The sequence below is a fragment of the Jaculus jaculus genome, chromosome 7 (genome assembly GCF_020740685.1).
Source record: "Jaculus jaculus isolate mJacJac1 chromosome 7, mJacJac1.mat.Y.cur, whole genome shotgun sequence".
Lineage (NCBI taxonomy): Eukaryota > Metazoa > Chordata > Mammalia > Rodentia > Dipodidae > Jaculus > Jaculus jaculus.
In genome coordinates this window covers 37,078,472-37,366,829 of record NC_059108.1, presented here as the reverse complement: position 1 = coordinate 37,366,829, position 288,358 = coordinate 37,078,472, and the positions used below count along the sequence as shown (strand labels likewise).

Below are 288,358 nucleotides of genomic sequence, written 5' to 3'. Positions count from 1 at the left end.
CAGTAAATAAGAGAGAGAGCATGGAGGAAGACATCTGACATCATTCTCTGGCCTCTACTTGCATACCTCCCTCCACATACACATGCATACCCACATACATATGAACATGTGTACACACACACACATCACACACATACACCAGAATGTTAAGGCAATTGAAGTCTATATTATTATTACTACAGTAGTAGGAACATAAATGTTCCTGTATATCATGAGTTAGGAAACACATTAGACTTCATTTGTTCCTGAGAGGTACAATTTTTTTCTTTATCATGGGCAAATGTCACCATTACCTGAGAGGTCGACAGGAGTGATTTCAAATAACTTTCTGCAGTTTACCTTTTAGACTTTATAGATGATCAGATTATATATAAATAATGAATATGGTTTATATATATTATGGGGCTTGAATCCAGAGTCTACCCACTTTAGACAAGAGTAGACAAGGGCTTTACCACTGTGATGGTTTGAGTGAAATGTCTTCCATAGGTTCATGTGTTTTGAATACTTGGTCACTAGATGGTGGCAATTTGGGAAAGTTGTGGGGCCTTTGGGAGGTGCAACCTTGCTGGAGGAGGTGTGTCACTGGAGAGAGGGAGGCTTGAGATTTTAGAAGCTAGCTCCTCTTGCCAGTCACTCTTGCTGCTTCTTTCCTGCTGCTGTGACAACATGTGACTCCCTGGCTGCCTGCTGTGCCATGATGACACTTCCCCTCATAATGATAAGGTGACATGAACCTGGAACTCCCATCAGCTGCTTCTGGTCAGGTATCTTGTTCAGCAACAAGCCAGTAACTGTAATAATCACTAAGTCACATCCCCAGTACTAGATATTAGTTCTTTTTCATATGAATTTGGCAAAAATCTTTAGTACAATTTAAAGATATATATTTTAAAAGGCTAAAATGCTAAGGTTATATACAGCAGACAATCTGAGAAACCCACAGTTTAATTATTCTGTGGAAAATGATTTCATTTTTTTTTCTGTAAAAGGCTATTTGATCTTTTGCAACAGCTATTTTTTGTTTGTTTGTTTGTTTGGTTTTTCAAGGTAGGGTCTCACTCTAGCTCAGGGTGACCTGGAATTCAATTTGTAGTCTTAGGGTGTCCTTGAACTCACAGTGATCCTCCTACCCCTGCCTCCCAAGTGCTGGGATTAAAGGCATGCCCCATTACACCCAACAGATATATATGTGTGTGTATATATGTGTGTGTGTGTGTGTGTATATATATACATATATATATATATATATATATATATATATATATATATATATGGGGAGAGAGAGAGAGAGAGGGAGGGAGGGAGAGGGAAAGAGAGAGAGAGAGAGAGAGACTCCCTCCAGTTCATGCTGAATTTTTTCACTGCTGTCTGTAAAGTCTGTTCATGACTTGTTTGCTCAGACTTGCTGGCTACATACAAGAGCTTACCATACAGTAATTCACTTCATCTCTCTGAGCTTAGTTTGTCATTGAAAAATAGAAAAAGAACTAATTTTCCTCATTACTAATATTTTCACTTTCCTTCATTATACTTTAGGTAAATCTTTTCTTAAGAATTACAAATTCAAAAAAAAAAAAAAAGAATTAAAATTCAAAGCCAGGCATAGTGGCACATGCCTTTAATCCCAGGATTTAGGAGGCAGAGGTAGGAAGACTGCTGTGAGTTCAATGCCACCCTGAGACTACATAGTGAATTCCAGGTCAGCCTGAGCTAGATTGAGATCCTACCTTGAAAAACAAAACCAACCAACCAAACAAAAATTTACAAGTTCAAGTTCAGGGGCTGGAGAGATGGCTCAGTGGTTAAGGCACTTGCCTACAAAGCCTAACAACTGGAATTTGATTCCCCAGTACCTACACAAAGCTAGATGCACAGTGGCACATGTGTCTGGAGTTCTATTACAGTGGCTGGAGGCCCTGACATGCTCACTCTCTCTCTCTTTTCTCTCTTTCTGCTTACAAGCAATAAATAAAAATACTTTATAAACTTCAGTTCTTCAGGGGATTTCTAGAGACCCCCGAAGGTGAGAAATAGTAAATTGTACTTGATTTCAGGTTGAAATACCTTTCTTAGCATGATACCTTGAACAGAGAAGGCTGCCAAGAGTGTGTTTGCTGAGGGAATGAGCGTTGGAATGGAGCCAGAGATTTCTGTAAATTCTGCTTACCATCAAGCCATACGCTATATTCTGCAATAGTATCCAGCACAAAAATCAGTTACTGTTTGCTAATGATGGAAGGAAATGTTTGTTAGTGGACAGAAGAAAAGCAGTGGAAAGACGGATAGAAGGAAGTTAGTAGAAGGAAAAATGTTAGTGGAAGGGAGAAGAAAGGAAGGGAGGAAGGAAGAGAGGGAGGGAGAGAGGAAGGAAATCAGAAAGGAAAGAAGGAAGGCTGGCCAAGGAAATAGTGAAGAGGACACTGCTGTCCTTAGATGGTGCCATAGCTTTTAGATCTACTTATGGTTGTGGACTTGGTGCTTTGATAAAGCAGCAATTGCATGGGATGGTCGGCAGCATTTTGTGCCACAGTCACTAGTGTATTTTGCCACCTGTCTTCTGTCCAAATAAGCCAGGGGAAGTGTAGAAGCACTTGTAATAAGTCTAACAAATCAAACGTTCTGTTACTCTGCTTTAATCCTCATTTTTTTTTTACTAAATGCAAATTAAAATTCATTTATTTACCCCAAATTTCAATACTTCTCTCTCTCTCTTTCTTTCTTTCTTTTTTTTTTTTTTTTTTTTGAGGTAGTGTCTCACTCCAGCCCAGGTTGACCTGGAATTCACTATGTAGTCTTAGAGTGGCTTCAAACTCAAGGCAATCCTCCTACCTCTGCCTCCTGAGTGCTGAGATTAAAGACATGTGCCATCATGCCTGGCTCTTTTTTTTTTTTTTTTTTTTTTTTTGCTGCTGTTGTTTTGTGTTCTGAACATTTATGGAAATCAGACTGTAGGAAAGTCAGGAAGATGTTACCAACGGTGTTTTTAAGCTAGCTGGGAAGGGAAGAAAGCAAGGGCCATCCCATCACTTGTCTTGTAGCTGAATGTGTAAATATGAGCCGCTTAACTTCTATAAGAGGACTTGTATATTTCCTTATTGCTGTAACTGAATACCTGACAAGAAGCAACTTCATGGAGGAAGAGTTTGTTTTGGTTCACAGGCCATCATGGAGAGGAAGGGCTGGCGGCAGGCAGTTTCATTGTGACAGCCATGGAGCCTCACTTCCTCATATCTTGTCAGAACAGAAATCAGGGACCAGATAGAAGTGGAGTGGGACTATCAGACCTCAAGGCTCATGCCTCACGACTCACTTCCTCCAGCAAGGCTCTACCTCCTAAAGGGTACACAACCTCCCCAGACAGCCACTAGCTGTGACTAAGAGCTCAAACATGTGAGCCTATGGGAGACATTTCAAACCACAACACTTTTATCTAATCTCTCCTCCTCTGACTTCTGCACCCTTGAGTTGTTTGCCTGTAACAATGGCTCTAGTAGGTTGATGTGGGAACAGCTGTTTTCTCAAGAAAACACAATCCAATACCTTCAAGGCTTATTCTTTAAAATATGCACAGACGGAGAGGTGCTATGCTGAGAATCTTGCACAGGTGTCTGACTATGTGAGTCACAGGCTATCTTTCCTTCATTCTATTCCTCCCCCTGAGGTAATCAACATTTTAAAGGGTATTTAAAAATATTTCATTTATTATTTATTCAAGAGAGAGTGAGAAAAAAAAAAAGAGATAGAGCAAGAGATAGGTAGAAAGCTAGAGAATGGGCAGGCGTAGTTGTGCACACCTTTAATCCCAGCACTCAGGAGGCTGAGGTAGGAGAATTGAGGGGACTTTGAGGCCACCCTGAGACTGCATAGTGAATTCCAGGTCAGCTTGGGCTAGAGTGAGACCCTACCTTGAAAAATCAAAGTGAGAGAGAAAGAGAGAATGTGAACTCCAGGGCCTCTAGCCATTGCAAATGAACTCCAGACGCATGTGCCACTTTGTACATCTGGTGTTGCGTGGGTACTAGGATCAAACTTGGGTCCTTAGGCTTTGCAAGCAAGTTCTATAACCACTAAGCAATCTCTCCAGCCTAATAATCAACAGTTTAGTTTCATCTCATCTTTACAGCTGTCTCTGATCACTTCTAAGCTCCCAGCCTGTCTCTGAGGCAGTGGCTAGAAGTGTGTAAAGCAAGATGAAAATCCAATAGACAGAGTTCAATACATACTGAATTTTGTATCAGATTATTTAAATAGTTTAGTGGTTTTATTTAAGGGGGGTTCAGTTTTTCCAACTATAGAAATAATAAAAGACCATTTTAAATAGTCATAGCATTCCAAAATTAAAGAAAACAAAGTGGTGCATAATTTTGCTAATCCTGTATCAAGGCTGCATAGTTCCCTTGGGACTTTTGTTTTAAAGATTTATTTGTTTTGTTTTGTTTTCCAGGTAGGGTCTCACTCTAGCCCAGACTGACCTGGAATTCACTATGCAGGGTGGTCTCAAACTCATAGCAATCCTCTTACCTCTGCCTCCTGAGTGCTGGGATTAAAGGCATGCGCCACCATGCCTGGCAGATTTATTTATTTTTTAATTGTAATTTATTTATTTATTAGAGAGGGTGGGGGGAGAATGGGCATGCCAGGATCTCTAGCCACTGCAAATGATCCAGACACAGGTGTCACTTGTGCATCTGGCTTACAGGGGTCCTGGGGAATCAAACCTGGGTTCTTAGACTTCACAGGCAAGCCCCTCAACTGCTAAGCCATTTCTCGAGCCCTGCCTTGGGACTTTTTAAACACATCCTTTTATTTTACACTACTGAAATCATGGTTGGAAGGTGTTATGGTGGTTTTTTTTTTTGTTTTGTTTTTTGTTTTTTTTGAGGTAGGGACTCTCTCTAGCTCAGGCTGACCTGGAATTCACTATGGAGTCTCAGGGTGGCCTCCAACTCACGGTGATCCTCCTACCTCTGCCTCCCGAGTGCCGGGATTAAAGGCGTGCGCCACCACGCCCAACTTGTTCTGTTGTTTTTGAAACCAATTTTATTTGCATACCTCTTCTTTCTGTTTTTTCTCTCTCTCTGCAATCAGCTCCATTCTTCTTTTAGCAATTGTATCCTCCTGTTAAACAAACATTTCGAATTTTTAAGCAGAAAGTGATAAAATTGTCCTGTGCATATGAACATATTTTTTTCCTAGGTAGGGTTAATATTTTGATGGAAGGGTGGGGGACCATTCCAGGAAAACATGTGACAATGGTAATTATATGTTTGCATCCTTGCCTTCTTGGTCAGCTACAAACAGCATTTAGGGTAATCATTCTGGTTTTTTTTTTTTTTTTTCCTGAGGCAAGGTCTTACTCTAGCCTAAACTGACCTGGAACTCACTTTGTAGCCCAAGCTGATCTTGAATTCACAGTGATCCTCTTACCTCAGCCTCCCATGTGCTTGGATTATGGACATGAACCACCATGCTCGGCAGAGGTCAACTACTCTTTCCACAAATTTTAAAACTCCCTTTGGCAATCTGTTGTGTATTTGCTGACACTGGATTTCATACAAGGAGAAATTGAGACAAACTGGGAGGCAATATGTTGAAAACTGACAGTCATTTTCACCATTCAAATAGGCTCACCTATAAACCCTAAAAATATAATTGCAAACAAGAGGCAAGCAGGTGCACTGTGGAGTTGGTGACAGGGAGGGTGAATGACAGTGTTCCAGTCTTTCTAGAATATTCTAAATCTAAAGGAATGGATCAGTTGATATGCCTTCTGGGTTTGCATGAAAACTCATCAGTTGCCCTCAGGCTTTGTGTATTATTGGTCCAGGATCCCCTAAACTCTACTCACTTTGAACCGTTCCTGCTTGGCATGGACATTCGCAGTCACTTTCCCTCCGTCTCCTGCACTCAAATCAGCAGCCCGTGAAGTTTACCTAAGTGTGCCTGCCAGAGGCTGGCAGACGGTCTTTCACTCTCTGTTCAAAACCCACGGACACCAAGCCGCAGGAGCTGCTCTGCCGAAGAGTTCACAGAAACCCTGTGACTCCAGTGTGAGGCTGCCTGGCAGAATGCTGAGCCCCTGTGGCTGCTGCAGAGGGGGCTCTGCTTTACCTCGGGCTGGGAGATGAACTTAGGAAGTGGATTTGGAAAGAGATTAGTTCAGGTCTGGAGAGACGGCTTAGTGGTTAAGTGCTTGCCTGTGAAGCCTAGGGACCCCGGTTCGAGGCTCTATTCCCCAGGACCCACGTTAGCCAGATGCACAAGGGGGCACACACATCTGGAATTTGCAGTGGCCCGAGGCCCTGACATGCCCATTCTTTCTCTCTCTCTCTGTCTGTCACTCTCAAATAAATAAAAATAAAATAAGAGATTAGTTCAGACCTGGGAGAGAGTTATGAAAATTGGTCTGAAAAAAAGGAGCTGGAAGGACGGGAGATGAAGAGTCAGGATGACTGGAGGAATGCTGATGTGAACCAGGGGCAGGTGGGGTTGTGGGCTGTGACAGGCGGAGGTTATGAACTAGCTGCTGAAACTGCTGCATCCCGGGTCCCCCTCCTCCTCCCTGGATATCATCAGCCCTTGATATCACTGTCTTTCATTTGTCTTGGCAAGAGAAGCATTAACATTGTTGATGATCAAAACCTGGGGCTGGAGAGATGGCTTAGCGGTTAAGCGCTCGCCTGTGAAGCCTATGGACCCCAGTTCAAGGCTCGGTTCCCCAGGTCCCACGTTAGCCAGATGCACAAGGGGGCGCACGCGTCTGGAGTTCGTTTGCAGAGGCTGGAAGCCCTGGGCGTGCCCATTCTCTCTCTCTCCCTCTCTCTGTCTTTCTCTCTGTGTCTCTTGCTCTCAAATAAATAAATAAAAATTGAACAAAAAATATTTAAAAAACTGCCTCATATAACTCTTAACTTCTACTAAAACAACTCAGAACTCAATATGTGATGAGAGATGTTTTCCTGCTTATTGTGGTAACGGAATTGGAAGACTATACATATTTTTTATCCCGTGTGTGTGTGTGTGTGTGTGTGTGTGTGTGTGTCATGGCATATATGTGGAAATGAGAGGACAACCTCGCTTGCTGGTCCTCACCTTCTTCCTTGGTTGAGGCAGTCTCCCGCTAGCTGTCACTGGGTACCCAGGCTAGCTAGGCTTTGTGGTCCTGGGGATTTTCCCATCTTCATATCTCATTCTGTCATAGCAGCTCTGGGATTAGACACTCATGCTACCCTGTCCTTTTGTGGGCTCACACTCTATGTGGGTTCTGGGGATCCCAGCTAAGGTTGCCCTGCTTGCAAGCTCTACTACCAAGCTGTCCCCACCCTCCGGAAAACCACCTTATAATTTAAATTTAAAGCAGATTTATTCTCACATATCTGTACCGGGCACACACCCTGATTTTTGTCTTCATGTCTTTGATAATTTTTTTCCTTTCTAATTTCTTGTTGTGCTTCACTTTCCACTTTTCAACTTGTCCAGGAAGGAGGCGTTCAAAAATATCGTGCTCTTCAATGCGAATAATCACAGCAGCATCTGGGAAAAATCCTTGCTTCCCTAGAAACTGGGCCTCCTCAGGGTACCGTGGGAAACCATCCAGGACAAAGCCTGTAGAGCTAGATGGAAATTTTCCTAATTTATTTGTTATGAATATCATATATATTCAAAATAAGCCAGACTCAGAACGACAAATATCCCATGGTTACTCTTATGTGCAGAATCACGATCTCTCTATCTATCATCTATTTATTTATCATCTATTAGCTGTCTATTACCTATCATCTATCAATCTAACTATTATCTATCTACCTATTTATCTATCATCTATATATCTACCTACCTTCCTATAACATGCAAGCAAAAGGGGAACTCTTTGGGAAGAGGAAGGAAGCGAATGGTAATGTGAAGGGTAAACAAGGAGGAGAATGTGGTGCTCATATGGGCTATGAACAAAAGTACAATGATACATATGTGATAATGTCATAATAAACCCATTTGTATGCTATCTAAAATATTAATAAAATAGAAAATTGTTATACATGTATTTACATATGATTATATCTCTATGTTATCGATTTTTAAAATATATTGATAGCTCACAATTTTATTGGATGTGTAATAAGTAGTTTAGAGTGTACTGTAGTGTCTTTTCTCCCCCTTGGTTTCTTGGTTTGTTTTTCAAGGTGTGGTTTTACTCATCCAGGATGACCTGGCACTCATTCTGTAGTCCCAGGTTGGCTTCTAACTCAAAGTGATCCTCCTACCTCTACCTCCCAAGTGCTGGGATTAAAGGTGTGCACCACCACACACAGCTGCAGTGTCTTTAAAAAAATACTACTTGTATCTATTAGGGCTTTTTGAACTTTGTGCACATGACAACTCCTTTTTACCTGAGGATTCTTATGTGATGCCTGGTATACAGCTATATAAAGTAGGTATACAAACCCAACATTTACTCATAATAATAAAGACATTTATTTTAAAACAATTCTTTGGTATGCATATAATTTTGCCATTTATAAAAGCCAAAAGCAAATTTATTTGCTAATGTAATGGATGTGCTTGTTTATTTTAACATAAAGAATTAAACCTGGGCTGGAGAGATGGCTTAGCAGTTTGATTCCCCAGTGGCCATGTAAGCCAGATGCACAAGGTGGTGCATGCATCTGGAGTTTGTTTGCAGTGGCTAGAGGCCCTGCGTGCCCATTCTCTTTATCTGCCTTTGTCTCTCTTTCTCTCTCAAATACACGAACAAAAATCTATCACATTCAAACTACCACATAGGTACAGTAAAAAACATTGCAGTTCATACCATACCATAGTTTAGGATCTGGCTGAGGGTGTTTCAGGAAGCATTCAGAGCAAGGCATGTATGTCATGTGCTCAGAACCAAGGAAGGCCATGGTGAAGTCATCAGATGCAAATTGGTAAGCACTCTCAGGAGCACCTCCTAATCACTACAGTTTTCCTTTCTTTCTCTTTTTCTTTTTTTGGTTTGGTTTTTCAAGTGTCTCACTATAGCTTAGGCTGATCTGGAATTCAGTATGTAGACTCAGGCTGGCCTCTAACTCACTGAGATCCTCCTACCTGTGCCTCCCGAGTGCTGGGATTAAAGATGTGTGCCACCATGCCCAGCTTGAATTAAATTTTTATTGTTATGTGTTCAGAAACGTTTTACTATTGCTGAACTTTCCACAATCTCGGCATTCAGTTACATGAGGCCACATGATATATATGGCATTTCTTCTCCAAGATATTTAATGTTGGATTGAAGTGATAATTTTTTATAATATAAAATTAATCAGTCCATTTATACTTATTATTAACTAGAACCATACTAAAAGTTGTAAGAAGACCATAGGGAAATAGAAAATAAGTTCTCTGTGTTGGAGGATACCCAGCCTAATGGGTATGTCACCTTTACATAAAGAACCCACTTAACAGGCCCACGTAGCAAGTCATTGGCTTGAGCCCTCACCTTTCATAGATTTTTCTCTAATGGTGCTTTCTTTCATTAGACATTACATACCCTTTCCCCTCCATCTTCTTTTGTAACATGAAAGTTATATCATGGCTCCTATATACCCTATGTATCCTGGCTCCTGGGCTAGAGAGATGGATTAGTAGTTAAGGTGCTTGCCTGTGAAGCCTAGGGACCTATGTTTGACTCTCCAGATCCCACATAAGCCAGATGCACAAAAGGTGAGGCAAACACAAGGTTGCATACGTTCATTAGGTGGCACAAGCATCTGGAGTTCAATTGCAGTGGCTGAGGCCTTGGCATGCCAATTGTCTCTCTCTTGCTTTAATATATATATGTATATATACACATATATATGCATATATACATATATACATATACATACACATATATCCTGGCTCCTATAAGACTGCTTAGCTTCTCCATCTGAATCCCTTCAGGAATGATGCTTTTAGAAATTTTTAATTTTTTTTTTATGATGAGAGTGAGAGTGAGAAAGAGAATTGGTGTGCTAGGGCCTCAGCCACTGCAGTTGAACTCCAGATGTGTGCATCATCTTATGTGCATGTGTGACCTTGTGTGCGTGTGTCACCTTGTGCATGTGGTTTACATGGGACCCGGAGAATCAAATATGGGTCCCTAGGCTTTGCAGACAAGCGCCTTAACTGCTAAGCCATCTCTCTAGCCCATGATCTATGCTTTTTAGCATCAAAAACTGTATTCATTCTTACCCTTCCAAGCTGTCCTTCATTGGGCTCCCCAGTGCTTGGGTACCAGGATACTTTAGGTACCTTAGACTTTGTTCTTACCTCCCTCCCATGATAATAGTTTAGGCTTGGCATGTCTTCTCTTCATTCATGTGTAATAGCTCAAACCTGGTACACTTCCTCTGTATTTACATTTCCATATTTTTTTTTTTTTTTGCCATTACCCCTTAGTTCATCCCTCAGTAGATTGTTCTAGAGTTGAGGCAATAACCTTGAAAATGTGTTAATTTTTCTTCGATCAAGAAAACAAATTTCACAATCAAAAAGTTGGGAAATAGCTGGGCGTGGTGGTGCACGTCTTTAATCCCAGCACTCGGGAGGCAGAGGTAGGAGGATGGCTGTGAGTTCGAGGCGCCCTGAGACTATATAGTGAATTCCAGGTCTGCCTGAGCTAGAGTGAGACCCTACTTCGAAAAACAAAGCCAAAATAAGACAAAACAAAAAAAAAAGTTGCGAAATAGAGAAAAGGCAAAATTCTTTATAATTCCGTATCCTAGAGATTACTGTCTTTTTACATTTCTTTCCAATCAGTTCCTCACATGTCCATCTCTATCATATGATATGATATCATATCATCTCTATCATACCATATAATATCTTATCTCTATCATATAATATATCAATAGTTCTGCATATTGTTTTTAGTTTAGCATCATATATTAATATTTTACATGCAATGCAACTATAAATTTTTATTATAATAAATTTTGGTGGGGACATAATAGTCAATATTTTATATAGGCTTTTGTAATTTTACTGTCTTTTTTTTTCTATGTAGGGTCTCACTCTAGCCCAGATGACCTAGAATTTACTATTTAGTCTCAGGGTGGCCTCAAACTCACGGCAATCCTCCTACCTCTGTCTCTTGAGTGCTGGTATTAAAGGCGTGCACCACCACGCCCAGCTTGCAATTTTACTTTCAGCATTAAATTCTTCAACTCATATCTCTGTCTGTACCTATATCGATTTATGTTTATTTTGTTTTTGTCTTTTAGCTTTTCCTTTAACATTTTTCTTAGCTATCTTTTTTGTATTCTGTTTCCTTTTCCTTTAATGATCTAATTTGGGAGCAATAAAAATATTAAACACTTAAATGACCAGCAACATCACTTTCTCATGTCATTCAGGGAATTGGTGCATGGAAATAACAAGTTTTATAAATCCTCTATTGACTTAGTTTCCTTATTCCCAAATTGAGATAACTAAAGTTTCTGTCCCATTGGATGGTTGTAAGGATTAAGTGAATTGATTTGAATATACGATGGTTGACTATCACTGGGCAGTACTAGTAAGTTGTAAACATGAGTGTGCTTGAATCAGTATTGTATGCCTCATTTCACTCTCTTCTAGAGGGTCTCAAGGCAGGAGATTCTGGTTAGGAAACTGAGGGAAGTTTGAAACTCTGGTGACATGGAGATTTGTCATGTGGGTCAGCACTATTCCTGGCATATTTGGTAATGGACAATACTGGACAGCTGTCAAGTGATCTTTTTTTTTTATTTTTTTTTATTTATTTACTTGAGAGCGACAGACACAGAGAGACAGACAGATAGAGGAAGAGAGAGAGAATGGGCGCGCCAGGGCTTCCAGCCTCTGCAAACGAACTCCAGACACGTGCGCCCCCTTGTGCATCTGGCTAACGTGGGACCTGGGGAACTGAGCCTCGAACCGGGGTCCTTAGGCTTCACAGGCAAGCGCTTAACCGCTAAGCCATCTCTCCAGCCCTGTCAAGTGATCTTAATTGTAGCATTTACAAGGCTACAGAAGGAAGGAGTTCAGCACGTCATAAGGCCTCATGGGCTTAGGAGATAGTTCTTGGGGGTTGGGGAGATGCCTCAGTGGTTAAAGGCATGTGCTTGCAAAGCCTGCTAGCCTGGGTTTGATTTCCCAGCCATCCATATAAAGCTGGATGGGCATTCATGTGTGACAGCAAGGGAACCTTGGTGTGCTCCCCCCACATCAACAAATATTTTTATATTATTTTTTATTTTTAAACAAATATTATTTTTTAAACAAATACTCTTTTTTTTAAAAAAGAAGATAGTTCTCAATTGCAACTTTGTGAGTGAATTAACTGGGGACTACTCAGAGACATTAGCACCTGTGTTCCAGTATTAATGCTTGACAAATTGTGACAATGTGATGTTGACATTGGAATTAAAAAAAAAAACAAAAACTACAGTTGCTTTTAATGTGTAGTTCAAGTAAGAATCGTAAGTTTACATGAATGAATGAGAATAAATTAAATTTTTAAGTATCATTTTATATTCTTAGGTATATGGTGGACTATATTTTACCTTTAAGAATAGAGCAAATAGGGGCTTGAGAAATGACTTAGTGCTTAAGGCGCTTGCCTGCAAGGCCAAAGAACTTCAGTTCAATTCCCCAGAATGCATGTAAGCCAGATGCACAAGGGGGTACATGCATCTGGAGTTCATTTACAGGGCTGGTGCCCATTCTTTCTCTCTCTACATGCCAATTTCTATATTTCTCTCTCTTTCAAATAAGTAAATAAAAAATATTTTTTAAAAGAATAGAGCAAATAATGGGCTGGAGACATGCCTCAGTGGTTAAGGTGCTTGTGTGCAAAGACTCAGGACCCCAGTTTGATTCCCCAGTACCCGTGTAAAACCAGATGCACAAGGTGGTGCATGTGTCTGGAGTTCGTTTGCAGTGGCTGGAGGCCTTGGTGCTCCCATTATCTCTCTTTCTTCATCTGCCTCTTTCTTTCTCTCAAATAAATATATAAATAGAATAAAGCAAATCAAAATCAATAAACACATTATGTTATATCAATTAACATACCGAATTGGTTCTTTCAGCCACCACTCAGAAAGAATGGATTCAAGAATTTCTGGAGGCAGTGGCTCATTTTCCATTATACTTGATTTGATCGCTTCTTCTTCTTCGGTAAGTTGCACCTCTGGAAGCTAAAGATAAAAATCAGGGGCTGAAGAGATTGCACAGTGGCTAAAGGCACCTTCTTGCAAAGCCTGATGGCTCAGGTTTGGTTCAGGTTTAAATCCTCAGTACCCAAGTAAAGCCAGATACACAAAAGGCACATACATCTGGAGTACATTTGTAGCACTAAGAGGCCTTGGTGTACCCATTCTCTCTCTCTTTTCGCAAATAAATAAACTTCTGCTTATTAAGTAGTGGGATTAATTTTTTTTAAAAAAATACTTTATTGGGGCTGGAGAGGTGGCTTAGCAGTTATTTATGAGAGAGAGAGAAGAGGATGATGTATATAGAATGGGCACTCCAGGGCCTCCAGCCACTGCAAACAATCCCTAGATACATGAGCCACCTTGTGCATCTGGCTTTATGTGTGTTCTAGGGAATCAAACTTGGGTCCTTAGGCTTTGCAGGCAAGCACCTTAAGTGCTGAGCCATCTCTCCAGCCCTAATTTTATTATCTAATAAGAAACCCTTTAAATGTGGCTCCTGAGAAGGCAACCAATCTAAAAATTTAAAAGAAAGCCACCTATGTGTCTGGACATAAAGTGCCCTTGATATTCATGACCTCACAGCGGCTACCTACACAAAACCCACAGAATAGGAGGGAAAAAATGATGACATCAAAACAGAAGACAGACTAGTTGGAAGGAAGAAGGGATTCAATGAAGGAGGGATATGGGAGGGGGAAAGGATGGTGGGAGAGAGTCATTATTATGGTATATATATTTTTTTTTGGGGGGGGGAAATAAAGGTTTATTTTGGCTTACAGTCTCGAAGGAAAGCTCCACGATGGCAGGGGAAACAATGGCATGAGCAGAGGGTGGACATCACCCCCTGGCCAACATCAGGTGGACAACAGCAACAGGAGAGTGTGCCAAACACTGACAAGGGGACACTGGCTATAATACCCATAAGCCTGCCCCCAACAATACACTGCTTCCGAGAGGTGTTAATTCCCAAATCTCTATCAGCTGGGAACCTAGCGTTCAGAACACCTAAGTTTATGGGGGACACCTGCATCAAACCACCACAGTAAGCAAGCACCTTAACCTCTAAGCCATCTCTCTAGCCCTCACGTTTCTCTGACTATGATGTACACTTGTGAAATCAGAGACGAGAGACAGTACTGATTATTAAAGCATGAGTAAGGGTTACAACGTATATGACATCAGTGCTGAACTGATTGTTAAACAGGTTAAAAAGTTTCACAAGTATAATGTGAGGTTGGTATTCTTAAGCAAAAACTACCCAGAGGTAGCATGGCTTTTTGGCTTGTTGGCTAAGATATCATGGTATATTTTTGTTTGTTTGTTTTGTTTTTGGTTTTTCGAGGTAGGGTCTCACTCTGGTCCAGGCTGACCTGGAATTAACTCTGTCATCTCAGGGTGGCCTTGAACTCATGGCAATCCTCCTACCTCTGCCTCCCGAGTGCTGGGATTAAAGGCGTGCGCCACCACGCCCGGCTTGGTATATTTTTTATATTTCTGAAAGTTGTCAATAAAAAGTTTTTTGGGGGCTGAAGAGATGAATTGACAGTTAAGGTGCCTGCCTGAGAAGACTAAGGACCCATATTTGGCTCTCCAGGTCCCATATAAGCCAGATGTACAAGGTGACGCATACATCTGGAATTCAATTACAGTGGGCTGGAGGCCCTGGTGTGCCAATTTCCTCTTTCTCTCTCTCTCTCACTCTCGCTCTTGCTCTCTTGCATTAAAGAAAAGGCCAGTCTGTTGGGCTTGCCTCAAAAAAACAATCTAGGGGCTGAAGAGATGGCTCAGTGGTTAAAGCACTTGCCTGCAAAGGCTAATGACCTGTATTCAGTTCCACAGTAACCACTTAAGAGCCAGATGCACAAAGTGGCACATATGTTTGGAATCCGTTTTCAGTAGCTGGAGGGTCTGGCATGCCAGTTCTCTCTCTCTCTCTCTGTCTCCTATGTCTCTATGCTTGCAAATAAATACAAATGTTAAAAACATCTAGACCCATTATACATTAAAAGCTGGATTAATTAACTTTTTTTTTTTTGAGGTAGGGTCTTGCTCTATCCCTGGCTGACCTGGAATTCCCTTTGTAGTCTTAGGCTGGCCTCAAACTCAGAGCAATCCTCCTACCTTGGCCTTTTGTGCTGGGATTAAAGGTGGTGCACCATACCTAGCTTAATTTACATTTTTAGGTTCATAAAATATGAGTTTCTCTCTAACTATTAAATATAGGTCAAAAACATTAAAATATATTTGAAGGCATGCCACATACCTACTGGTATACTACATGTCTCTGTCCAACCTTGCTGCTTTCTTTTCTTTTCTTTTTTTAAAAATCATCCACCCATCCATCCATCCATCCATCCATAGCCAGGTCCATTTCTGGAGCTCATTTGAGAAGAAAATGGTCCCATTGTGTCGAATGGTTTCAAAATGAGTGAAAATTCAGAACTACCTTATCTTTACATGCATGGGCATGTGTGTGGCATGCATGGGCATGGGCATGCTTGTATGCATGTGTGTGCAGGTGCAGGTGCATGTATGTGCACGTACATGTATATACACATGCATGAGAGGCCAGAGGTTGACATCAGGTGTCTTCCTCAGTTGCTGTCCACTTTTTTCTTGGAGTTAGTGTCCCTCACTGAACCTCAAACTGACTGATTTGGCTAGACTAGGGAGCCCTGGGGAGCTGCCTGTGTCTGCCTCTTGAATGCCAAGACTAAAGGTGCATTCCAGCATGCCCAATATTTTACATGGGTGCTGGGGATCTGAACTCAGATTCTCATGCATGTGCAGCAAACATTTTGCCACTGAGCCATCTCTCAAGCAGCCAGAACTTTCTTTGCACAACCCGAGACAGAAAGTATCTTAGAGACACAAAGTTTCTTATTAGGTATTACTAGAAAACTACTCTTTTGAAATCTCCATTGGCTCAAGGGTAGATTTTTAAAATAATTCTACTTAGTAGACAATAAGAGAATACAATATTGGAAAGCCTTATAGCATAGCTTAGGCATATCAAATAATACAGTTCCAAATAAATGCTATCCAACAGTTTACTTAAGGAAAGCTTTTCTGATTTTTTTTTTTTTTCAAGGTAGCATCTCACTCTAGCCCAACCTGACCTGGAATTCACTCTATAGCCCCGGGCTGGCCTTGAACTCACAGTGATCTTGCCACCTCTGCCTCCCCAGTGCTGGGATTAAAGATATGCCATTATGCCTAGCAAGCTTTTCTAAATTTTGTAAATCATATAAAACAGTATTTCCTATCCTAGATGAGCAGTAAGACTTATATTAATATAGGGAAGGATGACTTTTTTGGCTATTTTTTCCCTTAGGAACTAGAGCTTTTATAATACTTTGAATTTATAAGAGACACTTAGAAGCTGCTATTGCAAAACAGCACTGACTTCTCACTTGGGCCCACAAGAGAGGCAAGAAGAAAGCCTGGCATCTGCCTCCATCTTCTATCTGTGTCCTCTTCTCTGGGTCACTTGCTTATCTCTGCACATAGCATAGTGTAGAGGATAATCACTCAAGGAGTGTTTACCCAGCAACTGCTGATACCTAATCATCTCATTCCCCTTCAAGGCAAAGGCATGAAGATTAGAGCAATTTAGGCATCTTACTTATAGCTTCTTATAACATCCTATTCAAGACCCCTCCCCACAGGGACCTAAAGGTCTCTTGTTACTGTCCTAAACCTGTTGATGTTGGGTTCCAGGAATAGCAGAGCCACACAGGACATACCACGCCTCCCCCCACCCCAGATATAGGTAATTCTTCACACTGTACCCTGAAGTGCCACTCATCCTCCCCAGCTTGTCCCCTCAAGCAGCAAGGCCACTTTGCAGAACCAGAAACGAGACAATGATCACTCAGGCCACATCTTTTTTTTTTTTTTTTTTTTTTTTTCTTTCAAGGTAGGGTCTCAGTCGAGTCCAGGCTGACCTAGAATTCACTATGTATTCACAGGGTGGCTTCGAACTCACAGTGATCCTCCCATCTCTGCCTCCCAAGTGCTGGCATTAAAGGCATGCACCACCACTCCCAGCTCAGACCACATCTTGACCAAGACTACTTAACTCTGCATACAGCTTGCTTCTCACCCCCAATTCTTCCTTTATTTAAAACCTAAAGCCTGGGCTGGAGAGATGGCTTAGTGGTTAAGGCGCTTGCCTGCAAAGCCTAAGGACCCATGTTCAACTCTCCAGATCCCATGTAAGCCAGATGCACAAAGGTGAGGCAAGCACAAGGTTGCACATGCCCACTAGGTGGCTCAGGCATCTGGAGTTCGATTGCAGTGGCTGAGGCCCTCCCTGGTACATCCATTCTCTCTCTTGCTCAACTCCTCTCTCTTATAAAACAAAACAAAACAAAACAAAACAAAACAAAACAAAACAAAACAAAACAAAACAAAACAAAACAAAACACCCTTAAAGCTCATGTCACTACAAAGATACATTTGGGATCACTGAACCCTTTTTTTGTTTTGGTTTTTCCAGGTAGGGTCTCACTCTAGCCCAGGCTGACCTGTAATTCACTACGGAGTCTCAGGGTGGCCTCGAACTCATGGCAATCCTCCTACCTCTGCCTCCCGAGTGCTGGGATTAAGGGCGTGTGCCACCATGCCCGGCTCACTGAACCCTATTATCTGTGTACATGGATTAAATTTCCTCTCTACTTTTCATTTTGACATCTCTTTTTTTTTTTTTTTTTTTTTTTGTGGTAGAGTCTCACTCTGGTCCAGGCTGACCTGGAATTAACTATGTAGTCTCAGAGTGGCCTCGAACTCACAGTGATCCTCCCACCGCTGCCTCCTGAGTGCTGGGATTAAAGGCATGCGCCACCACGCCCGTCTTGACACCTCTTTTAATAGGTGTGTTGAGACAGGATTAGGCCTGCTGGAGCTGGATTTATCCCCTAAAACTCTGGCTACAAACCAACTTCCCCAAAGCAGCACAAAACAAAAAGTATTTCCAAAGAGATCCACAGGGTTACCTGCTTCTTGGGGCTTTCTTCCTCCAGTTTAAGGCTGGCTTGCACAGCCAGCTCCTCCATTTCTTTTTTAGTGGTCTGCTCCTCCTCAGAATCTTCCTCATACTCAGGCCCAAACTTCCTCTCAGCTTTCAGCAGTAATTTTTCTTGAAGGAATTCATCAAACTGAATGTGAAAAATGCCAAATTTTTCTGCCAAATATCTTGCATACAAAGTTTTTCCAGAGCCATGGGGACCCAGAAGAAATAACCTTAGCGGAGGAGCCTGCACAGCGGGTGGGGCGGAGATAGGGTGGACAGAGGGAGAAGGAAAGAGTTAGGAATAGTCACCTGAGCCAGGTGTGGGGGCTCATACCTGTAATCCCAGCACTCAGGAGCTCCAGACCAGCCAGAACTACATAGGAAAAAAAGCCACTCACAACCAAACACCCCCAGAAAAAATAAAAGAGAAAAAGAATGCTCACTATGCCAACTAAATGGTGCTTAGGCATCAGTATGCCAACTGACAATTAATAATGGTTATTAATAACTAATAATGAATAACCAATTAATAATCTACTGCATAAGGATGGCTCTCAGGGAATATTAATAACAATCCTGATATGATAAGCAAAACTGCACTTAATAAAAACTAGCCTTGTTTCTTCTTATTTATTTTTAAATATTTAATTTATTGAGAGAGAGAGAGACACAGAGAGAGGCAGATAGACACCAAGAGAGAGAATGGGTGTGCCAGGGCCTCCAGCCACTGCAAACGCATCCAGACACATGCACCCCCTTGTGCATCTGGTTTATGTGGGTACTGGGGAGTCCACCTGGGTCACTAGGCTTTGCAGGCAAGTGCCCCAACCACTAAGCTATCTCTCCAGCCCCTATTTATTTATTTATTTTTTTAAAAGCTGGAGAGATTGCTCAGAGGTTAAAGGCTCTTGCTTGAAAAGCCTGACAGCCTGCGTTTGATTTACCAGTTCCCACATAAAGTCAGATGCACAAAGTAGTCCATGTGTCTGGAGTTCATTTGCAGTGGCAAGAGGCCCTGATGTACCCATTCTCTTTCTCTCTCTGTTTGCAAATAAATATAAAACATTTTAAAAAGAAAAATGATTTACAACCTAGAAATCTATATCCCTACAAGCTATTGACCATATATATAAGAGCCAAATTTCAGACATGAAAGAAGGTGGTCAAGATGTATTCCAACCAGGCACATACTTATCAGCCCTTCGGTGTTAGCCCTGTCTTGATTGCCTGCTCAGAGATCATCATCTCCTCTTGGTTTGCATGGATTTGAGTCTATCATTAGTTCAAGCACTGGACACCTCTGACAAGACTTGACCGATGTGTCATGTGAGAAAAATATTGAAAAAAAAATGATGGATAATGAAAATAGGATGGTATGAAATCTAGCTGTAGCTTCCCATCATACTTTTGGAGCATAGTTTAAATGTCACATGCTCAAATTACTGGAGTAACACCTCTCTCCTCCAGAGGGGTCAACCTCTGTGAAATAGGACGGCCTGGAACACCAAGGGAGCTAAGGTAGCTAGCTGGCTACCTTAGGTCAGTTCTGGAAAGCCCAGTGCATTTTATGTCTGCAGAGAAATTGTGGGATCACCTTCTGGTTTTCAGAGTAAAGTGAAGAGTGACTGAGGAAGACACCAGGCACCTCCTTGCCCATAGGTGTGGACTTTGTCTTTAGAAATGAAAAAAGCTTGCCGCATGTTCTTTTTTTATTTTGGATTACATGAATAATGAAATGTACTACTTAAACAACTTTTAACAAATTATTTGCAAGCAGAGAGAGAGGGAGAGAGAATGAAGAGAGATGAGAGAATGGGTGTGCCAGGGCCTCCAGCCACTGCAAAAGGACTCCAGATGCATGAACCACTTTGTGCACCTGGCTTTACATGGATACTGGGTAATTGAACTTGGGTGGTTATTCTTTGAAAGCAAGTGCCATAACTACTGAGCCATCTCTCCAAGCCCTAAAAAAAATCACTTTTTCAACAGTTTACCACTTAGACTGACAGCAACTTCTGGCTGCCATGTGAATGCACATACACACATGCTTGTGTACACCTGTACACGCATAGTCCCATATCAACACACACACAACAGCAATAAAAACAACAAAGGAACCAGAATATCATCCCAGTGGCAATAAACAAGTAAGTGTAAAATAACATTCTTTTGAAGGAGGGATGCTGGGGATGTAGCTCAGCAGTAGAGCATTTGCCTGACATAAAGGAGGGAAAAAATAGATTTTTCTCTTGAGATGGTGACAGCAGCCATTCAACCAGATTTAAATCAGACTGAACAAAGACAACTCATCGTAAGAAATATTGTATGAGGGGGCCAGAGAGATGGCTCCGTGGTTAAGGTGCTTGCCTGCAAGGCCTAATGACCCTGGGTCCGAGTCCCCAAAACCCATGTAAAGCCAGATGCACAAAGTGGTACATGCATCTGGAGTTCCTTTGCAGTGGCTGGAGGCCCTGGCGTGCCCATTCTCTCTCTTTCTCTGCATGCAAATGAATAAATAAAATATTCAAAGAAGAAAGACTGTTTTGAAATCCAACCAATCAGTACCAATCATTACCCCTAAAATAATCAACCCATCAGGGTGGGCATCCTCTAACAACAGACCTCTGAGAGTGAGGCAGGGAAAAGTCGCCCCCGAGCAATCACAGCTCTATAGCAGATGTCAGGCCCCCGGAATATCCAACAATCTCTGGACTCTATACTACCTCACATCCTCTCCAAGGTCACTGGCCTGCTCTTGTCAGTCAAAGCAGAAGAACTGGCCTTTTCTGTAGTAGCCAATGACTTCAATTGCAAAGGAACTCCAGACGCATGTGCCACTTTGAACATCTGATTTTACGTGGGTTCTGAGGAAACAACCCCAGGCCATCAGGCTTTGGAAATAAGCACCTTTGACCACTGAACCATTTCCCCAGCCCACAAAATATTATTTTTTAACTTAGGTATGGTCCCTACATTTTTCTGTGGTGTGAGGATGTCCCTGTCAAGCTCAGGAATGGAAGACTTGGAGTAAGCAGTGGGAAGGATGGCATGTTCACCTTCAGAGGTGCCCCATGTGTCACGTAGTCCTCGGGGTGCTCCAGGAACTTGTCCTTGGCCTCAGAACTGGAGAAGTAGTAGATTCTCTCTCTGTACTTAGCAACTTCCTCTGTGTTGCCAGGCTGAAGAACGAAGTTTTCTTTGAGAACCACTGGACAAAAGTGTTTTGTATCTCCCAAGTGCCTTCTTTTCTCTTTAATTCTTTCTTCACCCTAGAAGTAGTGGTCACTTCAGAGATTACCAAAGACATTTCGATGCAAGAGGAATGAAAAAGTTTATCTTGAGTAATATTTAATCTATAACAATCCAACTTCAAAACAATTCACAAGCTGGGCATGGTGGCACATACTTATAATCCCAGCACTTGGGAGGCAGAGGTAGGAGGAGCGCCATGAGTTCAAGGCCACCCTGAGACTACACAGTGAATTCCAGGCCAGTCTGGGCTACAGTGAGATCCTACCTTGAAAAACTACTCAAAACAAACAAACAATCAAAAATAAAACCCCACACAAAAAAAACAATCTGTAAGGTCATCCTTATAATAGTTTAATTAACACATGTTTCATATTTCTCTACATTAACATTCTACATTTCCTTCTTAAAAATAAATGAACCCCAAGTGAGTTAAGCCCTCTGAAGACACAGTTATAATGAAACAAACAAACAAACAAAAATCCATCAACATGGTTGGTCTAGGAGTCAGTATGTCAGATTTTGATTTTCAAAAACTAAATGGTGAGTCAGGGCCACAACTTCTTAGCTATGGCAAATGAAGTGGGTAATGCCTCAGGATTTGGCATATTGTGTTATAAGTTGGAATATAATTGTGGTGGTTTGATTCAGGTGTCCCTCATAAACTTAGGTGTTCTGAATGCTAGGTTCCCAGCTGATGGAGGTTTGGGAATTAATGTTTTCTGGAGGCAGTACATTGTTGGGGGTAGGCTTCATGGGTATTATAGCCAGTTTCCTCTTGCCAGTGTTTAGCACACTTTTCTACTGCTGTTTTCCACCTGGCAAGGGGGTGATGTTCACCCTCTGCTTATGTTGTTATTTTCCATCATGGAGCTTCCCCTTTAGTCTGTAAGCCAAAATAACCCTTTTCCCCCACAAGCTGTTCTTGGTCAGGTGATTTCTGCCAGCAATGTGAACTGGCTGTGACAGTAATTTGGTACCAGGAGTGGGGTTGCTGTTAGACACCTGTGTGGCTTTGGCCTCTTGGAGGTGATTCTCAAGAGGAATATGGAAGTATTTGAAAGCTTGGCCTAAGAGACACCTTGCAGTGCTGTAAGTACAGTTTGAAAGACCTGAATGCAGTAAGAACTATAGACTGTGAGGTTTGGCTTATAAGAGTGAGAAAGAGCTTTGTCTGGACTGGGCTAGAAGCAGTTTGTGTGAGAGACTTGGTGTTATGCTGATGTCCTGAGAAGTTGTGGAGGGTTGTATTGTGTAGAAATGGACTGGTATGAGCAGAGGGATATGGCATAGAAAGAAATGAAATCTTTGGGTGAAACTGTTGCCCATTTAGCTGCAATTCAGAGATTACAACCATTGAGATTGGGCCAGCTGACCTGCACTGGAACCACAGAAAGAATGCAGTCTTTTGAAGGGGCCTGAATGCTGAAGAAGTATCCTGTTTTTCAAAGTCTGCCTTTTTTCCTCCCTGGATTCACAAATTGGCACCTTACCTAGTATTATGGAGTATAAGAAATATAGGAAAGAGAGGGTCACTAAATTTGCAACACAGTCTTGTGTTTTAGAAACAGCCATGGGCAGTGTGGCAGTGTGAAGCAGGTTTGCTGGATGCCTACATGGAGACCTGATGGAGCCATGAAGATGAACCGTGGGTTGCAGTGGAGACCCAGTGGAGATGCTGGGACCACAAGAGGGCTGCTAAGGAGAGCTGACAGCCCCAGATGAAGTTTTCCAGGAGTGTGAGTAGCCTAGCTGGAGGGGCAGATGATATGATTATACACATAAAAGCCTGCTCTTGTCTGCATAAACTACTCTCACCAAATTGCCCTTAATGCACTACACTTAATGTTCATATTCATATATTAATGCTAATCTCACTCCTGGTTAGAGAAGCTTCCTTTTTTTCAGATGGCAATGACCACTGGGATAACCCAAAAGGCAACACAGTGCTGAGAAGAAGGGATGGAGGAGAGTCCAGTACAGAAACATCTCACGGGCTGGAGAGATGGCTTAGTGGTTAAGCACTTGCCTGTGAAGCCTAAGGACCCCGGTTCGAGGCTTGCTTCCCCAGGTCCCACGTTAGCCAGATGCACAAGGGGGCGCACGCGTCTGGAGTTCGTTTGCAGAGGCTGGAAGCCCTGGCGCGCCCATTCTCTCTCTCTCCCTCTACCTGTCTTTCTCTCTGTGTCTGTAGCTCTCAAATAAATAAATAAATAAATAAATTTAAAAAAAAATTAAAAAAAAAAAAGAAACATCTCACACCCTCCAAGGCTCCGGGTCCATTGCGGAAGAGGTAGTGGAAAGAATTTAAGAGCCAAAGGAAGGGTACCACACCTTTTGTACAATTGTCCACACAGAAATTGGCCTTGATATCCAAGACCTTGCAGTGCCTAGCAATACCTTCACAAGACCTTTATAATAGGAGAAAAAGAGGATGACATTAAATTAAAAGAGAGACTAATAGAGAGATAGGGAATATGATGGAGAGCAGAGTTATGAAGGGGAAAGTGGGGGAGGGGAGGGAACTACCATGGTTGTTTGTTGTCTATAAGTATAGAAGTTGTCACATACACACACATACATACTATGGGAACTTTTAAAGTTGGAATGAATGCATTGCATTTCATATCATGTATGGTTATCAGTTTATGGTGGGTCAGGGTGGAATGTGGTGGTTTGATTCAGATGTTCTGAATGCTAGGTTCCCAGCTGATGGAGACTTGGGAATTAACACCTCCTGGAGGCAGTGTATTGTTGGGGGTGGGTTTATGGGTGTTATGGCCAGTTTCCCCTTGTCAGTGTTTGGCACACTCTTCTATTGCTGTTGTCCACCTGATGTTGGTGACAGGGTGATGTCCACCATCTGCTCATGTTGTCATTTCCCCTGCCATCATGGAGCTTTCCCTTGAGTTTGTAAGTCAAAATAACCCACTCCCCCCCCCCATGCACCACCATATACATTTGGCTTATGTGGGTCCTGGGGAATCAAACCTGGGTCCTTTGGCTTTTTAGGCAATTACTTTACCAACTAAGCCATCTCTGTAGCCTGTTTCATCCTTTTTTGCTCAGGTGCCTCCCTTGGACTTGATTCCATCATTAATTCAAGAACTGAACCTCTGACAAGACCACTATGCATACTGTTCAACCCAGGGAGTAACACTGCTGGAGTAACACCTCCCTCATCCATAGGTTCCACTTCTCGCCAATGGGGCTGCAGGGCACACAGAGGGCACTAAGGTAACTGGCTGGTGAAGGGCAGTATTCCTGGCAAACCCAGTGAAGTTTACACTTTGCTTAGAATTGTGGGACCATCTTCAGGGCTTCAGGTTGTATTCATGTGGGCTGGTGAACGCAAGAGATCACAAGTAGCCAAGGACACTCAGAGGAAACAGAAGAGCGGACACGTGCTCACTTGGGTTTTTAGGGCAGAAACAATCCAACTTGTAAGTTACCTTTACTTATAGATTTTTGTAGATATCTTTTAGCAACCAGAGGAAGTTCTTTTTTTTTTAAATATATTTTTTAAAATTTTTATTTATTTATTCGAGAGTGACAGACACAGAGAGAAGGACAGATAGAGGGAGAGAGAGAGAATGGGCGCGCCAGGGCTTCCAGCCTCTGTAAACGAACTCCAGACGCGTGCGCCCCCTTGTGCATCTGGCTAACGTGGGACCTGGGGAACCGAGCCTCGAACCGGGGTCCATAGGCTTCACAGGCAAGTGCTTAACCGCTAAGCCATCTCTCCAGCCCTGGAGGAAGTTCTTTATTTTGAATTTTAAAAATAATTTTATTCATTATTTATTTGCAAGTGGATTGAGAGAGAGAGAGAGAGAGTTAGTTAGTTCCAGGCCCACTAGCCACTGCAAATGAACTCCAGATGCATAAGCTACTTTGTGCATCTGAATTTATATGGGTACTGGGGAATTGAACCTGAGTCCTTAGGCTTTGCAGGCAAGCACCTTAAATGCTAAGCCATCTCTCTCAGATACACTCATTCTCTATTTTCATAAATAAATAAATATTTAAAAATGATATATCTATGTTCAGGGGAAGCATTAGTCTGTAGCTTATTTTTCTTCATTTTAATGAATTTTTGTGGGTGTGCAGTATGTGTGTGCAGCTATGTGCATGCTGTGCTCACGGCGGGTGTCTCCCTCCACTGCTCTTTCACCTGACTTCCTTAGGCGTGGTCTCTCACTGGACCTGGAACAGTGAGCCTCAGCAATCTTCTTGTCTCCACCTCTATCAGAACGGGGGTTCCAGGTGTGTGGGACCACTCCTGGCTTTTTCCGTGGGTGCTGAAACTGAACTCAGGTCTTTATGCCTATGCAGAAAGCACTCTTGCCCACTGAGTGCGGCACCTGCCCACCTCCTTTCTTTCTTTTAGTGTGTTTGTTATTGGTATCAGAATAATGCTGATCTCATAGAAAAAGTAGGAAAATACCTCCTTCTCTTAAATTTTTTTGGAAGAGTGAATGTAGAATTAGTTTTATTTCTTCATTAAACATAAAATTCATGAAGAAAACTACCTGTGCTTCATTGATTTCTTTTTTTTTTTGGATTTTTTGAGGTAGGGTCTTACTCCAGCCCAGGCTGACCTGGAATTCACTATGGAGTCTCAGGGTGGCCTTGAACTCACGGCAATCCTCCTACCTCTGCCTCCCGGGTGCTGGGATTAAAGGCGTGCGCCACCACGCCCGGCTGGTTTCTTTCTTTAAGTTTTTTTATGTCTTAAAAACACTCTTTAATTTGTCTGTTTAAAAAATATTTTATTTATTTTTAATGAGAGAGAGAGAAAAAAAAATATATGAGTGGGCCAGGGTCTCTTGTCACTGTAAACAAATTCCAGATGCACATGCCACTTTATATATCTGATTTTATATAAGTATTGGGGAATTGAACCCAGGCCATCAGGCTTTGTAAGTAAGCACTTTTAACTGCTGAACCATCTCCCGAGCTCCTTGTCTTTATTTTTATTTTATATTTTATTTTTTAAAATAAAAATAAAGCCCCTTGTCTTTGTTTTTATTATTTATTTATTTATTCATTTGAGAGAGAGAGAGAGAGAATATGGGTACTCCAGGGCCTCCAGCCACTGCGTAAAAACGCCAGACTCATCACATTCATGCACTTCCTTGTGCATTTGGCTTACGTGGGTAAATATATTTTCATTTATTCATTTGTAAGGAAAGAGAGAGGGAGACAGAGACAGAGAACAGAGGAAGGAGAGAAAATGTGTGGCTCAGGGCCTCCAGCAGCTGCAAACAAGTTCCAGATGTCTGTACCACTTTGTGCTTCTGGCTATATGTGAGGAATGGAATCCAGGCAGTTAGGCCTTGCAAGGAAGCGCCTTAATGGCTGAGGCATCTTTTCAACCCCCCAAAAGTTTTTTTCTTTAATTTTTTTCAAAAATTTTTTTATTAACAACTTCCATGATTATAAAACATATCCCATGGTAATGCCCTCCCTCCCCACCCCCTTTTGTTAAATCAAAGAACTCCAGACATATGTGCCACTTTGTGCATCTGGCTTATGTGGGTGCTGGGGAATAGAACCTGGGTCATTAGGCTTTCCAGGCAAGTGCCTTAACCACTGAGCAATCTCTGTAGCCCCCAAATAGTTTTTTTTATCCCTTATCCCAACATATACTTTTTGTGGATACCGATCACATAATTAGCAGGCTTCTCAAACTCGTTCCACACATCACTGATGCTCTTTTCATTTTTCTCATGATTTTCCTCTTTCATTTCACCTACATAGTTCCCAATGCTAGTTTTTTAAGTCCCTTGCTCTTCTGCAATGGCAGAACTATTGTTATGCCATCCAGTGCATATTTCATGCCATATTCTGTACTTTTCAGACTCTAACAGCTCAAGTTAGGTGTTTATCATATCTTTTGTACTCCTGCTTACTGTTTCAAATTTATAGACTACAATTATAATAACTGCTTTAATATCTTTGCCAGGTAATGCTAAGCCCTTCATCAGTCCTGAAGCAGTTTCAATTGATGCTTTGCCCCCACATTAGAAGTCATAGTTTTCTGCTTGTTGATGATCTGATAATCTTTGAGTGGATGCCAGAATTTCCTATCACATTACCATTGATACTCTTGCATTTTGCTTTTGTTGTTTGGAAGCAGTCTGATCCTTTTGGTGCTTTCCAAAAGGTAGGGCCAAAGGGACGTTTATTTTAGATCTAATTATTCCCTATTCCTGAGACAACACTCTTTCAGTACCTTATACAATGCTCAATAAATTATGGTTTGTTGTTGTTTTTAAGATTTTTTTTATTTATTTGGGAGAGAGGCAGATAGTTAGAGATAGATACAGAGAGAGAGAATGGGTATGCCAGAGCCTCTAGCCACTGCAAATTAACTCCAGATGCATATACCACCTTGTACATCTGGCTTTACATGGGTATTGGGGAATTGAACTTGCGTCCTATGGCTTTGCAAACAAGAACATTGACCACTAAGCCATTTCTCCAGGACCCCCTTTTTTTCAAGGTAGGGTCTCATGCTAGCTCAGACTGACCTAGAATTCATTATGTAGTCTCAGGCTTGTCTCAAACTCACAGCAATCCTCCCACCTCTACCTCCCAAGTTCTGGGATTAAAGGTGTGTGCTACCATGCCTGGCTAGCTTTTTGAACTATGTTATTAAAGAAGACCATGCAAGCCATAAGCCTTGAATATTACAAATGGCTTGGCAATTGTCTGCAGAAGCCCCTAAGAAATGACTGATTGAAGGCCAGTGTGGAATACTGAAGAAGACCTGGCAGGAGAAAGTTGAATAGAATCTTAGTGAATATATATATATTGTTTTTTGAGGTAGGGTCTCACTCTAGCCCAGGCTGACCTGGAATTCACTCTGTAGTCTCAGGGTGGCCTCAAACTCACAGCGATCCTCCTACCTCTGCCTCCCGAGTGCTGGGATTAAAGGCGTGCACCACCACACCCAGCTTAGGAAATAATTTTTTAATTTATTTCTTTTCAAGCAGAGAAAAGAGACAAAGAGAAAGAAAGAAAGATTAGATAGATAGATAGATAGATAGATAGATAGATAGATAGAGAAAGAGAGAGAGAATAGGCACACCAGTGCCTATAGCTGCTGCAAATGAACTCCTGATGCAAGTGCCACATTGTGCATCTGGCTCTATGTAGGTACTGGGGAATCAAGTCAGGGTTGTTAGGCTTTGCATGCAAGTGCCTTAAGTATTGAACCATTTCTCCAGCTCAAGAGAAAAAAGTAGATATGTATAGTAGTGTACATATTTAGTGTATATATATATATATATATATATATATATATATAATTGTATATATATATAATATTATATATATATATAATATTATATATGTACACACATATATATATGGTACATATATCTAGTAGTTTGAATAGAGAGTCCCCAGTCTATTCAGTGTTTTATTAGTTTGTAGTTTGCATCTGCAGCCACCTGGCTGGAGGCAGTGTCACTGGGCGGATGTTAAGGTGTGGTGGTGGGTTTGAGATTTCAATCTAAAGATATGCAAAGTGTGCCTAGCTGGAGTTCCTGAAGTGTGCTGTGCTGTGTGGCTTTTGGCTTGTGCTTCTCTTTCTGTGTTTGGTCCTATGAAGGCAGTCAGCTTCTTCTGCCATTATGGAACACCTGGATCAGTAAGCCTCAATAAATCCCTTCCTACATAAGTGTGCTTGGTCTGGAAGTTCATCTCAGTGAACCTGAAGCTGTCAGCTAAAATATGTATATATATATTTAAAATATATACACAAGCACATATATTCTACCACCCCCCAAAAGGTATGGTTTCATTTTAGCCTAGGTTGACCTGGAACTCACATTGAAGTCCCAGGCTGGCCTCAATCTCATAGTGATCCTCTTATTTCTGCCTCTCAAGTGCTGGAATTAAAGGCATGCACCACCATGGCTGGCCCTTTTGTGTTTTCATGGCTATGTTTTTTCATTGTAAGTAGCCCTGGCATTTTAAATATTTATTTATTTATTTGCAAGGAGAGGTAGGGGCAAGAGAGGTGGAGAGAGAGAATGGGCAAGCCAGGGCCTCTTGCTACTGCAAACAAGCTCCAGATGCATGCAGCACTGGGGAATCAAAGTCAGTGGTCAGGCTTTGTAAACAAGTGCCCTTAACCACTGAGTCATCTCTCCAGCTTCAGTCATGGCATTTTAAAGAGCCAAGTGTATCTGCGCCTGGGGAAAGCACATGTGGAAATACTCATCTAGGGGCTAGGGAAAGAGTCCAGCAGGCAAGGAACCTGCTGCACAATCAGGAGGACCTGAGTTTGATCCCAGGAACCATGAAAAAAGCCAGGCATGGTCACACATACCTGTAACACCAGTCCTGAGTGGGGATGGAGACAGGAGCATCACTAGGGTTTGCTGGTCAGCCAGTGTGACTGAAAAACGGTAGCTCCAGATTCAGTGCAAGATTCTGTCTCCAGGAAACAAAGTGGGAGAACACTAGAGAAGGACACCTGGTGTTCTACTCTGGCCTCTATGCATGCTCATGGGGCACGCATCTGCACACACATGTGCATACACTATACAAATACTACATCATAATATACATATTATGTAAACATTATATAAATATTAAAAAATATATATATTTAAAATACTCAGGGCTGGAGAGATGGCTTAGTGGTTAAGGCAGTTGCCTGTAAAGCCGAAGGACTTGGGTTCGATTCCCCAGGATCCACATAAGCCAGATGCACAAGGGGTACATACATCTGGAGTTCATTTGCAGCGGCTAGAGACCCTGGCATGACCATTCTCTCTCTCTCTGCCTCTATCTCCCCTCCTCTATTAAATAAATAAATATATAATAAATAAATAATTAAGATATTCATTGATAAATTTGCAGATGGGTTGGTAGAACACTTGCCTAGTATGCAGGTTCAATCTCAACACTGCAAACATGAAATATACACACTGAATAAACTTGAGGATGCCTATGTGTTCATGTGGAATCACAAAGTGATAACTATTCTTCTGGATATGCATGTTTTCAATGACACACCAAATGGGTGAGCAGTAAAAAATAATAATAATAAAACAAAGCCATACTTCCTCGTCTTCCTCCTCCTCCTCTCCTTGTTCCTCATCAACTTCCATCTCAGCCTGGTAGTCTTCTGTTTCTTCTTCATAATCTTTGTTATTTAATTCCCATGCAGTATACTGAAAAGATTCTGTTAAAAAAATCATTGGGGAGAGCATTTTTAGAATAGAAAGTTATAAGCATACTAGAGTAGGTTAGGAAAGATTAGGAAAATCAAGGATCATTACTGATCTTTCAGTTTCAGTATGCGTGCAGGCAGACCTCTACAAGGTCTTCCTGTGACAACTGGCCAGAGTGAACAGTGCTGGATATTCCCATGGTTTCTCTCACCAGCCAGAACCTGCAACGTGATAGTTGTTAAGTCGCATTATTGGATATATTAAATGCGTTACTTAATGTTGCAATTACCTTCTCAATGCTGGCTCGAAAAGCATCTGATGGGAGGAACATTGTTTATTTTGGCTTACAGTCTGAAGGGGAAGCACCATGATGGCAGGGGGAAAAAAATGACATGAGCAGAGGCTGGACATCACCTCTGCCACAGCAGGTGGACAATAGCAGCAGGAGAATGAGCCCAGTCCCGACAAGGGGGAGCTAGTTATAGCATCCCTAAACCCACCCCCAGCAACACGTCTCCCCTAGCGATGGTCCACCTCCCAAACTGCCATCAGCTGGGAAACAAGCATTCTGAACATACCAGTTTATCAGGGACACCTGATTAAAACTACCACACTTAATATACCTTCAAAAAAGGCGTTAAAGTTCCAAAATGTTTTTACTGCTACCTGCTTTTGATCACAAGTGACATGTTTATAGTCCTTACTTTCCATAATCTCAATTATTTTTTGAAGTAGTTCGTTTGGCGTTTTGTTGGAAATGTCCACAGTGGCAAGTTGAAAGAAGTCACCAATTAGTTGCTCCAGTGGTTTCCATGTCGTAAGGAAATGATTAATAGTTTCTTTAAAGGGCTCCATTTCAGGAACGTCAGGGTAAGCATCTTCTGGAAACTCAGGCAGCACAACTATGGGGTGAAAGTGAGAGAAAAAAGAAGCATGAAATCACCCATTTCTAGCCATATTGCCACAAGAATATATACTTCATAATATTGTTAATTTTTATTTATTTTTAAAATATGTTTATTTATTTATTTGTAAGGGGGAGACAGATTGAGAGAGAGAAAAGAGAGAGAGAATATACTAAGGCTTCCAGCCACTGCAAATGAACTCCGGATGCATGTGTCACTTTGTGCATCTGAGTACTGAGCCTAGAAGCAGGGTCGTTAGTCTTTGAAGGCAAGCAACTTAACCAATGAGCCATCTCTCCAGTCCCATAATAGTTTTTTAAACATATGAAAGAGGTAAACTTGATATTCTAAGCAACGATAGGCATTCATAGATTTATACTATAATTATGCTTTACTATATGTTGCTAGATTAAATTACAACCTCCTAGTAGATCTCAAATTATTTAGGTAATTAATGAGTATCATATGGAACCTTCAACTATTTTTCTTAAATATTTTTATTTATTTGCCAGTAGATAGAAAGAGAAAGAGAGAGAGAATGAGTATGGGCACACTAGGGCCTCTTGCCACTGTAAAAGAACTCCAGATACATGTATCACTTTGTGCATCTGATTTTACATGGGCACTGGGGAATCAAAGCCAGGCAGGCAGGCTTTGCAAGCAAGCACCTTTAATCTCTGAGCTATCTTTCTAGCCCCTGTGAACTACTACTATTAATACAATGTCTATGATAAAATTAGATGAAAATAGGTGAGATAAACTGATAGGTACACATTTTAATGGAATAAGCTAAATAAATATAATGCATATAAACTGCCATATAACATAGAAAGATAAATAGTAGGACTGTGCCCCAAGTAAAGGTTTCAATATTTAAGAAAAGCTCTACTTTTATTTTGCAGTCTAACCTGTTTCAGATAATTCTTCACTTTCCAAGCCTTCTTTGGACCCTCTTGAAATTTCTGGTTCTGCAGTAGTAGTCTCAAAACCTTAAGAAAGAAATCTAATTGTTAGTTTGAATTTTAACATGTTACTTCTTTACAAAAGTTTTGGCACAAAGACAATTTTAAAACCAGTTTAAATTATATATAGCATGTCTACTTGAAAATACAGTTTAGGTAAAGGGTGACAAAAATATGTGACAGCATAAGGCAGGAAAGGAACATTTTTTAAAATATTATTTATTTATTTATTTAAGAGAGGGGGAAAGAGACAAGTAGACAGAGAAAACGAAGAGAGAGAATGGGTGTGCTAGGGTATCTAGCCACTGCAAACGAACTCCAGACACATGTACCCCCTTGTACATCTGGCTTATGTGGGTCCTGGGGAATCGAACATGAGTCCTTTGGCTTTGCAGGCAAAAGCCTTAGTCACTAAGCCAACTCTCCAGCCTGAAAGGAACATTTTAAAAAAAATTATTTATTTATGAGAGAAAGAGGGATGGAGGGAGGGAGGGAGAGAGAGACAGGGAGAAAGAGAGAGAGAGAGAGAGAGAGAGAGAGAGAGAGAGAGAGAGAGAGAGAGAGAGGGAGAGAAGGAGAATGGGTGTGCCAGGGCCTCCAGCCACTGAAAAGCAACTCCAGACACATGCGCCACCATGTGCATCTGGCTTACATGGGTTCTGAGAAATTGAACCTAGGTCCCTTCACAGGTCAGTGCCTTAACTGCTAAGCCATCTCTCCAGTCCTAGATTGGTCTTTTTTAATGCCTCCTTATTCCTCTTTCATAAATATCTTCTTGTCCCATTCTGAGTACTTTAAGTACATATCTTGTAAAAGTTATGCTGTTTTACATATGAAATTATTCACAGAAGTAAAATCTGCCTCTGAGTCCATGAATTTTCCTCTTCTGGCCTGCATTATATCGTTCCACATGGTTTTGTGAAAATCATGCCTCTTACCCAAAGGAAGGGTAAGGAGAGTATTTCTGAGCTCCCTCTCATTACATACATGCACCTTCACTTTATCCCTCTTTCTGATATCAGGACATCTCCATTACCAACCTGATATATACCTGATATAGGTTATAGTGCAATACCTACTTCAAGTGGCAATATTTGTTAGTCATCTGCATCCCAACATTGCAGTTTGTGATTAAGCCAGTTTGGAATTACCTGTATATTCTCAATGTTATCTGTGTATTGTCTTTGCTATGATATATAGTGTTTTTATCTCCTGCTCTAATAAGTATTAAACATAAGTTCTGCTGAAAGAAAACACAAGTATTAGTTTAACTCAGAAGATGCTTTTTATTGTGTTATAGGATGGTTATGTATGTGATATACCATATATATATATATGTTTTTTCACATGTGTGTTTACATTATGTCTTAAGACCGGCAGCAGACAGTGGGACTATGGTGTGAGAAGGACACATAGTTAGGATGCCTTCTCCAAAACCATTCATTCTGGACCTTTATGTGAAAGATGTATTTTTTAGGCAATTTAAAAAAAATATTTTTATCTTATTATTTATTTAACATTTTTATTTTTATTATTTGAGAGCAACAGAGAGAGAAAGGGAGAGAGAGAGAGAGAGAGAGAGAGAATGGTTGCACCAGGGCTTCCAGCTGCTGCAAATGAACTCCAGACGCATGCACCCCCTTGTGCATCTGGCTAACGTGGGTCCTGGGGAATTGAACCTTGAACCGGGTCCTTAGGCTTCACAGGCAAGCGCTTAACCACTAAGCCATCTCTCCAGCCCATTATTTTTTATTTTAGAGAGAGAGATAATTGTCTTGCCAGGACCTCAGCAACTGAAATCACACTCCAGGTGCTTTCACCACCTAGTGGGCATGTACAACCTTGCATTTGCCTCATTTTTGTGCTTCTGGCTAAGGTGGGATCTGGAGAGTAGAACATGGGTCCTTAGGCTTTGCAGGCAAGTGCCTTAACTGCTAAGCCATCTTTCCTACCCTGAAAGGTTTTTAAAAAATATTTCATTTAGAAACATCCCTTGTTCCTGGATTGGAACAATCAATATTGTGAAAATGGCAATCTTACCTAAAGCAATCTACACATTTAATGCAATCCCTATCAAAATTCCAAAGGCTTTCTTCATGGAAATAGAAAAACCAATCCAAAAATTCATTTGGAATCACAAAAATCCTCGAATATCTAAAATAATACTGAGCAACAAAAATGAGGCTGGTGGTATCACCATACCTGATTTTAACCTATACTACAGAGCCATAGTAACAAAAACAGCATGGTACTGGCACAAAAACAGACATGTAGATCAATGGAACAGAATAGAGGACCCAGATTTAAGCCCAAGTAGCTATAGCCACTTGATATTCGATAAAAATGCCAAAAATACTCATTGGAGAAGAGACAGCCTCTTCAGCAAATGGTGTTTTGAAAACTGGATATATATCTGCAGAAGGATGAAAATAGATTCTTCTCTCTCGCCATGCACAAGAATTAAGTCCAAATGGATTAAAGACCTTAACATCACACCTGAAACTCTGAAACTGCTAGAGGAAAAAGTAGGGGAAACCCTTCAACATATTGGTCTTGGCAAAGACTTTCTGAATACACCCTCAATTGTTCAGGCAATAAAACCACAGATTAATCACTGGGACCTCATGAAATTACAAAGATTTTGCACCACAAAGGACACAGTGAAAAAAGCAAAGAGGTAACCTACAGAATGGGAAAAAATCTTCGCCAGCTATATATCTGATAGAGGTTTAATATCTAGGATATACAAAGAACTCAAAAAGTTAAATAATAAGGAATCAAACAAGCCAATCAAAAAATGGGCTATGGAGCTAAATAGAGAGTTCTCAAAGGAAGAAATATGAATGGCATATAAGCATCTAAAAAAATGTTCTACGTCACTAGTCATCAGGGAAATGCAGATTAAAACTACATTGAGATTCCATCTCACTCCTGTCAGATTGGCCACCATCATGAAAACAAATGATCATAAATGTTGGCGGGGATGTGGAAAAAAAGGAACCCTTCTGCACTGCTGGTGGGAATGCAATCTGGTCCAGCCATTGTGGAAAACAGTGTGGAGGTTCCTAAAACAGCTAAAGATTGATCTACCGTATGACCCAGCTATAGAACTCCTAGGCATATATCCTAAGGACTCATCTTATTTCCTTAGAAGTATGTGCTCAACCATGTTTATTACTGCTCAATTTATAATAGCTGGGAAATGGAACCAGCCTAGATGTCCCTCAATAGATGAGTGGATAATGAAGATGTGGCACATTTATACAATGGAGTTCTACTCAGCTGTAAAGAAAAATGAAGTTATGAAATTTGCAGAAAAATGGATGGACCTGGAAAGTATTATACTAAGTGAGGTAACCCAGGCCCAGAAAGCCAAGCGCCACATGTTCTCTCTCATATGTGGATCCTAGCTACAGATGAGTGGGCTTCTGCGTGAGAATGAAAATACTTAGTAGCAGAGGCCAGTAAGGTGAAAAGGAGACATAAAGGGTGGAGAAAGGAAGGGAGGAGGATACTTAATAGGTTGATATTGTATATATGTAATTACAATGATTGTAATGGGGAGGTAATATAATGGAGAATGGAATTTCACATTGGAAAGTGTGGGGGTGGGGAGGGAGGAAATTACCATGGGATATATTTTATAATCATGGAAAATGTTAATAAAAATTTAAAAAAATATATTTTATTTATTTATTTGATGCAGAGAAAGAGACAGAGAGAGGGAGCAAATAAGGCACGCCAGGGCCTTCAGCCACTGTAAACGAACTCCAGATGCATGTGCCCCCTTGTGCATCTGGCTTATGTGGGTCCTGGAAATCAAAGCAGGATCCTTTGGCTTTGCAGCCAAATACCTTAACCGCTAAGCCATCTCTTCAACCCCTGAAAGATGTTTTATATCATCCAAGAAAATACAGTCTGTCCATCTAACAGCGAAAGTCACTGGGATTCCCTTCAATTCCTCCATACCTGCTCCCACACCCAGGCTTTTGTGATATAATCATCTCCCATTATCACCTTGTGTTCTTTGGGTGTCTCCCCATGTTACTTTACTGAAAAATTAAAAGGAATATTGGGCACTGCCAGTTGAATGTCACAAAAAAACAAACTTAAAAATAGTTAATAATAGTTGTCAACCAGAATTGTATGTATCATGTTTCAATTATTATTCTAGTCAATATCTTTCTATGTTCTGGGAATGGAGAGATGGCTAAGTGGTTAAGGTGCTTGCCTGCAAAGCTTAAGGACCCAGGTTTGATTCCCTAGTACCCATATGTTGGGATTAAAGGCATGTGCAAGAGAGAGAGAATGGACACACCAGGGCCTCCAGCCACTACAAATGAACACCAAATACATATGCCACTTTATGCATGTGGCCTTGTGTGGGTACTTGGGAATTGAACTTGGTTTGTTAGGCTTTACAGGCAAGCGCCTTAACTGCTGAACCATCTCTCCAGCCCCCATCTTGCATGTTATTCACACACACATGTGGATGTGGATAGAATGAAGGAGATGGACACACACACACACACACACACACACACACACACACACACACAGATGTGGGTAGAGGGAGGGAGGTGTTCCTCAGTAATGTCTAACCTGGTTCTGGTTCAAGTTCAGCCTCTGCTTCAGGGGCATCAGGTGACAACGACCCTCTGTTCTCCTTGGGTACTTCAAGCATCTGAGACTCTTCTTGGTCTTCATAATCATCATGTTCAAACTCTTCCTCAGGTTCATTTTCAGCATCTTCAACTTCTATAAATAGTTAATTATTATTTAGTTTAAGTCAGCAGAAATTCATTGGGTGCTGTGAAGTAGGGAGGCCAAAACAAAGCATTCAGGAGTGGTCTCTGCCCTCCCACAGTACGTGGTTGAATAAAAGAGACAGATGAATCATGGCTAATCTGTGTCTATTAATCAAGAGTGGTAAAGGGTGACAGTCATCTCCTCAGTGCTAGGGAGAACCAGAATGAAGGTTTATCCCAAAGAAAAATGGGGCTGGAGAAATGGCTCAGAGGTTACAGGTACCTTATTGTGAAGCCTGCCAGCCTGGGTTTGAAAGCCCCTTCTCTACGTAAAGCCAGATGCACAAAGTGGTGCAAGAATGTGGAATTTGATTGCAGTACCACGAGGCCCTAGCATATATGTTCTCTTTCTCTTTCAAAATAAGTAAATAATTTTTTAAAAAAGAATTGTTTATAAAAGTCTCAAATATTTTAACAGTAAAAGACTAGAAAAGGCCCAATGTCCATTCCATAAGGGAAAGGCTAGATCTATACCAACCAATATGACAGCCTGTATGATTACTGAGCACTTGAGATGAGGCTAGTCCAAACTGAGATATGAACAAGAATTAATTATGCAATGTGTGTCAAAGATTTAGCATGAGACAGCCAGGTGTGGTGGCGCATGCCTATAATCCCAGCACTTGGGAGGCAGAGGTAGGAGGATCTCTGTGAGTTTGAGGCCACCCTAAGACTACATAGTGAGTTGATGGTCAGCCTGGGCTAGAGTGAGACCCTACCTAAAAAAGAAAAAAGGAAAAAAAAAAAGAAAAAAAGATTTAGTTTGATAAATTAAATGTAAAATCTGTAGCTACTAGGAAAATTGAAATTACCTACGTAGCTTATATTCTGGTTCTATTGGGCTACAGGTAGACATTATATGTACAATATAGATTCATTATAGCTAATTAGAAATAATGATCTAGTATATTGATCTGTGTTAAATGTGTGTGTGTGTTTGTGTGTGTGTGTGTGTGTGTGTGAGTGTGTGTGTGTTTTGTAGTAGGGTTTCACTTTAGCTCAGTCTGACCAGAACTCTGTAGTTCCAAACTGCCCTCAAACTCACAGAAATCTTTCTACCTTTGCCTTCCAAGTGCTGGGATTAAAGGCATGTGCTACCATGCCCAGCTTTAATTATACAGTTTGAAGGTATAATTATAAGTTTTATGTAGTTGTTGGTGAGTATTATGTGCATGGAAGTATTTTAGGAGGAGGAGGATGGTGGTTTCAGAAAACTCATTTTCCCAATCTTATTTCATATACTTATGAAATTGACATGCTGTGCTTATGAAAATGGAAAAGAAGGCCTTTCCTGTGTATAGATGATACAACAGAGTACATGAGCTTGTTTTCTGGGCTCATTTCTTTCCCCACTGAGTTCCTTGGTGAGTCACATTCTAGTGGTGTGATATACCTCTGGCATCTTAGTCTATGCAATTATGCATCCAGAGAAAAGCATTTCACAGCATCCTACATACCTACACCTGAAGCAGGACTATAGTTTATGTGTCTTCCAAGTATGTATGTAACTTTTTTTTGTACTTATTTATTTGAAGTAGGGTCTTGCTCTAGCCCAGGCTGACCTGCAATTCACCATGTATCAGGCTGACCTCAAACTCACAGCAGCGATCCTCCTACCTCTGCCTCCCAAGTGCTGTGGTTAAAGGCATTCACCACCATGTCTGGCCAAGTATGTAACTTGGAAAGTCATGAACCAGTTTGTGTCAGGTTGAACATACTATGGGGGTACACAAAAGCACACCAAATCCTGTTAAAGCTTGGGATGGAGTTATGTGGTCTATGCAAGAAACCCGAATTTCCTTTAAAATGTGTTTTCTCCCATATGTATTTACTTATATGTTTGGTTTTTTTTCTTTTTGTTTTTTCGAGGTAGGGTTTTACTGTAGCCCAGGCTGACCTGGAATTTACTATGTAGTCTCAGGCTGGCCTCAAACTCATGGCTATCCTCCTACCTTTGCCTCCCAAGTACTGGGATTAAATGTGTATGCCACCACAACCAGCTCAACTTACATGTTTTTAATTTATATAACATATGACATAAAATGACACATAAATTTACAGAATGTAGAAAACTATACAATGTTCCAATACTTTTTTCAAAAACACATATACCATGTAGATAAGGAGTATATTAAAAGGTAATCTATGATATTTGAATACTTATGATTTTGGCTACTCATTATGTATTATACTAGCTACCTCTTTTTTTAAAATATTTTTTATTTATTTATTTGAGAGCGACAGACACAGAGAGAAAGACAGATAGAGGGAGAGAGAGAGAGAGAATGGGCGCGTCAGGGCTTCCAGCCTCTGCAAACGAACTCCAGACGCGTGCACCCCCTTGTGCATCTGGCTAATGTGGGACCTGGGGAACCGAGCCTCGAACCGGGGTCCTTAGGCTTCACAGGCAAGCGCTTAACCACTAAGCCATCTCTCCAGCCCACCTCTTTTTAATTAATTAATTATTTATTTATTTTTAGTTTTTCAAGGTAGGGTCTCACTCTAGCCCAGGCTGACCTGGAATTTTCTATGGAGTCTCAGGGTGGCCTCGAACTCACAGCGATCCTCCTACCTCTGCCTCCCGAGTGCTGGGATTAAAAGTGTGTGCCACCACGCCCAGAATCTACCTATGGATTTACCATAAATTACCCATTCACATGTTCCCCAGTTCCTGTTAATGAGGAATTTGGGGATGACTCAGCTAAGGGGTTCTGGCTTAGGGTGTCTTATGAGCTGTGAAGAAGATGTTGACCAGGATTATGATATATGAAACACATAACGTGGCTGGAGGACCCACTTCCAAGGTGGATGGCTGAAAACTAGAACCAGGTTTCTTTGTTTTATTGTCCTCACTGCACCCCACATATGGTGTAAATCAATCACAGAGGTGGTAGTTGTTTCGCAGCACTGAGCTTTGGGGTGGCCTGTGGCATGGCAAACTGATGCTCTGTGGTCCCTTTTGGCAATGTGATGAGACACTGATGGATCTCTTTTTATAACAATGCTTTCAAAGCCACAAGGAAAACACATAAATACTAACTATATCGAAATACAGTTGTCAAGATATAATTTTTGAACTATAAGAAATTTGTGTATTTTATGGATGTATTAAAGACAAACTAATACCTGATTTAGTTACTGCTATAATTTTGAAACAGGAAACGGATAGGTAAGGTATGTAAAACTACAATGCAGCGTGAAAATATCTTAATTTGTATTGCCAACAAAGTCAAGGTACTTCTAATACTGTTGTGCTTAGTTGTTTCTGTTAATAGTTAAAGGAAACTCTAAATTTCAGCTAGAAGTTAGTGATAATGTACTTTTTAAGTTCACAGATCCTGAATTGAATCCACGGATATCATTTTAAAAGCTTCAATATTAAAAGAAACTTAAAAGCAAAAATCCTGTCCTCAGACTTCTGGTCAAGATGTCGTCAGACTAACTGCACTGCACCTCCTGGGGAAGGAAAGGCAAGGCCTTAAGCATCCAATGGGTCTTTTAGGGGAGAGAAATCTCTAATAGATGGCCAGTGGGAGGGTGCAGAGTCGCAAAAAAGGGAATCGGCTGATTCCCTTGCTCTCAGTTAGTGCACCAGTCCTCCAATCCCTCCAAGCAGCTGTCCCAGCCTCAGGATACTCCCCCACTAACTGCAGGTAAGGGGACCCAGGCCAGCATAGTCCCACCTGCATCATCGCTGCACACAGGTGATCACCCGGCTACCCCCACCCATGCGTGACCTCTGGCGGGCTCCGCCCATCCGCCCACATGCGCAAGCTCAGGCCTGCTCCACCCACTTGAATGCAACTTCAAGCCTGCTTCCCCACAGAGGCACCAATTCCTCCACCCATTGAGACCATAGTCCCACTCTCCCTGCCCAAACACTGTGATGGGTAGACCACAGTGTAAAAGGAATAACATGAACAATCAAATGCAAGTAAATCCAATAAGATCGCCCAGTCCTATAATGCATGTCTCTAATCAAAACAGAACAGACATTAGGATCAGAACCCCAAAATGAAGTTATGAGCAATGCAACCCTGACCAAACTACTGGTAGAACTTGCAAAAAAGCAACAAAGGACTGATAATGTGTGGATGCTGCCATCACTAGACTACACCTGATAGATAAGAAAATGGAAGGGGTCCAAAGACAGTTAAAGGATATGAAGGAGAGTGAAAAAAAAAAAGAAGACCCCAAAAATCAGCTGGCTATGCTTTAGAAGACATAAAGATATGCAAGGATGAATTCTAAGAAGCATCAAGAAAATCAGAAAATGATGTGAAAAGGGAACTTGACAGAGGGATGGAAACTATACACAAAAAAAGTAGTAGAAAATGCAAACCTAATTGAATAAGCCAAAACTCTTTAGAAGCTCTCAAGAACAGTCAGCCATGTGGAGGATAGAAACTCAGATCTGTAGGACAAGACAGAAGAAACAGTTTGAGGTTTCAAAAGTTTCAATAAGTTCAAAAATTTCTGTGAACAGAACATGAGGGAATTGTGGGATACCCTTAAATGTCCTAATATTCAGATCAGACTACCAGAAGGGGAAGAAATTCAGACCAAAGGCATGGAGAACTTATTTAACAAAATTATTGAAGAAAACTTTCCCATTCTCTCAAAATAAAGGCCCATCAGGATACAAGAAGCTAACAGAACTCCAAACAGATTGGACCAAAGGAGAAACTCTCCAAGACATATTGTCATTAAGACTCTAAACATTGACACCAAATAGAAAATCCTAAAAGCAGCTAGGGAAAAACAGCACATCACATTTAAAGGTAACCCCATCAGAATTACTTCAGACTTCTCAATGGAAACCCTGAGAGCCAGAAAGGCCTGGAATGGAACACAACAAAGTCTAAGAACCTATGGATTCCAACCCAAACTACTCTACCCAGCAAAAGTATCCCTTATAATAGATGATGAAAGAAAAACTTTCCATGACAAAACTCGGCTTTACAAGTATATGAACACAAAACCAAACCTATAGAGAGTATTTCAGGAAATTCTCCACACAGAAGAATCAAATAATCAACCTCAAATGCCTTCAAAAAGCAGATCACAATAACCAAACTCAGAGAAGGCACAAAAACTTCAAATTCCATAAAACCACAAAACCACATACCCAACACAATATGGCAGGGATCAAATCAAACCTCATAGTCATTACCCTTAATATTAATGGCCTTAATTCACCCATCAAGAGACACAAGATAACAGGTGGACCAGAAAATTAGACCCTTGTATCTGTTGTCTTCAAGAAACCCACCACACCACTAAACAGACACTTCCTCAGGGTGAAAGTGTGGGAAACAATATTCCAAGCAAATGGGAATAAGAAACAAGCAGGTGAGGTTTTTTTAATATTGGATAAAATGGACTTCAAACTAAAAATAATCAAAAAAGACAAAGAAGGCCACTTCCTACTTATCAAGGCAATGATCCATCAAGAGGATATCACAATCATAAATCTTTATGCACCAAACACAGGGGCACCACAATTCATAAAACAAAACCTACTTGACAATAAAACAGAAATAACCACCAACACCATCATAGTTGGGGACTTTAATACCCCATTATCAGTTATAGATTGATCATCCAAACAGAAACCCAACAGTGAAGTAAGAGAGCTCAACAAAACCATAGAATATTTAGAAATAATGGACATCTACAGAACATTTCATCCTAAATCCACAGACTACACATTCTTTTCAGCAGCCTATGGAACAGTCTCTAACATGGATTATATACTGGGTAACAAAGCCTGCCTCCATATATTTAGGAAGATTGACATAATTCCTTGCATGATATCAGATCACAATGCTATATTGCTAGAAATTAACAACAAAAGACTCACCAAGAATCCCACTGGCACCTGGAAACTGAACAGCACACTTTTAAACAATAAATGGGTAATGGACAAAATAAAAAATGAAATTATAAAATTTCTAGAAATGAATGACAGTGAGAACACATCGTACCAAAACTTATGGGACACAATGAAGGCAGTCATCAGGGGGAAATTCATAGCACTAAATGCCTTCATAACAAAGACAGAGAGATCCCAAATTAATAACCTAACAATTCAACTAAAGGCACTGAAAAAGCAAGAAGAATCCAACCCAAAAAGCTCCAGATGAAAAGAAATAATTAAGATCAGAGCAGAAATTAATGAATTGGAAACTAAGAAAACAATTAAGAAAATTGATGAAACAAAAAGCTGGTTCTTTGAAAGAATAAACAACATTGACAAACTGCTGGCCAATTTGATCAAGCAAAAAAAAAAAAAAAAAAGGTGATGCTTCAAATTAACAAAATTCAAAATGAAAAAGGAGAAATCACAACAGATATAAGTGAAATTGGGAGAATCAACAGGACTTATTTAAAAAATCTCTACTCCATAAAACTGGATAATATGGAGGAAATGGATAAGTTCCTGGACACATACCATCTCCCAAAGCTAAATTCAGAGCAGATTAGTCTCCTAAACAAACATATCACACTCATTGTGATTGAAAAGGTAATAAAAAACCTCCCCCAAAAGAAGAGTCCAGGACCAGATGGCTTCTCAGCTGAATCCTATCAAACCTTCATGGAAGAACTCAAACCAATCTTTCTCAAACTGTGCCACACAGTTGGAGAACAGAGAAAGCTACCCAACTCCTGCTATGAAGCTAGTATCACCCTAATACAAAATGCAGGCAGAGATGCCACAAGAAAAGAACACTACAGGCCAATTTCCCTGATGAACTTAGACGCAAAGATCCTGAACAAAATCCTCACAAACCAAATCCAACTACACATCAAAAGCATTATCCACCTTGATCATCTCAGGAACACAGGGGTGGTTCAACATATGGAAATCTATCAACGTCATACACCACATAAACAAGGTTGAACACAAAAACCACATGATCATTTTGATAGATGCAGAAAAGGCATTTGACAAAATACAACATCATTTCATGACCAAAACATTGGAGAGAATTGGCATGGTCAGTTTATATCTTAACATAATAAAGGCTTTATAAATCTCATAAAGCCCAAATAATACTTAATGGAGAGAGACTGGAGGAATTCCCATTGAGATCAGGAACAAGACAGGGGTGTCCACTCTCACCTCTGCTCTTCAATATTGTACTGGAAGTCCTAGCTCAAGCAATAAGACAGGAGAAAGAAATAAAAGGGATACAATTTGGAAAGGAAGAAGTTAAGTTAGCTCTGTTCACAGATGACATGATTGTATACATAAGAGACCCAAGAGACTCCATCCCAAAACTCTTGAAGGTGATTAACTCCTATAGCAAAGTAGCAGGATACAAAATCAATGCACAAAAATCAGTAGCCTTTCTATATGCAAATGACAAGGATACAGAGAAAGAAATAAGTGACAATGTCCCATTTTCAATAGCAACAACAAAAAAATACTTTGAAATAACTTAACCAAGGAAGTGAAAGATCTATCCAATAAAAACATAAAAACATTCAAAAAAGAAATTGAGGAGGACTTGAGAAAATGGAAAGACTTCCCATGCTCCTGGATAGGCAGAATTAACATTGAGAAAATGGCAATCCTACCAAAGGCAATATACAGATTTAATGCAATTCCAATCAAAATCCAAACATTGTTCTTCACAGAGACAGAAAAAATAATCTTAAAATTCATATGGAAAGGCAGAAGGCCTCAGATATCCAAGCATATCCTCAGCAAAAGAAATACCTCTGGAGGCATCACCATACCTGATCTAAAGCTATATTACAAAGCCATAGTAATAAAAACAGCATGATTCTGGCATAAAAACAGGAGTATAGACCAATGGAATAGAATTGAGGACTCAGACTTTGGGTCAAGCAACTACAGCTACTTGATATTTGACATAAGCCCTAACAATATAGGCTAGAAAAAAGAAAGCATCTTCAACAAATGGTACTGGACAAACTGGATAACCATATGCAGGAAATTGAAATTTGATCCACATATCTCGCCATGCACAACAATCAAGTCCAAATGGTTCAAAGACCTCAATATAAGACCAGAAACGTGGCTACTACTGGGAGAAAACACAGGAGGAACTTTCCATGATATAGGAATGGGAAAAGACTTCCTGAACAAAACCCCAGTAGCACAGGATCTTAAACATCCACTCAACTAATGGGATCACATGAAGCTGAAAATTTTCTTCACAAACATACAATAAGCAAAGCCAATAAATTACCCACAGAATGGGAGAAAATATTTGCTGAATATCCAACTGACAGGGGCCTAATATCTAGAATCTACAAAGAACTCAAACACCTAAACAATAAAAAGTCAAACAACTCACTCACAAAATGGGGCAAAGAACTGTAAGGCAGTACTCAGAGAAAGAAATACAAATGATAAACACACACTTAAGAAAAATGTTCATCATCTCTAATCATCAGGGAAATGCAAATTGAAACAACTATGAGATTCTACCTTACCCCAGTAAGGATAGCAAACATTAAAAAATCAAATGAAAATAAATGCTGGTGAGGAAGCAGAGAAATAGGAACACTCATCCACTGTTGGTGGGAATGTAAGATGGTAAAGTTACTTTGGAAAGCAACATGGAGACTCCTCAAAAAGCTGACTATAGAGTTACCAAGAGACCCAGTTATTCTCTTACTGGGCATGTACCTTAAAAGGTCCATGTCTCAGTCTAAAGAGAATTGCTCAACCATGTTTATATCTTCTCAATTCATAATAGCTAAGAGCTGGAATCAACCCAGATGTCCATCATTAGATGAATGGATAACCAAGATTTGGTATATCTACATGATGGAATTCTATACAGCAGTAAGGAAAAATAACACAATGAAATTTGAAGAAAAATGGTCGAACCTGGAAGAGATCATTCTCAGTGAACTCACCCAATCACAGAAAGATAATCACCACATAGTCTCACCCATCTACAGCTCCTAACCTGAATATACCCAAGATGCCAACATAGCTAGCAAGTATCTTGAGGACCGGACAATAGAGTGGATAAGGAGGGAGGGGAGAGTTAGGAAGGGAGTGGGGGACACAAATCTGGACCCAAACGGCAATGGTACCATCAAATTCTACATCCTAAAAGGCAGACCAAATGGTTGAACCTTTACCAGGCCCTTAGAGGGAACACCTGAGCCACAAGGCCCTGGAGAGGGCATGATGAAGACTGACCTTAATCTTCTCTTGTTTCTGTTTCTCTCTCTCTCTTCTATCTCACCTCTCTATCTCTTTTATAATACTTATCTTTTTCTTTCCTTCTTCTTGGGCACTGACCCTGTAACTCCCAGTACCAGCAGGTGGCTATCATCCACAATGAGCTCTTGATCAGAGAGACCTACAAGGTTTCCCAAAAGAAGACAGATTTCTGTCAGAGCACTTGATGACCCACCAATGGTTAGTGGTAAGATCCTACTGCTGAAGACACCATATGCTATTGGCACATAGCAAGGAGTGATATGGCTGGAAGCTGGAAGAGAGTCAGTCCCAAAACAGTCAGGGCATCTAGTGCCAGAAGTGCTACATGAATGACTGGGAGAAAATGACCAATATCTGTCCAAGCAACTCATGGTCTAACCTACTTTGCAGCAAACAACTTGATGTGATGCTCACATAAATGCAATAGTGGCACACAACCAGGGTGGGAAACCAATTGCTCTTGATCTGGCTAACTGATCTGCTCATTGGAAAGGGACCCATAGCTGGAGCTGGGAAACAAGTCAGAACCATATCCAAACATGAGCCCACTCCCCATTATCAAGATTCCACCAATTATGGGCTAGAAGAGGGCCTACACCTATTAAATTCTCTCTAAAAAATAATGGCTTCCCCATTTATCTTGTGCGAACTTTACTCTCTGTTGGGGAATTTGATTCTGTTTTTCAGATACACACAGATACTAAGGAGAGAACCACCCCATCATACCTCAAAAGGGCCTTAGCTAAAACTAAGAATAATTGGGGAAACAAGAAAGAATGTTGGGCTGAAGCGATGGCTTAGCGGTTAAGTGCTTGCCTATGAAGCCTAAGGACCCCGGTTCGAGGCTCGGTTCCCCAGGACCCACGTTACCCAGATGCACAGGGGGGCGCACGCGTCTGGAGTTCGTTTGCAGAGGCTGGAAGCCCTGGCGCGCCCATTCTCTCTCTCTCCCTCTATCTGTCTTTCTCTCTGTGTCTGTCACTCTCAAATAAATAAATTAAAAAAAAAAAGAAAGAATGCTGTTTTCTTCATGAACCTGGTACCAGCACAAGGGTGAAGGAGAGACACACAGAGAACAATCAACTCCTACCAAACCAGATATCCAGAGACATAGAGCCTCCCAAGACCTCATCACTGAAGCTGACCTAAAATGAACCCAACATGGCTCAGGGAAATTTTCAGGAGAGGGGGCAGAAATAATGTCAAAGCTACACTTTGGGCCATGATGTACAGAGACATTTTCTCCTACCCATAACTGATGGCTAACCCCACAATGCACGACCCATGAACCCCAACAAGAAGGGTCCCTGTGGAGGGGATAGGGCAGGGAGGAGGCTAACAATGGCACCAATTTGACTATATTCACTAAGTATAAAACTAATAAAAATAATCCTGTTCTCAGTGTGATAGAAGTTAATGTGTTAAGATAATGGGACTAGCAAGAGTTTGGCAGTTTCCTCAACTCTCATAACATCCTTCCAATAGAAGTAATTCTAACAGCCAAGTGATGAGGAGATGACTCAGTGATTAAAGGTACTTGCTTAGAGAAGCCTGCCAGCCCAGGTTCAATTCCCCAGTACTCATGTAAAGCCAGATGCACAAAGTGGCCCATGCCTCTGGAGGTTGTTTGCAGTGGCAAAAGGCTCTGGTATGCCCATTCTTTCTCAAGGACTCTCTCTCAAATAAATCCAATATTGTTTGAAAATGAAGCAATTCTAACAGCCATGTGACACTCATGGCAAGAGCAACTGTTTGAAGATAACCCATGCATGCTGTCCTGCAGGGAACCCCTTTTGTAGGGTCACAATGGGGTCTCTGTGTTAGGAGTTATTTTATAAAAATATTTTATTTGTTTATGAGAGAGAGAGAGAGAGAGAGAGGGAGAGAGGGAGGGAGGGAGGGAGAGAGAATGTGCATGTCAGGGCCTCTTGCCACTGGAAACGCACTCCAGACACATGTGCTTCTCTGTATACTCTTTACCATGGGTCCTGGGGAGCTGAACCAGACTGTCAGAAGTCACAAGCAAATGCCTTCAACCACTAAGCCATCTCTCCAGCCCCAAAGAGTCCTCTCTTTGGCATAAGAATCTTTTTGCTATGAATCCACTAATCTGGTGACCACACAACTTGTAGAAAATTGAAATTGTGAAAGTGAAAGGGCCAACTATAAATATATCAAAGCCAAAGGAATAAACCTGGACTTATTGGGAAACTGGTAAATGTGATCATGGGGAAAATGTGTCTATAATTCATTAGAAAATGCCATTGCTTAAAAAATTAAAAGAATTATTTCAAGGAGAGAGAGAGAGAGAGGGAGGGAGAGAAAGTGAGAGAGAATGGGCACTCCAGGGTCTCTGGCCACTGCAAACGAACCCCAGATGCATGTGCCACTTTGTGCATCTGACTTTATGTGGATACTGGGGAAGTGACTCTGGTCATTAGATTTTTCAGGTAAGTGTCTTAACCTCTGAGCCATGAGCCATCTCTCCAGCCCCCAAATAGCCATACTTATACAAGAGGAAATGACATATTGTCATCTAAGTAATCTGTGCTTGCCTTTTGCGTTCTCATCAATAGTAGGCAACATCCCATGCTTTTCTTCTTGCATTCTCTGCTCTTCTTTGGCTTTTCTGAAATGAAAAGGTACAATTTAGATTTTTTTTTGGAAGTTTAGACACCTCACATTTACTATAGGATTAAACAATGATAGTTGCAAAAATATTTAATTATTTATATCAATTATACTATGTTTAAGTCAGTCAGCTTTTAGTCATTTTTGCAGAATCTCTGGTAAGAAAATATGGAATGAGGGGCTGAAGACATGTTGAGAGAGAGATGGCTGGAGGTGTTTTGCAGTGGTGGGAGGCCCTGGCATGCCCATACCCACTCACTCCCTCTCTTTCTCTCTCTGCCTCTTTCTCTATGTCTCTCTCAAATAAATAAAATGCATATGTTAAAAAAGAAATCTAGGGCTGGAGAGATGGCTTAGTTGTTAAGGTGCTTGCCTGTGAAGCCCAAGGACCCATGTTCAACTCTCCAGGTCCTACATAGGTCACATGCACAAGGTGATACTAGCATGCAAAGTTGCACATGTGCATAAGGTGGCGCAAGCATCGGGAGTTCGATTACAGTGGCTGGAGGCCCTGGTGTGCCAATTCTTTCTCTTGTTCCCTCTCACTCTCATGCTCTGTTATAAAAAAAGACCAGTCTGTTGGACTTGGCTAAAAAAAAAAATCTGGAATGTTATACTTTTGTCAATGTTAATAAAGGATGATTTAAATATAAGTTGAGAGGCAAACAGGAGGATTTGTATGTATTAAGAGTTCATCTGTTCTCAAATATTTCTCTATTTTGCATGCCCTGGAAAAATTAAGAAGCTCCTCAGGCTGAGAACATGGCTTAGCGGGAAAGAGTACTTGCTTCACAACCATGAGGACTTGAGAGGGCCTGTGGGTACTGATTCCCCAGTTCCTAGGCTAAAAAATGAGTGTGGCCACATACATCTGTAACTCCAGTACTGTGGGGAGAAGAGAAAGACCTCATTGGTCAGTCAGTAGGACCATAATCGGCAGCTCCAGGTTCAGTGAGAGACTCCATGCTGATGAGAGATAGAGGAGAACACCAACCAATGTGCTCTTTTAGCCTCTCCATGCATGCTTGGGGCATGCACACTTGCACAAACACACACATCACACCAGACTACACATACTGCATACACGTACTCATAAAGTAGCTCCTTAGGGCTGGAGAGATAGCTCAGAGGTGAAGGTGCTTGCCTGAAAAACCTAATGACCCAGATTCAATTCCATACTACCTGCATAAAGCCAGATGCACAAAGTGATACATACATGTGGAGTTCATTTGCAGTGGTGAGAGGTACTGGCATGCCCATTCTCTCTCTCACTGTCTCTCTTTTTTTGCTCTCTCTCTGCTTTCAAATAAATTAAAAACAAATAATTCCTGGGCTGGAGAGATAGCTTAGTGGTTAAGGTGCTTGCCTGCAAAGCCAAAGGACCCTGGTTCTATCCTCCAGGACCCACATAAGTCAGATGCACAAGGTGGCACATGCACCTGGAGTTTGTTTGCAGTGGCTAAAGGTCCTGGCATACCCATTTTTTCTCTATGTCTATCTCCCTTTCTCAATATATAGATAAAAATAAAATATTTTAAAAAGTAATTCCTTAAACTCAGCATTATTGTTACCCATTTGCAACAAAACTTTCAAAAGCTAAAAGTGAATGTAATTTCCTAATTATTTTCTGAATTAGCAATAACTACCAGTCAATATATAATCCAAAATTTGATTCATAAATTCAACTAAATTAAGCTTAATGAAGTTTTATATCAAGTTCCTTAAGGAACGACTAACTTCAATGAACAATAAACACTGCAAAGCTGGGTGTGGTGCCTTATACCTGTAGCCCTGGCATTTGGGAGGGTGAAGCAGGAGGATTGCTGAGAGCCAGCCTGTCGAGAGAGTGTGACCTTGTCTCAAACAAACAAACAAACAAACAAACAAACAAACAAAGCAAACAAACACTTAAAAAGTCCTTCGAGACACACACATATCAGTTAACCTTTGCCCAACGTCCATGCTACCCTCCTACAAGAGTAATATTTCAGTGATTAATGAGTTCACCTAAAACCTTTCTCAAGTTACTCATATCTGAAAGTCAGGGAGGGGAAGAGGATTTGAGAAAGCAATATGTGCTATCATCAATAAAAGGTAAGAGGTTTGGTATATTTCCATTGAGAAATCTCTTATTTGTTTATTTATTTTTAAATATTTTATTTTAATCTATTAATTTGAGAGAAAGAGAGGCAAATAGAGAAAGAATGGGCATGCCAGGGCCTCTAGCCACTGCAAATGAACTCCAGATGCATGTGCCACCATGTGCATCTGACTTATGTGGATACTGGGGAATCGAAGCTGGGTCCTTAGGCTCTGCAGGCAAGTGTCTTAACTGCTAAGCCATCTCTTCAGCCCTCTAGCTTTTATTTTTAAATATTTTTATTCATTTATTTGCAAGGAGGGAGAGGAAGAGAAAGAGGAGAGACAGAAGAGAAGATGGTGCACCAGAGCCTCCAGCTGCTGTGAACGAACGCCAGATGCATGTGCTCCTTTGTGCATTTGTTTTTACATGGGTACTGGGAAATCAACTTAGGTCATTAGGCTTTGTAGGCAAGTGCCTTAACCACTGAGTTGTCTCCAGCCCCGGCCTCTAGTATTGAAATATCTAGAGCTCTTCATGGCTTTGAGCAGTGTGACTCCCAACGGACAGATGAAAACTGCGTATTTTGAAGAGCATGTTTCCGTGAGGACGAGCAACTGTCATAGTAGTCACATTTCCTTTTTGCATTTTATACCCTAATTTAAAGAACTATAAAGTTTATTAAAACTTAACCTTGACCATAGCTATGCGTAACTGTGTGTTCATAGCTCTAAAGGCTCTTCACCTCACCCAGATAGAGCATAAGCTTTCCAAGCTAAGCCTGCCAAATGTAAACAATGTTCCTTCTTGCCATAGAACAGAGGACAGATCTGGGTTGTTGGTTAATCAAGTGAGCACCATTAGCCACTGAGCCTTCTCCCCAGCCTGGGATATTAGTTCTATCACACAGAGTATTTTCTTTCACACTGGTTCAGGTCACTGCTTCAGCTTGCGGAGTCTACTTAGTAAATCACAGATAAATATTGTTATAAAATGTACATTGTCTTACCAGTACCCCCCACCCCAGGAGGGCCCTCAGTGGAAGGGGAGTGGGAATAGGGGAATGGGACCAACACATGATTTATCCATACAACAAAGTTTCAAATTAATAAAAATAACACACACACACACACACACACACACACACACACACACACACACACACATATTTACATAGTCTGTTTTCAATTTCCCAGTGTCTTTTGAAAAAAAGTCTGACTAAAAATACATTTGAGGCCTGGAGAGATGGTTTAGCAGTTAAGGCACTTGCCTGTGAAGTCTAAAGATCCAGATTCGATTCCCCAGGACCCACGTAAGCCAGATGCACAAGGTGGCATCTGTGTCTGGAGTTCATTTGCAGTGGCTAGAGGCCTTAGCATGCCCATTCTCTCTATTTGCCTCCCTCTTTCTCAAATAAATAAATAAGTGAACTTTGAAAAACAGTTCGTAGGCTGGAGAGATGGCTTAGCAGTTAAGGCACTTGCCTATGAAATCAAAGGACCCAGGTTCAATTCCCCAGCACACACATAAAGTCAGATGCACCAGGTGGCGCATGCATCTGGAGTTCATTTGTAGTGATTAGAGGCCCTGGTGTGCCTCTTCTTGAAAAGAAAAAAAAAAAACACCACCCATTTCTTAAAACTTTAAACAAAAATCTTGAAGCTGGGCAGGGTGGAGCACATCTTTAATCCCAGAACTCAGGAGGCAGAAGTAGGAGGGTTGCTGTGAGTTCAAGGCCAGCATGGAAATACCAAGCGAGTTCCAGGTCAGCCTGAGATAGTGTGAGACCCAACCTTGAAAAACCAAACACAATTACATTTGAGGAACTGGGCAGATGGTTCACAAAGTAGTAGCATTTGTTGCTCCTGCACGAGGAACTGAGTTTGCTCTCCAGCACCCATGTAAAAATATCTGGGTGTGGCCATTCATGTGTAACTCCAGGTCTGAGGAAGGCAGAGGCAGGAGAACTACAAGGGCTCCTTGGTCAGACAGTGCAATGGAAAATGGCAAGCTCCAAGCTCGGAGAGTCCAGGAAATAAGGCAGCTGAGTAACAGGAAAGGAGGTTTGCTGTTCTCTGGCTTCTGCATGCCTGCAGTATGCAGGTGCATCTGCACACATGTGGGCACAGCCCCCACACACCCCACACAAACTACACACACACACACACACACACACACACACACACGCCAAACAAAAACACATTTGATATGAACTATAAAGCCATTCACAACTGAGTACTTCAGAGATACTAGAAGTGTTCATAAATTTATCAACTTGTTGATAGAATACCTTTTTATGGTCTTAATTTTTAAAAAATTTTTATTTATTTGAAAGAGAGAGAGGTAAGGAGGTAGATACATATATAGAAAGAGAGACTGGGTGTGCCAGGATCTCCAGCCACTGCAGAAGAGCTCCAGATGCATTCACCACCTTGTGCATCTGGCTTATGTGGGTCCTGGGGAATCGAACCTAGGTCCTTTGACTTTGTAGGCAAGTGCCCTAACCACTAAGCAATCTCTTTAGCCCTAGAATACCTTTTGAATGTAATTGGTGCACCAGGGCCTCTAGCCACTGCAAATGAAGTCCAGACACATATGCCACCTTGTGCATCTGGCTGGGTACTGGGGAATTGAACCTGGGTCCTTTGGCTTTGAAGGCAAGTGTCATAACCACTAATCAATCTGTCCAGCCCTAGAATATCTTTTGATATTGAGACATTTCATGGACACGTGCTGTGAGACGACATTGTGTGGGTATAGAGGGCAAGCTGGGCTGCATTCATTCTAGGCAGTACATTTCTGTGAGAAGACATCTCATGGGCACAGAGGGCACCCGAGCTTACTGTTCTGTGGCTTGTTCCTGCTTTTTATTCTGAAGTTCATGTAACAATCTATCCAAAATTTTAGCATCAATCGCAGACTTATTGTCCAAGTACATTCTATTTAATAAACATTTTCCTGAAATACAGATAAAGAAAAAAAATGTTAGTTTTTGAAGTTGTATATGGTGAAATCTATCTTGGAAGTTAACAATCAAGATTATTTTTGCCTAAATAAAATCCATTTTCCTTTACATGTTAACCTAAACAGAATCCCAATTCTTTAACATCTTAGTTGACCATCTTAATTAAAAAAAAACAAACAAACTAAAATATGTAGTAAATAAAGCCAGGTGTGGTGGCTCACACCTTTAATCCCAGCACTTGGGAGGCAGAGGTAGGAGGATTGCTGTGAGTTCGAGGCCAACCCAAGACTACATAGTGAACTCCAGATCAGCCTGGGCTGGAGAGCAAGACCTTACCTCAAAAGACAAAGACAAAAAAAAAAAAGTCATAAATAATATAAACATGAAGAGACATAGTTTATTTGTTTTCCTCTTGGAAACTCTCATTTCAAATATGTTTCCTTAAGAGTCCAAGTGATAGAACAGTTACATTTTCATATCCTTATATACTGCTAGCAGCCTTCTACTTATCCAGTGTTCACTTACAAGTGAGAGCTGCTGGCTGAGAGGGGACATTATGTTCTCAGCTCCACCCAACAACTACAAAGGCCTGTGGGAAGGCCCAGTGGCCCAGCATGGTACCCCGGGTCCACCTCCTTGGTAGATGGAGGCCTCACTCTGTGCCTCACTAGATCTTCCAGGGGTTGTTGGAGGTGGGAGTGGGTTGGATGGTATTTGTATCTAAGGAGAGTGGAAAGTTTTCCATTCCTTATTTTGACAAAAACTATTATCCGCAATAGGAATTTATTTTCAAATTTATATGATGAATATTTACCAACCATTGTTTTCTGTATCTGACAAACATATCACCAAATCAATTGTGATTCCTCTGTCAATGAAGGCCATCCAGAGTTCTTTTATAAGAGGACAGTTGTCCACAATCCAGCCTCCATATTTTGGGGCACCAGAAAATCTGTTCTTGTTTTCTTCCATTACCTGGGAAAAATTGTGCACCTATGTTATATGTCATCAGAACCTGATTAAGTCAAGGATTCTATCTTGATGTGCCATCTTTGTAGAACTCATACCAATATCTTTAAACATTTTTAAATAATATTTTTAATTTACTCACGAGAGAGAGAGAAAGAGAGAGAGAATGGGTGCAGCAGGGATTCCAGCCACTACAAAGGAACTCCAAATACATGCACCACTGTTTAAAAGCATTGAAACAGGGAAACACCTTGAGCATCTAGCTTTACACAGGTACTGGGGAATTGAGCCTGGGTTCTTTGGCTTTTGCCAGCAAATGTCTTAACTGCTAAGCCATTTTTCCAGCCACTCGGATTTTCCTAATCTTACAAACCCAGATCATGTTTTAGAAAGCACTGTGGAAGACAAAGTTAATAAATTGAGCTTCATTAAGATAAGCCCTATTATTCAAGATAGAAGACTTTATTTTTATTTATTTATTTAGCCAGTGCTGGGGACTGACACCAAGGTCTCAGATATACTAGGCAAACACTCTATCATTAAGCTAGAAGGCATTTATGCAGATACCTATAAAATATCTGGAAAAGGGCTCATCTTAAGAATCCAAGAATAAACATGCACTTAAAACTGCAAACAGGGCCGGGTGTGGTGGCACATGCCTTTAATCCCAGCACTTGGGAGGCAGAGGTAGGAGGATTGCCATGAGTTCGAGGCCACCCTGAGACTACATAGTGAATTCCAAGTCAGCCTGGGCTAGAGTGAAACCCTACCTCAAAAAATCAAAAAAAAAAAAAAACCCAAAAAAAACTGCAAACAGGGCTGGAGAGGTAGCTTGGTAGTTAAGGCACTTTCTTGCAAAGCCAAAGGACCCAGGTTCAATTCCCCAGGACCCAGATGCACAAGGGGGTACACACATCTGTAGTTTATTTACAGTGTCTGGAGGCCCTGGTATGCCTATCCCCCTTCTCTCTCTGTTTCTCCCTCTCTCTCCTCCCTACCCCTCTTTCCAAATAAATAAATCATAAAGTATTTACAATTTTTTTCTTGGTTTTTCAGGGTAGAGTCTCACTCTAGCTCAGGCTGACTTGGAATTCACTAGGTAATGTCAGGATGGCCTCAAGCTCACAGCGATCCTCCTACCTCTGCCTCCCAAGTGCTGGGATTAAAGGAGTGAGCCACCACATCTGGCTTAAAATTTTTTTAAATGGCAAACAACCCAATAAGCAAATGGGCTTATGACTTTGCAAGGTGCACATTCTTCACAAAGTTACAGGTCTCTAGCTGCTTGTTTCCTGGTCTCTTGAAGCAGGGCAATGTGACAGGAGTTTTGATGTTAAGAATCTCATGATAGCTGGAGTTTATCATGGACAATAGAAACTGGACGTAATGTCTCACACCTTTAAGCCCAGCACTTGGAAGATGGAGGCAGGAGGATCGCTGAGTTTGAGGCCAGCCTGGACTACTGGGTGAGTTCCAAGTCAGCCTAGGCTAGAGTGAGACTCTACTTCAATCCTCCCTTCAAAAAAAACTGAACTAAAATATATATTGACAAATCAAAAGTGTTTTATTACTACTTCCTGGAGTTTTTATCATCCAGAACCAATTCTAAAGATAATGGAGACGACTTTTGGTCATGGGCAAGGATTGGGATGAAACAACCCTGTGACCTCATTTCAAGCCCGTGTCTCTCTGCCTAGGCAAAGATGATAGGCCCGTGCTTCAGGGGATGAATTTCCACATCTCGAGCATGCTTACTTGCCAACTGGCACATGCGTGGTTTACAGGTCAGTTTTTTCCACCCGACTGAAAATTTCTTAAAGGCAGGGGCTGTGTTTAGTCTATGTTCAGATTCCCCCAGCATCTACATGCAGTGCTGGGCAAAGGGTTAGTGCAGAGTTCATGATGCTTCTGAGGAAGAACAGCAGATACCAGAGACCTGAAGAGATGCAGATGTTACCGGGCGAGCGAGAGATGCCCAGAGGGGCCAAGAGCGCCCAGGTCAGGGAGGCTCAGAGGAGGTGCCTGGTGGGCCACAGAGGGGCTCTGGCATCTTGTGTGAAATGCTTTTTCTTCTCACATAACATTATTTTGGAGATGGGTTTTGCTTTATAGCATAGGCTGGCTCCTGCCTCAGCCTCCTGAGTGTTGGATTACAGGCGGGTTCCACCACGCCTGGCATTTCTCACAGAATAATTTTAAGTTAAATCACAGAGAAGTACAGAAATTCATTAAGTGTCAAAACTGCTTAATTTGGTCTTGGACTTTTGCTCTGAATGTTTATCTGAGATTCATATAACTACCATGACCTTTATAAATAAAAGGTAAGCCCCTGTTTTTATTCACACAACATAGCATTTGATATGGGTTTCCTCTCTCAACAGAAAAATTGCCTGTATCTCTGCTCACCTCTCTCTCTCTCTCTCTCTCTCTGTTTTGCTGGGCATGGTGGCACAAACCCTTATGAGAGAGAGAGAGAGAGAGAGAGAGAGAGAGAGAGAGAGAGAGAGAGAGACAGATAGAGAGAGACAGAGGAGAGAGACAGAAAGATTGGCACACCAGGGCTTCCAGCCACTGCAATCAAACTCCAGACAGGTTCACCACCTACTGGGCATGTGCGACCTTGCCTCACCTTGCAAGTCTGCGGGACCTGGAGGTGGAACATGGGTACTTAGGGTTCGCAGGCAAGTGCCTTAACCATTGACTCATCTTTCCAGTCCTCATCTTAAAAAAAAAAAATTATTTATTTGCAAGGATTGGGGGGGGGAGAGAAAGAGAATAAGGCAGAAAAAGAGAGAGAATGAGAGCACCAAGGCCTCTAGCCACTGCAAATAAACTTCCAGATGCATATACCACTTTGGGCATCTGGCTTTTATGTGGATACTGGGGAATCAAACCTGGGTTCTTAGACTTTGCAAGCAAACATTTTAACCTCTAAGCCATCTTTCCAACCCCTTTAAAAATATTCTATTTATTTGCCAGGAGAAAGAGAAAGAGAGAGAGGTCGCTTCTCTTATTAACACATGTTTAATGTTGGACATGGAACAGATTTTGTGTTGCTTTATGACCATTTAGCTCAGAGATAAAATATCAAACTTTGCTATTGGCTTCATATGTGCCATTTTTAACCAAGTCACCGGAATAAAAAACAATCGAAGTTAATGAGTTAACTTTTGAAACTATAAAGTTACATCCCATAATTTTGTTGATAACTGACAACTTACCAAGGATCACCAATAATTTTCTACTTGAGTACTTAATGAAGCAAACATGAATTTGAAGGATTCCATAAAATGAGACTAACAATTAGTCAATTTCAGATTAACATTTTCTTAGGTTATAAGTTAATGATATTAATTTGTATTAACAGACTGGGTTTGGTTTTGGTTTTACCTCTTTGAGGACCGTCTCTAGGATCTCAGCGTGTTTATCATAAGGCTGCTCGAAGTTTATGTCTTTTGCCTGTTTGAGGGTCTCCCGTAGCATGGCAGTGACCATGGGATGGTGTGCAGTTATTTCTTCTAGTGTGTCTTCTGTTGAGACTAAGACACAACAGTTAATGAATGGACACCCTTCATACTGCCAGGGGACAACGCTGTCTTGTCTCTTGTCTCTGTGCTCCTCCAGCACAGGCTGGAAGAAGGAAGAAACAGCCCAGGGGAGAGGAAACGTTTGCCATGCAAACACCAGCTGGAAGAGCAGGATGAAGGTCATGTCAGGCAAGAGTCAAAGCCAGGAAATGAGAGGGGAGGATTCAGGAGAGAAGAGAGGCAGAAACATGTAGGAAAGGAATCAGAAGACAAGGTGGATACTTCGGTCATAAACAGGAGACGGTGATGAGGCAGGACCAGGCCAGGAGGCAGTCAGACTTGGAGGAGGTTGGAGAAAAGGTGGCTCGGCTTTAAGTATTACACTTGGTGTTTTGCTCTTATTTGGCATGGAAGTGTCTGCTTGCACGGTGGAGTTGGCTCTCAAGCTATATATGCCATAAGTTAGATGTGCACCCACTTCTCCAGTGAGATGGGAGGAGACTGCTCCCCTTGACCTCCATGTCTGCACTTCCTGGCCTGCTTTGGAGGTGCTGACCTCAATGAGCCTAATGACCTCAGCCCAGAAGACCCTCCAAGGACCGTCAAATGGCAGCTTCCTGCTAGGCTCTGTCTTAAAGTATTCTCAGAAAAGAAAGTGCCACAGTTCGCCGACAGGCAGAGCAGAAGAGCCAAGAACCCATGCCTGATCTTCTTGGAGCCTCGGGAAGGTTCAGGGAAGGTTCAGCTGTCAAATATGGCCAATAAAATGCAAGCAGAATTTGGGGGAGGGGTATTATTTATATTGTGCAATTTTTCTTGTCAACTCTTTCTGTTTTTTTAAATTTTTATTTATTTATTTAAGAAAGAGATACAGAGAGAAAGATGTAGATAGAGAGAGAGAAAAAAAAAATGGGCATAGCAGGGCCTTTAGTCATGCAAACAAACTCCAGATGTATGTGCCACCTTGTGCGTTTGGCTTACCTGGGTCCTTAGGTTTCATAGGCAAGCCCCTTAACCGCTAACCCATCTCTCTTGCCCTCTTCTTGTTTGAGGTAAGGTCTCACCCTAGCTCAGACTAATTTGGCACTCACTGTGAAGTCCCAGGCTAGCCTCAGCTGACAGTGATCCTCATACCTCTGCCTCCCAAATGCTGGATTAAAGGGGTGCACTACCACACCAGCTTCTCGTCACCTCTTTAAGAGAGCTAACTCAGGGATGGACAGATACCTCAGCAGTTAAGGCGCCTGCCTACAAAGCCAAAGAATCTGGGTTCGATTCGCCAGGGCCCATGTAAGGCAGATGCACATGGTGGTGCGTGTGTCTGAAGTTCTTTTGCAGAAGTTGTAGGCCCTGGTGCACCCATTCTCTCTCTCTCTCTCTCTCTCTCTCTCTCTCTCTCTCTCTCTCTTTCTCAAATAAAACAATAAAAACAAATTTAAGAGTGCCAAGGCAGCTGGTGAGTGTTAAATCTTGTCCTTTGTTTTTGGCCTGCTTCCTGCTTATATACATGAACATGACAGATGGAACTCCAGCAGACATCTCGTGGATTAGCAGGCAGCCACATGCTGGGGATGGCAGAGCAGAAGGATTGTCCATCTTCCCAACACAACAATATATTATGTGTCATTTTCCCTGTGTTCCTGTATGCCAAAGGTTTCATACTATAGTGTCCTTAAAAGACAGGGTACATGGGGCTGAAGAGAGATGGCTCAGTGGTCAAGGTGCTTGTTCGTAAAGCCTAATGACTTGAGTTCCATTTTCCCCAGTACACACATAAAGCCAGACGCAAAAAGGTGACCTATGCATCTGGAGTTTGTAGTGAGTAGAGGCCAGGCCCTGGCATGCCCATTACCTCTCTCTCTCACTGTCTGTCTACTCTTTGTATCTCTTTGCTTGCAAATAACAGTAAAATATATCATACATATGTATTTTTAATTTTGTTCTGCTTTTTTTTTTTTTTTGAGGTAGGGTCTTGCTCTAGTCCAGGCTGACCTGGAATTAAGTATGTAGTCTCAGGGTGGCCTCAAACTCCATAGCAATCATCCTACTTCTGCCTTCCAAGTGCTGGGATTAAAGGTGTGCACCACAACTCCCAGCTCAGATAAAATATTTTTTTAAAAAAAGACAGGACATAGGACTTGGAATGAGGCTGTAGCTCATCCCAATATGCAAAGTCTTGGATTTGATTGATTCTCAGAACTATAAAAAGAAAAAAAAAATAGATAGGATAAGTTGGGTATACATAGTGCTTTTAAAAAATACTTTTATTTTTAAATTTACTTATTTATTTATTTATTTATTTATTTATTTATTTATTTATTTATTTATTTATTTGAGAGCAACAGGCATAGAGAGAAAGAGGCAGCTAAAGAGAGAGAATGGGCGCGCCAGGACTTCCAGCCACTGCAAACGAACGCCAGATGCATGCGCCCCCGTGTGCATCTGGCTAACGTGGGTCCTGGGGAATCGAGCCTTGAACCAGGGTCCTTAGACTTCACAGGCAAGTACTTAACCACTAAGCCATCTCTTCAGCCCCCCAAATATTTTTATTTTTAGAGAGACACAGAGAAAGAGAGACTTGGAATGCCAGGTTCTTACATGGGATCTGGAGCATGCGTCCTTAGGTTTCACAGGCAAGTGCCTTACTGGTAAGCCATCTCTCCAGCCCTTCATAGTACTTTTTTATCTTTTGGTTTTTTGAGGTAGGGTCTTACTGTAGCCCAGGCTGACCTGGAATTCACTCTATAGTCTTAGGGTGGCCTTGAACTCACAGCAATCATCCTACCTCTGCCTCCCAAGTGCTGGTATTAAAGGCACGTGCCACCATGTCTGGCTTCCCTCATAGTACTTTTTTTTAACACACATACACACACACACACACACATACACACACACACTTTTCCTTCTAAATTTCAAAGGAATTTTTTTTGCATGTGCGTGTGCATGTGCGTGTGTGTAGGCCAGAAGAGTTGATGGCAGGTGTCTTCCTTGATCACTCTTTTATATTTATATTTTTGGTTTTTTTGAGGTAGGGACTTGCTCTCTAGCCCAGGCTGACCTGGAATTCACTATGTAGTCTCACAGTGGCCTTGAACTCACAGCAATCTATGTACCCCTGCCTCCTGAGTGCTGGGATTAAAGGCATGTGCCACCATACCTGGCGATCACTCTTTTTTTTAAAGGTGTGTGTGTGTGTGTGTATGTGTATGTGTATGTGTATATATATATATATATATATATATGTATATATACATATATACGTATATATACATATATATACACACACACACGCGCGCGCGTATATATATATATGGAGAGAGAGAGAGAGAGAGGGACAGAGACAGAGAATGGGTACACCAAGGCCTCTAGCCACTGCAAATGGACTCCAGATGCATGCACCCCCTCGTGAATTCCTTGATCTCTCTTAATTCATGAGGCAGAGTTGCTCACTTGAACCTAGAGCTCTCCAATTCAGCCATTTTAGCTAGCCACCTTGACCCAGGCATCCCTTGTTACTGCCTCCTGAGTGCTGGGACCACAGGCAGGCTGCCATGCATACCTGGCACTTGCCTGGGTGCTGGGGATCTGAACTCAGGTCCTCGTGCTTGTGTGACAAGCACTTTCTCCACTGAGCCATCTCCCAGCCCCTGGTTTTTTGGGCCACACTCAAGAGAATGGCAGACAGTACTTTACCTGTGTCTGATTCCACCACTCGCTCTTGACTGAGGTCTTGAGAACTCCTTATAAATGTGGGCAAGTCACTGACTTCTTTTTCATCTGTGAACAAAACATTGTTAACCGCAAAGCAGGTACCAAAGGGTCACAGACATGGAAGGCTGCAGTATGAACTCAAGGAACCCAGCACTCACGGTCCCAATTTTAAATGAAAATATTAACCATGACACTCAAATAAGCAGAAAAAATAAAGATAGCCTGTAGCAAAACTAGGACTAATTGTAGCTTAATATCCTGCCAGTGAATCCAAACTGGGAAAAAAAAAAAAAAGTCCAGCTTGTCTTTTCTGAGGTAACAGTCTCATAATTCCCAGAGCTATGTTATCTCAGCCTGCCTGGGAAAAGCAGACTGCCCATACTAGGCATCCCCCCAGCAGGAGAGAGGGACCATCACCTGCTTCTAACTCAGACCACCCTGCGCACAGCGGGAATGGGCAGTCTGGAGACTGGCTGTCCTTGTAAACTGGTGTGGGAATGCCACAGCTGCTGAGATGGGGCTCCTGGCTTTGAATATACGGGCTGCCTTCTACACAGGCTCTCTGTCTCCCCCACCCCTTCCCTCTCTCCCTCTTTCTTTCTTTTAGGGGAAGAGAGGGCATAAATGAGTTTCCAACAGTGATAAATTCTATTCCCACTACCTTGAAATAAACAGCAAGAAAAGTACTTATGTGTGAATCAGTCAGTAAAAACAATGACAAAAAACTGCACATTTTGTATCAAAACAAATTATATATACACCTTAAGCTGATGACAAAATGATTAGAGCAATAAAAACAGAAAAATAAAAGCTAAACAAAAACCCCATAGAAAACAGAAGAGGAAGACTTTTGAAGCCTAAAAATATAGAAACCAACAATGAAAAAGCAATTAATTGATTCCCAAAACTATGAAAGATGCCTAGAAGGTGCGTCCAAAACAGCAATGTGATGTAGATTACAAATAGCTCACTTGGAAAAAAAAAAGGAAAGCAGAAAGATTAAGGACTAACATAGAAAGACTATGAAGAGCGAAAACAATTGATATGAAAATTCAGAAGAATTAGCAAAAGATAAAAATGGACATCTAAAAAAGGAAGCAATAAATAATAAATAAATATTCAAATAATAGACTTGGAAAGAAAAATTAAATAACTCTGAAGAGAAAACAATGAGGAAACAATGATATATATTTGTGTGTTGCTGAGGAGAGCATAGTTTGGAATAAGTTGTATACAAAGCAGTTGGTTATAGCTTCATATTCATTAATCTGGTAATTCCATTAATGTAAACATTCAGACAAAATGTTACTCTAAAAATTTATTGAAACATTAGTTATGGTACCAAACAAAGAAGAGTAACATAAAGATTACTATAAGGCTAAAAGCCTTAGCTATTCATAGAGAAACTGTTCAGTAATTTAAAATAAGGGTTAGCTGTTTCCTAACAATGTAATATAAACCGAGTGATACATTGTAGGTGAAAATGGCAAAAAAATAGCATATATTATAGCTATCATGTAATATTTTACATAATTATGTAATGTTATATCATGTATTGTTATATGGTCTCCATCATGTTAAAATATGAACAGAACAATTTTTAAGGTAAATAGCACAATGGATAAATGATAAAATTTTACAACCACAATTACGAGTTTATGATGCCTTGATTCAAGTATGTTAAGGGAGGTAGAGCTTTTAAGAAAGAATTTATAATTTTGTGATAGTGATTGTATAAAATTTGGAACCATACCAAAATTGTCCCTTGGGTTCTGCCTATATGTGATTTCCCATTTTCTATGTTTTCTACTTTCTAATAAATCTATTTTTTTTCTTCTGCCAGCTGTTCAGTTTAAATATGTAAGGGTGAAGTCAGTTCTTTTTTTGTCTGCTAAAGGTTTCAATTTCAAGTGTGTTAATTTTGAGCTCATATATCACATTGCTAAATAGAAGATAAATGGAAATAAGAGGCATAAGCAGGTTATTAGGTCATTCTATTACCATCTGGGTCAAGGTTTCTTTCTGGCTTGGATTTGTCCTCCTCAGTGCCGCCCAAAGAGTTGGATCTTTTGGAGTCCTGAGCGACACCTGCAGCAAAAGAAAAACCATGTTTCACTGCTTAAGCTGATTCATTAGAAGAGACTGTCAAGACAATGACACGGTCTTTTGTGTCAGGAGAGACCCTCAGGACATTCAGTGACACGGCCTCTCGTGTCAGGAGAGACCCTCAGGACAGTCAGTGACACGGCCTCTTGCATCAGGAGAGACCCTCAGGACACTCAGTGACACGGGCTCTTGCGTCAGGAGAGACCCTCAGGACACTCAGTGACACGGGCTCTTGCGTCAGGAGAGACCCTCAGGACATTCAGTGACACGGCCTCTTGTGTCAGGAGAGACCCTCAGGATGCTCAGTGACACGGGCTCTTGTGTCAGGAGAGACCCTCAGGACGCTCAGTGACACGGGCTCTTGCGTCAGGAGAGACCCTCAGGACACTCAGTGACACGGGCTCTTGTGTCAGGAGAGACCCTCAGGACAGTCAGTGACATGGCCTCTCATGTCAGGAGAGACCCTCAGGACGCTCAGTGACACGGGCTCTTGCGTCAGGAGAGACCCTCAGGACGCTCAGTGACACGGGCTCTTGCGTCAGGAGAGACCCTCAGGACGCTCAGTGACACGGGCTCTTGCGTCAGGAGAGACCCTCAGGACGCTCAGTGACACGGCCTCTCGTGTCAGGAGAGACCCTCAGGACATTCAGTGACACGGCCTCTCGTGTCAGGAGAGACCCTCAGGACGCTCAGTGACACGGCCTCTTGTGTCAGGAGAGACCCTCAGGATGCTCAGTGACACGGGCTCTTGCGTCAGGAGAGACCCTCAGAACACTCAGTGACACGGGCTCTTGCGTCAGGAGAGACCCTCAGGACGCTCAGTGACACGGGCTCTTGCGTCAGGAGAGACCCTCAGGACGCTCAGTGACACGGGCTCTTGCGTCAGGAGAGACCCTCAGGACGCTCAGTGACACTGCCTCTTGTGTCAGGAGAGACCCTCAGGACGCTCAGTGACACGGGCTCTTGCGTCAGGAGAGACCCTCAGGACACTCAGTGACACGGGCTCTTGCGTCAGGAGAGACCCTCAGGACACTCAGTGACACGGCCTCTCGTGTCAGGAGAGACCCTCAGGACGCTCAGTGACACGGGCTCTCGTGTCAGGAGAGACCCTCAGGACATTCAGTGACACAGCCTCTCGTGTCAGGAGAGACCCTCAGGACGCTCAGTGACACGGGCTCTTGTGTCAGGAGAGACCCTCAGGACAGTGACACGGCCTCTTGTGTCAGGACACACAGTCAATGCCATTACCTTCTTCATCCAGTGGCTGCAGCTCATCTGAGTTTGTAAACTCGATGTCTGGTAACTCTTCCAACTCTTTTTTTCTAATCTGCCTTTGAAATTCCGTTAGTGAATGCGCCCCAGCTGAAAGATCATTGGCTGGGTTAGAAAAAAGTAGCTGGGGGCGGTAAGTGAGGGATTAAAAGGTGCCCCATTAAACCCAGGCAGACTTGCGTTGACATTCCAATAGTCATATAAGGACTGTGGGCTTTTATAAACCATCTGATCTCTGTCTCTCAGTTTTTTTCTAGGCCAGATGAGAATCAGGAAACTTATAGAATTGTTGTAAGTATTAAATGCTTGGGACACAGGAACATAGGCTTCATGTTGGTGGCTGTCTTCCGATTTATTACACACACATACACACACACACACAGATACATATATATTTTGTTTGTTTGTTTGTTTATTTTTCAAGGTAGGGTCTCACTCTAGCCCAGGCTGACCTGGAATTCACTATGTAGTCTCGGGGGGGCCTCAAACTCATGGCGATTCTCCTACCTCTCCCTCCCGAGTGCTGGGATTAAAGGCGTGCACCACCATGCCCTACTTGATTTATTACATATATTTTATGTTAAAATCACTCAATATTAAACATCTTGTCTCAATACTTTAAGATATATTTGGGATAAAACTCAATAATTTATTTTTATTAATGACATACTTTGTTTTTCAAAAATTTATTTATTTCTTTCTTTGAGAGAGAAAGAGGCAGAGAGAGATATGGATAGATAGATATATATATAGAGAGAGAATGGAAACACCAGGGCCTTCAGTCACTGCAAATGAACTCCAGACACATGCACCATCTTGTGCATCTGGCATAGGTGGGTGGCTCCTGGGAAATGGGACCTGGGTTGTTTGGCTTTGCAAGCAAGTGCCTTAACCACTAAGTCATCTCTCCAGCTTAAGAAAATACTGTGTATAGATACATCGTGTGTCAGTAGCATCTTTTCCATCCTCCCTCCCCTCATTCCGCAAGGCCCTCTCCTCAGTGGGGTTTCTGGTATGCCCCATGGAGTTGTGGCTTATACATTGGGGGAGCAGCAATCAGTTATTGGGATCCAGAATTTTTTTAAAATTTTTTATTTTATTTATTTATTTGAGAGCAACAGACACAGAGAGAAGGACAGATAGAGGGAGAGAGAGAGAATGGGCGCGCCAGGGCTTCCAGCCTCTGCAAACGAACTCCAGACGCGTGCGCCCCCTTGTGCATCTGGCTAACGTGGGACCTGGGGAACCGAGCCTCGAACTGGGGTTCTTAGGCTTCATAGGCAAGCGCTTAACCGCTAAGCCATCTCTCCAGCCCCAGAATTTTTTTTTGAGACAGGGTCATTCACTGACATGGAACTCACCAAGTAGGCTAGACTGGCAGGCCATCAAATGCCAAGGATGCACGCGTCTCTGTCTTCCCAAGCTGGGAGTGCAAGAGCTTGCCATCACCCCTAGACTTCTTGTTTTGTTTTGTTTTTGTTGCGGAGTCTAGGGATTGAACTCAGGTCCTCATGGTAGCATAGCAAGCACTTTACCAACGAAGCCATCTCTCCAGGCCCAATTCGTTTCAAAAGTTAAGAAGGGGGTCACTATTTTGTCCGAATAATAAGTGACTTGAAGAAGACTTACAAAAGCTTTTAAGTATCACTTTATAATTATAAGCAAGGCAGCTCTTTATATACATTCTCATAGGAGAAGGCAATTTAAGGAAAGCTCAAAATCTGATTTCATTGCCCTAACCTGATATGAAAGGAATTGTTATAGACTGTAAGAAACATTAAAGACAAGCATTGCTCCAGTATCTTGGGATTCAGGTGTCAGGCTGGCAGCTCCTCTGGGGAGGTCATCCATGCTCCCGTTCCTACCTGATCACTAGGGCTGTTTTACTGATTGATTGTCCCTATGCTCTGTACTATGTGTAACCCTGTGCCACGGGGACAGAAGCTTCCTTAGTCTGGTCACCTCTGTATCCACAGTCCCTAGAATCACATCTAGCACAATGTAGGTCACTCAAGCTTGGACTGGTTCAATTAATGAGTCTGGGTCAGTGTTTCTACAAGTATGCCTGGGGAGTGGTGAAGTCTGGTCTCCATTCTGAAGTGAATATACTGAACCTGCTGCTTCCTTCTACATTATCTGGATGACCACTTGGGTGGCATGCAGCCTTAGGGACTGCTTTTCTGTAAGCTCTAAGGAGTCATGTTGGATGCTTTCACTCATTCACAGGAGCCACACGTTGGGACATTTTGCACACAGACATTGTCTCTCCACATAACTGACTGCTGCCCCATAATGCATGACCCACAATCCCCATGGGGTTGACCTGCATCCCCCCAATGAGGAAGACCTCTTCAGAAAAGGGGCAGGGAGGCCGGGTGTGGTGGCACACGCCTTTAAGCCCAGCACTCGGGAGGCAGAGGTAGGAGGATCACCATGAGTTCGAGGCCACCCTGAGACTACATAGTGAATTCCAGGTCAGCCTGAGCTAGAGTGAGACCTTACCTTGAAAAAAAGAAGAAAAAAAAAGGGGGGGGAGGGAACACAGAGGAGGGAAAGGATGGTACAAACATGTGTTGTTTACATACAAGATATGTCCATATCTAATAATATATATATTTAAGAAAGGAAAGAAGAGAGGCAGAAGAGTTAGGCAAATGTGTTCTTGTCCAGCAAAACCACAACATTGCCATACAAGAAGAATTCATTGGGCTGGAGAGATGGCTTAGCGGTTAAGCGCTTGCCTGTGAAGGCTAAGGACCCCGGTTCGAGGCTCGATTCCCCAGGTCCCACGTTAGCCAGATGCACAAGGGGGCGCACGCGTCTGGAGTTCGTTTGCAGAGGCTGGAGGCCCTGGCGCGCCCACTCTCTCTGTGTCTTTCTCTGCCTCTTTCTCGCTCTGTCTGTCGCTCTCAAATAAATAAATAAAAATAAACAAAAAAATATTTTAAAAAAGAATTCATTTTCTTCCTCTAGTTTCAAGCGCAGAAAACATGAGGAAACTTCCCAATTGATGAAAAAAGCTAAAACCAATTTCCCTAGCCACCCACATGTATGCGGCAGCAAGAGACCCCGGCATACACACACACACACACACACACACACACACACACACACACGTAATAAATAAATAAATATGTTTAAAAAAACCATAAGTTGGTAAACCTCAAAGCTAGCTTCTACATGCCGGAGGCCACTACAGTGCGGAGACCACCCCGGTGAAGCCACTGTCCCCGTGTCTGGCCAGGAGGCAAAACCTTCAACGGAGGACTTGGCTGATAACAGGGGAGGAGAAGACATAGACTAAAGTTACTGGCCAGGACAGCAGTGAGATTCACTTCAAAGTGCAAATGACAACACATCTCCAGAAACTCAAAGAATCATGCTGTCAAAGACAGGAGGTTCCAATGAATTCACTCAGGTTTCTCTCTGAAGATCAGAGAACTGCTGATAATCATACTCCAAAAGAACTGGGACTGGAGGAAGAAGATGTGATTGAAGTTTATCAGGAACAAATGGTGGGGGGGGGGCATTCAAAGGTTTAGTTATTTTTAGTTTTTCTTTCCCCTCAATCCTTTTTTTTTTTTTTTTTTTTTAAGACTAGTTCTTTTGGAATGTGGTATTCAAACCAAGATTGAATACAGGAACTCCACCTTTTTTTTTTTAATTTTTTATTTATTTATTTGAGAGCGACAGACACAGAGAGAAAGACAGATAGAGGGAGAGAGAGAGAATGGGCGCGCCAGGGCTTCCAGCCTCTGCAAACGAACTCCAGACGCGTGCGCCCCCTTGTGCATCTGGCTAACGTGGGACCTGGGAACCGAGCCTCGAACCGGGGTCCTTAGGCTTCACAGGCAAGCGCTTAACCGCTAAGCCATCTCTCCAGCCCCACTCCACCTTTTTAGCAGGTACCGTGATTTGAATCCTAGTGTCCAATATTCATTATTGGCTGTTTTCATTGTGCTGCTCCACCAAGCTGAACATTCATAACCATCATGACCTTCCACTTGGCCCTGAAGCTGTAGCATGAGATTGCTTCACTCCTGGACTATGATTTCCAGTGGGAGATGGAAGTTTTTCAGAGAACTGAGCTGTGGGAAAACAACCTTTCCTCAACTTGAAGCTACTTTTAAAATCTGAGGGTCCGGACTAAAAGAGTATCAAGTTTGGAGTCAAGTGACAGACACAGTGAGGTCATGATTAACTCCAAAGATGGCTTCACTGAGAAAGAAAGCATTTTAACATGAAAGAGATCCCATCAGAAGATCCAGAAAAGTTCTAATTTTCATTAGCAATGAATAAAGTAAATCATGCCGAAGAGTATACAAGGAAAAAAAAAAAACCAATAAAGTTGACATTTCCAGTCTCCAGTAAAAAATATGGGTAATTTACCAAAAAGATAAAAGAAAAAGAATACTTTGTCGGGTGTGGTGGTGCATGCCTTTTATCTCAGAAGTCAGGAGGAAGAGGTGGCAGGATCACGGTGAGTTCAAGGCCAGCCTGAGACTACATAGTGAATTCCAGGTCAGCCTGAGCTAGGGCAAGACCCTACCACAAAAAGCCAAAAGAAATGTGGATAATTTAATACACAATGTAACATGGGATCAACATTTGGAAAAAAATTAATTCAGACACGTATTTAACACAAGATATTTTACAATGATAGCATCTCCATTAGAAAGAAGTCTTACTTTCAAATAAATGAGTTTGGGCTGAAGAGATGGCTCAACAGGTAAGGCACTTGGCTGTGAAGCCTAAGGACCCAGGCTTAACTCTCCAGGACCCATGAAAGCCAGGTGCACAAGGGGGAGCATGCATCTGAAATTTGTTTGTAGTGGCTAGAGGCCCTGGCGTGCCCATTCTCGCTCTCTCTTTCTCAGTCTCTCTTTCTCTATCTGCCTCTTTTTCCTCTTTCAAATCAATCAATAAGTAAAAATTAAATAAATGAATTTAAGTTTGCAAATGGCATAGAACCACAACTAACCATTACAACCATACACAGAAAAAGCGGTAGTAATGTGCAAATGCTTCACAGTGCACATCTGGAGAGTAAAGGCGGGGACTTCCCTCCCCTCTGTTTTCACCACTGGAACCACAGGTAAGGAGCATGATCAGTGATCCCAGTCACTTTGCTGGCTGTCAACTGTGAGCAATTTACACAAGCTTTATCTGTGCCTTAGTTTCTTCCTCCTTAGACATGAAGGTAAAACATCTACTTCCGTGATGAGCTCTTAGGAGTCTCTGGATCTCTGCGTTTGTAGGTGCTGAGTATCCTCAGGGTCTGTCCCCTACTCCCTGGCACTGATTATCAGGTTCAGAATGGAAGAAGCTCTCATGCTTGCCTCCCCAATTCCTCTGTGGTTTCAACTGTGGCCTGGCTGAAGTGTGAGGGGTACAACTAATCACTGAAGTGGACTTAAAACTCACCCACGACAGCTCAGGGAATTTTGTGGAAGAGGGGGTGGAAAGATTGTAAGAGCCACAGGTTGAGACATCATGCCCAGAGGCATTACCTCCCCCACCAAGTAACTGACCTCTGATCCCTCAATGCATAAACCACAACTCCATAGGGAATACTTGCAACCCCACTGAGGAGGGTCCCCAATGGAATGGGGGCAGAGATGAGGGAAAAGAGGGTACCAACACATGATGTATCCATACGAAATATGTTGTTAACAATAATAATAAAAGATTAAAAAGTAAAGATCTACTTCCAGGCCTCTGATGAGGATTAAGTAGGTTAATACAATGCAGTTAGCATAGCTTCAGCATTTAGTTACTGCTTTTTTTTAAAAAATATTTTATTTATTTATTTGAGAGAGAGAGAGAGGGAGGAAGAGACAGAGAAAGAAAATGGGCACAAGAGGGCCTCCAGTCATTGCAAAGGAACTCTAGATGCATGTGCCACCTTGTACATCTGACTAATGTGGGTACTGGGGAATCAAACCTGGGTCCTTAGGCTTTGCAGGCAAACACCTTAACTGCTAAGCCATCTCTCCAACCCTTAGTAACTCTTTATTAAACATTAGGTATGGTTATTTTTGTAATGATAAAAACTCTATTAGGAAAAGGGTATTTGGAATTGACATGCTGAAAGACCTTATTAGGTTCTGGGAAATCCAAACTGGCAACTGGACCTAGTCTAAAATTGCTAGAACAAATCCAAATTTTGGATGCAGCTGTTGAAAAGTGAAAAAGATTCCACAGAGTGCAGGCAGTCTTGAAACAAGGATATTTTGTTAAGCCCTGGTATGGTGACTCACACATGTCACCCCTGCCCTCAACAGGTGGGGGCAAGGGGACTGCCAGTCCAAGACCAGCCTGGGTTACACAGTGAGTTCATTCCAGGTGTGAAGTGAGACCCTGTCTCAAAACAAACCAACCAACCAAAAACAAAACAAAACAAAAGACAATGGTAGAAAAGTACTAGAGATATAAATTCTACCCAAACCAGTGTATCTTTCAAAAATAGCCAAGATAACCCTCACTTTTTCCTAAAGAAAAGCAGAAAAATGAAGAAACAAATACCACCCTGTGTTTATTTTAAAATATTATGATCAGGGCTGGAGAGATGGCCTAGCGGTTAAGGTGCTTGCCTGTGAAGCCTAAGGACCCATGTTTGACTCTCCAGATCCCCTATTAGCCAGACGCACAAAGGTAAGGCAAGCGCAAGGTCGCACATGCCCACTAGGTGGCACAAGCTCCTGGAATTCAATTGCAGTGGCTGAGGCCCTTGTGTACCAATTCTCTCACTCTCTCTGTCTCTCTCTTAGAAAATTAAAAAAGAAAATAAATATTATTATCAATATACAGTGAGCCAGAGAAAGAGGCCAAATGGTTGGGAGACTGGAACTTGGAAAAGGAGGGTCTAAATCTCGGCCATGGAGACCCACTTAACCTCCACTAGCCTTAGTTTCTTTGTCATATTGGAGAACTGTGTTAAGCGATCCTAAAACTTCCTTTGGTTTCACCGAATTTAGCATTTACAAATAGAAATATTTAATTATGATCAAGTCTGGTATGTAACTCTAACAACAACGACTTGCCAAGTGTCAGGTGAATTCTTGCTTTACTCACCACTGTAGAGATACAGGTGCAAATACTGTTCAGTCTGCCCACTAACTCAATTCCCAACTCATACAGGTAAACAAACAAACAATTCTAAATGTAGACGTGCCTTCCCGATTCCTTAAAGTTGTAGAAGAGACTTTTTTTTTTCTTTTGAATCAGTTTCTCCTTATGCCTTCAACCAATCATTAGGAGAGCACAAACGTGCATGTAACAAGGACATCAAGATGAGTAAATGAAAGATCTTGTCCAGCAAATAATATAGCCAAATACATAAATTCTATAATCATACAAAGTGGCAAACTTCTTTAATCCCAAAACTTGGATGACTGGGTTGGGAGGATTACCATGAGTTCAAGTCCAGCCTGAGGCTATGGAATGGGTTCCAGGTCAGCCTGGGCTAGAATGAGACTCTGTCTTGAAAAAAACAGAAAAAGATAAATGTCCTTACTCTTAACCATTATCACCCAGGTTTTCCAAAACTTAAGTTATTTATTTGGGCTGGAGAGATGGCTTAGCAGTTAAGGCGCTTGCCTGTGAAGCCTAAGGAGTCATGTTGGACTCTCCAGATCCCACATAAGCCAGATGCATAGAGCGACACAAGCATGCAAGATCTCACCTGCCCACAAGGGGGCGCACACATCTGGAGTTTGACTGCAGTGGCTGGAGGCCCTGGTGTGCCAATTCTCTCTCTCTCTCGTGCATAAAAATGGCCAGTCTGAGCTGGGTGGGGTTGTGTACGCCTTTAATCCGAGCATTTGGGAGGCAGAGGTAGTAGGACTGCTGTGAGTTTGAAGCCATCCTGAGACTACATAGTGAATTCCAGGTCAGGCTGAACTAGATTGAGACCCTACCTCGAAAACCTTTCCCCCCGTCCCCACCCCCAAAAAAGGCCAGTCTGTTGGGCTTGCCTCAAAAAAAGTTATTTGTTTATTTTTTACAAAAAATGGCTCACCTTGTTTTCTAGCTAGTTGTTCTGCGTAGAGCTGGTCTCTTACAGTTTTAATTGCTGTGTCAGTGGCCTGAGCTATGGTGTCTTTGATGAATGTTTCCCGGGCTTCCTCAAAACGTGGTTGAACAACTTTGGCATAGTCAATGACCTACAGAAATAGTTGAGAAAGCAAACATAACGACAAGGTCTTGCAAATGTTAAACACATTGTTCATTTATTCCTATTTTCCTTGTATCTGTCTATCATCTATGTTCCAAAAGTAAACACTGCTTGAGGTATCTTAGGAATAATGTACAGAACTCACTAATTTTTGAGTTTATGCATTCAAAGTAATTTAGCCATGTTTTTATGTAAGGTATTGTGTCATACATATATATATATGTCCATTTCATATATATTTTTGGCTTAATCAAAAACTACAACAAACACATCAAACCAACTTTATATGAATAATTTATATATAGTAAAAGGTGTCTATTTGAAATATACAAACCAAAGTATTTTTACAAATGCATATATATATATCAACAATCAAAATTAAGATATAGAATTTCCATATCTCTCCAACATGTCCACTTTGTGTTCTTTTGTGATCAGTCCCTTCTTCCCTTCCCTTCCTTTCCCCCTCACTCATTCCTAACCCTCATCATGTTCTGCCTTCAGTCACTATAGGTCAGCTGTGCCTGGTCTAAAGTTTCTTATAAATGGAATTACAAAATATGTAATCTTTATCAGGCTCTCCCTCCAAGAATTTTTTTGAGATTTATCAGCATTTTTGGGGGGGCAGGGTTTCATTTTCATTTTTATTTATTTATTTATTTGAGAGTGACAGACAGAGGGAGAAAGAGGCAGAAAGAGAATGGGTACGCCAGGGCCTCCAGCCACTGCAAATGAACTCCAGACACATGGACCCCCTTGTGCATCTGGCTAATGTGGGCCCTGGGGAATCGAGCCTCGAACTGGGGCCCTTAGGCTTCATAGGCAACCGCTTAACCACTAAGCCATTTCTCCAGTCCTCGTTTTTATTTTTTTGAGGTAGGGTCTCATTCTAGCCCAGGCTGACTTGGAATTCACTATGTAGTCTCAGGGTGGCCTCAAACTCATGGTGATCCTCCTACCTCTGCCTCCCAAGTGCTGGGATTAAAGGCATGCGCCACCACACTCAGCTTTATTAAATATTTTATTGGTGAATTATCTATGAGGAATATCAGCCATTTATTTAAAAAGATCTTGAAATAGGTAAAATGTTGAATGAAAAACTCAAAAGGTTACTTGTAAAAATGTTAAATAACCTCAAAAAGGACATAAAGAAACAGATGAATAAAATAGGAAATTCATTCAAGACTGGGAGAGGAAAGCCAATGACATAAAGGAAAAAATCTTACATGGGTAAGAAAATCAGAAATATGAATGAAAATTCAGCACCATGGTGGAGAAATTCAGCAACAAGATTGAAATGTAAAAAAAAAATAGAAATGAAAAAAAAATTAGAATCATATAAAAACACAGAGGAAAGCATCTTGACCAAGGCTGGACCAAGCAGAAGAATGAGGAATAGGTCAAGGGGATACTACACTTAAGCATCTACAAAGAACAGAAGTCAATGGACATGATCTTCTTCTATGAACACTGGGCTATGGCCAAGAGGCCAAATCCCTGGGATAGAGAAAGGAACTAAGATTAAAAACTAAAGGCATAAACAATCTATTCAGTAAGATTAGAGCAGAAAAGCGTTCTAAATGTATGTAAAGACATGGACACCCAAGTACAAGAGGCACTTAGAATCCCAGCAAGACAGGATCAGAGAAGAGTATCTCCATGACAGGTTATGGTCAAGATGCAAACAGTACAAAACAAGTATTATTTAAGCTGTAAGACAAATGCCACCTCATGAAGGCAAACTTATCAGCATAACATTAGATTTCTTACTCAAAACCTTCAAAACCAGGAAATCATAGAATGATGTATTTCAGGCCCTGAAAGTAAATAATTGCTAGCCAAGATGGTTCCATTTAGCAAAGTTATTTTATTTTTTATTTTTTGTTTGAGAGAGAGAGAGAGAGGGAGAGACAGAGGGAGAGAGAATTGGCATGCCAGGGCCTCAGCCACTGTAATCAAACTCCATACGTTTGCACCACCTAGTGGGCATGTATGACCTTGACCTTGGCTCATCTTTTTGCATATGGCTTATGTGGAATCTGGAGAGCTAAACATGGGTCTTTAGGCTTTGTAGGCAAGTGCCTTAACTGCTATGCCATCTCTCCATCCCAAAGTTATCTTTTAAACATTGACCAAGAAATAAGGACAAGTACAAACTCAAGCAAATTAATGGCCAATAAGCCAGCACTGTGGAGCATAGTCCAAGGAACCCTAAGTGTAGAGGAGGCAGAGGTAGGAGGATTGCTGTGAGTTCGAGGCCACCCTGATACGACACAGTGAATTCCAGGTCAGCCTGAGCTAGAGTGAGACCCTACCTCAAAAAACCAAAAAAAAAAAAAAAAGAAGCTATCCTTGCTGGGCATGGTGGCATATGCCTTTAATCCCAGCACTGGGGAGGCAGAGGTAGAAGGATTGCCATGGCTAGAGTGAGACCCCACCTTGAAAAAAGAAAGAAAGAAAGAAAGATAAGAAAGCAAAAGCAAAAACAAAAGACATCCAGAATAAGAGTTGGCAGGAATGTGAACTCAGATTCTTATCCCCACTAATGAGGTTTTAAATTAGTAAACTAGTTTGGCCTTATCAACACAAGTTGAAGGAACATATATATGCCATCTCTTATGTCCCAGTAACTGTCCCCCCTAGATACATCTCCCCTGTATAAATATGTGCATTTACAGGATGCGGTAGTTTGGATGCATGGCCCCACACACTCAGGTGTTTTATTAAAATTGAGTTTAGAGATTCAGCCCCTAGCAGGCAGACTCCCGCCACAGGGAGGTGTCACTGGGGGTGATCTGAATTGCAGCGCACAGGTGTGCACAGCAGTGTGAGCACTGGCCGGAGGTGTGCACATGCTGCTCTGGGTTGTTTGCTGGCTGCTGTGGTTTCTCTGCGTGGATGTATGAATGGGGGTCAGTTTCTTCTGCCAGTGATGGAACTTCCCTTGAATCTATAAGTCTAAAATAAATCCCTACCCCTCATAAAACTGTCTGGTTGGATGTTTGTGCAGCATTGTGCAGCCAACTGCAACATGGGGAATATCCAAGAAAGTCTATAGCAATATTAATCATAACACACCAGTTTGGAATCAATCTGAGTCTTTTTACCACTCAGATGGACCTGAATTGGGCTGAGGAAATGGCTCAGCAGTTCAGACTGCTTACTGCTTAAGCATGAGGCCTCTTGGGCCAGATACTGCTAAGTCTGATTCCAAAGAAGCCATGTGAAAACCTGGGCTTGGCAACACACACCTGTAACCCCAGTCTACAGGGGGTGGAGACCAGAGAATCATTGGAGTTTGCAGACAGACAGTAGCTCCAGGTTGATTGAGAGACCTTGTTTCAAAGGTATATGCAGATGAACAATAAGAGAAGGACACTGTGGTGGTTTGATTCAGGTGTCCCCCATAAACTTAGGTATTCTGAATGCTAGGTTCCCAACTGATGGATATTTGGGAATTAAAGCCTCTTGGAGGCAGTGTATTGTTGGGGGCAGGCTTATGGGTGTTATAGCCAGTTTCCCCATGCCAGTGTTTGGCACACTCTCCTGTTGCTATTGTCCACCTTATGTTGGCCAGGGGTCCACCCTCTGCTCATGCCATTGTTTCCTCCTGCCATCGTGGAGCTTCCCCTCAAGCCTTTAAGCCAAAATAAATCTCTTTTTTTCCCAGAAGCTGCTCTTGATTGGGTGATTTCTACCAGCAATGTGAACCGTACTGCAACAGACACCTCATGTTTTCTGGCCTCCACCTGCCTGTGCATGGGTATGGGAATCTGCACACACATGCATATGCACCATATATCACACACCACACATGAACTCTACACTCACATGCATGTGCAAAAAGATGGCTAAATTGTAACTCAAGCAAACGCAATAAAATGATGGGAATGCACTACAGCTATAGGTGATGGCATGGGTACACATCACGATCACATCAAGTGAAAGAAGCCAGGCACCAGGAACAGACATTGTTTAAACTCATAAGCTTCAAGAAAGCTTGCACAACTAATGCAGCAGTCAGTTCCATGTTGCTGGGACAAACATCCAACCAGACACAGATTATGGGAGAAAAGGGTTTTATTTCAGGCTTACAGAGTCCAAGGGAACACCATCAATGGTGGAAAAAGCTGACTCCCTTTCATAGATCTAAGCAGAGAGACACCACTAAAAGCTAGTGCCACACAAAAAAGCACAAACAACCAAAACTCAGACTGCTCTCCACACACCTTAGACTGACTTAATAAGATCTGCTCCCAAACACACTTTAGGGCTAAACCCCAAGATCCACTCCCAGTGATATCTCCTGTTTTCCAGTAGGACTCCACCCACTGGAGACTCAAGATGGAAGTCTAGTCTATGGGACCATACATTCAAACTACCACAACTAATCTCTGGCATTTGGATATGTGCTTTCATGTTAGACCATCAAAACTGGAAATGATCCCCCACAACATTTAAGACAATATTTACTATTGCAGGGATTGGCAATGGGAAGAGAAATGGAGATAGATTTTGGACTGCTGGGAATATTCCATATTAACTTGGGTGGTGGGAATATGGAGGTTAAATTTATAATAATTCCTTGAGTCTCTCTATTTGTACACCTACCATATTTCATATTTAAAAAGTCAGAAGCAAATAGACAATGTTACCTTGATCTTGCAAGTATTCAGGGGCTAGAGAGATGGCTTCTTGGTTAAGGCACTCGCCTATAAAGCCCAAGGACCTATGTTCAACTCTCCAGATTCCATGTAAGCCGGAAGCACAAAGGTGGGCAAGCGCAAGGTCGCCCATGCCCGCTAGGTGGTACAAGTGTCTGCCATGCCATTGCAGTGGCTGAGGCTCTGGAGTGCCAATTTTCTTTCTGCCTCTCTGTCTCTCTTTAAAATAATATATATATATATATATATATATATATATATATATATATATATATATATATATATATATATTCAGGAGCTTCTTTGAATGACTTTGAAGCCTTCACAAGGCATGTGTTGCTCTAACAACACCCCTAACCATGATCTTGTGCCTGGCTTTATTTCATGGGCAACATCTTAAGACACTGGCCTTATAATTTCTCTATGTTCCAACTCCTTATCAAATCTTTTGGCTCTTAAATTACACCTCAAACCTGCCTGCTCTTAACCATCTTTACTGCTATAGATGTGATGTGAGCTAAAAATAAAGTTCTCTTCCTGTACTAAAAGTGGAGAACAAGACCAGTGACAAGAAGATACCACAGAACTGATGAGCCAGGATGCTGGGTGAAGGATCTCTGTGCATGATGAGGATACTGGGCCGAGGGGATAGCTCAGTCAGTGAAATGTGTGCATCACAAGTATCAGGATCGGAGTCCAATCCCTAGTACCCACGTAAACATGTAGGGTATGATGGCACATTCCTGTAATCACAGAATGGGTAGGAAGAGACACGCTGATTTCCAGAGCTTGCTGGTTAGTCTACCTGGTGAAAAATGTGAGCTGAGCATGGTGACTCATGCCTTTAATCTCAAAGCTCAGAAGGCTGAGGGAGGGGAATGTCTGTGAGTTCAAGGCCAGCCTGGGACTACAGAGTGAGTTCCAGGTCAGCTGGGCTAGAGTGAGACCTTACCGAAGAAGTGCTCAGCATTCCTGTAGATGATACCTAAGGCCTCCACGTGCACATGCACCTGCATGTACGTGTACACAGCTCCTCCCCCAACACACACATCACAACACATTAAAAATAATAAAGAAAGAAATCATCAAGAATGATGAAATGTGATATGAAGAGACAGGAGGCCAGGAGGAGTATAACCCAGGAGAGGAGGGAATGAAGTGACATTCAAATCTGGGCTGCTGGGAAGCAGAGAGAAACTGTGATCTGGAAGAATCAATAACAATCAGGTTTTTCTCCCTCCAAGGCCCCAGGTGATAGTGTAAAATGACGAAAATCAGGTACAAATAAACCATACAGATTACAATCCACAATAGACAGATGGTTACCTTTCCTTTGAAATGCTCTGCAATCAAACCACTAAGTGTTGTTTTTCCGGAAAACTGAGGTCCAAATATGAACACTTTACATGGCGGCGTTGGCATCGGCGGAAGAAGGTAAGGACGCGGGTTCAATGCAAATGCTTTTAACGTTTCTTCGGATGAAAGGAAGTACATTTTCCCTAGAAAACTTAAAGTATGCCATAATAATAAGCAACAAAAATCATACTTGGGCATATGTTAAAACAAAGTTCTGGAGATATATATAAAACTTACCTCACGGAAAAATCTGCCGATCCTCCCAAAATGAGGCCCTCTTTCAAAGAGACGGGACATAAGTGGCCCCACCGACTTCTCTGCCATCTGTAGCGTGGAGCGATAAGTTTATAAGCCGAAATAGTTCGGAAGAGCTCTTCCTGAGAAACAAACGCTACAGTGAAAAATGTGCAGGGGAGCTTAGCTGAAAATAGAAGTATTAAGTATTGCGCTCTTTATTTGATAATGCTTTAAAAAAAATGATTAGGCTATTTTGTCAGTCATCATGCTTTGTTTAATAAGATTAGCTTTTATTTTTTTCATAAAGTGTTATTTTCAATTTACTGAGAATTTTCTACCATGAGAGAATATTTTTTGTTTATTGTTATTTATATATTTCAGAACAACAGACAGAGAAAGAGGGAGAGGGAGAGGGAGGGAGAGAGAGAGAGAGAGAATGGGTGCGCCAGGGCTTCCAGCCACTACAAACGAACTCCAGACACGTGCGCCCCCTTGTGCATCTGGCTAACGTCAGTCCTGGGGAATCGAGCCTCGAACCTGGGTCCTTAGGCTTCACAGGCAAGTGCTTAACCACTAAGCCATCTCTCCAGCCCAAATTTTATTTTTTTAATGGACCACAGTCAAATTCATACAAATTCTCCAAAATTTATACCAAATATGTTAACTGCTTCTGAAATATGTCACCCTTTATGTAATAGTTGATTACTTAGTTTTTTTTCCTCTTATGACTTTTTTTCTCTTTTAAAAAATATCTTAATTTTTTTTTTAATTTGAGGGAGAGAGGGAGAAAAAAATAGAGGTAGAAACAGAATGGGCATACCAGGGCCTCTACCCACTGCAACTCCCGATGCATGTGCCACCTTATGCATCTGGCATTCTGTGGGTATTAGAAAATCAAATCATGGTCCTTAGGCTTTGAAGACAAGTGTCTTAACTGCTGATCCATCTTTCCAGCCCTTCTTTTCTTTCTTTTCTTTTTTTTTATTTTTTTCAAGGTAGGGTCTCACTCTGGTCCAGGCTGACCTGGTATTAACTATGTCATCTCAGGGTGGCCTTGAACTCATCAGCCCTTCTTTTCTTTATAGTTCTTTTAAATTTTTAATTGTTATTTATTTATTTGAAAGAGAGAGAGAGAGAAAGTGAATGGGCGCACCAGGGCCTTCAGCTACTGTAAACAAACTTTAGACACATGCGCCACCTTGTGCATCTGGCTTAGTGGGTCCCAGGGAATCGAATCTGTGTAGTTTGGCTTTGCAGGCAAGCGCCTTAACCACTAAGCAATCTCTCCAACCCTCTTTATAGCTCTTTAATAGAAGCCAGAATCTTGGGTTGCCCAGCTAGGAGCCTATGGCATACTATTACAATTAAATTTCTTGTCAATATTCATGGCCAACATCAGGCTTCTAAAATAAAGGCTTTGGGTCTTTTGAGTCACTTGCTGGTAGGGTGAGACTATACTGGTACCCATAACCACATTCTCTAGTTTAGAGCTAATCTCAGCATCTCGCCTGGCATTTCTAGTCAAATTTAGTCTGCCTTCACCTTCTCCAGAGCCATGCTCAGTTGATCTTCTAGCCTATTACTGCTGACACACTAATGGGAATGACATGTCTCAGATATGAAGAGATGGGCACCGTCAATGAATCTTCTAGAAAAGCCAATAAGAAGCCATTCACAAGTATTGACTCATTCTCTCAGCTTTTTCTGAGCCCAAGAAAATCCAAGTTAACCTATAAGCATTCAACAATTTTTGTAGAGACTTAAAATTTTTTTTTAATTGTTACAGAGAGCATGATAGAGAGACAGAGAGGGAGAGAATTAGCATGCCAAGGTCTCAGCCACCGAAATCAAACTCCAGATGCTTGCACCACCTAGTGGGCATGTGCGACCTTGCACTTGCCTCACCTTTTTACATCTGGTTTATGTGGGATCTGCAGGGTCGAACATGGGTCCTTAGGCATTGCAGGCAAGCGCCTCAATGGCTAAGCCAACTCTCCAGCTTAATTGAGTCTTTATGAGACTTGTGAGATTCCTGTTGAATGACTCTGATGAGATCTTTCAGCATCTTCTGACATTCCTGAACATCTTTGTTTGTTCTGACTGCAGTGGTCAAATAGTGGAGGACATGTGGACACACTGTCTGGATTCCAGTAAGGCACGGTGGTTGGTGAAGGAAGAGATCAATAGCACTGTCATGATCTTTAGGAAGGTTGAAGAGACCAATGAATGAGTCATATTCGCTGATGGACAGACTCAAGTGGAGAACTCACAGCATGAGCATCCCTGGTCTCTCAAGTAGTTAAGGTTTTCCATGCCTGCATCCCAATTCTGCCTTAAGACATCAGGGGCCAGTTTTCCTCGAAGTGAACTTAGAGCTTTCTATTTGCTGCTGCTCTTTTTTTAAAAATTATTTATTTATTTATTTGAGAGCGACAGACACAGAGAGAAAGACAGATAGAGGGAGAGAGAGAGAATGGGCGCGCCAGGGCTTCCAGCCTCTGCAAACGAACTCCAGACGCGTGCGCCCCCTTGTGCATCTGGCTAACGTGGGACCTGGGGAACCGAGCCTCAAACCGGGGTCCTTAGGTTTCACAGGCAAGCGCTTAACTGCTAAGCTATCTCTCCAGCCCTGCTGCTGCTCTTGAGGAACTCATTCCTTTGGAATTTCACATAGCTGTAGATGGTATCTCAACATTCTGGCCTAAGCCACACTTGTCTGCCAGGTAGTCAAATGGCCTCCAGCCATGCCTAGTTGATTGCGTCTGCATGCAGTTTCTGGATCTTAGACATCCTCACAACTGGTGGGTTTTCGCTGAATCTGTCTTGGTTGTGCAACAACTGTGTTCTTTGTTCTCTCAAAGCAGAGTGAAGTTTCTGTACACATCCATATCAAAGTCTACCATGTTGGTGTTTGTAAGAAGATCCAAGTTTATATATTACTTCCCTTTGCATTATATATCTCCTTCACAAGAGAATGTCAGGGCACCAGAAGATGAAATACTGATTCAGAAGTGTGCAATTTGGGTATGAAAAATTCTTACTGAACATGTTCTAAAATGTTCTAGATCAATGCAACTAAGCTTTAAGTAGAAAGATGTTATATATGGATTGCTTTTGCATTTACCTAGCTTATAAGTGTTTTTCCCCCTTTTCTTAATATTCAAAGTCTCCCTCTGGCTGGAGAGATGGCTCAGCAGTTAAAAGCACTTGCTTGCAAAGCATGATGGCCCAGGTTCATCTCCCCAGGACTCATGTAAAGCCAGATGCACAAAATGGCACACGAATCTGGACTTCATTTGAGGTTGCAAGAGGCCCTGGTGTGCCATTCTCCCTCCCCCCTCACTCTCTGTGAATAAATAATAAATAAAAGATTTTAAAGTCTCTCTCAACAATCCTTTCTTCCCATGGCCTGCAGAGAAGTCTGTTTTTCTCTACAGAATGCTGAGATTACTAGCAGGTTCACTGGTCATGACTTTGGCTACCTCAGTAAAGGATGAGAGAACTGGAGAGAGACTGCATGCCGGGCATTTGCCAAGGGTCAGTGTCCAGGCTGACTTCCTCCAATCTATAATGTAGCTCTCATCTGAATCTGTGACTCCAAGATGACCATGGCACATGGGTGAGACTGAAGATTGTGGCACGGAGGCCAGCATACTGTAAGGGGTACTACCTCCAAGTCCTCAGCTGAGGGCCAGAAGTGACAGCCACATGCTATGAAACAAGCAAACCTTAGGGAAGCTACATGAGACTGAGGGCCTCGTGGGTGGCCATGTGGTTCTCATGGACAATCAGCCTTCTCCACGGAGCTCACAGACAATGCAGGACTGCAGCTGTGCCAGGTACACCAGGAGGCAGTGGCTCTTGCCTTCCCATCCCACTTCCTGTACAAACGTGGGGAAGAGTTTGAATAGCAGGCCACATGATTTTCTCAACCACGTGCCCCTTGAGCTACACTTCCAATAGTACTGAGGGGCGGGAAGGCATATCTGTTTGCATTTCTGCCTTCAATTCTTTGCAGGAGCAGGGAGTGGATATCTAAAAGAGGGAGGGCTGGACTTGTATGGTAATTCATTGTCTACTTGTCTGAGGAAGCACCAAGCTATTTTGAACAGTAGGTGTTCCATTTAATATCTTAACCAGTAATGTAAGAGGGTTCTAATTTTTCTTCAGCTTACTGACACTTTACTTCCTGCTTTTGGATAATACCCTAATGTATATGTGGTAGTTTATCATTGTACTTTTCATTGTCATTCCCCTGTGATGAGTTTCATATTTTTTTTTTGTTGTTGTTGTTGTTTTTGAGGTAGGGTGTCACTCTAACCTAGGCTGACCTGGAACTCACTCTGTAGACCCAGGCTGGCTTCAAACTCATGGCGATCCTCCTACCTCTGCCTCCCAAGTGCTGGGATTAAAGGCGTGAGCCACCACACCTGACTCTCTTTTCATGTTCTCATAGTCATTTGTATGCCTTCTTTGGAGAAAAGTCTATTCCAGTCTCACCTTTCATATATTGGGTTCTTCAATTGTAGAATTATTTGGAGGGATTCTTCATTTCTTGTCAGATAAATGAAAGGCAAGTGTTTTCCTCTGTTCTGTGGATTTCCTTTTCACTCTACTTATTGACAACACACTGTGATGCATGGATGCTTTGAACTTTCATGAAGTCCATCTAGTTTTTCTTCTGCCATCTATGCCTTTGATGATATATCCTGTATTGTTTGGGTTTAATCAAAGTTGGATCTCTACCCCAGAAATTCTGTTTCAACTGGACTGGGCATTGCTATATCTAAAAAGATTCCTACATGACCCCACTATGTAGTCAGCTTAAATCTTCCACTATACTGAGTCTCTACAAATCATTGCCTGTGGCTGAAAAGCATCCATCTAAAGTCCTTCAAAACACACAATACTTGCAAATTCATCACTCAGTCAACCACCAGCCTCCTATAGCATATCACATGTTAGAGGTTCTCAGATTTAACTGATCATAGGGTTCCATTCTGGGCCCTGTAAAAATATAGGTCCCATCTCCATATACGCTGGTTTAATCCAATAGGGATATAGAACTGAGAAATTTGTAGTTGTGGTCAGCTGCCTAGGTGATCCTGGGCAAGGTGGCCTGGGCTGCCAGGAAGAAACTGCTTCAGGGATGAGAGCAATGACTTGGGTGAACACCCTCACAACATTTGGCCTTTCACAAAAAAGGGAAGCACACACAAAAGCACACAAAGCTATTTCCTCCCAGACAGAGTTCCCCTTTCTTCCTTGGTAACACCAGATCACAGGTTGCACCTGCACGGATCTGCTGGGACTCCAAAGTGACGGTGTGGAAGAGCAAGATGACCTCTGTCAACAATAGCTTATTTGAATTATAGTATCTACTTATGCTAAGCTATTTTTTCAGAAAAAAATCTATCTATACAGGCAAAAGTAAACTTACCAGAATAGATGGAACCCTCCAGTTCAATACTTGTGGATGGGCTGGAAAGATGGCGCAGTGGATAGGGCACTTGCCAGCAAAGCCTAACAACCCTGGTTCGATTCCCCAGTACCCATGTAAAGCCAGATGCACAAAGTGGTGCATGTGCCTGGAGTTTGCTTGCAGCAGCTGAAGGCCCTGGTGTGTCTATTCTCTCTGTATCACTTCTTTATATTTCTATATGCTTGCAAACAAACATAGACAATGTTTATTTTAAAAAAGTCCTTATGGTTCTTTTAGCACTTGGCAGTCACACTTTGACCCTCACATTCAAAGTCCATCAGTGCTAGAAACACAGTAGCTATTTCAATGATTGGTGGATGAGTGAGTATTTCTAGAGCTCAGAGCTTTTATGTCTTTGCTTTCACTTATGCTAGAAAACATTTCAAGTTAAGCTGAGCTTCTTTTCTATTATGACTCTGGCCATTATGATTTTACCATATTTCTTTGTTTTGAAACCTGTTTTGTTGCAATGTAAAAAAGAAGGGCTAGAGAGATGGTTTAGTGGTTATGGCACTTGCCTGCAAACCCTAAGGACTCAAGTTCAACTCTCCAGATCCCACATAAGCCAGATGCACAAATGAGATGCAAGGGCAAGGTTTCACATATCCACTAGGTGGCGCAAGCATCTGGAGTTTGAGTTTAGTGACTGAGGCCCTGAAATGGCAGTTCCACCCCAACCCATCTCTTGCTCTCACTCTCATGCTCTCTAAAAAAAGAATGTTATGCTAACATTATAGCTTCATCCCAGACGAAACCTTTCATGTAGAGCTGTCCTTTAGACCTTAGAAGATACAAACTGAGGTATTCAATATTGAACGTGCATGCACTCAAATATGTGAACAGAACTTACAGTGTCTCCGATGTCACTAATTTCTTCCTCTGTACTCTGAAGCTTGGTTAAGATAGCTGCTCTTCTGAGATTCAGATGTTTCATTCGCTCTATGACTATCTAAGTTAAGAAAAACAAGCACTGCAGTCATTGGCATCTGAACATCTTAAGCATTCTGAAAGGTGGTAGGCTCGTGGCTGCTTCCCTCGCCTGCCCTGAGACTCCAGGCAGCTTCCTTCCCGAGTCCTCCCTGGCTTCTGTGCTTTGCAGGCCATCTTTGGCTCTTTTCTTAACTTGTGTATACACCAGTCCCTTTTCTGGCCCTGTTGTCACATACCTTCTTCCCACGTGTCTCCATCTCTTCTCCTAATTGGGCTATGGCATTCTAATTAAATAGGATTTCATCCAAACTTTATTGCATGTGCAGAAAAAACAAAAACAAAACCCTTATTTCCAAAGAAGGTCTCATTCACAAGTATTGAAGTCAGGTCTTCAACATGTCTTTTGGAGGACATGACGCTCTGCCCTCTGGCCCTTGACCTCCTCAGGTGGAGAGCCAAGAGCCCTGTGAAGAGGGAAGGGACATATTGGAGCTTGCAGCCATAAGCCACGAGATGTATGGGACCACAAAAGCTGGAAGAGGCAAGGATGGACCTTCCCCTAGAGAATCTGGATGGAACACATACTGTCAACAACTTGACTTTGAACTTTTACCCTCTTGAACTGTGGGAGAATATGTTTCTGTCCTTTGAAACTATTGATTTGTGGTACTTTTTTTAATTAAAAAAATTTGGTGGTAGGGGGGTACAGAGAGAGAGAGAATTGGCATGCCGGGGCCTCAGCCACTGCAATCGAACTCCAGATGCTTCCGCTACCTAGTGGGCATGTGCAACCTTGAGCTTGCCTCACCTTTGTGTGTCTGGCTAATGTGGGATCTAGAGAGTTGAACATGGGTCCTTAGGCTTTGCAGACAAGTGCCTTAAATGCTAAGCCATCTCTCCAGCCCTATTTGTAGGGCTCCTTATGGTCACCCTCGGAGACTAATACAGATACTATGTGGGAAAGTCTGAAGAAAAACTAGGCTAGCACAAAATACATGAGACAGACAAAATATTGACTGTGTGGTAGTTTGTGGCAGATTATGTAAAGCGTTCACAGTTCAACCTTCTCTGGCTTTGCTTGGTATGTCCCTAGTTCATTTTGGATGGAGTACTCCTTGAACCTTTTAATGTTCCACATGTAACTTGATTTGGGAAACGCAAAGTTTATAGAAGTTTCAGGGTACCAGTTCCAAACTGGAGCTCGAACAGGCCTGCCAAGTTTCCACCAGGCCTCTTGAAGTTTCTGTCCACGAGAGAAGTGTGGTTAGGTAGTAACAAGCATTAACAATCTGTGTACATGAGCTGGAGAGATAGCTCAGCAGCTGAAAATCTGTGTGCACATCAAAGAAGTGTGCTGCGCACGGTCATGGACTGGATGTGAATATGAAAACAAAAGAACAGCCATTGGAAGGGTGGAGTTGATGCTCACAGAGGAGACCTGAGGAAGGGTCTGGCGGCTGTGCAGTGGCATCTGAACATTTAAATACAACATGAGCATTGGGAATCCAGCTGGATATGTAGCTGCTCAGGGGCAGCTGAGGGCAGCTGAGGGCACCAGTGTAGAACTGGGGGAAAGATCTGGGAGAGTACAAAGAATTTCAGTGTTAGCACTGTCGAGGTTTTCAAAGCCAGTAGACTGGGTGAAGTCTCCTAAGGAGTGGTGGGAGATAGAGAAGAGCTCCCAGGAAGTGAAATCTGCCATCTTCCAGCCTTGGAGTGTTTGGGGAGGGGCAGGGGAGCTGTTGGGATCTCCCAGTGGCCAAGGGAAGAGGCCAGGAAGGAGAGGTGACCAGTGTGGCTTCATGATTAAGTCAGATGAACACTGAAAGCAGACTGCTGGCTTTGGTGGAGAGGAGAGCCCTGTAATCTCGGCCAGAGCATGTCCCAGGTAAGCTGGCTCCCCTGGCATCATTACTGTTTTGCCACCAATGAGATCAAGCCAGAAATCTGGGCATTATTGTTGACATTTCTCTCTTCTTTAATTCTTGTGTTGTTACTTACCAAGCCCTGCATGTAGATTTCTGAAGTATTCCTCAGGTCTGTCCTCTTCTGTCCATTCCTACCTTAGGCACCCCAGGTTGCTCCAGGGCCAGCATTTGCTTGACTGACTGCCACAGTCAGAAGTAGTCATTCCACCACAGGTCTGAATCTCCTTCCACCTTTGCCTTGCGCGGCAGTCTCACCTTTCATTGACTGCCTTCTCCCCGGGGATGAAGTAGCAACTCCCATATGGGATTCCTAGATCTTCCTTCCTGCTCATTCTGCTCAGCTGGCTCTCGAGGCTTGGCACTGTACGACTCTCCCTAACTCTCCCCCGCACCCCCCCCCCCCCCCGCCTGTCCTAAGTTCTTACAACTAGCTCTGTCCTTTCTGCCTCTGGATCCCTCAACACAGAGCACAACTTCACCCAGGACCCTCCCCAGGTCTTCAGGATCTAATTCCTACTCATCCTTGGGCTGAAATTTCATGCAGGTGGCCTGGCTTATTTGGTTTCATTCTGCTGTCAGCAACTATAGTCCTTGTACTTCTCTGGTTATAACACAAACCACCACTTAAATCATTATTTCCACCTAAATGTTTTTATTTATTTATTTGAGCGAGAGTGTATGCACGGGGCTGTGTATGTGAGAGAAAGAGAGAGAGAGAGAATGGACATGCCAAGGTCTCTAGCCAATGCAAATGAGTTCCAGATACATGCATCACCATGTGCATGTGGCTTATGTGTGCGATGGGGAATTGAACCTCGATCACTAGGCTTTGCAGGCAAATGCCTTAACTGCTAAGCCATCTCTCCAGGCTGACACTGGATTTTATGAGGGAATTCACTTGTTCCTTCCCATCTGTATCCCTCATGTCTTTCATCATGCCAGATACCAGCTAGATGTTGAAGAAATGGTTACTGTACTTTTGTTTCTTTATATATATATATATATTCTTTATATATATATATTCTTTATATATACATATATTCTTTATATATATATCCTTTATATATATATATATACATATATATATATTCTCTCTCTCTCTCTCTCTCTCTATATATATATATATATATATATGTATATATGTATGTATTTATTTGAGAGAGAGAGAGAGAATGGGCATGCCAGGGCCTCCAGCCACTGTAAACAAACTCCAGATGCATGCGCTTCCTTGTGCATCTGATTTATGTGGGTTCTGGAGAATCGAACCTGGATCATTTGGCTTTTGCAGGCAAAAGCCTTAACCACTAAACCATCTCACCAGCCCCAACTGTACTTTTGTTTCTTTTTGTGGTTTTGGGCATTAAACCTAGGTCCTCACATATGCTAGGTAAGTGCTCTGCTGTTGAACCACATTTCCAACCTGTATTTTTATTACTTCTTATAAGATACTTTTGGGGTCGCATTTTCCACATCCTTACAAACACTTGTTATTACTGTTTTGCTTACTTGCTTATTTTAAAATCTGTAGCTTACCCTAGCAGGTGTACATATTCTGATTCTATTTGTGTCAAGCATCTTGTCATGTACTCCTTACTACTAGCCATTTGCCTTATGGGGGATCAGTTTTGGCCATACAGAGATTTTAAATTCAAATATAGTTTTGTGTTTAATATGAACAGATGAATAAGCATAACGCTGACTTTTCAATTGTTGCTGCACTCACCATGAAGAGCTCCTCTGGAGGTTTGTTTCCGTCCAGTTCAATGAGGTACTGTGGATCATGCTCAGCCATCATTTCCTGTAGAAGATAAGAGAGAAACCTGATAATGTGCAGTAAGGGGCATTCCAAGGTCTCCTGCCACTGCAAATGACATGGGTGGCTGGGGAATTGAACCTGGGCTGGCAGGCTTTGCGAGCAAGTGCCTTTAACCATTGAGCTACCTCCCTCCCCAGATGCTCAAGAGATCTTCTGCAAAAGTCCAAACTTCTAGCCAGGCGTGGTGGTGCACACCTTTAATCCCAGCATTTGGGAGGCAGAGGTAGGAGGATTGCTGTGAGTTCAAGGCTAGCCTTAGACTACATAGTGAATGCCAGGTCAGCCTGGGCTAGAGCATGACCCTACCTTGAAAAACCAAATAAAAATAAAGTCCAAACTTCTTACCATGTTTTTGTTTTGTTTTCAAGGTAGGGTCTTACTCTAGCCTAGACTGACCTGAAAAATCACTCTGTAGCCCCAGGCTGGGCTTAAATTTACAATGATCTTCCTATATCAGCCTGGGATTAAAGGCATGTGCCACCATGCCAGGCCATATTTTGTTTTTGTTTTTGTTTTTGTTTTTTTGAGGTAGGGTCTTGCTCTAGCCCAGGCTGACCTGGAATTCCCTATGTAGTCTCAGGGTAATCTTAAATGCATGGCGATCCTCCTGCCTCTGCTTCCTGAGTGCTGGGATCAAAGGTATGTGCCACCACACTAGGCTGATATTTTCCTTTTTGAGGTGCTGGGGATTGAACATGGGGCTTTGCACATTCAAGGCAACTGTTCCATTACTGAGCTATGCACCAGCCTCCTACCACAAATGTTATTTTCCTGTGTGTGTGTACTTATTTTTTTTTTCTCTAGTTTAAAGTCTTAAAGTCCTTCCCAATCAAAATATGTTGTGGGGCATTTTTTTATAGCATATTTTTGGAGCTTTGCCTCCTGGTTTTGAAACCATAGAATAAGGTGATTGAAATCAAAGTCACAGCCTACCTTCCTTTCCTTCCTTCCTTCCTTCCTTTTTAGAGAGAGAGCAAGAGCGAGAGAGAATGGGTACACCAAGGCCTCCAGCCACTGTAAACAAGCTCCAGACACATGTGTCACCTTGTGCATCTGGCTTTACATAGGTTCTGGAGAATCAAGCCTGAGTCCTTAGGCATTGCAGGCAAGTGCCTTAACCACTAAACCCACTTTCCAACCCATAGACTTTCTTTATAGATAAAAGTATCCCTGAAGCAGGGTAATATATTTGTATTATTTTAGGTCACATTTTCATAGAAAATATACAAAACAGAAAAATAGAAAGAAAAATGTCTCTAATCCAATCACCCAAAAGAAATTACTGTTACTTCTACTGTTTTCCACTCATCTTTTTGTCTATGAAATTTGTTTACACGTTTGAGACTATAACATATATAAAATTCTAGCACTTACTTCTCTACTAAACATTATAGATAACCTGCCTTTATGCCTTTACAAGATCATTGTAAATATCATATTTTAATAGTTTAATAAGGTTAGATATTATAGCTATAAAGCAATTTATGTATTGCTCCTCTACCATTTCACAGTTGGGTAGGTTGCAATATTTTTTCAGTTGTTTTAAAGAACTTGTATTTCAAGATTTAAAAGCTACATTCTTCTTTAATAATTACAGAAAGTAACTTATAGTAACAACAGCCACTGAGGGCATGCAGACAAGCATACTTTGTATCCCCAAGCGTGGTTCTTTTCTTCCCCTTCTCCCCATTGATGTCAATATTGCACACGTGTCAAAGTCCAGTATCACCGAATAAGCATATTGTATCCTGATGCACTGAGTAGGTGGACCAGATCTATAAAAGTACATTTGGAGGCTGGGAAGATGGCTCAGTGGTTAAGGGTGCTTGCTTACAAATCCTGTTGGCCTGGGGTTGATTCCCCAATACCCACCTAAAGCCAGGTGCCCAAAGTGGCATGTACATCTGGAGCTTGTTTGCTGTGGCAGGAGGCCCTGGTGGGTGTCCAGCTTACTCTGTCTCTCCCTCACATAAATCAAAATACATGCAGGTACGTGTTAATGTTGATAGGCTGCATGACTCCAGTCCTACCAGCAGTGGACGAGAAGGTTCGTTCCTGCTGCCACCACTGTCCACTCTAGCTTCTACGCTTCTGCCAAACCGAGTTAAAAGTGACATCCACTTACTTGCTGTTTATTTCCCAGGTACAGTTCTGTATTCAGATTTCCATTCTGGCAAACTAATTAATCAAGATGTCTGTATTTTCTTATATGTTGTCTGTCTCTAGCATCCAGAGACTTTCTCTAACCTTTACTTACCATATGGATTGCAAATATTTTTTTTAATTTTTTTGTTTATTTTTTATTTATTTATTTGAGAGCGACACAGAGAGAGAGAGAGAGAGAGAGAGAGAGAGAGAGAGAGAGAGCGAGAGGGAGGGAGGGAGGGAGGGAGGCAGAGAGAGAGAATGGGCGCACCAGGGCCTCCAGCCACTGCAAACGAACTCCAGACACGTGTGCCCCCTTGTGCATCTGGTTAACATGGGTCCTGGGGAATCGAGCCTTGAACTGGGGTCCTTAGGCTTCACAGGCAAGCGCTTAACTGCTAAGCCATCTCTCCAGCCCTGGATTGCAAATATTTTTATATTTTGACTGTATCTATTATGATGTCTATACTATAAAATAGTTTCACAAATATATTTTCATATTTATAATTTTAAAATTACATTTATTCTATTCAAGATTATATTTGTTATTTATTAAAAATTCTTCTATTTACTTTTGTTTTAAATGTTAAAATCTAAATTCAACTGAATTTTATTTTTACTTTTTAAATATTTTATTTTTATTTATTTATTTATTTGACAGGGAAAGAGAGAGAGAGAGAGAGAGAATGGACACGCCAGGGCCTCTAGCTACTGCAAATGAACTCCAGACATATGTGCGCTCTTGTGCATCTGGCTAACGTGGGTCCTGGGGAATCAAACCTGGGTCCTTTGCTTTTGCAGCTTAACAAATGCCTTAACCACTAAGCCATCCCTCCAGCCCATGGATTCTATTTTTGTACAAGAACTATGTTGGGGGCTGGAGAGATGACTCAGGAGTTAAGGTGCTTGCTTGCGAAGCAATTCCCCAGGACCCACGTAAAGCCAGATATTCAAAGTGGCACATGCAGCTGGAGTTTGTTGGCAGGGGCTAGAGGACTTAGTACACCTATTCTCTCTCTTTCTCTTTTTTACCTCTCTGCTTGTAAAAAAGTTATCTTTTTAATAAAAAGAACTATGTTGGGCTGGAGAGATGGCTTAGCGGTTAAGCGCTTGCCTGTGAAGCCTAAGGATCCCGGTTCGAGGCTCGGTTCCCCAGGTCCCACGTTAGCCAGATGCACAAGGGGGCGCACGCATCTGGAGTTTGTTTGCAGGCTGGAAGCCCTGGCGCGCCCATTCTCTCTCTCTCCCTCTGTCTGTCTTTCTTTCTGTGTCTGTCGCTCTCAAATAAATAAATTAATTAATTAAAAAAAAAGAACTATGTTGAACTTTTGGAAAATAGAAATGGCTGAGGAATAATTTCCCTTTCACCCTTCCTCGAGACTTGAGATAAAAATAAAGTCTATCTCCATCCTTCTGTGTGACTCCATGAGATTCAGGATGGCACCTCATTTACCTACTGCTATGAATCCTGTCTCCCTTCATTCCTTTAGAAGGTCTTCATCAAGGAATGTTGGCCATATTCCAAAAGTGTAAACAAGTTCATCTCTTTAATCATCAAATGCATGCTGTTTTTCACAGTCTCTTGTAAGACTGAACTCTAGTCTTTCTTTCTTTCTAGACAGAAAGCATATGATTCCAGCATTATTTACTTAACCACAAATAACCAGGAGCTAACAAGTCAGTAATGTGATATTCTTCTGCAGCTCAAAGTCCTTCATTATGGTAGTTTCTTTTCTTTAATACTTTATATTTACTTATATATTTATTTGAGAGAGATAGAGGGGGAGATAGAATAGGTGTGCTAGGGTCCCCAGCCACTGCAAATGAACTCCAGATGCATGTGCCACCTTGTGCATCTGGCTTACGTGGGTACTGGGGAATGGAACCTGAGTCCTTTGGCTTAGCTGCTAAGCCATTTTTCTAGCCCTGGAAGCCCTTTTCTAAGTGCTTTATACCAAGTTCAAGAGGAACATTAGACACTACATAGAGATGAAGATATGAACATGAACTGGAAACAAAATACCAGTATCAATATTTCAGTTGTGAGTGATGTCTCACACCCTTACTTCTAGAACATGAAGAATGGTCTCCTTATAAAGTTTGATAGTGCTTTCCACGTTTTCCATATAGTCCTCGGGCCTCTGAACTAGGTATTGGAGAATTTCAGCCACCATCTGCATTTCAGCTAAGAATGCCTTTAGTGGAAAAAAAAAAAAGAGAGAGTTTAGCTATCTTTATATCATTGATCACCATTATATCTCCTTATAAGCCACATCTCTTCTGTGTTGTGTCTAGATGCCATGTTTGTGGTGAGAAGCAAGAGAAGATGAGAGAATGAGATTGTTAGGAGGGATTGAACTAAACTTTAGGTTGGCTTGAATACTTACTAATTTCGTTTTTTCCTTCCCAATACATATAGTAGGGCACAATTTTTTTTTGGGGGGGTGAGGGTTGAGGTAGGGTCTCACTCGCTCTAGCCCAGGCTGATCTGGAATTCACTATGTAGTCCCAGGCTAGCCTTGAACTCACAGTGATGCTCCTACCTCTGCCTCCCGAGTGCCGGCACTAAAGGCGTGCACCACCGTGCCAGGCAAATGTTTAAAAGACAAAATAGAGAAATGAGAGTTTCTCTTGATACCTGCATGTCATCATTCCTTCGTTCATTCAGCAGCGTTCACTGAGTGTTGATGCCATTGGAAGCACTGCTCTAGGACCTTGAGATGCAAAACCATCACAGAGCCCACTTTGCAATTGGGAAAGACAGCAAAGACAAGCAGGCAAATGAATCTGCAAAGTGTTACTGCTAATATTTGAAAGAAAACCACAGCAGAGAGCAATGGGTGCTGTTTACATGGATGGTCAAGAAAGGGCTTTCTGACTGAGTGCATCTGACTTGCAGGAAGGAAGGGAGAGAGCCACACAGGTTTCTAGAGGAGGAACCATCCAAGCGGTGGACCAGGAACTGTAAAAGTGCTCAGCGTAAGGTGAGGCACATGGCCAAGTGGTCCATACCATTTTTATTCTTTAAATGGAACCTGACTATGCAGCCTAGGCTAGCTTCAAACTCACATCCTCCTGCCTTTCTTCCCATAATCTGTGTGTGGTTGGATGTTTGTCCCAGCACTGTGAAGCTGACTTCAACAGCAGGGATCACAGCAAAAGGCCCCAGAGACTAAATGTTGCCCAAGGACCTAAGATAACTGCATCCCATAGCTTTGGTCAAAATTGTTTTGTTAAGCGCTTTGACTCATTGCCAACTACTGTTATCTTACGACCTGGAGGTGGGGCTTCTCTGGAAAAATGAGACTACTTGGTAAAAATGCGCTAGCATTTCCAGATGATGACAGCTGCCTGGGCCTGCGTGAGAGGCGGCTGTGTTCTCAAGAGGAGTACGTGCTCTCTGTTGATGAAACTTTCTGAAGGAACGGAAATGTTCTAGAACTACACTGTCCAGTTAGGAAGGGATGGTCACTGAGTTCTTGAAGTGTGGCTAATACTATCTCAGGAGTAAATTTAAAATCTTACACAATTTTCAGTGATTTAAAGTTAGATAGCCATGTGGGGCTAGTGGCCACCATGCTGGATGGCACAGGCCTAAGCTGCCCTGGTCCTCACTGTTATGTCCCTGGCTGACATCACCAGGAAGCAAAGACCACCTGGTCCTGGGAGTGAGCGGGGAGCCCCGGTTCTCATCATCTAAGTGCTCTACTGGCTTTGAGCTAAGATGATGGGCTTTATTCGTGCCAAAATCACGTGTGTTCAGAACTCTTTGTGATGAGGCGTTCTTTCTTTGAAAAACATCTCATTGGCTAACACTTTACTTACTTTCATGTGAGATCATTTTGTCTTTTCAATACTATGTTAACAGCTTTTTTTTTTTTTTTTTTTTACTTTTTTTGAGGTAGGATTTCATTTTAGCCTAGGCTGACCCAGAACTCACTCTAAAGTCCCAGGCTGGTGTCAAACTCACTGCAATCCTCCTACCTCTGCCTACCAAGCACTGGGATTCAAGGAGTGTGCCACCACGCCTGGCTCCTTTGCTGTGTTTTTTAACCTGATACAATTCCATTTGCTTATTCTTGCTATTACTTCATGATCTATTGGAGTCTCATTCAGAAAGTTGCTGCTTATGCCTATTATCTTGAAGTGTTTTCCTTTTTTTTTCCCTAGGGGTCATACATTGTGTTAGTCAGGGTTCTCTAAAGGAGCACACTGGTAGAGTGAATGAGTATGCAATGCAGGGGACTTACTCGACTGGCTTACAAGACATGGGCTGGGTTGTCTTCACACCAGAGAGACCAGAACTCAGTCACTGTTCTGTCACGAGGCTAGATGCCCCACTATTCCCAAGAAGCTGGATTCTGGTGCCAGTGAAGGATGGAAACAACAGAGTAGATGCACTCACCAGCAAGGAGGAAGGACAGCCAGGGAAAAAGCATTGTCCTAGGACCTCTTCATACACAGGCTGCTGACAGAGGGATGCCTACTCTGGGGGAGGATCTCCCCCCCTCAATCTTTCCTGGGTAGAGTCTCACAGACCTGCCCAAGAGGCATATCTCTTATTTGGTTCCTGATCTAACCAAGTTGATAAGAAGGTTAACGGTTATGCACATCAAAATTTTTTTTTTATCTACTTTGATATGATTTTTGTGTAAGGTGACAGAGATGGTTCTGGTTTCAGTCTCAGGCCTGTGAGCATCTAACATTCCCAGTACCATTTATTAAAGAGCTTGTCTTTGCTTTAATATGTTTTTGATACCCTTGCAAAAGATCAAATGGTTGTGGATCTGTGGGTTTGCTTCTTGGTCCTCTGACCCATTGGTTGACATGCTGGTTTTTGCTAGCACCATGCTGTTTCTGTTACTGTGGCTCTGTAGTATAATTTGATATCAGGGATTAAGATACTGCCAGCATTTCTGGTTTTGATCAGGACTGCTTTGGTTTCTATTAATAGTAGAACTTTAAAACAATTCTGTGAAGACTATCATTGGAAGCGTTGCTGAGCCATGAAGCTGTAAATTGGGTTTGGCAATGTAGCCATTTTCATGATAGTAATTCTGGCGCAAGTGTGGAAGGTCTTTCCATTTCCTAATATCTTCCATTTCGTTCTTCAGTGTTCTGGAGTCTTCATTGCAGAGGTCTTTCACCTCCTTAGTTAGGTTTGTTTCCTAGGTGGGATTTTGGGGGGTAAGGGACTGTTGTGAATGGAATTTCTTTCCTGATTTCTCTCCTGGCATGCCCAGTATTGGCAGAAGGAACACTTGCTGGTAGTTTCATTTACTTGGTATCCTGCTTCTTTGCTAAAAGAATTTATCAGTCCTAACAGTTTCCTGATGAAGTCTCTAGGGTCCTGTATGTAAAGATCATATCATCTGCAATAAAGATAATTTGAGTTTTCATTTCCTAGTTGTAACCTTTTTTATTTCTTGCTCTTTGTTATTCTGCCTAATTAATTCAAAGCCTATATTGAATGAGAGTGGGGGAATGGATATCTATGTCTCATTTCTGATTTTAGATGAAAAAGATAACCAGAATATACAAAGAATTCAAAAATTAAGTGTCAGGGCTGGAGAGATGGCTTAGCAGTAAAGGCGCTTGCCTGCAAAGCCAAAGGACCTCAGTTCAATTCCCCAGGACCCATGTAAGCCAGATGCACAAGGTGGTGCATGCATCTGGTTTGTTTGCAGTGGCTGGAAGCCCTGGTGCACCCATTCTCTCTCTCTCTCTCTCACTGTCAAATAGATAAATAAAATATTAAGTATCAAAATAACAAATAATCTAATAAAAATGAGCAGATCAATTGAGCATACAGTTATTAAAATAGGAAGTACAAATTGTCAGCAAATACAAAAAAATGTGTTCAAGATCTGAAACCATGAAGGAATTGAAAATTAAAACTACTCTGATATTCCATCTCATTCCAGCCAGTATGGCTATCATCAAGAAGATAAGCAAGAACACATGAAGGGAGGAGGTGAGGGATAAAAGAACCTTTATGTACTGTTGGTTGGAATGTAAATTACTCTAGTAACTATGGAAATGAGTATGGAGGTTCCTCAAAATAATATATAACTACCATACATAGTGTAGTTACCTTCCTGTTGCTGGGACAAAACATATGATCAAAGGCAGCTGATGGGAGGAAAGTGTTTGTTTTGGCTTACAGTCTGGTGGGAAAAGTCTCACGGTGGCAGGGAAAGATGGCAAAGCAGAGGCAAGGCATCACTTCTTGCCACAGCAGATGAACAATACCAGCAGGAGAGTGAGCAAGAGTGAGCTGAGCTCTGACAAGTGGGGAGCTGTCTCTAGCACCTCTAAGCCCACTCCCAGCAACACACATCCTGCAGCAAGACTCCACCTTCCAAACTGTCACCAGCTGGGGACCAAGCATTCAAACCACATGAGTTTATGGGGGATATCACATTCAAACCACCATACATATGAGGTAGCTGTAGGACATACATACTATGTAGGGCATATAGCAAAGCAATCAAAGTCAGTATACATTTGTGATTCCTACATATCTGTGTATTCTATAGCACTACTCCCAACAGCCTCATTATATAACCAGACTCCCTGCTCATCCACAGATAAATGGATAAAGAAAATGTAGTATGCATACTCAATGCAGGGTCATTCGTGGAAAAGAATGAATTACGTCATTTGCAAGAAAATGGAGGTAACTCAAGGTCACTATAGTGTTCAGTGAAATAAGCCACATTCAGTAAGATAAATAAGATATGCTGTCTCTCATAATAAGGAATCTATATTTTGGGGAGAAAATATGTGAAAGTAGAAATGTGACTATTGGGGGTGCCAGACCAATGGCAGTGATGAGAGAGACAAGTGGGGTGATAGGGGATGAGTACAATCAAACAACATTGCACACATGGATGAAAACTTCATAACAAAATCACTGTCTTGTACAATTAACACCTGCTAATCTAAAAAAAATTAGTACATAAAATATAATACTTTAAAAAATACGAGGTATTTTGCCCATCTCCTTCAAACGATAAAAGCTTAAGGAAAGTATAATTCTCTTTAGCATATGATTATCCATACTATCACTTAATTCTAGTAAATTTTATATGTCACCCATGGAAATACATTGGGATATTACCTCTTCTTCTTCTTGCTCCTCTTCCTCTTCCTCCTCTTCTGCCTTTCCCTCTTTGGTGGTGTCTTTCTTCTTTCTCCTGCGGCTTTCAATGATCTCGGGGTCCCACTGGTCCCTAGTGTATACGTACCCTGTGGTGCTGTGCTGTCTTTGCCCAGAAATGCGTTGGCATAAATCGTAGTCAGCGCACTAAGGAACAATGCTGTTAAATCACCTAAACCATTTTGCATATGCTGTTTTCTTTTCAAGGTAGGGTTTGACTCTAGCCTAGGCTGACCTGGAATTCACTCTGTATTCTCGGGGTGGCCTCGAACTCACAGCGATCCTACTACTACCTCTGCCTCCCAGAGGAGTGTACCACCATGCTCGGCTTGCAAATGCTTTTATTTCCTTTTTCATATTAACACACTACTTCAACAAAAACATCCTTGAAAAACCAAGCAAATGCAACATTGTGACTGGCATTTTGCATGAGATTTCATTCCATGCCAAAGAGGCACAAGAAAGAATTTTCATGCAAGCCCAACACTTTTTTTTTTTTTCAAGGTAGGGTTTCTCTCTAGGCCAGGCTGACCTGGAATTCACTATGTAGTCTCAGGGTGGCCTCGAACTCATGGCGATCCTCCTACCTCTGCCTCCCAAGTGCTGGGATTAAAGGCATGTGCCACCACGCCTGGCTACAAGTCCGACATTTTCATCTAAAGTTAATGTGTGTGAGAATATCAGACAACTCAAGCTGAATAAAGAAGGCCAGCAGAACAGTAAAATGATCAATAAGTGAAAGAAGGGTAGGAAATCAGTATAATCTACAATGTTTCGTGGGAGGGTTCTGCCACTTTAGTCTGAAAAAAAAATGAGTATGAAGGAAAATGGGGGAAGAGCCACACAGACTTTCAACAACATATTAATATATGCTTGCAATGTTTGCTATCGATTATAGCTGTATGGGCAAAGTAGTTCATAAAATGCCAGTTGGAAATGGGACTTGACAGAGCATTTATTCTGGTCTAGCATTTAAATTCTTCAAATGGGAAAACTTAGTCCATATAGTTAAAACAAAAAAGACCAAACCAGCCGGGTGTGGTGGTGCACATCTTTAAGTCCAGCACTCAGGAGGCAGAGGTAGGAGGATCGCCAAGAGTTCAAGGCCACCCTGAGACTACATAGTGAAATTCAGGTCAGCCTGGACTAGAGCAAGACCCTACCTCGAAAAACAAAACAAAACAAAATAACAATAACAAAAAACCCCAAAGTCTACAAATAAATTTTGTCTTTCAAAATGTTTTCATGTGCAGTTTTACTCAATTTTCTTTTTTAAATTTTTATTTATTTACTTGAGAGTGACAGAGAGATAGAGAGAGAGAGGGAGAGAGAGAGGGAGAGAGAAAGAGAGAGAGAGAATGGGAGTGCTAGAGCCTCCAGCCACTGCAGATGAACTCCAGACGCATGCGCCCCCTTGTGCATCTGGCTAACGTGGGTCCTGGGGAATCGAGCCTTGAACCAGGGTCCTTAGGCGTCACAGGCAAGCACTTAACCACTAAGCCATCTCTCCAGCCCTTTACTCAATTCTTAAAATAATCCTCTAAGACTAAATCAACTGATATTGTTTTAAAGTTAAAACCATCTTGCAAATTTAGAGAAATATATAGGCAAGTTAAAAACCTGGTCTCTGATCACAATGTCACCTGGAGGCCTTCTAATCCATTGCCATATTCTCTGCGGGCTTTACACAGTGAAGGTGTGGGGCTAGAAACCCTGCTCAGAATTCTGTGATTTTGTTGTTGTTGTTGTTTTGAGATAGGGTTTCACACTAGCCCAGGCTGGCCTGGAATTCACTATGTAGTCTCAGGGTGGTCTTGAACTCACGGTGATCTTCCTACCTCTGCCTCCCAAGTGCTGGGATTTAAGGTGTGCGCCACCACGCCTGGCTTTTTTTTCTTCACTGTTTATACACTTGAATCATTTGTCTATTTTTTTTCATTTTACCCCATTGGTAAACATATTGGGAGTGACAGGTATCATAGGTGCACAAGCTGATGTTTATATGAGTGAGTCATGATTTTTACCCTCAAGTAAGAGAGTTCTAGAGGAAAATGGACGATTCCAGAGAGGTGAGTAATATGAGAAAAGAAAGCGTTTTGAAGGTCAGCAGAGCATGACTGAACTCTTGTACAAAATGGTGGGGGCCGAGGAAGGGGAACCTTGCCAGGGTCAGACAGCTCTGATAACGGCTGTCTGTCTTTCAAAGATGGCTATCATTAAATCTGGTGAAGGGGTGAGGTGGTGATTTATGAGATGGAACTCCAGGAGGAAACGTAGTATGAGAAAGTTAAGTTCTGCATATGCTCATGTATAAATTATTATTTCAACAACTACTTAAAAAGTTTGTAAACATTCCTGGTATTTAAGTACTATGAAAAAGAAAGAATTGCTATACCAAAAAAAAAAGACTAACATCCTTACCTTAATGTTGATTATAATATCAGGTTTCAGTTTTAAATTTTTAATTAATTCTATTTGCTGCATGGTGGTTATGGTATTTGGTGTGAGTGATGGTATTTCAGTGAGAATGTACCCTGTAGAGTCAAATATAAATATAATTCAACAACTTTTGATAGTATTACCATATGAGAGCAGCACTGATTTACTATCATTACTTCATAAAACATCATGTAGTTATTGAGTATTAATGCAGGTCATTAAACTACCTGTAAATTTTTTTTTTTTTTTCATTTTCAAGGTAAGGTCTCACTCTAGCTCAGGCTGACCTGGAATTCACTATGTAGTCTCAGGGTAGCCTCGAACTCTTGGCGATCCTCCTACCTCTGCTTCCCGAGTGCTGGGATTAAAGATGTGCGCCACCATGCCTGGCTCCTAAGTTCTTTTTTTTGGGGGGGGGGGACTTCTTTTGGCTAGGGTGTCACTCTAGCCCAGTCTGACATGGAGTTCACTCTGTAGTCTCAGGCTGGCCTCAAACCTATGGTGATCCTCCTACCTCTGCCTCCAGAGTGCTGGGATTAGAGGTCCGCTATGTCCGGGAACCTCCCAGTTCTTAAGGCCTTTCTCACCAGGACTGGTGGTGATATTAACAAGTGTGATTTTTACTATGCTTATTAGTGTTTGCATACGTGTAGGATATGTGTGTATGCACAGGCACGTATGTACCATGGCATGTGTATGGAGGTGAGTGGACAACCTTGGGGGAGGGGACCCTTCTTCTACCTTGTTTGAGGCAGCGCCCCCTGATTGTGTCCTGTTAGGAAGGCCAGACTAGCTGGCCCGTGAGCTTGGGATTCTCCTGCCTGTCTGCCATCACCATAGACCAACTGGGATTACAGATATATGTGTCACTGTGCATCTGGCTTTACATGGAAGCTGGGGATAAGGACTCCAGTCAGGCTTGCAGGGAAAGTTTCTTTAAACACCGAGCTATCTCTCCAGCCCCAAGTATGACTTTTGGATGTAGTATAATGCATTGTGTTAATAGTGAGAAAATTTCCGTAACTCAGTAAACAAGTAATGCAGTGCCACGAAATACGTAAGGAAGAGATTTATTCTGAGTGTAAAACTGAGAAATTCACTGATATGATTTCAGATTCCAAAATGCAACTGACTTTTTAAAAAAGTTTCACTGGTTGAGACCTGAGGATTAACGATTATGAATTCCTGTAATCACTCCCAAATCAATGAAATAATTTCTTCCCTTTCTAGCCACATAACTATATGAGGGTGGGCTTTCTTTATGAGCTTTAATGAAAATGGTGTGGCTGTGTGGCTATTGGAGGAGGCATGAAAGAAAATTTTTTTCTTTTCTTTTTTTTAATTTTTTCAAGGTAGGGTCTCACTCTAGCTCAGGCTGACCTGGAATTCACTCTGTAGTCTCAGGGTGGCCTTGGCCTTTAACTCATGGCAATCCTCCTACCTCTGCCTCCCATGTGCTGGGATTAAAGGTGTGTGTCACCATTCACCATGCCCAGCTCCTTTTTTTTTTTTTGAAGTAGGGTCTCACTCTAGCACAGGGTGATCTGGAATTCACTCAATAGTACCAAGCTGACCTTCAACTCACAGCAACCCTCCTACCTCTGCCTCCTGAGTTCTGGGATTAAAAGCATGCACCACCACGCCTGACTAAAATTATGGTATTTAAAGACTCAATCATAGCTTCCTATGACACAGAACAGTATTTTTCCATAAACAACCAGAGCCCACATGTCGACTTCTCTACTTCCAGAGGTGTGTTTGAGGGTGGCAGCATAGACGAATTTCCCCATCACATTTCTTTGAGACCATCACTCGACTCTTGCCCTTCTGTGATGGAGGCATGGTGGACCTCATACTACCACATTTAGAGGGGACAGCACAGCCTGTATCACCCAACCAGTAAAATGACAGATGAAGCTGGGATGTAGATTAGTGACAGAATATTTGCCTAGTATGTACAAGGGCCTGGGTTCAAAACTCAGGTCTGAAAAGAAGAAAAAGAAAAAAGGAAAGAAAACTGCTGGGTGTGGTGGCACACGCCTTTAATCATGGCTCTTGGGAGGCAGAGATAGAAGAATTGCTGTGAGTTCGAGGCCAGCCAGAGACTACATAGTGAATTCCAGGCCAGCTTAGGGTACAGCGAGATCCTACCTTGCAAAACCAAAAAGGAAAACAAAGAAAGAAAACTGAAAGGCTATTTAGATCACTACCCAGAGAAAATCAGTTGGTCCAGGCCCATACTCTTCATTTGTCCCCATTTTTTGGCAAGTGGAAAAAGGAGACATTTTCCCCATTTCCCTGAAATGAAAGGTGTAGGCTCTGCTTTCAGATTGAAGTGATGAGTGTCAACGAAACTTAGTAATGGAGACAGCAAAAGCAGACTTGTTAAGGCCAGTCTGTAGTCTTTATCTATAGAACCAAAGAATGGTCTCTACAAAGGTGGTCTGTCTTTCTATGGAGACAATATACAGAGTGGACTATATCCACACATAGATTTGATCTCTATGTCTCATACATAGGTTACATAAAGCATGTATGATAACATATAGGCTATAATGTAGGTTAAAATGTAAATATATAGTATAAATAACTATACTCTATCTATCTATCTATCATCTATCTACTTTATTTTTATTCCTGTATTCTTTTTCTTCTTTAAAAAATATAGAAAGCTTCACATATTTGCGTGTCATCCTTGTGCAGGGATTATGCTAATCTTCTCTGCATCATTCCAGTATTAGCATATGTGCTGCCGAAGCAAGCACTTATTCTTGCATTCATGTCTGGATTGGTTTGTATTGTTTTTCTTCTTCCCTCCTTTTGCTTTTGTTACTCTAGCATCAGTGGTCTTTGTGTTGAGAAATTGTGGATGCAAAGTCCTTGCTCAGCATCCAAGAGAGAACAGCGGTACATTTGGGTAGACAGCCAGAGGGCAGAACGGATGGGCAGGAGGAAGCCTGGTGATGCCTGCAGTGAGAGGACGAGCTGCTCCCCTCCCAGCGCCCATTGCTGCCTTAAAATGGGGAGCAGAGATCCTTAACCTCTGACAGAACTTTGATAACAGGGTGTATGTGAGGGGCAAGGGAGTCCGTGGAGTTAGAGGCATTAGTAAGGACACACAGAGACATCAGATCACATGATGCCCCATGGGACCGAAACATACAAGTTCTGTTTTGAAACAAACATAGAATGTGGAAGATAAAAAGAAACAGGCCAAGGACGCTAGCTGAGATGCTCACTGAATGAAGATGGTAAGACTACTGGGCCAAGGCAAAAGAAAGAGAAAGAAAAACTAGGGATGGCTCAGTGGGTAAAGGTACTTGCTTACAATGCCTAAGGAACCAGGTTCAATTCCCCAGTATGCACTTAAAGCCAGATGCACAAAGTGGCGCATGCGTCTGGAGCTTGTTTCAGTGGCAGGAGGCCCTGGCATGCCCATACTCTAGCTCTTTTAAGTAAATAATAAATATTTTTAAGAAGAAAGGAAAAAAAAAAACATTTGTGCATCATTGTATGTACAAGAGAATGCACATACCAAAGTGGGAGACTTCTGAGGAGTTGAGTTTCTCCAGTAACAGCTTCGTGACAAATTCATCTGGAATGCTGTGACCACTGTTCAGCAAGGATTGCAGCTAAGGCCAAGCACAGACATTGCACATCACTGGATGACACGCGTCTGGGCTACCGAGCTTTGCTGGGTAGTCACAGTAACTAAGAAATATAGATTTGTTTACCATGGCGCCTGATTCCGTTTCAGCAGCAATGTGTTCTTCCAATACTGATAAAGCTGAAACATGAATTCAAAATATTAGAACAGTTCCAAACATTAGCATAAACTGATGCTAGGATTGCCAAAATAAGAAATGAATTTGAAGTGTCTTGGATCTGGTAGCAAAGGTTGTTTGCATATCACTTTGGAATTTATAAAGCCTATTTATGTACATAATGTCACTTAAGGTTAAAACAGAGGTAACAGAATGTAGTCCATATACAATTTATATTCGTCACTTCATGAACTTAAGAATCTTAATGGCATTAACTCTTTAAACACTCTAAACCTTGGATGCACATGCTTTGTGTAGCATACAAGAGAATGTGAGGATGAAATGACTTGGTGCATATGACAGAGACTTGGAAGTTGTAATGTACCATACAAACAAAAAAAAAAAAAAGCTATGTCCTTTTTGTATCTATACAGCTATATCCACAACCCACTTATTTACACAGTGATAGCATAAAAGGAAACAGTGTATCAGAAAATGTTAAAATAAATAAACACTGATTAAGAAAGAGAGGGTCTGGGCTGGAGAGATGGCTTAGTGGTTAAGGTGCATGCCTGTGAAGCCTAAGGACCCATGTTCAATTCTCCAGGCCCCATGTAAGCCGGATGCACATGTTTGCAGTGGCTAGAAGCCCTGGCAATGCCCATTCTCTCTCTTTCTCTCCCAAATCAGTCAATCAATCAATAAAAATCTCCATAAAAAATAGGGGCCTGAGGTGGAAATTTTATCTATTACTTGGTGTTGGGCATCCTGGGATAGGAATGGCCAGTGCTGGATCCAGAGGGGGACTCAAGAGCTGAATTATGGCACAACTGTTGGTAATCTATGGAAGGGTTCATATTCTTTAGAATTTCCTTGATGTGATTTTTTTTTTTGCCAAAAAGAAGAAAAATTTAGAGTCCTATGCGTGTTATGTGTAACCAAATTGTTCTCCAAAAATGTTGTGACATCTTAATTTTACTTATAGCATATGGAATGTCCATTTCATAACATCCTTGTCAACAGTAATCATAATAATTTTAAGTATTCACTGCCAAGTTGGTAGGAAAATACAAATCATTATTACTTTAATTAACATTTCTTGGGCTGGAGAGGTGGCTTAGTGGTTAAAGTGTTTGCCTGCAAAGCCAATGGACCCAGGTTCAATTCCTCAGGACCCATGTAAGCCATGCACACAAAGTGGCACATACATCTGGAGTTCATTTGCAGTGGTTACAGACACTGGTGCACTGATTCTCTTCCTACCTACCCTCTCTCTCTCTCTCTCATCTCTAATAAATAGATAAATAATATTTAAAAATAAAAATTTCTTTGAACAATATGAGGTTAAATAGTATCTATTTCTACTCTTATGAATTCCTTATTCATTATTTTCCATTAGAAAATAGCTTTACTGATTAAAAGAATGAATATATCCTGTTTTCTCATATATTGCAAACAAAGTAAGGAAAAAAGTACAATCTACCTTTATTTTATTTATTTATTTGACAGAGAAAGAGGGAGAGAGAGAGAATGGGTATGCCAGGGCCTCTAGGCATTGCAAACAAACTCCAGGTGCGTACGTCCCCTTGTGCATCTGGCTAACATGGGTCCTGGGGAATCGAACCTGACTCCTTTGGCTCTGTAGGCAAATGCCTTAACCACTAAGCCATCCCTCCAGCCCTACAAGTTATCTTTAATGATAATTAACTACTGAAAAATTGTCAAAAGAAAGGCTATGAGAGTTCTTTCCTTTCTTATCTTTCATAAGAAGACACACACACACACACACACACACACACACATATACACACATTTCAAATAGTTCTAAGCTATGGAATTAGAGAGTTGGAGATAGGAATAGAGTCAAAAACTTTTTTTAATTTTTATTTATTTATTCAAGAGAGGGAAAGAGGGAGGGAGGGAGGGAGGGAGGGAGGGAGGGAGGAAGGGAGGGAGGGAGGGAGAGATTGAGAGAAAGAGAGGGAGAGAGAGAGAATGGCCACGCCAGGGCTTCCAGCCACTTCAAATGAACTCCAGATGCATGCACCACCTTGTACATCTGGCTTACATGAGTCCTGGGGAATCAAACCAAGGTCCTTTGGCTTTTCAGGCAACTGCCTTAATGGCTAAGCCATATCTACAGCCCTCAATGATATTTTTTAGATCCTTATAAAGTCTATGTATAAATTTAGGACTAACAGAGGGCAAAACATGATTAGATTGATACCATTATAAAGCTAATATTCACTGGGTTTCCAGGAAGATGTCTGGTTAAAAATACAACACAATATTTATTAGTTATGATATTTTAGCTGATGGGCGGATGGATGTTTATTACCATTTTTTTGTATTTTATGGATATTTGAAAGTATTCATACTATAATATTGGAAAAAGATAATGTTTACCTTCAACCTGGATACATTTCCATGCCTGTGCTATATGACGGGCTAATGTTGTCTTTCCAGCCCCCTTAAAAAGAGAAATGTTATTTAAAATCTGACAGAACACTCATTTCACAGTGAAGCAGATACGCCAACTTAAAGAATTCTATTGATGGTTAGTATTACATAATTTTATCCTTATAAGAAGGAAGAGGTGACTCTACATATTTAGAACTTTGATTTTCTAACAATTCTTGCATATGCCACATCACCTTAAGTTATTTAAGTAAATATTTATTTGTTTATCATGTTATGTGTAGTAGTGTGGTGTGTATGTTATATGCATGTGTGTGCAGAGGTACTCACAGTATATACACATGTGCAGGGGCCAGAGCAATATCTTCCTTGATCGCTCACTGAAACTGAAGCTGCAATTTTTAGTCCGTCTGGTTGACCAGAAAGCCCAAGTGATTCTCTGGTCTCTGCTCCCCATAGGACTAGAGTTATAGGCATATGTGTCTATGTCCCACTGTTTATGTGGGTTCCAGAAAATTGACTTCAGGGTGAATCAGGCCCTCATGCTTGTGCAATAATTGTACTTAGTCAATAAACCATTTTCCCAGCCCCAGTAAAACAAATTAACTAATTAATTAAAAAAATTAGGAAAGCTATATTTAAAATCTGGAAGCTATACCATCATGATAATACATGTTTGTTAAATTTTGTAATTCTGATTATAAATTATTTGACATATATTGAGAGCCATCAGTTTATTTCCTTCCCTAAAAGAAAATGAATTTTTTTGACAGATTTCCTCTAGTGATTCTCATTTTCTTTCTTCCTCTTTCTCCCTGTTACCTTCCTTTTCTCCCTCCCTTCCTTCTTTTCTTTTGGCTGTACTGGGGGTCAACCCAGGTCCCTGTGCAGGCTAGGCAAGTGCTCTTCCACTGAACTATATCTCTATATCTCTGTTTTTACTTTTTATTTTGAGATAAGGGCTCAGTAAGTTGCCCAGTCGGCCTGAAACAAGCACAGACAGGCCTTTAATTTACAATCTGCCTGCTTCAGTCACCCAGGTAGATAAAATTACAGGTCTATAACAAAAGGCCCAGTTTATCTAGTAATTTTCAAGAGCAAATAAATCTCTTAACTGATAGCCCTAGGAAGCATCATATTCTAATGATAAAAGGTCACATTTGTGAAATAGCATTAGTTTCGTATATATAAAAACAAATACAAACACAATAGATTCCTTTTCAATAATAGTGCTCAACAGGAGAGACAGTGTGTGGGGGGGGGGCGGGGAGGGGGAGACAGCTCAGCGGATAAAGCATTCGCTGTCTAAGGTGAAGTACTTGAGCTCGATCCCCAGGCTCCCTGTAAGAAGTTGGCAGCCATAGTGGCTGACAGTGAGATGAGAGGCTGAAACAGGAGACTTTCCAGGAAGTCTGAAAGCTCAAGGAAGGCACCACAAAGAATGGCAGAATTAACCCTGTTTCAAATGAGGTGGACAGGTGAGGAGCAACCTAAAAATATCCTCTGACCTCTATATGTGTGTGCCATGGCCCATACAGAACCCCCCCCTCACCCACTTTTCAAAAGAAGACAGACAGTTTGAATTTAAAACCAATATTCTTACTGAATTTAAATGACATGATGAAAATCTATCAGACACCCAAAAGATAAGCATACTGTGTGGTTTCCATTTCCATATGGTAACTTATAAGACTGTGATTTCAAAACTACTAAATAAACCATCGGATGTGGTTACGCACACCTTTCATCCCAGCACTCAAGAGGCAGAGGTAGGAGGATCGTTGTGAGTTTGAGGCCAGCCTGAGACTACAGAGTTGAATTTCATGTCATCCTAGGCTAGAGCAAGACCCTACCTCAACATCCTCCCCCCACCCATCCCCTGCCCCCTGCCCCCCGCCAAATACTAAATAAGTTGGAAGAGATAACTTACTGGTTTCCCAAATACAATAAAGCAAGTAGGCTTGGACAATAAATATTCTTTCTCAGCTTCATCTTCATCAAATATATCTACAAACGGGCACTCTTCTGTCTTCTCTCCAGAAGTCATTATGCAAAATTCTGCAATTAAAATGTGAAACTGTTGGAGACTGGGTATGGGTCAGAGGTTAGCAGTGCCACTCAGGTAAAGCTGGATGCACAGAGTGGGGCAGGCGTCTGGCACTTCTTTGCAATGGCAAGAGACCCTGGCATTCCCTTTCCCTCAAACATATCAATCAATCAATAAGTGAAACTGTTGATTTGTCAGATTTTTCAAATCTGCAAGGCTGAGGGGAGCTCCTCTAAATTTGCTTAGCATAAGAGCCATTCCATACCATTAAATACGTGGGTGGATTTTTTTCAGTAACTGCAAATAAATTTAGCTACTAAAAATAACAGGCTTTAGCTGGGCGTGGTGGTGCACACCTTTAATCCCAGCACTCGGGAGGCAGCAGAGGTAGGAGGATCACCATGAGTTCGAGGCCACCCTGAGACTACATAGTGAATTCCAGGTCAGCCTGGGTTATAGTGAGACCCTACCTCGAAAGAAAAAAAAAAAAAGGCTCTCAGTCTGCAAGAAAAAAGATACACCCATAAGCTGCATAAGGGAGCTCAAAGAGTTCCTAAAAGGCCACATCAAGGAAAAAAATAACCCACACATAATTGACACATAATTCTAACACTTAGATATGCCTGTAAGATATGTCTTTAAATAATTTTTGAAAGCTTTTACCTATTTTGAGTTATTTAAGATTTCTAGTCTAGGCATAGAGGTTGAATTTTATACATTATGTCTATAAGAAGCAGGGTTTCAATTTATGTTCCTCTTTAATGAATCAAGAAAAATTAGACCATACTTTTGGATTTAAAAAAATTTATTTACTTACTTATTTGAGAGAGAGAGAGGGAGAAAGAGAAAGGAAGAGGCAGAGAGAAAGACAGAATGGGTGCGCCAGGGCCTCCAGCCACTGCAGTGGAACTCCACATGCATGCGCCCCCTTGTGCATCTGGCTTACATGGGTCCTGGAGAATCAGACAGGGGTCCTGAGGCTTCACAGGTAAATGCCTTAACTGCTAAGCCCTTTCCCCAACCCTGATTTTTTTTTTTATTTTTGAACCAAGATCATGTCTTGTTTTCAAGAACTTGTACTTGTGGATCATTTACATGTTTGTACTCATAAAATATTTAAATACACTCATGCAATAACACTATTACATAAGTAATAAAAATAATAAAGGCATTTTAGAGACCAGAGTAAAACAAAATTTAAAAATTATATATCTTTCACTTTCTCCCTGCTTGCAAATAAGTAAAAATATTCTTTAAAAGAAGGACTAGAGAGACTGCTCAGTGAGTGATTAAGGCACTTGTCTGCAAAGCCTAATGACCCAGGTTCCATTTCCCATAACCCACAGAAAGCCAGATGCACAAAGTGGCACATGCATCTGGAGTTCATCTGCAGTGGCTAGAGGCATAACTGGTGTGTCCATTCTCTCTCTCTGATTGCAAATAAATAAAAATATTAAAAGAAAAAATATACTTCTTAATGATAACATTATTTATTAGAACTATTAAAATTATATTTAAAATTACACAATGACAGTATTTTTTCATAAACCAAGAATTTAATATCAGCAATAACAATAAAAATCCTGCAACTATACAAACCTTTACAAAAGGTATGAGTAAATTTAATATGAAATGTGTACTAACTATAAAATGCTTATTGATGTATATTAAAGAGGATCCAAATAAGTGAAGAACTATAATATACTTTGGGATGGGAAGATTTAATTTGGTGAATATAACAATCATTTCCAAATTAATGTATAAAATCAAATCATTACTGTAAAGTAGCTGTATGAAGAGCCATGTGGGAATGTGTCTTAGCTCTGCCAAATAAACACATACCTAAAAGATGGTAAGAAGTAACCCAAATTGGCAAGGCAAAGAGAAATTCTTAGGATAACTGGCCATAAACAAAGAACTCTCTGAACTCAACAATAAAAACAACTCATGATCCACTAAGAAAATGTCCAAAACATCTAAAAAGAAATATTATCAAGGCGGATATACATGTTGGGTGTACCCCCTTTCTCTCTGTCCCCTGTTCACCTCTATCTCCCTCCTTGTTTCTCCCTCTCTTCTTTTTTTTTTTTTAATTTATTTATTTGAGAGCGACAGACACAGAGAGAAAGACAGATAGAGGGAGAGAGAGAGAATGGGCGCGCCAGGGCTTCCAGCCTCTGCAAACGAACTCCAGACGCGTGCGCCCCCTTGTGCATCTGGCTAACGTGGGACCTGGGGAACCGAGCCTCGAACCGGGGTCCTTAGACTTCACAGGCAAGCGCTTAACCGCTAAGCCATCTCTCCAGCCCTCTCCTTCTCTTCTTGCTGTCCTCCCCTCTCTCTACCTGTCCTTTCCTGCACCTCTCTCTCTCTGTCTTCTTCCTCTCTCCCCCTTCTCTCTGTCTTATCCATTACAAAAAATCTTAAACTCAAAAAAGAAGACATGCATATGGAAAATAAATACATGAAAGGATGTTAAAATCATTAGTCATAAGTGAAATGGAAATTTAAGCCACAGAGAGATATCACTACATGCCTACCATGATGGATAAAGTGAGAACTTGTGACAACATACACTGGTAAAGGTACAGACAAATTGGATTCCGCATAAGTGGCTGGTGGGAATATAAAATTCTACAGTCCCTCTAGAAAGTAGGTCATTATTTCATAAACAATTAAACATGCAGTGACCCATGAGGACCACAATTGCACTCACTGGCATGTATCCCAGAAAGTGAAAAATTTATGTTTGCCAAAACTTACATGTGAATGATTATAAAAACTTTGTTCAAAATAAGCAAAAATTGGCATGAGCCCACATGTTCTTCAGTAAGTGAATGATTAAAGAAGTGATGGTATACCTTTACCATGAGATATGACAGTAATATAAAAGAATGAACTATGGTTTCATACAACAACCTAAGTCAATAACCAAGAATTATTCCAAGCAAAAAGCAGGTCAGTTCTATAGGTTCTATAATGTTGGGCTTTATATAACATTCTTGATGTAATAAAAATGTACAGATGGTAGCCGGGCATGATGGTGCACACCTTTAATCCCAGCCCTTAGGAGGCAGAGGTAGGAGGGTCACCATGAGTTTGAGGTCACCCTGAGACTACATAGTAAATTCCAGGTCAGCCTGGATTAGACTGAGACTCTACCTCAAAAAAAAAAAAAAACAAAAAAAAAACCAAACAAAAAACAAATTTATAGATGGCTAGTGAATCAGTGCTTACTAGTCATACTATGGGAGCAAGTGGCTATGAATATATAATGGCAACATGTAGGATCCTCGTGGTAATGGAAACATTCTGTATCTTGACAGCATCAGTACCAGCATCCTGATCATGGTATTGTACTATAGTGTTACAAGATATCAAAGGAAAATAATTAAAGGGTTTAAAGGACCCTGCTGTATTATTCTGACATATGCATATAAATCTACAATAATCTCAAAATAAAAAATGTAGCTAAAATACTACTTGGTTAAATGTGCTTAATGAAATAAAACAGAAGGTTGGTAATATAAACAATGCAAAAAGAACCATTAAGAGTGACTGGGCAGACTTGAAAAAAGATACAAATAAGTGTAAAGAAAAATGAAATGTATAAGAGTGAACAATAAAGTTACAACTAGTACATAAATAATAAATAATATAGCTAAGGAGAAAATAAATAAAGTGGAAGTCATTCATGCTGAGGTATTAGCCACGATGAAGCCCAAGTAGGAAAACATTAAAGAGAGGCATTGACATGGTAAATACAATGAAAAGATATAATAGTTTCGGGAAGTATAGAAAGAGCAATTCCTAAAGAGCTAGAGACTGAGAAATTTCCACAATTCTTGGTAAAATGTAATCATTAAATTTAGGCACTATAACATGTCATGAAGCAGGATAAAGAAGAAATTTGGGGCTGGAGAGATGGCTCAGAGGTTAAAAGCACTTGTTTGCAAGGCCTGAAGACTCAGGTTCAATTCCCCAGTACCCATGTAAAGCCAGTTGCACAAAGTGGCACATGTGTCTGGGGTTTGTTTGCTGTGGCAGGAGGCTCTGGTGCACTCTCTATCTCTCCCTCCCTCCCTCCTTCTTTCTCTGCATCACTCTCTCAATAAATAATTTTTAAATTTTGATTATTTTTTAAATTTGTATTTATTTATTTGAGAGCGACAGACAGAGAAAGAGGCAGATGAGAGAGAGAGAATGCGAATGGGCGTGCTAGGGCCTCCAGCCACTGCAAACAAACTCCAGATGCGTGCACCCCCTTGTGCATCTGGCTAACGTGGGTCCTGGGGAATCAAGCCTCAGACTGGGGTCCTTAGGCTTCACAGGCAAGCGCTTAACCACTAAGCCATCTCTCCACCCAAAATAAAATATTTTTAATAAAGAAATTCATGTGAAGAAATAAAAATGAAAATTTGAAGAAACATTGAAGATGTATTTTTATTTTTTAAATATATTTTATTTATTTATTTACTTGAGAAAGAAAGAAAGAGGCAGAGAGAGAGAGAAAGAGAGAGGGAGGGAATGGGTGCACGATGGTCTCCAGCCACTGTAAATGAACTCCAGATGCAGGTGCCCTCTTGTGCATCTGGCTTACGTGGGTGCTGGGGAATCAAACCAGGATCCTTTGGCTTTGCAGGCAAATGCCTTAACTGCTAGGCCATCTCTGCAGCCCCTGAAGATATATTTTTAAAAGGCAGATATAGAAAAGAGAATACGCCCAAAAGAATGGCAGTTAAGTTTATAGGTGATGTTAGGAGCAACAATGAGTTGAGAGAAAAGTTATTTTCAAGATACCATTGTATATGCAGCAGAATTATGGCTCAAGAATAGGACAAAGTTAAACATTTTCAGATAACCAAAAATAGAACTCACTGGGGTCTGCTCAGGCAGAAAGAAAATGTCTCCTGCTAGTAGGTCTAAGACACAGGAGAAAAAGTGAGCAAAATATTGATAAACATAAACACTAACTACATAAAACAAAAATGTCAGCTTTTGAGCTTCAAAAGTAAAATAAGAGCTAGAATAATAGAAAGTTATATATAGCACATATGTTGGGAGGTGGAGGGCAGAGTGGAAACATTCTCACGCTCTTTTATTTTGTAGAAGAATGTAAAAAAAGATTGTAAATAAAGCCTATTAGATGTGCATGCCAGTATCAAGCTATAAAAATGAACTGACATGTAACTTCTAACAGAAAGAAAAAAACGTAATGAAATAAAAATGTAAGAAAGGAAAGAGGGACCTGAAACATAAGCTGGTGGTAATGCATGTGGCTAGCATGTGCAAAGTCCTGGCTTCAAACCATTGATAGGTGATCAGTTATTTTCTCATGGCTGTGAACTAATGCATGACCAGTTCTGGATTTTCTAATTTTGCCCTCCAGCTGGGCAGAGTGGCCAGGAAAAACTCTCATCCCAGGTTAACAGTGTGCTCCATGGTAGTCTTTGTATAGTCCTGGTATATCCAAAACATCTTGGGTCTCCATGCAAACCATGGTTCATCTTCCAAAGGCTTTTCAGCCTATCAGGGTCATTACACCCTGTCTCATGTTGTAACTCAGCAGTGGTTCCGGCTCCTGGAATTGTGTGTAATTCATGACCACTCCGTGCATTTTTTTTTTTTTTTTTTGAGGTAGGGTCTCACTCTAGCCAAGGCTGACCTGGAATTCACTATGTAGTCTCAGGTTGGCCTTGAACTCACAGCAGTCCACCTACCTCTGCCTCCTGAGTGCTGGGATTAAAGGCATGCGCCACCATACCTGGCTACTCCATGCATTTTTAAATGTTTTTAAAACTAACACCAGGTGTACAGGACACAGCCACCTTTTAAAATCAGGGACAAAATAAATAGTAACCTTGGAAAGAAGATCCTTTTTCCAATCAACTCTTTTTAAAAAGAGACTTTTTTTTTTTTTTTTTTTTTTGAGGTAGGGTCTCATTCTAGCCCATGCTGACCTGGAATTCACTATGGAGTCTTAGGGTGGCCTTGAACTCATGGCACTCCCCCTACCTTTGCCTCCCAAGTGCTGAAGAGTTTGCATTTTTATTATAGTCTTTCCTCAGGCATCCTCTTTATTGTTTTAATGTAAAACAGTTGGGCCATCTTTCTTGAGATTATTAATGTGTTTCCCAAAAGTAGCTTTAGCAATCTAAAATCAGTCTCAGTGTCTGTAATTTTAATTTGTTTGAGGTTTTCCAGCTTAAAATCTTAATTTTTTCAGTCTAATATCTTTAGCCAAGTATATCAGTTTGTTATAAATTTAATCTTGATCAAATTCTCTGGGCCTGGGCAGCAGGATGCAGCCAGTCCTTATGATAGTAGTCCAGTTTCGACAAAGCCCCCTGTAGTCTTTTCTTCCCCTTAGAAAGCTCATAGGCCAAGCCTTGAAGTTTAATACTGTCTGCACTTAGTATTTTCAAGTTCTCATCAGAATAACCCATAAAGCTTGGCTTACCATTCCAGAAGGCATCTTTAGTTGTAAGCACCAAGTCTATGTCCATTCCTCTAAAACAAACGTTCTAAAAGACCAACATTTATATGGTCAGGTTCATCTCACCCCACTTCTGGTGTCAACTTTTGTAGCAGACAGCTTTAGGTTTGCTGAGATGGACTTTCAGATCAGGCACAGTTATGGAAGATGGGATTTATTGAAGCTTACAGATCCAGGGGAAGTTCCGTAATGGCAGAAGAAGCTGGCTTGCCTTCATAGGTCCAAGCAGAGAGAGAGAGAAAAACAAGCCAAAAGCCCCCCATCTCTCTGCTTATTTTCTCTCTCTCACATAAATAAATAAAACTAAGATGGGCTGGAGAGATGGCTTAGCGGTTAAGCGCTTGCCTGTGAAGCCTAAGGACCCCAGTTTGAGGCTCGGTTCCCCAGGTCCCACGTTAGTCAGATGCACAAGGGGGCGCACGCGTCTGGAGTTCGTTTGCAGAGGCTGGAATCCCTGGTGCGCCCATTCTCTCTCTCTCCCTCTGTCTGTCTTTCTCTCAGTGTCTGTCACTCTCAAGTAAATAAATGAATAATTTAAAAAAAACTAAGAAAAAATTAAAAAATATTTTTATTTATTTATTTGCAAGGAGAGACAGAAAGAGAGAGAGAGGGAGGGAGAGAGAGAGAGAGAGAGAGGGAGAGAATGGGTACGACGGGGACTGTAGCCAATGCAAATGAACTCCAGATGCATGTGCCACTTTGCGTATCTGGCTGTATGTAGTTTTTGGGAAACTGGACTTGGGTTGTTAGGTTTTGCAGGCAAGCACCTTCACCACTGAGCCATCTTTCCAGCCCCAGTAATAAATGCCTTGAGGTGTTAAACTTGTTATTCAGTGTGGAAGACTCATGCAAGTGCGCACAAATATGAGGATCTCTGTTTACCAACCATCCACCTCCACGGAGGCCCTGACTGAGCAGGTGGGCATGACAATTACCAGAAGATGCCAGCCATCTTTGGTGATTGTACTTTGAGCCCCTTAAGTGAACAAGCTCTGACAGCAGGGATGGGGTGATGGAGTCTGTGTGTGGGGTCAACGACAAGGCTCCCTCCCTCTCACCAGACCGCTGTAGCTATTACCATTGCTAAATGTTCTGTATTGCCACAACAGACCGAAGCTGAGCCTTCAATGTAATGCAATCCCCGTAAGCAGACAGAACAGCCACTCACATTACACAGGACCTCTTCACTTTTGAGGTCCAGGAAGGGAAAGTGAGTTTGCCTGTCCTGTCTACAATGCTTTGAGCAGCACACCTTTGAAAGGGTGGCACGTGTATCATTTATCATCAGGAATCTCATGCAATATTGCCTCAGATCAATGTATCCTCTTTACAGTAAAGTAGATATGACAAAGATTAATCAGTCCTACTACCTTCCACCTCACTTAGGAGCATCTGATCCGTCAGCCAGGCTTCTCAGCTCTGCACTGTATATAGAGACAGCTCTAGCGTTATTCTAGATTGTGTGAGATTGAGACAGTGTATATTCTGAAGTAATACGTTTGTGCCAAGTTGTAGAGGCGTGGTCAACCCTTCCACCGTCACTCTGTTGTGATGATTTGGGTAATTTGTGCCTCTCTTTCTCATGACTGTGTTTGGCAAATAGGAGAGAGGGTTCTACCAGGGCACTCAGAAAATGTTGCACTAAACCTAAGTCTCCTACTGTCAAAGGAGGGTTCTTAGCTCTACAAGTCTATAAGCAGTCACTGCCCTGGCAGGTGGAGATAGGTTTGCTATGATATCATTGGGACAGGGAATGAAGTCTTGACTCAGGGGATTCTCTGAGTGATGATCTTGATGCATTAACATCCAGTGAATGGTAATTGCACAACTATAACCTAGTAAAGGACAGAGTAGCCAGGGCTACTTCTCAGGGATGAAAGCTGGCCATCCTATGGGCAAATGATTTAAACTAGCCGAAGGGTGAGAAGACTCTAGAATGGGTCTTAGGGAACAATGCTGAATGATTAATTACAGGCCTAGGGTTAGTTGTAATGAATTATATTGCTTCTTTCATTAATCTTTTTCCAGGAAGTCCTTTGCATTTAGAAACTGAGGGTACCTTCAAGAGTGGGAGATGGGGTAGTGTGAACTCAATGTGGGGAATACATGGACATGAGTGGTTCAAATGGTATGTATAGCAGATGCTGCTGTTATTCTGTCTTTTCTAGTCACAGCTACCCAACTTATGAATGCTGGCATGCATGATTAGATCTCTGGGCTTCCTCCAGCTGCCAGACCCTCTCTTTGTAAACATAAGCAAACAGCAGGCTTCAGCCAATAATCAATTACCTATGCTCCTTTGCTTCTTGAGAGGGGACAGTTCTAAGATATTTACACCATTACACCCTGGTGAATTCAGCCAACAGAGAAATGTGCTTGATAATAGTCCTTAAACAAGAGCCTTCTCTGCTGATCCTCTGGGGTTTCCTTCCATATAAACAGCTTGACCCAAATTTTTGTGTTGGATCTACTTCTGGATGAAGTGAGCTAAGAAAAGTTTCAAATGAAACTGCTTAATTATAAATAATTGAAAATTTGGGCTGAGATGGCTCAGAGGTTATAGGTGCTTGCTTACAAAGCCTGCTGACTCAGGGCTCTGTTCCCCAATACCCATTTAAAGCCAGATGCACAAAGTGGTGCATGCATCTGAATTTCGCTGCAGTGGCAAGAGGACCTGACCACTCATACTCTCTCAAATAAACAAATATAACTAAAAATAATAAAACAACTGAAAATTTAATATTTGAAATTTTAGAATTTTAGATATTTAAGTACTACTTCCTAAACTGAAGCATTGTGCAACTATTTAACTTGATTTAGGAAGACCTGGCATTCATCATGAAATAGATGATAGCTATGTCTTTCTTCCCAATTAAAAAATACAAGTCATTGTAAGTGCCAGAACAGACACAGATGTCTTTATGTTCTCAATTAAAAAAACCCTACCAAACTATGAAAGGAATAATACACAATTAAATGCTTCTTTAAAGAACTTATAATTCCTCAATTTTGAACCTACCACAGAAACTCAAACACATCCTGTGATGTCTGTGCTCTCTACAACTTTATTCCATTTTCAGCAGTTGAGAACCCTCTAGCGGTGGATTTTGAGGTTCAGAGGGATTTCTGGGAAGCCGAGGCTAGCTTAGCCTCCACTCCAGTCCATCTTATTTACAGCGAGTGATAAGTTTCTGTGGGATACTTTAGTCGTTGAAGGAAGAACCTGTTTTAAAAAGTGGATTTATGAAGAGATCTTGAAGTTGAGTTTTGCAAGTAGACTCCCTGCAGGAGGAGCTGGACCTCTTTACTGCTTACCTGTCCGCAGTGGACCCCTCGGTGGGGACCGCCGCTGCACCCCGATCCCGGATGTGTTGGGCGGTTGCCCGGGAAACCGGCGGGCAGAGCCGGGCCCGGGGCGGGGCCTTGGGCAGCGGGGCTGTAACTCAGCGGGGATTCATTCCCCGAGCCTTTGCTTTTGCCGCCCTGATTAGCGCGTGCGCAACTGTCTACTTCTATCCAGGCACACAGCGGACGAAGCAGCCTTATCTTAACCCAGAACGGCCGGCCTCCAGCGACAGTGCACGGGCAACACACCACATGGCCGCAGCTTAGTATTTACCCATGGCTGTTCTTGGGCACGACCTGTGGCAAACTCCCAAAGTGCCACCTTCCAGTAGTGAAGATAACCGGGGCCTTACAGCCACAATATGGACTTGATTGACTCTCACAAAGATAAAATAGGCAGCAAAAGGAGGAGAGGGGAAAACACACCGATGCAGATGATAGATTTCCAGGAATATAAGAGCCGAAGTAGCGGGGAGGGTGGGGGGAGAAACACCAGTTTGGGAATGAATCTATCTAGCAACAAGGAAAGAAACATGTTCCAACCTAACACCAAGTCCTCCCGATTCCCTAAAGAGACGGGCTAAATCAGACTCAATTCTCCGCCCACTTTTTCCCTTGCCCTCATCAAAGATGGCGCCACCGGCGCCTTCCTCAGCAGTGCGCAGGCCCCACGCGCCTCTACTCCACCTCTCTATGGAACGTCCCCCAGCCCCGCCTCCTACGCGCTGGGCGGGGACCGGCAGGAGGGGGCGGGGGCAGCGGCTCGGGAATCCGGAAACACCCGAGCCGCGGCGGGTCACCTGCGGAGCTTGGTGGCCGGGCCGTGCGTTTCTCAGCTGGACTTGATGCCCAGGGACTGGGGGGTCTTCCCGCTGGGCCTGCGGGGCTGACCGGCCCCTGCCACCGCCAGGGCCGCGGCCCGGTGCCCCGCTGCGGGCGGCCGCCGGCCTGACCATGCCCACGGCCGCGGCCCCCATCATAAGCTCGGTGCAGAAGCTGGTTCTGTACGAGACCAGAGCGGTGAGCGCCCGGCGCGGCGAGAGGGTGCGGGCGGGGTGGGGGGCGCGGGCAGAGGCAGCACCCGCCTCGCGTCCCTCTCCCTGGGCAGTGCCCGGGGCTCCTCGCCCCGCTTTCCCACTCAGGCCACTTGGCTTGCGAGCACGAGCTTCGGCTTAGAAGCCTCGGCAGGGACACCTGCGGACAGGTGCCTGGGGGTGGTGAGCCCAGGTCTGCTGGAGTTGCTGCGTTCGCTAGTGACGGTACACTGGGGTACAAGCAGAACCGAACTTTTCTATTTGCCTATTCCATGGCACGCATCACTGATGGGTCACGTGCATTGTTGTTGTTTTCTTGGTCTAATTTTTGTTGTTTTTCTTATTCAAAAGGAAAGAAAACTTATTTATGTCTGTTAGTGGACAATATCTTTTTACTTGACTTTTTCCACAAGGTATTACATTAAGATAAAAAATTACTGCAACTAAGCCGGGCGTGGTGGCGCACGCCTTTAATCCCAGCACTCGGGAGGCAGAGGTAGGAGGATCCCCGTGACTTCAAGGCCACCCTGAGACTCCATAGTGAATTCCAGGTCCGCCTGGGCTAGAGTGAGACCCTGCCTTGAAAAACAAAAAACAAAACAACAAAAAAAAATTACTGCAAGTGACCATGTAAATAGTGACTAAACAGACTATGTGTATGTGTATGTATGTATGTGTGTGTGTATGTATGTATATATATACACACACATATATATGTATGTGTGTAGATATATATGTATATATGTATGTATGTATGTATGTATGTATGTATTTAGATTACTAGTTTAGGGACTGGTGCTTCTGGAACTTTCTATGTGTCATTCCTGTGACTGGAAGGCAAAGCCTGAACAGTGTAGGTTTCCTGAATCTGGGATTCACTGTGACAGTGGGGCTGTGTAGAACATGACTCTCTCCGCAGTCACAGTCATACACTTGCTGAGTACTCCTGCCGCAACCGCCTGTGCTGACTCCTTTGCAGTACCCGTTTGTGCTGAGTACTCGAGTTCTTGTACTTCGTCCTCCCGTGCTCTCTGTTAAGAGTGTCCCTTAAGGCATATTCAGTGACACTTGAGTAGCTTTCACTAGAGGAGTTCAAGAAAGTACTTATGGTGACAGTTTCTCAGTTATAACACAATCCTAAAAGTTTGCCTACAGTCATGGGTGTAGACTCATTGGTTCTAAATTAACTTAGCTGACAAGTTCATTCGATGGGCTTTAGACCAGAAGAGGAAATCTAATAGACTGTATTTGCACACATCTTCAGTACTCTGCAGATAGTTGCATAGAAGTATCCTTTTGACATCGAAACAAAACTTCCTCCTTTAAAAAAAAAAAAAGTGCTAGTTCTTGTTTATGGTTAGAAACCCTACCTCGAAGCTCCAGGTCTTACCAGTGGCATCGATTCTGAGAGTAAACTCTCTAATTTGTCCCTAAGTTAACATCAAGCCACTGAATATTTAGTTTTAATATTTTGTTTTTATTTATTTATTTGGGGGGGGGAGAGAGAATGGGCATGCCAGGGCCTCTAGCCATTGAAAACAAACTCCAGAAGGAGGCGTCACCATGTGCATCTGGCTTACCTGGGTTCTGGGGACTTGAACCTGGGCCCTTTGGCTTTGCAGGCAAGTGCCTTAACTGCTAAACCATCTCTGCAGGCATAGCCCCCCTTGAGTATTTATTGATAATCAGCTATGTGCCTTGTTTTACAGTCAAAATCTGCCATTTTCAGTTCTTTATGTCTATTTCTGTGTCCCCCCCCCCCCATTTTGGAATGTCTCCTTTTTGTCCTCCTGTCAAATCTTTGCTGGTCTTCCCAGTACAGATAGGTACATTTCTTGGAATAGTAGATGTTTACCAGAGGGTTTAGCAGAAAGAGCTGTGTATTCCAAACTGCCCCTTGTGGACAAATCACATGGGACTACCCCCTTCTTACAGGGCGTTGTCTTACAGGGAATGTGCCACTAAGTCTCTGAACTAGTTTCAGATAGTTAACTGGTATCAGTTAAATGATTTTTTTTAAAGTTTTGATTAAAGGTATAAGTAGGATTATTTTGTTTTGAATCCTGCTTACAGTTTAAGGGGCATAATTTAGAAAAAGCATAAAATCATTGGTTATTAAATACATGTCAGGAATTCAGAAGCACTCTGTAGTAGATTTTCATAATGAGAATATTAGCTAAAATTTATAAGAGATGTCTATGCTAGGGTTGCTCAAAGCTGTCCACGCAGTCTTCATAAGAAGGGGTCAGTAATGCTGCTGTCCCTGCTACTACTGTTGACTTAGTGAAGAAAGGAGTGAGACACCACACATTTATGACATGCTGCTTCCAGTGTGGTCACGAGCCTACTGCTGGGTCAAGGTCTTTGTAACTGGATTGAGACAAATCGCATACAGGTATCGAGATTAAATGAGCAGAATTTGTCATATCAATTTGATACTATAATTTCATTCCTCATGAATAATTTGGGAAATTGGGCTTGTGGTTTCATTGTTTTTGCTCTTTTGTTTTTAGCCTTTTGATTGCAGAAATTTCAAAACTATACAACGGAAAGGGAGTATAAAAACTCCAAAAAACACGTCACCCCAGTAAATGTTAGTTTACTAACATTCTGTCATTCTTTATTATTTATAATTCCTTCTGCTCCCATTTGTTACACCATTTGTTATTTTTAAGGTTCTATTTCTGTAGGTGAAAATGACAAAAATCGAAATGCACCAACCTAAGTTGTGGAAATTGAGCAGAACTGTATGCACATGTATTTCATATCCCTAACATGACAGGAAACATTTCATTTACTACCGAAAGGTTCCCTGTGTCTTTGTTGGCCAGCTGCATGTTTGTGTCCTGCCATTAATACTCTAATTTCTTATCATAATAAATATTATTCTAATACTCATGCATGTTTGTATGTGCATGGATGCACATGTGTGTTTGCAGATATGTTTGTGCACACATGTGTGGAGGCCAGAGGTCAATGGTGGGTGTCCTCCTCAGTTGCTCTCCACCTTGTTTTTCTCGCACACCAGACATATGCACAAGTTTTAAAAATATCTTTATTTATTTGAGAGAGGAAATGAGCACACCAGGGCCTTTAAGAACTGCATATGAACTCCAGCCGCATGCATATCTTGTACATCTGCTTACATGGGTTCTGGGGAGTTGAACATGTGTCCTTAGGCTTTGTAGGTAAGTGCTTTAACTTCTAAGCCATTTCTCCAGCCCATACATACAGTTTTTGTAAAGGATTATTATTGCTTATTTTGTGTGTGTATGTGTGTGTGTGTGTGTGTGTGTGTGTGTGTTTGGGTGTACCGGGGTCCCTTACCATGCCAGACACACGTGCCACTTTTTTGTGTCTGGGTTCTCATGGCTGCTGGAGAATTGAACCTGGGCCGGTATGCTTTGAAAGCAGGGGACTTTAATGGCTGAGCCATCTCCAGCCCTCACATTGTTTGTTAAGGCAGAGTCTCTTACTGCACTAGAGCTCACTTATTTTGTTAGTCTTGCTCACTGCAAGCCCTAGGAATCCACCTGCCTCTACCTCCTCAACACAGGAATACAGGTATAAGCTGTCATGCCAATATTTTATGTGGATTCTAGGGATTCAAACTCAGGCTCTCATATTTGCATGCCAAGCCCTTTATCCCCTGAGCCAGCTCCCCATGTCATATTGTAATTTTTTAAAACTATTAGATATGCTTGCTTACGAATTTTATATAATGGGGGGTGGGTGGACACAGTGGTACATGCCTGTAATCCCAGCACTCCAGAGACAGAGTCAAGAGAATCAAATTCTAGGCCAGTCTGAGCAACATAGCGAGAACTTGCCCCAGAAAACAAAATAAAACAAAATGTACATGATAGAATGTGTAGTATTCATTCTGTTCATTCATTCTAGCTTGTTTTGTTCAGCCTTATTTATTTATTGAGCCTTATTTATTTTTTATATGTACAACTCATTTGTTCCTTGTTAGTTTCGACTGTTGTTGTGGCAGTTTGAATGTGAAGTGTCCCTCACAGCCTCATGTGTTTGTGATTAAGCCTTGTACTTAATTCCCAGCTGGTTGCAACTTGGGAAGTGCAGGAGTTCATGTGTCATTTGGGGCAGGCCTCGGGGTATTATGGCACAAGCCCCCTTGCCAGAACTAGCTCATTCTTGCTGCTTCCTGCCAGCAACTATAGCAAGAAGTGATGCCCAGCCTCTGCTCTGCCATGCTATGTTGAAACTTCCCCTTGAAACTCTAAGCAGAAGAAAGCCTTTCCTCCCATGAGCTGCTTTTGGGCAGATGTTTTGTGCCAGCAGTGAGAAGGTAACTGCAACGATAGTCCACAATTTCTGTATTCATTATTCCCACTGATTTGCGCTGCTATGAGTAACCCAGCTGTGACCCCTCTAGGATAAGTATATTCATGTGTATATGTTTTCATTTCTTCTGGGTGGACACATGCCAGTGTTTGCTAGTCCAGGCCACGTGTCTTGGACCTTTGGGTGCTGTCTAGGTCATTGTTGCAAATCAGCTGTATTATCTGACTCTTAGCAATGTATGTGAATTTCCAGTCTTCTGTACCCTGGCCAGTGTTTAGTTCTGTTAGTCTCAGCGGTGGGTATATGGTGGCATCTCCTTGTGGATTTCAGTGCATTCCCCTGAGGACTTGTGGTGTTAAGCATATCTTCATGAGCTTGTTGTATTTCTTTGTGAAGTATCTGTTCAGTTCTTTTGCCCACTGAGTTGAAGTTGAGCTATCCTTTTCTTGATTGATTTATAGGCATTCTTTATATATACTATAATTAAGTCCTTTGTTATTTGTTATAAATATTTTCTTCCAAAGCATCCAAGTTCAATAACCATTGATGCACAAACATTTTTAATTAAAAAATTATTTTATTTATTTTTGGGGAAAGAAAGAGAGACAGATAGAGAGAATGGGCATGCCAGAACCTCTAGTCACTGCAAATGAACTCCAGACACATGCATCCCCTGTACTTACATGGGTACTGGGGAATTGAGCCTGAGTCCTTAGGCTTCACAGGCAATGCCTTAACCACTAAGCCATCTCTCCAGCCCAAAGTTTTTAATTTTGATGAAGTTTAACACTGGTTGGTCTCAAAATTCTGATTGTCCTGTCCCGCCTTTCCCAGTCCTTGGATTATAGAGACCTGTGCATAGAGGCATTTCTGACCTTACCCACTTTTTATTTTGTTGTTATTACTTTCCAGATGCAATCTTTTTTTTCTCCCCAGCACTTAGACATATTTTGCTATGTTTCTTCTAAGAGACTTAGCTTTTAAGTGTTGATCTGTGTTTACTAACTTTCTTTTCTTTTCTTTTTTTTTTTAATTTTTATTAACATTTTCCATGATTATAAAATATATCCCATGGTAATTCCCTCCCTCCCCACCCCCACACTTTCCCATTTGAAATTCCATTCTCCATCATATTACCTCCCCATTACAATCATTGTAATTACATATATACAATATCAACCTATTAAGTATCCTCCTCCCTTCCTTTCTCCACCCTTTATGTCTCCTTTTCAACTTACTGGCCTCTGCTACTAAGTATTTTCATTCTCACACAGAAGCCCAGTCATCTTTTTTTTTTTTTTTTTAACCTCAATGTAATGTTTATTGAGACCAGTGCCCAAGCCAATTGCAATGTGAAAATCAGAGCACCCATTGCAGCCTCTAGCGACCAATTACTTTTTTAGACAATCTTGGATTATCCTCTGGTGGGGTAGAAGTAAAGTTCATCATGTAGCTCAAAAGCTTAGAATTTTCTGTGTCTGGGACCTTTTTCTTTTGTTACCATCAATACAGACTACTATTCTGGTTTCTACCCTTCCTTCCAGAAGTAACTTTACCTCCACTGCAGGAAGAAGGAAGCATCCTTTTTCCTAGCTTTTCTGGGGTATGGAGTGTACAAGAAGAGAAGGAAAGCTTCCCTTGCTGAGTTAATACTCAGGCCAATTTTTCTGCCTGAATAATAATAACAAATGGGAATAACCTTATCCAAAAGTGGCTTCTTGGTTTGTCTTTAGGTGAAGGGAATCATGGGATCAGAGTTCCTTGTTTTTGCTAGAAGCTACTACTAGCAGTTGAGACTTGACTCTAGTCACTTTTCTCTTACTACCTTCCTTAACATAAGCTTTAGTGGTTGAAAACTAACTCAAATTCTTTCAGAAGTTTAGCCTCAAAAACCACTGTTGCTGAGCATGGTGACTCAAACCTGTCATCCAACACTTGGGAGACAGTGGCCAGAGGATCATTGCAATTTTGAAGCCAGCCTGGTCTACATGGTGAGGTCTATATATTAGCCAAGGCTTCAGTAACACATTGTCTCAAAAACAAAACAAAGCAAAAAAAAAAAAAAAAAAAAAAAAAAAAGGACCAAGGCCTGGGCCTGGGTAGGTGGCTCAGAGGCTAAAGTCACCTGCTTGCAAAGCTTGATGAACCAGGGTTCAATTCCCAAGTCACCCATGTAAGCCATACACAAATGGCACAAGCGTCTTGAGGTCCTGGCATGCCCATACACACACAACATTTTTTTTTTTTTTTTTTTTTTTTTTTAGTATTTCAAGGTAGGGTCTTGCTATAGCCCAAGCTAATCTGGAACTCACTATGTCACTATGTAGTCTCAGGGTGGCCTCGAACTCACAGCGATCCTCCTACCTCTGCTTCCCAAATGTTGGGATTAAAGGCGTGCACCATCACACCCAGCTTATTTTTTTAAATATATTTTTAAAAGATATTTAAATATTTTTATTTGTGCTGGGTGTGGTGGTGCACGCCTTTAATCCCAGCACTTGGGAGACAGAGGCAGGAAGACTGCTGTGGGTTCAAAGCCAGCCCAGCACTTCAGAGTGAGTTCCAGGTCAGCCTGGGCTACATCAAGACCTTTCCTCGAAAAAAGAATCAAAAGTAACAAAAACATCCTATCAATAGCTTGCTTAGACCATCTCTGCTTAATTGGATAGGCATTGCATCTGTGCTTTCCACACCAGCTGTTCTCCCAACTCTATGTTTATGGTGTTAATATTTGGCCACTCACTCTCTTCCAACTCCTTCCCCAAAAGTGCTATCATTTTTTTTTTTCTTGACTATATCTTAGTTATTGTGTAGAAGCTTTCTATAGTGACTGGGAAGTCACTTCTAGTGGCTCTTTGGAGGGACTTTTTCTTCTTATCTCAACGTTACATCAAAACTATCATTCAACTCACCACATTTATTCAGTCTTGTGCTTTACTTTTTTGGGGTAGGAGGAAGAAAGGGGAAGAACAGTGTCTCATCAAGAGTCTCCAAAGTGTTTGGAACTTTTGGTTGTACAAGGATTAGATAAAATGGCCAGCCAAATCAGTTGGAAGGTCCCTAAGATTCACTTTTATACTGATATTTACAATTTAAATGATAGTGTATAAGCACCTAGCCCATGATAGCTAATAAATGTCTGGTGTCTTCTAGCTGTGCTCCCTACAGGTTAAATCTAGACATCATCATCTTTTTCCTTTCAGAGGATGAAGCTCATTTAGAAAAGTACAGAATTCAAAGTACAGTACATCTTTTGTAATGCAGTTGGTGAGCTGTCTCCCCATCTTTCCCACCCACTAAGCCAGGGAGGAGTAGGGAGTACAATTTCCCAACTGGCTACCCTTGGGCCTAGCCAGCTTGTCCAGGCAGATTCCACATGGAAGGCTGTGGGATGCAACTCTAGTGCACAGTCCTTTCTTTCTGGCGATGGTAATTGTAGGGAAAGAAGCGCACACGCATGCTGATTTCACAGGCTGTCTTCAGGATCTCAACAGCCTTGCTGTGCTCAATATCTTGGAAATCCACATCATTCACAGCTAGAACTTGGTCCCCTTCTTGAAGTCCTGCTCGATGTGCATCAGAGTCTGGAATTACCTTAGAGATGAAGATGCCTAATTGGGAGGCCTTTCCTCCTCGGATGTTAAATCCCAACTGAGCCCCAGGAGGCTTCTTCAGTGTGACAATTCGGGGAAGAAACTGAGTCAACTCATTATTGTAGTCTGGATGGTACACTCTCTCATGAGGAGGAATCCATGCTGGGGGATTCTCATAGGCAGGCAGGAAAACCACTGGGTAGTCATCATAAGGAATCCGGCTGTCCATCTCATTCACCTCAAAGGCACACAGGACTCAAGAAAAGGAACCTCGGCTCACCGCCAATTTGGCCCCAGCCCAGTCATCTGTAGCTAGGATCCACATATGAGAGAGAACATGTGGCGCTTGGCCTTCTGGGCCTGGGTTACCTGACTTAGTATAATACTTTCCAGGTCCATCCATTTTTCTGCAAATTTCATAACTTCATTTTTCTTTACCGCTGAGTAGAACTCCATTGTATAAATGTACCACATCTTCATTATCCACTCATCTGTTGAGGGACATCTAGGCTGGTTCCATTTCCCAGCTATTATAAATTGAGCAGCAATAAACATGGTTGAGCATGTACTTCTAAGGAAATGACATGAGTCCTTTGGATATATGCCTAGGAGTGCTATAGCTGGGTCATATGGTAGATCAATCTCTAGCTGTTTTAGGAACCTCCACACTGTTTTCCACAATGGCTGGATGAGATTGCATTCCCACCAGCAGTGCAGAAGGGTTCCTTTTTTTCCACATCCCCACCAACATTTATGATCATTTGTTTTCATGATGGTGGCCAATCTGACAGGAGTGAGATGGAATCTCAATGTAGTTTTAATCTGCATTTCCCTGATGACTAGTGACGTAGAACATTTTTTTAGATGCTTATATGCCATTCGTATTTCTTCCTTTGAGAACTCTCTATTTAGCTCCATAGCTCATTTTTTGATTGGCTTGTTTGATTCCTTATTATTTAACTTTTTGAGTTCTTTGTATATCCTAGATATTAAACCTCTATCAGATATATAGCTGGCGAAGATTTTTTCCCATTCTGTAGGTTGCCTCTTTGCTTTTTTCACTGTGTCCTTTGCGGTGCAAAATCTTTGTAATTTCATTAGGTCCCAGTGGTTAATCTGTGGTTTTATTGCCTGAGCAATTGGGGTTGTATTCAGAAAGTCTTTGCCAAGACCAATAAGTTGAAGGGTTTCCCCTACTTTTTCCTCTAGCAGTTTCAAAGTTTCCGGTCTGATGTTAAGGTCTTTAATCCATTTGGACTTAATTCTTGTGCATGGCGAGAGAGAAGAATCTATTTTCATCCTTCTGCAGATATTTATCCAGTTTTCAAAACACCATTTGCTGAAGAGGCTGTCTCTTCTCCAATGAGTATTTTTGGCATTTTTATCGAATATCAGGTGGCTATAGCTACTTGGGCTTACATCTGGGTCCTCTATTCTGTTCCACTGATCTACATGTCTGTTTTTGTGCCAGTACCATGCTGTTTTTGTTACTATGGCTCTGTAGTATAGGTTAAAATCAGGTATGGTGATACCACCAGCCTCTTTTTTGTTGCTCAGTATTATTTTAGATATTCGAGGTTTTTTGTGATTCCAAATGAATTTTTGGATTGTTTTTTCTATTTCCATGAAGAAAGCCTTTGGAATTTTGATAGGGATTGCATTAAATGTGTAGATTGCTTTAGGTAAGATTGCCATTTTCACGATATTGATTCTTCCAATCCAGGAACAAGGGATGTTTCTCCACTTTCTAGTGTCTTCTGCAATTTCTCGCTTGAGTGTTTTAAAGTTCTCATTGTATAGATTCTTTACTTCCTTGGTTAGGTTTATTCCAAGGTATTTTATTTTTTTTGATGCAATTGTGAATGGGAGTGATTCTCTGATTTCATCCTCTGTGTGTTTGTTGTTAGCATATATGAAGGCTACTGATTTCTGTGTATTTATTTTGTATCCTGCTACATTGCTGTAGGTTTTGATCAGCTCTAACAGCTTGCTAATAGAGTCTTTAGGGTCCTTTATGTATAGAATCATGTCATCTGCAAATTCTTGTGTTATAATGTATATATTTTTGCATCTTGGATTAAGTTAATGCTTGGATTTTCTAGCTAGCTGTGTATTCTTAGCTGTATCAATTGATTTGATGTAATATATTTTCAGGGTAGGACCTTAAGGTATTAGGTGTGGCTCTTAAGACTCTCAGAGTATCTACAAAGATGTTCTTAGGGGTTGAGTTTCCCTGCTATAGGAGTATTCAAGCAGGCTGAGTGGAATAAAATACAGGTAGATTTTAAAATTTAACTAAACACTGTACACAATCAAAAACAGCCCCGAGTATGTATGCAAGAGTAGTTATTATAATGACCAGATCCTCTATCAACAAAGAGGTCTAGATTTCTGGTCTGTTGAGGGATCCAAGTCAGCTTGTGACCAAGTGAGACCCTTCCCTGGTGCAATCCCAGTTACCTTGGGTGATTTTGGTCTCAGTCAAGTTGCTGCCTGGGTCGTCGGCCTGCTGTTCTGATTTCTGGAGCTGGGCCCTTGCTTTTCCTACGGGGCAAACTGAGCCGCTGCTGCTGCCTCTGCTGCTGCTGTAGCTGCCACTGCTGAAGCCACCACTGCTGCTGAAGCTGCTGCTGCTGTGTCCACTGCCGCTGCTCCCCCTGAAGCTGCTGCTGCGGGATCTGCCGCTGCTGCCACTCCTGGGTCTGCTGCTGCTGGGGCTGCTGGTACCGGTGCCGGAGCCGCTGATGTTGCTCCTGAACTCTGCTCCTGCTTGGGTCCCATTGTCAGCCCAAGTTGGCGTGGCCGGGTCCCAGGCCGCTGCTGTGTTCGCTGGAGCTGGGCTCAGGCTGTGGGGGAGGGGAGGGAGCCGCGGCTGCTCTGGTTGTCTCGCTGCTCCACGTGTTCTTCTGCCTCGCGGTCTGTTCCTCCACTGCTCGCTGCCGCTCTCCCCTCACGTGTCCCGAGTTGCGGAGAGCGCGGTGTGAGGGGAAAATCCCGCACCTGGCTTTTCCTGCGGCTCGAGCCGAGTCTGGCGGTTTTCTGCTGCGCCGCGGCCGCGGCGGTTGGCTGAGCTGCCGGAGCCGCTTTTCCCGCCTGTGCAGGCTCTGGATGCTCTATAACTCTTCTACTTCTCCGCTGCCGCTTCAATTTCCTATACACCTCACTTTTTAGTAAAAGTGTGTATTTTGCTGAGTTTTTTTGGTCTTTTTCCCCCCTAGGCTGCTTTGGCGTGGTACCTATGCCGCCATCTTAACCGGAAGTCCCCCTTCTTTTTTATTTGTTTGTTTTTTGAGTTAGGGTCACACTCTGGTCCAGGCTGACCTGGAATTAACTATGTAGTGTCAGGGTGGCCTCAAACTCGCAGCGATCATCCTACCTCTGCCTCCTGAGTGCTGAGATTAAAGGCGTGCACCACCACGTCCGGCTTGCATACTAATTTATGTGTGATGTGATTTAATGTGTCTTATTTATTGGAATGAGTTATCCCCAGATATAATGGCTTTACACAACAGTAAGCATGTAACATGATTTCAGTAGATCAGGAATGTGAGTAGTTCTGTTTCAGGGTCTCATGAGGCTGTAGATACAAGGTCCCCTAGGTACGGTCATCTGCAGCTCAGATGGGAGGTAGAATTTGTTCCAGACGCACATGCATGTGTTTGGTAAGACTGTGTGATTGCTGAGCAAGAGGCTTTAGCTTCAGGCCTAACAGACATTTCTGAAGACTTCTCAACTGTTCTTGTGATGTGGTAACTGGCATTATTCACAGAGATGCAACAGCAGCAAGGAGGCAGCGCTACGGTCTTCTGTGATGTTACCTGGGAAGTCACACGCCATCATTTCTGTAGTACCCTGCTGGTTACACAAGTTACTCTGTTCAGTGTGTGGCACCAGTTGAGACATGAAGTTCAGGGCATGAGAATCCTGAAGGGTTCTTAGAGTCTAGGCACTATAGGGATTGAGATTCACTTTTCCCATAAATCAGTTTGTCAAACATCGTATGTTTAAAAGGCCTTTGTTTCTCTATTATTGCATTTTTTGGTGGCCTTGTGAAAACTTGCATGACTGAGTAGATGAAGGATGTGTTATATTTCGTGACATTGGTCAGTTTGTTTTATTTTTTAAAATATTTTATTTATTTGAGAGAGGCAGATAGAGAGAGAAAGACACACACACACACACACACACACACACACACACAGAAAGAGAGAGAGAGAGAGAGAGAGAGAGAGAGACCTCTAGCCACTGCCAGTGAACTCCAGATGCATGTTCCACCTTGGACATTTGGTTTTATGTGGCTACTGGGGAATTGAACCTTGGTCCTTAGGCTTTTCAGGCAAGTGCCTTAACTGCTAAGCCATTTTTCCAGCATCAGTTTGTTTTCTTATGTCATTACCAGCTCTTCTTAATGACTATAGTTTTGTTTATTTGAGAGAAAGAGGCAGCTAGAAGGAGTATGGGTGCACCAGAGCCTCTGGCCAGTGCAAGTGGACTCCAGACACATGTGCCACTTTGTGCATCCGGCTTTATGTGGTGTTGTATGGTAAATTTCCTCCGCATTGAAAGATGTAAACAACTGTTGTGGGCTTTATCAAAAGCAGCTGTGGCAACACATCAGTGATGGTGTGAAGAGCATCATCAGACCCCACCTATGAGTTAGGCACATCTTGTGCCAGCTGTATACAGTAACGCAAAAGATCTCATGACCTCACGGGGAGATAGCGTATATAGAGAGGAAAAGATCTAGAAACAGTGAGCTCCAATGAGGTGACATCTCTGGAGTTTCCATGTTCTGTAAGTAATCCCTCACCCTGAGGCTGAGAGAGGCCATCTTCTGCTTTGGGGGTCTCATGCTCTGTAAGTAAGCCCTCACCCCAAGGCTAAGGGAGGAACAGCCTTGGGGGTAATTGCAGTGTGGTGGTTTGAATGGATGGCCCCCAGTGTATTCAGGATTTTATTGCAGTTTGTAATTTAGATCTGCAGCCACGGGGCTAGAGGAAGTGTCACTGTATATGGGTCCTAGGGTCCAGCCCTAAGGTGGGGGATGGATTTGGAATTCCAGTCTGAAGATATGCAGAGTACCTGTGCTCTGCCTGAGTTCCTAAGTGTGCTTGCTTTTTGGTGGTGGCTTTTCTCTCTGTGCATGGACCTGTGACAGCTGGCCAGCTTCTTCTTTTGACAGGTTATTTTGGAATTCACTGTGTAGTCTCAGGGTGGTCTTGAACTCTTGGTGACCCTCCTTCCTCTTCCTCCCAAGTGCTGGGATTAAAGGCATGCACCACCACAGCTGTCTGAAATCATATTATTTGGAACAAGGATTATTCATTCTTCCTGATCTGGGCCTCTTTCTTTTCTTTTTCTTGCCCTCTAGCACTGGCTTGGCCCCTAGTACAAAGTTGAATAGTTGTGGTTAGAATTCCATTACGGGGCTGGAGAGATGGCTTAGTGGTTAAGGCCTGTGATGTCTCAGGACCTGTGTTTGACTCTCCAGATCCCATGTAAGCCAGACAAACAAAGGTGAGGCAAGTGCAAGGTCGCACATACCCACTAGGTGGTGCAAGCATCTGGAGTTTGATTTCAGTAGCCGAGGCCTTGGCATACCAATGTGCTCTCTCGCTCTCAAAAAAAAAAGGTAAATAAAAAGAAAGACCTCCACGATGTCCTATTCTTGATCTTAGGGGAAAGTACTTGGTCTTCGACTGCCAAGTGATGTTAGTTATTGGTTTTCATAGGTGCCTTGTATCAGGTTGAGAAAGATTCTTTTCCTGTTTTGCTGAGAGCTTTTGTTTTTAAATCATGTATAGATTTTTTTTCTGCGTGTGTGTGTGTGTGTGTGTGTGTGTGTGTGTGTGTGTGCGCCAGCCATTTCCTTTATATACTTATTGTGGCCAGTTACATTAAACTTTGAATTATAGAAGATAGTCATGTTATCATATGATGCTATTTTCTATGTGCTAATATTTTGTTCAAGTTTTTAAAGATATGTGACCTTAAAAATTTATTTCATTTATTTGCAAACAGAGGGAGGGAGGGAGAAAGAAAAAGAGAAAGAGAGAAGAGAGAAGAGAGAAGGGGTACACCAGAGCCTCCAGCTGCTGCAAATTGCACTCCAGATGCATGTGACAATGGTGTCTGGCTTTACGGGGGTACTGGGGAATCAAACCTGGGCCATTAGGCTTTGTGGGCAAGTGTTTTCCTCGCTGAGCCATGTCTCCAACCCATGTGAAAGATTTTTGCCTTTACAATTTTTTTGTGTGTGCATGTGCATATGTGATATGCATGCATGTTCATCTTTGTGTTGGCTCATGGGTGTGCGAGTGTATACATGGATGTGTGCATGTGGAGGCCCGAAGTTGACATCAGGTGTCTTCCTCAATTGCTCTCACTTTGTTTATCGAGGCAGGCCCTCACTTGAACCTGCAGCTCATTGATATGGCTAGTCAAGCTCTCAGCTTGCCCCAGGGCTCCTCTGTCCTGCGCTCAAACACTGGGATGACAGACAGGCCACCACCCACACATACGCACGCACACACACGCAGCACGCAGTGGCATTTACATGGGTGCTGGGGATCCAAACTCGGTCCTCAAGCCTGTGTGGCAAACATTGATCCTCTGAGCTATTGCCCCAGCTCTGGCTTTATGTTTAGGATACTGGTCTATCGTTTTCCTTAACATTTTTGTTGGATTTTTTTTTTTTTATCAGTGGCCCTCTGGCCTCAAAAAGCAAATTGAAATGTTCCTTTTGCTTTCTGAAAATGACTGTAAGACTGACACTTGTTTTCTCAGTGATATTTGTTGGAATTCAGTACTGAAATATTTGGGGTTGGAGTTGCTTTGTGAGTGAATTTTAATAATGAAGCACTCTATAACAGATATAGGACTATATAGATATGCACTGGATCTTAAGTTGGTTTTGGCAAATTGTATTTTTCAAGAAATTAATCCACTTTGCCCCAGTTGACTTTATTAGCATCTAGTTGTGTTTAGCCTTTCAGTATTTGCAGGGTTTTTGGAAAAATATCCCTGTTCATTCTTTTTAAATTTTTTTTTTTTAATTTGAGAAAGAGAGAGAGAGAGAGAGAGGGGGGCAGACACAAAGAGAGTGAATATCCGCATGCCAGGGCTTCTGCCACTGCAAATGAACTCCAGCTGCATGTGCCACTTTGTATATATGGTTTTACATGGGCACTGGGGACTAGAACTCGGGTCGTTAGACTTTGTAGGCCAGCGCCTTACTGCTGAATCGTCTCTCCAGTCCCCAACCCCCTGTTCATTTGTGACTTTGGTCTTTTGCATTCTTTCTTATTCCCTCCTTCAGGGACGTATATTTTTCCATATATACGTATGTATATGTGTATGTTTTACATCCTTAGATCAAGACTCTTGAACTTTCTCCTGTTGGTTTTCACCTTGCTTTTTCGTGGCCATGATGCCTTGAAATCAAGACCGCCAGGATGGGAGTAGGTTCTCCTGCGGATTTTCCTGTCTTTGAGCTGCGCGTGCAGTCGGGTAGCTCCCTCCACACTTGTCTGACCTGCCTGCAGGGGTCACGCGGATCTCTCAGCGTCACCATCATTGGGCTGGTACGTTTGCTGCATGTCATCCTGAGACTTGGAAACCAGTGAGTTCAGCATGTCTTCCTACAGGCCGCAAGCTCGCCGGTCTTTTCAGAATAACTGATGCTCCTCGGAGCCAGCCAGGATGTTCACACGCATTGCTAGTGGCAACACAGGAATATAGCGGAGTTTGATGAATTTTATAAGTTACTTAAAAGAACAGAAGTTGATTTTATTCTCTGTTGTTTTCTGCTTAATCATTTTCCACTCTTGGGCTTGTTTTCTTCTGCTTATAGATTTTGAATTATCAGTATCTTATCTGTTTGGACAACTATAATAAAATACTACAAACTGGGTAGTTTATAAACAACAAATATTTATTTCTCACCGTTCTAGAGAGTGGGAAGTCCTAAGTCCAAGCTTGACAGGTTGAACGTCTGATCAAGGAAGGCGCAAATATCCTCACACAGTTGGTACATCAGCTCCCCTGGCCTCTTTGATAAGGGCACCGGTCTTACCCAGGGGTGTCTATGGAATGACCCAACCACATTGCCTTGTAATGCTCTTGCATTAGCATTTAAATTTCAGCATGTGAATGAAGGGCACTGACACTCCTTAGCAGTCAGTTCAACTCTTTCTAGCTTCATGTGGTACGTCATGACTTAACTGTTTTCTAAAATAGAACATTTAAAACTGCAATTATATATTTAAAAAATAACTTAAAGTCTAATGACAGGTAAGGAAAGAATTAATGGCCTGAACAATAGATACGGTAGTATAGCCTTATATACAAAGTGTTTTATAAATCAGTCTGAAAACCGTAATACTGAATTTCAAAGGAAATGTAATGACTAGGCAACTCACCAAAAATATGAGTATGAAAAATTATTAAGCTTGCCAATAAAGTTAAACAATAAAGGTTTTCATTTTTCACCTGTCAGAAGGTTGACCAATGTCATTGTTGACAAGTGTTGCAGCCGGGTTCACATTGCTGGCCGAAATAACCTGACCAAGAGCAGCTTTTGGGAAAAAAAGGTTTTATTTTGGCTTACAGATTTGAGGGGAAGCTCCACGATGGCAGGGAAAACGATGGCATGAGCAGAGGGTGGACATCACCCCCTGGCCAACATAAGTTGGACAATAACAACAGGAGAGTGTGCCAAACACTGGCAAGGGGAAGCTGGCTGTTATACTCATATAAGCCCGCCCCCAACACTACACTGCCTTCAAGAGGCATTCGTTCCCAAATCTCCATCAGCTGGGAACCTAGCGTTCAGAACACCTAAGTTTATGGGGGACACCTGAATCAGCCCACCACAACAAGTATTTGGAAGAGACAGGAATTCATGTGTTGGTTTGTTTAAGTTGTCTATGAAGAAGCTAGGAGACATGTTAAGGAGGAAAACAATGGCAAGATAATGTTTCTTCTGGTGAGCTCAAGTAGGAGGATAATTGGGCGCACCTGCTCCTGGCGTGGCGTTCAGGTTGTCCCTGTTACCTGTGTCCAGAGATGTAGTTTGAGGACTATTTAGAGACGAAAAGGAAGGGGATTGGAGAGTGGCGGGAGGGAGGCACAGCTCTCTCTGGTGTTGCGTGTGTGGAGGTGAGGACAGCTTTTTGAGACAGGACTTCTCATTGGCCTAGAGCTCCCCAGTTTGGCTAGACGGGATGGTCACTGAGCTCCTGGGATCCTTCTGTCTCCACCTAACCAGTGCTGGGCTGGTAGCAGAGGCAGCGGTTTATGTGGGTTCTGGAGAGCCTGACCTCAGGTCCTCATGCTGGAGAGACAAGCACTTTGCCCACCGAACCACCTCCCCAGCCCACCATTTGGCTTTGAAGCTCCTTCTCTGGTCTTCAGTGGCCCAGCTCAATCCAGTTCTAATAAGAGTAGCAGTCGGGCTGGAGAGATGGCTTAGCAGTTAAGTGCTTGCCTGTGAAGCCTAAGGAACCCCATTCGAGGCCTGATGCCCCAGGACCCACATTAGCCAGATGCACAGGGGCACACACATCTGGAGTTCGTTTGCAGTGGCTGGAGGCCCTGGTGCGCCCATTCTCTCTCTCTCTCTCTCTCTCTGAGTCTGTCACTCTCAAATAAATAAATAAAAATAAACAAAAAAATTAAAAAAAAAAGAGTAGCAGTCACCCACAGATTTAGCAAACAGGCATTGTCCCAGGTGGAATTCTGCTTGTCTTAGGCAGCTTCCAATTTATGAACGTTCTGGCTTAATCTGAAATTCTGAAACCTGATGTTCTCAGGTTCTTAGCATCACAGTAAGTGACCATTTCATAACACATAGTATATATAGTGATTAACTTTTTTTTCTGTTTTCTTGACATTGGGTCTCGCTATAGCCCAGGCTGTCCTGGAATTCACTATGCAGTCTCAGGCTGTCCTCGAACCCAGTGATCTTCCTATCTCTGCCTCCCGAGTGCAGGGGTTAAAGGCATGCGCCACCACACCCGGCTATAGTGGTTAACTTTCAGTTGGTAGCTGAGTACAGCCAGGACTTCTGTGTGACCCCCCGTGTGTCATGTAGAGATGAACGTTGTCAGGATGATCTTCACTCCTATAGCTCTGAATTGTCAGGTTGTACTCATTTCTTCCAAAAGGACTTAGGAAGCCTTCCTTCCACCACCACAGAGTAGAGTACAAGAACCCCGTGATGTGGAGTACCCCTTGTGTGCTTAGGGAAGGCAAGAGGACTGTATAGTATAGCGTAGTGTTGACTGAAGGGGGAGAGTAGGGAACCACGGTGGGAAACGATGCACTGTGAGTACAGCACGCGAGAAGGTGGATCGGCGGGCCTGGGAGATGCTCAGCGGTTAAGGCGCTTGCCAGCAGAGCCTAATGAGCCAGGTTTGATTCCCCAGTACCCACATGAAGCCAGATGCAACAAAGTGGTGCATGCATCTGGAGTTCGTTTGCAGTGGCTGGAAGTCCTGGTGTGATGTGCCCGTTCATTCTCTCTCTCTCTCTCTCTCTCTCTACTTGCAAATAAAATTTTTAAAAAGAGGCTCCCCCCCCCCAAAAGGTGCAGTTGGAAACAATGGTTTCACACTAGTCTGTACATCGGGTTGGAAGTTTTCCCATCAGGAAAGTGGCACAGCACAGGTGGACTGAACCATGCCTAATTTAGGAGGAGACTTCTTGCCCCTCCCGGAGTGCCTTCACCCCTGCTGGGATTACTGGGTGCAGGGAGGCAGCTGGCCTGCCACACTGTTAGACCACAGGGAGTCACTTCAGGCACTTCTCTTGAAGTAATACACTTGTTCTGAAAGTTCAGGTGAAGGTTAGCACTGATTGATGCCGGCATGCAACCCACAATCTCTTCCCTTCTAGGAAGCCTAATTTTCCTCCCTCAGATGAAAATGAATGATTAATTAGCCTGTCATTATAAAAGAAGATAATAATGTTAGTAGATACTGAATTTCCTATGAAATGGGTTGCCTATTGTATTCTTGTGGGTTTCCTATATATATTTTAGAAACACATTCATCTTTATATCACATCCCTGCTGTCAAAGTTACATACAAATTTAAAGCTTTTCTCGAAAAATGACACTTCACTTTCAGAAGAGAATTAGCTCAGATTGTCTTCCGTCTTCATGTGTATTTTAATGAGGCTGTTTTAGAATCCCAGTTCTCTACCCTGACTCTGGCCAAACCCTCAGCATATCTACAGACACCCACCCAATACCACCTCTACACATACCACACCACATCTACACACACACACCCTACACCACATCCACACACGTGCGCCCCACGCCACGTCTACACACACACACTCCCCACATCACCTCTAGACACACCCCACACCCCGTCTACACACACACACACATCACATCTACACACACCCCACACCCTGTCTACACACACACACACATCACATCTACACACACACACACATCACATCTACACACACCCCACACCCCGTCTACACACACACCACATCACATCTACACACACCCCACATCACATCTACACACACCCCACATCACATCTATACACATACCCCACATCACCTCTACACACCCCACATCACATCTACACACACCCCACACCCCGTCTACACACACACACTCCCCACATCACCTCTAGACACACCCCACACCCTGTCTACACACACACACACATCACATCTACACACACACACACATCACATCTACACACACACACACATCACATCTACACACACCCCACACCCCGTCTACACACACACACACACATCACATCTACACACACCCCACATCACATCTACACACACCACATCACATCTACACACACACCACATCACATCTACACACACCCCACACCCCGTCTACACACACACCACATCACATCTACACACACCCCACACCCCGTCTACACACACCCCACACCACGTCTACACACACACCACATCACATCTACACACACCCCACACCACGTCTACACACACACATCACATCTACACACACCCCACACCCCGTCTACACACACACCACACCACGTCTACACACACACCACATCACATCTACACACACCCCACATCACATCTACACACACCCCACACCACGTCTACACACACACATCACATCTACACACACCCCACACCCCGTCTACACACACCCCACACCACGTCTACACACACACCACATCACATCTACACACACCCCACACCACGTCTACACACACACCACACCACGTCTACACACACATCACATCTACGCACACACCACCCATCACGTCTATACTCCCCCACACCACATCCACACACATGTGCCCCACACCACGTCTACACACACACACTCCCCACACCATGTCTACACCCACCCCACATCTACACCCACACCCCACACCATGTCTACACACACCCCAAACTACATCTACACACACACACCCCACACCACATCTGCATACACACATCCCACATCACATCTACACATACACCCACACCACATTTACATTCACACACCCCACACCACATCACACACATACCCCACACCACTTATACAGACACACACACCCCCACCACATCTACACACCCTCACACCACATCTACATACACACACTTGTGCACACCCTACAACACATATACACACACCCCATAAGAATTCTATACACACACACACACCATAACACATCTACACACACATACCCCACAACACATCTGCACACACATAACCCCCAACACACCTGCAAACCCACACCTCACAACACACCTACAGATACGCATCTCACGACATCTACAAACCTACCTCCCACAAACATCTGCAAACCCACACTCCACAACACATCTACATCCACACACCCCATGGCACATGTGCTGATCCGTGACCCACAACGCAGCTATGAACACATACCCCATAACACATCTACAGACCCACGTTCCACTGCACATCTGCGCACACAAAGGATTCCCCGGCAGTGTTGATTCTTGCACGCCTGATTGTGTGCTAAATGCGTGCTCCCAGGCAGGTGTGTGCACAGAGTGCAGAGGTGGCTGCTCTGCTCTTTCTTTGCCGTCACCCCCATTTGTTGTCACCCTTACCATTTGAGCTGTGGGCCCGTCACTGCTCCAGGCTTTGCCAGTACCCAAGATGACCTTTCCCTCCCCCTCAATCCCTATTGTTACTACGAATTTATAATCAATTTACCCTCACGTTTCCCCAGGTGTGCATATCTCCTATGAACACATTCATACCTCTGGGTGTTTTGGAAGATTCATACAGAAGCAGTGGCTCTGATCTGAAATGGCTGTTCCCAAGGCACGTGGCAGAGCTGCCACTCTTGGTCCTTCCTTTACTGTCATCCTGTTTCCTCTTCTTGACAATTTCCTTGCTTGCCCAGATCATACAGTTTCTGTTTCTTGATTTATGCCCTCATTTGGGTGAGCACCTCTTTTCAGTTGTTTCATGAGAAAGGCTGGTGGAAATAACTTTATATTTGAGCCTCTGCATGCCTAAAAATGTCCTTAATGCCACACTTATGTTGGAGTGATAAGTTGAGTATTGGGTTAAATACTTACCTGAGATCTGGGGAGATGGTTACAGGTGCTTACTCAGGCAAGCCTGCTGACCCAAGTTTGATCCTCCTTGGCACCACGTAAACTTGGACATGAAGTAGTGCACGTGTCTGTAATACCCGTGTACTTAATGGTCATGGGAGGTGGAGCCATCCAGACCACCAAAATCAGTAGCAGCAGAAGAGACTCTGTCTCAAAAGAAGGTTAAGGGTCTAGAGAGATGGCTCAGCAGTTAAAGGTGCTAGCTTGTAAAGCCTGATGATCCAGCTTTGATTCCCCATTGCTTACATATGTCAGATGCACAAAGTGGAGCATGCGTCCGAGGTTGCTTGCAATGGCTGGTGGCTCTGGTGTGTCCCTTCTCTCTCTGTAAAAAAAAAAAAAAAAAGTGATAGGATGGATTGGAGAGATTGCTCAGTGGTTAAGGTGCTTGCCTGCAGAGCCTAAGGACCTGAGTTCAGTTTCCCAGTACCCATGTACAGCCAGATGCACAGAGTGGCGCGTGCATCTGGAGTTTGCAGCGGCTGGAAGCCCTGGCATGTCCATTCTCTCTGCCTGTTTCTCTTCTATCTCTCTCTGCTTGCAAATAAATAAATAAAAATATTTTTTAAAACAGAGGTGAGAGGAGAAACACCACACATGTGCCATGTCATGTGCACACCTATACACACGCTCACAAATATTTACACACAAATAAAACAAAATATAAAACAGTGATAGGAATTTTGAAGGCATTACCCACCAGTCTTGTCTTTCCTGTCCATTGTCACTTCTGAGACGGTCTCATGCCAGTCTGTTCTTACGCTTTAGTTCAAAGCCCGTTTTCCTTCCATTCAGAAGTGTGTGATGTCTTTATTTCATCTCACACTACTCCAGAAGTACTAGGCAGCACAGATTTTCACACCCTCTGCAGTCACATGGAAATTGCTTTCCTGCTGCCACTGATAAGTATTCAACCTCTTTGGGCTTGCTGTTCAGCGTGAAGTTGCCTTTGTCACTCCTCTTGCTGCTTCTATTTAAAAAATATATATACATTTTTTTTTTTTGTTTTGTTTTTCGAGGTAGGGTCTCGCCTTAGCCCAGGCTGACCTGGAATTCACTATGCAGTCTCAGGGTGGCCTTGAACTTGTGGCGATCCTCCTACTTCTCCCTCCCAAATGCCGGGATTAAAGGCGCATGCCGCCACACCCGGCTTTAAAAATATTTTTTATGTATTTATCTGTGAGTGGAAGGGAGAGTGAATATGGGTGCCTGTTGCCACTGCAAACTCCAGACATACGCTCCACTCTGTGCATCTGGCTTGACATGGGTACTGGGAGGCTTTGCAAGCAAGCGTCTTGAACCACTGAACCATCCCTCCAGCCGATGGATGCTGCTTTTGTTTTCATGCATACCTAATAGGAAGCGTGATGAACTTTACTAGGTCTTAAAGGTATTTGGGAGGACCACAGGCGTTCACTGCCGCCTTTATCCAGAGCCCCACCCTTCTGCTCTCCTACCGGCTTGCTGTACATCTGCCCCCACCTGCCATTAGACTGCTGCAGAAGGCCCCACAACTACTGTTATCAGACTCCGGGGTCCCCTTCGTGCTCAGCTAACTCAGCTTCTCAGCAGCGCTCGTTGCACGGCGTGAGTGGCTGCGGTGCCTCTGTCCTCCTCTAGCTGCTCTTCTCTGCTTGCTGGGCCGAGTTCACTCCAGGCGCGGGGTTCCTGCTCCCTGGCCCGTGCTCCAGGCTCTCTCTGGTTCTCCAAATCCCAAAATGTTGAGAGTTCCTCAAGCAAGTATTCTACCCTCATCTCTGTCTTCACACTTGCTGGTGGGTTAACCTGGTCCTCGGGCTTCAGATGCACTGAGAGCTCTCCTCTGAGCTCCAGGTTTGTCTGTCCTGTTCCCATTCCATCTCATTGGCTGAGCTGTGAACCGCGCTCTTGGTTTCCCTTACACCGGTTTCTTTTCCAGTCACCCCGTGCAACTTTAAGTGGTACCATTATACAACTGGTTGTTCAAGTAAAAGTACATATCCAGACCAGTCTATTAAGTTCTGTCTCCAAACTTTATCTTCATTTTTCCTTTCCCTATGGTCCCTAGCCCAGTGCCAACACAAAAGGGGCACTGATGGTAAACAGGCAGATGAGGGATATCAATAAGGAAGTAAGGTGCCAGGAGTGGTGACGTACACCTTTAATCCCAGCACTTGGGTGGCAGAGGTAGGAAGATCACTGCAAGTTCGAGTCCACCCTGAGACTACATAGTGAATTCCAGGTCAAAAACCACACACAAGTAAAGGTCATCCTGAGCTCTATGAAATACTCACCCAACAACAGCGAAACAGATCAGAAGATAGGAAAATAAATGATGGATACACAGTGAATGAGGCTTGATTAAAGTACACAAGCCAGTGACTGTGGATATTATAGGGATACTTGGGAAGGTTATAAATTTTACTTATTTATTTATTTGAGAGAGGGGAGAGAGAATGAGAATGGGCATGCCAGGGCCTCCAGCTGCTGCAAACAAGCTCCAGATGCATGCACCATCTTGTGTATCAGGCTTACATGGGTCTTGGGGAATTGAACCTGGGGTCTTTGTCTTTGCAGGCAGGTGCCTTAACCACCAAGCCATCTCTCCAGCCCCTCGGGAAGGTTTACATGTGGATTGTATTTATGCCATGTTGTATTGGTGGTACTAGGCTTGGGAGATGTTCTTGATTTTAGGAAACTCAAGTTGAGGTTTCTAGGGGTGTGTTGTGATAATGTCATTCATTTCATGTGGTTCAGAAGAAAGCTTTTGTCAGCAAGGAGGCAAGAATGCAGATGCTTCGGAATGAAAACATTTGGTGAATGTAGGCGAAGGGCATGTGGATGTTAGGTGTGCTGTTATCTTACTGTAGGTTTGAAAATAAAATAAAAAAATTGGGGAAAAAAAGCAATGAAAAATGTAATGAAAAAATATTTCAGAGTAATTTTAAAGCTCTCAAATTCTGAGATCCACTTAGAAGAATACTCTTAAGTATAACTCAATGTAAAGTATGCATAGTTACAACGTTGCTGTATTCAGGGCGGAAATGACTGAGAAGAAAGCAGGTCTTGCAGGAAAAGGGTGCAAGTAGATTTCTGCTGGCCGCCAGAGGGCAGTGCAGACAGCGGTTCTGTCCGCCTCAGGCCCTATCTAAGCTGGTGATGGGTGTGTGTGTGTGTTGGGGTGGGGTGGGCGCGGGTGTCTTTCCTTCATAACCTGCTCCACACGAGGGCGCTATTCTCTACACAAAATAGCTTCAGTATTCTTAGACCATTTTAGAAGACAATGTGGCTCCTTACACTGCTTCCCACTTCTTTCTTCCCACTCACACCTGTTTCTCCGTTCTGTGGATTGTGGTTTTGGGCACTGTGACCCCTGGAGCCTTTGGAAGCATCTGGATATGGGAGGTAAAGAGCTACTTCTTAAGTGTGCTCTACAAGGCCTGTGCCACACTAGCATGTCAGGATTTTTGTTCATCTTTTAAAAATACTTTTCTAAAGCTGGGCGTGGTGGCGCACGCCTTTAATCCCAGCACTGGGGAGGCAGAGGTAGGAGGATTGCCGTGAGTTGGAGGCCACCCTGAGATGACAGAGTTAATTCCAGGTCAGCCTGGGCTAGAGTGAGACCCTACCTCGAAAACCAACAACAACAACAAAAATTCTATTGATCTGTGGGGGCGGGGGGAGGGGGAGAGAGACAGGGATGGGGAGAATGAATGGGCCTGGTATCAGGGCCTCTAGCCACTGCAAACAAACTCCAGATGCATACACCGCTTTGTGCTTCTGGCTTTGCATGGGTACTGGTGAGTTAAACCTAGGCCAACAGGCTTTGAAAGCAGGAACCTTTAACCACCGAGCCATCTCCCTAGGCCTACTCGTTTTATTAGAAAATGTCAAACCACTATCTTACTGCCCTTTAGGGTTCCCAGAATCTCTAAAAATTCTAGGACTTTCACCTGGGAGTTAAACCTCCCTTAAAACTGATGTGCTTACTTGCTGAGTGGCGTCTTTCTGTGTGCTTACCTGGGGGTGGGGGGAGAGGAAGCATTAGTGTAAATCTGGAAAATTACCCAGCACATGACAAGATTACTGTGTTAGGTGGTCACTCTTTCTTGCTTGTGGGACTAGTAGACTAGGAGCTAAAAGACGACAAAGGTTACTAGAGAGGTAGCCCCAGGTTAATGAGTTAAATGAGGAGGGAGGGGAAACTTCAGATAAGTGCTGACAAGGCTTTGGAAGCAAGCAATCAATGCAGAAGTGCTTGGGCTGAGGGGCACACGCCCCGTGAGGACAGCGAGTGAGGACCCCTGTAGGTTGAAGCCCAGGGTAAGTATTGTCCTGTTCTAGCCAGACAGACTTCAGCAGGCTTTGAGGTCACTGAAGGACCATGAGACTCCACCTGCTGGTCGCTGGTGACGTCACAGTTGCCCCTCCATGGGATTTAAAATACCACTGGAAAGGGAGAGTGATGGGAGCATCTGGCTTTGGTTGAGGGAAAGTTCTTCGTGACATTCTGAAGTACCCTAAAGGTCAGACTGTGGTCCACTCCCTTAAGAGTTAATCCAACGGAGCCTGTTGAATCACTCGAACACCTCTCACCTAAAGGCATGTGAAGGAGGTGGGAGGAGTAGTATCCCCTTAGTGAGGTGATGCCCTTTAACCATCAGCCCTCTCTCATGCCTTGTCCTCAGACCCTCAGTTCTATCCCTGCCCGCTTCTCTGAGTTCTAACTCAGAATGTACACTTTTTAATTGCTTTTTTCCTTTCTGTTCTTTGAGGGCTGGAGAGATGGCTTCATGGTATAAGGCATTTGTCTGCAAAGCCTAACGACCGGGGTTCAGTTCCCCAGTACCCATGTAAAGCCAGATGCACAAAGAGGTACATGCATCTGGAGTTCGTTTGCAGTGGTTAGAGGCCCTGGTGTGCCCATTTTCTCTGACTCTTTTTCTCTCTTTGTTTGCAAATAAATGAAATAAAATAGGTCTATAGAAGTTTCACCCTAAGCACGTCTGGCCTGTGGTGATGTGTTGGGCTCTGAAAGGCCCAGGCGTGAGGCCTAGTGTTCTTCAGATGACCCACTGCCACCTCCTCTGCCCTCCATGTGACCAGGGACACGTAAGATCCCCAGAGGGGGACAACCTAAGACAGGCCATGGAGTGGGTTCTCAGCGAGCTGAACACATGGTACCCAATGACAGATAAGCTCCCCAGAGAGGGACAACCTAAGACAGGAGCCACGGTGACTGATGCTCTTACAAAAACAAAAGGGGGAGATGTTGGGCTCTGAAAGGCCCAGGCGTGAGGCCTAGTGGGACTTCCTGAGCTTAGCTAAAGTGTGGCGACCTGACTCTGGCCAGCCAGGACTCAGCAAGACGCCTAGTGGCTTCTGGCCTGCTACTTCCACGCAGGAATTGAAATTACCATTGCAATAGTCACAGTTTACTATTGGCCCTGACCTCTCCCCCCATCCTAGAATCCCCACCTTCGTTCCCAACATTATATAGGCAACTGCTTGTAACAATACAGCGAGTTCCTGCTTCGACAAGACTCCCGACTCTGTGTGGTTTTTCTCCAGTGACCAGGAGAGGTTCTGAGTCGTCGGACGCTCATCCTCCTCCTCAACCCCTTGGGAGGAACCAGCGGGCCTGGTCCCTCCTCAGCACTACCTGCCCGGGGAGGAGCCTGGCAGCGATGCAGCCTTCCCCCTTTCTCGGTAGCCCTCCTCTGCTCCACTCACTCCTGGTCCTCTGTGTGCCCAGTCTTTTGTGTTGCTACACAAAGAGCTCAACCCTGTGAAATCTGCAACTCTTACCTCGGCTCGCTTGCCGCGAGGTCTCCGCAGTCAAGTGCAGCATCAGGACACCAGCCTCTCTGGGTAGCTGGCTCTGACCATCCCTGGGTTAAGTATGACTCCCGTGTTCTGTCTGTATCCAGTCGATAGATATGTCTTATAGCATGTCTGCCACGGTTCATAATTTGCAAGCTCCTCCTCCTGAGAGCCGAAAAGGATGACTAACAGAGCATGCATTCTCCCATTCTCGTGCTGTTGGGATATTTTTTTGGGGGGGGGGTTGGGAGGTGTTTTTCCTCAACTACAGTGGCACATACTTGCTGACATTCTTAAAAGTAAAGAAAAGACTCGAAGGCCCATTGTGTTCCCTCTTTCTGTTGAACACCATGCCAGGTGCTAAGCATTCTCTCTTCATCTTGTTCCTATAACAAATACAGCAAGCACCTTGCCTTTCAGGCCTGTCCTGGGAGCTGTTCTTCTGGTAGTCAGGAAGGTGCCCCCCATGTTGGCTAGCAAGTATGAACAGTTGCAAAGTCCTCTTTTGCCTGTGGTGAGTTGGGCCTCAGGGACCGAAGGAGCTGAGGCCTTGCTAAAATTTTTTTGATATAAGACAAAGTAAAAGCAAGTAATTAAGTTTAATTAAGCAAAACAAGGATTTTATTTAAACATCATACTAAAGAGCTTCTTTTTTCCTGTTTTTTCTTTATTTTTATTTTTTCTCAATTTTATTAACATTTTCCATGATTATAAAAAGTATCCCATGGTAATACCCCCCCACTTTCCCCTTTGAAACTCCACTCTCCATCATGTGCCCCTCCCCATCTCAATCAGTCTCTCTTTTATTTTGATGTCTTGGTCTTTTCCTCCTCTTACGATGGTCTTGTGTAGGTAGTGTCAGGCACTATGAGGTCATGGATATCCAGGCCATTTTGTGTCTGGAGGGAGCATGTTGTATGGAGTCCTGCCCTTCCTTTGGCTCATACATTCTTTCCGCCACCTCTCCCGCATTAGACCCTAAGCCTTGGAAGGTGTGATCGAGATGTTTGTTACTCAGTACTCCAGTCACTTCTTTCCAGCACCATGATGCCTTCTGAGTTGTCCCAAAGTCACTGCCATCTGAAAAGAGAAGATTCTCTACCCAAAGTGAGAGTAGCGTTAATACAAGGGTATGAATATTAAAGAACAAGGATGTTTTTAATGCAAGGATTTTCTCTCTCTGCACGCCTACTAGCAGATGGCTACAGCCACCCAGCCTGTGCCCCGCTCCTTAAAAGGACGTTGTATGGAAAATTTCCTCCACATTGAAAGCAAGGAACCACTATTGCCAGCTTTATCAAAAGCGGCTGGGCTACCTCATAAGGGAAGGTGTGGGGAGGGTCGTCAGATCCCCACCTGAGATTTAAGCACCCCTGCACCAGCTGTACTAATAAGGCAAAAGGTCTCTGACCTCGGGAGCCAGGGTAGCTAGAGCGGAAAAGATGGAGCGCCAGTAAGCTCCACCAGGTGGTGTCTCTGCAGTCTCCTGCTCTGTACACCCCAAGGCTGAGGGAGGAGCTCCCCCGGAAATGATCCCCTTCCTACAGTGAGCCCCACTGAAGGACTGCTCTGGACAGGGACCAGAAGCTTCTAGAAGCGTCCACTGGGAAGTTGTCATTCTGGGTGGAATGAGACTTCTCCATGGTGCCGCTGCTCTGGGGTCCTGATGCTCTGGAAGTGAGCCCTCATCCTGAGGCTGCGGGACAGCATCCGAGGAGTAATTTTGACACAGGACTCTATCAAGTGGCTGCTTTGGGGTCCCCACGTGCCCATAAGTAACCCCTCTTTATGTTCTGTAAGCGACCCCCCCCCCCAATAAACTCACTGGTTCACCAAACTGGTATTGATGTAATCGTACTTTGGTCTGCCATCTGAGCCCGATTTGAAGTGAAGATGTATGTGTCTAGTCTCTCCAGGGAAAATTTCCTGTGACATAGGAACTTCCTCTTGTTGACTGTCTCAGACTGAGCTTTTTTTTTTTCCAAGGTAGGGTTTCACTCTAGCTCAGGCTCTCCTGGAATTCACTATGGAGTCTCAGGGTGGCCTCTAACTCATGGTGATCCTCCTACCTCTGCCTCCCAAGTGTGGGGTTAAAGGCGTGCACCATCACGCCCGGCTAAACTGAGCTTTTTACATTATTTTGTTTATTTTCCAAGGGAAACCCATTTCCTTTAAAACTGAGTTTTGTGCCAATTAATATGTTCTCTTTGCTGAAACTCACAATCCAAAGTATGAATAGTAAGAACTTCATCAAGTCCAGGTTCAGAATTTGCACGTGCTACATCCTAAATAAGCCCTGCTTCTTGAGCATTCCTGGTGTCTTGCCTTAGCTTTTCTGCAACACATTTTTTTAAAATATTCTTTTATGTTTATTTATTTAAGAGCGACAGACAGAGAAAGAGGCAGAGAGAGAGAGAATGGGTGCACCAGGGCCTCCAGCCACTGCAAATGAACTTCAGATGCATGTACCTACCCCCTTGTGTATCTGGCTAACGTGGGTCCTGGGGAATCAAGCCTTGAACCGGGGTCCTTAAGCTTCAAAGGCAAGTGCTTAACTGCTAAGCCATCTCTCCAGCCCTGCAACACTTTAAAAAAATTTTTGTTTTAAATTTATTTGCGAGCAGAGAGAGGAGAGAGAATGGGCATGCCAGGGCCTCTAGCCATGCAAACAAACTCCAGGTGCATGTGCCCCTTGTGCACCTGGCTTATGTGGGTCCTGGGACCTGAACCTGGGTTCTTTGGCTTCGCAGGAAAATGCCTTGACCACTAAGCAATCTCTCCAGCCTTTTTCTGCAAGACTTTGATGCCCTCCTCTTGGTTCCCCTGCCCTTACATCTGCTGTCCAATATAGCACATTGAATTCTGTTATTGGATGCCCCAGCTTGGTTTACTCATTATTATTATAAGTGTTGATTTTTTTTTCATCCATGACAATTTATGGTAGTGTCATCTAGACCCTCTCACTTCTAGAACATGAGGGGCTGAGTGTTATGGCTGGCCTTCCTCCTGAGGCTGGGCTAATCCATCCTTCGCTGGCATATAGCTCTGTTCTTTGTAACCTGTAACTAGATCAGATTTTGATAAACAAACGTCCAGTCATCAGTTGCTTAACAACAGGGATGTGTTTGGAGAAATGTGTCAGGTGATTGTATTGTTCAAAACAGAGTGTACTTACACAAACTAGGACAGTTGTGATACCATTAGCAATAGAACCTTATGGGACTCTCATCATACTGTGACTTTGACTAAAATGCCATTATGTGGTATTAAGTTTGTATACTTATAACTCCATTGAGGTTTTTTTTTTGGTTGGTTTTTCTGAGGTAGGGTCTCACGGTAGCCCAGGCTGACCTGGAATTCACTCTGTAGTCTCAGGGTGGCCTGGAACTCATGGTGATCCTCCTATCTCTGCCTCCCACGTGCTGGAATTAAAGGTGGGTGCTACCACACCCAGCTTCCATTGAGTTTTACAAATTTAGAATTAAAACACTACAACCAAGTTTTCACATTCTGATATACCATAACATTTTTCAGTCTTGCCCATTCTTGGCTGTTTAATTGTGGTTTTGACTCTTTGGCTTCGTCTGTAGTAGCTCACTTCAGTCCTTCCTGCTCCACTTTCCCAGGGTGTTTGCTACTGAATTGCTTTGGGTGCCTGTACCTTGCTCAACCAGAGGTGTGAGTGTCGCTGGATCATGGCAGTGTCTTCTCAGTTTCTTTAGTGGTCAAGAAAGTCATGTTTTCAAAAACATGTTTGAAGCAAATTATCCTCAAGTAACTTACTTTTATTAGTGGGATTTTAGTTATCTTCTCTAAAATAATTTGGAAGTTATTCACACAGGGTCTGTGGTGTAGCTCCACGTACACTGTGTGCTGGCATGTGAGGCTCTCGCTTGATCCCTGGCATCAAAGCAGGAAATCTTAAACTCACATCATTCAGTTTTCTTAAGCACTTTTACATTTGTATATATGCTTATTACAAAATACATGATCATTATTTTTCCACATTTTTAGTATTCATATAATTCCCAGTATTAAGAAGAATACTATGTTATTATGTTTGGGCTATAATGTTCCAAAGAAATGTTTCAGAAAGGAAGAATTTAATTATTTCCTGTAGCTTATCTGTAAAAGACCATTTGGGAAAGTACAACCATTTTAATCTTTTAGAGGACTTTGGAGTAGGTTTTTATAGTTGCTATATTAAATTCATTTTCATACTTGTATAGAAAAATTTTAAAGATTTATTTGCCAGATGATCAATATTTTAGTAGCTAAGATTGTCTAAGCTCCCTAATTATATGTTGAGCATTCTAATTCTTATCAGAGCTGCTGCTTCCTGGCAAAGCTTAAACATCAGTCTCCAATCAGGTAGGTTAATCTCTAATTTTATAATTTAATTAAATTCATCTGACCTGGTTACTGGCATATTTCAGACATTACACTGATACTGATCATGAAGCTGCTAAGACTGTTTCAATTTAAAAATTGACCTTTCAGGATCAGTCCCTTTAATCTGTGAGTTATCCTGAACAGAAATGTTCTTTAAGAAGTAACCTGCCTTTATTAATAAGCTTTTAAAACCTAAACTGGTGCTAAAATGTTTATAGGGAAGAATGCCTTAAAACAACTGACTTTCTTTTTTATTTAGAGGTACTTCCTAGTTGGGAGCAATCATGCAGAAACGAAATATCGTGTTTTGAAAATTGATAGAACAGAACCAAAAGATTTGGTCATAATTGATGATAGGGTAAGTATCAAACCTCACCACAAACAGAAACTTGGATGCGGATTGTTCAAAGAGCATGAATTATCCTTACAGTTTTTAATAGCATGCTATTCTTCTGTCATGCATCTAAAAGTTGCAATTATTTTTTTTTTCTGGTTGGCTAAAATATGCATATCTGATTTGGTTTCTAGAAATTCTTGGCATTGAGAAGTTAGGTTGAATTATACTTTGTTCCTCAATTTGATTTGCTTCTGAAAGGGCACACTCTTCTGATAAGATAATGAATATATTCTGTTAACCAGTTGACATTTTAAGGATTCGGGGTAATTTAATGCTGCATGTACCAAGCAGATTGCCTGTTACTGTGCTTTAATATGAAGCTACGTGTAGTCAGGGAAGACTTCTCTGCTACAGACTATCCTATGCTGTTGAAAGTCATCTCTAGGCTCCTTTGGATGCTTTTCTTTACATGAAAGAAGTGACAGGCAGTTGTTACACCGAGACTGTGTTATCCAGAATCAAGTGTCCAGGCTTCATTCAGGTAGCATGGAACAGAGAGCTACTACTCAAAAGTATAATGTACTAGGTTTCAGCCAGGCTTGGCAGCGCACACCTTTAATCCCAGGACTCAGGAGGCAGAGGTAGGAGGGTTGGCATGAGTTTGAGACCACTCTAACACTCAAAGACTACATAGTGAACTTCAGGACCCTACCTGGAGCAACCAAAAAAAATTATGCATGCATGCGCGTGCACACACACACACACACACACACACACACACACACACACTATTGTTCATTTTAGCTTTTTCTAAGGAAAGAACTTAACCCTTGGATTGCAGTTGCCATCTGAATATTTCTGAATCCATGTAGTTGCCTGCTTTCTGAAGGATATTAGTACTTACAGCTTGGGACTATTTTCATTAAAGTCTTTGCAGAACTATTTTCTGTGTTGTAACAATTTGGGGTGACTTCTTCAGTGTGATTCCCTGTGCCACCCCTGGCTGTCCATCCCCCTGGATTTGCTTCAGAGCTTTTCCTAACATAACCTAGTAGTTATTAAGCTGGATGTGGGAGTGGGAACGATTGATTAGGGTGTCCTTTGAGAAGCTAACAGCTATGGTCTTCTCATAAAAATGCAAGTTTTTCATGTCATTTGAAAGCATTCACAGACTTACTGCAATAGGTCTGGATTCCTTCAATCTCTGGATCCCAGGTTCAGAGAACAAGGGTTTGACAGTTTTTTTCATATAGCAGTATGATCCAGCAACTATCCTTAATTTCTCATGTTAACGGACTTGCTGGCTTTTTATGGATGATAACTAAGGTATGCCTTATATAGTTTATAAATAGAAAATGATTCTTGTAGGCACCTTTCGATTTTTTAGGAGTGGACATGATAGAGTCACACAACCTCATAGAGTCCGTGTGCTTGCTTCTTAGCACGTGTACACTCAGCAGGAAGTGCGGGAGCTTCTTGGCCGCTTGGACCTAGGAAACCGAACGAAGATGGGACAGAAGGGATCCTCCGGGTTATTTCGCGCTGTCTCGGCTTTTGGTATTGTAGGTAAGGAGTGTGCCTCCCTCACCTGGTTGCTGTAGTCAGGAGTGTCCCTCCCTCACTTGGTTGCTGGCTTGTTTTGACATGGACACTTAGAGTTCACAAGGCTTTATAGCATCATGTATGGCTCTGGGAATTTTAAACCTCATGATCTGCCAATCAGATACCAAACAGTGTTTCTGCATGTGCTCAGCATTGCTCAGTTTTGTTTTTTTTAATAGGACACCAATAGATATAGAAATGTTTGGGGGCATGCAGTGACTAGAGGTTCTGGCATGCCCATTCACTCTCAAATAAATAAGATATAACAACTTTTTTTAAATTTTTATTTATTTATTTATTAGAGAGAGACAGACAGAAAGAGGCAGAGAGAAATAGAGAGAGAATGGGCGTGCCAGGGCCTCCAGCCACTGCAAATGAACTCCAGATGCATGCGCCCCTTTGTGCATCTGGCTAACGTGGGTCCTGGGGAATAGAGCCTCGAACCAGGGTCCTTAGGCTTCACAGGCCAAGCGCTTAACCGCTAAGCCATCTCTCCAGCCCCATAACAACTTTTTTATATTTTATTTTTATTTATTTGATGGGGCGGGGGAGAGAGAGAGATTGAGATTGAGATTGAGAATGGGTGTGCCAGGACCTTCAGCCACTGCAGACATACTCCAGACGGGTTTGTCCCCTTGTGCATCTGGCTAACATGGGTCCTGGAGAATCGAACCTGGGTCCTTTGGCTTTGCAGGCAAACACTTTAAGCACTAAGCCATCCCTCCAGTCCTATAAAAACTTTTTTAAAAAAAAGTCACAGGAAGGCTGGGTGTCGTGATGCACACCTTTAATCGCAGAACTCGAGAGGCAGAGGTAGGAGGATCGCCATAAGTCCGAGGCCTCCCTGAGCCTACAGAGTGAATTCCAGATCACAGAGAAGCCTTCTTTAAAACCAGAGCATCAGAAACTTGGGATTGGGTCATTTTTGTAGTAGACAGCTTCATACTGCTGGGATGAACATCCAAGCCAGACAGTGGTTTGTCGGAGGAAGGGTTTATTTCAAGCTTACAGATCCAGGGGAAGTTCCATCAAATGGAGGAAGCTGGCTTCCATTCATATATCCAAGCAGAGAGAGAGGAAAAAAAAAAAAAAAAAAAAAAACCACAACCCACAACCACAGCCAGCAGCCAGCAACACCAAAAGCAGTAAGTTCAAAATCAGCAGCAGGCAGGGACCCCAGTGCTCACCCTGCTCTCTGACACCTTTGGGCTGGACTTCAAATCAGCCCCCAAATACACCCTTGGGCTGGGCCCCAGGATCTGCCCCCCATGAAGCATGCCTCCTCCAGCCAAGATGCTGGAGACCAACTTACAAGTTTAATTTTAAGACCCGAGTCAATGGGAGATGGACATCCATTCAAACTACCACACTTGAGACTGCATCCGTGTGCTTAAGCGCTCCTTTGCATGTTCTGTGTCCCGGGCCCTGAGAAGCAGCTTCCCTTTGCAGCAGCTCTGTAGGACATCAGGAATGGGCACCACAGCTGTGCGGGCTGCATTGTTTCCAAGGAAGTGGGATTGAGAGGGAGTGGGCAGTTAGGGTGACTTGGCCCCTGAAAGTAAGAAGTAGGGTTGTCTTTCTTTGAGTCTATCCAAGCCGTCTTCACTTGCTAGAGATCAAAGTATATTTGACTTCTTACGTCTTACCTGGGCCTCTCCTGGGAAGGAGGTCTCTACTAGGATTTAAATCTAACTCTAACATTGTGGTTGGTCAAGTTCAGTCCCCAGAACTTGGCATCATGGCTAGCCTCTTCCTAAGATAGCCCCTAGCCCAAAGCAATTAGCTGTCCTGCAGTTCACCTGAGCCGGAAGGTAGGGCCCACCACCATAAGGTTATAAATATGATTATGAGGAGAGAACAAGGTTTTTGTGCTACCTGACCTCTCAAGAACCTCCAGATGCTGGTAAGGTTTTTCTCATCTTGGCCCAGATGGGCCAAGCCATAGAGAGAGCCCCTAGTCCTTGCTTTGTACATGGACTCTTTCTCTATGTGACAGGAGCGCTAGGCTTTCTTTTCTGTCCTCTTCATGGTTTTTCTAGGCCCACCACGTGGGTGTATTCATTCTCCTTTCCTTATTTCTACACTTCCCTCAATAAATATAATAATTTAATAATTATCCTTCTCAGTATTATTTTATTCAATTCTTTGATTAAAATTAGACAAACCTAGGGTTTTGAGTCCAAGGACTTTCCTGAACCCCTAGCACCCTGTTACAGGATCGCTGGTTATATTTGTACACTGATACTGATCTCTTTCAGCATAGTTGGCTACGCTTTCTGTCTCACCAGAGTTCTGTCCTGTTTGTTGACTGCATTAGTGTGCTCCATAGCTCCTTCTTTGTAAGAGGTGATTCAACCTGTCTTTATGGTATGATGGTGAATTACTTTTTTCATGGCTGTGGCAAAATATCTGAAAAAAGCAACTTAAGAGTTTGTGGGGCTGGAGAGATGGCTTAGCAGTTAAGGTGCTTGCTTGCAAAACCAAAGGATTCAGGTTTGATTCTCCAGGACCCACGGAGGCCAGATGCACAAGATGCTGTATGCGTCTAGAGTTAGTTTGCAGTGGCTGAAAGCTAGGTGTGCCCATTTTCTCTCTCTGTTAAATAAAGAGTTTATGGCTTGGGATTCATGGCAGGAAGACTTGGTAGCAGGAACATGAGGCTGTTGGTCACTTGCATTCACAGTCAGGAAGCAGAGAGGAATGTTAGTACTCAATTTACTTTCTCATTTCAGTTTTTACTCCTAGTTTATGAGATAGAACCACTCACATTCAGAGTGTGTCTCCTTTGCTAAGTTAAGCCTCTCTGCAGTGGCCTTTCAGACACTCACTGAGGTTTGTTTCCTAGGCGATTCTGAATTTTGTCAAGTTGACATTCAGGATTAACCATCACAGGTGCTTTTGTGCCTGATTGGGCTTGAAGACAGAAATCAGTGCGTGTGAAGCCCTCCCTATGCTACAGTGAAGAGCTATGCTGTGTCATAAGTTGATTTGTTTGGGGAGTGCATTACTTGGACCTGGAATGGCCTGGAAAAGTTTTGGGAATAACTGAGACTTAACCTGGAGCCTGAGGGCAGAAGAATATCTGAGTAGATACAGGGGAAAAAGGAGGGGAATTCTAATAGGGGTGACAGCAGACACATAAGCACAAAGATGCTGTAGCATCTGGAATGTTGGGGAGTGATGACATTATGATGAGGCCAGGTTGCTCAGGGCCTTGGAAAACTTAGACAGTAAAGTGGAGACAGTTATATCTCACCCTTTTTACTACCAGAATCTTGAGTGCTTCTTAATCCTACTGGGCCATATATAATATTAACTAGGTCATTGTTACTGATAGTAATGCTTAGTATGGACTTTATTTTTTATTTTTATGTTTTTGGTTTTTCAAGGTAGGGTCTCATTCTAGCCCAGGCTGACCTGAAATTCACTATGTTGTCTCAGGGTGGCCTTGAACTCATGGTGATCCTCCTACGTCTGCCTCCCGAGTGTTGGGATTAAAGGTGTCGCCACCATGCCCGGTTTAGTATGGACTTTATTTAATTTCAGGTTCTTATGTTACACTTTTTTTTCTTTCTGAAGTTGGGTCTCACTGTAGCCCAAGCTGGCCTGGAATTCACTATGTAGTCTCAGGGTGGCCTTGATCTTACAGCAATCCTTCTACCTCTGCCACTCAAGTGCTGGGATTAAAGGCGTGTCCCACTACACCCAGCTATGTTACTTTTTTAAAATTTTGTTGTTGTTTTGTTCTTGGTAGGGGCTTACTTTAGCCCAGGCTGACCCGGAATTCACTATGTAGTCTCAGGGTGGCCTCAAACTAACGGCGATCCTCCTACCTCTGCCTCCCGAGCACTGGGATTAAAGGCATGCGCCACTACGCCTGGCTTAGGGTTTTTTTGGTTTAGCACTCTCTCCTTTGTATGTTTACTGGAACTTTAATTTTCCTGTTCTGTGTTTAGAGTGTTTTTTTTTTTTTTTCTCTCAATGTTGTCTCATAGCTCCTACAGACTCTTCTAGGTCTATCTTGGGTCTCAGGTGGCATTCAGGGAAGGTGAAGCATGGCATGTCATGAGAGATGGATAATCTTGATTATCAACCTGATGGGATTTAGAATCACCATGGAAACATACTTCTGAGTATGTCTAGGAGGTTGTTTTCAGAAAGGCTTACTGAGGAAGGAAGACCTGTTCTGAATGTGGGCACCACCATGCCACGGGCTGAGGTCCCAGACTGAATAAAAAGGGGAAAGTGAGCTGAGTGCATCCCTCTGTCCCTGTCTCCTTGACCACGCACGCAGTGTGACCAGCTGCTGGAGCTCCTGCCCCGTGCCTTTCCTGCCATGATGGACTGTGCCAATGCCACTGATACAGCACACTTGACTTCTTTCCCATAGGCCTGGCCTCTGAGATACACCTGCTGAGTCTTGACAAGCCCCTTGGGGTGACTTGTTGATTAGCTAAATGTTTGTGGGCTTAGGAAAGTCTGTGTGTGTCATGTGAGTTCATGGTTTCAATTCCATAAATTCCATATAGGTCAAGTTCTATATTAAGACCTGCTTACGTTTTGAACTGAAGAAAAAGAAACGTGAAAAAAAAATGTTTCCTAGGTACAGTAGGCATTTCAAGATAATAGTTGCTTCATAGTCCAATGTTATTTCTTTAGTTCCTGATACATTACTCCAACTTTTAAATGGTAATATTTTCAGGCATATGTAATTAGACAGCATTTTTTCAGAGTTTGAATTTCCTTGATGATTAAGTGTGACAAAATGAAGATGGTTATTGAACTGCACATAGGCACTCTGTTGTACTGTGACTTGCCTTTGGGCTTTGTGGTAGTTTGAATTAGGTGTCCCCCTTCAGCTGTTTGTATTGAATGCTTAATTCCCAGCTGATGGCAATTTGGGAGGTGGAGTCTTGCTGGAGGAGGTGTGTTGCTGGCGGTGGGCTTGGGGGTGTTATAGCCAGCTCCCCTTTGCTAGGGTTTGGCTCATTCTCTTGTTATGGTGTTCCACCTGCTATGACAGAAGTGATGTCTAGTCTCTACTCATGCCACACCTTTCCCCTGCCTTCATGGGCCTTCCTCCCATCAGCTGCTTTGGTCAGGTGCTGTGTCTCAGCATTGAGAAGGTAACTCTAATAGGTACTCTGGCCTTGTGTTGTGAACAGCCTTTGGGCACTCTGGCCTTGTCTTAGGGAAAGTTACTTTTTACAAGTAGTGGGCTCCCAGACAGCTATAATGGTGAGTTATGGTACTTTGGCCATTTTTTATTGTGCTTGTCATATTAGTTTTTAAGAGAATCTTTTGCCTATTTTTAAAATTTTTATATTTTATTTATTTGAGAGAGAGAGAGAGAGGGAGGCAGATAGAGAGAGGATGGGCGCCCCAGGGCCTTTAGCCACTGTGAATGAACCAGACGCATTCGCCACCTTGTACATTTGGCTTATGTGGGTCCAGGGAATTGAATCTGGGTCCTTTGGCTTTGTAGGCAGGTGTCTTAATCACTAAGCCATCTCTCCAGCCTCCTATTTTTTTAAAACATTGTATTTTTATTTATTTATTTGAGAGAGAGAGCAAGAGGAAGGGGAAAAGAGAGAGAGAAAGCAAGAGAGAGAATAGGCATGCCAGGGCTCTAGCCACTGCAGATGAACTCTAGACACATGCACCATCTTGTGCTTCTGGGTTACATGGGTCCTGGGAAATCAAACCTGGGTAAGCCCTCTTTTGCCTAATTTTTCATCTATTGATAACCAAGCATACAAAATTAGAAGGCTTATTCCAATTAACCGATGACCAAGTTTATAATCAGGTATTTATTTTACGCATAAATAAACTGTAGACCAGGTCTAAAAGTATCTCTGTGTTTCTTTTCTAGGTGACAGTCATAGCTGTTTCTCTTAGAGGCTCTTTAGTTTGAGGCTGTTCTGAGATGGTTATGTCACTGAAAGACCCCTTTACAAATAAGAAGACACAATAATGTACTGTGTGTGTTCTGGTTTACCCATGCAAATAAAGGATCAGTGAAGAATAGAGAGCTAATAAAAGACTTCGTTTTTCTACTTCTATCTGAGAGATAAAGAAGGGCACTGAGATTGTGAAACACAAAATACATATCTTTGAGAAATCGTCAAAATAATACCTGTGTGTGATGATTAGAATGCTTACCTTCTAAAATATTTTCTCTAGTAACTTTCATCATGTCTAGTGTGTGTGTGTGTGTGTGTGTGTGTGTGTGTATCTAAATATTTTTATTTATTTGAGACAGAGAGAGAGAGAGAGATTGAGACTGGCATGCCAGGGCCTCCAGACGCATGTGCCACCTTGGGCATCTGGCTTACATGGGTCCTGGGGAATCAAACCTGGGTCCTTTGGCTTTGAGGCAAGCGCCTCAACTGCTAAGCCATCCCTCCAGCCCTAGTTTGTGTATAGTCTTTGTTGGAATGGTGGGAACTGTCATCAGGTGACCTTCTGGAACAATGGAAGAACCTAGAGCAGTGCTTCTCAGCTCTTTCTAGTGAGGCTGCGGTCCTCCCCCTCGCCAGTATTTCTCAGGCCCATGCATGATGTCATGCGTTACTTGTATGCTGATTGCATTGTGTGACTCAAAACAGTAGTTTAGTGTTTATGGCCTATGTGCTGTGCAGAGAAAGTTGATTGATCATACATTCATACTTTGTGACAGCCTCAATGACTCCAGAGATCCTAAATCCTTATTCTCAATTTGTGTGTCTTCTTGGCACTGAAAACATCTAGATCAATCTAGTTATTAGACGCTGTTTTGAGGGTTATTGATCTAAAGGGTTTTCTTTGCTGTGAACACGGATCCAGTCCTGCGGCCATTTTGCCAGTTCCTGACCTGCTCCATTGTGATTTGGAGGAAGCATGAGCAACCACCAGACAGCATCCTGAGCATCTGCCACTAAGTTGTCTTATTTGGTCCTGGGCAAATGGGTGGAATAGGTGGTTGGTGACCTTCCTGACCCTTCTGACACATACTCCTGAAACCTGTGTCCATTTGTGGCCTATGTCACCTGTCAGCAGACACTCTCTTAAGCTGCTAACATGTTGAAGGGGAGTGGTAGAATAAACATCGTTGTAGTAAACTATGTGATGTACTTAGCTGTTAACTTAAAACAGCACCTTAAAAATGGATGGGATATGCAAGGTCGCATTGAAAATAACAGCAAGGTGCTAGCCTAGAGCAGTAAGAAAGAGGGCAGCGTGGTTTGACCTGGGAGATGCCACTTCAGTCACGAGAACTGGGTTGAGGAAAGACCCTAGGTTCCTTGTGTGGGTGTTTGAGACTTCTCCGCTGGAGTGCTGTCTCACAGAAGGCTTGTGGGGTAGTAGCTGGCAGCCATAATTTCCCAGTGGTGGGTTGTGAGTCCTGTTCAGCCAGAAATATTCTATATCACCATACCCACTCTTGCTCTGCCTGGTGTCTCTAAAGTGACACAGCCTTCTTTACTTGGGGGAGAGAAAATACTTTTACCTGAGTACCATCACCTTGTCATCTGGAGAGTATGCAGTGACATTGGTGAAGGTGAAAGGGCCTGCTAGTATATTAGAGTGAGGAATTCCTGGTCAAAATCTGTGCCAATCCAAAGCCTTAAATATTTCTGGATTTGACAGAAATCTTTTTTTTTTTTGTCATTTTTTAAATTGGGGGCGGCGGGTGGAAAGAATTGGCATGCTAGGGTCCCCAGCACTGCAGTTGAACTCCAGATGCATGTGTCACCTTGTGCTCATGTGCGACTTTGCATGCTTGCGTCACCTTGTATGTCTGCCTTACGTGGGACCTGGAGAGTTGAGCGTGGGTCCTTAGGCTTCCTAGGCAAGTGTCTTAACTGCTATGTCATCTCTCTAGCCCGACAAGAATCTTTTCAAAAAGAGAGACGTTTATATTGGGGTAGTAAAAGGAAGAGGAAATAGGGTTATGATATACTGAAAGCATTCAAGCTGGTCAAAAGTTTGTTGTACAGTTTATTGACTTTCTTTCCTACAGATTATGGAGTAGAATCTAGATTGATATAAATAGTCTGGAGCCAAACACATAAACTTAAAATTCAGTTAGACTGATGGTTGAGAGAAGTTGTTACAGAGAATTTGTTGTGTCAAAAAGCAAGCATATAGCAAGAATAAAAGAAATACTAATTTACTTTATAAATCAATCTCTTTCTCTCTCTCTCTTGTGTTTTGAGACAGGGTCTCACTTCATTTGTGCTAGCTAGCTTCAAACTCACTAGATAGCCCAGGCTAGCATTGAACTTGATACAGTACTCCTGCCTCAGCCTTCCCGATGCTGGGATTACAGGCATGAGGCCCATATGTGGTGGAAATATCTCTTTCTTACAGTCAGTTTGATTCCACTTTTTAGTTTTCATATGCAATATCCAAGAGCCTTGCTTTGATATGTTTCCTCTTTCTGAAAGGATCACTGCTTCCTGGCTGGCTTTTAGTGAGGTGGTCATCGGTTTCGGTGCCTCCTTCCATTCTCACCTCCTTTGGCTTTGGCCAGGACATTTATGAGTGTTCTGCAAGAGAGGAAGGATTTTAAGGGAGTAGTTTTTAAAGAACTTTGTACTTTTATCCCTGAAGTGTATTCTTTGTTGTTTTAGTTGCATTTTCTCAGTAGTGTGATTTATAGGATCCTTAAAACATCTTTCCATATAGATTTCAACTCATTTATGTTAATAAATGCAATGAGTATTTTTATGTGTGTTGTTACTTGAGGATAGCAAGACCGACATTGGGTATCTGCCAATTCTAGAGCAAAAGATTCATAGCACCAGAGTGCAAGCTGAAGACTGTGGAGGAGGAGGAGGAATGTGTATTAGTTTGGAAAGTCAGTTACACTAGAGCTGAGGTGGCGACTCTGTACTTTCTTGTGCCACTCACCTTTTTGCAGAATCAACAATCTGTGCCTGCCAAACATCTGACTCCTCTTACCCTTATATAGAAGGTGCCCAGTCCTACTTAGAAGGAGACTAAAAGGAATTAATAATAACCAAAATATTATATGGTTATTAATTATGAAAGTACTAAAGTGGGAAATGTGTCAAGCCTTTGACCTTTTAAATAGGTATCCACAAGCACTGCATTGAGTTTATGTGAATTACTTGTACTTTTCCACTGCTCAGGTTTTTAGATACATATCTACAAACATTGCACTACTGAGTTTATGTGAATTACGTGTACTTTTCCACTGCACAGGTTTTGTCAGGTTTCTAGAAGGCTACTATATTGTGTTAATAACTAAACGGAGGAAGATGGCAGATATTGGAGGTCATGCCATATATAAGATTGAAGATACAAATATGATTTATATCCCAAATGACTCTGTACGGATTACTCATCCTGATGAAGCCAGGTATGTACTGGGGGCAACTGCTGGCTTGTTTTCAAATGGTAGACCAAGCAAATGAAACCATAGGAGTATGAATATTACATGAACATGAACTGTTGGATCAGAATTGTATAAGTTCTGTTCAAGAATATTAAAGGTCTGTTATAATAATTGACTCAGGGCTGGAAAGGTAGTTCAGTGATAAAAGGTCAGTCTTGCATGCAAAGCTTAAGGGCTCAGGCTCTGTTGCAGTCCGGTTCACATCGCTGGTAGAAATCACCCAACCAAGAGCAGCTTCTGGGCACAAGAGATTTATTTTGGCTTACAGGCTCAAGAGGAAGCTTCACGATGGCAGGGGAAAACGATAGCATGAGCAGAGGGTGGACATCACCCCCTGGCCAACATAAGGTGGACCATAGCAACAGGAGAGTGTGCCAAACACTGGCATGGGGAAACTGGCTATAAAGCCCATAAGCCCGCCCCCAACAATACACTCCCTCCAGGAGGCGTTAATTCCCAAATCTCCATCAGTTGGGAACCTAGCATTCAGAGCTCCTAAGTTTATGGGGGACACCTGAGTCAAACCACCACAGCACGTAAAGCCAGATGCATAAAGTGACACATGCATATGGAGTTCATTTTCAGTGGCAGGAGGTCCTGGCATGCCCATTACCCTCCCCCCACCTCTGTTTCTCTCAAGGAAATGAAGAAAAAAATATTAAAAATATATTTGATTTAGACAAAGGTTAACAATGGCAGCTGAAACCATTAGATGTGAGAGACAGGATACTTGCATAGGCTCAGCATAACTAAGGTTTATGGATTTCTACTGTTCACAAAGAGAAAAAAAGAATTTTTACAATTAAAATGATAAGTATATTTAATCAAATGATAAGACTGAGCATCACTTCTTCATGTAAAACAATAGGAAGGATATTTTCCTCAAAGAGAGCATGAGGAAATACAGCTTGCCTAGACTCTTCAAATATGTGACAGTCTTCAAAGGCAAAAAAAGACAGGACATGAGCAGCATGTGCATTTCAGTTAGATCCTCAGTGGAAATGTGCATGTGCACGCACACTCACAGACCTATGAGGAGTTATCGGGACTATAATGTAGTGATACTGACTGAATATTAAATTTTAGATATAGTGATACAGGTTGAGTGTCCCTTACCTGAAGTGCTTGGGAATAATTTGGGCTTTATGTGATTCTGGATCTCAAATTTAAACACAGAATTCAGTTATTTTTCATGTACACCTTATTTATACACATAGCCTGAAGACAGTTTTTCATGGCATCTAGGACACTTGTGTTTTGACCATCCTATTCCACCAGAGGTCAGTGTGAAGGTATTTCCATGGTGGCATTATGCCAGTTCACAAGACATTTTCAGAGTTTGGAGCATTTCAAATTTCAGATTTTCATATTAGGGTCTTCCAGTTAAGTGCCTTAGAACAATGAAGTGGAGGCTGGGCGATGGCTCAGTGGGTGAAGCGCCTACTGCACAGCATGAGGTCCTGAGTTTGGATCCTCAGAGCCCATGGGAATGCCGGGTGTGGCCCACACCTGTAATCTCAGCATGCCGGGGACCGAGACAGGCCTGGGACAAGTGGGCTGGCTGGGCTTGCCAAATTGGTGCGCTCTGGTGTCTCAACAAACATGTTGGAGAATGACTAAGGAAGACAGAAATGTTGACCTCTGGCCTCCACACATGTATGCTCCCCAATAAGCATGCCAAAATAAAAATAAAGTGTACCTTTGTATTTAAAGAGAGAATGTGTGTTTTCAGCAGAGGGATCAAACAGTGAATATAGAAGAAGGACACGGTAGTGTTTATTGCACTGTTCGTTTTGTTCGTTTGTTTGTTGAGGTAGGGTCTTGCTCTAGCCCAGGCTGACCTGAAGTCCCAGTGTGCCCTTGAACTTATGGTGATCCTCCTACCTCTGCCTCCCATGTGCTGGCATCACCTGGCCTTTTATTTTTTAAGGCAAGCCTAACAGACTACCCTCCCCCTTTTTTTAATGAGAAAGAGAGAGAGAGAGCATGCACATCAGGGCTTCAGCCACTGTAATTGAACTCCAGATGCTTGCGCCCCCTTGTGTGCATGTGCGACTTTGCATGCTCATGTCACTTCGTGCGTCTGGCTTACGTTGGTCCTGGAGAGTAGAGCATGGGTCCCTAGGCTTCACAGGCAAGCACCCTAACTGCTAAGCCATCTCTCCATCCCTCTTGCACTGTTTTCATTCCCCAATTTTATATAAGTTTGAAATCTTTCAGAACATGGGGAATTATTGACACCTTGAGAATGTGAGGAAAGTTCAATTGATTTAATGTTATAAAAGTTAACATGTAACAAAGGCATACTTATGTCTTTAGGATATAGAATAGGCAATAGTTTAGAATTTAGTTATGCTCTGCATGGAGTGTAGTGTTCATACACAAACCAAAATGTAAGGGGCTATGGGATTTTTTTTTTTTTTTTTTTTTTTTGCAAACAAGTGCCTTAAACCACTGAACCAACTCCCCAGCCCTGGTCAGGCTTTTCTGCTCAAGACCTTGTTAATGCTCTATATGCTTCTGAATTCTTGTCACAGTGTCTTTGACGACAGTGGAAGTGGTGTTGTTAAAAGTAATTGATTTGGGCTGGAGGGATGGCTCAGTGGTTAAGGTGCTTGCCTGTAAAGCCTAAAGACCCAGGTTTGGTTTGCTAGTGCCCATGTAAAGCCAGATGCACAAGGTGACCCATGAATCTGGAGTTTGTTTGCAGTGGCTAGAGCCCCTGACATGCCCATTTTTTCTCTCTCTGTTTGTCTCACTTCTCTGTATCCCTCTGCTTGCTTACAAATAAATTTTTAGAAGCATGTATTTTTTCAAAGTAATCAATTTCAGATGAGGATGAATTGGCTTACTAGATCTAGTGGACCTCCAATTTATACTAACTGAAAATATTATGGCATTATTATAGAAGAAGATAGCATGTTGGCAAGCATAGTATATTAAAAAATTAAAAGTGGATAAGGTAGAGCAGTGTATATGAATCTGAAGAAGAAAAAGATGAAGAGGTTTATGTATAAACTTTATCTTTTTAAGAATTTTGTTATTTTTATTTATTTGAGAGGGAGGGAGAGAGAAAGGGAGGCAGATAGAATGGGCATGCCAGATTCTTTAGCTAAGCATAACAAAACAAATTACGTTGTTTAATGCAGTGGTTTGACTGTCTTTAAAGTGAAATTATTCTATGATTAGTATTATAGAGCACATGGGAATTATCCACAATGAGATACAATTATATTAATAGTTTTCTATAGGTAAAATGAAGTAATATTACCTAATAGATAATATTATAGCATACTTATAAAGCTATATAATTTATTAAGTAAGAATATTTGGGGCTGGAGAGATGGCTTAGTGGTTAAGTGCTTGCCTGTGAAGCCTAAGGACCCTGGTTTGAGACTCGATTCCCCAGGACCCACTTTAGCTAGATGCACAAGGAGATGCATGCGTCTGGAGTTCGTTTGTAGTGGCTGGAGGCCCTGGCGTGCACCTTCCCTCTCTCTCTCTCCTCTCTGTCTCTGTCTCTCTCTGTCTGTTGCTCTCAAATAAATAAATAAATAAAAATAAAGAAAACTTTTAAAAAGAATATTTGGTAAAACATTAGGAACTAAAATACAGTGCTATTATATTTCATGTATATGGATAAGTAGAGGTCAACCGTGAAGTACATGAGGTTCTGTGAACATTAGGAAGTTTACTGGAATATTTTCCACCTTAAAATGTTGTTGGAAAAAAGTATGATCATCTTATCATTGCCTGAAATCTATTTGGCAAAATTTCGTGTCTGTTTGTGACCAGATCTTAGCAAACTATATAAGCACTTTTAACCTGATACTTATTAAAAGCCTATAATACAAAATTATTCTTAGAAGTGAAACTTTAAAAACATTGCCTTTAATCAAAGCAAGGAACAAAAGAGGTATTTTGTCACAATTAAAATTGAACATTGTGCTTAAGGCCCTATCCAATACAATGAGTAGAAAAATAAGGAGTAAAGCTTGAAAAGAGAGATAAACATTGTCAGCGTGGGCACCATGATCATCTTCTTTGAAAAGTTAAGAATACCTACAACCTCTGAGGACTAATGAAAAAGTTTATCAAGCTGACTTAAGAAAAAAAATCAATATGTAAGAATCAGGGTCTGGAGAGATGGCTTAGCGGCTAAGGCACTTGCCTGCAAAGCCAAAAGACCTCGGTTCGATTACCCAGGACCCATGTAAGCCAGGTACACAAGGTGGTGTGTGCGTCTGTAGTTTGTTTGCAGTGGCTGGATACCCTGGTGTGCCCATTCTCTCTTTGCCTCTTTCTTTCTCTCTCCCTCTCTCAAATACGTAAATAAATATTTTAGAACCTAATGCTGGGTGTGGTGGTGCACTCCTTTTATCCCAGCACTTGGGAGGCAGAGGTAGAATGATCAACATGAGTTAGAGGCCACCCTGAGACTACATAGTGAATTCCAGGTCAACCTGAGCTAGAGGAAGACCCTACCTTGGAAAAAAAAAAAACAACAGTAAGAATCAGTATTGTTTCCACACATGGGCAGCAGCCAATAAGAAAAAGGAATAATATTGTTCACAATAGCATTGAAGACCACATAGTACCTGGGAGTGAATGTAGTAAAAGCTACTCCAAATTTTATGGAGAAAATTTAAAACATTACTAGAATGTGTGTGTGTGTGTGTGTATATAGAGAGAAATGTGTGCCATGTCCATTTGAATACATGACTTTGCCTCTCGCTGTATAATCAGTGGGGAAGTTAAGGGTAGCCTAGGGATGATTGACAGCTGAAATCCCTATTTCAGAGGTGGCATGATTTTTCTGCTTAATGAGTGTATTTACTAATAAAGATTAAACTGAAAAGTATAAGATTCCATAAATGTAATATGCTCTGATTTTTTTTAAAGGTATCTGAGGATATTTCAAAATGTGGATCTGTCTAGCAATTTTTACTTCAGGTAGGTTTGACCTTAAGTTTACATCTGTCAATCACTTAAGGGGCAAAAACAAACTGAGAGCACAATCAAAAATCTATATTATTTCATCTAAAATTACTAACATATAGGCATTTCCTCTGCTTAAAAACATGATACTTGGAAATTAAACTGGGTAAATCAAAAGGTATTTATTCTCACTATAATAATATGTTTTTTTCTGGTATATTTTAAAGGAATAGTTTCTTTTTTTAAAAAATTATTTATTTACTTATTTGAGAGCGACAGACACAGAGAGAAAGACAGATAGAGGGAGAGAGAGAGAATGGGCGCGCCAGGGCTTCCAGCCTCTGCAAACAAACTCCAGACGCGTGCGCCCCCTTGTGCATCTGGCTAACGTGGGACCTGGGGAACTGAGCCTCGAACCAGTGTCCTTAGGCTTCACAGGCAAGTGCTTAACCGCTAAGCCATCTCTCCAGCCCGGAATAGTTTCTTCTTGTCATTTTGAATTATAAAAATAAAATTTGCATTAGCCTCTAATATGGAGTTGTGACAGTGTCACTGTTCAATTTTAGTTACTCTGGAAAAATTAGGTAGAAGTAAATTAGAAATATGAAACGTGTAATACAGATGCATTACTGGTGCCATTGTAAACTGATAATTTGCCTGGAGTGAATGTAGCATTTAGTATGTATAAAGATGAAGTCTAAGAAAACATATCAGGAGAAAAGTTATAGATCCCTTTTGGTGCAGAGACATTTATGGGTATCTGTTTACCAAGGCCTAAAAACCAGCTACTCCAGGAACAAAACAAATATTGATAATTAAACAAGAGAATAGAGCTGGAGAGATGGTTTAGTGGTTAAGGTGCTTGCTTGCAAAGCCAAAGGACCCAGGTTCGATCCCCAGTACCCACATAGGCCAAATGCGCAAGGTGGCGCATGTGTCTGGAGTTCATTTGTGGTGGCTAGAGGCCCTCACACACCCATTCTTTGTCTCCCTCTCTCTGTCTGCCTTATTCTCTCTCTCAAATAAATAAATAAAGATTAAAATAAAGAAAAAACAAGAAATAAATTATGGCAGACCACTATGGCTCCACCACCATTAGAAACAGTGACTGACGCATCACCATGTCCAGCGAGACCAGCTTCTGAGTGTGGCTCTTCTCCTTTCTAGACCAGGTGCTGCTTTTAAATACACCCTCAAGCAAAACGGCAGAGTGGAAGTTTACAGAAACCCTATAAGCAGTGTCAGTTAAATTATATAAGTACATTGAAGAAATAATAATTAATGTGTGACTGAGGATTGAATTATAACCATTTTAAAAAGTTAACTACTTTACAAATGAGCTCATGTATAAGACTCATGTATTCAGTATACTTTCTGAAATTCTGTTAAAATATTTATAGCTAGAGAAAAGCAAAATTATTAATGATTTGAAATCAGAATTATAACAGGTTTCTTTTGGCCTAAAGGCTACATTTTATTACACAGTCACTACTGTAATTTTTAATTTTGTATATGGTTTTTACTTGTAAAAACATACTAAAACTTTCCAGTCATGTTTTATGTGGCCGTGTTTTAAAGTACTCATTTAACAGCATTGCTTCCAAGGAAGTAACGTGCCCAGTGTCTTAGTTCAGAGATTGAATTTCACATGGAGTCAAGACCTTAAAATACACTTTGCTCATGTAATTCTTACATTTCAATTCTCTTCTCAGTTACAGCTATGATTTGTCCCATTCACTCCAGTATAACCTTACTGTCTTGCGAATGCCCCTGGAGATGTTAAAATCAGAAACAGCCCAGACTCGCCAGGAGAGCTTTGACATCTTTGAAGACGAGGGATTAACTACACAGGGTGGAAGTGGTAGGTGGTTTCCGCATCCTTAACATACATTAGTGTGACGTGTATGAAGTGACATGACATTGCATGCTCTCATATTTCTCTGTCCTTGTGTACTGTTTACCCTTACACAGGGTTGTTTTGGATGCATGAACTAAACTCATGTTTGTAGTAACCTTGTGATTTCATTTGTAGGCCAGTCAGCAAGTTATATGCTGACGTTTTTTAATTAATTTTTTTTTATTTGAGAGAGAGAGAGGGAAAGAGGCTGTTAGAGGAAGAGAGAATGGGTGTGCCAAGGCCTTTTGCCATTGCAGACAAACTCTAGATGCATGCATCACCTTGTGCATCTAGCTTTACATGGATATTGGGGAATCAAACCTGGGTCCTTTCTTTGCTGACAAGTGCTTTAACTACTAAGCCATCTCTCCAGCCCCTATCCTGACATTTTAATAGAAATTATTCATTCGTTTTTTTTTTTTTTTTTTTTTTTTGTGGAATACATTCAGGTCTAGTTTTTCAATTTGGAAAGGAAGAAGTTAAGTTAGCTCTATTCGCTGATGACATGATTGTATACGTAAGAGACCCGAGAGATTCCATCCCAAAACTCCTGAAGGTGATTAACTCCTATAGCAAAGTAGCAGGATACAAAATCAATGTTTTGGTTTCTTAAGGTCTCTAGTTTTTCAAGGACTCTAGTCCAGGTTGACTTGGAATTCACTGTGTAGTTTCAGGGTGGCCTCGAACTCATGGTGATCCTCCTACCTCTGCCTCCTGAGTGCTGGAATTTAAGGCATGTGCCACCACGCCCAGCTTGTTTTGTTTTTGTTTTGTTTGAGGTAGGGTTTTCCTCTAGCCCAGGCTGATGTGGAATTCACTATGTAGTCTCAGGCTGGCCTTGAACTCACAGTGATCCTGCTACCTCTGTCTCCTAAGTGTTGGGATTAAAGGCATGGGCCACCACACCTGGCTCAGGTCTAGTTTTTAAACACCCTGTGATGACTTTGGACTTGTAGCTATAATCATATGATATGCTCGACTCCAGGCCATCTGATTAACAGCCGTGACTCCATCTGTACCGTTATTCTTCCTTGTCATGTAGTGTAACATCTTCCCATGACCTGGTGGTTAGAATTTGAACATCTTTCCTGGGGTCAAGGATTATTCTATCAGGTGAAAGAAAATTAACAAGATATAGGGAGCAAGCATGAAAGACGGGGTAGTGGTTTTATTTACTTTTTTAAAAAATTATTTTTTAAATGTTTGAGAGCGACAGAGAGAGAGAGAGAGAGAATGGTTGCTCCAGGGCCTCTAGCCACTGCAAACGAACTCCAGACGTGTGCCTCCTTGTGCATCTGGCTTACATGGGTCCTGGGAAATTGAGCCTCGAACTGGGGTCCTTAGGCTTCACAGGCAAGCACCTAACCGCTAAGCCATATCTCCAGCCCTTTATCTATTTTTCTTGCATGTGTGGTGTATGTGCAGGTATACATGTTCATATGGGTGTATGTGCAGGTATACATGTGCATGTGGGTGTGGGTTTTTTTTTTTTTTACATTTTATTTATTTATTTGAGAGCGACAGACACAGAGAGAAAAGACAGATAGAGGGAGAGAGAGAGAATGGGCGCGCCAGGGCTTCCAGCCTCTGCAAACGAACTCCAGACGCGTGCGCCCCCTTGTGCATCTGGCTAACGTGGGACCTGGGGAACCGAGCCTCGAACCGGGGTCCTTAAGCTTCACAGGCAAGCGCTTAACCGCTAAGCCATCTCTCCAGCCCTTTATCTATTTTTCTTGCATATGTGGTGTATGTGCAAGTATACATGTTCATATGGGTGTATGTGCAGGTATACATGTTCATATGGGTGTATGTGCAGGTTATACATGCTCATATGGGTGTGGGTTCTTACGTGCGCACATGGGTGGAGACTAGAGGTCAATGTCACTAGCCTTCCTCAGTGTCTCTCCACGTTACTTTTGGAGCTAGAGGTCTTTCACTGAACCTGGAGCTCTCTGATTTGGATAGACTAGTAGCTAGTCATCACTAGGGATCCTCCTGTCTCCACCTCCTCAGCGTTGGGTTTCAAATGCACACGGTCACGCTGTGTTTCTACATAGGGGCTGGGGTTCTGAACCCAGGTCCTCATGCTTGCATGAGAAGTACTTCACCAAATGAGCCATCTCCCCGCCTTGTTCATGTACTGTTGTCAGAAAGTGTATTAGGGACTTGGCATAAACTCTTTAACCTGAACATCTCCAAGGTAAGGAGCAGTGTCATCCTTTTACAGACTAGGGAATGGAAATGTTAGTCATAGAAAGAGGTGGAATTGGAGAGTGTCAGCGCTCACGCTCTTGTGTGATGCACTGCAATGGCAGAAAGTCCAGGTTTTATCAAGTTAACCCAGAGGTATTTAACCTAATATATAAATCTATACTCAGATCACATTTTGAGAAAAAAAATGTTATTGCTTGGCTACTGACCAGAGCAGTGATCATCTTTGAAGCCATTAGTGTAACAAGTTTCTTATTTTTCACTTCACACAATTTTTGTAAAACTCATGGCTGTTTAATAATTTTATTTGCAATATACTGAATTCATGTTTGATGAAATTAATTTCTTCATGTGGAAAGCCCTGATATAATTAACTACTGACTCTTATAGAAGTATGAATAATGCATCAGGCTTGTCCTAAACACTTGCACACTGCTGTTTATTTCATCCTCACAAGCTCTATGTGACAGAGGTAGAATTGAGCACACAGGGGCACTGAGCAGTGAGTCACCCTGCTGATAGGCCTGTCACACAGCCGATCAGAAGCAGGGTGGGTATCCTGGGCCTGGGCACCGTGCCTTCACACTGTTCTCCACAACCTTATTCTGACACTTTTTTGGCTTTATTCATGCATCTGTCCATGTGTTCTTCCTTGCCCTCTTACTTTATTTTCTCTTAACTTAAAAATTCTGATAAGTCAGAAAATTCATTTCTTCTTAGACTTTGAAGGAAACAGCACAATGTTCCAAATACTGATAGAATGATATCCACTGGCTGAAAGTGGCCATGTTGTTACTTGGGCATTGAATTTTGAAGTTAAAAACAGAAGTGGAACAACTCAAAACTGTAGGGCTGGAGAGGTGGCTTAGTGGTTAAGGCCTGTGAAGCCTAGAGATGGACTCATGTTTGATTCTCTAGATCCCATGTAAGCCAGACACACAAAGGGGAGGCAAGCGCAAGGTCACACATGCCCACTAGGTGGCACAGATGTGTGTAAGTTCAATTTCATTGGCTGAAGCCCTGGTGCGCCAGTGTGTTTTTCTCTCTTTCCTTCTATCTTTTGCTTTCTCACTCTCTCTAAATATATATATATATATATATATATATATATATATATATATATATATATATATATATATATATATGAAGCGTTGGGGGCTGGAGGGATAGCTTAGTGGTTAAGGCACTTGCCTGCAGAGCCAAAGGACACAAGTTTGATTCCCCAGGACCCACATTAGCCTGATGCACAAGGAGGTACATGCTTCTGGAATTTGTCTGCAGTGGCTATAGAGGCTGTGGCATGCCCATTCTCTTTCTCTCTCCCTTTCCCTCTTTCTCTGTCAAATAAATAAATAAAAATAAAATATTTAAAAAGTGTTGGCTATCAGTCAATTTAAGTTGTCAACTTTTGTTTTTCAGGTGTATTTGGCATCTCTAGTGAGCCATATATGAAATATGTGTGGAATGGTGAACTTCTGGATATAATTAAAAATACTGTGCATCGGGATTGGCTGTTGTATATTATTCACGGGTTCTGTGGGCAATCAAGTATCCTTTTTTAACTAAAAATTTAAAATATGTGTTATTAAATTGTGCTGAACCAATTTGCAGGAAGCTACATATAAGTGGTAAGATTTTGATTACTAAGCCAGGCATAATGGTGCACGCCTTTAATCCCAGTACTTGGGAGGCATAGGTAGTATGAGGATTGCCATGAGTTCGAGGCTGCTCTGAGACCGCATAGTGAATTCCAGGTCAGCCTGGGCTGGAGCAAGACCCTACCTCAAAAACAAAAAACCAAAAAAAACAATTTTTTTTTGATTACTCTCTGCAACCCCAGCAGAATTAATACAAGCTACGTAGAGAAATACAGTGAAGAGTGCAGACTGTTTGGACAGACCTGTTAGGCACACAGTAAGATTAGTAAATAGCAAAGAAAACAGTGCTATATACCTAGTAAGAGACATAGCTAACAAGGTCAGGTCTCAGCAACGAGCAGGGAGGGAGATTGATCCATTGGTTGGTTGATTGAGATTACAGGGTAGACAAGCACCATGATAGTAGACATGGAAGATACGTGACAATGGTCTCATAGCTGTGTACGCAACTTCAGGTATGTAAGATGACATGGGAAAGATGCCAGCTGGGAGTCCAATCGCTGGGCACCAGATTGCCTTGGTCAGGCAGAGGACTTGCAGCTTGATTCTAGAACTTTTGAAAGTTTTGTTCCGGAGGATGCTGTGCAAGGTAGTATTTAGGAAGTGTCAGCTGACAGCTCTTTTCAAGGTACTTTAAGTAAAATGAACCCGGGACAAGGGATATGATTGAGGAAAAGCCCGCAGTTGTGGTTCAGGAACACTGGGAAGGGGCGTGAGAGAAGTGGCTTGATCCTCGGGCTAATCTGATAGGCAGCTCACCTTCATGGAAACTTGCTTCTCTTCTGCAGGCTCACTCTTCATTTCGTCTAGTTAACGGCGAAGCCTTTCAAGAAGGTTCCATGTGCCGTGAGGTTCAGGGCCGTGTAGACTTTATAGCAGTGGGCCAAGGTTTTTCTTGCCACTTTTTGGTATATTTTTAGTTAACGTTTTTTCCACCTTAGGCTTTTAAAGACCTGTAGCGAAAGTGTTACAGGACTGGCTGTTTTGAGGCCATGAAGCCAGTAAATGTGACTAGCCTCACCTTCACTATGCCTTCCTACATCACCCAGGGCGGAGTCGAAGGGAGCAACCAGTGCCTCTAGCCACTGCAAACTCCAGACGTATGTGCCACCATGTGCAGCTGGCTTATGTAGGTGTTGAGAAATTAATTGAACCTAGGTTCTTAGATTTATCAGGCAAGCACCTTAGCCACTAAGCCATCTCTCCAGCCCTGAATGGCCATTTCTAAAACATAGTTGGAGATTGCTTTATATGTCCAAGAGCTAGCTCAGAGCCTGGCATATATTAATCATAAATGTTTATTTTTTTAAAAAATAAGTGAACAGCATTATAGATTATCATTTTAAAGCTCATTAGTTTAAACAGTGACTCTGGTCTCCTGGTGATTAAGCACTTAATGAATTCTGGAAGTCTGTGTGATGATAAGAGTAATTACTATGAGTTAAATAGCATCTATAGCCAGGCGCTGGGAATTCTACATGAATAACCTCAGCTGCTCCTTCCAGCCACTTAGAAGCTGTTACCCCAAATCTTTATCCAAAATGCTTGTACCAGCAGTGTTTCAGAGTACAGATTTTTTTTTGTTTTTTGGATTTCAGAATATTTGCTTAAACCTGACATACTTAAGAATTCCATCCAAGGATACACTTATAGTTCATATATGTTCCACATACACATTAAGTAAGCTCTGGGCCTAAAGATAATTTTCTGTAATATTCTTAGTGTGCCTGCATCTTGACTATGATCAGTCACTTGAGATCAAGTGTGAAATTTCCAGTTGTAGCTCATATTGGCGCTCAGAAAAGTTTTAAATGTCAAAGCATTTTGGATTTTAGATTTTTTTGGACTGTGGTTCAACCTGTAGCTACTTTGTAAAAAAAATTCTTTTATTTTTATTTACTTGAGAGTGACAGAGGAGAGAGAGAGAGAGAGAGAGAATGGGCACATTAGGGCTTCCAGCCACTGCAAGTGAACTCCAGATGTATGCACCCCCTTGTGCTTCTGGTTTACGTGTGTACTGGGGAATTGAACCTTAAACCGAGGTCCTTAGGCTTCACAGGCAAGTGCTTAACCACTAAGCCATCTCTCCAGCCCCCTATAGCTGCTTTTTATTTATTTATTTATTTAAGAGTGACAGAGAGAGAGAGAGAGAGAATGGGCACCAGGGCCTCCAGCCAACTGCAAATGAACTCCAGATGTGTGTGCCCCCCTCCCCCCCACCCGTGCATCTGGCTAATGTGGGACCTGGGGAATTGAGCCTCGATCCGGGGTCCTTAGGCTTCACAGGCAAGAGCTTAACTGCTATACTATCTCTCCAGCCCTATAGCTGCTTTTTTAAAAAAAATTATATTTTTGCTTATAAGCATAGAGAGACAGAGATAGAGAAAACAGGTGTTACAGGACCTCTAGCCACTGGCAACAAACTCCAGATGCATATGCCACTTTGCATCTGACTTTACACGGGTGCTGGGGAATCATGCTTGTGGAGGTAGGCTTTGCAGGAAAGTGCCTGAAATGCTGAGCCATCTCTGCAGCCCCTGTAGCTACTTTATAAAAATTTGTTTATTTTTAATTTATTTATTTGAGAGCGACAGACAGAGAGAGAAAGAGGCAGATAGAGAGAGAGAATGGGCACGCCAGGGCCTCCAGCCATTGCAAAGGAACTCCAGACGTGTGCGCCCCCTTGTGCATCTGGATGACGTGGGACCTGGGGAACCGAGCCTCGAAACAGCGTTCTTCAGCTTCACAGGCAAGCGTTTAACCACTAAGCCATCTCTCCAGCCCCCCTGTAGCTTTTTTTTTTTTTTTGGTTTTTTGAGGTAGGGTCTCACTCTGGTCCAGGCTGACCTGGAATTAACTTTGTAGTCTCAGGGTGGCCTTGAACTCACGGTGATCCTCCTACCTCTGCCTCCCGAGAGTGCTGGGATTAAACCCCTGCGCCACCACGCCCGGCCCTGTAGCTATTTTTTGAGGGCATCATTCTCCAGTAGATGAGACTGTGGCTCAGAATGAGCTGTATATACTGGCCAGGCAGTTCCCAGGAGCTCATCGAGTGTTGAAATTTTGTACTGCCTTTACTGTATTATATACTCCGTTCCCTCTGTATAATATGTTGCCTCGCAGTTTAAGCATCCCATTCGTTGAGACATGTTCTCTTTAGAAGTGTACGGCTGAAGTCTGAAGAAGGACTTAGTGTATGTTTTTACTTGGCTACAAGGGGAGACAGGCTTTCCCTTGGCTAGCAACACACAATAACCTGTATATCATTTCCTCTGAGGTTCACTCCCTGGGTGAGCTGGGTTTTGCCCTCCTGTCTGTACAGATTTGAAGAACCATTAGGTTGAATTCTGGGGTGGGGTAGAGCACCCATTCTGGGGTGAAGCTTTTGGTGTCTTGAAATGATTGGACAAGATGCACTTCAATACTACTTGTGGTATAATGATTCTCATACTTTTGTGCAACAGTTGTGAATTCTAAAGAACTTTAACTTGCTTTCTAAGAGCTGTTGATCTATGGAAGACCAGTGTATGTTACCCTAATAGCCAGAAGGTCCAGTAAGTTTGCTGGGACACGTTTTCTCAAGAGAGGTGCAAACTGTGAGGTAAGAGGACAAATGCATTGCTGTTGACATTTCAACCATTTACATTAGGGACACGGGTGAAGTTATGAATTGTTATAAGCAGAGTTTCTTAGTTTGGGAGTTTTATCAAGAGAACATTCATTTTCTAGAGTATGAAAGTTGCGAGGAAAATGACTACCAAGCATATGTCCTGAGCAGCCAGCTGGGTGGGGTTATAAAATGCCTGGTGTTTTGGAGGGTGAACCATTTCTGAAGTATACAAAGAAAAGAGATAAGCCGGGCGTGGTGGTGCACGCCTTTAATCCCAGCACTCAGGAGGCAGAGGTAGGAGGATCGCTGTGAGTTTGAGGCCACCCTGAGACTACATAGTGAATTCCAGGAGAGCCTGAGCTAGAGTGAGACCCTACCTCGAAAAACCAAAAAAAAAAAAAAAAAAAAGAGATAAAACCAGCAAAGCACCCCAGTCAAAGAGTCAGGAGAAGTCAGCCCAAATGTTAAAAGTTCGGCTGTGGGCCAGAGAGATGGCTCAGTGGTTAAGGCACTTGCACTTGCCTGTGAAGCCTAAGGACCCATGTTTGACTCCCCAGGTCCCACATAAGCCAGACACATAAGGTGACGTGAGCACACAAGGTCACACATGCACACAAGATGGTGTACACATCTGGAGTTCAAGTACAGTGGCTAGGGCCCCTGGTGTGGCAATTCGCACAGTCTCTCTCACTCTCTCCGATTAAAAAATAAAAAATGGTTTTAAAAAATCTTTTAAAAAGTTCAGTCATGATGAGAAAGAAAAATAGAGCATGGGACCCTACTCCCTCTTCCCATTTTTGTCCAGACTCTTTAAATTTTTTGTTTTGTTTTGAGGGGCTGGAGGGATGGCTTAGCGGTTAAGGCGTTGCCTGCAAAGCCAAAGGACCCTGATTCCATTCCCCAGGACTCATGTAAGCCAGATGCACAAGGTGGCACATGTGTCTGGAGTTTGTTTGCAATGGCTGGAAGCCCTGGTGTATCCATTCTGTTTCTCTCTGACTCTCTCAAATAAATAAATAAATAAAACTTAAAAAAAAAACAAAACTTTTTTTGAGAGAGAGAAAGGTACACAGACAGACTGTGGTCCCACCAAGGCCTCTTGCCACTGCAAACAAACTCCAGATGCATGTTCCACTTTGTGTATCTGGCTTTATGTGAGTACTAGGAAATTGAACTTGAGCTGGCAGGCTTTGCAAGCAAGCACCTCTAACTGCTGAGCCACGTCTCTAGCCCAAGGCCAGACTCTTTGTTGTTCACACCTGGAAATAGCAACAAGCCCCACCCATCATGCCATCTACCCGCTTGCACTAGATGCCTTGAGTCTCAAGCAGCCATGTGGTTGACTGAACAGGTCGAGGGAGGCATTGGGCCTTCCTCCTGGCTTGAGCAGCATTGTTCATGAAATGGTATTGGCCCTGAAGGCATACCTGATGCTTTACAAAAAAAATCAGAATTTTGCAGCAACATTACTTATTTTGGAGTACTCAGAGGTCAGCGGGATGCCATTACTGCCTCTGGAAGTAGTTTCCATTTTCTTTTATGTATAGTTTTGTAAGTAGAGTTACCTCCAAGTCTCTTATCTCCCTCTTCATTCTTTTGACTAGCAGACATTACTTGAATCACACACTTTTGTCCCTTCATTCCTCTTCGGCCTTCAAAATTGAATGTTTACATTCTTCTGTTTTTCCTTGTCTCCTATATAACTCCATGTAATTGTTTTTGTTGTCTGTCTCTTCCTACCACTTACCAGTCAAGCTGTGGTTACTTGCGTTATTAGCTAATTAATTAGAGCTTTTTCTTAGTCCATTTTCTTCTTCCTTCTTTCCTTCTCCCTCTTCCTCTTTCCTTCGTCCTTCCTCCCTCCCACTTTCTTCTTTCTTCCTCCTGCCTTCTTCCTTCGGTCCTCTCTTCTTCTCCTCCTCCTCCCGCCTCTCCCTCCCACCTCATCCTCCCTCCCTCCCTTCCTTTCTTCCTTATTCCTGAGTCAGGATCTCACTGTAGCCCAGGCTGACCTGAAATTCACTCTGTAGCCCAGGTTGGCCTCAGACTCATGGTGATCCTCTCACTTCAGCCTCTTACGTGCTGGGATCGCAGGTGTATGCCACCACACCCACCTCGCTACGGTTTTCAAGTTTTTATTTGAGAGAGAGGAAGAGAGAGAATGGGCAGGTCAGGGCCTTCAGCCACTGCAAACCAACTCCCGATGTGTGCACCCCCTTGTGCGCATGTGCATCACTGCTCCCTGGCGTCCCTTGTCATTTGGTTTATATGAGACCTGGAGATTTGAACATGAGTTCTTGGGCTTCTCAGGCAAGTGCTTTAACCACTAAGACATCTCTCTCTACTATTTTTTAAAATAATTTTATTTATTTGAGATACAGGCAGAGAGAGGGAGAGGGAGAGAGAGAGGGCATTATAGGTCCTCCTTCCACTGTAAATAAAGTCCAGACACATGTGCCATTTTGTGCATCTGGCTTTACATGGGTACTGGGGAATCGAACCCAGGCAGTTACTTTGCAAGTGAGTATCTTTAATTGCATTTCTTTATTGTCTTTTAATGGTTCTGCTTTTACCACATGCACATTGAATGCTGACAAAACTTATTTTAAGGCATTCATAGAGTTAAGAATGATGACTCCACTGGGCAAATGCATTCTTTCACGCAGCAGCTCTGGGAGCAGAGCGTCTATAATTGCACTTTCTTGGCAGGGTGACGTTGCCAATGAGGTGGAGACGGAGCAGATCCTCTGCGATGCATCCGTGATGTCTTTCACCGCCGGCAGTTACTCTTCTTACGTGCAGGTTAGAGGATCAGTTCCCTTATACTGGTCCCAGGACATCTCAACCATGATGCCTAAGCCGCCTATTACATGTGCGTGGAGCAACCTTTTTGTTAGTAATTCTTTTCTACTACCATTTAAAGATGATGGACTGTTGTCACAGGAATGTACTAAGTGGTTGGGTTCTGATGAGGATTTAGCCCTGCTATTACTTGAATGTAGTTAATTTACCCTTAAGTTGCTGATAAATTACTTATATGTTGTTGCTTCTTCAATAGAAGAACCATTCACATTTAATAAGTGCCAGATGAAGGCGCAATCTGGTGAGCTCAACAGGAGTCTCAAGCAGATGCGTGGTTGGCTAGGCAGACTGAGGGAGGCACTGAGGGCTTCGGGAAGTAGAGCTGCTGGGTGCATTGCACTGGAGTTTTGCAGCCCTGCACTGCACTGACTTGTCCTGTAACTGGCATCTGGCCATTTGCTCTCCTGTTTCCTCTCAGTGGACCAGGCAGACCCCTTCGCCCACGTGGCTGCTCTTCACTTCGACCAGATGCTGCAGAGGTTTGGCTCTCCCATCATCATCCTGAACTTAGTGAAGGTACGACCCGCTCACTCAGCACCCCAGACAGCCTTTTCCTCAGCACAGAGGACATGGTTAGCAAGCTGCGCATCCCCTCCCCAAAGGGGAGATGCATTATCATCTGCATATGACATCACACCCTGACAGCGCACGCAAAGCCTATGGTATTGATCTCTGGCCACCGATCCCACGTGGCCTCTTCCTTACGTTCCTGGAAGAGCACCGCTATCTGCAAGGGAAGAGAAGGATTCTTTAGGTCAGGCTCCCAGTTTCTTAGTGCTCACCAGACAAGTATGACAGTCCCATTTTGGTCCCAGGACAACTTTGGAAGGGAAGCATGCTGATCAACTTGTCACACACTGTTTGTGATGTACTCAGTTCCCTTGACAGTTTAAAGACCTCCTAAAAATGAATGCATAATGATCAGAACAAAAGGCTGTATTTAGACATTGTGGTTCTGCTATAGCTCAGGAGTCAGGTGGGCTTGTAAGGAGCTTAGACAGGGTGGGGGGTTGTCCTCATAGCTCTCTGCTTCCCTGTCATATGCACCAACTGGCTGTCCTGTGTTTCCAGGTGGATGTGTGGGTCAGAGGCCTTGGCTGGAGGGCAAGAAAACCACACAGTAAACTTTATCAGTTATCATTCCAACACAGTGTGTTGGAAGAATGTCAGTCAGTATCTAAGAAGACCCTGAGGGCATGAATAAAAAGGTTTTGCTATGTTGTTATTGTGGCCATAACCAATAGCATAGCCGGCTATGAGATTTTCTTGAGAGGTTGGTTAATGAGTATGTCAATTTAATGAAAACCAGGGTATACTTGTTCATTTAGCCACTTAACAAGTGTTTTTATTTTATTTTATTTAGTTGTAAGCAGAGAGGTGGGGAAGAATAGAGAGAGGGAGAGGAAAAGAGAGAATTTGGGCTCATCAGGGCCTCTAGCCACTGCAAATGAACTTGTACCACTTTATGATCTGGCTTTACATGGGTACTGGGGAATTGAACCTGGGTCATCAGGCTTTACAGGCAAATACCTTAACCACTGAGCAATCCATCCAGCCCTGACAAGTGGTTTCGATAGTTTAATGTATGCCATGGCAATCATAGAGACAACTTGTACCTTTGTGGAGCTACCAATGTGATGGAGGCAATGCTGAAGTGATGAGAGCTGCCAGTGTGGTGTACCGAGAGTTCATGATGGGAGAGACGCCTCCCCTGAACACGGGAGAGTGAGCCTCAGCTTGGGGGAGGAAGCACGAGCTACATTGAGAGGTGTTCGACCCAGAGAAAAGGGCACGCCCTGGTGTACGCACATGTCTGCGTGCACACATATGCACGTGCTTGCTACCTTCTGACAGCTTTCATTTCTCTTTAAGATCGGAGAAAAGGTCATTTGCTGAGAGTGGAGGTTTGTGGGTGGTAGAAGTATAATAGTATTGTGTACATGGGAATGTATGTTGGCTAGCAACATTTAGGCAGCGCTAAGAGCCAATTTCAAGTTGGTGCAAGTGATTTCTTAAATGGAACCTTTCAGCTGTTGCCCACCTTTCCCCAGCTGGGCTGTGTATGGGCATAAGCATAGATAAAAGAGAGGGATAATTGGGTTCATTTAGTTTTTCCAGACAGGTATAATCTAACAGGACAAGATCAAAGGCATGTTAGGTTTCGGCTCTAATGATTGCAGTGGACTGCGAAAGCCGAACAGAATGGGGAGGGCTGAGAGGAAAGGGCTGCCGGGGAAGAGAGCCGGCGGTGGGTCGAGGTACCTGTGAGGTGGAACGTTTAAAGCAAAGGCAATCTGAGCATAAAAGAGGTTCTGGATTCGAGATGCTGAAGGCAGAGCAGTCACCTGTGATGACAGCATCGGAAATGTGACTCAATGAGAGCGAGGCAGGACTGCCACCAAAGATGGAGGTGGAGTTTGGGGTGAGGGGAGGAGGAAGGCAGTTGGGGGGGGCAGGACTGTGCAGTGTAATGAAATGCATGTGCTCAAAGGCGTGGTGTGCACGTGTGTGTGTATACGTATTCAAGAGATGAAGGAATATAGGCCTCAAAATGGCAGAAGCTGGGGCCGGAAGAAGAGGGAGAAGTGAGAATGTAGTCAGCTTCTTCATTTCTTCCTTTGTTGTCTTTGTTTTATGTCATGACACCCTGCCAGGGATAGCCTTAGTGACATTAGCTGTTCAGATGTTGATTACCTAGACATTTATTCACATGCATTCAGAGGTTTCATATTCATGTATCTCCCCCTCCTGAGGAAAAAAAAGGAAGTCATAGCTGATCAATCTGTAACCTTAGTTTGAAAAAAATCTCTAATATACGTAATTGAAAAATTAAAGTGCTAAAACTAATAATTCATTTGTAGCGAGGCCTGCTGATCCAGGCCTGTCATCTCAGTTACTAAGGAGGCTGGGGCAGGGGGATTGAAAGGTCAAGGCTGGGTCTAGAGCACTTGAAACAATTCTCTATAAATTTTACATATTAAAAACACTGTTGGGAAGATGCCGGTGAGGTTCTGGTGGGGCTCAAGGGCCTGCTGTAGAGGCTTGTTGTTCTGTGATTAGAGGTATGCCAGTGTGTGGTCAGGTGGCCTGAAGTGGACAGGGGGCTGGGGGGTGCGGGAGCCAGTGGGATGGCATTCAGGAGTCTAGAAGACGGAGTTGGCACAGGTCAGGGCAAGTGGGACAGCAGTGTGGGGGGGCGTCGACAGTTGCGTGGGGCGGGGGTGTGGGACAGTGGTCACGCAGGGCGGTGGGGAGTGGGCTCTTTCTTTTTAGACATGAAAAGAACTTCTCAGATAGAATTCCTGCTTTGGGGACTTGATTTTTCTGAACTTACAGTGAAATATTTCCATTCTTTGTTATTGAATCTCTTCCACTTTTTCATGCATAAGCTTACTAGAGTATAGCTAGTGTAATCAGCATATTCTACTTTTAAGGATGTATTTGACTTAAAATAGTGACTAGGATTAAGAATAGGAAGATAATACAAGATTATTTGTACCTGTATCCAGAAAATGTAGCCGTGTATACAATTTCCAATAAGAAGTCAAGATCAGTACAGCTCAGAAATAAGTGTTTCACTAGAAATTGCAACTGACACACACACACACATACATACATACATACATACATACATATATACACACACATATGTTTACAAATATATGACTATATGTCATTGCTTTTTGTTAACATATTATTTATTTATTTGTAAGCAAAGAGAAACGAGACAGATAATTGGCAGACAGACTCCATATGATGTGTTACTTTGTGCATCTGGCTTTACATGGGTACTGGGGAGTCAAACTCCAGTCATTAGGCTCTACAAGCAAGTGCCTAACTGCTGAGCCACCTCTCCAGCTCGTTGCTTAGTTTTTGAATCAAGCAAAGTTGGAATTTATTAAGAAAAGGTTTAACTATTGATTTTTAAAAATTTTTTATTTATGAGAGAAAGAGAGAGAAACTAGTCACAGCAGGGCCTCAACTGCTGCAAACGAGCTCCTCGTGCATATGCCACTTGTGCATCTGGCTTACTTGGGTTCTGGAGAGTTGAACCTAGGCCCTTAGACTTTGTAGGGAAGTACCTTAACTGCTAAGCCATTTCTCCAGCTCTTAACTATTGATTTTTAATAAAAGTTTAAGCATAGACATTAAGAGAGATATATAAAAGAAAGATAACAATATGGGATCCTTGAGAGAGTTGATCATCAAAATGTTAGGTTTTTAAAAAATATTTTCTCTCCCTCACTCCCCCCCCCTCGTGTGTGTGTGTGTTTGCGTGCACATGCAGGGGCATGCCAGGATCTTTTAGCACTTCAAACAAACATCCATCTAGCATTACGTGGATGGTTGAGGAATTGAACTTGGGCAGATAGGCCTTATAAGTGACTTTAAATGCCTAAATAGTCACTGAGCCATCTCTCCATTCCCCTTTCTTACCTTTTTTGGGGTCAGTACTGGCCATTGAACTTAGGGCCTTAGGCATTCCTTGCCCTGTTGTCAATTATTATGTTTATAAGAAAAAAGGAAATGTTTATTTTATGAATTGGAAGAAGATCTTATTAACTTATGATAAAAGCCACAGAATGCCTTAGCCTAGGAATGTTTTATCTGCCATCAGGGGAAGTTACTGAAGTGAGGTACTTGTCTTCTCTGCCCCGTGTTCTGAGCATCTCCCTGGTTGTGGGAGTTCAAGGCGCTGTGGAAGACATCGTGCAGCAGTCTGCGCATGCCTCAGTGCTGCCACTGGGCATCAGGAGAAAGTCACGCTGGGCTCACGCATAAATTGTATATCTGAGGTTGCAGGTTGCTAACCCGAGGGCCATTGATGGCCGTAAGGGCCATCTTGAAACCTTTTGAAATTCTTTGATAAGTAAACTGATGTTTATATGTGAAGGTTGCATTTGTTTGTTAGAGTTGTATGTAGCCCAAGAAAGTACCCATAAACTATAGTCTACTGCAGACAGTGAAGACAGCAGATCCATTATCGACAGTGAAGGCTGAACTGAATAGCCTTTTCTTCCCACCTCATGAAATGGTAGACTTTATGCATTTTAAAACATTTGTACTTTTAAAAAGTGATTTCAAATATATAATTTAACTTCTTTAGGGTAAAATAAAAGCAAAGTATATTTTTATCCTGTACTGATGTAACACTGGTCTTAAACTGTTGTCTGATTTCTCCATTTAGTTCATTCAGCTGATACCGTCTCAGTGTCTGTGGCTCAGAACTGTTTTTCTTTGTTTTCAAGTTAGGTCCTCATCGGTAAAAGATAATTTGTTTGAAAAGATTTATTTTTATTTGTTTATTAGAGAGAAAGAGAGAGAATGAGGGAGAATGGATGTGCCAGGGCCTCTAGCAACTGCAAAAGAACTCTGGAAACATATGCGCCACCATGTGCATCTGGCTTATGTGGGACCTGGAGAATTGAACCTGGGTCCTTAGGCTTCACAGGCAAGCCCCTTAACCTCTAAGCCATCTCTGTAGCTCAAAGCAGATACTTTTAACTGAGAACTTAACTATGTGCTCTGGTGAGAACTGGCCATGCTCTTTCCATTTAAGCCTCACATTAATGTCATAAGGAGATAGTGTTTTTACTTCATATTATAGATGGAGATCAAGGAAAACTGACCATTGTGCCCCACGGCACTAAGTAGCAGTACAGGGCCTTATGGTAGTATGGCCCTGTTGAGAGGCAGCGTAGCATTTAAGGAGATGTGGCAGGCAGGGAGGAGCAGGTAAGAATAAGTCCCAGCAATGCCTCTCAACCTCACTTCATTCTGCCACAGTGTAAGGGAAGAAAGTGCCTGTTGGACTCCCTCACGGGGTATTTTGTGAGCGTGTTTGAAAGCAGACGAGGATGGGGCGAGTGTACTCTGCTAGCCTGTCCAGTAGAGACTGTGTCTTCAGTCCCTGGCCCTCAGCTTCCCCTTATAGAGCAGCTCTTCTACCCGAGTGGGCTGTGGAGTGGGAAGGCCAGGCCTGTGTGGGGCAGCCAAGGCCACAGGCAGGTGAGCAGAGAGAGAGAGAGAGCTATCTCCCTGGCTCTTCAGAGGTCATATCTAATAGATTCTAGTTTAGTGAAGAATTTTTTTGTTTGCATTTATATTATTATCATGTTAATAAGTAGGTCTCATTTCATTATATTTAAAACTCGGGAAAAAAAGGGAAAAAATACCTCAGACATTTTTTTTTTAATCAAAATAAGGTACAGAGCTACTAAGGTTATAGAAAAGTAAAGATGTTTAAAATCTGTTCCTCTAAGGTAATCATAATGCTGACATTTAGGTTGATTAACTTAAACGTTTAAAAAACTTGTTTTTGACAAAGGAACGAGAGAAAAGAAAGCATGAGAGAATTCTGAGTGAAGAACTTGTCGCGGCTGTCACCTACCTCAACCAGTTCCTGCCTCCTGAGCACACCATTGTGTATATTCCCTGGGACATGGCCAAGTACACCAAGAGGTGAGTGTCACCCAGGCCTGCCTAGGTTCCCTCCTTGGTAGCAGACAACCGGAAGCCGCTCTCTGCATGGGGTTGTTCCTTTAACCTCCTTCGTGAAACAAGCTGCTGAAGGGTCCTTGTGAGAGCTTGGACTAAGTGAGTGACAACCCCTTCGCCTGCTCCTTACGTCATTTGCACAATCTGTTCAAAGAATCCAGCCATTTCAGAACATCTCTACTGTCCCTTAAAGGCAGTAGGTTGCCTTTTGGTATTTCATTCTTTCTGATTAATTTTTTAAAAAAATTTTTTTGGTTTATTTTTATTTACTTATTTGAGAGTGACAGACAGAGAAAGAGGCAGAGAGAGAGAAATATAGAGAGAGAATGGGCGCGCCAGGGCCTCCAGCCAGTGCAGACAAATTCCAGATGTGTGCGCCCCCTTGTGCATCTGGCTAATGTGGGTCCTGGGGAATCGAGCCTCGAACCAGGGTCCTTAGGCTTCACAGGCAAGCGCTTAACCGCTAGGCCATCTCTCCAGCCCTCTTTCCGATTATTAAAACTCATTCTCAAATAGCACTTTCGGGCTTTCTCACGTGTAGGTGAACCCGCGGCAACCCTGGCAACAGCAAGTCCAGGCTGCTTGCGGTATTAGCACAGCTCCGCCGGCTGCTTCATTCCTGAATGGTGTAACCTCTGATTTATTCCTGGGGCTGTTCCTTTCCAGAAGTCCTCGCCTTTACGCTGAGCCCTGTTGTCACAGCCCAGCTCCTACTCTTCCTCCTCTGGGGAGCGTCTTGCTCATCTCTCCATTACCTTTAAAGATCTGATTCAAAACATCCCTTCTAAGACATTTTCTTCTCTTTCATTAGACCTCTCCTTATTTCTCATTTCCTGGATGTCACATAAGCACTAGATTTGGTTATTGTGGAATATGTTGTTTTGTGCTTAACTCATGCTTTTTATAAAAAATTATTTTTAATGTTTTTATTTATTTATGAGCAAGAACAAGAGAGAGAGAATGGGTGCACCAGGGCCTCCAGCCACTGCAAACAAACTCCAGGTGCATGCACTACCTTGTGCTTCTGGCTTGTGTGTGTCCTGGGGAATTGAGCCGAGGTCCTTTGGCTTTGTAGGCAAGGGCCTTAACCACTAAGCTATCTCCCCAGCCCAACTCATGCTTCTTTCTAAATTATATACGTATATTTCCCCATAATTTAAGTTGATTATGGTTATAGATTTTCATGCTAGTTTATTTTCCGTTTTTTTCTCCCCTGCCACTGTATAATGTATGTAGTCCTTTTATGAATTATAGTGACATGGCTGGTTTGAGTGAGAGCTCTTGTAGGAATGGTCTATACTGAGATTAAGGAATATACTGATGTTTGTATATTAAGTTACAGGTCTCTTTTGTACACGATGCTGTCGATTGTTGAACATACATTATGTACTTATTTATTATCGTATTTCTATTAAGTATTAACCATTAGATTTAAAAAAGTAAATCCTTGAATGTGATTACAATTGACTGTATTTGCTGTAGCTATACAGGAGATACATATATATGTGTGTGTGTATGTGTATATATACTCACACAGACATATATATATATATATATATATATACACACACACACATACATACATACATACATACATACATACATTTACACACACATTCTTCTGGCTTTCTCTTTGTTTCTTCTCAGTAAGCTGTGTAACGTTCTCGACCGGCTGAATGTGATTGCGGAAAGTGTGGTAAAGAAAACGGGCTTCTTTGTAAACCGCCCTGATTCTTACTGCAGCATCTTACGGCCGGATGAAAAGTATGTATATATTTAAGAACTTAAACCAAGTCTTTCATTATTATGGGTAAAAATATTCCAAATAGGAGAAGTGGAAGGTGGATGGGCTAGTGTCTTGGGGAGGTGAGCTGCTTGGGGGACTGTCCTGAGCGCTCCTGGCTCGCTGTTCAGCATGTGTCCGGGAAGGCCTGTGGTGCTTCCGTACCATGGGATGGAGGCCGTGGGACTTCTTAGCTCTTGCTTTGTGGAATAAAAGTTACACAAAAATATTTTTGCAGAGTAAACTTTTCTGTAGTGAATTACATCATTGAGTATTTAATAGGAACAGAATTTTTTCGGAGTAAAGATGAATGCTACGAATCTTTCTTCATCACTAGTACGTGAGGTGCTTTAGATCAAGGACCTGTGCCTTGCTTATCTTTCAAGAAACCAATATTATATAATCCCAGCATTTGATCTTCAGTTAACATAGTTCACTACAGTGGTTAAATGGAAAAATCAAAATCAGCTACTATTGTTTGTGTCTTTGAAAGTAATGGTCTTGCTGTAGTATGCGTCATTTGGGTCTGGTGTGACTTGGAGTTGAGGGCAACCATAATGTGCAGGGGATTAGACAAAGGCATAGAAGATGTTATTAGAAAGATGTCGCACAGTGCTGAGTGTCAAACGAGACACGGACTTGGGTGAAAGTGAGAGAGACTTTTTTGACCATGGGAACAAAATGCCCAGAGGTACCCCTTCCTGGGCTCCTTTGAGAACATGGTTTACTGATCCATCATGGTTTTTTGCACTTTCACTTGTACTGGAAATTAAAAATATTAAAGCATTTATTTTCAATCACAGGTGGAATGAACTAGGAGGGTATGTGATCCCCACAGGCCGCCTGCAGGTATGGACAGCATTACATTTGTAACGAATACAGTCTGTGTCCATAGAGTATAATATGTTCTATAAGAGTGGATGGACTACTGTCTTGTTTTGTGCAGAATTATCAATCAAGTAAGAATGTTGTTTTGTTTTTCAAGGTACAATGTCGCTCTAGCCCAGGCTGACCTAGAATTCACTATAGAGTCTCAAGCTGACCTCATATTCACAGCAGTCCTCCTATTTCTGCCTCCTGAGTGCTGGAATTAAAGGCACACACCACCGCACCTCGCACCTGGGGGTGGGGGGAGAATGGGCACACCAGGGCCTCTAGTAGTGGCAAGTGAACTCCAGACACATGTGCCACTTTGTGCATTTGTCTTTACATGGGTACTGGGTAATCTGACTCAGGTCATTAGCCTTTATGGACAAGAGCCTTAACTGCTGAACCATCTCTCCAGCCCTGAGAATGACTTTTTTTCATTTTTTTTATTAATTAGTTTTGTGCTCAGTCTGAGAATGATTTTTAAGCCTCATTCTAAGTGTTCAAATCTTACAAAGACATGTAGCTGAAATAATATAGCAGTCTATCTCACAGAGGGATATCTAGCTTAAATAACATAACCTTTGAATTTTTCTTAAATATTAATATTTATTTTGAAAATAGAAAAACAAAAAAGAATATGAAAATCATAAATTAACTTTGGAAAGGTAGTATACATTATATTTAGTAACAGGATTAAAGAACGGTATTACCAATCACTAATATTTGGTATGTACAATAGAGGTGATAGATGATAAAAAGCCCTATATTTTGATAATTTGTATATATAGAAGATGTTAGTTGTTTCATCTTGTTAAGCTTTTCAAATAAATTCAGATATATACCAAGTTTAATGTGCTACTGTGGCAATATTAAAAGAATAGCTCAACCTTAAAGGATTATTAAAATGTTCTTTATTGTTTTAACTTTACCAAGTAATATTTGTTCAGGAATAACACCCACAGCCATTCTTTGTTTTTTAAATATTGACTTATAATTTATTTCTTACATGATCAGGAAATTATCTCCAGTACTTTAATTATATACATATATATACGGAAATATTTAAAAAATTTTTTTGTTTTTTATATTTATTTATTTATTTGAAAGTGACAGACAGAGAAAGAGGCAGAGAGAGACTGAGAGAGAATGGGCATGCCAGGGCCTCCAGCCACTGTAAACGAACTCCAGACACATGTGCCCCCTTGTGCATTTGGCTAATGTGGGTCCTGGGGAATCAAGCCTCGAACCTGGGTCCTGAGGCTTCACAGGCGAGCGCTTAACCGCTAAGCCATCTCCCCAGCCTTATGGTAATATTTTAACAGGTTATACAGATATACTCTTTTATCCCCTTGCCTAGGCTGCTGTTACCCTAGATACCCTCCTCAGTGAAGTTATGGTATTTACTGTGGGGTCATGGAGGCCTCAGTCAATCACATGGGGTAGCATGAGGTGGGGGACTGTGCCTCACTGTATTCCTACCCATTCTGTGGATCTTATAATCTTTCCACTCCCTCTTCCACAGTGTTCCCTGAACCATAACAGGCTTGTTGGCAGTCTGATTTAGTTTTGAGTTCTCTGTAGCCTCTGGATTTCTGCTTTGATGGGTCTTACTGAACACTGTCTGTCACCATCACCCTGAGGCTGGTTGTCAGGCTAGCAGTAAGAGCAGTGTTCATGTCGCTGCTGCTTCTGCAGTTTCTCCTAAGCCCCAGAAGATGTGGCAGAGGTGGCAAGTCTCATGGTGGCCAGTCAGTTATCTTGTCTTGTCTATGGATCTTGGCTCTCTTCCATTTTCTCTACCATCTGTAAAATACAAGATTCCCAACCAAGAATGGGAGCAGCTTGGGTTAAAAGGGGTATGGAAAGTTATTTGAGAGATTTTTGATGTGCAGTCCCACTCTTTTTCTCCAGACAGCAGTAGGGGCTTCTCTCTGAAGTCTATATTTCCTGACCATGGGATTCTAACTGAGTTTCCAGTACCAGATATGAGTTTGTTCCCACTTAGTGGGCCTTGTGTCTAATCCGAGAACAGTTACCCACAATGGCTATGTGCCACTATTGCACAAGTGTGTACTTCTTGTCCAGCTGATTGATTTTATAGTCTTCAGGGTCCTCTGCATATTCCTGCTGTTGGTGACCATTGTCCTCCAGCAGCTCCAGTAAGGTTCTCTAGCACTGTGAGGGCTAGCCAAGAGGGAGCTAGTATCCTTTGATTCTATCAAGGAATCCCCATGTTCTGAGACTGCAGCCTATAGTGTCTTCAGCAGTGAGGTCTTACCTTTTCTCTCTGGCAGGGAATCAAGTGTTTTGGCAATAGTCTACATTATTTTGTGGACCTTGTGCACCTCCCTGGCCAACAGCTCACTGTGGGGTCAACTGAGTTCTGGGCCTAGGATTTTCCAGCCAGAGTCTGTGATTTTTAAGAAGGTTAAGTTTTTTCCTCCTCCTGTTGGGACTGCCCTCCTCTCCCCCTCTATGGGTGGTTATATCTTGTAGAATTGGAATGCTTGTCATGCTGAAGGTTTCTATGGAACTGATTCATGCTGTCTTAACTTTTGTATAATTCTCTTCCTACCCCCAACCCCTCCAGGCCCCTCCCACTCCTGTATTCTGCCCTCCCATGACTTGTCAGGTAGCTTCTCCTTTCCTCTCTCCTTAGTTCTTTCTCTTGGTCTCATTGTAGTTTTTATGCCCATATTCCTGGGGTGCTTAATACAATTTGCACCCATCTCCAATTCATCTCACTGAGGAACCTTCTATGAAAAGAGTACACACAGTATTTGCTTTTCTGTGCCTCTGTAACTGCACTTAGAATGAATTTTTCCAACTCCCATAGAAAAAATTTCATTATTTAATGTTTTCCTTACTGCTGAGTAGAATCCCACTGTGAGTATGTACCACATCTTTATTATCCACTCATCAGTTGAGGGACATCTGGACTGATTCTAGTTCCTAGCTATTGTGAATAGAGCAGTAACAAAAATAGCTGAGCAGGTGTCTCTGTAGTAAAAATGGAGTCTTTAGGGTCTATACCCAGTAGTGATATAGCTGGATCAGATGGTAGATCTATTTTAATCTTTTCCAGGAGTCTCTATTATGATTTCCATAGTGGTTGTGCAAGTTTGCATTACTACCAGCAGTGGGTAAGGGTTTCTCTTTCCCCACAGCTTTACCAGCATTTCTTTTTTTGAGGCAAGCCCAACAGACTGGACTGGCCTTTTTTTTTTTTTTTTTGTATTTTTTAAAATTTATTTATTTTTTTATTAACAACTTCCATGATTGTAAACAATATCCCATGGTAATGTCCTACCTCGCCCCACTTTCCCCTTTGAAACTCCATTCTCCATCATATTCCCTCCCCTTCTCAATCAGTCTCTTTTATTTTGATGACATGATTTTTTCCTCCTATTATGGTAGTCTTATGTAGGTAGTGTCAGGTACTCTGAGGTCATGGATATCCAAGACTGGCCTTTTTTTAATGCAAGAGAGTGAGGGTGAGAGAGAGAGAAAGAGAAAGAGAATTGGGGGCTAGAGAGATGGCTTAGCGGTTAAGCGCTTGCCTGTGAAGCCTAAGGACCCCAGTTCGAGGCTTGGTTCCCCAGGTCCCACGTTAGGGGGCGCACGTGTCTGGAGTTCGTTTGCAGAGGCGGGAAGCCCTGGCGTGCCCATTCTCTCTCTCTCCCTCCATCTGTCTTTCTCTCTGTGTGTGTTGCTCTCAAATAAATAAATTAAAAAAAAAAAAAAACGTTTAAAAAAAAAAAAAGAAAGAGAATTGGAACACCAGGGCCTCCAGCCACTTAATCGAACTCCAGACACTTGCGCCACCTGTGTGCATGTGTGACTTTATGCGCTTGTGTCACCTTGTTTATCTGGCTTATGTGGGACCTGGAGAGTTGAACATGGGTCCTTAGGCTTCGTAGGCAAGCACTTTAACCACTGAGCCATCTCTCAACCCTTTTTAACTTTTTGATGACTACCTTCCTGACTGGAGTGAGATGAAATCTCAGAGTTGTTTTGATTTGCATTTTTCTGATGACTAAAGATGTTGAATATCCCCCTAAGTGTGTAATAGCCATTTGTATTTCTTCTTTTGGGAATTCTCTGTTCAAATCTCTGTCCCATTTAAAAAATATTTAAATTATTTTACTCATTTGAAAGAGAGGCAGATAGATAGAATAGGCACACCAGGTCCTTCAGCCGCTGCAAACAAATTCCAGATGCATGTGACACCTTGTGCACCTGGCTGATGTGGGTCCCGGGGAATCACACCTGGGTCCTTTGCCTTTACAGGAAAGTGTCTTAATCACTTAGCCATCTCTCCAGCCCTCTTATCCTATTTTTTGATTGGGTTATTTGATTTTTTTATTATTTAGTTTTTTTAATCCTTTAAAACTGTTTATTTACTAGAGGGGGGAGAGAGGGAGGAAGGAGAGAGAGAGAGAGAGAGAGAGAGAGAGAGAGAGAGAGAGAGAGAGAGAGAGAGAGAGAGAGAAGGAGAATGGGCACTCCAGGGCCTCTGGCCACTTCAAATGAATGCCAGATGCATGTGCCACTTTGTGCATCTGATTTATGTGGGGCAAGCACCTTAACTGCTAAGCCATCTCTTCAGCCCTGTTGTTTGATTTATTTTGAGTTCTTTGTGGATTCTAGATATTAGGCCTTTGTCAGAGGTATAGCTGGTGATTTTCTCTCATGCTGTGGGATGTCTGTTGACTTTTAGTGATTTGCTTATCTGTACAGTAGCTCTTTAGTTTCCTGTGGTTCTAGTGGTTGAGTATTGATCTAATTTCCTGTGCTACTGGGATCTTATTCAGGAAGTCTTTCCCTACACCTATATCATGGAGTGTTCTCCCTGGTTTTTTCTTCTAGGTGTTTTCAGAGTTTCAGATCTTATATTAAGGTCCATAATCCCTTTAGAGTTGACTTTTCTACAGGATGAGAGAAGTAGGACTAATTTCATTCTTCTACACATGGTTATCCAATTTCTCTAGCACCATTTGTTGAAGATGCTGTCTTTTCTTCAGTGTGTATTTTTTTTTTTCAGTGTGTATTTTTGGCCCCTTTGTCAAAGATGAGGTAGCTGTACTTGCTTGAATTTAGAGATGGGTTGTCTATGCCATTGATCGGTGTATCTTTTTGTCCCAGTATCAACATATTTTGAGTCTTCTCTTTCTTGCTATAGCTTTGTAGTATATCTTAAATTCAGGCATAGTGATACCTCTAGACGTATTTCTTTTGTTGAGGATATTTTTGGCTCTCTGATGCCTTCTATTCTTCCATATGAATTTTGAAACATTTTTTTCTGTCTCTGTGAAGAACATTTTTGGAATTTTTATTGGAATTGCATTGAATCTGTATCCTGCTTTTGGTGGGATGGCCATTTTCACCAAATTAATTTTTTCACTCCATGAGCATGGGAGATCTTTCCATCTTGCTGTATCCTCCTCAACTCTTTTTTTCTCCAGTGTTTTAATCATGAAGTGGTGTTGTATTGTATCAAAGGCATTTTCTGCATCTATTAAAATAATCATGTAATTCTTGTGTTTTAAGTTTATTTATGTGGTGAGTTACATTTATTGATCCATATGTTAGACCATCTGTGCATCCCTGGGATAAAACCTACTTGATCAAGGTGGATAATGCTTTTGATGTGTTCTTGGATTTAGTCTGTGAGGATTTTCTTGAGCAGTTTTGCATCTCATTTCACTGAGGATAGTGGTGTATAATTTTCTATTTTTGTTGGGTCTTTCTCTGGTTTAGGTATTAGAGTAATGTTGGCTTCACAGAAGGAGTTTGGGAGCATTCCTTGTTTATTAATTGTGTGAAATAATTTGAAAAGTGGTTTTAGTTCTTGCATGAAGGTTTGGAAGAACTCATCTGGGTAGTGATGCATCTGGGCCTGAACTTCGTTTTGTTGGAAGATATTTGACTACTTTTTCAATGTTGTTAGAGGTTTGCTGGGCGTGGTGGCACACGCCTTTAATCCCAGCACTCGGGAGGCAGAGGTAGGAGAATTGCTGTGAGTTCAAGGCCACCCTGAGACTACAGAGTTAATTCCAGGTCAGCCTGGACCAGAATGAGACACTACCTCGAAAAACCAAAAAAAAAAAAGAGGTTTGTTTAGGAAGTCTGTTCTGGATTTAGTTTTGAAAGGTGAGATGAGTTACAGAATTCATCTATTTTTCAGGTTTTCCAAATTTTGTGGAATACAGGCTTTTGAAATATGCCCTGATGATTTTTATAATTTCATTGGTATCAGTAGTGACATCTCCACTTTCATTTCTAATCTTGTTGATTTGAGTCTTCTCTTTCTTTTGATCACTTTGGCCAGTGGTTTATCAATGTTGTTTACTTTTTCAAAGAACGAACTCTTTGTTTCATCAATTTTTAAAAATTGTTTTGTTTGTTTCCAGTTCATTGATTTCTGCTTTGATCTTGACAATTTCCTTCCATCTGGCACTTTGGGCTTGTCTTTTCTAGCACAATGGCACAGGGCCCTGCTTGCAGCTGACCTTCCCATTGGTCTGCCCCTTCCCAGGCAGCTGCCCTGGAATGGCCTCTAGCCCTGGCACATGACTCCCACACTCACCTCAGCTCACAACGGCCTCCTGTTTCTTTAAAAGAATTTTAGCCAGGCATGGTGGCGCATACCTTTAATCCCAGCACTTGGGAGGCAGAGGTTGGAGGATCACTGTGAGTTTGAGGCTACCCTGAAACCACATAGTGAATTCCAGGTCAGCCTGGGCTAGAGTGAGACCCTACCTCATAAAACCAAAAAAAGAAAAAAAAGAGAGAAAGAGAGAAAAGTATAATTTTATTATACTATGGAAATGGTTTGGGCAAGTGAATAGTGACTTGGACTCTTATGGGTTTCTCTTTAGACTGGCATTCTCCGGACTAACTGTGTAGACTGTCTAGATCGCACCAACACAGCACAGTTTATGGTGGGAAAATGTGCTTTGGCTTATCAGCTCTATTCCTTGGGATTGATTGACAAACCGAATCTTCAATTTGATACAGACGCAGTCAGGTAAGCCTGGTTTTCTGCTGTTCAGATGCTAGTAATGACAGAAAGCAGACTCCCTGATAATGGAGATTTTTATGACTCATTTCTCTTTTTAGCTTCTCAGAGATCATGTTACTAAATGTCAGAATCCAAATTAATTTGGTAACATTTCTATTAAAGATTTGTATGTTATTGACATGGGTTTTTGCTTTGTTTGTTTAGCTTATATTGATTTTAAATGTACTCTGATTTTTAGATAACCTTAAGTGCTTAGACAAACTAGTAGCTAAAAAAAATCCAGATGGAAATGAGGAAAAATACCCTGCCTTCATACATTTTGCACTAAAAATATAAGGTATATAAGAGATAGGGCCTTCATTAAAGACTGCTGTTTTTTTCCTAGTCCTGTGGTTCTGCAGCATCTCATGAGCTGCTTTTTTTTTAAATTTTTTTATTTTTTTTTTTTGAGAGAGAGAGAGAGAGCGAGAATTGGCACACCAGGGCCTCAGCCATTGCAATAGACCGTCAGGCGCTTGCGCCACCTAGTGGGCATGTGCGACCTTGTGCTTGCCTCACCTTTCTGCATCCGGCTAACAGATCTGGAGAGTTGAACCTGGGTCCTTAGGCTTCACAGGCAAGTGCCTTAACTGCTAAGCCATCTCTCCAGCCCAAGCTGCTGGTTTTTAACAACAAGACGATAACTATTTTTGGTCACACAAGATTTTCCTAAAGACTCAGCTGAGGAAGCAGTTAGCTTTCTTATGACCAGGTCTGCTGCCCCGAAAATGTCCACAGACACTTAATACAAGATTCAAACGTACATGTTCTCAGAAAGAACATAGGACAGTCTGCTATAGTCTCCCTCCGATTTGTGCTTTGAAATCCTCACCCTCACAGTGATGGTATTAGGATGTGGAGACTTGGAAGTGATTAGATCTGAGGGCAGAACCCCCATCATTGGAATTAGTGCCCTACTAAAAGCAGCCACAAAGGCTTTGCTAGTCTCTTCCTCATGTCAGGCACAGTGAGATGGCACCACCTATGAGCTGAGAAGTGACTTGTTGCCCGACACTGACTTCCCCAGATAAGTCTCTGGTCTAAATAAATGTTTGTGGCATATAAGCCACTCTGTTTACAGTTACGTTGTTGTGCCATAGTGGGTTGCTGTCTCTGACCAGAGCACATCTTGTTTTCAAAGGCTGCCCAAGAGAGACTCAAATTCTGTGATGGCAGGTGAACTGATCTGGCAAGCTACAGAATGGCTCAGTGATTAGAAGTGGCTTTCTCTGGCTTGGATGGGTTATGTGTTTGATGCTCTTGTTCTGAGACCTTCACATTTAATGAAATGTCATGACACAATATGATACATTTTGCCTTTGCATTTGCTTTCAAGTCTCTCTAGAATACTAAGAAGAATTCATAAAACATGACTTTTTGTGAATCTGAGGCCCCGGTCAGTGTTTTGGGCATTCATTTTGGCAAGATGTTTTAATGTGAGCTTTCCTTCTGCTAAGGTTATTTGAAGAACTCTATGAAGACCATGGTGACACTCTGTCCCTTCAGTATGGTGGCTCTCAGCTTGTTCATCGCGTAAAAACCTACAGAAAGATAGCCCCGTGGACCCAGCACTCCAAAGACATCATGCAGACGCTGTCAAGGTATTACAGCAATGCCTTCTCAGGTAACTCGGGAGCAGTACATATTTCTAAGACTTACCCTGATATATAGCTTCTCCTCTTGCACACCTGCCTTTTTTTTTTGCCTTTTGACCTTTTGATTAAATAAATTTGAAATCAATTACTTTAAATTTTTAAATAAAACAGACTTCGTGGCTTAGGAGGTACTTAGTAAATGAATAAATGAACATGTGTTTTAAATAGGACACGTTTGCATTTTGCCACCATGTAATGCAACAACCTTTAGTGTCTTGGCTTTTGTTTCTTTTCATGGTTCTCTTTCTGTATTTCTACATGCACAGATTTGTTTGTAAGTGTTGAATCACTGTTTTTTCAAATTGGATTCAAAATTATAGCTTAAGAATGTGAATATTTCTTACTTTTTAAATGCTAGATCGAAATATTAGCATTAAATTAAACTCATGAATTTCATGACTTGGGAATACTAAATTTAACACGCTGTTTTAGTGGTACTTTTTCTGCCTCCAGTATGGTTTTGTTGCCATTGTAATAGATGTCAAAGACCAAAGGGACTGTGAGATAGAGCCCCAGGCACAGAACTTATTCCTTCTTCTCTCCCTCTCTCCCTTCTTTCCTCCTTTTTATCCCTTTCTCCCTCCCTTTCTCCCCCTTTCTTCCCTCCCTCTCTCATCTTTATTTATGAGTGAGTATGTATGTATGTTTATATATGGGCACACCAGCATCTTTTGCTCCTGAGAATGAACATCAGACACATGTGCTACTTTTTGCGTCCAGCTTTACATAGATGCTGGGGAACTGAACCTCAGCAGTCTTTATGCCCCCTTACACAGAATTTATAAAAGAAATGCTCAGTCATCTATTCTGAGTCTTCAGCTATTGAACACATGAAGGATAAAAAAATCCAAAGATGGGGGTTAGAGAGATGGCTCAGCAGTTAAAGGCACTTGCTTGCATGCCCAGTGTCTTGGGTTCAGTTCCCCAGTACTCACACAAAGCCAGATGCACAGAGTAGCCCATGAGAGTGGAGTTTGTTTGCAATGGCAGGAGGCCCTGGTGTACCCATTCTTTCTCTGTCTGCCTCTCTTCCCTCCCTCCCCTCTCTCAAATAAATAAAATATTTTTTAAAAAACGTTTCGAGGGCTAGAGAGATGGCTTAGGGTTAAGTGCTTGCCTGTGAAGCCTAAGGACCCCGGTTCGAGGCTCGGTTCCCCAGGTCCCACGTTAGCCAGATGCACAAGGGGGCGCACGCGTCTGGAGTTCGTTTGCAGAGGCTGGAAGTCCTGGTGCGCCCATTCTCTCTCTCTCCCTCTATCTGTCTTTCTCTCTGTGTATCTGTCTCTCTCAAATAAATAAATTAATTAATTAATTAAAAACAAAACAACAACAACAACAAAAAAAAACATTTTGAGGCTGTGGAGATAAAGCTTTCTGGAGTAAACTGTTTCTTGTGTTACTGCTTCCCCACCTGCCCTGCACCTCAAGTGGAGGGCATCAGCAGGACTCTGGGTGAGCCTGTCGTGACAGCCTGCCTTTGGAGGTAGCCTGTGTGTGTTGGCTTTGGGCTGCTGTGAAGCACGTCTATAGCAGCAGGATGGCCAAGGAGAGTGCATGGTGGGACCTGCCTGCACACTTAGCATGCAGCCTGTAGAACTCGAGTGTTGCTGGTAATCTCATGGGCCTTGTGGAAGAGGGAATTAGCACTGGGCTGTCTTGGGTCCTAGCAGTAAAGCCCTTTAGGGACCAAGAGACCCTGTTAGCAGAAACCAGGAGGTAAATACTGGACGTGTAAGGAACTTCCTGATAAAAATGATGGATGTGCCCACACTGAGGAAATTGTGAGGGTCTCTAGCAATAGCCTCCTCAGAAACATCCATAAAGGCATCCATGAGCATCAGCTCTTGACATTTCTGGGTTCAGAGCAAATGATCTTTTACACTTCTTTTTGTGTGCAAAAATTAGTATAAATTTAGCAGCTTAAAACACAGTCATTGTGTCAGTTTCTCTGGGTCAGAACTCCAGGGACAACTCGACTGGGTGTTTGGCATCGAGTCTCACAAGGCCCCAGATAAGATGCCAAGCAGGTTGCCATGTCATCTGAAGTGTTGGCTAGGGAAGGATCTACCTTCCATCTCAGGTGTTCGCTAGCAGAATTCATTTCCCTGCTGTTCCTTGTGGCTATAGGAGTCATAGCAACTTGCTTCTTCACAGCTGGCAAAAGAGAATCTGTAGGATAAGGCAGCTAGCAAATAAATCTTGTGTAGGGTTACATACCAAGGGATTGACAGCCCATCATCTGCCATAGCCCATTGGTGGTCAGAAGCAAGAGAAGTCTGTATCAGAGCCTAAGGGTGGCTAGCTCTACTGGTAGCTTCAAACCACAGAACTTGTTTGTCCCACAGCTCTGAAAGCTAGATGTGTAAAATCCCAGTGTCAGCAGGGAGATTCTCTCTGAAACCTAACAGGGAGGACCCGTACTTCTTTTTAGCTTCTGGAGGATGCTGGTGATCCTTGGTGGATTTGGTTTCTAATTTTTGTGTATCTTTGCACTACTTCATTTTAGGTGGCCCTCCCACCTCCTCAGTTTCTCCTCTCCCAGACCCAGCTACATGTTGATCACAACAGTAACACCCGAGTTGCCTCATATACCACCCTCCCCTTGTGTCCCTATCTTCATGGTAGTCTCTCTGTGTCTGTCTGTCTGTCTGTCTGTGTTCTTCTTATGAGGACACCAGCTATACCAAGTCAATAGCCTTCTGTACTCCAATGTGATTGCATCTTAATTTGAATACAAAAACCTTACTTTCAAATACAGTCAATTCACAGGCACTGGGGGCTAGGATTTTAAGATATCCTTTAGGAGACACAATTCAACAGATAAGAAGCTGTGCGGAAGATGAAGGGGTATGACTAAGTCATGCTCACCAGTACAGATTTCTCTAGGAGTTGTTGTCCTGAGAAAGGTTTAGAATTGTTCTTATGGAAAGGGCATCCACTCTTCTGCCCCTCCTGTCATCATAAAAGTCATTATTGACACTTGAGTATCAAAGCTGTTTAATAGAAGACAAGTGAGGGTAAGTGTGCAGGTGTTATATATATGATTTAAAAGAAAGGCATAATATAGAAAGCAGTGGTTGTCATGAGAGATCACTGTGCACATACAGAAAGGTAAGGAAAATTAGGCAATCTGAAAGATGAGCTATTATGAAAGGTATTATATTATGAATAATGTGGCTGAAACAGCCTTCTTTAAGAAGCATGATATCACTGGCTGTACACCTCGTTTAAAAATTACAGTGAGTACTATATAATAATGATAACATACAACAATTTTCTTTCACGCATTAAAACTTTTTCACATGTAACCAATCTCATTATGCTGTGACTCTGAAAAGGAAGATAGTTATTGATTAAGAAAGTAGGAGGGCTGGAGAGATGGCTTAGCGGTTAAGCGCTTGCCTGTGAAGCCTAAGGACCCTGGTTCGAGGCTTGGTTCCCCAGGTCCCACGTTAGCCAGATGCACAAGGGGGCGCACGCGTCTGGAGTTCATTTGCAGAGGCTGGAAGCCCTGGCGCGCCCATTCTCTCTCTCTCCCTCTATCTGTCTTTCTCTCTGTGTCTGTCTCTCTCAAATAAATAAATAAATAACAATTTTAAAAAATTTAAAAAAAAAAGTAAGAGAGGGCTGGGTGTGGTAGTGTACGCTTTTAATCCCAGCACTCGGGAGGCAGAGGTAGGAGGATTACAGTGAGTTCAAGGCCACCCTGAGACTACATAGTGAATTCCAGGTCAGCCTGGGCTAGAGCAAGATCTACCTCTAAAAACCAAAAAGAAACTAGAACAGTGAAATTAGGTAGAATTTGGAATTTTGCCCTTGGTTTCTATAAGCAACTCATCTGACCCTCTCTCAGGCTCATTTTATTTTTTTGATTAAAAAAATTTTTTTTTAAATTTATTTGAGAGTGACAGGGAGGAGGAGGAGAGAGAGAGAGAATGGGCGCGCCAGGGCTTCCAGCCTCTGCAAACGAACTCTAGACGCGTGCGCCCCTTGTGCATCTGGCTAACGTGGCTCCTGGGGAATCCAGCCTTGAACTGGTGTCCTTAGGCTTCACAGGCAAGCGCTTAACCACTAAGCCATCTCTCCAGCCCTCTCAGGCTCATTTTAAAAAGTGGGCTTAAAGCCAGGCATGGTGGCACAGGTCTAGATCCCCAAGAGGCTGAGCCAGGAGGAGAGCTTAAGCCGATGAGTTTGGGCCTGCACAATATAGTAAGACCTTTGTTTCAAAAAACAAACAAACAAACAACCCCAAACCAAACCAAAACAAAACAAACCTGGGGCAGGAGAGATGGCAGAGGCACTTGCCTACAAAGCCTCATAACCTGGGTTGGATTCCCCAGTAGCCATGTACAGCCAGATGCACAAAGTAGTGTATGCAGTGGCTAGAGGCCCTGGTGTGCTCATTCTTAGTCTCTCTCTCTCTGTATAAACTAATTAAATGAATAATAAATTTTTCAATAAAAACTTCTAACTGGTCCCCTCGGCAGGTGGAGGACACCTTCTAAAAAAGCACAAGGACCAAGTTACTCCACACTAGGTACTATTTAAATCGCTTTTTTTATTCCTTTAACAGTCTTGTTAAACTGTTTCTACCTTTTTTTAATTCCAGATTTATAATCCAGAATTTTCCTGCTAAAAATTGTTGAATTTATATTGCATTATAAGAAAATAGATGCATTTCCGTGCTTCTTTTCTACATGTATATATGCACACGTGTGTGCGATTTAAATTAGTGACTACATGTGTGTGCATACATAGCAAGGGGACCATGTCCTCCACGGAGATCATTTGACAAAATCAAAGCTCACAGGGTGAAGTACACAAGCTCACCATATCCAGAGAGACCTGACACCCTCGTCTTCCCTCAGGCCTACAGCCCGCAACCTCAGCTGCTGACTTGGGTTCACGTTTCAAAACTGGGAAAACAAAGGTAATGGGGAGGGAACTTCCTTCACTGTCACATGCAGAGCTGCAGGCAGTCTCTGCCTCACACGGTTATACTCCTGAGAGTGTCCCTCCCTCAGTTGCAGCCAGACCTTCTGCTGTTTCGGAATAGTACTCTTACTCTCCCCTTTTATATGCACTCACTTCTGCACACACCCGTTTCTCTCCGTACTGGGTCACTTCCACTAACGTAAAAGCACACCTTCATCTTTCCCGTCCAGCCCGTCTTACCCTAGTCCCGTGCCCTCCTCCAGTCACAGTGCTAGCTCTCGGCTTTCCCTAGGAGACCCTCCAGACCGAGTAGCACGTGTGTCTGCTCCTCTGAGCATCTGGGACGCTGAAACTGCTTCTCAAGGTCACCAGCAGTCTCCGCTTTGCCAAATCCATTGGTTACATCTGTCTCCCTCTTCCTCAACCATTCAACAACTTTTATTCCAGCTGACCATCCCTCCCCCCACCTGCCCCTCTGCTGACTGTGGTTCTAGATTTAAACCTTCCTCCTCTACCTTTATCCTAGGCACATCGTATGCATTTGCCACCCAGATCTGTATCTAACTTTGACTTCCCCATGAGCTCCAGACCCATCCAAATACCTATCTTGCATCTCCTCTTGAATATTGTATTCATTTTCCATAGTAACCGGGCACAGCATTACTCGGCTGAGAAGGCCAAAGTCAGATGAAATCAAGTCAGGGTGTCTCTCAGCCACTTCCCAATTAAATTCAGGTTCTGGTAGAATTCCATGAAGTTGTGGGGACTGGTGCCCCATGGTCTCACTGGCCGTTGGCTAGGGATGGTGCTCAGATCCTAGTTGGGGCTGTTGACTTATGACTTACTCTGTTTCAAAGCTACCAGTGGTACGTTGAATCCACTTTGTGTTTTGGTCTGCAGTCCTCCTCTGTATTCCTCTCTGGCCTTTAAAGGGATCATATAAAGGCTGGAGAGATGGCTTAGTGGTTCAGGCACTTGCCTGTGAAGCCTTAGGACTCAGGTTTGAATCCCCAGTACCCATCTAATCCCAAGGTGGCACATGGATCTGGAGTTTGTCTGCAGTGGCAGGAGGCCCTGGTGTGCCCATTCTTTTAAACATTAAAAAAAAAGGGAGTCATATAATCACAGACAATTTGGAACAGTTTCTCTATGTTGAAGTTGGCTATTAATAATCTCTGTTGTACTTACAAAGTTCTTCTTGCAAGATAACAAAATATTTATAGTTATGATACTAGGGAGCAAAGGTCTTGCAGGCCAGATTTCTTCCTATGATAGATCTCTAATAAACTAGCTATGCATTGTGGCTTACACCTGTAATCCCAGTGCTTGGAAGGCTGCGGCAGGAGGACAGGAGGTTCACATTGCTGGCAGAAAACACCTGACCAAGAGCAGCTTGGCTGGGGGGGGGGTGGGAGGGGGGGTGTGCTTTATTTTGACTTACAGACTTGAGGGAAAGCTCCATGATGGCATGAGCAGAGGGTGGACATCACCTCCTGGGCAACATCAGGTAGACAACAACAGCAGGAAAGTGCACCAAACACTGGTAAGGGAAAACTGGCTACCATACTCATAAGCCCGCCCCACTGATCCACGGCCTTCAGGCGGTGTTAATTCCCAAATCACCATCAGCTGGGAGCCTAGCAGTCAGAACATCCACCACTGTTGCACCTGGCCACACAGTCAGTACCTCTTAGCAACTGTGGGGCTCCCAGCTCATCTCTACGTCCGCTCTCCCAACCCGGCTCCTCATAGCAACGCGCACACGCACACAGCTAAATTAGGTCCTTTGTCTCCCCCTTGTAGAACCTTTCCAGGAGCTAGCAGGAGGCTCAGTCAGTAAAGAGCTTGCCTCACAAGCATGAGGAGCTGAGTTTGGCCCCAGTGTCTGCCTGCATGCTGAGCATGGGGTTGCACATCCGGCATCCCAGCTCTGGGGAGGTAGAGACAGGCTGCTCCCCAGGGCTTGCCAGCCAGCCAGTCTAGCCTAAGTGGTGAGCTCCAGGCTAGCTGGAGACTCCATGTGAAAAAGACGTGGACAGCACAGCTGAGCTTGACACCCAAGGTGGTTGTCTAGTTTGCTCACGCGTTCACATGCACATATGTCCCCACAAGCATGCAAACACCCCTACACATCCATATCCCCATGCGCGCTACACACGCACATCAAAAGCTAAAAGCCAGCAGATGCTTTCCAGGGTTTCCCACTGCGTTTCCAATCAGTACTCGCCATGACCTCAGGCCTCCTGGGACCTGGCTGCCTCTGTCTGGGGCTCTGTGCTTTCCTCTCCTGGCGCTGGTCAGCCTGTTTTCCCATCAGACCTTTGCAGTTGTGCATGAGCAGGGCACAGCCCTTGGGGCTCTGTGTGACCACTCCCCTTCTGGGCTCGCCGTCCACTTTCTGACCCCTTAGCACCTCAGCCTCCGCCTTTTGCTGAAGCTACACCTGCTGACAGTACCTTTCCCACCATTGCCTGTATATATTTTCGTGTCTCACTGTGAATTATAAGCCCCCAAACCAGGTCCTTGTCAGTATTGTTTCTCCAGTGAGGGACATGTTAGGTTCTTGAATGAATGAATGATTTTTTTTTCAATTATTAAGGTAGATGTGTTAATTTTAGAAAGTACAGAATAGCTCCCAAGTAAATCATATAATCCCACCTTCCAGAGATAGCCACTCATTCATATTTAGGAGAATATTATCCGTTGGTTTTATTGTACATGTAATTTACAATCTGCTATTGCCCTTTTAGATAGTGTGAATAATCTTTATGGCCTTAAATATTCTACAGTATGATTGCTTAGTAATGTTATGTTGCTTTATCCTTGAGAAGCGTCACAATTGAGTTCTTTCTCATTGAACACCCGGAGCATGTATTGTTTTTGCCTTAATGAATCAGTTGCCTTTCTCATCACTGTGACAAAATCCTTGACAAGCAAAGGAGGAAGCGCTTGTTTTGGTGTGCGTTTTCCTACGGTTCCTACTGTGCTTGTTTGGCTCTGTGTGCTCGGGCAAAAGGTCACAGTGGTCATCTTGGGACTGTGCTGAAAAAGCTTCTTCAGCTCGCAGGGGACATGGAAGCAGAAAGGAGAATATAGGCGGGGTCGGTCCCAGCCCCCAAGGACACGCCCCAAGGACAATAAGGCCCCACCGCCTACTTTTTTACCACCTCCCAATAGTATCAGTAATGGATTGCTGCTCATCATAGGATCTATTGCCTCTGGAAACAGTTCCACAGCTATGCCTAGAGGTGTACTTTCCTCTTAAGGAATTTCTTTTTTAAAAAAATTTTTTAAAAATTTCATTTATTTATGAGAGAGAGAGAGAGAGAGAGAGAGAGAGAGAGAGAGAATGGGTGTGCCAGGGCCTCCAGCCACTGCAAATGAACTCCAGACGCTTGCACCCCTTGTGCATCTGGCTAGCATGGGTCCTGGGGAATCGAGCCTTGAACCGGGGTCCTTAGGCTTCACAGGCAAGTGCTTAACCGCTAAGCCATCTCTCCAGCCCTTTCCTCTTTAAGGAATTTCTTAAGCTGATCAAGCTAACAATCAAAATGGCCCATGACACTGCACGCACAGAAAGGCTTAGTCAGTTAATGCCCTCATCAGCAATATGTGAGTACCCAATTTGAAGAGTATTTGCCAGTGTAGTAGAAAATTTGCACTGGTTTGGTAACTAAGGGAAGTTGCAGTGTTGTAGATTCTTTTCAAAGTGATCTATCTGTCCCTCTTGCTCTCCTAGCAGGAGGCTATCTACCTTCCTTACATTCATTAGCATTTGTTTCCATGTATGGTACAAGGTAGGGGTTCTAACTCCATTGTTCCCGCTCCCTAATAATTAAGAAGTACTACTTATTGAATAATATTTCCATCTAATAATATGTTCATCATAAACATAATAGAATAACTAATATTTTAGTTCCAGAATTGCAATATTTATAACTAATTAAAAATTATATTCAGACCTGATGTATTTAAGTATAATTAATAACAAAACTGTTTGGTGCATAATCATTTGAATGGAAATTCAACCGTTCTTATTGTTTCTGCTTTTAAAGCATATTTGAGTGTGGAAGTAGGTAATCATTTTGTTCTCTTGATAGCCACAACTACAGAAGACCAACCTGTGTTCAGCTGTATCCATATCCAGCATGCTACCATCCTCCTGAACAAGGGTAGCTTATTTTGCAGTCAAAGGGAATCAGATGATCTTCAGGCTCATTAGAGTGCCCCAAGCTTGTTAGTGACCATAATGCCACAGATAGATTTTAAGTTCACTATTGTCAAGAAATCACTCTGCTTTTGTCAAGGGTCATCCTTTCTGAGGAGGGGAAATGTTTCTCATGCCTTACTTTTTGTCATACTTGGTGACATTAAAAAGGAGTTGTGGGCTGGAGAGATGGCTTAGCGGTTAAGCGCTTGCCTGTGAAGCCTAAGGATCCCGGTTCGAGGCTCGATTCCCCAGGTCCCACGTTAGCCAGATGCACAAGAGGGCGCAAGTGTCTGGTGTTCGTTTGCAGTGGCTGGAGGCCCTGGCGCGCCCATTCTCTCTCTTCTCTTCCTATCTGCCTCTTTCTCTCTCTGTCACTATCAAATAAATTAAAAAAAAAAAAAAAAAGGAGTTGTTCTTAGAGTCAAAGGCTGAAAGAGACTCCTTTTGAAAACATGACTGAGGAATGGAAAGCTCCTTAGAGTAGTAAGATATGCTGAGGCACTGCATGAAGTGAACGACTCATTGCCGTGAAGTCTATTCAAGAAGCACAGAAAATAAAATTACTAGAAGAGCGTCGTGTTTACTTTTGTGTGTGTGAAGAGGTGTGATGTCTCCATTGTCTAATACTTGATGTTTCCTTTCAACAAGTAGAAAAGAAACCTGCCCCAAATATACTCAGCATATAAAATACATCCCTTTTATATATTTTATGTATTTTAGCCTGAAAGGTAAGTTCTGTTTTAATGGAATGCTTCCTGTCAAAATATTAATGAGAATGCATATTTGATCTGCTGTATTTCATTCATTTGCTTTTGCTAAATGATCAAATAACCCATACTAATTTCAGATGTATGTATTCACTATAGCTGTTGGAAGAAAATTGATTTTATGATAATGCTACCTTATTCCCAAAGCAGTCATTTCTGCCCTGCTTCTTTTCAGTGCCGCATGCATTTTCCGAACAAGGTCATTATTTATATTGCGAATGTCTGTGAAACTCACACATCCAGGGCTCTGAGGCAAGAATGGGGAAAGAATAAAGATACTGGGCATGAAAGCAGCATGGAATGGGAATGGTGTGTCAGGAGACAGTGTTAGCATTTATGCCAAAATATGATAAGGAAACGGAAGAGGAAGTAGTGCTTTTGTTATTAATTCACAGTACAGTTTGAAAGGTAATTTTGTAGCCGTGGAATAGCTAGAATGAGGATGTTTGTCTCATGTCCTTGCTGTTTTCATCATCATACAAGAGAACAGGCCAGCTTCACAGCAGAGAGACACAGAAAATGTAAACATGGCCGCTAAAGGATAAACATCTTTTCAAGGATTAAAAGTGTTCAAGGTTGTACAACAGAATTTAGGAATTGGGTCATTTTATTTGTCTCTGACAACTCTGTTTGTCTTTCAAGTATTTCCTTGAAGTAAATTAACAAATGGTGAGGATGTGTTTTTATTTTAAAAATAAAATCACTCTGTGGCAACTAAATTTTTTTTAATTTATTTTTGAGCACAGAGAGAGAGGGAAGGAGAGAGAGAGAGTATGAGCGCACCAGGCACTCTTGCCACTGCAAACAAACTTCAGATGAATGTGCTACTTTGTGCTTCTGGCTTTATATGGGTACTGGGGAACTGAACCCAGACTTTACAAGCCAATGCCTTTAATCACTGATGTATCTGTGCAGCCTGTGGCAGTTCTTAAAAGATTTTTAGTTAATGTTCAAGAAGCAGTTTATGTCTGCTCTCCCCATGCATGTATCATGAGAAGTGTAGGGCAAGAAGAAAGTTTTCTGAAGGAAGACTTAAATTCTCAGGATATGAATAGCTGTTTTAAATTAAGTGTATGGATATTGTTGCAGTCCAGTTCACATTGCTGTTAGAAATCACCCAACCAAGATCAGCTTCTGGGAAAAAGAGATTTATTTTGGCTTACAGGCTTGAGGGGAAGCTCCACGATGGCAGGGGAAAATGATGGCATGAGCAGAGGGTGGACGTCACCCCCTGGCCAACATAAGGTGGATAATAGCAACAGGAGAGTATGCCAGACACTGGGAAGGGGAGACTGGCTATAATACCCAAAGCCCGCCCCCAACAATACTCTTCCTCCAGGAGCCATTAATTCCCAAATCTCCATCAGCTGGGAACCTAGAATTCAGAACACCTAAGTTTATGGGGGACACCTGAATCAAACCACTACCGATATGAATGAAGTTTGAAGTAGAAGCATGCCTCTTATCCTCAGAGATATGAAACTGCCCTCATCAGTGTCCTCCTGAGAAGATATTCTCCTGAGGTGTCAGTGTCAGTGGCGAGTTTTCTGAAATACTTATTTTTGCTTTTTAGATGCTGATAGACAAGATTCCATTAATCTCTTCCTGGGAGTTTTCCACCCCACAGAAGGGAAGCCTCACCTCTGGGAACTCCCAACAGACTTTTATTTGCATCACAAAAATACCATGAGGCTTTTACCAACAAGAAGAAGGTATTTTTCTTCCCAGTCTATCATGTGAACTCAGATGTGATGTTATTTTGAATAGGTGGTTTTTGGGTTTGTTTTAATTTGGGGGATATGAGCACACGTAATATGTAGTCAGGCTTACCATGATTGCCCTCAGTTCAGTGTTGTGAATGTGCCAGTGGTCAGCCAGGAAGCAGTGGTCAGCAGCTGGCATTGCCCATGTGCCCTGAGAAACAGATAAAGCTTCAGTCTCCTCATTGATCACAAGCGCATCTGCACTCAAGCAAAGTGACAGGATCACACTTAAGAGTTTCACATTTGCCAGAAGCACTCAGGAAATCTAAGGTCCCAGGGTCCCATCCTGGAGTTTCCAAGCGTGGCATCTAAGCAGAAATTACTCTGTAACATCAGAGTTACAGAATGTTCCCTAGTATGCTTCCCTCCAGGAAACAGCCAACTCTGGTGACACTTATCCACACAGGAACCCCGAGCAGCAGTACTGGTGGTGGGAACCCCTCCAGTGACTCCTGATACTTTTGGCTTTTTGAAGTCATGCACCAGTGTAGGCATGGTGGGACATGTAAGAGGCTAAAACAGGAGGATCACTTCAAGTTCAGGGGTAGCCTGGACTAATGGTGTGTTCTAGGCCAGCCTGGACTACATAGTAATACTCTGTCTCAGCCCTCATCCCCCCCCACCCAAGATAATTATCAAGAGAAATGACCTGTTGATGTGAAGCGTTTGAATATGGCATCCAGCAGTCTCTTGACCTCCAGGTTATTTGGAAATGAGTAATCACTTTAGGCGTGAGGCCTTACACGAGTTCTTGAACCTCTCTGGGCCTCATTTTCCTCATCCACAAGACTTCAATGGCCAGACACACCTCACAGAGTTACAGTGAGGAATTAATGAGAACACTCTTTAGGATCTTTGATGAGTCATGTATTGTTATAATCAATTAGGCCATGTACACAAAATTTGAACATACAGGAGTTTGGAAGTTGGTTCATTTCTGATCAGTGTCCCATTGTGTCTTTTTTTCATGCAGCATCAGATCGATGTATGCAAAGTTGACTCACAGATCCTAGGAGTATTGTCAGTGTTGATTGTGCATACAAACCACTAATAACTGATGTGTTGATTGTGTGTACACACTCCTAATAACTGATGGGTTAGAAAACTCTTAAGAGAGGGGCTGGATATATGACTTAGAGGTTAAGTTACTTGCCTGCAAAGCCTAAGAACCCAGGTTCAATTCCCTAATACCCATGTAAGCCAGACACATAACGTAGCACATGTGTCTGGAGTTTGTTTGCAGTGGCCGACCCCTCCCCCCACAAAAGAGAAAATAATAAGGGAGTTATTGAGACTGTTTGTATTGCAGTGGGCATGTGTAAAATATAAGGGAAGTCTCAGAGTGTATGGTGTACATAGTCCTCACCTCAGTTCTAATCAGTGCATATTACCAGAATGACCAGCTTAATTCTTGAGCTTTCTTTCCCTGAAAAGGAGGCACTGCCAGTTTTACATTGTATTTATTATTAATAAATGGTTAGTTATGTGAAGTTATACTGACAGCTAATTTGAACTAATTATTTTATGGGAAATGAGTATAAATACCCGTATAGAGCTTTGCTGATCATAGTTGACTCTAGGTAAATTGTTAAAGTCAGGTTTGCATTGCTGGTACAAATCACCTGACCAAGAGCAGCTTGTGGGAAAAAGAGGTTTATTTTGGCTTATAGACTCGAGGGGAAGCTCCATAATGGCATGAGAAAACAATGGCATGAGCAGAGGGTGGACATCACCCCCTGGCCCACATAAGGTGGACCATAGCAACAGGAGAGTGTGCCAAACACTGGCATGGGGAAACTAGCTATGACACCCATAAGCCCATCCCCCAAAATACACTCCCTCCAGGATGCGTAAATTCCCTAATCTCCATCAGCTGGGAACTTTGCATTCAGAACACCTAAGTTTATGGGGGACACCTGAATCAAACCACCACATAAATGTAATGGTGTTTCTGAAATGGTAGATTACCCAGTATTGGAGCTATATAACACGGAAACAGCCAAAGCTTCCTTTTCCTACCGCAAATTATCTGTGTATTTAGAAGTATATTTTAAACTACTTGCTTGAGTTACATAACTAAGGTAGATGAAATTTTAACATCTTGGAAGACCTACTGTGTCAAAAGATCTGCAAACATGTTTAAAAGGAGAAAAAAGTTAGCAACATCTTTTATCTGATGAAGTGTACAAATCCACTTTTTGAGGGGCTAGAGAAATAGCTTAGCAGTTATGGCACTTGCCTACAAAGCCAAAGGACCCAAGTTCAATTCCCAGGACCCATGTAAGCCTGATGCACATGGTGGCACATGCATCTAGAGTTTGTTTGCAGTGGCTGAAGACCCTGGCACATCCATATTCTCTGTCTCTCAAATAAAAATAATTTTTTAAAAATTTACTTTTTATGTTTGGTCCATCTTATCCCTGCTTTAATTCTTTAGTTACACTTACTGGTGGACACCAGAGGTGATCCGACATTTACCATTGCCTTATGATGAAGGTAGGTAACAGTTTCTCTTCTAGTTTTCACACTAACATAGTTTGGAATTATACCTTAATAACTTAAAGCATTAAATCCTTTGTTGTACTATCTTATCAGAAAGAAATTAACTCATTATTGTGTTAGTATTTTAATATATGGGATTGTAACATCTCTTAGCACCTTAAAGGGCAGAGGTGATTAAACTCCCTTTTATTATATTATTATTTTATATATATTATATATAATTTTATAAGGAGCTCATCTTCTGTATTGAGGCTTACATTTATTGGGTAGTTATTTAGTTGATACAATAATTCATTTTAAACTAGTGCTGATTCTGTTTCTGTGTATTTTGGGGAGATGAAGAGGAAGTGAGAACTTATTTGTTATAGTCAGCTTCACGTTGCTGGCAGAAACACCTGACTAAAAACAGCTTGAGGGAGAAGAGTGTTGATTTTGGCTTACTCGAGGGGAAGCTCCATGATGGCAGGGGAGACACTGCCATGAGCAGAGGGTGGACATTACCTCCTGGCCAACATCAGGAGGACAACAAAAGTAGGAGAGTGTACCCAACACTGGCAAAAGTAAGCTGGCTATAATACCCATGAACCCGCCACCAACAATACGCTGACCCCAGGAGGGTCCATTTCCCAAATTGCCATCAGCTGAGGACCTTGTAGTTAGGATACAAGTTTATAGGGGACACCTGAATCAAACCACATCTGTCCCCTCTAAACTTAAGGGTTCTGAATGCTAGGTTTCCAGCTGATGGAGATTTGGGAATTAAAGCCTCCTAGAGGCAGTGTATTGTTTGGGGCAGGCTTATGGGTATTATAACCAGTTTCCCCTTGCCAGTGTTTGCCACACACTTCTGCTGCTATTGTCTATCTAATGTTGGCCAAGAGGTGAAGTCTACCCTCTGCTCATGCCATCATTTTCCCCTGCCATCATGGAGCTTCCCCTCAAGTCTGTAAGACAAAATAAACATTTTTGCCCCACAAGCTGCTCTTGGTTGGGTGATTTCTGCCAGCAATGTGAACCTGGCTGCAACAGCATCATTCATGAAGAGAAATTAAGCCTTTTTCCCCTGTAGCTAAGCAGCAAAAAAAGGTTCAGAAGTACACTTTAGTCACATTTAAATTAAATTTTATTGTGTCAGGAAGGCAGGGCAAATTTTATAGTGATGATATCCTCAAGTAAACTGTACACTAGTGTGATGTTCCATGATTTAAATAACTTCCCACCATTGAAATACTTTCATCCTTTGACCTTGGGCAAGACAGTTTTCCATTTTTGTAAAAGGTTGTCTGTTGTAAGATCTTCAGACAACCTAGAATGTTCCAGGTGAGATTCCATCTAACCATGGTGCAGTGTCTCCACTTTGGGTGAAAAAAAAGTTCTCAAATTACAAAGGATTTTTTAGTTCTTAATAAATTATTAATTCATTTGCCAATGTGTAATTTGAAACTGTGGGCAAAATCAATTTCTATTGCTAAGAAAGCTTGGTTGTTCTGAGAGAAAGGACTTTTCTAGCAGTGACCATTAATAGGATTCAAATATAAACAAAAATACAATGAAAGACCTGCATGTGTGTTGATTAATTTGTTTGAGTTAAATTGCAGGAAGATTTTTAAGAGTAAAAAATAATTGTAAAGGGCTGAGTAATTTCATACCTAAAATAATTCAGCTGCCACCTGGGACTTACAAGGACCCTCATACCTCCCTGGAGCTGTTACACACAGCTTTGAATTGTGATTTTTTGTGCACGCACTGTGTGTGCCTGAGGTGGGGTGGGGTGGGGTGAGCCCCTCCGCAGTAACCACAGCGCCCTCTGTGAACACTATTGGTATTACATACACATCTGCTGGGTAACAGGCAGTGTCTTCCTCAGTTATCTGTGCTGCCAACTTAAGGAAGTTGACGGTGAAGAAGTTTCACAGATACGAAGAGGAGATTGACATCCACAGTGAGTTCTTCCGGCCGTATGAACTGAGTAGCTTTGATGACACATTTTGCCTGGCTATGACGAGTTCGGCACGGTATGTTCCAAGGATGTACATTTTTGAAAACTAAAGTTTCCCTACTTCATACAGCTATGTCTTGCTTTACCAGAAGCCATTCTGCAAAGGGCTGCTCAGAAGTAGGTCTTTAGTGTGTTCCAGTGCCTTCTGTGGAGGGGAACCTGCTGCTTCAGCCCCATCGCTTGTTAGCCAAATGTGTTAATTCTCGTCTATGGAGCTGGGTGTGGTGGCACATGCCTTTAATCCCAGCACTCGGGAGGCAGAGGTAGGAGGATCACCATGACTTCAAGGCCACCCTGAGACTACATAGTGAATTCCAGGTCAGCGTGGACTAGAGTGAAACCCTACTTTGAAAAACAACAGCAGCAGCAACAAAAATTCATTCAATGTGTTAATTCTTTTCTCTGATAAGTTGAAATCTGTTTCTCATTGGGTCTAATTTGTAATTTGGAATGAGTTCAACGTTTTCCACTGCATGTAGAAAGCAAGGACTGATAGGGATCAGTAGAAAAAGCATTACACTGAAAAGATGAATGTTCATCTTAGATCAGTTACTGATTAATTATGTGACCTCATAGAAGTTATCCAGGTTGGAGCTGAGGAAACACTTCAGTCGTTAAACGCACTTGCTTTCAAGCCTGCTGACCCAAGTTCAATTCTCCAGCACACATGTAAAGCCAGATGCAAAGTGGTTCACATCTCTATAATCTCAAAAGCATGGGAGGTGGAGCTAGGAGAATCTGGAAGCTTCCAGGCCTATCTAGTGGTGAAACAATAAGAGACCTTCTCAAAAAAAAAAAAAAAAAAAAAAGGTGGAAAGAAGGGGACTGACATGCCAAGGTTATCTTCTGACCTCCACATGCATGTGTACACACACCCAATAGAATTTTAAAAAGTTACCTCTCAGGGCTGGGGAGATGGCTCAGCAGTTAAAGCTGCTTACTTGCAAAGCCATCCGTGTAAACTGGACCCGAAACGTGGTACAAGTGGTTGGCATTTCATTTGCAGTGGTAAAAGGCCCTGGTGTGCATTCATGCGCACGTGCACGCACACATGCGCACGCACTCACACACACATGAATTTTAGCAAAAAGATAATCAGCTCGTCCATACCTTATTTCCCCTCTTCCCCTCCCTCCCTCGGTCCTTCACTTCTCTTCTCAGCATTGCACTCATAGCCGACAGAACTATAATTAAAGCTTATCTAACATCTTTTCTCCAGAAGGTGCATCATGGCCTCCTTATGCTAGCCTCAGCGCTGTGCTGAGGGACCACTTCAAACAGCAAGGTCACCAATGGGAAGCATGCAGAAATGTGAAAAAGTAGCCCCAAATAGATGGCTAAAAAGACACTCATTTATAGCAGGGTAGCACCGCTGAAAGGCTGAGCGTGTGAGCCGGCTGACTCAGACCACACTGCTCTTTACGAGCATGTGGTAGGAGTGATTGCATAGGCACCACCAGTGTGGATTTGGAGTTGCATGTAAATTTTAGTGAGTAAGCAAATTCACACACATGGGACATGATGAGGATTAACTGTATGCTTAGCAAGGAAGGCAGAAGTCCAGTTGCTTTGCTGAAACATTCTCAAACTATTAGAATGGACACTTTGCTAAGCATGCTGGCATGTACCCTATAACCCTAGTGCGTAGGAGGCTGAGGCAGGAGGAATGCTGCAAGCGCAAGGCTAGGCTGAGATATGTATAAAGGCTTTGAAATCGCAACACGAAATTACTAAAATAAGTGGACATTTTAGCTAGACTCAAGATTATTTTCTTTTCCTTCAACAAAACTGTAGCACTCAGGTGCACACTGGAATCCAGAGTCTTGGCATAGCTCATAGAACTGTTGCCATGTTGGTCTCTGCTGTGGAGTTGGGCTCAGCTACCATGGTCACAGTAAGGTAGCCCTCGATCACTGAGTGGGAAAGTTCAGCTTATGGGTCAGTGATGAATTAAAACAGCTTATATGTGAAGTGTTCCAACAGCGGTGTAATGAATTAACCTCACCCTAAGGTAGTCCAAGGAAGATAATGGTATTTCAGCTCAGACCACTGAGTTTTGATCATTATGTCTGCCCCGTTCAGCGGTCTACTTTAAAAACATTGTCCATAGACCAAAACAGCTTAATTTTTGGTCACTGGTTTTTGTGAGTTTAATTTTGCCTCAGATTTAATAGTGACATATAACGAGAACGGTATACATCTTAGTCGTAGATTGGGTGTCCAGTGTCCAGTAAACAAACCTATTCAAAACTGTTGAGCCCCTGTAGTCATCAAGAACACTGGTCACAAGGAAGTTCCCTAGTGCTATCAGTTCACGACCACGTCACCTGAACTTCCCGAGGACATTTGGCTTAGAATATATGTGGAAGCAGAGGAAAGGTTAGGGATATTGAGTGGGGATTGAAGTAGGTATACTGTCATCTGAATGGATAGTGCTTTGTATAGTATTTTACCTTTTTTTAAAAAATCTTTTCCTAGCGACTTTATGCCTAAGACTATTGGCATCGATCCAAGTCCATTTACTGTGCGGAAACCTGATGAAACTGGAAAATCTGTACTAGGGTAAGATTTGCATATAGAATGAAATGTAAAATAGCACTGCAGTAATATTTCTACCCAAAATAATAACTTCAAGTCACATCATTTGTAGCAAAGTACATTTCTTGCATCTTTAATGGTAGTTCATTTATAACACTGGGATCATTAAAATGTTCAATATTGAAAGTAGAACTTGGGCTGGAGAAATGGATTAAGGTAAGTTAAGGTAACTGCCTATGAAACCTAAGGACCTAGATTTGATTCCTTAGTACCCACATAAGCCAGATGCACAAGGTGGCACATGCATCTGGAGTTTGTTTGTGGTGGCTAGAGGCCCTGACATGCTGGTTCTCCCTTTGTTCCCCTTTCTGTCTTTCAAATAAATAAATAAATATATATCTTTAAAATAATAAAATAAAATGCATATATATATATGTGTATATATATATATGTATATAAATTAGTGGGTGTTTTTAAACTTTTTCTCCTATCTGCTTTCTACTATGGGAGGGAATATTCAGCCAATAAGCTGGTTTATTAGTGGTATGACACATTGTAACTTTTTGTTTATGATCATCAGTGCTTCTTATTTTGGTGTACTATGATTAAAACTTCATAAAAGGCAGGGAAATGTACATGAGTTTGACTCAGCCTTTTCTTAAAGCTCTTATGAACTATATGTAATTTTACTAACATCTCAAACATAGTTTTCTCTTATTGTTCCATAAAATTTGAAAATAATGATGTCAGTTCCGAAAGAAAGGCACTGTAGCCAAGTGGTAAGACTTCTGCACCGACAGCACATTTGATTTATTTCTGGAATTTACACCAGAGTTTTAACACATCTAAGATCAATACATGTGGTTTATTTCTTGAATTTACCCCAGCATTTAAGCACATGTAAGATCAGTACACGGAATGAAGAAATGCATGCTTTCCACTGTAGCATAGCTTGACTCTAGAAACTAGTTTCTTACGTTTCCTGGTGCTTTGCTAGGATGTAAGCATAGGACAGTCTACACAGTGAATGTCAAAGGTTCAACTTAAAGATGCTTCACATCTGGGCTTGAGAGATGGCTTAGCAGTTACAGCACCAGTCTGCCAGGCCAGAGGACCCACGTTCAATTCCCCAGGACCCACGTAAGCCAGATATATAAGGTGGCACATGTGTCTGGAGTTTGTTTGCAGTGGCTCTTAGAGGCCCAGGCATGCCCATTCTCTCTCTCACACATATACATACGTACCACACACTACCTGTTTCTCTCTCACGCAAATAAGTTAATGAAAATAAAATACTTTTAAAAAGATGCTTCACATCCATATCCATCTTTTCAAAGAAACAAGAGCAACAGAGAAGAAACTGTATTGCAGCGGAAGACAGCAGCCAGCGCCCCACCACCGCCCAGCGAGGAGGCCGTGTCCAGCAGCTCCGAGGACGACTCGGGGACTGACCGGGAGGACGAGGGCTCCGTGTCCCAACGCTCCACTCCCGTGAAGATGACCGACACGGGAGACAGTGCCAAAGTGACCGAGGTGCGGGCGCAGCTCCAGGCTCTGGAAGATTAAAATTCGGCTTTCACTTAGAAGGCCGCGAGCAAGAAAATGTCACGGTTATCTCACTCACAGTGTTTTAAAATGTGGTGCTTGAGGCAGAGCACTGGATGAATACATTCAGCACGGACCTGGAACATGCTCGCGTTTTGCTCCCTTATATAGTAGTGAATTTCTTAGCACTTTGGAATTTTTCCGAGAATCCTGCCCCTCTTTGAGTAGCCCATCCCCCCGATCTCTGTGCGTTCCCTCCCTGGGCACACGGCTGGGATTCAGGCTTTGGACCTGATGCTCACCGTCTTTGACCAGCCCCAATGGGAAACGCATCCCATCAGTTCAGCATTATTTCGTATAGGAAAGCAAGCAGATGCAAATAACAAAAGCACCACATCTAGTTTTGAGGAAATTTGCTATCTAGAAATAAACAAAAGTCAGAAAGAACTCAATCTGTTGTTGGCAGATTATGACTAACTGGCCAAATGCAGCCACTTCTTGTTTTTGTAAACAAAGTGTTATTGGAAACTGTTTCCATATTGTATGTGGCGGCTTTTGTGCTATAGCAGCCTAGTTGACCAGTAGCAGCAAATACTGTCTAACCACAGAGCTAAACTATCTGACCTTAGACAGAAAAATCACCAACTCCTACCTACATTATATAGAGAGAGCGGTGGTAATAAATTTAACAGGCTTTTTTTCTTGCTCTAAAGAAAATTTTTTCATGGGAAATGGAAATATATAAAAAATGTTTGTTTGAGGTAGGATCTCACCCTTTCTTTTAGACTTGACAGGAATTCCCTATGTTGCCCAGGCTGTCTTCAATCTCACCATAGTCCTCCTGCCTCAGCCGCCCAAGTAGTGGAGTTACAAAATGGTGGTATTATAAGCACAGCCACCATACCTAGAATGGTCTTCCCAGGGATGAAAAGAGACCCTGTCCCCCCAAAACAAGGTGGCAGCAGAGGACTAACCCCATGGTTATCCTGTGACCTTCGCATATCCACCATGGCATGCACACATCTCCTCTGCCAACAGATTAAAAAAAAAAAAAACAACCACAAAAACAAAACAAACAACAACAAAAACAATTTCTCTAGGCTTGTCATCTCTGGAAATCCTGACGGCTTCCTTCTTGTCGACCCCTAGAATACAGTCCAGCCCATGAAAGAGGCCTATGGAATCAACCTGTCGGATAGCCTCTCAGAAGAGGACTTCTCCATCTATTCCAGGTAAGATACTTTATAGAGAGAGGAAAGAAAAACATTGAAAATCTACATATACCTTTTTGAAAATGAAAATAGAGATATAGAAGGAAATGAACTTCACTTGGAACACAGTGGTAGTATTTTAAGATGTCAAAATCTGAAACACTGGTTTGTAGTGGGAGTTAAGGAGCCACAGCTTGAGGTGGTGTCCCTCCGTGAGAGATTTATGATGCATTTATGTATCATTACTGACCATAGCCAGATACCCAGCCACAGGCTGAATGTAAATTCACGCCTGACAGAACTATGTAGCTAAGTGCCTAGTAGTTACAGTCAGCCCTTATAAGCAGCGTGGTCTGGGAAGATGTCCAGTCCAGGGTCACTGACAGAATCCTCAAGCTCCAGATGTCTTCTTTTAATCTGAGTGTGGGACATGGGCAGTTGACCACCTCCCATGCACTTTAGCTCTGAGGTGCTGGTGGCTGAGCCACGTAAAGGGTGCAAGTTTAGAATTAGACAGGTCTTGCTGAAAAGAGGAAACCCACCCAAAAGGCATGTCCTGAGATCATATGCCTAATTTTGTATGTGAAGGAAATTGTTTCTAGGTTCTCAGAAATCCCCCACAACCTATGAGACCACTGCAAACCCTGCCTAACCCAATATGAGTCTTCAGATGGCTTGAATGTCACCCATGAAAGAAGTCCTACTTAGTCCCTATGTTTGACTTACATAAACTGCAATGTAGGGGCTGGAGGGATGGCTTAGCAGTTACGGCGCTTGTTTGCAAACCAAAGGACCCAGGTTTGATTCCCCAGGGCCCACATAAGCCAGATGCACAAGGTGGCGCATACATCTGGAATTCATTTGCAGTGCCTGGAGGCTCTGGCATGTCCATTCTCTCTCTCTGCCTCTTTCTGTCTCTCTCAAATATATAAATAAAAATAAAATATTTAAAATATATGTTAATAAAACTGTAATGTAAAAGTCCACTCGTTTTGATCCTTTTAAGAATATTTTGTTTGGGCTGGAGAGATGGCTTAGCGGTTAAGCGCTTGCCTGTGAAGCCTAAGGACCCTGGTTCGAGGCTCGGTTCCCCAGGTCCCACGTTATCCAGATGCACAAGGGGGCGCACGTGTCTGGAGTTCATTTGCAGAGGCTGGAAGCCCTGGCATGCCCATTCTCTCTCTCCCTCTATCTGTCTTTCTCTCTGTGTCTGTCGCTCTCAAATAAATAAAAATAAATAAATAAATAAATAAATAATTTTTTTAAAAAAGAATATTTTCTTTGAAGATTCCACTGAAGAACTGAATAATGACAGTTTTATGTCAGACTAAGAAGAGCTGTTCTGAAACACATGAAATAAGTAACTCACAGCATTTCTTGACTTCAGAACCAGCTCACATAACATGGTACTTTTATGAACCTGTCTGATCAGAAACTAGTTCAATCATTCCGAACTTGGCAACATCCTCCTCACACTCAGACACACAGGCACAATTACTCATCTAGCCTCTTAGAACTGAGTAACTAGGGCTGGAGAGATGTCTTAGTGGTTAAGGCGCTTGCCTGGGAAGCCCAAGGACCCAGGTTTGATACTCTGCACCCATGTAAGATGTATGGCCACCGCCCATACATCTGGAATTTACTTGTAGTGGCTAGCTAGAGGCCTTAGTGTGTCCATTCTCTCTCCCTCTCTCTTGCTCTTTCTCTCTCTGCCTCTTTCTTTTGCTCTCAAAGAAATAAAAAGAATTGGGTAACTAAACTGCATAAGTGTAGCAGTGGGCCTCTATAAACAAGGTCTGGAGTTAGTGATTGGCTAATAAAGCTTTGCCAACTGTGGAGTCTGAAACGTTGGCTGAGTTGAAACACAGTGTCCTGCTTCAGACACGACTTCCCTCAGGAGTCATACTGGCTTGGTCTGCCTCTGAGGTGTGCTTTATTTCTCCCTCCTCAGAAGTGAGTTATGGCCTTTCCGAGCCACAGCACCCTTGGGAGATAGCCTAAGAAGGATGAAAGCCAGGCCTATGAGGGAGGGATGACTGCTGAGGAGGAAGGAATCTAACCCAGAGTAAGAGGCAGTATTCCACACTCTGAAGAGTGCCACCTCTTTCTATTTGTACAACACAGGGCAGTATTTTATTTGTTCTTTTTTTGTTTGTTTTTTGAGGCAGGGTCTCACTCTGGCCCAGGCTGACCTGGAATTCACCGTGTAGTCTCAGGCCAGCCTTGAACTCATGACATCCACCTACCTCTGCCTCCGGAGTGCTGGGATTAAAGGCACGTGCCACCACGCCCAATCTGTTTCATTTGTTCTTTAATCACCTCTGGCAGGGCATGGTGGGGCACACCATTAATCCCAGCCCTCCGGAGGCAGAGGTAGGGGGATTGCCGTGAGTTCAAGTCTGGCCTGAGACTACATGGTGAATTCCAGGTCAGCCTGGGCCAGACTGAGACCCTACCTTTTGCTTAGGGTACAGAGCTTAGGGGAAGTGGGATCAACAGGGTCCTAGCAATTTTCTCTGTAAGACCAACCTCTTCCCCACAGGCCCACACGTGGCGTCTCTCCATCTTCTGTGGCCATATCTATAAGCAGAGGAAGCCTCTAGCAGCTTCTGTGCTAGTCCACGTTCTGCTCCCATGGCAAAGTGCCCGAGAGAATTTAGAAAGAAGAAAGGTTCCTTATTGCTCGCAATTTGGTTGGGGGCCTGTGGCAGGGCGCATGTCTTGAAGGCAGTGCATGCTAGAGTGAAACTGACTATTCATGACCAGGTCACAAGAGCAGGGTCCTTAACCCTCCCTCTGGACCCCCCCTCTCAAAGGCCCCACTATTCTGTCATCAAGCCTCTAACATATAGGCCTTTGAGGGACATTTCAGATCCAAACTACAGTAGTTTCTGTGGTGTGGCTGTGTCAGTGGGTGACTAAGGCATGTTCAGCTACTGCCTGGCATCCATCCTTATCCCAGATGGGCAGTGCCACTGTTTTAGTGCCACCTCTGATCCATGGAGCAGAGAGAGAACACATGTAGTTCTGCATTAAACCAGCAGGTGCCCCTCTACCCCAGTTCTGCACCCAGTAAGCTGGTACCCTCTGGGGTCTGTGCACATAACCACAGTGCCCAGCCTGCCTTGCAAACCACAGCTACCATGGAACAGTGGGGAAGGGGAAGGATGCAGCGCACCATGGCGTCCACAGCTGCCTTCTAGATTCCTTCTCTCCTGCCTTGTTTCTCCTATGTTGAGCCTTGACCACCTCCAAACTCTTGATTTATTTTAATTGCTTGAGGCCTGTTTTCTGTCTTCTTTCTCCCTCACCCTTTCTGGACACCGGGTTGTCGTCTTGACTGTACCTGGAAGCTTCAATCCTCCCTTAAACCTCACACCCCTGCCACAGGCCCTGATGCTAGTGATAGTGACGGTGCGCCTGCTTGGTCTGGGCAGGTGAAAGGCGTGTACAAATAGTGATGTTATGTGACATGCTCCCTCCCCCACCCTGCAAAAGGCTGAAAACTTGTCACTCGCTGAAGGTGAAAGTTTGATCATTAAGCTTTATGAGAGTTTCTCAAGAGCGTGGAAATCATTTCATAATGGGTAGCTTCTGCAGCACTTGACCTTTAACAAAGCTTATGAAAAATAAAAGCTGAACCATCCATAGTCAGCATAGGAAAATATTTTCAATTGTAGGACACCGGAAAGGAATCAGCTCTGTGATCCTGCCCTGTAACCTTCCCTGGGCGTATGAGAACAAAGCTACCTCTATCTCCTGGGGGAGACAAATGCCATATGTGTGGCATGGAGAAGGTGTTACACAGGAGTGGGGCTGGTCCCTGTGGCTCTGAGCTAACGCCTGGAAGAGGGCTGCTCAGGTCTTCTGTAGGGTGACATGCTCGTCAGCAGGCCTCCTCCGTCTTGGGTGGAAGTGGTTTTCCTAGGAGTGCAGGAGCGTGCCTGGGAGCAAGGTTAGGGATAAAGAACTGGGGAGGACTCAGGTTCTAAGGTCATGTTCTGGGTTCTCTGCAGCATCCCTGCCTCCAAGGTGCTTTCTAGCTGCATCCCACTTTGCATGTCTTTTTTTTTTTTACTTCAGGCATCCCCACCCAGGCTGCCTGCATCCCATGTAGTAGATAGTCGCCCTAGGTGGTCTCCCTGAGGTCATCTGCCTGCCCTGAGGAACGTCTCTGTCCAGGTGCTACCCCACAGTCAGGGTAACAGGAATGCAAAAGCACATGGGTGATTTTATTTCCAGGTCCGTCGCTGTGAAAGCTCGTTCTTGTTTGGTGTGGACTCCTGAGTTGACGCTTGTGCTTCCGCCTTTTGGTTTCTTTGTTTTTTATTTTTTTTTTTAATATTTTTTTTGTTCATTTTTTATTTATTTATTTGAGAGCGACAGACACAGAGAGAAAGACAGATAGAGGGGGAGAGAGAGAATGGGCGCGCCAGGGCTTCCAGCCTCTGCAAACGAACTCCAGACGCGTGCGCCCCCTTGTGCATCTGGCTAACGTGGGACCTGGGGAAGCGAGCCTCGAACCGGGGTCCTTAGGCTTCATAGGCAAGCGCTTAACCACTAAGCCATCTCTCCAGCCCTGTTTTTTATTTTTTATTTTATAAAATAAGACCTTTAGAATCCTTTGGTTTCTTTAGGTAGGAGTACTTCCTTGTTGAGCTAATCTTTTATCCATTGTAATTTGCAGATTTGTTCAGCTGGGCCAGAGTCAACATAAACAGGATAAGAGTAGTCAGCAGCTGTGCCACAGATGCCCAGATGCGGTTATAAAATTGTAAGTTCTAGATTCAGTCTTTAAAAGTCATTGCATCCTTGCCATTCCTCATATTTTTATGATTTGTCACCAACTTATAATTAGATATACTAAAGCATCTTGCCCTGGTATTTATTTTAAGGAAAGCCATGTCTGGGAGGGGGACTGGGAAGAGGTGGCAGACTTGACTGTACTTGAAGTGGACCCCCTGTCCTTCTCTCTGTGAGCTCTGCCCATCTTGGGTAGAGGAGATGCTAAAACAGCTCGCTCTGAGAACAGGCTCCCTGGGACCAATACAAGACCCTTGGAGGCTTGGTGAGGTTGTTGTCTCTGGTTACATGTTCTTATCAGCTCCAAGGACTTGTAGAAGTTGACCAGGTATTTAACAGAATTGTGCTCAGATCATACTGCTTTCTGGTTTGTTGCCTTGGGCAAGTAACCAAAGTGCTATATGGCTCAGTTTCCTCATTGGCACTTCCTGTGAGGGAGGATAGTGAGTCTTACATGGAATCCAAGGTGTTTCACATGGTGTCTGGATGTTGCATCATCATCATCTCTTTCAAATCCCTCACCCTCTGCTTATTGGGAGAAACAAGGGGGCATGTCCAGGAGAGTTTTCTGGACACTGTATTTTTATAAGTTGCTTCTATAAATGGCCATTGTGGAGATCCACTGAGGTCATATTGTGAGGTGTCTAGGTCATTGTCTGGGACATAGTTGACAAGTATTCTCGCTTTCATTTTCTTTTTCTTTTTTATTTTACTCATTTTCTTCCACCAACTTTAACAGTTTGACCAATGAGTGCTTATTTGAGAGGTACTGATTTCCTGAGTTCTGTGTATTTCCATCAGAGAGGGAGGGAGGAAAGGAGGGGAGTGGAGAGAGAAGCCCTCCACCAGAGAGACAAAGATGGTTAATCAGAGGAGTAGAAGGAAAAGAGACTTTTGTCACACCCTTCAAAAGTGCCATCTCTCCCTTGTCACATTTTTGTTGGTGGGGAGGGAACACATAAATTTAGAAACCATTTTTCTCCACTATTTACCATATGGAAATATGTGTTAAAATTGACCAAGAGCAATGGCCAAGAACAAAGATATTCAAAGAGACTCGGTTAGCTAAATTGTTTTATTCAAACTGACCATTCCCTTTAACAGTGTGGATATAGTTTACTAAGAGGTGAGGATGAAATAGAATAAAATAAAAGCATTCCCCAAAGTTTTCAACCCTGTTTCTCATATATATCTAGTAATTGATCTGTAATTGTTCTTAGTTGTTTCTTTCACATTCGTTTTGTATCTGCTTTCCTTTGTCCAGGCTCAGGTGAAAACCATGCAGATCTAGAATATTTTTAACTTTTTTACATAATTAATAGAGTGTCCCATAGGTGTGTGTTCACACTGCATCTTCAGCAGGGTGACAAAGAGCTGGTAGGTGCTGCATTATGCTGTCATGGCAACTGAAGGGTGATGGTGTTTGTGTGTGTGTGTGTGTGTGTGTGTGTGTGTGTGTGTGTGTGTTGCATGTGCACATGCACACACAGCCTTTAAATTGCAGCTGTCCTTCAAATGTCAGCTCTTTTATTTTTAGATTTCTACAGCTGTGCCCAAATCAACACAAACTAGGTACATATGAGATTCCTGAAGCTCTCCTCTGGTAGTTTGGGCTCTAGCTTGTTTAAAACTGATGTTTATTTAAGTTCATATGCCTCTGTATCTACTTAACCCTCTGGATAGCTTATTGTCTTACCAGTTTCCCTTGAAATTGTGAGGTATACCAGTTTAACTTTTCTAAATTAGAGGAAATTTACAGCATCATATGTCAAAAATATCATCACCAGTAATCAAAAATGGCCAAGAGAAACCCACGGGTCAAGTGCTGAGAGTAGGATCCTCTTGAGTGCTCAGCCCTGAAGGGGCCAGCTGTATCACGCCATCACGGAAGAGGGACAGAAAGAATGTCAGAGTTAGAGAATGAGGAAGAGTCTGTGAAACACTGACTAGTAGACATTACTCCCAGCACCTGGGGGGTTTACCTGCACAAGATCAATATTCAGTATTCTGTCCTAGAAGAAGGAGAGGTTGATGAGGCCTCAGTCTTCCCTGAGGAGCTATTGTCAGTTAATGGTTGCTTTAGTGAAATAGCCACTGGTAAGTTACCTGTTGTGGTTTGCTTTGGGTGTCCTCCATTAACTTGGGTGTTCTGAATGCCTTGTCCCCAGCTGATGGCAGTTTGGGAATTAGTGTACTGTTAGGGGCAGACTTGTGGGCGTTATAGCCAGCTTCCGCTTGCCAGGTGTTTGACACACTCTCCTGTTTCTGTTTTCCAACTAATGTTGGCCAGGAGGTGATTCCACCTTCTGCTTATGTCATTGTTTTCCCTGCTATCATGGAGCTTCCCCTCGAATCTATAAGCCAAAACAAACCCCTTCCCCCCCCCACCCCACAAGCTGTTCTTGGCCAGGTGTTTTCTGCTAGCACTGTGAACCTGACTGCAACATCTGTGCTCTAGTATGTAACTCCAACCCTATGCATGCCTCAGCTCAGGGGACACACCCACCTGAAAGCAGGAGAAAAACTCATTGGGAAGAAAGTGAGAAAGTGTTTAGTAGCAGAGGAAGAGGAATGAGAGAGTAATCAGGGATGAATATGATCCAAGTATATTATATGCTTGTATGCAATTGTCAAAAACAATTCAAAATAAACTGCCAATAAGTCCTGACATAGAGGCTTTGAAATTGTGAAAGCAGAAAGCCAGACAGGGGAGCTGGACACATCAGCTTGAGGCGGGCTCAGCGTCTGCGTGGTCAGTCTGAATATACAAAGCTGTGGTTGCTCTCAGTATTCACACCACTCCCTGAATCTGTGGCTGGTGACCATGAGAAATGATGTCACCTCATGTTTTCTGACCACTCAGTGTGTGATGGCCCGTGTTCTGTGTACCTTTACCTGTGTTAACTCAAGGAGGTTGACCTTATTAGCTCCATTGTACAGATGGGGGAAACTGAAGCACCGAGCAGTTGGATAGCCCGCCCACATTCCAGCAGCCAGCAAGTGGAGGAGGCTGGCTCCAGAGCCCACGCTGACTTGCCCTGAGCTGCCAATGCCAGGAGTTGACAGCTGCTGTTTTAACCAATGAGGTAGAAATGAAGGCTTGTTGGCATGTTAGCCCCTACTCTGGCATGACCTGGTTTGTAGACACCCGTATATATCTCTGTTGTGTTGATTTTTAGTTTTGTTAATATTTACTTATTTATTTTGATTTTTTGAGGTAGGCTCTCACTCTAGCTCAGGCTGACCTGGAATTCACTATGTAATCTCAGGGTGGCCTTGAACTCACGGTAATCCTCCTACCTCTGCCTCCCAAGTGCTGGGATTAAAGGCGTTTTGTTAATATTTAAAGAAAATTTGCCTTTATTCTTTCCCTTGTTTCCTATCTATTATGTCTCTTGCATTGATACGCTAAAGCTTACTGAGCAAGTGTTCCTTGCTTGGCTGCCTTGGTAACATGGTGTGGAGGGTGTTGAGCAGAATGGCATTGCCAATAGTTAGGAGTTTTGCAGCCCTGCAGGTTACTGTAGTGGGCAGCCTCTTTCTCTCCTGTTGTCCTCAGAGCAGACCTTAAATCAAGTGGTCAGTAAACGTAAATATTTGTTGAAATGTACACACCCATTACTACTACTAGAGTCTGTCTGAGGCCCCCTGAGCATCTCAGCATGCCCCCGGCACCACACAAGGCTTTATCACCTCTCCTTTTACCGCCTGCCCCTAGACACTTTTCAGTCCCCGCCCCCCTCGTTCCTCATCTGCCTGCTACCTGCTGCTGTCTCCTCGTTCCCTGTGGCCTGGCGAGGAAAGAAACCAGCATATAGCCCTGGGTTCAACTGCCAGAATTGAAAAAAAAAAATGCTGCCCCCAAAAACACTTGAAAATGTATGAAGATAACGTGAGTTTGGAAATATGATAAAGTAGATTCTAGAATGAAGAGGGGCCTCTCATGGCTGTATCTGGGGTGAGGACAGAGGGGCATCCTAGTTTCTTGGGTCATCACCTTCATCTCCCACCTGCAAAGGGAACAAGCTGATTCACCACTGGGCACTCCCAGCTGCTCTAATCCTTGACCCTCTGTAGCCTAGAAGCCAGCATTTGGAAAAAGATCCCGAGAGTATCCTACTAAGAAACCGACATTTATTTTTCATGCAAATCAGAGAGACCATGATCCACAGAGGCCTACGCAGAACCAACAGAGGAGATGATGACCCAAGATGGGACCCATATGTGAATTATAGCACATATAGTAACTGACGTTGTGTTACTCCTGGCCACTGTGCCGTGCCCACGTTATTGATGTGAAAGGCACTAATTCTAACTGGGTAGGTCCACGGCTCTGATTGGTGAACCATTCCCCCAGCCGAAAACCATTCTAAGGGGTATCCAGTTGAGCAACTGCAAATGCCAGTGTTATGAGAAATTGTTATAGAAGCTATGTAGTCTCAGTCCTAAAACACCAACTTTGCCTGCATTACATTTCACCTCTCCTATGCTATAAGAATCCACCCCAAGTCACACATCATCCATACAAACTCCATGTCTTATATTGAGACATTCCTTAGGGTAATTTTTATTTTATTATTTATTTATTTATATTTCTTTGTTTTTTCGAGGTAGGGTCTTACTCTGGCCCAGGCTGACCTGGGATTTACTATCTCGTCTCAGGGTAGCCTCGAACTCATGTCGGTCCTCCTACCTCTACCTCCCGAGTGCTGGGATTAAAGGTGTGTGCCACCGACACCCAGCCTCCTTAGGGTAATTTTTAAATGAGTGAAGCACACTCCTGGAATAGGGAAGTCACAGAACAGCAGGTGCTAATAACATGTGTGTCCTGGAATAGGGAAGGCACAGTAATAATGTGTTTGTTCGTGGCTTTTTAACCTCCTGCTGATTTGCATTTGTTGCTTAGTTAAAAACACTCAGGGAACTTGTAGGTGTGTAAAACAAGAACATGCTGGTCTTGCACACCCTCAGCTTCAAGATTTAAGGATTAGAGCTGCTACGAGGTGGTGCCCCCATGATGAATCAGCTAATTTCTTCCACAGGTGGGAGGTAATGCCCTTTTGTCCTCACCCCAGATATGATCATGATAGGTTCTGCTTCTTTCATTATGGGCTTTTAAATGTAATGTCATAGTCCCAAACGCAAGTGTTTTCTGGATGGCCCTCTTGACTCGTAAAATTAACTTATGAGGTCTCCACCCAGTGAGATGGACTGGACACCACTTAGCCTAAAAGCACTCTAACTATGGGGTGCAGCAGTCCCCATGTGCACCCTTCTCACCTGGCCAGAATGCAAGGAAACTTATTTCAGTTTTGCATGTAAAGACAGCTGTATTGCCCCATGTGTGAGGTATTTCCATTTCTCATGTAAAGATGTCTGTATTGTCCCATGTGTGACACATTCAGTTTCACATGTAAAGATAGCTGTATCGTCTGTGTGCAATTCAGCTCTCCTTGGAGCTTTTACATGTGATATTTTCAAAATACAAATCCTATCAAGTCCTAATTATGTTTAAAATTTGCATGCCTTTTATTATTATATAAGTAATTTCACATGTTTAATATTTTAAAGTTATTACTCCTTTTCCTTATTCTCTTATGAGGAAATATGAGGACTAATGCCATGGAAATCAATTGCATATTTTCATTGTAAAGGTCTGTTTATATTTTATAAACATTCTTGTACATACCCTCTTATTTTCATGGGCATCAAAAAGTCCTTAATAAACTGAAGCCAGTGTGTGGCAGGTTGATTCTAAAACTAATACAAAAATAGTGCAAGTTACTTAAGGGTAGGATTTGCATGTTTATCAGCCCACCTTGTACACAGTAAGTATTAAGGAAGATCTGAGTAATGGTTGGATCCAGGGTTTTACCTCTTTTAGGAGTATTATGTACTCACCAAGTGTGAGGGAGAAGTGACAAGATTAACATGTTGAAGCATGTTCTAAGACAAGTGAGTGTTTTGATTTTACTGTGGCTTATTTTCCATTTTAGACATAATAACTTCTAGTTCTTGCCAGGCATCTCATTTTCTTCAAATTATTGTCCTTATTAGTGAATTTATACACCATATTAATAGGGATGGCTAAAGTGGACCATGATTTTCTGATTTTTGATTCCTGACTGCTACTAAGTTTTGGAAGCCCTGAATGAGAGGATGCTCCTCTATGTGGTACCCGGCCCCGAGCAGCATGCCTGGAATGTAACCTAACCTCCCCGTCCCTTCCACATGCATGGAGCTCCCAAAAGACGGTTGCTGCTTTTACACTTCCCTTCCGTTGAAAACCCTATGGTTAAGAAAACCAACCTACATTGTAATTTGATGTCCACTGAACAGAGTAGAAATATTTAGGCTCTTAATCCTCCCTCTCAAACTAACTTTCCATTCACTCTTGTGAGATGGAACATACCTATTACTAAAGGGTCACAGTTTCTAGTCTGAATCAAATATATCATGTCCTTATCTGGAATAAAAAAGATACTGAGACTCTCTTGAGCTTTTTAGCTATTTTGTTTTGCTCTTTTTAAAATTTATTATTTATTTATTAGAAACAGATAGAGAGAGGAGAGAATGGATGTGCCAGGGCCTCTAGCCACTGCAAACAAACTCCAGATGCATGCGTCACCTTTTGCATGTGGCTTATGTGAGACCTAGAGAATTGAACCTGGATCCTTAGGCTTCGCAGGCAAGCACCTTAACTACTAAGCCATCTCTCCAGCCCTGTCTTACTCTTTATAATTGTTAGACATTCATAACTAAATGTCAAAATAAAATCAATTGGTACCTTTTAGGCATCACACTTTAGAGTAATGCATTCCTTCTCCGAGAATAAAACTCTCTCAGGCTTCTTTCAGAATATAAATACTAAATTGCTTGCTTCTTTGTAATATAGCTTGCAAATAGAAAGTAAATAAAAAATAAAGTTATTGTGCCCAAAACGCACTTATTTTTGATAACAGTCTAGGTAGTCTTGGAAGCATCAGGAAATGTTTAACAGAGAGAAAAAGGGAGAAAAAACGTAATTTTAGGTGTTCTTTTAGCAACTCTAACTAAAAGTACATTTGAAATTTCCCAAGCCAGTAATTTAGACTTTTACACTCTTCTATTTGCTGTTATTCCCATTGGCTCAAAGATTTTGCTTTTGCTCATATTGAACAGTTTTGACAAAGTGCATGTTACTGTGATTCTGCAGTTACCTAATGTATTGTGTGTAGAGTCTAAGTTCATTGCTTCCTTTTAGCCTTTAATTTTTGGTTTACATCTGGAACTTTGAATGTTTCTCACCAGTCTCATAATGAGAAAATAAATTAGTATAATATGAATTCTTCACAAGCTGGTTTCTTTCTCACACCTGTCTGTAATGACTTCTTGAGCTACAAAGGTGCAGGAACCAGACTTGGGGGCTATAGCTGGCATTTTCCTCACACGATGTGTGTGTGTGTGTGTGTGTGTTTTATAGAACCTTGAAGTTGAGAGCTAGCAGATTTTTAGAGACCATCCGCTTCTGTCCTATGACTTTGTAAGAATAGGAGGCCTAAAGGAAGTTAGAAACTCATTCATTTACAGAAGATTTTAGTGAAACTGAGCCTCAAATTCATTTCTTTGATACTCAACCTAACGTGATCTTGGCAGTCAGTGCTGAAATTTATCCAGTCCCTGTGCCCGTGGGATGCTCCTAAAAATTGGGGAGTGCCCACAGAAAGCTAAACATTAGCAATTTTCCATATAAATGGCATCAGTTTGTCACCAGAGACAGAAAAAAAAAAATGCAAAGCTGGGCGTGGTGGCGCATGCCTTTAATTCCAGCACTTGGGAGGCAGAGGTAGGATGGATGATTGCCATGAGTCCAAGGCCACCCTGAGACTACGTAGTGAATTCCACATCAGCCTGGGCTAGAGTGAGACCCTACCTCGAAAAACCAAAAAAATAAAATAAATAAATAAATAAAAAATACAAAGCATGAGTCCTCAGGATGTGGTCTGCAGGGCCCTGGGCTCTCCTAGACCCAAAGTCTGTGATAGGAAGGCAGAAGCACCAAGCCCTACTGGTACCCCTGTTTTCTGCAGGTACACTCACAGCAGGGGAGAGCAGGAGAAAGGGAGGGAGAAGGAAGGGGAAATGTGTCTGGGCTTAAGTCAGTCTGTGATATAACAGCAAATATTATTTTTTTTGAAAATATTAACACCTGAATGTGTCTTGTGGGGATCTTCTGTGACAATAGGAAATACATAGATTTAGAAAGTGCCTTCATTATTTATCAAAGTTGTCTCGAAGGAAAGGATTTCTGGAATTGTGTAAATTGTGAGCAGAGCTCACCATTTTTTCCCAGTTGAAATAATGATGGACCACCAGGTGTGGTGGCACATGCCTTTAATCCCAGCATTTGGGAGGCATGGGTAGGAGGATCGCCTTGAGTTTGAGGCCATCCTGAGATTACATAGTGAATTCCAGGTCAGCCTGAACTACAATGAGACCCTACCTAAAAAAAAAAAAAAAAAAAAAAAGGTGGACAGACCAACTGTGCTTCTTCAGATCTGGGTATTTGGCACTCTTTCTCAAAAACGAGCAAAGTAAGCCTGTCATTGTAGGGAAAACACTTGATGGTGTTTGTTACCAGTGATAGAATTAGACCTTTCAAATGAAATCATGAGTTTTGGAAAACTTGTATCTCTCACCATGAGCTGTGCACACAGCTTTTTCTGGTAAGATCAAAAGTGGTCATAATAAATATGTATATCCCATGTATAATGAAACATGTTTCCATTTGGAAGATTCTTGTAACCCAGTGGACCATCATTTTCCAAATGACTGACTCATGATGTTATAAAATCATGTATGGCTAAAAATCAAATTCATTCCAAGTGCAGGGTAGACAGATGGATTTTAAGAAAAGAGAGTATGTAAAGTACATCAACTGATAGAATTGCAGTTCTACATTTTTAAAAATTATCCTTTTTAGATTTTTAAACTTTTTTAAGGATCTATTTTTATTTATTTATTAGAGACTGCAGGGAGAGAGAATGGACATGCCAGGGCCTCTAGCCACTGCAAACAAACTCCAGATACATGCACTACCATGTACACCTGGCTTATGTGGGACCTGGATAATCGAACCTGGGTCCTTAGGCTTCATGGGCATGTGCCTTAACCACTAACCCATCTCTCCAGCCTCCCTCTACATTGCAACTAATCTTTTAAACTCTTGTCAGACTGTGGGCTACTGAATCAGCTCAGTGGGACCAGCAGTTGCTTCATGAGCTTGAGGGCCAGAGGCAGCCCGAGTTTGATCCCCAGCACCCGGAGGATTCTACAAGGGATGGAGCACCCCAGTCCTATAGGGGGTAGAGACAGAGGCATCTCTGGAACACACTGGCCAGCCAGTTTGACTTAAACCAACAAAACACCAGTTCCAGTTTTGGCGAGGCTCTGTCTTAAGGAGATAGAGTAGAAGAATAAGTCTCTGAAATCTGCATTCAGGCACGTGGAGGACATCTCTGCACACACACGTGCATGCACTCTATATACACGCCACCCCACACCACATCACACATACTACACACACACACACACACACACACACACACACACGTCCTCCTCCCCAAAAGTGTCAGACTTGTTAAAGTCTCAGAGAAAGTGTCCACAATTATCTGAAAGACCATTAAAATATTCCTTCCAGCAAAATGGTACCCTGACTAACTGCAGCGTAATTACCACTTATTTATTTTGGTTATTGTTTAAGGAGTTAAGGAAGCAAGAATTTTCTTTATAAAGTTTCTCTCAAAGAGTTTCCTTAGCCCCTTAAGTTGTTTGCAGCTCCAGTTATCACTAGTATCTCCACTAGTTCAAAAAACACACATAACATCAAATAGTGTGCTGTCTTCTCTGAAAGGAAGTGGATAAGGCACCTGCAGAATGGATGGCTTCACGGGGTCCTGAGGTGCCCATGTTCTTTCCCTGTCCCTGCTTCCTACCATCATCCTCAGCTGGCAGCTGAGCCAGGCATGAGTACCCAGCACAAAACGGGGAACAAGCAGTCCCACATCCCAATCACCAGACTTCAGCTCATGTCCCAGTGGACTGGATCGGGTCACCTACCAGTGCCTAAGTATGTTATTGCTGGGCCGTAGATTTACCGAGATAGACTTATTGAAGTAATCATTTAGAGTGCATGGTTATGAACAAGGCAGCCACAATGAGTTAGTTATTAGATATAAAACAAAAAAAAATCCTTCTTAATTAGCCAGTTAACTAAATTTGCATTTGCTCAAGTGTCCCTTTCCCCCAGAAAAAGGCAGCATGAATCTGGGAATCGGGACCCCTGGCATCTGGTTTCATGCCGGCACTGTTGAGCTGACTCCTTGCTTGCCTGGGCCGTAGCTGCTCTGTCTAAGTGAGGGTTTGGACTAGGGCACCGGCTCTGTGGTCCCCTGGTTCATTGGCTCATTTATTCACCCACTTACTCTTTCATTCAGTAGTATTTATTGAGTGCTTTCTCCATTGTGCAAGTGACAGCAGAGAGTACAGATGGGCACGAAAATGCTGTCTGTTTGGCCACAGCAGATGTTCATCCTCCCGCTCTGTACACACAGTGAAAGCCCACCGGAGAGTAAAAATCCAGACTGGCTTTCCACTTTCAGGATACATGTGAATAAATGGTTTAATTAATGCTCTGAGCAAAGAGTCCCTGCCACAAACCTCATTAGCAAACAGTTGCATCAGGAGACTTTTCCTCGTCTTAGTAAAATGTAAAATTATTCAGAAATGAAAACATAGGCTCACAAACATGTTCCGAAAAAGTTTTTGTCTTAGTAAAGAGGCTTGTGGGCCTGGCGGGCTACAATTGTTCCTATTTCCTGAGCATCAGGAAGAACATGAAGCAGAGGAGCAGGCTGTTAAGAGAATGGAAAGACGGCCGTGAGAAATGAGACCATGTTCTCTTGAATATTAAGGGCATGCATACCGTAGTTCTCAGATAAGATGCCCAGGAAGGTTTTATAGTTGCTGTGTTTTGTTTTGTTTTTAACCAGGCGGCTAAAATTTTGATGGCCTTTCTCATGTGCAGTGCTGGTTAATTTTTCATGTCAGGTGAAGATATTGAGATAGCCAGGAGAGTTTATCTCAGAGAGGAGGATTAGAAGCCACGTGACCCTCCCCTTAAGTAACCTTTGACTCTCTGTCAGGTAAGGCAGAGCTTTTGATTGCTTGGGAGAACAGTAACTGGAACATATGGGAATGAAGGTCTGAGGGTCTCTGAAGAGAAAATCTTTCCAACAATTGGCACTATCTATGATGCCCTGTCATCCTTCCATCACTGAGGGTCATGAGCTTTCCCATTGATTGCCCCGGGGACTCAAGGACAGCTACCTTGCCACAGCAGTACTGTGGAGTTACTTGGTTTAGACTGAGGTTAGACAAAGTGATTTGAAATAAAGGTCATTTCTAAGAGTGTGCAGTTGTCATTATCACAGGCCCAAGTCATTAATAACTGGGACCATTACCAGCTTGAAGCAGAAAGTAGGTGGTTCACTCATACACTAGCTGTTTGAAGTGCATAGCACCAATCAGGCAGTGTTGTGGGCGCTCAGGAGACAGTAGAGATCAAGGCTGATGGCGTCCTCTGGGGCCCTCCTATGCTAGGGTATGCAGACAGACATTGAACCAATGAATGTATCTCGAAGACAGCTTTGTGTTAAGATGAATAACTGAAAGAACACAGGCCAAGGCAATGGGAGAAAGTGATGAGGCTGGCGAGGGCTCTGGCAGTATTGTAGAGTAGGCTTGGAAAGCAGGTCTCTCTCTGGGCAGAGTTAACATTTAAACCGAGAATCTGAGTGAACGCGAGTCTCCCATGAGGTGACTGGGGAATGTACTCAGAGCAGAGAGAGCATGCTGAAGGCCAGGCCAGGAGCAAGTGTGGCGCGTATGCGATGCACACAAGATGGTGAAAGTCATGGGGTGGGGTAAGGGTCAGGTGGGGACAGACCACAAAGGTCCACTCACAGGAGCTTAGCTGTGGACCCATCTGGTGAGAAGCTGCTGGGCGACCGTCAGAGTAGCACGCTCTGCTAAGGAACTTGAGAAGCTAATTGCAGGCACTTTCTTCTGGGTGAGTCGCAGGGGCAGGGACGCAAGCCGAGAGGGAAATGGAAGGAGCCCTAAGCTGAGTGCAGCTCCCAGAGCCAAGAGACGGGAGTGTCTCTAGAAGGAAGGAGCGTGCAGCAGTGCTGAATACCGAAAAGTGAGTGTTGCCAAGGAAGATTTTATAGATTGCAACCTTGCGAGCTCACCTGGAGTGAATTTAGGAAAAATGGGAAATAAGGAAGAAGAAATGGGAAGTCTGCTGACCCCTGGGGTTCCATTCTCACTGTAAAGGACTCTAAAGAAGTAAGACTCTTTATGGAATGGAATATGAGCTTTGGGAGCCTTTCTAGGATAGGCACTATGCCAACAGAATCTCTGCCTATGGACAGCAAGGAATGTGATAAGAAGCAGATGTCATGGCACTGGGCAGAGTGAGTAATTGCAAAGAGAGATCCTCAAGAGGACACTGTGAATTAGTTTGCATTTTTGTTGAAAGCCAGAATTTCATTATCTTCAGTGTTGATTAATTTTTTAGAATGTTGTGTGTGTATGTATATGTGTATGAATATATATATATATGTATATATGTATGTATATATATATGTATATATGTGTATATATGTGTGTGTGTGTGTGTGTGTGTGTGTGTGTGTGTGTGTGTGTATGGTTGCCAACTTTCATAATTATAAATAATATCCCATGGTAATTCCCGTCTTCCCCCCACTTACCCCTTTGAAACTCCACTCTCCATCATATCCCCTCCCCCTCTGAATCAGTCTCTCTTTTATTTTGATGTCATAATCAAAATAAAAGGAATGTTCTTATTTTAAATTGAACCATGTGAAATTACCAAAGGCCACCTATTTCTGACCTATTAAAAACAGCAGTTTCTTAGAATGCTATTTAATAGTTCAGATTATGCATTTTAAAATTTCTCTTATGGTTAGAATTTATATACCTTTTTAATTTGAAGATAATCTCAAGCTTATCTAAAAGTTGCCATTACAGAGCAGAGACACCCCCTACCAGTCATATGGAATAAGTTGCAGACCTGATACTCTTTTTCTCCCTCATACCCTTTAGTGAGTATTTCATATATACCCTAAATATTCATTTTTGGGTATTTCCCACAAGTAACATTATTTTATAACAATTGCAATACAGATAGCCTGAGTAGGAAATTAATGCATTGCCTTCATTTAATCCTCAGAAAACCATTTAAGTTCTTGCCAGTTGTCTGAATAATGTCCCACTGGGTGTTCAGAGTCTAATTCATTCACACTTATCCCTCTTTGCTGTCTCTGCTGCTGAGACAAGATATGACGCCCCAGCCGCCTGTTCTGCCATGCTTTTCCTGGCATGATGGAGCTTTCTGTGGTGGTTTGAAGGGAAATTGTCCCTCATTGCCTCACGCGTTTGTGATTAAACCTCATGCCCTGTCCCCAGCTGATGGATCCTTGGGGAGGTGGAGCCTTGCTGGAAGAGGTGTGATACTGGGGACAAGCCTTGAGGTTTATTAGTTTAGCCCTACTGGATGTTCAGCTAGCTAGGTAGCTCACTCCTGCTGCCACGTCCCAGCTGATATGACAAAATGTGCTACCCAGCCTCTGCTCTGCCGTGTTTGTCATGCCCCGATGAAACTTCCCCTCGAGACTATAAGCCGAAATAAACCCTTTCCTTCCAGCGGCTGCTTTGTGTTTTGTCCTAGCAACAAGAAGGTAACTGCAGCAAAAAATTGATACTGACAAGTGGGGCTCTTGCTGTAACTAGCCTAACCATGTGGATTTGGGTCTTTTGGAACTGGTTTGCGGGAGAGAGATGACAGGATTTGGAACTTTGGACTAGAGACACCTTGCAGTGCTGTGGACAGAGCTTGATGGGCCCTTCTGATGAGAGTTTGAAAGATATAAATACGGAGAGAACTGTGGCCTGTGGAGGCTTGTCTTACGAAGTTTCAGAAGGGAAAAAGGACTTTGTCTGAACTGGTATAGAGGCACTTTGTGTGGTGTTCTTCCCATGTCTTGAAAACATGAGCAAAGTTGAATTTAAAAGCAATGGATTCCCTAATTGGGCGCCACAGCCCTGAAATTATAGAAACTGATTCTTGGATTTGTTTATCTCGGAGTGGGCAAGCTGCTTCTGGGGCAGAGCCTGAGGGAGAGGAAACCAGCCCTTTGGGTCATTTACCCGAGAGTAAGCGAACTGCTTGTTTTAGAAAAGCCAGAGGGAAAGAACTAACCTTTGGAGTTACCCAAGGGTGGCCTAGATACTTGTCATAGCAGAGCCTGGGAGAAGAGAAAGAAGTCTGGCTTATGGAGTTGTTGAAACTGAGTGTGAGATTGATGTATCTGCTATCACCCTTGCTCTGATGTTCTGTGGCTATAGCTGTTACTCACAGACACTCATTGGCATTTTTATTGGAACAGACAAAAAACATTCATATGTGAACAAATTGAACATTTTATGAGCAAAGGGCTAGGAACTTTTGACTTTGGATAATTCTTAAGCATTTGTTAAAGAATAGGATTTAGGGGTATGACCCAATGGACTCTACTGATCTAGAACACACACACACATACGCCATTCACAAATATAATCACACCTATCGTCTTCAACATGTCTGTGGCAGTTCTCTGGGCTACTAGTTACTGACAATGGTGTCTTCAATGCTGTGGTCAGCACTTTTACACAAGCATGCTTGTTCTGGGTCAAGAGTCTGATCAGGCCACTGAGGAACTCCAGCAAAAGGCATAGAAATGACTTAACAGTTAGGGTGCTTGCCTGCAAAGCCTAAGGACCCATGTTTGACTCTCCAGATAACATGTAAGCCAGACATATAAGGTGACACAAGTGTACAGGGTCACACATGTGCAAAAGATGGTACACATGTCTAGAGTTCAATTGCAGTCACTGGAGGCCTTGGCGCACCAATTCTTTCTCTTGCTCTCATAAAAAATAATAATTTAAAAACATTTTAAAAATCATAGCTTAACATCAGTTGGCATCTCTTAATATTCCTTATCAATTTTAGTTATCTGTGCTGTTCAACCAAAGGTACACCAAAACAGAGGAAACTGAGTCATATTGCTTAAAGTGGGTGGATTATATGTAAGATTAACTTCAGGATAAATTACAAGTCAGGAATTTAGCAGCTCACAGCAGTATTCTCAGTAAAGTTATTAGTGAGGTCTGTAAGAAAATTTTCCATAGTTAATTCCTATTCATTCTGATAATTCATTACCACAATGTACTGGTGTGTTTGGCAAAGGAAATTTGAGCAGGTTTGGCAAAGAACTTAAGCTGCAAACATTTAAGAGATTAACACCATTGAGGTTGGGCAAACTGTTCTACATTTTGACAACAGGAGAAATGCTGAAGGAAAAGTGATGAAGGAATTTCCTGTTAAAGTCAGCTCCCCCCCCCCCCAATTTGGTAGCTCACCTCCTAATGGTTTTGGAAATATGACAAATGCAGGAAATACAGGGTCATTGAGTACAGCCATGGTTCCGGGACATTGCAAAGCTGGGTTGAGATCCCTGCAAGACCAGTGAGGCCATTGGGAGCTACGAAATTGAGCATGGGTTATAGTACAGACCCTAGGACTTTGGAGATGCCAGTACTGTGGGATGGCAGCCAGCAAGGGTTGCTTGCTCTGGCTTGGGTAGGTGTGCCAGTAGAGAAAGCAGCTAGGGCAGAGTTTGGGCCAAGAGACGCCAGAGACACAGGGCTTCGGGATTTGACATTTGCCCTGCTTGTTTACAATCTTTCATTGGTCCAGTCCTCCTTTGCCATGCACAGTTCCTCCTTTTTGAAATGGAAATGTTTACTCTGTGCCATTATGTATTGGAAATATTTAACTTGTTTTTTGGGTTTTTTTTTTTTGGTTTTACAGGGCTTATAGTTAAGAGACTGTATTGAGTTTCACTTTAGACTTTGGACTTTCTTTTGAATAGTGTTGGGACTGATAGACAATGGTGACTTTTCAAGTTGGACTGAATGCCTTTTGCCTCATGAAATGGTCAAGAGTCTGTTGGGACAAGGGGCAGAATATGGTGGTTTGAATGTAAAATGTCCCCCATAGCCTTATTATGTGTTTGTGATTAAACCTCATACACTCTGTCCCCAGCTGGTACAGCCTTGGGAAGGTGGTTCCTTGCTGGAAGAAGCGTGATACAGGGGGTGAGACTTGAGTTTTATTAGTCCAGCTCTATTGGATGTTCAGTTAGCTATCTCACTCTGCTGCCCCCTCCAGCTGATGTGACAAGATGTGGCTCAGCCCGGCCTCTGCTGTGCCATGTTTGTCATACCATTGTGGAACTTCCCCTCAAGAATGTAAGCTGAAATAGGGCCTTTCCTTCCAGCTGCTGCTTTTGGTCAGGTGTTTTGTCCCAGCACTGAGAAGGGAACTGCAACATACCATGGCAAAATAACTGAGACAGTTATCAAGAGAAAGGTTTGCTTGGGCTCATAGTATTAGAGGCTCTGTTCCATGATCCATTCATTGCCCCCATTGTGTGATCCATTGCAGAAGTATGAGGCAGAGAAAATCCACTCACATCAGAGCTGAGGAACAAAACAGAAAGGGAGAGGCTACAGTCTCATAATCCACTAAAATCTTCCCGTTAGACCGCACCCTTTTAAAGGATCTACCACTGCTTCATAAGATGCCAAGCTGGGGATGCAAGCCTTTAACACATAGAGACTTGTGGCAGAGGGATAAAATCCAAATTACTAGCAAAGAGCTTAAAGCAGAAAGGATTAGGGTGTAAAGGGACCTGTGGTTCAGTGGGGGGAGCACTCTTCCATGTTGGGATCAGCTCTGTGCATAGCACCTTAAGGACCTAAAGCATCTAGTATGTAGGTCAGTCACAAACCGTATGGGTTCCTGTGTCCTCCAGGGTCCGGGTGCGCCCCTCCCCAAGGTGTCCCAGGCAACTGTGGAGACACGGTTGTACACGCGTGGTGAGAGAATCACTCCCAGGAGTCAGTTTCAGTGAACAACTCTCAGTTTATTGTCAGGAAAATGGATTTATAATCATCTGAAGGCAGGAAGAGGGTCCTAAGGGGATTGGTGAGTTTAAAGGTTGCTAGCCTATGCCAAATACGGTGCCATAAGTTCCAGCATGTAGGCAAGGGAAGGTATGCAGAGGTGCTGGCTGATACCATATAAGGAATTTCCTAGGCAACTGGCCAAAGGCCACAGGGTTATGGCCAAAGCCTGTCTTACCTGAAAGTCCAGGTATCCCGTGCTTGGAGAGGGAGTGGCCTTACTTCCTGCCAATCTCGGGGTCCAAGATTTTATCCAGGGGTATAGGCTCACTGTGACCACCAAGAACGGGGGGAGGATCCTGGCTCGCTGCAACTCCCAAGAATGGGGAGAGGAGCTCCCCTGCCAGTCTGGTCCCTGAGATACGACCAGTGGTTCAGGCTGCTGCTACCTCTCCAGAGCCTGGGGCCTTCGTGTCAGACAGCTTAGATTCGCTTTAACCCAGAGCCTTGCCTATGTCCAATAAAAGTGCAGCTTGTCAGACAAGTGGGTGAGCCTGGTGGATTCCCCGCCCCGGGTAAGCTTTGAGTTGATGGTGGCAGTAGCCATCAGGTTGACTACAGCCCTGTGAGAGACCTTGAACTAGAACCACCCAGCTCACGCCCTCCCAGGTTCCTGAAATTGTGCCACAGTAAGTATGTGCTGGCTCAAGATACATAATTGAGAGGGCTGGAGAGATGTCTCAGTTGTCAAGTGTGAGGACTGCATGTAGCACATACCTGCCAGCCCAGCACGGGGGGTCAGACATGAGAGGACCCCCCGGGCCTACTGGCAAGCTGGTCCAGCCAAACCGGGGAGCCCCAGGTCCCCTGACAGATCCTGTCTCGCTAAAACAAAGTTGATAGAGAAAGACCCAGTGCCGACCTCTGGCCTCCACATGCACACATGTGCATCCACACACATACAAACACACACAACACATACACACACATAAAAGAGAGAGATTTGAATGCAGGCGGAAATGCCACAGAAGTGGCGGGTGACTTCTTCTATTGCATCCTGTCAGGTGGCACGCAGTTCCAGTTTCTCCCATTGATTCAAGTGACGTGTTCTGGACTTGTCTCCTGTGAAATTAGACTGTGATTTTTCTTTTAATTATCAGACATTTTACGGGAAGTGCTTTGAAACTATATAATCTCCATCAATGCTTCCATTTGTCCTGTGCTCACTGTTCGCAGTGTGAGGTCTGGGTCTACTGTTGATTTGATGGGCTGTGCTCTAGCAGCGTCCTTACTTATTCTGATACGTAAATGTCCCCAATTTCACTAGAGTCCCTTCAGCCTGCTCCCGTGTCCTCTGGATGTGTCCTCATCATTCTTCGAGTACTTTCTTGATTTCTGGCACAGGATGTTTAGGCTCATCATGTTCTTTGCCTGTCCTAGCCCTGAAATCAGTCATTTCTCCAAGGATCCCTGATTCTTTTTAGTGGAAAATGGTATTAAAGGCGAGATCTGGGCACTCGGTGTGCCTGTCACCACTGCAGGGTCACGGCTCACTCAAAGAGTAAGCATTGTCATTCACAGATGTGTTGATATGTATACATGTCAATGTGTATGTGTGTATAAGTACATACACATCTGTTTTTGTATTATAAATGTGCTTAATACCTTTACAAGTCCACATAAAAATATGTGTATATACTTAAATCTACACATTTGTACTGATACTTCAAATCATAGGGCATCCAGGGTTTTTCTATCCTAATCCCTTTCCATACTAGTTACCTCCTCTGTCGCAGTGTGAGCTTTGGTTCCCATTTATTTGATAGTTCTCCCCCCATTTGTACTCCGTCTCCCATCACCTGTACCCGGCCTTCCCCCACGTGTATGCCCTCCCTTCTGACTCTGACTCCCGTTATGGAGGAGACACTCATCTCAGGAATGCTGTCCTCACCTTACTCGGGTCTGATTCTCAACCCCAAGGCCTCCAAGCCAGGGCGAGTGCCTTCCATATGCCATATGCTCTTCAGTACCCCAAGGCCATCACAGCCTGTCTCCCCGTAAATTTCAGCACTGAAAGGGTTAAACTGCCCCCTCACCTGGATTTTTTAAGTTATTCAGTAACCACAGACTCCAAATTCCTGGTGACGTTGAAATATCTTAGAAAGCTTATTGGACTGGAGAGATGGCTTAGCGGTTAAGCGCTTGCCTGTGAAGCCTAAGGACCCCAGTTCTAGGCTCGATTCCCCAGGACCCACGTTAGCCAGATGCACAAGGGGGCGCACGCATCTGGAGTTCGTTTGCAGTGGCTGGAAGCCCTGCCGCGTCCATTTTCTCTCTCTCTCTCTCTCTCTATCTGCTTCTTTCTCTCTCTGTCTATTGCTCTCAAATAAATAAATAGCCAAAAAATATATTAAAAATATTTTTAAAAAAGAAAGTTTATTGATAGACAGATTCCAAAAATAAATAAAAACATGAGTATCTCAAGTGTCCCTAGAAGATAAAGATTATGGGTGGAGAGCGGCAGTCAGTTTTCATTTGGACTTTTAGTTACTCTTTAAATTTTGTGCATTTATATTTTTCCTTATGTTAATGATACTAGCAAATAATGGACCATGTGTCTTTATAATTTTCTGAATTATAAACAAAGTTGACATTTTTGTTGTTGTTGTTTTTGAGGTAGGGTGTCACTGTAGCCCTGGCTGACCTGGAATTCACTATGTAGTCCCAGGCTGGCCTCAAACTCAAGCGATCCTCCTCCCTCTGCCTCCCACATGCTGGGATTAAAGGTGTGCCTCACCATGCCTGGCTGGGGACATTGTGTAGTATGTGTGTGCAGTGTGCATGCATGTGTATAAGTATGCTTAGATGTGTATGGCTGCATGTGGGGGCGGTGTGCACGTGTGCACATGCATGACGAGGCCAATGTCACATGTCTTCCTCAGTTGCTGTCCGTCTTATGCTTTGAGACAGGATCTCTCACTGAACCTAGAGCTCACTGACTGCTAGACTAGCTGGCCTGCAAGCCGGGGGATCCTCCTGCCAACACCACCCCAGCACTGAGATGACAGACTCATGGCAAGCACTTTGCCCACGGAGTCATCTCTCCAGCCCAGCATTCTTATTTTTTAAAAAGGGATATGAGGGCTGGAGAGATGGCTTAGCGGTTAAGCACTTTCCTGTGAAGCCTAAGGATCCCGGTTCGAGGCTCGGTTCCCCAGGTCCCACGTTAGCCAGATGCACAAGGGGGCGCACAGGTCTGGAGTTCGTTTGCAGAGGCTGGAAGCCCTGGCGCGCCCATTCTCTCTCTCTCCCTCTATCTGTCTTTCTCTCTGTGTCTATCGCTCTCAAATAAATAAATAAAAAATATTTTTTAAAAAAAAGGGGATATGAAATACAGAATTTGAGACTCTGAGCCAGTGCTGCTGGCTGTAGCTTGGGAATCTGCTTTATACAATTCTCCATTCTGGGGTCCTGATCAGACAGACAGGTGGGGAACCGTTGCTCCATGGGCACCTTCACGTGATACTCCTCAGCATCTGCCTGAGATGTGGTGGGCAGAGCTTCCTCCACAGACAAGAAGTGACAGGGAAGCCATGTCAGTGCTTTCCTGACAATGCAAGGCCATTAGGTGCTACTTGAAGGCCACATTCAGTTGTCTCTGATTCTTTTTTAAAGATTTTAAAGTCAGAGAGAGAGAGAATGGGTGTACCAGGGCCTGCAGCCACTGCAAATGAGCTCCAGATGCATGCGCCACTATGTGCATCTGGCTTACGTGGGATCTGGGGAATTGAACCTGGGTCCTTAGGCTTCACAGGCAAGCGCTTAACCACTAAGCCATCTCTCCAGCCCCCTGTCTCTCTTATTCTTGTTAGCAAGGTGAAGAAAACCCTTGGGATGTCAAGAGCACCTAAAATTTTCAAGGCTAAAGTCTGAGAAACAGTCACTGCTGAAAGAAGCCTGAGGAGGCTTGATGATTCAATGTAAGGTTTCTGGGACAGGGTTCCTGGGACAGAAGGACATTAGGTAAGAATGAACATGACCGCTAGCTAACAATAATGCATTGACATCAGTCCGTCAGTTGTAAGGAATGCACCATGCTATTGGAAATGTTGCTATAGGCAATCAGGTGTAGGATATGAGGGACCTCCAGTATGGGGGACTCCAGTAATTCTTTAACCCTAAGATGATCCAAAATAAGTTTATTAGACAAATTGCAGACTGTTAAACATGTATGTGACATGAGATTGAGTGGCAGCATTTTGTCAGTAAGATGGAAAGAGAGGAGCTGTCAGCACAGGCGTGAAGAAGGTGAGCAGGGTTTCTACTGCACGTGAAAGACGAGGCACATGGCCATTCCTGCAGCTCACTGGCTTGTGTCTCCAGGAGTGACAGGCCACAGCTGCTGCTTTTCTGAGAAACGTGAGAACAGAGGGACATGGTTCCCAAAGGTCACTATGAAAATGCCTCACAGATGACCAGTTGTCCCAAGGGAGAGCCTGGTCCTACATAGGCAGGGGGCAAAGATGGCTCTCACAGGAGCAGTTTGCACACAGCTGACATGTGTCCTTGATGCCACCTGGCCTTTACTGGCAGAAGTGCCCTCTCCAAACAGACCCAGTGCTGTGCAAGAGAGCCAGCCCCTGTGGCTGCAGCTCAAAGCTAAGTGCTTCCTCGTTAACAACAGCTGAATGTTCAGGTTAGAGCCCACAAACCAATGCAGGCAAATATCGCTGTGTTTGTAATAAGATGGCTGAGAGAGAAAAGCTGCATTCTTCTTATACTAAGGTAGATAATACAGCCGGCTAGTGGGAGGGAAGCCATACAGTTTATAAATTGCATCTGAAATTGGAAGCATTTCAAATCAGAAAACCATCATGCTTCATTTCTCCTAACTCCAAGAGTTCTGTAAAAATGAGTACAAATGACATTTGTATTTTATAGTTCTCATGGAGAATGTAAAAAAGAGTATCATTCTGTCATAGCTGAGCCAATAAAAAAAAAAAAAAACTACCAACGACAATGGCTTGAACATAAAAAGGAGTGTCATTCTCTCATGCGTACACTGCCCCTTCTGTCTCCTTGGGGACCAAACCCCCATGTACTTGACTGCTGGAAGCATCCACACCTGTAGCACATAGGACAGGACTCACCTAATACCTGATCCAGGTGGGCAAAGAGGACTGGGGTTGGATGTGCTTTACCCACTGGCTGGCTGTGGTGCTCAGGGGCCAGTTGCAATGAGCATAATCCATTCTGGTGAACAGTGATTTATTCCAGGACTTTGGGTGGCTACTGACTATAGACAGGCTTTCAGAAACCCTTCCCAAAACCATATAGCAAACCTTCAGAGGAGCGGCCTTGATCAATAAGCTGTCAGCAGCTGCTAGTTCCAAAATGAGCTACCTCAGCCATATTCAAAAAGTAACCACAGGGGCTGGAGAGATAGCTTAGCAGTTAAGTGCTTGCCTGTTGAAGCCTAAGGACCCTGGTTCGAGGCTTAACTCCCCAGGACCCACGTTAGCCAGATGCACAAGGGGGCACATGCGCCTGGAGTTCGTTTGCAGTGGCTGGAGGCCCTGGTGCACCCATTCTCTCCCTCCCTCTGTCTGTCTGTCTCTGCCTCTTTCTCTGTCTGCCTGTTGCTCTCAAATAAATAAATAATAATAAATAAAAAAAATTGGAAAAAAAGTCACCACTGTACTGGTCAGCTCAAGGATTTATCACTGTTGCCACAATCTGCAAAATAGATATACCTATAGCCTACTTCTGTCCGTGACCCAGTTTCACATCAAAGCTTTGTACCAGTATAGCAGTAACTAGAGCCCAGCTCACATTTTGAACTCAAATTGTAAGGGAGTCAGGGATATTATTACTCTTTTGCTTTTCAGCCTCTGCACAGAAGGATAATTCAAATGGATGTCAGTAATCTAATTTATACTGTCACAGTCTGTCCCTCTAGCCATGCAGCTATCCAGGCCTGGTTCTCCCATTACAGTAAACTTAACAAGTCTACACCTCTGGGCATGTGCAGCGCTCATCAGGCAGACCCACCTGAGGTATCACCTCGTGACCATAAAACAGAAAGACAGCCTGCCTGCTCCCAGGTACAGTGCTGGCAAAGGGAAATAAAATCTCTTAGAAAGGGAGGTAGGAGCTACCCAGCCTGGACCCCTGTGGTGGGCTGCTGTCTATGAGGAGGGAAAGGAATGCCAGCGAATGGGTTGGAACTGGAGGAGCTTGTGTGCAAGGAGTCCTGTGTGCGGGGAGCCATGGAGGAGCTCGAGAGGGAGGAGTCCCGCGTGAAGGGAGCCCTGGAGGAGCTCGTGAGGGAGGAGTCCCGCGTGGAGGGAGCCCTGGAGGAGCTCGTGAGGGAGGAGTCCCGCATGGAGGGAGCCATGGAGGAGCTCGTGAGGGAGGAGTCCCGCATGGAGGGAGCCATGGAGGAGCTCGTGAGGGAGGAGTCCCGCGTGGAGGGAGCCGTGGAGGAGCTCGAGAGGGAGGAGTCCCGCGTGGAGGGAGCCGTGGAGGAGCTCGTGAGGGAGGAGTCCCGCGTGGAGGGAGCTGTGGAGGAGCTCGAGAGGGAGGAGTCCCGCGTGAAGGGAGCCGTGGAGGAGCTCATGAGGGAGGAGTCCCGCATGGAGGGAGCCATGGAGAAGCTCATGAGGGAGGAGTCCTGCGTGGAGGGAGCCGTGGAGGAGCTCGTGAGGGAGGAGTCCCACGTGGGAGGAGCCCCAGAGGAGCTCGTGAGGGAGGAGTCCCGCATGAAGTGAGCCATGGAGGAGCTCAAGAGGGAGGAGTCCCATGTGAAGGGAGCTGTGGAGGAGCTTGTGAGGGAGGAGTCCCGCGTGGAGGGAGCCGTGGAGGAGCTCAAGAGGGAGGAGTCCCGCGTGGAGGGAGCCGTGGAGGAGCTCGTGAGGGAAGAATCCCGCGTGGAGGGAGCCGTGGAGGAGCTCGTGAGGAAGGAGTCCCGCGTGGAGGGAGCCGTGGAGGAGCTCGGCTCATGAGACGAAAGTCTCCCCTGGGAGGGGAGCCTTGGCACAGCCAACCAGCAGTAAGGGGAGGGGAACCACACAGGCAGCAGGAGTTTAATTTAGGGGCCCATTTGGGGACTGTAAAAAAATGGAGTGGGAGTGAGGGCACGAGTGACAAAAAGGAGGGAGATAGGGAAGAGGACTTGGACAAGACATCTGCTCCCCAAATACGCCCCTTGTGTTATTTTCCCTGCTACCAAGCTCCACCTCCTTTTCCACCACCTAAATAATGCCATCAGATTATGAGTTCATCAGATTTAATCACTGATTAGGCCAGAATCCTAATGATCCAATTACTTCCCAAAGCCCATCAGCTGGTAAACAATTCTTAACACACAACTTTTATGGGGATAGTTCAGATTCAAACCACAACACTCAAAGCTACATTTACAAGGTATTCCCACAGATCTCAAAATATAGGCTGATAATGCAGTTACTTTCTCTTGCTGGCACAAAACACCTAACCAAAAGCATCTGATGGGAAGAAAGGGTTCATTTTGGCTTAAAAGTCTCCAGGGGAGCTGGAGAGATGGCTTAGTGGTTAAGCGCTTGCCTGTGAAGCCTAAGGACCCCAGTTCGAGGCTCGGTTCCCCAGGTCCCACGTTAGCAAGATGCACAAGGGGGCGCACGCGTCTGGAGTTCGTTTGCAGAGGCTGGAAGCCCTGGCGCGCCCATTCTCTCTCTCTCCCTCTATCTGTCTTTCTCTCTGTGTCTGTCGCTCTCAAATAAATAAATAAATAATTTTTAAAAAAAAGTCTCCAGGGGAAGCTCCATGATGGCAGAGGGTGGACATCACCGCCTGGCCAGTAGCTGGTGGACGATAGTAGCAGGAAAGTGAGCCAAACTCTAGGAAAGGGGAGCTGGCTATAACGCCCCAAGCTTGCTCCCAAGAACATACCTCCTCCAGCAAGGTTCCACCTCCCAATTGCCACCAGCTAGAGATTAAGCATTCAAAACACATGAATTTATGAAAACACCACGTGGCATAATGCTAACAGCCCAGTATTAGTGGTTTTGCCAGAAGAAAAGGAGGCATTGTAATGGTGAAACATTTGATCAGGCTGAGCATAAAAGGACCCCAGAATGACATAAGAAGTACTCATTAGAAGTCATAGAAGCTGGGCTAGAGAGATGGCTCAGTAGTTAAAGGGGCTTGCTTGCAAACTCTACTGGTCTGGGTTCAATTCCCCAGTCCCACGTAAAGCCAGATGCATGAAGTGGTGCGTTCATCTGGTGTCTGTAGTGTCAGGAGTTCCTGGCATGTGCATACCCTGACTTTCTCTCAAATAAATAAAAATTTGTTAAACAAGAAGTCACAGTGGCTCATGGAGTCAGCAGCTGACACTGAGAAGAATTTCACCCATTTCAACACCAAGTGAGTACCCAGAGTCCTTAGTGAGTTTCAAGATGGGGTGAGGCCCTGTGGGCTACTTAAACTTGAAACCAAGCAGCCAATATCCCTTTCCTGGATAAAGGACTGAGACCTGAGAAATGGTTTCCTGTGGTCAAAACTGAGCACAGCATGGAAAATAAAGGAGCTGGTCATGATGGCACATGCCTATAATCGTAGCCCTTGGCAGGCAGAGGCAGAAGGATCAAGAAGTTGAAGCCAGCCTCCACTACATAGTCGGTTCAAGGCCATCCCGGGCTATATGACACCCTGTCTCCAAAACAAAAAGACATAAGAATTAAAAAGCCAGATAAAAGTAGGCAATGGGAATGAAGAGGAAGTCCCAGAAAGCAGCTGCCATAATTTAAACACATTCCTAATGGGGAGTTCTGTGAAGTTGTGAACTCGACTTCTGTCTAGAGATTCAGAGGGATTGATTTTGCACACTGAGCACCAGGGGCTGGTACTGCCACAGTCATCAGAAGAGCAGCACAGAGTAGGACCACCCACAGGCAACCCAGGCATGCCAGAGAGAGAAGTCAGAAGTGCAGGATGCTGTTCAAAGCGAGCTGACATGCAAAGTGAAATTCAAAACAAACAGAGGCATAAAAGAGATTTAGAAGTGTCAAGCATGAACCGGAAAAGATGATTTAACATGGACAATAGTCTTAACAAAGGAAAGCAAGTGAACAGAAATACGTTTTAAAAACAGTAGTGCAGCTGGGCGTGGTGGTGCACACCTTTAATTCCAGCACTTGGGAGGCAAAGATAGGAGGATCTTCGTGAGTTCAAGGCCACCCTGAGACTACATAGTTAATTCCAGGTCAGCCTGGGCCAGAGTGAGATTCTATCTCGAAAAAACAAAAAACAAACAAACAAAAAACAATAGTGCAAAAAGACAGAAAGAAAGAAAGGAAGGAAGGAAGGAAGGAAGGAAGGAAGGAAGGAAGGAAGGAAGGAAGGAAGGAAGGAAGGAAGGAGAGAAGAGAGGAGAAGAGAGGAGAAGAGAGGAGAAGAGAGGAGAAGAGAGGAGAAGAGAGGAGAAGAGAAGAGAAGAGAAGAGAAGAGAAGAGAAGAGAAGAGAAGAGAAGAGAAGAGAAGAGAAGAGAAGAAAAGAAATCCTTTTCTGTGAAACTTAGAACTACATATTGGAAGGACATACCACATATGTGAGAGTGTTGACCCAGAATAACACCAGGATGCTGTTTGCGCTAATGTCAATGAAAAACATCCTCCAGACATCTAGACCTAAAGTGGTTATTTTGGGGGGGATTGGCTTGGGCAGGTGACTTGAGGTAGGGTGTCGCCTTAGCCCAGGCTGACCTGGAATTCACTATGTAGTCTCAGGCTGACCTCGAACTCCCTGCAATCCTCCTACCTCTGCCTCCCAAGTGCTGGGATTAAAGGTATGTGCCACCATGCCTGGCTAGACCTAAAGGTTTTAAGAGAACAAATACGTTATCATAAGATTTTTTTTGGATGCAACATTTCAGGCCAGAAATATATTTCAAATTATCAAGGAAAGAATATGTGAGCTGAGAATATTATTTTCAGAGCCTTTAAGTGTAAAAGCAGAAATGGTGTTGCTATTGATAAGAACTCGGGCAATATTGTTCCCATGGATCTAGTGGAAAATGAGCTTTAGACAGAAAGACTGGAGACATTGCTATGGTTTAGGCAAGTATCCCCACAGACCCCTGTGTTAAAGGTCCCCATCTGGATATGCTACTCATAGAGCCTATAAAGGAGGGGTCTAGTGTAAGGAAGTTAGATATTTAGGGCATGCTCTCAAAGGGGATAGAGACCCTGGCCCCTCCTCTTCCTCTCTGCTTCCAGCTGTATCCTGCCATGAAGTGCAACCTCACCAGCTGTGCACAGGCTAAAACCTCTAAATGTACCATAAGACTTTTCTCTCATTATGAGCTGATTACCTCAAGGATTTTGTCACAGTGACAGAAATCAGATTAGCACACACATAAAGCCCAGTGGGAAGAGTAAACTGTAGTTGCCTATAGATATTTAAAAAAAAAAGAGAAACAATATCTTAATGGCTATATGCTCCAACAGTGTATATTATTATATCTAGTACAACTCTGAATAAATTAAGATAAACATTCAAACATGAAGTCATATTGGGGTCATATTGATTCTGGCAGTATTCATATTGTTATTCTGGGTCTGTTGTATGTTTAACATGAGATAAAGCAAATAAACCATGGACTATTTTAATTCTGTCATACTTTTTGTACTGGAGACAAAATCCTCCTTGGTATAGAACATATGCACATTCATGCACCTAATATGTTTAAAATCTCAAGTTTGTGAAGAGTATTTTTTTTCTTTTTTTTTTTTGTTGTTTTTTTTTTGAGGTAGGGTTTCACTGTAGCCCAGGCTGACCTGGAAATCACCATGTAGTCTCAGGGTGGCCTTGAATTCATGGCAATCCTCCTACCTGCACCTCCCAAGTACTAGGATTAAAGGTGTGTGCCACCACACCTGGCTGTGAAGAGTATTTTATATATATATATGAAAATCAAATATTTAGAAAATTACATAGCAGAAAACCATGTTCTTAAATAGAAAAACCATTTCTTCAGATTTTTAAATGTTTTCAATTTATTTTTATTAGATATGGACATACTTAGTAAACAACATGTTGGTACCATTTTTTTCCCACATCCTTGCCCCTTTCCCAAAGAGGCCTTCTTTGTTGGGGATGCAGATCAACCCCATGGGGATTGTAGGTCATGCATTGTGGGGGTAGCAGTCAGTTATGGGAGAGAGGCCATGTCTCTGTGCATAAGGTCCCAACTTGTAGCTCTAACAATCTTTTTGCCCCCTCTTCTGCAAAATTCCCTAAGTCATGTTGGGTGCATTGTAAGTCTATTTCAGTGATGGGCTGGCCCTTAGGCCCTCTGGATCTCTGGTTTGGTAGCTGCTGAGTGCCCTGAGTGTCTGTCTCCTTCATCCTTGTGCTGATATCAGATTCATTAAGAAAGCAGCACTCTTTCTCATTTTCTCAATTCTTCTGTGGTTTTAGCTGGGGCTGGGGTGAAGTGTGCTGGGTCGTTTATCTCCTCAGGACTCCCGTCCCGTCTGAAAAAGAGAAGCAGATTCTCCAATGTAGAGTGAAGTCAGCACCAGTTAAATGGGATAATCATTATTAATTTAGAGAGAATTTAAAGGGTGTAGACCCTCTTATAGCCCAAGATTAGTGGGACCTTGACATTGGAAAGCAAAATCATTATCTGGATATGATTCTGACTTGCTTCCCAGTTCCAGATATGGTTTCATTTCCACTGAGTGGATCTGTTAGCCACTCCAAGAGCAGTTGTTTACCGTGTGCCACTATTGCATTTGTGTGAGCATCACCTCAGGTTGTTTGTTGCTGAGTAGCTTAGACTTTGAGTTGCTCGGACAGCTGTTGGTCACTTTCCCCCCAGTAGCTCATGTAGCATCTTCTAGTACTAGATGGGCTGTCTGCAGACTGGCTCTCTTCTGGATTCCAACCAGGTCTCTCCATGGTCCATGCTAACAGTGCATGTTGTCTTCAGCAGTAGGGTCTTAACCTCTGGTAGGTAATCAAGTGCTGTGACAGAAGTCTGTCTTGTTGGCTTTGGGAGACCTTGTAGGTCTTTCCAATCAACAGCTCATTGTGGGTGTTAACTGCATCCTGGTACAGGGAATGACAGGCCAGCTCCAAGGGAAAAGAAGAAAGAAAATGACAGAAAAATATAAAGAAAGAAAAACAGGAGAAATTTAAGGTTAGGCTTCATCCCACCCTCTCCATGGCCCTTCAATTCAGGTGCTCCCCTGAAGATCCTGTTGCGAGTTCAACCTTTTATTCTAACTTCCAGGATATAGGTTTCTGTGGTACCACTTTAATTTGAATTCAGTTTTGTGTCTCTCCCTCCCAACCCCCCACCCACCCACCCTTTCCCTTCCCGCAAGCCGTGCCCTCCCTATTGCCCAAGCCTCAAGATGCCTTTCAGGTATGTCAGCCACTCGTGCTGATCCAGGTTAGGAACCGCAGATGAGTGAGACCATGCAACGAATGTCTTTCTGTGATTGTGTGAATTTGCTTAGTATGATCTGTCCATGTTCGCTTCTTTTTCTACAAATTTCATTGTTATTTTTCTCTTACTGCTGAGTAGAAATCCACTGTATAGATATACCACATCTGGTTATCCATTCATCCAGTGATGGGCACCTGGGTTGATTCTAGTTTTTGGCTTTTATGAATTGAGCAGCTATAAACGTGGTTGAGCAAATATCTCTGAACTGAGGTGTGGAGCCTTTAGGGTAAATGCCCAGTAAGGAAATAACAGGGTCTGTTGATAACTCTATATTCATCCTTTTCAGGAGTCTCCATATTGATTTCCATGGTGGTTGTACTAGCTTACAGTCCCACCAACAGTGAATGAGTGTTCCTGTTTTTTCCACATCCTTGCCAGCCTTTTTTTTTTTTTTTTCATTTGATTTTTTAATGTTTGCTATCCTTACTGGAGCAAGGTAGAATCTCTAGTTCTTTTAATTTGCATTTCCCTAATGGTTAGGAATGTTGAACATTTTCTTAAGTGTGTGTTAGTCATGTGTAATTTGTCCTTTGAGAACTCCCTATTCAGTTCTCTGCCCCAATTTTGGAGTGGGTTGTTTGAAGCTACCTGATCAAAGTGGATAATGCTTTTGATGGGTTGTTGAATTTGGTTTGCAAGGATGTTGTTCAGGATCTTTGCATCTAGGTTCATCAGGGATATAGACCTATACTTTTCTTGTTGCAGCTCTGTCTGGTTTTGGTATATGTGTGATGCTAGCTTCATAATTGGAGTTGGGAAGGATCCCCTGGTCTCTGATTATGTGAAACAGTTTGAGAAAAAATGGCTTCAGGGGCTGGAGAGATGGCTTAGTGGTTAAGCACTTGCCTGTGAAGCCTAAGTACCCTGGTTCGAGGCTCAATTCCCCAGGACCGACATTAGCCAGATGCATAAGGGGGCACACATGTCTGGAGTTCATTTGTAGTGGCTGGAGGCCCTGGTGTGCCCATTCTCTGTCTGTCTCTCTCTCTCTCTCTCTCTCTCTCTGTCTCTTTCTCCCTCTGTCTGTCGCTCTCAAATAAATAAATAAACAAACAAACAAAATTAAAAAAATTTGTTTCAGTTCTTCAATGAAGATTTGATAGAATTCAGCTGAGAAGCCATCCGGTTGTGGACTTTTTTTTGGGAGAGGTCTTTGATTACCTTTTAAATCTTTGTGGATATGATAGGTTTCTTTAGGAGATTAATCTCCTCTGAGTTGAGTTTGGTAGGTGGTGTGTGGCTAAGAAGTCATCCATTTCTTCCAGATTATTTAATTTTGGGGAGTAGAGGTTTTGGAAGTATGCCCTGATGATTCTTCCAATTTCCTTGATGTCTGTTGTGATCTATCCTTTTCATATCTGATTTTGTTAATTTGAGACCTCTCTCTCTCTCTTGGCTTTATCAAATTGGCCAGGGGCTTGTCAACTTGTTTATTTTTTTTTGGTTTCATTGATTTTTTAAAAAAATTGTTTTTCATAGTTTCCAATTCATTAATTTCTGCTCTAGTCTTGATTATTTCTTTCCATCTAAGAGCTGTTTGGGTTGGATTCTTCTTGTTTTTCCAGTACCTTTAGGTGGATGGTTGGATTATTAATTTGAGATCTTTCTGACTTTGTAATAAAGGCATTCATAAGTTTTGGTAGGTTATGTTTTCATTGTCATTCAATTCTAGGAATTTTACAATTTCTGGCCTGGATTTCCTCTCCTGGTATACTGATGTTCTAGATGTTTGGTCATTTTAGGGTATCCCACAGTTTCCTCATATTCTGTTCATTTTTTGAACTTAGCAAAAGTTTTTGGCCTCCCGATCAATTTCTTCTGTCTTGTCTTCCAGGTCAGAGGTTCTGTCTTCCATGTGAGTAACTCTGTTAGTAAGAGGTTCTAGAGAGGTTTTTATAAGTTCTGTTTTCTGTTGTATTAGTTTGCATTGTGTCTGTCTCTTTTTTGAGGTAAAATTTCAGTTCAATTTTTTATTTTCTTGATGCCTCCTGGAATTCATCTTACATTTGATCAAGTCTTCATTAAGCTTAATCAAGTACTTGTTGAGTTCTTCCACTACTTGACTCTCCTTCAATTCATTCAGTTCTCTTTAAGTTTCCTTCAACCAAGTTAAGCTTACTGTCAAAAGCTGAACACTCTTAAGAGACAATTCTGTTCATTGATTTCATTGATATGATTGTTGGTTCTTTGATGGTTTGCTTCCAGTTCAGCGATTCTTTTGATCAGGGTCTCATTGCTTGTTGTATTTTCATTTTGGGATTGAATTTATGTTGATTTCTCTATGATTTCATTGGCGGCTTCCATTGTAGGACTAGACATTTGGTGGAGATCTCTGTTTTCTGACTTTTATTGGCTTTTTTTTTTTTTTTTTTTGAGTTGTGGTCTACCTATTTTAGGGAGACTTTTTATTTTATTGAGGAGGAAACAAGTTTCTGTTCTTTGGCCTGTGTACTCTCTGACTCAGGTGAACAGGGATGTTGGTACCCAGTGACCAGTCTGGATACCAGAGCAATAGGCTTGATTCCACAGCTCACGCAGGGACCATGCCTCCCCAAGCAAGGCATGATGGGACCTACTGGGTCCAGGGAACTAGAAGAAGCCAGGAAACAGGGATCTGGCCTACTCACTTCATGCTTCACCTGCCCACACACCAGGGTACCTGGACTGTGAAGAGTTTTTAATCAGGTCACTTCAGAAAGATAATTGGGAATCAGCTGGAGAGATGGCTTAGCAGTTAAGGTGCTTGCCTGCAAGGCTAAAGGATCCTGGTTTGACTCTCCAGGACCCATATATGCCAGATGCACAAGGGGGCATGTGCATCTGGAGTTTGTTTGCAGTGGCTGGAGGCCCTGACATGCCCATTCTCTCCCTCTCTCCCTCTTTCCGTCTCTCAAATAAATAAATATAATTGGAAATCATGTGGGAAATTGACAAAGGAAAAGAATCAAGCATATGAGTATTTGATTCTATGAACTCAACCATTGAGATGGGACACATGATTAAAGGACTGTGTATGATAACTCCTGTGTAGAGATATATATTAGGATAATGAGTGTGCACAAAAACTCCAGAATTTATGAGGAAGGAAACAGCAGGAAAGATGTTTTAGAATAGCACTGCTCAATAGAAGCTTCTGTGATGACAAAAGTGCCCATGTTGGTACTGTCCAGTGCAGTGGCCATCAGCGATGTGTGGCCAGTGCTACTGAGAAACTTTTAAAATGTACTTAATTTTAATTAATTTTGGTATAAACTTAAAAAGCCACATATGGCTAATGACTACCATATTGGGCAAGTGTAGCTTGAGTGCTACATATTGGATTTAGTTGAATTAGCCTTTAATCCCAGCACTTGGGAGGCAGAGGTAGGATCACCTGAGACTACATAGTGAATGCCAGGTCAACCTGGGCTAGAGCGAAATCCTACCTTGAAAAAAACTACGTATTTGCAAGCACAGGGGAATAGTGTGCATGGACCCAGCAGCCTCTAGCTACTGCAGACAAGCTCCCGGTGCATGCATCTACTTTGCATGGGCACTGGGGAATCAAGCCCACGATAGTAGGCTTTGGTAGCAAGCACCTTTAACTGGTGAGCTACCTTCACAGCCCAAGCAGCTTGATTTTTTTTTTTTTAATTTTTACTTATTTGAGAACGACACACACACAGAGAGGCAGAGAGTGAGAGAGAGAATGGGCGCAACAGGGCCTCCAGCCACTACAAATGAACTCCAGATGTGTGCGCCCCCTTGTGCATCTGGCTAACGTGGGTCCTGGGGAATTGAGCCTCGAACCAGGGTCCTTAGGCTTCACAGGCCAGCGCTTAACTGCTAAGCCATCTCTCCAGCCCTGATTTTTTTTTTTTTTTTTTTTAACATGAAGAAGCAAACACATCCTCACTGTATTATCTTGGTAGAGTAGTGAATTCCTTATTGGAAAGGTACAAGCAATCTCATGAGAGAACTAAAGAGTAGCAATGGACCTTGGTGACAAAATGTTAGGACAGTGTCCACAACTGAGGATTCACATCAGTGGTCAGCACCGAAGGCCAGAAGAGAGGGTCTTTTCATGGTGGTGGTTATCACAGCCACACCACCACCTGTCAGGTAACAGGGCTTTGATTTCCCATTAGAAGCTATGTAACCACAGAAAGACAAAAGTTACAAAGACTAAGACTGTTTTCCACTGGGGCTGGAGTGTCTTACAGGGGTTTTCCCTGCAAAGTAGAAGAAAGGATGAGACAGTCTGAGACCATCACCTCATTCTCGATGGGGTCCTCATCAGCCACGATATTCTCTTTGCCCTGTGACCCAGTCATGCCCAATATAGAACCATCTGGTAACATGAAAGTAACAGCTTTGTGGGGAAAACTTGAGGCTTTTGGTAGCAACAGAAAAAAAATGGCTGGGAATGGAAATAGATTATGTAATTCAAACCATTATTTAATTTCTGGAAATGCTATCTAGTATTTGATGTATGTCAACATACATGATTTTTAGCATATAGAAAAGTTACCACATATATAAAGTTATTAAAATTCCATAAGTACTGGGCAGTATTTCAGTCCTCACTACATCACCAAACTCTGAAAATATTTCAGTCTTGCCAACAAAATGTTTCTTGTCAAGCCAACTGGTTACTAGATATGTGGAAGTCAGCAAATAATCTCAACAGGAATTAAACTGTAAAGGGGCTTAAACATTAGTTGTACATTCAAGAATAAGATACAGTTATTATCAGAAATGGTCATGTTATAAGCAGCCACATTAAAAAAAAAAAAAAAAGCAGTAAAGGGCACCAGTAAGGATTTTCTTTTAAAAACATCTGGCGTGTCTAATAAATTTCTGCTGGCACTGCTTCCCTTCTGTGAATGGGAACTACAGTTAAGGCTAAATGTCATTAGTCCTCAGTGTCTGAGGAACTGAGCAGTGCGTGCTAAGCAGCCCATAAATGAATTGGCAACTATATTATCCTAAATAAGACTGCAACATTCCCTGAAGGGAAGTACAGAACTCTGTCAAGATGGAACTAGGTCTTGCAGATAAAGAGAAATGAGCCTGCAATGTAATTATAATATTTTATCTCCAAAAATACTACTGGCATTTGACAGAGGGGTAGTAGGCTTTATCCCTTTGGGGGCTGGAAGGAGAAGATTAGAAATACATTCTTCTCTGTTTATGGCCAGGAGATAAATGTGGAACATTTTTTTAACCATTAAAATACAATAACTCCACTGGAATGAAACAAAGAAAATCGTTTCACAATTTCTGCATCATTTAGTACCTAAGTACTTTTTTTTTGGTCCAGAAACACATGCCGTCTAATCTAATAAAAGACTATTCCAGGTAGTGTTGATAGCTGTTCCTTCGTCTCTTCACCCTTGCCCCCTGTGTTGATCTTAAATACTGTATTTCTTTCCTGGCTCAGCTGTGTATAAGTCAGTGGGGAAGTAAATGTCCCCTCATTAGGAAATGCATGGTGAGTCTAGGATTATGGCTCATGTCTTTGTAACTGAATGTTAAATGATGCTACCCCAGTGTAAGGCTAATAATATATGTTGTTTTAAAAACAGTTCATGCACTGGAGAGATTACTCAGTGGTTAAGGTGCTTGCCTGCAAAGCCTGAGGACCCAGGTTCAGTTTTCTTCCCCAGTACCCATGTAAAGCCAGATACATAAAGTGGTACATGTGTCAGGTTCATTTGCAGTGACTGGTTCATGGCACACCCATTCTCATTCCCTCTCTCTCTCCCCCCCACTTTCACACACACACACACACACACACACACACACACACACACACACACACACATATATATATATATATATATATATATATATATATATATGGTTTTTCTAGGTAGGGTTTCGCTCTAGCCCAGGCTTACCTGGAATTCCCTTTGTAGTCTCAGGATGGCCTTGAACTCACAGTGATCCTCTTACCTCTCCCTCCCAGATGCTGGGATTAAAGGTGTGCATCACCACACCTGGCAATAAAATATTCTTTAAATTCTAAAAAAATCAAATTCATGCTGAGCTGGGGAGCTGGATCAATGACTAAAGGTGCTTGTTTACAAAGCCTACCTCCTCAAGTTTGAGTCCCCAGTACCCACATAAAACCAGATGCACAAAGTGTTGTATGTACCCGGAGTTCATTTGCGGCCCTGGCAGTGCTCCTAGTACTTGGTAGGCAAAGGCAGCCTGAGTTACATCATGAGACTTTTGTCTCAAGAAAACAAGTCTTGGAACCAGGCATGGTGGCACATACCTGTAATCCAGCACTCAGAAAGCTGAAGCATTAGGATTGCGAGTTTAAGGTCAACTTGGACTACATAGTATGACCCTATCTCAAAGGAGATATTTAAGCAGGAAAAGGCTGAAGATGCATTTCAGTGGTACAGTTATTGCTTAGCATGAATCCCCAGCACAGTAAAAAACTGAATAAATAATTTAGCATTTTACGTACCTGTAGCAGACAGCTTCAGGTTCACTGAGATGAACTTCCAGACCAAACTCAGTTATGAAGGAAGGGATTTATTGAAGCTTACAGATCTAGGGGAAGTTCCATAATGGCAGAAGAAGCTGGCCTTTCACAGGACCAAACACAGAAGAAGCACAAGCCTAAAGGCACACAGCACAGCACACTTCAGGAACTCCAGCTAGGCTCCCTTTGCATATCTTTAGATTGAAATCTCAAACCCACCACCACACCTTAAGATCCACCCAGTGACACTGCCTCCAGCCAGGTGGCTGCAGATGTAAACTCCAAACTAATAAAACACTGAATATATTGGGGTCCATCTATTCAAACTACCACAGTACCTCACCCATATAAGTGACCGGCGTTGTCATAGACCAGAGGCTCTCAGGCCTCAGTGAGTATCAGAACCGTGTAGAAGGCTATTTAGAGCCCCTTTGCTGGGCCTCCAGCAGATATGCTCACTCAGCAGGTCTGGAGCAGGATTCGAGGAGTCACAGGTCTGATGCATTCCCCAGTGACGCTAAAACTGCTGGCTTGGGGACCGTGCTTTGAGATTCACTAATTAGGACTACAAAGAGTTCACTGTGACTGGATCATGATGAAACAAAGGGCTGTTTGTGAATCCATGTCTTCCTGCACTTTTTTTCGGATTATGCCAACAATATTGGGAATGGCTTGAGCTTCCTTCTGGCTCAAAGCCAATAGTAAATATATTGACATTGCAAAGGGAATAATTGTATTTTCTGACTTCCCGCATAAAACTTCTTTGGCAACACTGGTGAGGTAGGTATTGCAAGTATAAGCCTACCTGCCACTCAGTGGGAAGCCATTGAAGGTTAATATTTGGCATGTCATGTTTATTAGCGTTTGTAATCATCAGTCCCAGTACTCCATATGACCAGAAAGCAGCTTAGGAGAGGTGGTATGAGGACTTCCGATTCATTTCCTTACGAGAAGCACAAAGCATTGGGTGGCATTGGCAGGCACGGGGTCCTACGACAGTAATGACAAAAGATACAGCAACAGTTGGTGACTTATCTGTCTCTCAACTGAGCATAAGAGTTTTTAATTCCCACATGGTATTTTTGAACATGACTGGATGTCTAATACGACTCCTGCCAGAAACATCTTCACTAATGCGTAGGTGGGGTAAGGTGGGGGCAGGGTGCAAAGGTTGGGTTTCAAAGATAGGCAGAGACCATTAGTCCCATTTTCCAAATAGACTTTAAGCAGCTCACCTGTGTAATAGAGGGTGTAATCCCTGTGCTTCCTGCTTCCAGAATGGATGTGAACATTAAGTAAGATAATGTATGCAAAAGAGCTTTGAGCAGGAGCAGGTGCTGGTTGCTATAGGTAGTGAGATTGGGGGGAGGGAGGCCTTTGAGCAGGAGCAGGTGCTGGTCGGCACAGGTAGAGTGACTCAGAGGTCCTTAACAGAGACCGATTTGATGGTAGTCTTTCTAAACCTTAATGGGGTTAGTTGTTCAAGAGTCTTGTTAAAAAGCTTTGGCCCTGGGCTGGAGAGATGGCTTAGCGGTTAAGCGCTTGCCTGTGAAGCCTAAGGACCCCGGTTCGAGGCTCGGTTCCCCAGGTCCCACGTTAGCCAGATGCACGAGGGGGCGCACGCGTCTGGAGTTCGTTTGCAGTGGCTGGAAGCCCTGGCGCGCCCATTCTCTCTCTCTATCTGCCTCTTTCTCTCTCTGTCTGTCACTCTCAAATAAAGAAATAAAAAAAAAAAAGCTTTGGCCCTGAATATTAACCAATCATTAAAGAATTCTGGCATATCATTGTGAATTAAATTAACTATAAAGTGGCTGGGCATGGTGGCACACGCCTTTAATCCCAGCACTGGGGAGGCAGAGGTAGGAGGATCACCATGAGTTCAAGGCCACCCTGAGACTACATAGTGAATTCCAGGTCAGCCAGAGTGAAACCCTACCTCAAAAAAAAAAAAAAAAAAAAAAAAAAACTATAAAGTTGCTTTACTTTTTTCTGAGGGGTAGTTACCAAGAGTTCTTCTATGATTCCAACCATCCACCATTGTAATGCTGGGCTAACACTCCTTCTATGTGTTGACATAAAGTCCTGCTGCCCAGCAAACACTGAGGCTTAGCCATGTCCTCCTTGGTCTTTTTGTTTTCTGAACTTCAAGTAAATCACTTTGCCCTGTGGTTTCTGTCTACTTAGATCAGGATACTCTAATCCAAGATTATGTGAAATTATACAAGTGCTTTGAAAACTGACAGTGCATTATTTCATAAACTGTGTGTTAAATTGAAGTTGAAACATCTTACCCTGAGAAGCAATTGAGCTTGGCTTCCAGAATAACCAGACTATCTCAAGTTTCGTTACTTCAATAAAATTTAACATAGTTTCCAGCCATCCTGGAACTATGGTGGTGTAGATAAGGGAAAACTCAGTGAGCTGTCTTGATGACTTTTGGGGATAGTAAGAAAAGGTCACATTTAATTATATATAGTGCATCCTTGGACGTTTGAGCTTGCTAAGTGTGGGGAGGGTCTATGAAGACAGAGCTTGGTGCTAGGGCATGGGGAGTGTCTGTGAAGATGAGCTTGCGGGGCGTGAGGGGGTCTATGGAGATGAGCTTGCAGGGGGTGTGGGGGGTCTATGGAGATGAGCTTGCGGGGGCGTGGGGAGGGTCTATGGAGATGAGCTTGCAGGGGGTGTGGGGGGTCTATGGAGATGAGCTTGCGGGGGCGTGGGGAGGGTCTATGGAGATGAGCTTGCGGGGTTGGGGAGGGTCTATGGAGATGAGCTTGCGGGGGCGTGGGGAGGGTCTATGGAGATGAGCTTGCAGGGTTGGGGAGGGTCTATGGAGATGAGCTTGCGGGGGCGTGGGGAGGGTCTATGGAGATGAGCTTGCAGTGTTGGGGAGGGTCTATGGAGATGAGCTTGCAGGGTTGGGGAGGGTCTATGGAGATGAGCTTGCGGGGGATGTGGGGGGGGGTCTATGGAGATGAGCTTGCAGGGGGTGTGGGGAGGGTCTATGGAGATGAGCTTGCAGGGGTGGGGGGTCTATGGAGATGAGCTTGCAGGGGTGGGGGGTCTATGGAGATGAGCTTGCGGGGTGTGGGGGGTCTATGGAGATGAGCTTGCGGGGTGTGGGGGGTCTATGGAGATGAGCTTGTGGGGGGTGGGGGGTCTATGGAGATGAGCTTGCAGGGGGTGTGGGGAGGGTCTATGGAGATGAGCTTGCAGGGGGTGTAGGGAGGGTCTATGGAGATGAGCTTGCGGGGGTGTGGGGGGTCTATGGAGATGAGCTTGCGGGGTGTGGGGGGGTCTATGGAGATGAGCTTGCAGGGGTGGGGGGTCTATGGAGATGAGCTTGCAGGGGTGGGGGGTCTATGGAGATGAGCTTGCGGGGTGTGGGGGGTCTATGGAGATGAGCTTGCAGGGGTGGGGGGTCTATGGAGATGAGCTTGCGGGGTGTGGGGGGTCTATGGAGATGAGCTTGCGGGGTGTGGGGGGTCTATGGAGATGAGCTTGCAGGGGTGGGGGGTCTATGGAGATGAGCTTGCGGGGTGTGGGGGGTCTATGGAGATGAGCTTGCGGGGTGTGGGGGGTCTATGGAGATGAGCTTGCGGGGTGTGGGGGGTCTATGGAGATGAGCTTGCGGGGTGTGGGGGGTCTATGGAGATGAGCTTGGGGGGGGTGGGGGGTCTATGGAGATGAGCTTGCAGGGGTGGGGTGTCTATGGAGATGAGCTTGCGAGGTGTGGGGGGTCTATGGAGATGAGCTTGCGGGGTGTGGGGGGTCTATGGAGATGAGCTTGCGGGGTGTGGGGTGTCTATGGAGATGAGCTTGCAGGGGGTGTGGGGAGGGTCTATGGAGATGAGCTTGCAGGGGGTGTAGGGAGGGTCTATGGAGATGAGCTTGCGGGGGTGTGGGGGGTCTATGGAGATGAGCTTGCAGGGGTGGGGGGTCTATGGAGATGAGCTTGCAGGGGTGGGGAGGGTCTATGGAGATGAGCTTGCGGGGTGTGGGGGGTCTATGGAGATGAGCTTGCGGGGTGTGGGGGGTCTATGGAGATGAGCTTGCGGGGTGTGGGGGGTCTATGGAGATGAGCTTGTGGGGGGTGGGGGGTCTATGGAGATGAGCTTGCAGGGGTGGGGTGTCTATGGAGATGAGCTTGCGAGGTGTGGGGGGTCTATGGAGATGAGCTTGCGGGGTGTGGGGGGTCTATGGAGATGAGCTTGCGGGGTGTGGGGGGTCTATGGAGATGAGCTTGCAGGGGTGGGGGTCTATGGAGATGAGCTTGCAGGGGTGGGGGTCTATGGAGGTGCACAGCAGTAGAATTGTTTGCCTGTAATTGTTAGCAGTCCGGTTTGCTGAGCACTTGTCGCACAGCAGCACTACTCTTCTGAAGTGAGCACGGTATTGACGTACGCACACTTGTTCCTCACAGTCAAGCACTAACCAGGCCCGACCCTGCCTAGTTCCGAGATCAGAGGAGAGCAGACACTTTCAGGGTAGCATGGCTATAGACTCATTTGTTCCTCTCAACACCCAAGGGAACGAAGAATTATTGGTGATCACCCACCTACAATTGATTCCTATTCAATCTACCTTTTAAAAACCATGTAGTGCCCACAAGGAAAAAGCACAGGGTAGGTATAGCCGCCATTGCTTCCACTGTGAGTGGATGGATGCCCTGCCATAAAGCGTCACCCCACAGGCCTGGGAGCAAAGGCCACTGCCCTGCCTGGCATGAGGGAAGGCATGCCTGTGGTGCGGGTCCAGTGGTCTTCTAGCCAGGGCAGAAGCCAGCCAGTAGGAGCTGCAGAGGCCGTCTTTGCTAAGTTACTTGTTCAAGCTCGGCAGTTCTCAGCTGTTGAGATCGCAGCCCTTCGGGTCCTTTCTTTGTTTCCTGTTCATGAAGCTCTTTCTCCTTTCATCTCTTGTAGAACTCCCATCTCAGCTTTCTCAGAAGACAACATCTATGAAGTTCAGCCCCCAAGAGTAGACAGAAAATCTACAGAGATCTTCCAAGCCCACATCCAGGCCAGCCAAGGCATCATGCAGCCCCTGGGAAAAGAAGACACTGCCATGTACCGAGAGTACATCAGAAACCGCTACCTGTGAGGAGAGAGGAGCATCCCTTGGTGGCCCTGAGGAGGGCTGAGAAAGTCATGCTGGCTTAGGCTATAATCTGTTTTGTCTCATATTTAAAAGGTAATTTCCCTGAAGTCCTTGTCTCTCAAGCTTTCTGCTGCTTTTTTTTTTTTTTTTGAAAATTACAGAAATAAAGGAATGCCTGAGCTACTGCTGCTGCTGCTATTGGTCTGCTTTGTTTTAAAAATCTTTTCATTTATTTATGTGTGAGAGAAAGAGGCAGACAGAGAGAGAATGGGCAGGCCAGGGTCTCTAGCCACTGCAAATGAACTTCAGACACATGAGCCACCTGTTCACCTGGCTTATGAGAGTACTGGGGAATCGAACCTGGGTCCTTAGGCGTTGCAGGTATGCACCTTAACTTTTAAGCCATCTCGCCAGCCCTAGAATTATAACTTAATATGTTCTGATGGCTTATATATTAACCTTGTATTTTGACTAAAAAAATTTCCATATCCTGAAAGTCCTGTCCTTAAGAAATATTTATGGATAAAGGAACTAGATGTCAATAAAGTACTCTCAAATGGTTCAGGTAAAAAAGAACATATTGATAAAACCAATAATTAGCAAATCTAGATAAGGAGTCAAAAGGAGTTCTTTGAACTTATCCTACAGTTTACCTGTAAGTAAATTATAACAAAATGAAACATTAAAAATTATTATTCTGCATGACTTTGTGGTGTGCAGTTGTGTTATGTAATTTGACCCTGGTACTGAGGCAGGTGATAAGCACATCTGGCTTGTTCTTGGTACAGACACTAACTAAAAACTCTGCATTTTTTAACAGTTTAGCACAAAGGATTTGATTTCAGAATGTGTTTGCTATTATTACAAACTGTCTCAGTTCCCTAAAAGCCCTTGTTCCCAGAAGTAGCATCGAGAAGAGAATCCAGCCCTCTAAAAGAGAAAGAAAGCCTGTCACCCAAAATGACCTATGAAGTATCCCAGTTCTGAGGTACTGGGATGCTATGGAAGTGGGAAGATGTATCACACGGCACATAAATCCCCTTTTAGCAGATGGTTTTGATGGACACTGCCGTGAAATCAAGATTGGAGAATGACGAACAATAAGTAAGAGGGATTTTGTGTTGGCACAGTTCCCGCCTGTAGCACAGTAGCTGCTGCTATGTTGTCCCACGTCACAGAGGGACCTCCAGCCGTTGCTGACATGCCAGTCATAGATGGGACACTCATCTCCAGGGAAATGTATTTGTACCATGCATGGCTCCTGGGGATCCACCTATGCGAGACGATCATGAGCTGTATCCTAAGTTCTCTGACATCCAAAATCCATGTGTCCTTTGGTAATCTCTCTAAACATGACTTTAGTTACAAAATCAGGAAGCTAAGCCAGGTCTGGTGGTGTGGCCTATAATCCCAGCTACTAAGAAGATTCTAAATTCAAGGCATACCTGGACTACAAAGTGAGTTTAAGTCTGGGCAACTTTATGAGACCTTGTCTCCAAAAAGTGAAAAGATGAGGGCTGGAGAGAATCCTTAGTGGTTAAGGCACTTGTCTGCAAAGCCAAAGGACCTGGCTCGATTCCCCAGGACCCACATAAGCCAGATGCACAAGGTGGCACATGCATCTGGAGTTCATTCACAGTGGCTGGATGCCCTGGCATGCCCATTCTCTCTCTCCCTCTCTCCCCCTCTTTCTCTCTTAAATAAATAAAGGTGAAATATTTTAAAAAGTGAAGAGATGATTGAGGCTATAGTTAAGTGGTAAAGCACTTGCCTAATATATTCAAGACCCCAGGTTCAATCCCCAGTACTGAAAGAGAAACTGGGGGGTGGGGGTTGTTGTGTGTTTATGAAATTTAGAGCTAATTTATATGCAATGCACATGGCCCTGAAGCCTGGCATGCAAATGATGGTCAATGACAACTGCTTTTGATGAGAGGGATAGAGTAGGTGGTGGTCACAGCAGACAAACATCCTGATGTTTTTGATTCTGAACAGCTGCTTAAGTTCCATGTAGAGTTAACCTGATACTGATATAACATGATGGTATCCAAACTATCATTTTGTGATTAATTCAAATTAAGTTAGCTATATTAAGACTACTAGGTTACTTTAGTTTAGTGGTTCTAGGTTCTGTGACTTGAGAGAAAAGCAGGCATCTCATTTATCCTCTGAAAAGAAGTTAATGAGGCTTGAGAAATGGCTTAGTAGTTCAGATGCTTGCCTGCAAAGCCTAAGGACCCAGGTTTGATTTCCCAGTACCCATATAAGCCAGATGCACAAAGTGACACGTTTGCGGAGGCCCTGGTGTGCTCACTCATTCTGTCTCTCTCAAATAAAATATTTACGACCCCTCCCCCCCAAAAAAAGAAGTTAATGGATGGTGTGGTGGCATATGCCTTTAATCCCAGCACTCAGGAGGCACAGGTAGGAGAATTGCTATGAGTTCAAGGCCAGCCTGGGACTGCAGAGTGAGTTCTAGGTAAGCCATGACTAGAATGAGATACGATCTTAAAAAAAAAAAAAAAAAGTTAATGACCACAAGAAGTGTGTAAACAAAGGAAATATGTATCTGAAAGCACTGAAAAGCTTAGAAAATACAGAGGTTTTGCTCAGTTGTGGACCAAAAGGGAAGGAATGTGTAGTAGTAAAGAGTATAAGCCTTGGCCCTGCCACTCACTATGGCCATGAGACCTGAAGCAATCACTTTAACATCTAAGCGATTTTCTCATCTAGTGTGGACAGTTGTGAAGAAAAAGAAGACAATACATAGGGTAGGGTATGGCGTTGATCATGTAGTAATTAGTCATTAAATGTGAGCTCACGAAGATCAGTGAGGGTGTGTGCTACATGACCAAAAGCAGCTGATGGGAGGAACGTGTTTTTGTTGTTGTTTTGTTTTTGAGGTAGGGTCTTACTCTATGTAGTCCAGCCTGACCTGGAATTCACTGTGTAGTCTCAGCATGGCCTCGAACTCATGGCGATCATCCTACCTCTGCCTCCTGAGTGTTGGTATTAAGGGCGTGTGCCACCATGCCAAGGAAATAGTTTTTATTTTGGCTTACAGTCCTGAGGAGAAGCTCCTCAATGGCAGAAGAAAACATGGCATGAGCAGGGGCTGGGCATTCTGCCACAGCAAGTGGGACACCACAGAATAAAAGTGCGCCAAACACTGGCAAGGGAGACCTGGTTATAGCACTCATAAGCCCACTCCTGGCAACACACCTCCCCGGCAAGGCTCCGCCTCCCAAATTGCTACCTGCTGGGATAAAGCATGCAGAATGCGTGAGTTTATAGGGACATCACATTCAAACCAAATTCAGATGCAAAAGATGTTCAAACTTACAGAGACATTTAATTCTATCCCTCATGAGGAAAAGATAAAATGGATTTTTTTATACAGTCTGACCTGACATGATAATTAGAAAGGTCATATACTTCTATTTTCCAAATATTTTCTGTGAACACGCTGACCTGTGAATTTTTCTCTCTGAAGATACAGACAAAATTAAATGTTTTATTGAACTGAATTAAAGATGGCTCCATAATCAGGGAAGAGAGATTTATAAAGGATTTTTTAATCACTCATGATTTGCCAACATGTGGTATCTTTCCTGAAATTTATTTTTCAGAGTCATTGGGTTTTATTGAGGCAAAAATCAAACTTAATAAAATTTTACCAAACCTCTGTGGCTAGCCCTGTCTGGAAGTGAATCAGATGAGAATTTTTATCATCGTTCCCCACAGCTACCTAGATAATAAATTAAGAAAAGTAAAGCAGAAACACATTAACGTGATCTGCAATTGGCCTTCCTTGCTTAAACACCATCAAATGTAAATAAATAAGGATGGGAAATGTACACTGGTGCAGGTTTTCAGCTGGGTGCACACCCATAGCCCCAGCACTTGAGAGGTTGAGGCAGGAGGATTGTGAGTTCCGAGACAACCTGGCTTATACAGCAAGACCCTGCCTAAAGTTGGGTGAATAAATAATTTTAAACACCATCAATACAACTTGCATTATGTTTCATTGTCCACATTCTACCTAGTTGATTCTTTTGATGTGACAAATGAAAGCAAATTCTGCCTTCCCATAAGCCTCTTTCTCAAGCGTGACAATGCAGTCCATGTAAAGTCAGGCACTTCTGGGTAGTCACAGCATGCAGCAGGCTGAGAAGTGAGTGGTTAAAGGAAGATGCACTTGAATCTCTGGAAGGTCTTTGAAAACAGAACGAGTTAACATCTTTCTAAATGAGGTAGCTCGCGGGCAAGAAGATGATTCCCATCTCCTGCTGGACCTGAGTCACAGTGCTACCAGGCTGGTCCTTAGAGCATTCACATGAATGGCAGCCAGATGGTCTCTGGAATTGGGAGAAGATGAATGAGAATTAGTCTCTGCTGTCAGCTGCTCCATCCTGTCGGATAGACAATGGGTAACACAGGGCCTCAGTGCAGCGTGATCAGTGCTGGGAGCACATGAGGACCAAGTATCCAACCAAGACATTCCCTTTAGACCTGTGATGGTTCCCAACTCTACTTGTTAACGCACTAAACCTATGATCTCACAGCAGAGTTGTTCTCAGAATGTGGCTCTTACACACATAGGAGTTCTGGGACCTTTTGAGGGACCAGCCAGGACAAAACTGCTTTCACAATAATACGAAGAGATTATGTGACCTTTGTCGCCGTGTTGCCATTTGCACCAGTAGTGGAAGTGCAGTGAGGGCAGAATTCCTGGAGGTTTAGCATCAGCTGAGACAGGGGCGCCAAAGTATATTAGTAAGACAATGTAGCAATGACTTTCTTGTTGTTGGGTCCAAACAACTGACCAGAAGCAGCTTCTGGAAGGAAGGGGTTTATGTCCAGCTTACAGTTTCCAGGGTCAGTTTCATCATGGCAGGAAAAAGCAGGAGCAGACAGCAGCACATCACATTTTCACATCAGCAGAGAGGAAGTAGAAAGAGTACAGCAACCAGGGGTGCTAGGCTGTGACACCCTGAGGCCTGTCCCCAGTGACACCCTTCCTCTAGCAAGGTTCCACCTTCCTAAAGAGCATCACCAACTGGGAATTTAAGTATTCAAGTCATGAGGCCATGGGGATATTTTACATTTTAGGTGGTATGGCCTACCATCACTCAACACAAACTAACTTGGCTAGATCTCTCCCATGGAGTACAGCCTTGGAAGCATCCCAAGTGATGGACCAGGAGGTAAGCTTAAAGTACTTCAGTGGCTTGTCAAGTACAACAGTCATCTCAGAAATTACTGTTAAAAGAGCTGGGTTGGAACTAGCCTTTTTTTTTCCCCTTCATGAAAGACTATTTTTAGTTGCAAGAACAACTGTAGTTATTCAGACTTGAGTATTTGGCATACTTCTCTTGGACATGAACAAAGTGAGCCTGTCTATCATTGTGAGAAAAATTGGCAGTATTTGTTGCCAATGATAAAATTTGAGCTTTCAAGCAAACATCAGAATTTTGGAAAACTTGTATCCACCACTGTGAGCCTGGCAGCTTCCCAGGGCCTCAAAGCTTTTCTGCAAGAGCGGTTGGCTATAAATGAATCTGTCAACATTTGGAAGCTCTACCTAATTCAATGAACAAGAGGCTTTCTGAATGATCAACATACAGTTACAAAATCATACATGACTAGAAGAGCCATTCTCAGTTCAGAATAGACCGGGGGGTAGGCATCATAGCTCACTGACAGGGTTTTGGGTTTCACGGAGCACCTGATTTTAAAGAACCTACAACCTGAGTTTTGGTATAATAAGAAAGAAGGTTCACATCTACCCCTGAAGCTTTTGAGACACTCTTTCTTTGGCTAGCTTATATCAGTGTAAAGATGGACTTTTCTTCAAATGCTTTAATCAAGGCATCAAAACAGATCAAGTGCAGAAGAAAACACAAGATTTCAATTGTCTTTCACTAAGACAGACAGTAAAAAGACTTAAAAGGGCTGAAGAGATGGCTTAGTGGTTAAGGTGCTTGCCTGTGAAGCCCAAGGACCCAGGTTTGATTCCCTAGGACCCACATAAGCTATGCCTCTGGAGTTCATTTGTACTGGCTAGAGGCTCTGTCATGCCCATTCTCTCTCTCTCTCTCCTTTGTGTCTCTCTCAAATAGATACAAATATTTAAATAAAATAGACCTAAAAATACAATGCAAGAGGTTGGCAAGATAGCTCAGCAGTTAAAGACACTCTCTTGCAAAGCCTGTCGTCTTGGGTTTGCTTGTCCAGCACCCACATAAAGCAAAGTGGTGCATGTTGCTGTGGTCCCAGCATGCCTGTAGTGGGAGATGGGGCCAGAAGAACCTGACAGGCCAGTTGGTCTGATGCTCTTTTGTAGCCTGGCAGTTCATGTGCAACAGCAGCATACCCTGTGTCAAAGCAGGTATGGCACATATACCTCAAAGTTGTCTGTGATCACATGTGCACTGTGACACACACACCCATATACCTGCACATGCACACACAAATCAATTTAAAAAACAAAACAGGGCTGGAGAGATGGCTTAGCAGTTAAATGCTTGCCTGTGAAGCCTAAGGACCCCGGTTTGAGGCTCAACTCCCCAGGACCCATGTTAGCCAGATGTACAAGGGGGCGCAAGTGTCTGGAGTTCACTTGCAGTGGCTGGAGGCCCTGGCACGCCCATTCTCTCTGTCTGTCTGCCTCTTTCTCTGTCTGTTGCTCTCAAATAAATAAATAAACAAAAAAAATTTAAAAAAAAATAAAAAACAAAACAATTCCAGCTTTTGTTAAGCTTTTTGGTTTTGAAAGTTACTTTTTATAAAATATGTACTTTTGTTAATATGGCATGGGTTTATTATTATTTTTAAATTCTTAACTATTTAGGGCTGGTGACATGGCTCAGCAATTAAGAAACTTACCTGCAAAGCCTAACAACCCAGGTTCGGTTCTCTAGTACCCATGTAAATCCAGATGCACAAAGCGGTGCATGCATCTGGAGTTCCTGACACACCCATTCTCTCTGTCTCTCTTTCCCTCTCTGCTTGCAAAAAATTTTAAAAACTTACAAGTTGTCAGTTGCCATTACTAAGTGAAGTTAGTATTAACAAGTAGGATCTATGTAAACAAAACCTCTTTGGGGTGTTCAGTAATTAAGATTGTAGTGGGGTTTTCAGATCCTCGTTGGAGAACCGGTGCATTCATATACCAGATCCTTCACAATCTCACCTGAACTGTCTTTCCAACACCTTTCCTGACTCTTCACATCATCTCCCTTTCCTTCTACCAACCGTTCCATGTCCAGAAATGCCCAAAACCTTCCAGGCTCGCCTGTCACCATTTAGGCTGCACTCCTTATTTCCATCATTTTCTTGAATTCCTTCCCTGCTACTCCATATATGTCAATGTCAACTAATTATTTTTAAAAACTGAATTTAGTAAGCACATTTCCGACTACACTGGAAAGTGAACTAGGAGCCCAGATTTCTTTCACATCTATCTCTCCTATGCGTTAGTCCCTCAGGGTAAGGACATTTTCACCCTTAACATAGGAACTCCAGTAGCTAGTCTGGCTCCCAGCCAACTGCTGGTGGTCAATATTCAAAAACAGAATGTGCAAAGGAAGAAAAGAGGAAATTTCTTCTCCCTCTCCTGCCCTGACCTAAAGTGACCTTGGTAAGACAGACGAGCCAGAAGGCCTTGGTGCATACTTCAGCCCCAAGCTGCCCAACACACACACACACACACACACACACACACACACACACACACACACAGAGAGAGAGAGAGAGAGAGAGAGAGATACACCCTTTTCTCCTCACTTCTAGACATGCCTCCTTTTAACTAAATGAAGACAAAGATGCCCCACTCCAGTTGAATTGTGAACCACCCTGTCCAGAGAAAACTTACCCTACCCCGCTATTGTGGTCACAGGTAACTCCATGATACCATTGTTCCCTGAGTGTGAGATTTGGGGGATGCATATATCAGTTGTACATATTCTGTCACCTTGGGCCAGGTGTGAACTGAATTACCAACCCAGCTTTCTCTTAAGGTACAATGACTGCAAGGTTGGGACAAGAGACCAAACTTGGTTTTTGTTGCAATTTCCATTTTAATAGGCAGTTAAAATTTCCTGTTAAATTAGGGGGATGCTAGAATTATTTCATTCTTTGTAGCACAGAAAGGCTGGAAGAGGCTCTTCCCTTTCCTTTGCCACTATATGTTTTATTCTGCATCACATGCAGGTGGTGGTTCCCTCTTTTGACTGGCTTCTTGGCTACTACCTCACTTAGCAAATTCTGCTTCCCAGGCCCTTCTCTTAAAAAAAATGATGTAAGTAATTTCATTCTGTAGTTTTCTTTATGGAAAAAATCTTCAACATCTGAGCATTAATTCAGATTACAATTTTTATTTATCAATTGGGTGGCAGTTATATTGGCGTCCACTTGCATGTTCCAAAGAAATGATCACACAGAAGTATATTCTGTGGGGGTAACAAAAATTAAAAGACAACTTAATGGGACTGGAGAGATAGCTTAGCAGTTAAGGCACTTGCCTGCGAAAACCTAAGGACCCAGGTCCGATTTCAGGTCCCACGTAAGCCAGCTGCACAAGGTGGCACATGCACCTGGAGCTTGTTTGCAGTGGCTAAAGGTCCTGATGTGCCCATTCTCTGTCTCTCCACCTTTCTGTCTCTATTTAATAATAATAATAATAATAATAATAATAATAACAACAACAACAACAACTTAATGTCCATTACAGTAAATGTCCCTCCGGTTCTAAAATGGAATAGGAGATTCAAGGGACAATTGAAAAGAATTGCCATGTGTAAATCAAGAAGCCTAACCTATTCCAGCAACACCCCAGAACACGTGCCATTTCCAAATAACCCATCACTTCTTCCAAGGGGAGGTAATAAGTTTCAATAAGGAAGGAAAAGTGATCATGCTGTCTTCAACCAAGGATTCATTTAAACATAGCTGTTGGTAAGTTCTATTGTTTCCCAAACCCAAGAAGTGGTTCTCACCTCAATGGAACAAATGAATATGCTGGGGGGGAGGGTCAAGCTAGAAAAATAGAATGCATTTTTGAGCTAATTTAACAAGAACAAAAGGTGATTTCAAGAGAAAACCTGTCTGGACTTTGGAACCACTTCATCTACTTTGGGCACACTAAGCAACTCTATTCTGACAGCCCTATTCCAGAGGTACCTGTGAGGGCAGCCAACAGACAAGAGCACGTCTGACCCAGCATGTGGCAAGTTCTAGGAAGAAGAACATTCAAAAATGGGTGAAATAAAAGGCTTTACTGTGAAGCATAATAAGATAGAGGATAATTTTTGACTAAAGTTGGAATCTCATTTTAAAGCAGCAACTAATTTATTCACACATAAGTGAAGAACAACATATTTGAATTTTACAGGAGTCATTTGTGGAGAAATGGACTCTGTGTTAGACATTTCAATTTGGATCTACAAAATCTATGATTAAAGTTAACTGTTTTGAGGACAGAGTGCATTCATAGGTTTTGCCCATGGAAAAACTATGATTTCTCATGCTACAATCATTAATGCAATAGATGTATTTGATCTTCCCAAGAGCATGTGTGGTGGGTCAGTCCAAGACCAAAGGATTTCTAGGTTTGTCAAAATAAGACTTATGAGCTGGAGAGATGGCTCAGCAGTTAAAGGCACACTTGCTTGCAAAACCTGACAACCTGTACCCACGTAAAGCCAGATGCACAAATTGGTGCATGCATCTGGAGTTCATTTGCAGAGACAGAAGGCTCTGGCATACCCATACTTATAAATGCACATTATGACGTTTCTCCATAAACTCATATGTTCTGAATGTTTTGTCCCCCAGCTGATGAAAATGTAGGAATTGTAATCTTGCTGAAGGAGATGTGTTGTTGGGGGCTGGCTTGTGGGTATAATAGCCAGTTTCCCTTTGTCAGTGTTCAGTTCACTCTCATGCTGTAGTGTTTCACCTGATGTGACAGAGGTGATGTCCAGCTTCTATTCAAGCCATGTGGAACTTCCCCTTGAGTCTATAAGCCAAAATAAACCCATTCTTCCCGTAAGTTGCTTCTGGTTAGGTGTTTTGTTCCAGCAATAAGAAGGTAACTACAACAGAAAATGGGTACTGAGAAGTGGAGTAGTTACTGCTAGAAACCTGACCATGTGGATTTTTAATTTGTGGAAGAAATGGGAAGGGATTTGAAACATTGGCCGAAGACACACTTTGCAATGTTAAAGGCAGAGTCTGGGACTATTCTGGTCACAGTTTAGAGACCTAAATGGAGAAAGAACTAAGGACTGCACAGGTTTGTAAGAAAGAACTTTGCTGGGACTGGGCTAAAAGCAGTGTCACAGTTATCTTCTGGTTGCTGGCACAAAGCACACAACCAAAAGCAGCTTGTAGGAGGAAAGGGTTTATTTTGGCTTACAGACTCAAGCAGAAACTCCATGATGGCAGAGGAAAATGTGGCATGAGCAGAGGCTGGACATCACCTCCTGGCCAACATCAGGTGGACAACAGCAGCAGGAGAGAGTGCCAAATGCTGGCAAGGGGAAGCTGGTCATAACAGTCATAAGCCAGCCCCCAACAACACAACTCCTCCAGCAAGACTCCTATTTCCAAATTGTCACTAGCTGGGGACAAAGCATGCAGAACACATGAGTTTATGGGGCACACCTAATTCAAGCTACTACATCCCACCCCAGCCCCCATAAACTGATGACCATCCATGATGTAAAATGTAATGCATTCAATCCAACTTTAAAGTTCCTATAGTTTTTTATCAATCCCAACACTGTTCAAATATTCCCATAGCCCAAGGTCTCTTAACTGTCTTCTGCACTTAAAAAATTACAGTTAGGGGCTGGAGAGATGGCTTAGCAGTTAAGCACTTGCTTGTGAAGCCTAAGGATCCCAGTTCGAGGCTTGATTCCCCAGGACCCACGTTAGCCAGATGCATAAGGGGGCACATGCATCTGGAATTTGCAATGGCTGGAGGCCCTGGCACACCCATTCTCTCTCTCTCTCTGCCTCTTTCTTGCTGTCACTCTTAAATAAATAAGTAAATAAATAAATTTTTAAAAATTACAAATGGGGCTGGAGAGATGGCTGAGCTTGTCTGTGAAACCTAAGGACTCATTTTCAACTCTCCAGGTCCCACATAAGCCAGACGCACAGTGACGCCAAGCATGCAAGATCACACATGCGCACAAGGGGCACACGTGTCTGGAGTTCGGTTGCAGTGGCTGAAGGCTCTGGAACACCAATCTTCTCTCTTTCCCTCTCTCTCCCTCTCTCGCTCGCTCGCTCACTCTCTCTCTCACACACACACACACACATACACTTGCTCTCTCACATCAAAAAGGCCAGTCTGTTGGGCTTGCCTCAAGAAAAATAACAACTGTCTATTTAGGAGAATCAAATTATTACATAAAATGCCTCTTTTTGTTGGTGGTGGTGGTGGCAGTGGTGGTCATGGTGGCCTGTGGGTCTTCTCTTGGGATGTAGACAGCTGAGTAGAAATGTTCTACAACCACACTAATGTAGGATCTCAAGGTGCCGCTATGGGTCACGACCAAGTCAGGGCTATATGAAGACTTTTTTCCCTTTAATAGTGGCACTAATCTCCCTATGACCTGGGACATGACTTTTTAAACTATGTCTTTATTTATTTATTTGAGAGAAAAAGAGAGAGGTTATGGGTGCTCCAGGGCCTCCTGCCACTCACTGCAAACAAACTCCAGACACATGTACCCCTTTGTGCATCTGGCTTTACATGGGTACTGGGGAATCAAACTCGGGCTAGCAGACTTTGCCAAGCAAGTGTCTTTAAGTAGCCGAGCCATCCCTCCAGCCCTGGTTTTTGATACACCATTTTGACCCAAGAGGAAGGAACTTCAAGGGTTCCCATTGGCTTCTCCTACTCTGAGGGCATCTGACTCCCAGTCCAGCAATCCAGTGTAGTTGTGCAAGTCAGTTTTCCAACAGTATGACAAATACCTCAGATAAATCAACTTATAAGGGAAATGGTTTCTTTAGGCCCGTAGTTTTGGACGTTTCAGTTCTTAGTTGGCCCCATTGCATGTTGGGCAAAAATGTTCACTTTGTGGCCTGGAAGATAGTAAGGACTTAGGCCAGCATCCTATAATCCTCTTCAAGTTTATGCCCTCTTAGAGTATCTAGCAAATCCCATGAAGATAAAACTAGACAGAAGTCTTTGACATGCAGGCCTTTACGGGGACGTTTAGAATGAAATTGGAAACACAGCAGTTATTCCAGCTGAAATGCACTCCACTTCCTCACCCACGGGTCCTGTGCCTGCACGTCCAACCAGCTGGATGGAAAATATTTGGGGAAGGAAAATTGCATGTGTTTTGAACACTTACTTCTTTTCTTGTCATTATTCCCTAAACAATAGAGTATAATAAGTATTTACATGTCATTTGCACTTCATTATGTATCATTAGTAATCTAGGGACAATTTAAAGTATATGGGAGGATTGCAGAGGTTATTGGAAAATACTACACACATTTCAATCTTTGGGGTCTCCTGAAACCAACCCCCACACATACAGAGGTCCAGTTATCTTCTCATCCTGAGAAGTGACAGCACAATGGGCCCACAGTGAGCTGGACAATGGCCTGGACTCCTGGATGCTATGGGCCTTTCCACTCACAGGGGCCATGATGACACCTTGCATCTTGTGATGTCAGTGGTAACTCACATCTGTGACTACTAATGAGTTGATGTACAGGACCCAGAGAAACTGGATTCAGATCTCTGGTCCACCACTCGATGAACAAGAAACTAAGTAATGTAGAGCCTCATTTTAATTTCTACCCAATGGCCTATGATAGTCTATTTGAATAGCATGAATTACATTTCTATAATTTTTGATGGTTAAGTAAGATATTCCATTAACAGAGTTTAGGGACTGGAGAGATGGCTTAGCAGTTAAGGTGCTTTCCTGTGAAGCCTAATGATTCATGTTCAACTCTCCAGGCCCCACGTAAGCCAGATACACAAGGTGATGCAAGCGTGCAAAGTTGCACATTTGCACAAGGTGGTATATGTGTCTAGAGTTTGACTGCAGTGTGTGGAGGCCCTGGCGCACCAATTTTCTCTCTCCTCTCTCTCTCTCTTAAAAACAAAAATGGAATTTAGAAGAGGGTTTGGAAGAGGTGGCTCAGCAGTTGAGGCACTTGCCTGCAAAGCTAATGACCCTGGTTGGTTCCCCAGTACCCATGGAAAGCCAGATGCACAGAGAAGCACATGCATCAAGTTTATTTGCAGAAGCTGGAGGCCCTGGTGTGCCCCTTTACTCTTTCTTTTTCTGTCCATACCTCTCTCCTCCTCTCTTCTCCTGTCCTCTCTTTGAAAATAAATAAAAATAGAAGAGTTTAGAAGAATTAGCCACTATTGTGTCTAGAAACTAAAAGTCATGTGTGGTCCAATACTTTTCCTGAAAGTTTGAAAATCTATAAAGTTTAGCATCCTTTTTATCTCTGCACCTGGTTGGCTCTGGTTTGGAGTGCCTTGCTATAAACAGCTTCGTGGGGAGTAGTGAGAAGCTGAGAACTACCCAGCTCAAGAAAGTAGTCAAGCACAGAACTTGGGGACTAGAAAACATTGACTAAGGGGGGCACAGAGCTACCAAGGCTGAGATTTGAATGACATAAATATTTCTGGGCTAACAAGGGCAGCCTAAGCTGGGTGAGAGTACCCTGACTATGAGAAGAGCATACTTGGGTAGCCTTATCCACCTGCAGATAGCTGTGTGAAGAATATTTTATTCACCATAATTCTAAGATGATGAATTCTTCCTAGAAAACACAGTACAAAAGCTGGGTGTGGTGGCGCACGCCTTTAATCCCACCACTCAGGAGGCAGAGGTAGGAGGATTGCCTACCTCTCTCAAATAAATTTTTAAAAAAATTTTAAAAACATCTTTGGTCTTTTAAAATATATTTTTATTTATTTACTTGAGAGAGAGAAGGAGAGAGAAAGAGAATGGACGTGCTAGGGCCTCTAGCCACTACAAACAAACTCCAGACACATGTGCCACCTTGTCCATCTGACTTACATGGGCTCTGGGGAATTGAACAGGGGTCCTTTGGCTTTGCAGGCAACCGCCTTAGCTGCTAAGCCATTTCTCCAGTCCTACCTTTGGTCGCTTTTAAATGACCTTCTAAGTTTCCCTCTAGGCAGCTGAAATGTGATTGACCTGGAGAATCTACCTCCAGCTCTACTTCCTAAGTCCTGGGCATGCTGAGCTGCAAATCTCAAAATCCCGCTCAAAACCAGACTGTTCTGGGAGGAGAAGGAATATACAGGATGACTGCCATGGTGTGAAAGGTGCTCACTGTTATAGGAGTTGGGGCAACCCCATCGCTGTATGGCCTTGAAAGAAAGTGGAACCTGGGCTTTTGATTGACCTAGGTTTACAACTATCTCCTTAAATTCATGTGAAGTCCATATGTTATGATGAAATCTGATTAGGATGCAATTAATCTGGACATAGTAGTCAGAGAGGTTGTTTTCAAAATAAAAAGTGCCTACGTGTATGAACACAAAAGCAGATGTGCCTTCCTAAGCGTGAGGAAGATTTCTGATTGGAGCTGCTGGGACCAACAATGTTAGCTGTTTATTTGGCACATGTCTACCAAATGAATATATTGAAACCTATCATGGGGCAAATGTATAGTGGAACCTCCTCTGTTCCAAAGCACATTCTGCACAACAGAGTCCGATTGGGGCCTTCTGCCAAGCTTTCCTGTGGTGGGGTTGCCGGTTGGCCATCTGACTCAGCAGAAGACCACAGATCAAAGAGAACAGCATGCACTTGAAGTTCTGGAGCCAGTGGAAGCAGCTGCATTAAGCAGCCCACCCTAAGAATTGGGTAAACCTGGAGCTCTCTGAGTAATCTGCCATCTTACATCCTTCTGTTCCGGAGACGGGATGAGATCCAGGCTTCCAACCTGAACTCTGCATGATCCCCTCTCTTGATGTATTTGTTGGTACCTGTTAGGGTTGGATCTGAAACACCCTCTGCGGGTTCCTGCGTTGAACACATGGCCCAAGTGTGTGATTTTGAAGGCTGTGGAGCCTTTGGGAGGTCAGACCTAGCTGCCAGAAGGAGGTGATCAGAGGCCGGGCCTTTGAAGGTCATGCTTACACCTGGTTACCAACTCCCACTGCCATCCCTCCCCATCATGATGGGCTGAAATCCGTCTGAAACTGTGAGCCAAAACAAACTTGTCTTCCCTTTAGTTGCTTCTGTCTGTCAGTTTTTGTTTTTGTTTTTGTTTGTTTTCACAATGGTGAAAAAAGTGTCTCATACAACCCTGTAAGCCATGGGCTGTGACCCTTCCCATCTCCTACCACACAACTGCCAGCTCTCCCTGTTTCAAGAGCATTTACCCTCCTCCAGCACAGCTGCCAATGACTGTGAGAAGATAGACGTGGAAGTAATATGAATGCATCCATTTACCTGAAGTGCGCCTCAGTGAATTCATTTGAGCAATCTGTGAGTGTGTGTGTGTGTGTGTGTGTGTGTGTGTGTGTGTGTACACAGGTGCTGCTCCACGCTAGATGGGCAGGCATCCAGAAAGTGGAGCGTTAGACAGGGGCGACATCTCCCCAAGGGTCTCCACCATTATCAAGAGGAAAGGTAGCCCTTGACATGTGCAAAGTAGGACCATTATGGGATTGGACCCCATACCTGCTACACACTGAGCTCTGCTCGAGTCAGAGCACTCTGGTAAGGAAAACCTGGTGCCCAAGGAGTTTATGGTCAGGTAGGAAAAGCAAGGAAGAAAAAAAAAAAAATCACACCCACCATGGTATGTCGTAGCAGTGAACTTGTTGCAGGGACAAAACACCTGACCAGAAGCAGCTTATGGGAGAAAAGGGGTTATTTTAGCTTACGGTTTTGAGCAGAAGTTTTATCACAGCAAAGAAAGCATGGCAGGTCTGAGCAGGAAGTCTGGGGCACACCTTTCTATCAGCAGGAAGGTAGTAGAAAAGTAAACTGAGATGGTACTGCTGAAAGGGGCTGGACTATAAAATCCCAAGGTCCACCCCCAGTGACACACCTCCTCCCCAAGCAAGGCTCCATCAACTGGGGATCAAGCATGAGGCTTAATCAGAAGCTCTGGGGGACCTTTTGACATTCAAACCACCACATGCATGGTGTTATTGTGCTAGCCTGGACTTCCCAGGGACACAGAGCCAATAGGAAACACATATGCGTAGCCTACCATAAGGAATTGATTTTCATGTGTAAGAACGTAGGCAAGGTCTACAGTCATACCACGATGACCATGCCCAATCTGATATTAAGGTAGAAGTATGACCCAGCAAGCCAGAGACCCAGAGTGGAAGAGTCAAGTTCAAAGCAAGTTCAAAGGCAAGAACAAAGCTTTTGTCTCATCTCAAAGGCTGATGCCTTTTTCTTCTACCCAGGCCTTCAACTATAACATGAGGCTTGCCCATACTAGGGAGGACAAGTATGTCATCCACTCCAGTGGTGAATCTCTTCCAGAAATACCCTGAGGGACACACCCAGGAAAATGATTGACAACCAACTGGAACTTTCCATTTCCCAGTCACATGAACACAAAATGACCCACTATGTGATCATATGAGATAAGCACAAGGCGTTGTTGGCTCATTGAAGAAAGCACCGACATAGGCTGGACTTGCTGATGAGAAGGAAATAACACTAGAAGGCTTTGTGAGACTTGTGTTGCAAAGCTTGCTGACTGGTTTGGCTTGGTTTCCACCTTCCAGTCACTTATCTCATGACTGTGATCAAATACCTGCTGGAAGCAACTTGAGGGCTTGATTTGGGCTCGTGGTTGGAAGCTTTAGGCACCGTGGCGGCTCATAGCTGTGGTGTCAGGAGCATGAAGCTGCTGGCTCACGTCTCACTGAACCAGGAAACAGAAAAGGGGGAAATCTGCCAGTCAGCTGGATTTGTCTGTTTTGAGGTAGGATCTCGCTCTATCCCAGGTTGACTTGGAATTTACCGTGTAGCCTCAGGCTGGCCTCGAACTCACAGCAATTCCCCTACCTCTACCTCCAGAGTACTGGGATTAAAAGCGTGTGCTACCACATTCGGCCCAGCTGGATTTTTCCCCCTGTTTTTATTCAGCCAGTGACCCCAGATCATGAAGATGGTGCTTCTCTTCTTAGTTAATCATGTCTGGAAACCCCTTTGGACATACCCAAAGATGTGCTTCACCAATGTCCTAAATGTTGTTTCTTTTTTTTTTTTTTTTTTTTTGAGGCAGGATCTCATTCTAGCTCAGGCTGACCTGGAATTCACTCTGTATTCTCAGGGTGGCCTCGAACTCATGGCAATCCTCCTACCTCTGCCTCCCAAGTGCTGGGATTAAAGGCGTGCACCACCACTCGCTAGCTGGGGTTACAGCCTAGGAGTAGATGTTTCAGTGCCCGGCTCTAAATGTTGTTTCTTAAGCAAATCAAACTGACAATCATTTAACCATCACAAACTTGCACCTGTATCCTCAAACATTTTGTTCTAGAAAGAATGCAATGATCACCTCAAAAAGGCCGGAATTGCTGCCTTATAGCCCAAATCACAGAGTGGTGAACATGCCGTGTTTTGTTTCCAACATCAGTACCACGCAATCTGGGCAGAGCCCTTTTCATGCATTTTCACTGCTCCCCAGTGAAAGAATTTAGGCAACCTTTCATGCCATAAACAGCAAAGCAATTTCTATACTCACTTTTTGAAAAATTATTTTCATTATGATAGTTTGACTTTACCTCTGCTAGTTGAAGGAAGGGCAGAGGAGATAATCACAAAATCTTTGGCACTGTGGGTAACAAATTATCCACAAGTACTTTGAAGACGGAAGGTCTGTGAAAACGCACTTAATGGCCACCACCTTCTTGCAAAATGGTCCACCCGGGGAGCAGGAAGGTGATTTCTTGCCAACCCGAGTTACTTATCTTCCTGCATTTATTGTCCTCCTGTGTGGTGTTCGGCAGTATCTCACAAGCTAGAGAGCTTTGAAAATCTACGCTTGGTGGACCTGGGCCACTGGTCACCCAGTCTAGTGTGCATGGAGGAGCTGCCGGGGAGAGTCCCGGGGTACTAGGATTCCAGCAAGCGAGAAGGACTCGTGGAGAAGCGCAGATGCCATGTCGAGTCATAAAGGGCTTTTGGAAATAGCATTCCCCACTCCAGATGGTCTTTGCGATGTTACTTCAGTCATTTCCACTCTCCAGTCCAGTTTCACACCAGTTCACTCTCCTCAACTCAACCGTGCTCAGCAGTACCCGCAGTACCCCCTCTACAGCTGGGCTCAGCCTGATTTAATTTTCCCCACAGGGAAAGGGCGCACACGTCCCAACAACCCCCAGACTCGCCTATGTTCTCACTTTAATTCTCACAATGTGTCCATGAGATATGTATAATTTTTCTGATACAAGGATACTTATTGACCTCCCTAGTGCTTCTTTTTACTCCCCCTGTCCCCTCCTAACCAGGCCATTTAGGGACCATTGTCAATGCTGTCGAAGACATAGGGAGCATTTCTGTGTTGGTTTCCATGAACTAGTAACATGGGAAAAAAGAGAAGCCTATTGAATTTTCAAGATGTTTCAGTAATCTCTTTCACACACCCACCTCCCCACCCCCACTAGAGAAAGAATGAGGCACCAGAAATACTCCTGGAGAGGCGCCTTGGCATGTTATATTTTCTAAAGATGGTCACAAAAATGTGGCCCACCTCACATGTTCTAACAATGTGCAATGCTTTTCCCAAAGAGAGGTAGCATCTGTGTCCCCTTTCCTTGGCTCTAGGCAGGCCTGAGGATGATGTTAGCAGCAGCTCAGGGGCATTTGTTTATTTGCTTAGTTGTTTCCAGTGCTGGAGACCTAACCTAGGACCTTGGGCACCTTAGGCAAGAGCTCTACTCCTAGGCTGTAGCCAAGCTAGTGGCAGTAGCTCGTGTGCGTGCATGGGCCAAATGTGTAGGTGTAATGTGTATGTGTATGCATGTGGAAGCCAGAGACTGACATCAAATGTCTTTCAGACTCCATTTTATTTACTGAGGCAGATCTCTCAACTGAATCCAGAGCTCACCAATTCAGCTTTGTCTAGCTACTCAGCTTGTCTCTGGGATCACTTATCTCTGCCTTCTGAGTACCAGGATTATGGTGGGCCACTGTGGTGGTTTGATTCAGGTGTCCCCCATAAACTTATGTGTTCTTAATCCTAGGTCCCCAGCTGGTTGTAATTTGGGAATTAAAGTCTCCTGGAGTCTGTGTATTGTTGGAGGCGGGCTTATGGGTGTTACAGACAACTTCCCTGTGCCAGTGTTTGGCACACTCCATTGCTATTGTCCACCTTATGTTGGCAAGGGGGTAATGTCCACCCTCTGCTCATGCCATTGTTTTCCCTGCCATCATGGAGCTTCCCCTCGAGTCTGGAAGCCAAACTAAACCGTTTCCTCCCATAAGCTGCTCTTGATTGGGTGTTTTCTGCCAGCAACACGAACCTGACTGCAACAACCGCCATGCCCACCAGACATATCCATGGGTTGGCAAGCTCTTTGTCCCTGGGCCATCTCCCCAGCCCCCATAGTAGCAGAACTGAGACCCTCATCTGTGGGCCCTGAATGTCCCCGCTGTGTGGAAACCTGGGTCACGTAGAGGCTCTCGAGACAACAGCTAGAACTTTGAGCAGCCATCAGCAATCACATGTGTTACACAGGCCTGAACAACTGGTTTCCAGGTGACGGTGCTGTTTGCGGAGGGCTGCAGCACCGGGTGCCACTGCGTGTGGCCCTTCATGCCAGCCCTGCTTCTGGTCCTGCCTCCTGGCTTCCTGACTAGCAAGGACATGAACAAGCCTCTGCCATATGCTCCCCTGCCACACAGCCATGCCCTCATGCCCGCCCCACCATGGTGGACTGTACCCTCTAAAACTGGGAGCCAAAAGAAACCCTCCTCTTGTAAGTTGTTTCTGTCAGATGATAAGGAGAAAAGTAATACAATACCTAAGTGAAGACGCTCTGCCCACCAAATTCCAGTTCTGAGCTGTCAATATGAGGTCATTTGAGGCCTCCTTCATCAGAACAGACAAAGGCGTCCTTATACTGTTTTTTTTTTTTTTGCAAGATCCTTTTTGTTGCTATAATAAAATGTCCAAATCTAGGTAACTTTATAAAGAAAAGAAGTTCAACACCAGGCAACCCCATTAGTCCAGCCTCTGCTTGAGGGCCTAAAGGTTGACAGTGTCATGAAACAGGGAATGTGCAATCATCAGGCAGGAAGCCAGAGAATGATTTAGCAATTTATGAGAACTAGGGTTATAGGAGAACTTCTTTACTCCTGGCCAAGGCCATGTCTCAGTGAACTAGAGGCCTCCCCATAGGCTCCACCTCTTCATATCACCGCACTGGGGATCAAGCTTCCAGCACATGAACCCTTAAGAGACAAAGCATGTCTGAACTTAAGCACTGTCAAACCCCATGAACGTTGTACGTAGATGATTATTCTAGAGAACCCCAGGATGTGAACTTGACACTTCCGCCCCAGATTATAAGTTATAACTTATGTGCCCATGTGATATAGGCTTTAAAATGCAGAGATTGAGAGCTGGAGGGATGGCTTAGCAGTTAAGGCGTTTGCCTGCAAAGCCAAAGGACCCAGGTTTGATTCCCCAGGACCCACATTAGCCAGATGCACAAGGGGGCGCATGTGTCTGGAATTTGTTTGCAGTGGCTGGAGGCCCTGGCGCGCCCATTCTCTCTCTCCCTCTCCCTCTTTCTCTGTCAAATAAATAAAAATAAAATATTTTAAAATGCAGAGCTTTAGAGGTGATTTAAGACCGAGGTTGGAGCCCTCATGGAGGGCGTTTGTCATCCTGGACTCACTTGTCCTTGTCCCCTCTGCCACATGAGGACACGGCACCGAGCTAGTGTCTTGGGAGCAGAGGATAAGCCCTCACGAGCTGCTGTATCTCATGTTGCCTTGATCTTGGGCATCTCAGAATCATAAGAAATGAATTTTATTATTTATAAGCTGCCCAGTCCATGATTGTTTGTTATATGGCAGTACAATCACAGCTTCAAGGCTTGCTTGTAAGGGCAAGGCTGGCCTGAGAAATTCAGTGAATTATTTCGACTGCTTCAAACTGGAAACTTAAAACAGGATTGGGACTTCTTGTTCACTGAACAATGCATGAGACTGTATTTCTAGCATCACAAAAAAAAAGCGGAGGGAACAAAATTTGTTAACATCAGCTTGCTTGAAGTGACTTTCTTGGTATGGGTTTGAGTTGAATGCAATGTCTCCTTCCCCATCAACCAGAAGACCTTGTACCATGGTCAACTACTCTGCTGGCCCCCTTGAATACACCCTGTCCCATCCTTGACAAGTCTCATGAATAATTTTTCTTTAAAAAAAAAAAAACCAAATGAGGTTAATATTCCTTCAGGAAAAACTATTACCACTAAAATGTCACTGCTTTTCCTGCATCTTGTAATTAAAGTCTGCAGCCTCACTCTGGGGGAAGATGATGGGTTTTAATCACTTCCATGAATAATACCGTGTGTGAACAAGCGACAATGGAGGGTCATGACG

At 42.9% G+C, this 288,358-nt stretch overlaps 2 protein-coding genes, 1 non-coding gene and 2 pseudogenes across 3 annotated transcripts; 2 read left to right on the top strand and 3 right to left on the bottom strand.

Moving 5' to 3' along the window:
- The first annotated feature begins 67,545 nt into the window (after positions 1-67,545).
- Positions 67,546-69,342, top strand: LOC123462126 (annotated as a pseudogene).
- Positions 69,343-81,539: 12,197 nt separating this feature from the next.
- On the bottom strand, positions 81,540-86,416 carry LOC105944165 (annotated as a pseudogene).
- Positions 86,417-104,793: 18,377 nt separating this feature from the next.
- Positions 104,794-104,900, bottom strand: LOC123462459. Its single transcript, XR_006638281.1, has one exon. It is a non-coding gene; the product is annotated as a U6 spliceosomal RNA (small nuclear RNA).
- Positions 104,901-121,064: 16,164 nt separating this feature from the next.
- On the top strand, positions 121,065-266,873 carry Fig4 (FIG4 phosphoinositide 5-phosphatase). Its single transcript, XM_004660626.3, has 23 exons — positions 121,065-121,225; positions 153,199-153,297; positions 154,719-154,842; positions 164,089-164,245; positions 169,184-169,234; positions 170,932-171,080; positions 174,747-174,875; positions 178,486-178,586; positions 181,305-181,467; positions 181,876-181,973; positions 187,786-187,919; positions 189,603-189,719; positions 190,542-190,587; positions 197,490-197,638; positions 199,129-199,295; positions 210,812-210,950; positions 213,439-213,497; positions 215,371-215,518; positions 217,981-218,064; positions 219,378-219,573; positions 220,735-220,817; positions 225,484-225,570; positions 266,570-266,873. Exons 1-23 carry the CDS (start codon positions 121,160-121,162, stop codon positions 266,745-266,747), a joined length of 2,724 nt encoding a protein of 907 aa, XP_004660683.1. The 5' UTR covers positions 121,065-121,159; the 3' UTR covers positions 266,748-266,873.
- LOC123462165 (PDZ domain-containing protein 11-like) lies at positions 128,445-129,428 on the bottom strand. Its single transcript, XM_045154693.1, has 2 exons — positions 129,421-129,428; positions 128,445-129,378 (listed from the first exon to the last, which is right to left on the bottom strand). The coding sequence occupies exon 2, from the start codon at positions 129,367-129,369 to the stop codon at positions 128,947-128,949; it is 423 nt and encodes a 140-aa protein (XP_045010628.1). The 5' UTR covers positions 129,370-129,378; positions 129,421-129,428; the 3' UTR covers positions 128,445-128,946.
- Positions 266,874-288,358: the final 21,485 nt, after the last annotated feature.

Bases quoted from the DNA above. Each gene is read 5' to 3' on its own strand.
- Fig4 (XM_004660626.3), top strand. From the start codon at position 121,160: ATGCCCACGGCCGCGGCCCCCATCATAAGCTCGGTGCAGAAGCTGGTT. The intron at 154,843-164,088 runs GTAAGGAGTGTG...TCCACTGCACAG, and splicing joins CTCGGCTTTTGGTATTGTAG to GTTTTGTCAGGTTTCTAGAA. The intron at 225,571-266,569 runs GTAAGTTCTAGA...CATCTCTTGTAG, and splicing joins CCAGATGCGGTTATAAAATT to AACTCCCATCTCAGCTTTCT.
- LOC123462165 (XM_045154693.1), bottom strand. From the start codon at position 129,369: ATGGACAGCCGGATTCCTTATGATGACTACCCAGTGGTTTTCCTGCCT.